General features: G+C 38.9%; 3 protein-coding genes and 1 long non-coding RNA gene across 33 annotated transcripts in view; 3 read left to right on the plus strand and 1 right to left on the minus strand.

The window, feature by feature from the left end:
- The first annotated feature begins 9,665 nt into the window (after window positions 1-9,665).
- rapgef6 (Rap guanine nucleotide exchange factor (GEF) 6) lies at window positions 9,666-168,054 on the plus strand. 26 transcript variants are annotated; one of them, XM_079847102.1, is made up of 31 exons: window positions 9,666-10,141; window positions 31,954-32,024; window positions 33,054-33,110; window positions 35,145-35,228; window positions 58,989-59,058; window positions 69,346-69,483; window positions 100,951-101,079; window positions 114,289-114,466; window positions 115,741-115,877; window positions 117,134-117,292; window positions 118,795-118,947; window positions 121,238-121,402; window positions 122,107-122,214; window positions 124,749-124,952; window positions 125,036-125,144; window positions 131,194-131,437; window positions 138,584-138,738; window positions 139,682-139,696; window positions 140,900-141,140; window positions 143,177-143,557; window positions 145,362-145,573; window positions 146,528-146,651; window positions 147,985-148,008; window positions 149,234-149,451; window positions 151,974-152,153; window positions 153,041-153,166; window positions 155,997-156,089; window positions 157,053-157,227; window positions 158,567-158,985; window positions 160,798-161,112; window positions 165,851-168,054. In XM_079847102.1, exons 1-31 carry the CDS (start codon window positions 10,037-10,039, stop codon window positions 165,871-165,873), a joined length of 4,812 nt encoding a protein of 1,603 aa, XP_079703228.1. In that variant the 5' UTR covers window positions 9,666-10,036; the 3' UTR covers window positions 165,874-168,054. The 26 variants fall into 26 exon arrangements, with proteins under 26 accessions (XP_079703228.1, XP_079703249.1, XP_079703239.1 ...); XM_079847123.1 differs by having other exon boundaries at window positions 160,798-161,037; XM_079847113.1 differs by having other exon boundaries at window positions 156,000-156,089.
- On the plus strand, window positions 65,052-66,649 carry LOC307144639. Its single transcript, XR_013818796.1, has 2 exons — window positions 65,052-65,280; window positions 65,393-66,649. It is a non-coding gene; the product is annotated as an uncharacterized lncRNA (long non-coding RNA).
- An 11,351-nt stretch (window positions 168,055-179,405) lies between the features above and the next one.
- Window positions 179,406-185,396, plus strand: LOC307145130 (uncharacterized protein). Of its 4 annotated transcripts, none has more exons than XM_079847990.1 (4): window positions 179,406-179,636; window positions 180,127-180,200; window positions 180,508-183,223; window positions 185,009-185,396. In XM_079847990.1, exons 2-4 carry the CDS (start codon window positions 180,148-180,150, stop codon window positions 185,021-185,023), a joined length of 2,784 nt encoding a protein of 927 aa, XP_079704116.1. In that variant the 5' UTR covers window positions 179,406-179,636; window positions 180,127-180,147; the 3' UTR covers window positions 185,024-185,396. The 4 variants fall into 4 exon arrangements, with proteins under 4 accessions (XP_079704116.1, XP_079704118.1, XP_079704117.1 ...); XM_079847992.1 differs by lacking the exon at window positions 185,009-185,396 and having other exon boundaries at window positions 180,508-181,372; window positions 181,444-183,830; XM_079847993.1 differs by lacking the exon at window positions 185,009-185,396 and having other exon boundaries at window positions 179,412-179,636; window positions 180,508-180,808; window positions 180,904-183,830.
- An 80,907-nt stretch (window positions 185,397-266,303) lies between these two features.
- The window catches only part of fstl4 (follistatin-like 4), a 233,319-nt gene continuing 211,264 nt past the window's right edge, over window positions 266,304-288,358 (minus strand). Inside the window, exons 10-16 of one of the 2 annotated variants that reach the window (XM_079847135.1) lie at window positions 284,239-284,373; window positions 281,901-281,927; window positions 278,144-278,262; window positions 277,205-277,354; window positions 273,236-273,343; window positions 271,104-271,213; window positions 266,304-270,939 (exon numbers count right to left, since the gene is read on the minus strand). In XM_079847135.1, coding sequence (XP_079703261.1) covers window positions 270,237-270,939; window positions 271,104-271,213; window positions 273,236-273,343; window positions 277,205-277,354; window positions 278,144-278,262; window positions 281,901-281,927; window positions 284,239-284,373 — 1,352 coding nt within the window. In that variant the 3' untranslated portion in view covers window positions 266,304-270,236. The remainder of the gene's footprint in view (window positions 270,940-271,103; window positions 271,214-273,235; window positions 273,344-277,204; window positions 277,355-278,143; window positions 278,263-281,900; window positions 281,928-284,238; window positions 284,374-288,358) is intronic. The other variant, XM_079847136.1, reaches the window with a different exon arrangement.

A 288,358-nucleotide genomic window follows, 5' to 3' on the forward strand; every position in this document is an offset into this window, starting at 1 on the left:
CACCTGCGGTGGCCATTCGATATTTAACTTGGCCACCGCTCTGGTCACAACATCCAGCAGCTCCTCGAAAGCAGGGGAATGGGATGGCGGTGTCACGCATTCCTCTGCCTCGATGCCCACAATATCTAACTCCTCAGAGCTAGATAAGTGAAGCATCGGGTCCTTTTCAGGGACGAGAGAAGCCGCAGCGCGGGCTCCCGAACCCTGAGCGGGACGAATGGATTCAGCATCTGAATGTTGAGAAAGGACCTCGGTCGTCTCAACATCCATTGCTAAATCCTTTTGTGATCCCCATGAATGCAGTCGCCGCGCTGCCTCAGCAGACGCGGGTCCTGATCCATGGGGAGCACGTGGTTGACCTGACTCTTTATCGAATAGAGCCAGGCGGGAATGGAGCTTCCTCAGGGGCAACTTTTCACAATGCTCACAGGCAGCACCCTCGAGTACTGCCTGAGCATGCTCCATTCCCAAACAAACCACACAAAGAGCGTGAGTATCTCCCTCACATAAGAAACATGGGCAAGGAGGTACACATTTCTTAAAGCTCTTTTCCGCCATAATATAAATCACTTTCAAGACAAACAACACCAAATAGAACAAACAGTGACACAGAACGCTGCTGAAGAACAGAAGCTGTCATTTCCTTGTTCCTGTGACCCTTATATAGCGTCCGGGTCACCGTCACATGCAACGTCATGACGCACGATGACGCGCACCAATCCAGATTGGAATAGTTGTATAGTGGCTTCAGATAGCGCATGCCGAAGGCATTCCCCGTAGCGTTTATCAGACGCAGCGTCTCGTTCCCCGTAACGAAGGGGAACTTTTATTCCTCTCATCATTGTGATTAACCAATCAGAACTAAGTTCTCCAGAGATCCTATATTACATTTTTTTCCGATTGCTAATTAACGACAGTGAGCACAACTGGAGCTACTTGTGCAAAACTCTAACTACAGTCTGCACTAACCATCAGTCACCTGAGCTAAACAGTTCACATCACCTGCAGAACTCACTCAGAGCAACACAACTCTTAACACACGGCTCAAAACAGGCTCAGTGCAGCCAAACACTACACAACCCTCACTGAGATAACACACACACACACACACACACACACACACACACACACACACACACACACACACACACACACACACACACACTGCCACTCAGAACACACTGAGATAACACACACTGTCACTCAGAACACACTGAGAGTAAAAACACTCGCATCAAACACCAATACAGAAAATACAAACTTTTCATCTTTACAGTTTGAACAATTTCAGCGACTTCAAAGTAATATTTTCTTCAAAGAAAAGAGTGACATTCTTTCACATGATTTATTTAAATTTTTTAGAACATAACAATTCTTTAAGGTAAATGAAAATTAGCAGTTTGCTTCAATAGTCTGTAGTAATTTATGGAATTACAGTAATGAGAAAAAAAAGGTAGAAACTAAAAGTACATACGAACATGTAATGTAATGTAATGTAATCTAATGTAATGTAATTCGAACAAATAATTGAGGGGCTAATCCTGCCTCTCTCTAGCATCAGGCCACAGGTTTTCATCAACATCACATCTAATGTTCTCTCTTGCCATGCACCTGGGGAAGAACCTTCTGGAGTGCCTTATCCATCCCTGGCAGTCCTCTGGACTCGTGTCCTCACATCCAGCACGCATGGCTTCCAAAAGAGACATTTGGTCATGTGGGTGGTGACCAAACACTTTCCACCTCCACCCATACAGAAAAACAATATATTAAAATATATTTTACGTAAAGTGTCGAAAATATATGTGGCATATATTCCAAATACATTGAAATATATTTGCATTGTTGGTCACTTATAATATCATTTTGAAATATATTCTGAAATATAACAAAAATATATGATGTTACTGTAAGTGTGAAATATATTTACATATATTTAACTAAAATATATTTATTGGGCCAATTTCAAATATTTGCATATATTCCAAAAATATATTTCATATATATTTCTTTTGTGTTTGGGAGCCTTTCAGCTGAGATTGCAGTCAGCAATGTTTGAAAAGCACAAGGCTGAAATCTATTCTGTTTTGAATGTGTGGTTCACGGTTTTGACAGCAGTGTGTTAGCATTTGAACAAAGTGCTGTAAATCCACAGTGTTGTGCAGGTTGTGGTTAAAGTCATGGGATAAGTGTGTAGAGTTTTGAAAACTGTGTTCAAGCAATGAAAAACGAACTAGAGTTTGGTCCACATGAACTGCTGCTGTGCAGACTGGAGTTAGAGTTTTGCACATGTGACTCCAGTTGTGCCCACTGTCGCTTAGCAATCGAAAAAAACTGTAGTAAGGTTCTAAGGTAAGGAACCTCTAAGTAAGGTACTAAGACTACATATATCTGAAAAACAGTAATATTGTGAAATATTTTTATCAACTGTTTTTTATTTTAATGTTTAAACATTTTTTTTTTTTTGTGAAGGCAGAGCTCATTACTCCAGTCTTCAGTGTCACATGATCCTTCAGAAATCATTCTAATTCTGATTTGCTGCTCAAAAAACATTTCTGAATATGATCACAGTTGAAAATGGTTGTGCTGCTTAAAGAGGTGTGGATATCATTATGGGACATATGTTTTCAGGATTGTTTATGAATAGCAAGTACAAAATAACAAAATTTATTTAAAGGGGTGGTTGATAATGATTTGACGTTTTCTAACTTTAGTTAGTGTGTAATGTTGCTGTTTGAGCATAAACAACATCTGCAAAGTTACAACGCTCAAAGTTCAAACTTTTGTAAAAGTTAAACATGATGATGAGATGATCAGTGTAACTCCACAACAACTACAGAAATGTCTCCACTAACATTCAGAAGCTCTTCCTGAGTCTCTCCATAAGGCTGCACTCGCTACTGGTTATTCTGGGATTCTGGATGAGTGAGATTGGCCTGTTCTGTTATTGCCGGAGTTTCTGAAGCTCGTGTAAAGACTCCGCCCTCTTCTGGATGGAGGCGGAGCTAAAGCTCCTTTGCATTTAAAGGGACACACACAAAAACGGCCTGTTTTTGCTCACACACAAAAAGGGGCAAATTTGACAAGCTCTAATAAATGATCTGGTATTTTGAGCTGAAATTTCACAGAAACATTTTGGGGACACCAAAGATTTATATTACATCTTGTGAAAAGGAGCATAACCTGTCATAATATTGTGCAGGTTGTGTTCAGACTGTAAAGTTAGCTCAGTTCTGGAATCGATCCGTGATCAGTCGCTCAGTGATCAGTGTAGTTTAGCACGTACTGGTTTCTCAGTGATCAGTGTAGTTTAGTACGCACTGGTTTCTCAGTGATCAGTGTAGTTTAGTACGCACTGGTTTCTCAGTGATCAGTGTAGTTTAGCACGCACTGGTTTCTCAGTGATCAGTGTAGTTTAGTACGCACTGGTTTCTCAGTGATCAGTGTAGTTTAGTATGCACTGGTTTCTCAGTGATCAGTGTAGTTTAGCACGTACTGGTTTCTCAGTGATCAGTGTAGTTTAGTACGCACTGGTTTCTCAGTGATCAGTGTAGTTTAGTATGCATTGGTTTCTCAGTGATCAGTGTAGTTTAGCACACACTGGTTTCTCAGTGATCAGTGTAGTCTAGTACGCACTGGTTTCTCAGTGATCAGTGTAGTTTAGCACGCACTGGTTTCTCAGTGATCAGTGTAGTTTAGTATGCATTGGTTTCTCAGTGATCAGTGTAGTTTAGTACGCACTGGTTTCTCAGTAATCAGTGTAGTTTAGCACGCACTGGTTTCTCAGTGATCAGTGTAGTTTAGTATGCACTGGTTTCTCAGTGATCAGTGTAGTCTAGTACGCACTGGTTTCTCAGTATCAGTGTAGTTTAGCACGCACTGGTTTCTCAGTGATCAGTGTAGTTTAGTACACACTGGTTTCTCAGTGATCAGTGTAGTTTAGTATGCAGTGGTTTCTCAGTGATCAGTGTAGTTTAGCACGCACTGGTTTCTCATTGATCAGTGTAGTTTAGTACGCACTGGTTTCTCAGTGATCAGTGTAGTTTAGTACACACTGGTTTCTCAGTGATCAGTGTAGTTTAGTGTTTAGTATGCAGTGGTTTCTCAGTGATCAGTGTAGTTTAGCACGCACTGGTTTCTCAGTGATCAGTGTAGTTTAGCACGCACTGGTTTCTCAGTGATCAGTGTAGTTTAGCACGCACTGGTTTCTCAGTGATCAGTGTAGTTTAGTACGCACTGGTTTCTCAGTGATCAGTGTAGTTTAGAATGCACTGGTTTCTCAGTGATCAGTGTAGTTTAGTATGCAGTGGTTTCACAGTGATCAGTGTAGTTTAGAATGCACTGGTTTCTCAGTGATCAGTGTAGTTTAGCACGCACTGGTTTCTCAGTGATCAGTGTAGTTTAGTACGCACTGGTTTCTCAGTGATCAGTGTAGTTTAGTACACACTGGTTTCTCAGTGATCAGTGTAGTTTAGTGTTTAGTATGCAGTGGTTTCTCAGTGATCAGTGTAGTTTAGTACGCACTGGTTTCTCAGTGATCAGTGTAGTTTAGAATGCACTGGTTTCTCAGTGATCAGTGTAGTTTAGTATGCAGTGGTTTCTCAGTGATCAGTGTAGTTTAGAATGCACTGGTTTCTCAGTGATCAGTGTAGTTTAGTATGCAGTGGTTTCTCAGTGATCAGTGTAGTTTAGCACGCAGTGGTTTCTCAGTGATCAGTGCAGTTTAGTATGCACTGGTTTCTCAGTGATCAGTGTAGGCTAGTAATATGCACTGGTTTCTCAGTGATCAGTGTAGTTTAGTACACACTGGTTTCTCAGTGATCAGTGTAGTTTAGTATGCAGCGGTTTGTCTGTGATCAGTGTAGTTTAGTATGCACTGGTTTCTCAGTGATCAGTGTAGTTTAGTACACACTGGTTTCTCAGTGATCAGTGTAGTTTAGTATGCACTGGTTTCTCAGTGATCAGTGTAGGCTAGTAATATGCACTGGTTTCTCAGTGATCAGTGTAGTTTAGTACACACTGGTTTCTAAGTGATCAGTGTAGTTTAGTACGCACTGGTTTCTCAGTGATCAGTGTAGTTTAGTATGCAGTGGTTTTTCAGTGATCAGTGTAGTTTAGCACGCAGTGGTTTCTCAGTGATCAGTGTAGTTTAGTACACACTGGTTTCTCAGTGATCAGTGTAGTTTAGTATGCACTGGTTTCTCAGTCATCAGTGTAGTTTAGTACACACTGGTTTCTCAATGATCAGTGTAGTTTAGCACGCACTGGTTTCTCAGTGATCAGTGTAGTTTAGTATGCACTGGTTTCTCAGTGATCAGTGTAGGCTAGTAATATGCACTGGTTTCTCAGTGATCAGTGTAGTTTAGTACACACTGGTTTCTAAGTGATCAGTGTAGTTTAGTACGCACTGGTTTCTCAGTGATCAGTGTAGTTTAGTATGTAGTGGTTTTTCAGTGATCAGTGTAGTTTAGCACGCAGTGGTTTCTCAGTGATCAGTGTAGTTTAGCACGCACTGGTTTCTCAGTAATCAGTGCAGTTTAGTATGCACTGGTTTCTCAGTGATCAGTGTAGGCTAGTAATATGCACTGGTTTCTCAGTGATCAGTGTAGTTTAGCACACACTGGTTTCTCAGTGATCAGTGTAGTTTAGTATGCAGTGGTTTCTCAGTGATCAGTGTAGTTTAGTACGCACTGGTTTCTCAGTGATCAGTGTAGTTTAGCACGCACTGGTTTCTCAGTGATCAGTGTAGTTTAGTACACACTGGTTTCTCAGTGGTCAGTGTAGTTTAGTATGCAGTGGTTTCTCAGTGATCAGTGTAGTTTAGTACACACTGGTTTCTCAGTGGTCAGTGTAGTTTAGTATGCAGTGGTTTCTCAGTGATCAGTGTAGTTTAGTATGCAGTGGTTTCTCAGTGATCAGTGTAGTGTAGCACACACTGGTTTCTCAGTAATCAGTGTAGTTTAGCACACACTGGTTTCTCAGTGATCAGTGTAGTCTAGTACGCACTGGTTTCTCAGTGATCAGTGTAGTTTAGCACGCACTGGTTTCTCAGTGATCAGTGTAGTCTAGTACACACTGGTTTCTCAGTGATCAGTGCAGTTTAGTACACACTGGTTTCTCAGTGATCAGTGTAGTTTAGTATGCAGTGGTTTCTCAGTGATCAGTGTAGTTTAGTACGCACTGGTTTCTCAGTGATCAGTGTAGTTTAGTATGCACTGGTTTCTCAGTGATCAGTGTAGTTTAGTATGCAGTGGTTTCTCAGTGATCAGTGTAGTTTAGCACGCAGTGGTTTCTCAGTGATCAGTGTAGTTTAGTATGCACTGGTTTCTCAGTGATCAGTGTAGGCTAGTAATATGCACTGGTTTCTCAGTGATCAGTGTAGTTTAGTACACACTGGTTTCTCAGTGATCAGTGTAGTTTAGTATGCAGTGGTTTCTCAGTGATCAGTGTAGTTTAGCACGCACTGGTTTCTCAGTGATCAGTGTAGTTTAGTATGCAGTGGTTTCTCAGTGATCAGTGTAGTTTAGTACACACTGGTTTCTCAGTGATCAGTGTAGTTTAGTATGCAGTGGTTTCTCAGTGATCAGTGTAGTTTAGCACGCACTGGTTTCTCAGTGATCAGTGTTGTTTAGCACGCACTGGTTTCTCAGTGATCAGTGTAGTTTAGTACGCACTGGTTTCTCAGTGATCAGTGTAGGCTAGTAATATGCACTGGTTTCTCAGTGATCAGTGTAGTTTAGTACACTGGTTTCTCAGTGATCAGTGTAGTTTAGTACGCACTGGTTTCTCAGTGATCAGTGTAGTTTAGTACACACTGGTTTCTCAGTGATCAGTGTAGTTTAGTACGCAGTGGTTTCTCAGTGATCAGTGTAGTTTAGCACGCACTGGTTTCTCAGTGATCAGTGTAGTTTAGTACGCACTGGTTTCTCAGTGATCAGTGTAGTTTAGCACGCACTGGTTTCTCAGTGATCAGTGTAGTTTAGTACACACTGGTTTCTCAGTGATCAGTGTAGTTTAGTATGCACTGGTTTCTCAGTGATCAGTGTAGTTTAGTATGCAGTGGTTTCTCAGTGATCAGTGTAGTTTAGTACGCACTGGGTTCTCAGTGATCAGTGTAGTTTAGCGCGCACACGGGTTATCAGTGATCAGTGTAGTCTAGTACGCACTGGTTTCTCAGTGATCAGTGTAGTCTAGCACGCACTGGTTTCTCAGTGATCAGTGTAGTTTAGCACGCACTGGTTTCTCAGTGATCAGTGTAGTTTAGCACGCACTGGTTTCTCAGTGATCAGTGTAGTTTAGCACGCACTGGTTTCTCAGTGATCAGTGTTGTTTAGCACGCACTGGTTTCTCAGTGATCAGTGTAGTTTAGCACGCACTGGTTTCTCAGTGATCAGTGTTGTTTAGCACGCACTGGTTTCTCAGTGATCAGTGTAGTTTAGCACACACTGGTTTCTCAGTGATCAGTGTAGTTTAGTACGCACTGGTTTCTCAGTGATCAGTGTAGTTTAGTATGCAGTGGTTTCTCAGTGATCAGTGTAGTTTAGCACGCACTGGTTTCTCAGTGATCAGTGTAGTCTTGTACGCACTGGGTTCTCAGTGATCAGTGTAGTTTAGCGCGCACTGGGTTCTCAGTGATCAGTGTAGTTTAGTACGCACTGGTTTCTCAGTGATCAGTGTAGTTTAGTACGCACTGGTTTCTCAGTGATCAGTGTAGTTTAGTATGCACTGGTTTCTCAGTGATCAGTGTAGTCTAGTACGCACTGGTTTCTCAGTGATCAGTGTAGTTTAGTACGCACTGGTTTCTCAGTGATCAGTGTAGTTTAGTACGCACGGGTTTCTCAGTGATCAGTGTAGTTTAGCACTCACTGGTTTCTCAGTGATCAGTGTAGTTTAGCACGCACTGGTTTCTCAGTGATCAGTGTAGTTTAGTATGCAGTGGTTTCTCAGTGATCAGTGTAGTTTAGTATGCACTGGGTTCTCAGTGATCAGTGTAGTTTAGTACGCACTGGTTTCTCAGTGATCAGTGTAGTTTAGCACTCACTGGTTTCTCAGTGATCAGTGTAGTTTAGTACGCACTGGTTTCTCAGTGATCAGTGTAGTTTAGCACGCACTGGTTTCTCAGTGATCAGTGTAGTTTAGCACGCACTGGTTTCTCAGTGATCAGTGTAGTTTAGTACGCACTGGTTTCTCAGTGATCAGTGTAGTTTAGCACGCACTGGTTTCTCAGTGATCAGTGTAGTTTAGCACACACTGGTTTCTCAGTGATCAGTGTAGTTTAGCACTCACTGGTTTCTCAGTGATCAGTGTAGTTTAGTACGCACTGGTTTCTCAGTGATCAGTGTAGTTTAGCACGCACTGGTTTCTCAGTGATCAGTGTAGTTTAGTACGCACTGGTTTCTCAGTGATCAGTGTAGTTTAGCACGCACTGGTTTCTCAGTGATCAGTGTAGTTTAGCACTCACTGGTTTCTCAGTGATCAGTGTAGTTTAGTACGCACTGGTTTCTCAGTGATCAGTGTAGTTTAGCACGCACTGGTTTCTCAGTGATCAGTGTAGTTTAGCACACACTGGTTTCTCAGTGATCAGAGTAGTTTAGCACGCACTGGTTTCTCAGTGATCAGTGTAGTCTAGTACACACTGGTTTCTCAGTGATCAGTGTAGTTTAGCACGCACTGGTTTCTCAGTGATCAGTGTAGTTTAGCACGCACTGGTTTCTCAGTGATCAGTGTAGTCTAGTACACACTGGTTTCTCAGTGATCAGAGTAGTTTAGCACGCACTGGTTTCTCAGTGATCAGTGTAGTCTAGTACACACTGGTTTCTCAGTGATCAGTGTAGTTTAGCACGCACTGGTTTCTCAGTGATCAGTGTAGTCTAGTACACACTGGTTTCTCAGTGATCAGTGTAGTTTAGCACGCACTGGTTTCTCAGTGATCAGTGTAGTTTAGCACGCACTGGTTTCTCAGTGATCAGTGTAGTTTAGCACGCACTGGTTTCTCAGTGATCAGTGTAGTCTAGTACACACTGGTTTCTCAGTGATCAGTGTAGTTTAGCACGCACTGGTTTCTCAGTGATCAGTGTAGTCTAGTACGCACTGGTTTCTCAGTGATCAGTGTAGTTTAGCACGCACTGGTTTCTCAGTGATCAGTGTAGTTTAGCACGCACTGGTTTCTCAGTGATCAGTGTAGTCTAGTACACACTGGTTTCTCAGTGATCAGAGTAGTTTAGCACGCACTGGTTTCTCAGTGATCAGTGTAGTCTAGTACACACTGGTTTCTCAGTGATCAGTGTAGTTTAGCACGCACTGGTTTCTCAGTGATCAGTGTAGTTTAGCACGCACTGGTTTCTCAGTGATCAGTAGTCTAGTACACACTGGTTTCTCAGTGATCAGTGTAGTTTAGCACGCACTGGTTTCTCAGTGATCAGTGTAGTTTAGCACGCACTGGTTTCTCAGTGATCAGTGTAGTCTAGTACACACTGGTTTCTCCGTGATCAGTGTAGTTTAGCACGCACTGGTTTCTCAGTGATCAGTGTAGTTTAGCACGCACTGGTTTCTCAGTGATCAGTGTAGTCTAGTACGCACTGGTTTCTCAGTGATCAGTGTAGTTTAGCACGCACTGGTTTCTCAGTGATCAGTGTAGTTTAGCACGCACTGGTTTCTCAGTGATCAGTGTAGGTCAGAGTCATGTGAATGTTGAGGCGGCTCCGGCTCGGCTCAGTCAGGGCTGATGTTCAGTCATCATGCGCTGTTGCTGTGCGCCTCTGTTTGGAGGATCACATGAACTTTTGATTATTTATGATGTTTTACGATCACAAATGGAGAAATGACCCTGGAATTAAGGATCGTTTTTTCTCAACTTTCGCTTTTTCTGATCCGCGCTTTCAACAACACTTAACAGCGACTTCACTCAACTTCTCATGCTAACCGAAGCTAACTCAAATCAATGCCAGATTCCTCACAATCATCATGTTCATGATGGGATTTTTACTTTATTCCACTTCAGTTTTACATTTTATTTTATTTTAACGACACTCGTGGATATATGAAGTTTTCATTTCCGGAAATCAGGGAGTTTAATATGAATTCCTCAGTGGATTTATCGCTGAAGAAAGCGCTGAAAACTCCTCCGACACGACGAACTGCTGAGGTAAAAACACCCACAGAAATACCCTGATTATGCAGACACGACTAAAAGAAACACTTTATAATGTCAATAACGCTCCAAATTCTTATAGGCTATATCAACACAATGAAAAGCTTAATAGTTTCGATTCAGGACTCATTCATTGCAAATATTTTGTGTTCAGTGTTTCATAACTTACTGTAAATATGAGTCTGTAGTAGTTTTAATCGTTTGTTTTGGGTCTCTAAGTGATGTTTTTGTGCTCTTTACGAGGTTATGTGTTGTACATTGACAGATGTTCAACTAGTCCACAGACAGCAGTACAGTAGAATATTTGATTCATCAGCTCAAGTCATTTATTAATGACAGAAATCAATAAAAGTTCACTGCATTCCAGCGGTGGAGCCGGGCTGTGTCTCAAATCCTAGTGAGCTGACCGACTAGAGTCTAGACCGTGTTTCTGGGCCTCACGGTATAAAAACCCAGTCAGCTGCTTACAGAGAAAGCGTTTTAGTCATCATAGTGGCAAAACCTTGTGATCTGCCAATTATGACAGCATGTATAGGGGCTAAAATCCTAATATTGTGGTGTATCTGGTGATCACTGTGCAGATGTTTGGAGGGAAGAAACACTGTTTGTGTTTTAATGCTGGTATTGGCGGGCTAGACTGCATGACAGTGTTGCCATGACCTCTTTCTAGTGTGTGTGTGTGTGTGTGTGTACTGTAGGGTGAGATGCACATCTGGATTATTTCAGTGGTTTTAAAGAAGACAACTCTATTGTTACAAATGTTAAGTAAATCTGGGTCATGGTATTAAAAACCTGCCATAAGTCTGACCCAAGATATCTTGAATATCAGGTCAAAGTGCAAAGGTTGGTTTTATTGCAGGGCTCAACAATTTTTTTATTTTTTTTTCATTTGGTCGGAGCAAAGTTATTCCTTGCAATTTAACCAATTCTCATCCATGTTAGATACCAACTAGATAACATGATATTGGTGACGTCGGCTGGATTTGCAACAACAAGAACATTGACAGAAAACAAAGGTTTGCGTTTGCATGGCATAAAAAGCTATTATCAATGGCAACAGAAGTGCAAGTGACTGTGAGCGGGCCAAAAACTATTTATCATCAAGCACTGTATTGTAATGGTTTGATCATGAAGCAGGACACTTTCAAACCATCTTGGATAGTGTGATGTTAAAGGGTTAGTTCACCCAAAAATGTAAATTATCCCATAATTTACTCACCCTCAAGCCATCCTAGGTGTTTAAGACTTTCTTCTTTCAGCCAAACACAATTGGAGTTATATTAGAAAATATCCTGGCTCTTCCCAGCTGTATAATGGGAGTGAATGGTGGGTGAGAAAAGTGCATCCATCCATCATAAAAATAATCCAAACGAGTCCTAAGGGTTTTTAAAGGCCTTCTGAAGTGAAGCCATGTGTTTTTGTAGGAAAAAAATATCCATATTTATAACTTTATAAACCATAATATCTGGCTTCCGTACGCGAGTATACATCTGGTGGAAGAGTGACCTCTGACCTTGTGTTTGCATTTCAATACCAACAAAAGTGCAACTGACTGTTGGGTCAGCTGGCCAAAAACTGTGCCACATTAATCCCGGGCCACCCTTATTGTCAAGCACTGTGTTGCAGTGTTTTTGTTTTTAGCCACGACACAGTTTTGATAAGTAAAAAATCCTATGGCTCACCACTATATAAAAATAACAAAAATGGCTCAAGCATGCATTGTTTCAAATGGCATATTAAAACTAGATATTATATTAAAAGTAGTAGTACTCTTAAGCTTTAGTCAGGTAGGATCATAATAAGGTCAAATAGGGAACTTAGTGATGACAAAACAACAAAGGCCCTGTCCCAAATGGCACACTCCGGACTTGTGGACTTCCTCAGAGTCCACACTTTGGTGACGTCATGTAGTGCAGACCTGTAGGGCCCTTGGCGCGAGTCCACGAGGGCGCATTGAGAGGTATTTTGTGGGACAGACTCGATCATCACACTAGAAATGATGGTCTGGTTGTTGTTGGACAGGAGAAATCACATTTTTGCGCTCCGACGTCTGATCTCCATGTCCACTACACAGCCGGCTTTTACAGCTCTATATTTTGATATTGTGCATGCCACCTGGGCATTAGACAATACATCATGCTTATTTAAATGATGTACAGTTGTACATAATAATACATAATGTTCCATTTGAACTAATTACAATTTTAACACATAATGAAAATGTGCATGAGTTTCAGATGAATTTACAGGTTTCAATATTCATACTATGTTTATATGACTCAGTAAAGCCCTGACATTCAGTTCTATTTATTTAATGAATCATAATGCGATCGTATTATTCAACGCGCTATTATTATGTTTGAGACATCAACCACTGGTCGATGGTCTTTGTTGTAAACTAATTCAAATCAATCGCTCTTTGGTGACGTGGGTGATTACGTAAATGCAGATCATCTGTCCATCATCGATTAAAGCCCGCCCTGGCAATTTGATTGGCTCGGCCTTTTGGGAGCCGGGCATAATTAGCCTACTCCTCAACGGATCGAGTCCAGACCAAACTTCCCGACCAAAATATGTTGTGGGCGGGGTTCGGGCTGGCACCCAGGCTAGTTCACTGCAGTTTTAAGGAGGAAATACTCAGCAATGGTGTCGACTTATGAAGTTACACATGGTTTGTCTTAAAGGAAATTAAAAACACCACATAGACACATAAACAACATTAAAAGCTTGAGTTTCACCACTTTAAATATTAAATTAAATTAAATTAAAACCCACATACAGACGTAAAGGATGACCAATAGCATTCATTTTAATAAAACAAAAATGACGAAATGTACAGATACAAGGTTTCGGCCAGACAGCACGATGATATTCTTATTTGTAGCATTTATTTTTTGGAATTTGATAATCTTCCACAGCACACCAGACAACCAGGAGTGTGTGTCCCATACTCTGCTGTAACTCGTGTTTCACTATCACAGTACGATCATCGTTGAAGAAATCCACTAGCTAGTCGAGTTTCCTGAAACCGTACTGGCGCAAATTGGTCGTTCAATCACGTTGGTTGATGATGTCACACAGGTGGAGAGTAATAACTACTGTTAATGAATCTGTTTGAGATTGAATTAACACGAGATGTTTTGATATAAATTACGGACTGGCATCTGAGGACTATTTCTCATCTTTCTCAGTTATTTTGCTTTATTTCCAGATTCAATCATAGACTCGTTCTTACCAGTGTTAATTTTGACAGCAAATTTTGATTTAGTTTTAGTCATAGTCTTTTGACTAAAATGCCATTTAGTTTTAGTCATATTTTAGTCATCTAGAATTGTTTTAGTTTTAGTCTAGTTTTAGTCGACGAAATACAATAATATTTTAGTCGACTAAATCTACTGTAGATTTAGTCGACTAAAATATTATTGTATTTCGTCGACTAAAATATAATGGGTTTAATTGAAATGCATTAATTTAGAATTTCTCTAAAATTTCCAAACCCATATAGCTACTCCTGGAGAAAACATATATATTAACCTGCTAATATGAATGATTTAAAAGTTTGAACGTGCAATACAGATACAGATTTAACTACTGTAACTTAAAAAATATCTTAAAATTAAATAAAACCACTTTTCCTAAAGTAGAACACAGTCTTCTTTTCAATGAATGATATATGAATTCGTTATAACTACTTGCATACATCATTCTCTATTCTTTCAAGCAGACATATTTATTTGTATGAATTAAATATAATTAATCCTTATTAAAGCTATTAACGAGCAGTTTATTTTGTTGCTTGATCAATATTAAGGACATAGACCACATTAGGTTTATTACCCACTGTCACTTTAAGACATCGGCACTGATGCACATACGATACACTCACAACTGTTTAAGACATAACCGACATAATTTACGTGAATACTCTCCAAAACGGACATTCAGACTTAATGTTGTGTGTATTTGTCCATTCAGACACGAAAGAGAGCTCAATTCCGTACTCGCGCGCTGTATAGGTGTCTATGTGCACGGCTGCACGCTTCGGGTCGGGTGTGTGCGCACTGCGCACAGAAAACCGTACCGGATATAGCTCTTTTTTGCGTCGCCACTCTTCAGATCTTCATGTCTGCTCTACTCATTCTCCCAGACGTTTACATGTTTTAACGTTTTATGAGACATGCAGCGCATGCCAACTCGTGTGCCGCTGGGTAGATCAGCACGTCCCAGTACAAATGTGCGCATCTACCACAAACGCAGGACATCAGACTGGATCGCTTCCCAAATCGTCACTATCTAACATTTTCGTCTAGTTTTTATTCGTTGACGAAAATGTCAATAGATTTTCATCATAGTTTTTGTCATTCAAAACTAGTTTTTATTTAGTTATTGTCTCGTTTTCGTCTGTGAAAAAATTTCGTTGACGAAAATAATGACGAAAATTATTCGTCAACGAAATTAACACTGGTTCTTACACACTAGAGCTCGTTCACGCATGCGCACTCTTCAACAACTACGCTTTAAATCTCTTGACGAACTAACAGACGTAAATGACATTTGCATGTATTCTGAATTAAAGACACAGGTTGTCCTGAATGTCAGCTTGATTATTTTGCTCAAGATCAGGATTTATTGAGTCCACATGTCTTGCAAACTAGAAACTCTTCTTCTAACCACAGCTCGAGATCTGTCCTTACACACACACACACAACTCTGAGACGCTGTTTGCGAATGTTCGCTGGAACGATGGTTTGGGGAAACACAGACTCGTTGAACTATGATGATAACGACAGAACTTGTGAACATAGTTGGCTAATGGAAACACACCCCAGGATGGGAAACGCTGCTGTATTGTAATGGTTTGATGAACAGGACACTTTCAAAGTGTGATTATAATAAACCAAGAGAATCTGTCCGGTTTAAATCTGGTCTTCTGTGGTTCACTGAGATCTTTCCTGCTGATCTCTTCATCTGTTGTCGTCCTCCTCCAGATCAGCGAGTGTGTGTGTGTGTGTGTGTGTGTGTGTGTCGCTCCAGGCGTGGGCGTGTCTGACTGCAGTAAAACACACTAACAAACACAAACTGCACCAGCTCTCCTTGCTCTAACAGCAAGTTTCCAGATGGGTGTGTCGAGCGTTACATAAGAGAGCAAAACAAATATCCCTCGTGTCTATTTCCATAGCATTATCCCTCCCACTCGTGCCTCGAGCTGCTATGCCTGATGGGAGTTTGATGATGCGGTGTTACGGTGAACTGCTGAAGAAATGAGTTACACACTAATGAAACCCTCAACATCCAGCAGCGAGTCGCACAAGAACCCTTAATGTCAGGAAAGCCTTAGCGATACTTCCATCATAATTATAACTGAGGGCTTTTTGTCTTGTGCAGGTATTAAAAAACAAAAGAGGAAGAAGTTATTTTGAGTGTTCTTTTGAACTAGTTTTAAATTCTTAATATAGATGCTAAATACGCCGGATTTGCTCCATTCATTTTAAAGCAAGTTAGTGTTTGCATTCAGCAGGCTCTTGTGTTTGTCCACGTATGTTGGACAATATTTCTCAATAATACTTTTCGCATGTGCAAAATGGTTTTTAATAAATAATAAAAAAAAACCCTGTCAGGGCTTGACATTAACTTTTTGAGGCACTTGTCCTTCGGACAAGTAAATTTATGTTTTACTTGTCCATGCACAAAAGTCACTTGTCCGGGTAAAGATTTATAATTCTATCTTTTTTTTTTTTTTTTTTTTTGTGTTTTGCTAATGCAGAATTCAAACAAACCATTGAAAGCATCCAAACACTATCAATATTAATAAAATTCAGTTGAAACAGTAGAAAGGAACGTGTCGTGTCCCAAGAACAGAGTTCCCCTTCAACAAGAAATAAGGATCTCCAGACTCCAGATCTCCAGACTCCATAATACAAAGTAATACTTTGCACGCGGATGTGCAGTGTATCAGTGACTCTTGTAGGTATCCTCAGTATTTGCAAGCTAGCTAGACTTACTGTATACTATATCTAAAATAATTTTGTAAACATAGAGATGCACCGATTACAATTTTCTAGGCCGATTCCGGTTTTTCATTGAGTTTGACCTGCCGATTCCGATTTATTTTTTTTCTAACCACTTTACAGCACACACAAATATTTATTTTCGATCTTTTCTTTAACCCTTTCACGCGTAAGTTTAAAATATTCTAACTGACACCATCCAGAGTGAGTTTTTTCAAGGCGAACTTTCCCTTTAATGTTTCCATGGCGACGCGTCGCAGTCACAATAATACTGTATGACAGATTTGTCGCTTTTATTTCACTTTTCCTTTTTTATTCAACATATTCACAAACTTGCTTACCATGTCATCAACTAGCCTATCTGATATTCCGATTCTCAAATACGTGTGAGTGAGTGTGTTTGGTTGTTTAAAAACCTTTATAGAGATGGGCGCCACAATGTTGTCCTGTCAGTCGAATTTAACGTTACAGCACGTGAATTCATCAGTTTCTCCCGAAATAAATGCAAGAAAGTGGCCGGTGAACTGAGAAGAATAGAGTAAACTTTATAGTTACTTCCACTATATTTGTCTGATATATGACACATGTCGGCAAATTATATTTGAATAGATTGTTATTGCTGCTTCCACAGACATCAGTGTGTATTTTACAAACTCCAAATGTATTGTTTTACTCGCGTGCTCATGTGTATTTAAATATCTGAAACCTAAAATAAACATTATGAGGTTGAAAACACTGCTTAGTTGTGATATATGACAGCGCTGAACGCGTCCGACTCTGGCTCAGCGCCAGCCAACGCGCGAAAGCACAGTTTGAATCTGGCAGTTATGCGACGTCTCAAATCGGTCAAATTAAATCTGTAAAATTATAGACGTAATGAGTGGCACATAACGTGAAGTAACATGGCATTTTATTTTGTTCGAAATTTAACTTGTCCAGTGGGACAACTAATTTTCTCTTCCACTTGTCCTACAAAAAAATCCACTTGTCCCGGACAAGCGGACAAGCCTTAATGTCGAGCCCTGCCTGAGCGCACCCTTAATTGTCAGATTCCTAACACTAGGCTTGCTACGGTATAGTCAGTGTTACCGGTGTTATCCGTGTTCAGAAGCAACACCGCCACCCACCGGCGATTTGATTATTAGGCTATTATTTTTTAATAAAATCATTTAGTTCAGTTAGAGAACAGACACTATTAAACTGGTTAATAAACCGTGAGCTGCACGAGAGTCGCATCACAGATACGCAACAGGAGTCAGATTTCATTCATCACGAGAGTGAGGAGCTGACTAACAAGATGATGAGGAAGATTTAGTGTCAAAGTGAAATGTAAAAGTGCCTATTTAGGCGAATTTGTCATTTCACTTATTTGTTGTTGTGTTTTTGATTAAGAATAATAGGCTAATGAACTCATTCAAGCAATCCGCCCCGGATTGGCACTAATTTGAAAGTGAAACTAAAATGCGCACGGCCGCACGTGTCCACGGGTGAGGAACCAGCAGGATAGAGTGAGCGTTTTTTAGTTCATTCCTATGGAAAATTGATGTGAGGTTGATTTTGCAGTGTTTATTTCTGTAGGAATGTTCATTACACACTTCTGGCTCAGCCTCACGGGTCTCTTAAAGGGACAGTGCACCCAGAGCCGTCGCATAGGCTGTGCGAACTGTGCAACCGCACAGGGCCTCGCGCCACTAGGGGGCCTCGCAATCCTACTTTTTTGTTTTTGTTTTCTTGAAAAAAATAAATGTTTTTTGTTTTTTTTGTCCCCACCACTTTTTAAAACATCTCGCGGCACGAATGTAACAATTCTACAAATAAATAAAACATCTCCAGTTAACTGGCAGAGCATTCATATCGTTCGTTTTTTAAATAAGAGACGATCTAGCGCTGAAATGTTGTTTTTTAAATCAAGTGATCAAAGTGCTCGTTGCCGCTGCGATCAGTGGCGCGGATACAGTGTTTTCTCGTGTGGCTCGCGCACTCGACGCACGCTTCAATCCGTTGCGGTTACTCACAAAACATAATGCACACAAATGTGTCCCCGCTTGATATACAACCACTGATGAACATAATCGGTTTTGATGAGAAAAAAAACATTCGAGAAAAAAAACTATACGAATTCAGTTTAGAACCTAAAACCTCTGAAACGCTTGGCGAAAGTTCTACCACTGGACCATTAAGATACGTTGTTTAATTAGGCGGATATGTATTCACACGAAAATTATCGAGCTGACTTGATGTAAAGCCACTCGTTGCACAGTTGATTTTTTTCCCTCTGAAATAAATATCAAAAAGTCATAGGTGAGACCATGTGCATGATTATGCTGTATTATTCTACTACTTGATAAAAACCTATTGCAGCGAGATTATGCGCGCAATAGAACTAGAATAGCTACGTCCACCGTTATTCATGCGCAATTGAGCATCCACATCAAAGAGCAGGGCCTCGCATTTCAAGTTCGCACAGGGCCTCGCACCCCACCTGCGACGGCACTGAGTGCACCCAAAAAAGAAAAATTCTGTCATTTACTCACCCTCAGGTTGTTCCAAGCCATATTTTTTCAGGAAGACATTTTGAAGAAAGTTTGTAACCAGGGCCTTTTGTGGAACCATTGTTTGTTTCCGCCACAGAATAAAACATTTTCAAAGACAATTGCGACTTTTTATCTCACAATTGCGAGAAATAAAGTCAGAATTGCGTGTTATAATTGTGAGATATAAACTCGCAGTTCTGACTCTTTTTCTCGCTAATTCGACCTTATATCTCACAATTCTGACTTTATATCTCACAATTCTGACTTTATATCTCACAATTCTGACTTTATAACTCACAAATTCTGACTTTTTATCTCACAATGGCGACTTTATATCTCACAATGGCGACTTTATATCACGCAATTCTGACTTTATATCTCACAATTCTGACTTTATATCTCAAAATGGCGACTTTATCTCACAATTCTGACTTTATAACACACAATTGCGACTTTATATCTCACAATTCTGACTTAACACACAATTGCGACTTTATATCTCACAAATTCTGAGATAAAACGTCATAATTGTGAGATAAAAATGTGCAATTACCAAAAAAATACTACGTGCCTCAGAGCTATTAAATTTCTCACATTCTTCAAAATATCTTCCTTTGTGTTCAACAGGACAAAGAAATGTATACAGGTTTAAAACAACCCGAGGGAGAGTAAATGATGGCAGAATTTTCATTTTTGGGTAAACTAACCCTTTAACTATTCCTGCAGCCCAGTAAACTGATGAGAATTCAGGAAAGTTTGTTCATTTACTCATTGTCAGTGATGAATGACCACAATCCCATGCTCAGTTTCAGGACCGTTGCTACACTGAATGTGATGATCTGACCGGATGTAAAGAATTAAATCTGACGTTTCTTATACTGACGCTTCAGCCCTTCAATAGAGTAACTAACAAATATTCATTAAATACCGCTGTGAATCGTAAGTCCTCATCAGGACTCAATGCTAAGGGTTTTTTCTACTGGCCTGATTGGGGAAGTGGTTAAAATGTATTTCTTGCCCTGCCAAAAAAACGCATGTGACTCTATGGGCTAACAGACGTTTCTCACATTGCCCATGTCTAAAGCTCTAGGGCTGTGATGAGGAGGAAAAACTGCATTAGAATTTTTCACTTCAATATTACTAATATTCAGATTTCAGTAAAAAGGTACTGGTTTGTCTCCTAAATCCACCAGAGGGCGCGACGAGCAGATCAAGCACTGCTTCAGACCAATGAAACTACACACAAATGTCTGTGAAAAGAGTCCACGACAGTCCACAAGCTGATCAAACAAATGTATTTTCTTAAACTATGCATAAAAAAAACTTTACAAAAAACAAAAGACCATACCTGACTGCAATCCGGCTCTGATTACATCCAATCCGTAATATAAGAAAGTTAACGCTTCAGCAGACAATGTTAAATATTATTTAAACTATCTTAAACTCTTTATGTAGCCTAAATATTATGTAAAATATTATGTAAATATAATAGAACAGTGTCAGTCATGGTCGCAAATGAACAGGATTTGGGGCAAAAATACCACAAAAATGAACAAAAATTCAAGAGAAGAGGGCAAAGAATACGCAAACGAACATTCGCAAACAGCATCTCAGAGTTGTGTGTGTGTAATGACAGATCTCGAGCTGTGGTTAGAAGAAGAGTTTCTAGTTTTCATGACATGTGGACTCAATAAATCCTGATCTTGAGCAAAATAATCAAGCTGACATTCAGGACAACCTGTGTCTTTAACTCAGAATACATGCAAATGTCATTTACGTCTGTTAGTTTGTCAAGAGATTTAAAGTGTAGTTGTTGAAGAGTGTGTGTGTGTGAACGAGCTCTAGTGTGTGTGAACGAGCTCTATGATTGAATCTGGAAATAAAGCAAAATAACTGAGAAAGATGAGAAATAGTCCTCAGATGCCAGTCCGTAATTATAGCAGAACATCTCGTGTTAATTCAATCTCAAACAGATTCATTAACAGTAGTTATTACTAGATACATCAAATATGGGTTTATTTGGAGTGGGAGAGATGAGGAGCTGCAGTGTGTGTATGTGTGTCTGTGTATGTGTGTGTGTGTGTGTGTGTGTGTGTGGCAATCTTAGCAATGAATGCATGAAACCACTTTTAGCTACAGTACATTTTAATGTAATCATTATTTCAGTTTTTTATTTACCTGTATGTAAGCATCACAATGCAGTGTTAATGTTCAAACTGTGTAGTGTTTGAAGTGTCTGACATTAATAAATATTCTTATTAGGAATAAAACGGCCTGGTTATGAGCTGTGTTAGCTGTGTTAGCTGAAGAGTTAAGCCCCGTTCACACCGCCAGCGACACGCAGCGACCAAGCCACACGATCCCATTCATTTCAATGGAGCGCTGGCGACTTCCGGCGACACGAGCGACAGGGACCGTTGGCGACAGGGTGTGGGCGTGCCAAGCGACATGAGACGCGACAAAAGTTCAGACATTTCAACTTTATGCAAATGAGAAGTGATTTGCACGAGTGACAACCTATAGAGCTGGTAAGTCCCGCCCCTTCCGTAAAACCCCGCTGGACCTCAAAGTTGAAAAACCGTCAATGCAAGTGAATGGGAGAAAATAATTATTTTCTGGTCCCGTTTGAATTGTGCCATGAATGTGAACATATGTTGTCTGTGAATTTTTTATATAACTTTTCATGTTACGAGTTTGACAGTATATGGTATGATTCTTCGGCTAGCAGTTGTGGAAAAGACATAACGAGAAAGACTACATGTCGCCTATGTGACGTCACCCCATAAAGTTAATTTACCCGTGGTTTTCACCAACTTCAACGATTTTGTCCTCTCCCTGAAAGAAGGCGGTGGTGAAGTACACCATAGACACAGCCATGTTTAGCGGGATCCGTGAGCTAGTCCGTGTGCTAGTGGTGTTGACGTTTCAAACGCGTCGAGAGTTGTAGTCCACAAAGTGCTCTCACACAAAGTCTAACCGTATCAAACTTCTACCCGCTAAATTGTATCATTCTTTACACGAAAAGTTATATAAAAAATTCACAGACAACATATGTTCACATTCATGGCAAAATTCAAACGGGACCAGAAAATAATTATTTTCTCCCATTCACTTGCATTGACGGTTTTTCAACTTTGAGGTCCAGCGGGGTTTTGCGGAAGGGGCGGGACTTACCAGCTCTATAGGAAAGAAGACTTTCAGTGGAGCTCAGCTCCCGTCACCGTCTCGAGTGCAGGAGACAGAAGAGTTCGAGGGCGATTTCACTGTTTTACATGATTTGACTGTAACCACATAATCACTGTTGCCTTTGGCTTGCTCAGTTGGGGATACTTAATTTAATCAATCAATCAACAATACTATTGATCAGCATTACCAAACGTGGATGTTTTACACTAGAAACAAACACTGATGTACTATTTTATTTAATACTGTGAAGCTGCTTTGATACAATCTGCATTGTGAAAAGCGCTATATAAATAAAGTTGACTTGACTTGACATACATGGATATAATAAAATGATGCATGGGAAAGAAACTGTCGACAGTCTCAGTGAGTTTAATTCACACATTTATAGTTCGAGTGTTGTAGTTTTATGATACAAGTTGAGCACTGCAGTTCATTTTACAGTTGCATTATGTTGACTATTAGGGACAAGAAAATGTATTATTTGTCAAATTCGAATGACGTCTAGGTAATTTATTGACAGTACGTATGAGTGAGTTTAATTTGTTGATTGATCGATCGTTAATCTAGTAAATGATTTAATCCACTGAACACTGCTGTGGTGATATAAAAACACTCTCCCAACAGCATACTGTTTCTTTTGAGCCTAACTCCTAGTCAAATTAAAATTATATAGTTGGATATCACTTGTGATGGTATTTTGTAAAGATATGGCCAGACGTGCAGTCTACCAGTAGCATTAGAGTTACGAACGCCCACAAGCGACTTCACAGTACAGACACTAGCGACATACGGCGGTGTGAACGAGGCTTAAGGCCTACTACACTACTGTATATTAATATTGGTCATTATGGTGGTACTTGGAGAGCCACATATTTTCTAAGGTGGTACTTGGTGTAAAAAGTCTGAGAACCATAATGACTAATTAAAGGAACTGGTCAGATTAAAGTATGCAGATCAGTTCCAGTGGGCTATTATTGCCCCTGACTGGAAAAGCTCATTTCTGCCCCTGGTGTCAGTGGGATCTTTCTCATGTCCTTATCTCGCCTAAACGTTTGCTCACTGTACGTGTTCGTGTTTTTACAGTGAGGTAGTTCTGTTGCGCATGAGTTTACACACAGCACAAGGAAGCTTGATTTCAACCTTGAATTGAATTTACAAAATAAACAAACAACAAATAAACAAATTACCAGCAAAAAATACAAATAAATATAAAATAAAGAGTGCTTTGAGGTTAAACAGTCTTCAGGACAGGTATATGATTACTACAGAAATTGAATAAATCGAATTTTTCATTGTATAAATTCAATCCAGATGAATTATTCTCGCTATGTTTTGTAGTGTGATTAACATTAATGACAGACAGCATCAGGAATATTAGGTCACTTTAAGAGCGAATGCACTGATCCAATATACTGATACACACGTGTTTTCTTCCTCAGCTGTTTCTGTTCTCTTGAGACCTCACCAGCTGTGTTTATGTGAATACTCACCAAGACCGGCTTTTTGACGTACTTTTCTGTGTGTCTGACCGTTTAAGCTCAATAATCTGTGGAAAGCACTCAGTTTGGTGTCCATGAGCTGTTTGAGAGACGGCTTTATGTGTGTGTGCTCTGAGTCTCTCAGAAATGAATTCTTTAAATCTCTTGAATGTTTAAATTTCCTTTGTGCACATGATAAACTTTAGTGACGCTGCAACACTGGTCAGGCGAGTGATAGTCCGTCCTGAACCGCGACTGAACGTCTTGTATCGCTCGCTAGCACAGACCATGTGATCGAGGCCTGTAAAATGACACTGTGTTGAACTACAATGCCTCACTAGGTCAGGAATGTCCATAAGCTGTGCTGGTAAAGGACAAGACGGACTTGAATGAGGTCAAACCTGAAATGTTAGTTTTGCACTGTTTTGATCTGGAGGAATGCTGGGAATGTGGGCATCTGCCGTTATTGATCCCTTGTGCAGTGAACCATTCACCAGTTCCAGTTTCATCACCAGTGAAATGCAGCCATTCTTGACAGTATTAATAGTTAGTAAGGTAGTTGTTAAGTTGCAATAATATGCAGCGATTCTTGACAGTTAAAATGTTGGAAAACTAGGCTATGCTGTTGAACAAAACTTTCAATATTTAGACAATCTGGTGCTCTTCGCGTGTCGGTCAAAAGATTTTTTTATACTGAATTATATTTACGCTGTATTTATAATCCATTTATACACTTTTTGAGCATAGACCTGAACATTTAATTTCCAACTTAAACTGTGGTAAATCTTGAACGCTTTAGAGCGACAGACTGAAGTTTGATCTCTTTTCAAAGACGACACTTGGCAGATTATTGCTGAAGTGAAAAAAGTAAAAAAAAAAAAAGAAACATAATTTTACGTGTATTGTTATGAGAAATGCACAAAAATACTATTTTAAATTTTTGTATGAAATATATATTTTCAAAATCACATTTTACTCTAAAACTGCAAGAAAAGCCATAAATCTAAACAAGTTGTTCCAAAATTTGAGCCTGATATCTCCAGAAATGAGCTTTCGGTCAGATTTAGTTCGGCCGCAGTACCAAACGCTTCCACTAGAGGAAACTCGTCTCCCATTCATTTCCAGTGCGCTCATTTTTGACGGCGAGGAGCACAAGTGTGACTTTTCTTTTCAGGACCATTTAACCTTTTCGAATCATGTACATTTTTTTGTGTGTGTTCACACAGCAAGTGCCAAAACCTTTACCAAGTTTCGTACCATTCCGATGAAGAAAAAAATACAAAACGTAAAATTTTCCGGGTCAAAAACCGAAGAGCACCAGAGGGTTGATGGGGCCCAAATCCGGTGTGGGAAACACACGATTGCTCCAGATACTCGCTCAAGGGTTTTTAGTGCAATCAAACACGATTCAGAATCGTTCAAGAAAGAATCGCGATGCATTGCTGGATCGTTTTTTCCCGCTTCTCTCCACTAAAAGCATGAATGTGCAATGTGATGTGTCTTTCTGCTGGGATGAGACTAAAGCAAACCTACATACATGACAGTGCGCACACTGGCTGTTATAAATGAGCCCGTAATGATACAGTGCATTCAGTTTCTGACAGCCTTCAACAGGACAAATGGAAGAATAAAAAAACACTCGCTTTGACTCGTCCGGCTTGAACAACACGTTTCCCAGCAAGATCCCAGTGTCAGGAACAAGTGTATGGTTCACTTTAAACCTCCTCAGTGCAGAGTGAGGAGTCTCCAAACAACACTGAACCAACCGTTGTGCTGAGACACGTGTGTGTGTGTGTGAATGAAACGCTTCTTCAGAAGCTCATTGACAGTTCTCTGAGTGTGACTCATGACTGTAACTCTTGTGTGATTCAGGCTTCAGGGCTCTTGTGAAATCTCCCGATCAGTCATAGAGAGGTTAATGACGAGCTCCAGTCGAGGACAGCATCATTCACACGTGTCAGATCACTAGAGTGAGGATTGCTGGATTATCATGAGATGGTAATCGTTCTGTTGTTTTCAGTGAGCGATGTGAGTAAAAGTAAAGATCATGTTTCATGAAGATATTTTGTACATTTCCTACCTTAAATATATCAAAACTGTATTTTTGTGAGTGAATGCAACACAAGCGCGAACATAAATGGACAACTTTAAAGGCGATTTTCTCAATATTTAGATTTTTTTGCACCCTCAGAGTCCAGATTTTCAAATAGTTGTTCAACTTTAATTTCCTGGTGATGAACCTGATCCTGATCCGAGCGTTTCCTGCTGCAGTGTGTTGTGGGAACCTGACAAGTGGAAGCATGTCGAGAGTGTGTGATTTGCATGGCTGTTTCCCGTGCCCTTCAGTGCTGTTCCTGCGGCCCGCAGCTCACCCAAGCCTTCGCTCAGCGCTTCTGAAGCGCTTTCTGTTCTGTTGATCACATCATTGAGAAGGCGTTAACCCATAAACTGCTGAATGTGTTCGCCCTCACAGGAAACATTACTGACAATTCATTTTAAAGTATTCTTAATAGAGGTGCACCATGATCGATTATTAGTTGGTATATTGGTATTTATGTGCACCAGAGATTCTCTGATTAATTGCTGTGTTTCTCCTTGTCAGGCGATCATAAACTCATATGCAGTGTGTGTGTGTGTGTCTGTCATGCCACTCTGTGAGGATTATTTTAACATCGATTTTGGGCTTGCTTTAATTGCTATCATTTCTGCAAGTAAACACATGGCTTATTTTATCGCTTTATTCTACTTGTCACATAAACCGAATTATAATTTGTATTTACCACAGATGATCATGATTAAAATGAGCCATAAAACAACGTAACACACTTGGTATGTGACGGTGAGGAAACTTTCCCACCGGTTAATCGACGTGTGACAATACTGGTAATCAGGGGCGGTTTCTTCATTATGGCGATCGGGCGACGCACCACCAAAGTGTGAAAGGGACTTTTTCAATCACATTCACAATCTCATTCAACCACAGGGTTACGCTAGCCGTCACTGTAATCTGCCTCTGGATATAGTCCAATCAGCGTCATGTCACGTTCTTTGCTACTTTGAAAGAGAGGAGAGCAGAATTTCAGTATAAGTAGGCTAAGCAGTGTGTTAAGCGAGTAATGTGATGTAAGCAGTGTAATAATAGTGAGTAATGTGCAGGATTCGTACGGGTGCTTGAAATCCTTGAAAGTGCTTGAATTTTGATGTGTTTAAGGTTTGAAAAGTGCTTAAATTTTGGATAAAATGCTTGAAAATGTAACTATATTTCTTTCACAACAAATATTTATCTGACGGAATAGTTTGTTTATTAAATGGAGAAATAAAATGTGGCCCTTCAGATTCAGAGCGGTTTGGCTAACGTTACGCTGGCCAGAGCAAGTAGCGTAAATAGTGAGTTATGTGATTTCAGTTGTTTCTTATTAAATTGAAATTGGAGTAAATGTTTTTGGAGATTCGCATCCTGGCTGGGCTTTGCTTGAATTGATTTTGACTTGCTGCTGAATTGTTAACACTCTTATTACTTTACTTACATTATAGAAACAAACAAGGAGATTTATTGTAAGAGTCTTTTTATTTTTCATTAATATTAAAGTAGTGAAGTTGCTTTTACATGCTTAAGCTGTTCATTTGTCCATTGCATGGGTGGACCTTTTCCTTATCAATCATCCAAACATTTGCCCCCCCTGAGAGATTTTGCAGGAGCCGCCACTGCTGGTAATGAATGCCCCGAATTAGTGCCAATTTGGTGGCGACAGTTGCTTGAATGTTGGGTTTATTATTATTCTTAATGAAAAACACAACTAGAAAAACAACTAATCCTTTGCAGGTTCTCTAGCATTGAGTTTAATTCCAGAATATTGCCCAAAAGGCGCTTTTACATTTAGCTTTGAAGCCGAATCTTCCGCCATCGTCTTGTCAGTCAACTCCTCGCTCCTGTGATGAATGAGATCTCACACTGAATTGAGCAGATACGTTCAGTTTTTTAATGTAGTGTCTGTTCTCTAACTGAATTAAATTATATTTATTGCTATAAAAAAATCTAAACGATGGTGGGGGCGGTGCCGCGGGGGGCAGGTGATGTAACCGGTGTTGCGCCTGAACACTGTGTGAAACCAGCAAAGACCATCGCATCAGGCCTAGTTGAAAGATGTTAAAATAATCCTCACAGAGAAACATGAGATGCTAATCTGGTTAAACACAGCCCGTCTGATGGTTTTCACACACAAATACTCCTTTACCTTGTGGATGAATTAGTTAAAAACTTTCCAATATTACGACACATGACTATCCAGTCTCTGTTCTTCCTATTATGATTATTATGATTGTGCGTGCAGACACATATTATACACCATTTAAAGGTGACATATTATGCCCCTTTTCACAAGATGTAATATAACTCTATGGTGTCCCCAGAATGAGTCTGTGAAATTTCAGCTCAATATTCCCCCCAGATCATTTATTAGAGCTTGTCAAATTTGCCCCTTTTTGGGTGTGAGCAAAAACACGCTTTTTTTGTGTGTGTGTCTCTTTAAATGCAAATGAGCTGCTGCTCCCCGCCCCCTTTACAGAAGAGGGCGGAGCCTTTACAGTTCGTGTTTCGGATACTCCAGCAACAACAAAATTGGAGAGTCTCACACAGCCAAAATGTGTGTTCAGCCTTAACATGTTCATAACCGGAGTCAGACACTAGCAGCGTTTCCATTACAGATTTGCGCAAATATTTTGCGATATTTTCTAATTGCCGATAAAAAACTATTGCGAAATGATGGCATTTCCATTAACTGATGTTATGCGACTGAAACTTAATTTTTTCCTCTCGCGACAAGTCATTACAATAATTATGCCGACAGATGTTTGTAGGTTTACATATATCCCAGCCACCGCACTAAACATTATTATAAATCGAAGGAGATGTGTGTGTGTTTTCCAAGCATTAATGGCAAGGAAAGACCGTTATACTGAGAGCGGCTCATATGAGGAGTTTCTGGGTGTTTCTCCCTCAAATCTGCTTCAAGATCTTGATTGTGGCATTTCTTAGTGGTTTAGAGTCCAGTATTCCCGTAATTCTTTCGTCTTTTATGAGTTTAATGAAGAACTCTGTCTCGTCTTCTGTCCAAACACACCTCATCATCTACGTCAGGCGACTGTAAATGTGCAAAAACTGTTTCCATTGCAGTTTTGAGAAATATTTATTTTTCAAATTCCCTGAAAAACCCCCTCATGCGAGCGTAAAAATATTTTTTTTGCGATTTATGGGAGTTTTTGCATAATTGTCGTGTTTCCATTGGGCACATTTTCAATTCGCAATTTCAATTTGCGCAATTTGAAAGGTAATGGAAACGCGGCTACTGATGGAGAAAGCAACTGGACGCTTCTGAATGGTTAGTGGATAAATTTATTGACTAGCATGTACCGTCATGCTAATCTAAAAATCTTTCAGAAACAACTTTTGCGCAAATCTAGCGTTGAACTGACTCTCGTTTGTGAAGCAGTCCGGCGTAAAGTAGTTTGCGCTGTATAACTCTTTAATGATTTTGTTCAGGTTTGCAGTCGTGGCGGGGCTTCTGGGGGAAAACTGGGGGTTTATTATTTCTGGGGATTATAAAAAAAGCAGTGATTGGATTTTTACCATTATAATCTGGTTGTTCACACACACTGTGGACGCACATCTGTGTTCAAACACCGTATAAAAGTGAATTTTGCATAATAGGTCCCCTTTAACATTGAGAGAGAAGATTTTGTCTAACCACCAAATTAATTCAATTCAGTAAATTCTTTTAATCAGTTATTTCAGTAGCAAACATACATTTTACAAATGTTTTCTCCATCTCTCTCTCTGTTAAATTCAAATTGAGCTTTATTGTCATTCAATAAGTAGAAGTAATCTAATTAAACATCCCATTGATTATACAGGCATTTAACAACAGGGACAGACAGTGTAACATATTCAGGGCAAACAGTTCAAGACACTTAAATTAACACACACACACACACACACACACACACACACACACACACACACACACACACACACACACACACACACACACACACACACACACACACACACACACACACACACACACACACACAGAGAGAGAGAGAGAGAGAGAGAGAGAGAGAGAGAGAGTGTTTCTGAGATTAAGTGGGTCGCCCATACGCAAAAGAAATATATTTGAAATATATTTTCAGAGTATATTTTGGAATATATGCAAATATTTGAAATTGGCCCAATAAATATATTTCACACTTAACATCATATATTTTTGTTATATTTCACAATATATTTCAATGTATTTGGAATATATGCCATATATTTTTGACACTTTTGGGGACCCATACAGAAAAAAATACATTGAAATATATATATATATATGTTAAGTGTGAAATATATTTATTGGGCCAATTTCAAATATTTGCATATATTCCAAAATATACTCTGAAAATATATTTCTTTTGTGTATGAAATGCCCCAAACTGAAGATATGCACACAGTGAAACTAAATCTGTTACGACACACAATTACAGTGAAATGTTGATTACAGCATTATATTTAGATCTGCTCACGTTGCATCAAAGATTTCTATTTGCGTGAAGAAAATGAGATTCATTATGCAGCTGGGTCGATTATAATGGTTAAAGCTGAAGTATCAGTTGAGCTCAACGTAAGTGTTTTAAAGAGTAAATGAATGAAATTATAGCGTGTTGTTTTCTGCTGAGATGTGTGTTTGCTCGTCTCTGAATGGATGTTTTGTAGTGGAGAACAGCGGCTCTGTTCAGTCATGAGTTGATGAAGAGTTCATCAGTCAAAACCCCATGCTGCACTTTTAAACTCAGATCCACAAAGCTGTGACACGAGCGCTAGGATAGTTAGCTGTGGTGTTGATAAAGTGAGTTCAGCCTCAGATCTAGCTAGGGTCGGGTATCGTTTGAATTTTGACGATTCTGATTTCGATTATTCTTCTTATTGTTTCCTAAATTAAGATAAAAAACAACAAAAACTTAGCCTAGATATCATTCACATTTAGTCTTATTGCAAAACATTTATTGTAGTTGAATATCATGAGCAAAATCAACAGGCTAAAGAACACTTACACAAATAGCATTTGCCTGTGGTTTAAAAACACCATAGAGAAACAACTAGCCGAACTAATATAGATTTCAATCATTATTAAAGACAAGTAAACACTCAGTTTTTAAAATAGAACAAATAAAAAAAATTAGCAATCGCAACAAATAGACACAACTGAACAAAGATTCGATTGAAATGAAGTGTTTTAAGATTTTCAGGTACAGAAACTAATCAAATGTAAAATAACACTGCAGTTTATAATTAAAATATACATTACTAATATAGTTACGAAAGTTATTCAGTGAAGAACGAGTGAATTTGCTCTGTTTTCTGTTGTTTGATCAGTGTTACAGCAGCAGGAATATTAGGCTGCTGTCACTTTAAGAGCTGCACAATACAGTAACACACGCCATGCGCGTTTGAATGTTTTAAAATCACTTTGGATGTGTGTGCAGCACAGAAAACAGTCTAAAGTTTAAAGTCATATTGAAATACTCACAAAGGAATTGATAAGAGGAATCGAAAATTTTGATTTCATAACAAGTATCCGATTCCAGAATTCCCAACCCTAGATCTCGCAGAGCATAGCATATCTAGTCTGCTTTCTTAATTCAGTGCTTTTTAGAGCTGGACATCGACACACATTTCATGATTTGATTTGATTTCGATTCTAAAGGTTTTGTGCCAAACATCACATGATATATAAAAGGAATATAACACACGTTTCTTTCTGTGATTTTTTTTTTTTCCAGTTTTGTTTCCAGTTTGAGTCATATTGAAACTTTAGCGAAATGATATTTCACTGTACAACGTTGAAACCTGAGTACTGATAAGAGTTTTAAAATGAAGAAGAGATTAATAAATCAATACAACCTGATGTGATTTATTTTATTTGGTTAAAAGCATTTAGTTTGTATTTGAAAAGATGTATTTCATTACTATCTGCAGAAAATCTGCCTGTAGAATATCATGATCATAACCACATTAAATACACATTATGCGGAATATTCTTGATCTAAAATAAAGTCTTTGATTATAATCTATACGACTCTTTTCTCCTCTGGGTGTCTGTTTTCCAGAGTTAATTAGTTGTGCAGTTACAGATGGAGATGGAAAATTGAAGAGGATGTAAACACCAATTAAAGGACATTTTAATATGTTGATAGAAATGCATGCTAATATACAGATGTTTATATAGTTTAACCTTCAATAACTGCACCACATCTTCAACCTCTTGCTTAATAATTAGTGGTTTGCATAATTTACAACAAAACACCAAGATGGGAAACTATAAGCAGAGCCCGATGAATTCCCACTGGAGCAGATTTAATGCTATCTACTGGTTTCCAGTGTGTAACAATGATCTTCACAACAGAACTATTAATGTTTTGAGTAAAATGCATCATTTTTGGACTTTAAACATTGAAACACCAGTCGCTATCGGCCAATCACAGTGTGAACAGATCTTTAGTCCTGAGTGATGCTGATCAGATCTGTGTGTGTGTGTGTGTGTGTGTGTGTGTGTGTGTAGGACCTGAACACCATCTACGCTCACCTGTACCACATGGACGTGCTGTCTCACCTCAGAGAACACCAGCTCAGGTGAGACTCCGCAGAACACACACAATACCTGCCAAAACTGGTTGTTTTTGACTTTGTAAAGTCTCTTCTGCTCACCAGAGCTGCATTTATTTGATCCAAATTACAGTAAAACAGGGAAATATTATTACAGTGTAAATCAGCTGTTGTCTATGTGAATATATAGTAAAGTGTAATTTATTCCTGTGATCAAAGCTGAATTTTCAGCATCATTACTCCAGTCTTCAGTGTCACATGATCCTTCAGAAATCACTCTAATATGAGGATTTGATGATCAAGACACATTTATGATTATTATCAGTGTTGAAAACAGCTGTGCTGGTTTATATCTGTGTGGAAACATCAAACAGTTTCCTCAGGATTCTTTGATGAAGAGAAAGCATTTATTTGAAATGGAAAGCTTTTGTAAGATTGTACATGTCATCCCTAGTGAAAAATATAGATACTAAAATGTATTTTAAATACATTTATTTTGTGCTAAGTATACTAAATATACATATTTATGTACTTAAATACCCTTCAGTTTTACTAAATTGGTATACTTCAAGTCTGCTGAATTGTACTAAACTAATTTTGTACTTTAATTGTGCAGAATTAGTGCTGAGGTCCAACTAAAGATGTACTTAAGTGTACTTGATTGTGTTAAAGTGGAACTATTGCAAGTATACTTTAGGTACACTTTAAATATCTTGCATATAAAGACTGATATTATACAGAAATTATAATAGTGATATTAAAACACATTTTAGCCTTAATATTAAGACATGTGCATTGTGCACTAAAAAAATACTCCAAATAAAGTTTAATTATAATTTATAATCAGTAAGTCTTAAGTCATATGTCAATAAATATGTTAATGGATTTGAAGTATACTTAGTATGAAATACATGTATTTTAAATAGATTTTGGTGTTTTTAAAAAAAAATTATAAGGGATTAAAAAAAACGTGTCCTTGCTGAATAAAAGTATTAATTTTTTAAGAAAAGACAAACACTTTTGCACTGTGTGTGTGTGTGTGTGTGTGTGTCACAGGTCCATGTGCATGACGGCCAGATATGAGCGCTATGATGCAAACCACGTTCTCTTCTAGTAAGTACATCTCTGCATGTTATGACAAGTTATGACGGATGTATCGCTTTTATTTCCTTTTTCTTATTTTCTTACTATATCATGAACTAGATTATAGTTATACACAGATATGATTGTCAAATACATGTAAGTGAATGTGTTTTGTCGTTTAAACACCTTTATAATGATCATGTTAGTCAATCTATAACATGTAAATTCATCCATTTCTCCCGAAATACATAAATGTAAGTGACCAGAGAAGTGGGAGAAGATATTATAGTTATCTACATAATGTATATCTGATATAAATAAAACAAGATATCAAATTATAACTGAAAGGATTATTATTGCCACGTCCATAAACATCTGTGAGTATTTAATAGGACTGCCCTCGACAGTTTTTCTAGTCGTCTAGTAGTCGTTCAATTAACCGTTTAGTCGACTAATCGTGCGTTTATATTAATGACCCATAAATCATATAAGCCTAATTGCCGATATAAAACACATAGCCTCATCAAAGCTCAAACGCACGCACTTGAATTCATTTATTTAAAAGTAGACATTAACAAGTGTTGCATGTATGTCACGCAGTACGAGCTCGCCATACAAACTGATTGTGTTACTTAGTTACTTTTTTAGAAATGTAATGCGTTATGTTACTTTTGCGTCACTTTTTTTACACCTGGGCTGGCTTTTTTTTTTATAACAAAAAAGTTATATTTTTGGGTAAATGTAAAGGCCCTTTCACACCAAAAGTGTTTCAGTTATTTCAGCCAGCGCTCATACCTGTATTTTCTTCCTGTTTTCGGTCGAAGTCCACAGTAGTTGATTGTCGAGTTCACGTGCATAGGTTTATCACGCGCGTGAACTCGACAATCGACTACTGTGGACTTCGACCGAAAACAGGAAATAAATACAGGTACAGCTAAAAGCAGGTTTAAAACTTGCCCCATTGAAGTCAACAGGGTGCAAATTTTAAAAAGAGGATAACACGGTGTAGGCAACACCGATGTATTGACAGCACTCCAAATGTACAAAAAAATGAGCTCAATGTTAAAATTGACCGGAGTTCTCCTTTAATACTTACTTCACCAATATAAAAATCTATAGTAATTTTTGCTTATGGTTTAACTGAATCATCAAAGGTCAGAAGCAAGTACATTGGTCAATAAAGTGAGATTAAATGCATAAAAATGTATGTTTTCTTTAACATATTCACATTATTCAGTTATTGGAGGATTGCGTATAGTATTCTGATTCTGCATTTCACTGATTTTATTAATTTTGAGAATTACTGAATCTTTTTGTGTGCAAGTGAGATTAGTCAATGCTCACATTTAGTCTAGAACTACAATAACCATCATGTTTACACACACACACACACACACACACACACACACACACACACACACACACACACACACACACACACACACATTTTCTTGTTCCCCTAACCTTACCCATCACAACTAAGTGCCTAACCCGACCCCTGACCCTAAACCGACCCTTGACCTCATTATAACCTGATCCCTAAAACCAAGTCTTGACCCTCAAACAGCCTTTAAAGGCTCTCAGAGACTGAGGACTGGCCAACATGTCCTCACTTTACTCTCTTAGTCCTCACTCCAGTGGTGTAAAACTCAAACTGGTCCTCACAAAGATAGTTGTACAAGTACACACACACACACACACACACACACACACACACACACACACACACACACACACACACACAAACACACACACACACACACTCACAATGCCTCTGCACTTCGATTTGTCTCAACATGAGGACAGGAGAGCTGTCAGTCAATAAATGTGTTACTTATTTGAAAAAGTAATATTTTATTGTAAATTTTTAAAAGTAACGTGTTACTTCACTAGTTACTTGAGAAAGTAATCGGATTACATAACTCCAGTTACATGTGATGAGTTACACACAACACTGTATATCAATGATACTAAAATAAGTCGTCGTGTCGGGGGTCCTTCATATGACTGGGATGTATTCCGATGATGTCACGATGCTGATGTCATATCCTGTTTGTGTTCCAGCGCTGACAGCATCTCCGTGTGCTGGTTCGTCCTGCTCTCGGGATCAGTGCTGGTGAAGGAGCACATGTATCTGGCCCGATGCTGGTATGTACTGCGCCGTGTGTGTGTGTGTGTGTGTAGAGAAAGACTACACACCTGCACTCATATATATTCAAATGTGCATATCTATAGTAGGGCTGTAATCTCCCAGTCGATTATTGGTCGATACGTTCTGGCTTGACCAAAATTCGATTTTTTGCCGCGTTCATTTCATCAGTTTTGCCGCGTTCATTTCATCAGGTGGAAAGCACTAATTGCTAATGGGGGTGTTTTCAGAGCACCGCTGTTTCACAGGTAACAGTCTGTCTTCAGAACACCCCGCTTGTTTTCACTTCTTTTGGATTAGCCCAACTCACCGGAGAAGAGAGACAGACTGAAGAAAGTAGGCTACTAGAAGGTTTGCTGAATATGATTTATTTAAAGGGGTCATATAATGTCATTTTTGTACAAGCTAATATGATTCTTTAGGGTCTAAATTAAAAGTTTGTAATATACTTTAATTAAAAATTCTCATTAGTATTGTAAAAAAACACTAATTTTACCTGGTCAAAAACAGCTCTGTTTTCAGCACGCCGTTTCAGTGCATGTGTCTTTAAATGATAATGAGCTTTGCTCACCCCGCCCCTCTGTTCTGTGCGTACACCGTAACACAATAACACAATAACCAGAGCCCGTCTACGGACATTCTCTGACAATAACCATAACGCGTCGTTCATTATGTGGGATTATGAATTATATTGATAACGTCGTACATAGAAAACATGCCGTAATGTACCTGAGTGTAAAAATAGCCACATTCATCTTGAAGCGTGCAAACTATTTGCAAAGATGAATATAAATATTAATATAAAGGTTAATAAACGTTACACTCACTTCAGTTCTTCTGGAGGTGCAGCAGGAACACGAATAGTTGGTACTGATCCTTTTTTCAGGAGCAGCTTCTTAGCAAAACCAGCTTTATACTGACCCTCATTTGTAAAGCAGTCTGGTGAAATGATTCGCGCAAACATGAAAGCATTGACGTTGATCGTGGGGAATATTCCCTTCGAAAACAAACTCAGCCACTGCGTCTTCAGCTGTACGGATTTAGAAACATCATCAATATGACTGCTGTGTTCGTTATTACACCCAAGAACACCACAATCGTTAGACGCCATTCTACTCAGTGCTCCAGCTATCAACAATGAATGCGCCGGTCGGCGCGTGCTATGATTGACAGCTCGCTCACGAGGGCGAGAGGGCGGGTCTGTGTTTGAAACGCTGCTGTCAATCAGCCATCGTGGGAGGGGCGTCGATATTGTGACGTAACAATATCGAACAGCTTGATTTGAGACAGGAGGAAACATATAAGAAGATTAAAAAAAAACACTGGATGGATTTTTATCATTTTATGATGGTTGTGTACAGGCACTGCCAACACACATTTCAGTACAATCAACTTGTAAAAGTGCATGTACCATTATATGACCCCTTTAATTGTGAGAGCATTTAATTCATAGTCAGTCAGTCCTCTTCTACCATGTCAACAAAGACATCGGCAGTGTGGCAGCATTTTTTTAAATAGAAAACGGGAAAAAAGTTGAATGCAAATTTGCGCTGTGCCCACGGTTTGTATTAGTTTTGAGCCTATGCTTTATTTTTCAGTTGTGCACATTATTTCGCCGCGAAGCTGAGCTCCTATGTTCAGCCTGTGCGAGCTGCACACAGCGGCTGAAATGATAGTGTCTATCAGTTATTATAATACATATGACAAAAACAATTGTCTAAATTATGTTGCATGTTCCTCAACAGTTCTTGTGATGATATCACTAGTTGACAACATAGTACTATTTGCGGAAATCATAGGCTATGATATTGCGCAGATGCACGTGATGCAGCGCTGCAGAGCCGACAGACTCGTGTGTCAGACTCATTTCAGTGCAAAATAATTAGGTTAAAAACGATTTAATATACTGCAAATAGCCTACTAGTTTTTTATGTTTATTTATAATTCATGTAGGCGGACAACAAGGCTACCAAGTACTGCACACAGTGCGCAGCTGATTAATTTAACGTTTTTTCCCTAACGTCATTTTTAGTCGAAAATTTCAGGACTTCAGTCGACCAAGATTTTCTTTGGTTGATTACAGCCCTAATCTATAGACTAAACACGTAATACGCATGTGCACTCCGTCAGCGCTCTCACAGATTCATGTTTTTGAAGTTTACACAGAGATGATCACGTTTTTTTTCCCAAAAAATAGTTTGCGTTCTCGAGCACCGAACACTGTTGTTGTGCGGGTGAGCAGCCGGATTAAGGGTTTTCAGTTAGAACGGTGTGTGTTAGCGGCCCCTAAGGTAATAACTAGTCATCTTTACAACGGAAGTGAATCAATCAAAACTAACTTTATCTGGACAATAACTGTATTCTAGATCTGCTGTAAAGCCAGAACACTCTCTGTTACTGTAATCTCCTGTTATCACTGTAAAGCTGCTGTGAAACATCTATATTGTTAAAGCGCTGTATAAATGAAGGGGACTTGACTTGTGGACAAATGAAATCATGCATGTAATGATGTCATACAAGTGATGTGTGTGTGTGTGTGTGAGTTTAAAACAGCAGGAGTCTCACTTCCTCAACATGCCTCTCATTTCTCTTTTCTCATTCCAGTATGAGACTTCCTAATTGTTCACACCAACAAAAGAAATCATGTTATCTAGTGCTAGATTTAGTAGAAACGGCCAACCAATCATCCGCCAACTACAGCTGGAAGCTCGTTCAGTCTATAAAGTTACGTTTCTCTAGTCAGCGTTAGCATGTTAGTTTCTATGAGCATGCTAACTCCGGCTGGAATAGGAGCTATTTATTGAACACGAGCAGTAATGCTTAAAAACCACCTGTAAATGCTCGTATGAGCTAAACAAGTCACTCCAACATGACAACACTGGAGCATTTATGCATATTTGTGATTTAAAGGGGTCATGAAATGCAGTTTCAGACCAAAAAAAGTCCTATATTTGTGGAAATTATCGGGTTTTTTTCACTCTCTGAAGAAAACACTCAGTTTGAGGGGTGTTACCTTTGCAAAAGTGGAAATAAAAGGCCAGTGCTGTGATTGGCTGACGTCATTTACAGCATGTCATGTGTTTTGATACTCGAGATGGCAAGTGTTGTGGTAACTCTGTGTGTGAGTCAGATCCCAGCAGAAGGAATCGAAACAACTGGGTATGTACTGATTTTATTAGCAACTCTCACACAATGATACGCTTGGTGTCTGAAGGGCAGACACCCCAGGTGAACAGGAAAAAAAAAAAACTAATAGATATCAGCATGAAACTTCCCCAGTTGATTACTGACATTAAGACAAATATCTTTTGTATTACAAGTTTTTAGAGTATTTATGTTTAAATATGCAAATTAGGTAGTATCTCATTAAATATGCACTAATTTGCATATATTTCCAGAAGAGAAATCTGAACATTGGATAAAGCCAGATTCAAAATTCTTGTTTCATTTTGTTGACATATTAGAGTCAAGGGTTTTTACAGAGGGGATTTTGGATATCTCTTTTTATTAATCAGAAAAAACTGTCAACAGCCATAAAAAATCCATTTTCGCCTCGTTTTTAGGTATAAAATGTTGTATAAATCAGAATCTGAATGATATATGAACAAACCCCTTCTGTAAAAACCTTAAGAATATAGATAGGAATACAACTGGAATGTTTGGTGTGTGTAAGAGCTGCTGAAGTGGAGGTTTCTGGCTCAGAGTATGAGAGAAAAAAACATTTTGAGAAAATGGCCTTTAAAATTGACATCAGCCAATGAGATTTCGCTTTTAGAGTTAAATGCCCCATTGTACTTTCACGATTGGTTGTTGATAAAAAGCATCACCATTCTCAGATTTCAAATCCAGGCTTTCATATTTTAAACTGCGGAGTTAGTTTGAGTTCTACCAGAAAGACTCGGGAGAATTATTCCAACAAATCGTACATTTATTGAAAGCTCAGCAAGCTGATAATCTACAAAGTCATTTGGCGTAGGCCCCGTCCATAGTGCATAATCCGAGAGTATCGGATCTACAAATCCTGCCTAAAGATAAAGGCAGGGGCGCAGCCGACCCCCCCCGGGGGGTATGGACAGGACCATCCTGGTGGTGGTGGGGAGGATGGGGGTAATCGTCGCTTCAGTATCTGCGAACTCAAACATGTGTACCGAGCTTTTATACAGTGAGCATAAGAATATGATTGGATAGAAGGTTGACGTAGTAATTGAGTCTTCCCGGCAGAACTTATGCTAAAGCTTTCATTTCTGAAACTTGCAGTATGTTTATATTGTTCATAAGTGTAAATATAAAGGATATTTTGATTCTCCATTTCATGACTCCTTTAATGTTTTAATTTAATTTTTAAGGAACGTTTTCTTAATTCAGTTTGAATGAATTTCATATTTTGAGAGGGTTAACAACAGAAACTGTATAATAAAATGTTAAAATAAAACACTGCATAGTTTTCACAGTATGAATTAAATATATACTGATTCTTATTAAAGCTACAAAAGTTATTCAGCCAAGAGCAGCGAGTGATTTTCTCTTTGTCTTTAGTTCATGACCACAGTTATTGCAAGCCATTTCAATATATTGTATATTCGATATATTTTCTTTTTTGGTCAGGGCTAAAAGAACCAAAAGAAGCGAACTACGAGTGTGAACACACCCTGAAAGAGTTCTTCTCTGTATTAAATACTAGTAAAAAGTGCTGAGCCGATACGAGACGCTGAACACACTCGCCTCACGTGAGCCGATACGAGACGCTGAACACACTCGCGTCACGAACTGAGCCGATACGAGACGCTGAACACACTCGCGTCACGAACTGAGCCGATACGAGACGCTGAACACACTCGCGTCACAAACTGAGCCGATACGAGACGCTGAACACACTCGCGTCACAAACTGAGCCGATATGAGACGCTGAACACACTCGCGTCACAAACTGAGCCGATACGAGACGCTGAACACACTCGCGTCACGAACTGAGCTGATACGAGACGCTGGACACACTCGCCTCACGTGAGCCAATACGAGACGCTGAACACACTCGCGTCACAAACTGAGCCGATACGAGACGCTGAACACACTCGCGTCACGAACTGAGCCGATACGAGACGCTGAACACACTCGCGTCACGAACTGAGCCGATACGAGACGCTGAACACACTCGCGTCACAAACTGAGCCGATACGAGACGCTGAACACACTCGCGTCACAAACTGAGCCGATACGAGACGCTGAACACACTCGCGTCACGAACTGAGCTGATACGAGACGCTGGACACACTCGCCTCACGTGAGCCAATACGAGACGCTGAACACACTCGCGTCACAAACTGAGCCGATACGAGACGCTGAACACACTCGCGTCACGAACTGAGCCGATACGAGACGCTGAACACACTCGCGTCACGAACTGAGCCGATACGAGACGCTGAACACACTCGCGTCACGAACTGAGCCGATACGAGACGCTGAACACACTCGCGTCACAAACTGAGCCGATACGAGACGCTGAACACACTCGCGTCACAAACTGAGCCGACACGAGACGCTGAACACACTCACGTCACGAACTGAGCCGATACGAGACGCTGAACACACTCTCGTCACGAACTGAGCCGATACGAGACGCTGAACACACTCGCGTCACGAACTGAGCCGATACGAGACGCTGAACACACTCGCGTCACAAACTGAGCCGATACGAGACGCTGAACACACTCGCGTCACAAACTGAGCCGATACGAGACGCTGAACACACTCGCGTCACAAACTGAGCCGATACGAGACGCTGAACACACTCGCGTCACAAACTGAGCCGATACGAGACGCTGAACACACTCGCGTCACAAACTGAGCCGATACGAGACGCTGAACACACTCGCGTCACGAACTGAGCTGATACGAGACGCTGGACACACTCGCCTCACGTGAGCCAATACGAGACGCTGAACACACTCGCGTCACAAACTGAGCCGATACGAGACGCTGAACACACTCGCGTCACGAACTGAGCCGATACGAGACGCTGAACACACTCGCGTCACGAACTGAGCCGATACGAGACGCTGAACACACTCGCGTCACAAACTGAGCCGACACGAGACGCTGAACACACTCACGTCACGAACTGAGCCGATACGAGACGCTGAACACACTCTCGTCACGAACTGAGCCGATACGAGACGCTGAACACACTCGCGTCACGAACTGAGCCGATACGAGACGCTGAACACACTCTCTTCACGAACTGAGCCGACACGAGACGCTGAACACACTCGCGTCACGAACTGAGCCGATACGAGACCCTGAACACACTCTCGTCACGAACTGAGCCGATACGAGACGCTGAACACACTCGCGTCACGAACTGAGCCGATACGAGACGCTGAACACACTCGCCTCACGTGAGCCGATACGAGACGCTGAACACACTCGCGTCACGAACTGAGCCGATACGAGACGCTGAACACACTCGCCTCACGTGAGCCGATACGAGACGCTGAACACACTCGCGTCACGAACTGAGCCGATACGAGACGCTGAACACACTCGCGTCACGAACTGAGCCGATACGAGACGCTGAACACACTCTTGTCACGAACTGAGCCGATACGAGACGCTGAACACACTCTCATCACGAACTGAGCCGACACGAGACGCTGAACACACTCGCATCACGAACTGAGCCGACACGAGACGCTGAACACACTCGCATCACGAACTGAGCCGATACGAGACGCTGAACACACTCGCATCACGAACTGAGCCGACACGAGACGCTGAACACACTCGCATCACGAACTGAGCCGATACGAGACGCTGAACACACTCGCGTCACGAACTGAGCCGATACCAGATGCTGAACACACTCTTGTCACGAACTGAGCCGATACGAGACGCTGAACACACTCTTGTCACGAACTGAGCCGATACGAGACGCTGAACACACTCTCTTCACGAACTGAGCCGATACGAGACCCTGAACGCACTCGCGTCACGAACTGAGCCGATACGAGACGCTGAACGCACTCTCGTCACGAACTGAGCCGATACGAGACGCTGAACACACTCTCGTCACGAACTGAGCCGATACGAGACGCTGAACACACTCTCGTCACGAACTGAGCCGATACGAGACGCTGAACACACTCGCATCACGAACTGAGCCGACACGAGACGCTGAACACACTCGCATCACGAACTGAGCCGATACGAGACGCTGAACACACTCGCGTCACGAACTGAGCCGATACCAGATGCTGAACACACTCTTGTCACGAACTGAGCCGATACGAGACGCTGAACACACTCTTGTCACGAACTGAGCCGATACGAGACGCTGAACACACTCTCTTCACGAACTGAGCCGATACGAGACCCTGAACGCACTCGCGTCACGAACTGAGCCGATACGAGACGCTGAACGCACTCTCGTCACGAACTGAGCCGATACGAGACGCTGAACACACTCTCTTCACGAACTGAGCCGATACGAGACCCTGAACGCACTCGCGTCACGAACTGAGTCGATACGAGACGCTGAACACACTCTCTTCACGAACTGAGCCGATACGAGACCCTGAACGCACTCGCGTCACGAACTGAGTCGATACGAGACGCTGAACGCACTCTCTTCACGAACTGAGCCGATACGAGACGCTGAACACACTCTCGTCACGAACTGAGCCGATACGAGACCCTGAACGCACTCGCGTCACGAACTGAGCCGATACGAGACGCTGAACACACTCTCGTCACGAACTGAGCCGATACGAGACGCTGAACACACTCTCTTCACGAACTGAGCCGATACGAGACCCTGAACGCACTCGCGTCACGAACTGAGTCGATACGAGACGCTGAACGCACTCTCTTCACGAACTGAGCCGATACGAGACGCTGAACACACTCTCGTCACGAACTGAGCCGATACGAGACGCTGAACACACTCTCGTCACGAACTGAGCCGATACGAGACGCTGAACGCACTCGCGTCACGAACTGAGCCGATACGAGACGCTGAACGCACTCTCTTCACGAACTGAGCCGATACGAGACGCTGAACACACTCTCGTCACGAACTGAGCCGATACGAGACGCTGAACACACTCGCGTCACGAACTGAGCCGATACTAGACGCTGAACACACTCGCGTCACGAACTGAGCCGATACGAGACGCTGAACACACTCTCGTCACGAACTGAGCCGATACGAGACGCTGAACACACTCGCGTCACGAACTGAGCCGATACGAGACGCTGAACACACTCGCGTCACGAACTGAGCCGATACGAGACGCTGAACACACTCTCTTCACGAACTGAGCCGATACGAGACGCTGAACACACTCTCGTCACGAACTGAGCCGATACGAGACGCTGAACACACTCGCGTCACGAACTGAGCCGATACGAGACGCTGAACACACTCTCATCAAGAACTGAGCCGATACGAGACGCTGAACACACTCTCATCACGAACTGAGCCGATACTAGACGCTGAACACACTCGCGTCACGAACTGATCCGATACGAGACGCTGAACACACTCTCTTCACGAACTGAGCCGATACGAGACGCTGAACACACTCTCGTCACGAACTGAGCCGATACGAGACGCTGAACACACTCGCGTCACGAACTGAGCCGATACGAGACGCTGAACACACTCTCTTCACGAACTGAGCCGATACGAGACGCTGAACACACTCTCGTCACGAACTGAGCCGATACTAGACGCTGAACACACTCGCGTCACGAACTGAGCCGATACGAGACGCTGAACACACTCTCATCAAGAACTGAGCCGATACGAGACGCTGAACACACTCTCGTCACGAACTGAGCCGATACGAGACGCTGAACACACTCGCGTCACGAACTGAGCCGATACGAGACGCTGAACACACTCTCATCACGAACTGAGCCGATACGAGACGCTGAACACACTCTCGTCACGAATGAACTGAGCCGATACGAGACGCTGAACACACTCGCGTCACGAACTGAGCCGATACGACACGCTGAACACACTCTCGTCACGAACTGAGCCGATACGAGACGCTGAACACACTCGCGTCACGAACTGAGCCGATACGAGACGCTGAACACACTCTCGTCACGAACTGAGCCGATACGAGACGCTGAACACACTCGCGTCACGAACTGAGCCGATACGAGACGCTGAACACACTCTCATCACGAACTGAGCCGATACGAGACGCTGAACACACTCTCGTCACGAATGAACTGAGCCGATACGAGACGCTGAACACACTCGCGTCACGAACTGAGCCGATACGACACGCTGAACACACTCGCGTCACGAAGTGAGCCGATACGAGACACTGAACACACTCGCGTCACGAACTGAGCCGATACGAGACGCTGAACACACTCGCGTCACGAACTGAGCCGATACGAGACGCTGAACACACTCGCGTCACGAACTGAGCCGATACGAGACGCTGAACACACTCTCGTCACGAACTGAGCCGATACGAGACGCTGAACACACTCGCGTCACGAACTGAGCCGATACGAGACGCTGAACACACTCGCGTCACGAACTGAGCCGATACGAGACGCTGAACACACTCTCATAAAGAACTGAGCCGATACGAGACGCTGAACACACTCGCGTCACGAACTGAGCCGATACGACACGCTGAACACACTCGCGTCACGAACTGAGCCGATACGAGACGCTGAACACACTCTCATAAAGAACTGAGCCGATACGAGACGCTGAACACACTCGCGTCACGAACTGAGCCGATACGAGACGCTGAACACACTCGCGTCACGAACTGAGCCGATACGAGACGCTGAACACACTCGTCACGAACTGAGCCGATACGAGACGCTGAACACACTCGCGTCACGAACTGAGCCGATACTAGACGCTGAACACACTCGCGTCACGAACTGAGCCGATACGAGACGCTGAACACACTCGCGTCACAAACTGAGCCGATATGAGACGCTGAACACACTCGCGTCACGAACTGAGCCGATACTAGACGCTGAACACACTCGCGTCACGAACTGAGCCGATACGAGACGCTGAACACACTCGCGTCACGAACTGAGCCGATATGAGACGCTGAACACACTCGCGTCACAAACTGAGCCGATACGAGTCAAGTCAAGTCAAGTCAAGTTTATTTATATAGCGCTTTTCACAACATAGGTTGTATCAAAGCAGCTTCACAGTAATAAATTAAAACAATACATCAATGTTTGTTTCTAATGGAACGTCCATGTTTGGTAATGCTGATCAATAGTATCGTTGATTGATTAGTTAAATTAAATATCCAAATATCCCCAACTGAGCAAGCCAAAGGCAACGAGACGCTGAACACACTCGCGTCACGAACTGAGCCGATACGAGACGCTGAACACACTCGCGTCACGAACTGAGCCGATACGAGACGCTGAACACACTCGCGTCACGAACTGAGCCAATACGAGACGCTGAACACACTCGCGTCACGAACTGAGCCGATACGAGACGCTGAACACACTCGCGTCACGAACTGAGCCGATACGAGACGCTGAACACGCTCGCGTCACGAACTGAGCCGATACGAGACGCTGAACACACTCGCGTCACGAACTGAGCCGATACGAGACGCTGAACACACTCGCGTCACGAACTGAGCCGATACGAGACGCTGAACACACTCGCGTGTGGATGAACACAGCGCTGCGCATCAGTCTCAAACACACAACACAACTAACTATACTTCATTAAAACACACACTGCGGAGTGTGTGTGAGAGAGAGAGAGAGAGAGAGAGAGAGAGAGTGAGAAAGCACAGCTTTATGAAAATGTATGAAAAGCGGAAAATGAGTCTTGAAACCATTTCAATTCAGAATTGATATATATATATATACAGTGCTATGCATAAGTTTAGACACCCATGCTAAAGTTGACTAAAAAGAGGAATAAAAAATCATCTTTTGGAAATTGAACTTAATGCCTTAATTAAAATAATTAGGAAAAATCCAACCTTTAAGGACACCAATTTTCTTTGTGAATGAATAATGTATCGTAAATAAATAAATGTTCTTCCTTAAAATACAGGGTGCATAAGTCTGGACACCCCTATGTTAAATTCCCATAGAGGCAGGCAGAGTTTTATTTTTAAAAGCCAGTTACTTCATGGATCCAGGATAAAATGCATCCTGATAAAGTTCCCTTGGCCTTTGGAATTAAAATAGCCCCACATCATCACATAGCCTTCACCATACCTAGAGATTGGCATGGTTTTTTTTCAGTTAGCCTAATAGCTCGTTTTATTTGCATTGAGAGATGATCTTATGGAAAGTACTCCATGCTAATCTTATTTACGATACATTATTCATTCACAAAGAAAATTGGTGTCCTTAAAGGTTGGATTTTTCCAAAATTTTTTTTAATTAAGGCATTAAGTTCAATTTCCAAAAGATGATTTTTTTTATTCCTCTTTTTAGTCAACTTTTGCATGGGTGTCTAAACTTATGCATAGCACTGTATATATATACACTCAAATCATCACAGTCTGAATCCTGCGAGAGAAAGAGTTGAACCATAGAAAGGCCCTGGAATGGTTTGTGTTTGGTTTGTTTTACACACATATGAAGCCTCGTGGCTGCAATGTTTGTTTTGATTGTGGGTGTGTCTTGTCCTGTAGCATAAAGGGATGTGTGTGTGTCCTGTCTGTTTTCTGACCTCTTCGGGGGTCAGTGGGAATGAGGAATGAGGAACTCATGCCGCTAGAGTTTTCCAGCTGTGTGTCATGAACACATGGAGACAGGAAGCATACACACACACACACACACACACACACACACTCACACAATCTCTCTTTCTCTCTCTCTCTCTCTCTCTCTCTCTCTCTCTCTCTCTCTCTCTCTCTCTCTCTCTCTCTCTCTCTCTCTCTCTCACTCTCTCACTCACTCACTCACTCACTCACTCACTCACTCACTCACTCACTCACACACACATACACACACACACGCGCACACACACACACACACACGCACACACACACACGCACGTAAAGACCACAGAGGAGAACTGGGAAGTTTGCTCATCTAAGAGTCGTTTCCTTTCAGGATTTCAGAACCGCTCTTTCTTTCTTCTTTCTTTCTCTTCTGGAAGTTTTGCAGCACGAGCTCGTGATTTCCTCCAGTAAGAGGCTGTTCTCCTCGTCATCACAGGAGAATCCGGTCGCTCAGGTGTGTGTGTGTGTGTGCGCGATCAGCTGAAGAATATCTCAGATGCTTTAGACTGGTTAATCTGCATTGTTTCCGCTCTGGGCCTGAAGCCGTTGGTGAAGCTCCTCGTGTCACGGGCGATCAACATTCAGCTCCTGTAGCAGCACGTTCATTCCTAACGGACACACACACAGCTGAAAGAGGTGTGTGTGTGTGTGAGCCGTTCCTCTCTCAGCTTTCTCCCGTTCGCTGTCGGCTTCCTTTACTGTGAGTATCAGCGGGTTTTCTATGACTTCACTGAACTCAGATGATCTGTGTGTGTGTGTTTTGTGTGTGTACAGGGTCTGGTCACAGAACTCAGATCTATGTGTGTGAGTGAGTGAGTGAGTGTGTGTGTGTTTGTGTGTGTGTGTGTGTGTGTGTGTGTGTGTGTGTGTGTGTGTGTGTGTGTGTGTATGTACGGGGTCTGGTCACAGAACTCAAATCTGTTGTGTGTCAATGTGTGTTGTGTATGTTGTGTGTGTGTGTGTGTGTGTGTGTGTGTGTAAGGGGTCTGGTCACAGAACTCAAATCTGTTGTGTGTCAGTGTGTGTTGTGTATGTTGTGTGTGTGTGTGTGTGTGTGTGTGTGTGTGTGTTGTTTCACCGGCGCCGACCTAGTCCCAGGCTGCCGGTGGTGTGTGTGTTCAGCGTCAGCACTCTCTTTTGTCACGTTTCTGTGGTGTTTTGAACATCATCAGGATCAGGAAGAGGAAGCTCCACTCAGACTCACTTCTGCACGTTCAGTTTAAACCTGTCGCTTTACATCACACTCCAGGAGCTGCTCGTGTACTTACTGCACACTGCACTCGTTTTATTTGCACAAATGCCTCTTTAACACTTTATTTTGAGGGTCCCTTTTGAACATTCTGTTGACTATAAGTAACTACATGTCAACTCACTCTCAGCGGAGTATCAGTAGAGTGCTAGTGGTGTATTACTAGAGTACTTGTGGTGTATTAGTGGAGTATTACTAGAGTACTTGTGGTGTATTAGTGGAGTACTAGTGGTGTATTAGTGGTGTATCAGTAGAGTATTAGTGGAGTCTTAGTGGTGTATTAGGGGTGTATCAGTAGAATATTAGTGGGGTATTAGTAGAGTATTAGTGGTGTGTTAGTAGAGTATTAGTGGAGTCTTAGTGGTGTATTAGTAGAATATTAGTGGGGTATTAGTAGAGTGTTAGTAGAGTATTAGTAGAGTATTAGTGGAGTATCTCAGTGGAGTATCTCAGTGGAGTATCTCAGTGGAGTATCTCAGTGGAGTATCTCAGTGGAGTATCTCAGTGGAGTATCTCAGTGGAGTATTGGTGGAGTATTGGTGGAGTATTGGTGGAGTATTGGTGGAGTATTGGTGGAGTATTGGTGGAGTATTGGTGGAGTATTAGTGGTGTATTAGTAGAGTATTGGTGGAGTATTAGTGGAGTCTTAGTGGTGTATTAGTGGTGTATCAGTAGAATATTAGTGGAGTATTAGTGGAGTCTTAGTGGTTTATTAGTGGTGTATCAGTAGAATATTAGTGGGGTATTAGTAGAGTATTAGTGGTGTATCAGTAGACTATTAGTGGAGTCTTAGTGGTGTATTAGTAGAATATTAGTGGGGTATTAGTAGAGTATTAGTGGTGTATTAGTAGAATATTAGTGGGGTATTAGTAGAGTATTAGTGGAGTATCTCAGTGGAGTATTGGTGGAGTATTGGTGGAGTATTAGTGGAGTATTAGTGGAGTCTTAGTGGAGTCTTAGTGGAGTCTTAGTGGAGTCTTAGTGGAGTCTTAGTGGAGTCTTAGTGGAGTCTTAGTGGAGTATCAGTAGGTTATTAGTGGAGTCTTAGTGGAGTCTTAGTGGGGTATTAGTAGAGTATTAGTGGTGTATCAGTAGAGTATCAGTAGAGTATTAGTGGTATATCAGTAGAGTATTAGTGGTGTATCGGTAGAGTGTCAGTTGAGTATTAGTGGTGTATCGGTAGAGTGTCAGTAGAGTATTAGTGGTATATCAGTAGAGTATTAGTGGTGTATCGGTAGAGTGTCAGTTGAGTATTAGTGGTGTATCGGTAGAGTGTCAGTAGAGTATTAGTGGTGTATCAGTAGAGTATTAGTGGTGTATCAGTGGTGTATCAGTAGAGTATTAGTGGTGTATCTGTAGAGTATCAGTAGAGTATTAGTGGTATATCAGTAGAGTATTAGTGGTATATCAGTAGAGTATTAGTGGTGTATCGGTAGAGTGTCAGTTGAGTATTAGTGGTGTATCGGTAGAGTGTCAGTAGAGTATTAGTGGTGTATCAGTAGAGTATTAGTGGTGTATCAGTGGTGTATCAGTGGTGTATCAGTAGAGTATCAGTGGAGTATCAGTGGAGTATCAGTGGAGTATCAGTGGTGTATCAGTGGAGTATCAGTGGAGTATCAGTGGAGTATCAGTGGTGTATCGGTAGAGTATTAGTGGTGTATCAGTGGAGTATTAGTGGAGTATTTGTGGTGTATCGGTAGAGTGTCAGTAGAGTATTTAGGGCCCTATAAAATCCGTTTTATTTTTTCCCAAATTCCGTTTTATTTTTTCCCAAATTCCATTTTTTCCGTTTTAATTTTTGCAAATTCCGTTTTTTCCGTTTTAATTTTTGGGAATTCAGTTTTTTTTTTACCCTTTACTGTTATTTTAGTCGTAAAAAGAGTGTTTTTAATGTTAATGATTAAAATGTACACAAATAAAATAGGAATGACCCTAAATTTATTGAGGTAACAAACAAAATTCTCATTTTAAGAGGTGTTAAATGTGGTTTGGTTTGTTTACATTAGTGAATGTATTAGGCTAACTAACATGAACCACGAGCAATACATTTGTTACTGTATTTATTAATCTTTGTTAATCTTAGTTAACCCTAACCCTATATTTTTATTGTTACTTCACACAGTGCATTAAGCTAACTAACTTTTCATTTAAATAATGTAGGCTACTAAATGGTGAAATTAATAAAGATGAATAAATGCTGTAGAAGTGCAGTTTATTAATAGTTAATGTTAACTGATCTAGTTAACTAGAGTTTAATAAATGGAACCTTATTGTAAAGTGTTACCGATTTTGTTATACACCGAACCGATTCAGTGTTGGACAGATCAGTTGTTTTAACCATTCATTAAAGTGAATCGGTTCAAAGGAGTCATTAGTTCGCGAATCGGACGTATCATTAGCAGACTTGTACGCGTTGTGTGATTATCCCGGCAGTTAGGACATCGCACAAGATTTGTCAACACAGAAAACATTTCATCATTGGATAGGTTTTGTTTAGTTTAGGCTATTAAGTGTTTTTTATGTCAGCTGAATGGGCAGAACGCTTCTCAGAGAAGAAGGCAAGGTAAAAAAGTTTTTTTTTTTGCACAATTCACACCCAGCGGTAGCCTAATTCAGGAAAAAAATATCCGAATGCTCCACGTGAAACTTCGTTCTTCCGATCTTTTACCATTGTGTCAATTCTCAATTGATTTAGATTAATAAGCGCGAGGGAGTGAGAGAGAGCAAGACAGTTTGAAGACGCGCGCGCGACCGGGCCTCTCTCTCTGCTCGTTCTTTCAGTAATATGCGATTTTCCTCAGACATACGTTTGTATACATATGTCTCCCACACAAAAACAGAATTTTATTCCAAATATGTAAAATTCCGCGAAATTCCGCGTTGATACTAGATTCCGCGTTAATTTGCCAATTCCGCGATTCCGTCCGCGATTCCGTGATCGCGGAAATTATAGGGCCCTAAGTATTAGTGGTGTATCAGTAGAGTATTAGTGGTGTATCAGTGGAGTATTAGTGGTGTATCAGTGGTGTATCAGTAGAGTATTAGTGGTGTATTAGTAGAGTATCACTGGTGTATTAGTGGTGTATCAGTAGAGTGTCAGTAGAGTATTAGTGGTGTATCAGTAGAGTATCAGTAGAGTATTAGTGGTGTATCAGTAGAGTGTCAGTAGAGTATTAGTGGTGTATCAGTGGAGTATTAGTGGTGTATCAGTGGAGTATTTGTGGTGTATCGGTAGAGTGTCAGTAGAGTATTAGTGGTGTATCAGTAGAGTATTAGTGGTGTCTAAGTGGGGTATTAGTAGAGCATTAGTGGTGTATCGGTAGAGTGTCAGTAGAGTATCAGTGGAGTATCAGTGGAGTAGCAGTGGAGTATCAGTAGAGTATTAGTGGTGTATTAGTAGAGTATCACTGGTGTATTAGTGGTGTATCAGTAGAGTGTCAGTAGAGTATTAGTGGTGTATCAGTAGAGTATCAGTAGAGTATTAGTGGTGTATCGGTAGAGTATTAGTGGTGTATCAGTGGAGTATTAGTGGAGTATTTGTGGTGTATCGGTAGAGTGTCAGTAGAGTATTAGTGGTGTATCAGTAGAGTATTAGTGGTGTGTCAGTAGAATATTAGTGGTGTATCAGTAGAGTATTAGTGGTGTATCAGTGGTGTATCAGTGGAGTATTAGTGGTGTATCAGTAGAGTATTAGTGGTGTATCAGTGGTGTATCAGTGGTGTATCAGTGGTGTATCAGTGGTGTATCAGTGGAGTATTAGTGGTGTATCAGTAGAGTGTCAGTAGAGTATCAGTGGAGTATCAGTGGAGTATCAGTGGAGTATTAGTGGTGTATTAGTAGAGTATCACTGGTGTATTAGTGGTGTATCAGTAGAGTGTCAGTAGAGTATTAGTGGTGTATCAGTAGAGTATTAGTGGTGTCTTAGTGGGGTATTAGTAGAGCATTAGTGGTGTATCGGTAGAGTGTCAGTAGAGTATCAGTGGAGTATCAGTGGAGTATCAGTGGAGTATCAGTGGAGTATCAGTGGAGTATCAGTGGAGTATTAGTGGAGTATCAGTAGAGTATTAGTGGTGTATTAGTAGAGTATCACTGGTGTATTAGTGGTGTATCAGTAGAGTGTCAGTAGAGTATTAGTGGTGTATCAGTAGAGTATCAGTAGAGTAACAGTAGAGTATTAGTGGTGTATCGGTAGAGTATTAGTGGTGTATCAGTGGAGTATTAGTGGAGTATTTGTGGTGTATCGGTAGAGTGTCAGTAGAGTATTAGTGGTGTATCAGTAGAGTATTAGTGGTGTGTCAGTAGAGTATTAGTGGTGTATCAGTAGAGTATTAGTGGTGTATCAGTGGTGTATCAGTGGAGTATTAGTGGTGTATCAGTAGAGTGTCAGTGGAGTATCAGTGGAGTATCAGTGGAGTATTAGTGGAGTATCAGTAGAGTATTAGTGGTGTATTAGTAGAGTATCACTGGTGTATTAGTGGTGTATCAGTAGAGTGTCAGTAGAGTATTAGTGGTGTATCAGTAGAGTATCAGTAGAGTATTAGTGGTGTATCGGTAGAGTATTAGTGGTGTATCAGTGGAGTATTAGTGGAGTATTTGTGGTGTATCGGTAGAGTGTCAGTAGAGTATTAGTGGTGTATCAGTAGAGTATTAGTGGTGTGTCAGTAGAGTATTAGTGGTGTATCAGTAGAGTATTAGTGGTGTATCAGTGGTGTATCAGTGGTGTATCAGTGGAGTATCAGTGGAGTATCAGTGGAGTATCAGTGGAGTATCAGTGGAGTATCAGTGGAGTATTTGTGGAGTATTTGTGGTGTATCAGTGGTGTATCAGTGGAGTATTAGTGGTGTATCAGTGGTGTATCAGTGGTGTATCAGTGGAGTATCAGTAGAGTATCAGTAGAGTATCAGTGGAGTATCAGTGGAGTATCAGTGGAGTATCAGTGGAGTATCAGTGGAGTATCAGTGGAGTATTAGTGGAGTATCAGTAGAGTATTAGTGGTGTATTAGTAGAGTATCACTGGTGTATTAGTGGTGTATCAGTAGAGTGTCAGTAAAGTATTAGTGGTGTATCAGTAGAGTATCAGTAGAGTATTAGTGGTGTATCGGTAGAGTGTCAGTAGAGTATTAGTGGTGTATCAGTGGAGTATTAGTGGAGTATTTGTGGTGTATCGGTAGAGTGTCAGTAGAGTATTAGTAGTGTATCAGTAGAGTATTAGTGGTGTATCAGTAGAGTATCAGTAGAGTATTAGTGGTGTATTAGTAGAGTATCAGTGGTGTATTAGTGGTGTATCAGTAGAGTATCAGTAGAGTATTAGTAGAGTATCTGCTTAATATCTGTTGACTCTTTATTGTGATGCTATTCAACAGACATTCTACTGACTATAAGTAACTTTACAACTACATGTCAACTTATTCTAACCCTAACCCTACAAGAGTTAGTAGAGATGTTGGTGCAATGTTACTTATAGTCAACAGAACGTGTTAAAGGGACCTTCAAAATAAACTGAAACCAATTACTCTTGTTTTATGTGAAATGTAACGCTTCTCTTCCACGCGTCCTCTTAAAAAAGGGATATTACGACACTAAACACTCAGATAACGACACATTTCATCCTCTGTTGGAACAAAAGTGGCTAACTTCTGTCAACCTTGTCAATAAGCAAGGACAAAAATAAAGAAATTTCATTTGAATTAATATCGATTCTGGAATAAAAAAAAAACGAAAAAAATCGTGATAGTTAAGTGAGTCGATTTTTTTTCCTCTCAGCCCTAATGATTTCCATGATGTGGATTTGGAAAACGTAGATGGAAACATGGAATCCAGTCATAAAAATGGAATTTATAGTATAACATGAAATGTCACAGAATTTGACAATTTTTGTATGAATAAATCAAAAGTAGGGCTGTACACTTAATCAAATGGTGATATGTATAGTAGTGTCTGTTAATTTTAAAGAGTGCTTTTGAAATGTGAAGTCTACATGTAGTGTGTGTCTCAGTTTGCTCTCCTACACACTGAAAGAACGCGTGACGCTCGTCTGCGTCTCACTATATGAACACATGAACTCACAAGAGTCTCTTCTCCAGCATTTCACCATTTCATTTGAGAACTGACACACACAAACTCAAAACTCTTCACAACAAGAAATGATGACAAATATATTACTATTGTACAGTAGAATCTGCTTCTCAAAATATTAATAATTAATATGTTTTTGAATTTTTTAAGGAATATCTCACAGTATCTCTTCCATGATTTAGTTTAAACTGTAAATGTGTTGTGCAGGACTTTTTCTGTTGTTTGCAAAAAAATACATTTGTTCAAAAATCGGTAACACTTTACAATAAGGTTCATTAGTTAACATTAGTTAACTACCTTAGTTATAACATGAACTAAGAATGAGTTAATATTAATTTAAACACTAATACTAATTACTAATATGTTATTAAAATCAAAGGTTGTATTTGTTCACATTAGTTAATGCACTGTGAACTAACATGAACAAACAATGAATGACTGTATTTTTATTAAAGGTGCTGTGTGTAAGTTTTAGCGCATCTAGTGGTGAGGTTGTGAATTGCACTTAACAGAAGTTACGGTGGCCGACAGGAAGTGATGTCGTCGTCTGAGACAGCAGAGAGTAGCCAGTTAAACACTGAGGTTTCTTTATAAAGATAAATTAAGAAATTAGGTTTACTTGATTATTCAATAAAACGATATGTTATTGCGAATATTATTGTTACCTGTTCATCATTGTGTCAGTGTTTTATTCGCTGACGTTAGCTAGCTTCTTATCATGAAGAACAACATAGTGACTAAACGCGTTTGTCCGCTCAGGGCCACCGTAGAAACATGTCGATGTAAGCGGACCCGCGGTGTGTGTAGAGAGAAATGCTCATTCTAAGCTAATAAAAACATAACGGTTCATTATGTAAGGTCTTTATACACCACTGAAAACATAGTTATGTTTATGATATTGCATTTCTGTCAACAGATCCTCCTAAACATTACACAATGCACCTTTAACTAACATTAACAAAGATGAACTAATACATTAACAAATGTTAACTAATGAACCTTATTGTAAAGTGTTACCGTAAAATAAACCCCCAGCAACATTAAAGTTCTTTGAATTAAATTGATTAGACATGCCTTTTGATTGGTCAAGTTTAAAGGGTCTGTATGTGGAGTTCAGAAACCCTTGTTATTAGTGACACCGGTGGCCGTTCAGTGAAACTGCAGGAGACGCTTACTGTTCGCACTCGTGAACACATAACACACAACAGACTGAACGAGACTCAAGTTCTGAACGAGACTCAAGGACCCGATATACTCGCGGAGAAGCTCTTTTTCGTTCAGAAGTAAAAAGTTAGAAATACCTTTGCAGTGATATACTGTTAACTACGGCTGCGAAACGATTAATCACGATTAATAATCGCATCCAAAATAAAAGTTTGTGTACGTCGACGTCACTTCAGTGATTTGGGAAAAGCACGTAAAAGTCCTGGCAGAAAGCGATGCATAAGGATGTAGTGTAACGACGAAAAGGATGTAGTGTGAGACTATAGTTTGAACTAATCCCTTTTCTTTGCGTGACACATTGACATTACCGGGGAAATCCATAAAGCAAATTTGCCTGTGAACGCTTTATATAAATACAGTATAGGTCTAAATCCAGGTGATCATCACTTATATCAATGTTATATATATCATCATATCGTCCAGCCCTAAAACTTGTGTAGTCTTTTTTCAGTGTTTATTTAAAAACATTGAATTATGCAGAATATACAATGGTAAATATTTAATTAATGAGTTGTACAATATATAACAATACCATATATAGGGTGTGATTTTACCCCTAAATTCAGCATATTGACACAAAATAATAACTGCAAATCCAGCTTTCTCTGCCTGGATCCAGTTGTTTCTGTGAATCGCAGCAAATCCATTTGCTTCTCTTTTCTGTAGCTTTCGTCAGTCTGTAAAAATACACCTCAGATTTCTTATAAAATCTAGTTGTACAGTCGATCTCAAAGCTCTTTCCCGTTTTAGATGTGCTTTGTGTGTTTTTCGCAGTTGAAAACAAATACCACTCAGTGTGTGTAACCGCAGTGACTCCGGCCGACGGTGACGTCACACACCCACACACACACACAATCGGCCACACTGGCTGTAGGACTGGCGCTCATCCACAGAGAGGAGTGCATGAGCTTGAACGCTCCTGACAGCTTTTCCCTGAATCTGACAGCAGGCTTCAGGCTCACTGGAGTGTGAAGAGATGTCAAAACAAACCTGACCTCTGACCCCCTCTGGCTCTGCTCACACACTACAGACACGACTGCACTGCGCCGTGATCTGAGAGAGAAACTGAAAGTCCCTTCCATGGCAGCACTGATGCCAAGCTCTGCTTGAGCCATGGAGAGGATTGAGGTTCATTTCAATATGATCTCAAACATCTTTATACAACGTAAAGCGTTGTATTATTCACATGACTCGTTTACTACAGTGTTTATACACAACAGATAGTTGTTAAAACTGTCCATATGAGCACTGTACTGCCATCAGCTGTGTGTTAGTGTGTGTTTCAGGTATTCAGCGGCTCTTGACCTGTAACAGGGTCACAGAACAGCTCACTTTTATGACATGTTCACTTCCAGTCTAGGCCACTTTACTGTGCGGAAGTAAATCAGTTACGTGTCTTTTGCTGTGTGACTTTAGTTCTGCTGTTTTTTTTTATTTTTTTTATGGCAATCTAGCTTTGCTTGTTTGTGTCAGTGAAACTCGGACAGAATTTAAGTTGTTTCCCTTCATAAGAATATGCAGGCAGAATAATTTAGATTCAAGTAGGGGTTGGTGAAATAATTAAAATCTTGGTCTTTGTCTCAGAAGTTTGGTCTTGATAATATCGCATACCCCCACTAGGGGTTGAACGACTTCAGATTTTTTTTAAAGTCATCCGACATTTATGTGATGAAAGACGAGTTGACGTCGACTAGTCTCTGAGGACTTCATTGATGAACAAATAAGCCTAAACCTCGAGCCGAGACTCGATCACGTGTTGCCTTGTGCACAGCTATGGCATCTGACACAGCGCTCCTACATAACAGCTTGTTCTTATCAGTTCTTTTGTCTTTGGGTCGTTATATTTCTCACAGATTTCTGCTTGCTCTAAATCAGATATAGATAAAGTAGCACAGTAAAGTTTACATTTATATGAATGCATTAGTGAGAGAGAGATTGCAGGCCCTATCTTACACCCAGCGCAATTGACTTTGTACAGCGACGCATGTATCATTCCTATTTTGCGTCCCTCCACAGACGCACGTCGGTAAATCAGGAAATGAACTTGCGCTCCTCGGGGCGGTTCAGCGAAAAGAGGAGGCGTGTTCCGGCACAAACGTTCCCTGGTGCTATTTTGCAGTTTCAGAAAACAATTCCTTAAAATAGCATCTGAATAACGCGCCACTGACTTTAGACGAGGTTTCTCCTGGTCAGTGGCGCGTTATTCAGATGCTATTTTAAGGGCGCATGCTTGGCCATAATGTAGAGTGCACAACGCACACACACTTTGCTTCTCTCATCTACACAGACGCAGCAGTTCACATTTTTGCAAACCATACATTATTACAAGGAAGAATATTACCACATGAGGGAAATCATTGTGGTGTCCATGAAGATAGGCATAAATCTAGCTTACACATTTACCCAAATTATTATACACCTGTTTAACCGAAGCTAATTTGGGTGTGTTTCTCCATCCCCAATGTCACTTCTCTGTGTTTTACGGCCCTGACGAGAATGTCGGTCTCCTCGGCTGTGAACTGCTCCTGGCAAATCCGCCGTTATAAGAGCAATCCGCCATGGAACAAGCGCGCCTGCTCTTAAAGGGAATGTGAGATGTCGCTCTGATTGGTTTATTTCACGTTACGCCTAAACCACACCTATGAATAATGAAGCTACTTCAGACCAACACATTTTATATTTGCGTTGAGCGCAAGAGTCATTTATCCCGCCGGTATAATAGCAACAGCGCCCGAGACCCACCCACAAAGTTACTTGCGTTTCGTGTTTGATACTTGCGTTTCAGACCGTTAAAATAGGGCCCTGCGTGTGAATTGCACCTGGTAGCGTCTCTCTAATAGTGAAGCTGTGTGTTGTAGTTACTATGAAATGTATGCTAGAACTTTTCAGCTTCAAATCTGATACTGTGCCTGTTCGACAGGGAGTTCCTCAGGGTTCAGTGTTGGGCCCAATTTTATTTAACATTTACATGCTTCCGCTTGGGCAGATTATCAGGAAATATGGTCTTGGGTATCACTGTTATGCAGATGATACGCATATTTACATCACCACTAGTCCTGATGTCCATTGCTCATTAAAGGGGTCATTGGATGCAAAATTCACTTTTATATGGTGTTTGCATTTAAATGTCTTTGCAGTGTGTGGACACAACCATCATACGGTTATTATCGCATGTCGCGGCATCGCGCCGCGTTGCGTGTAGTTAGGACACAGTGTTAAAGTCGACTAGTGACTAGCGACTTCTTCAAGACGTCCGGCTGTTGAGTGTCTCTTATGGGCCACATCATGTAAACGCCCTCACCAAGAACTGGGGCTCATCATAATTGGGCATTACATAACCATATAGACTGTCTTTGTGGAAATAAAAACGTGGTTTTCTGATTGTGATTGAGATTTGATGTGTGTGAGATTTGTTGCCCTGATTCGTGTCTCTCTGTGTGTGTCTGCAGTTTCGGGACTCAGCGTGGAGGAAGAAGAGGCTGTGAATGCATCACTTTAGAGCCGTCTGAGATGATTGTGGTGAGTGGCGTTACACACACATCAGACGTTCAGACTGACAGCACATAGACTAAAGCAGTCGAAACGTGCTTCCTTGATGGAGTAGCTCACTTCAGAATGACAGTTTCCTGATAATCTACTCTCCCCCTCGTCATCCAAGATGTTCATGTCTTTCTTTCTTCATTGGAAAAGAAATGAAGGTTTTTGAGGAAAACACTCCAGGATGTTTCTCCATATAGTGTCTTCAATGGGGTCCAACGGGTCGAAGGTCCAGATGTGAGTTTCAGTGCAGCTTCAAAGTCTCGACACGATCCAGCCGAGGAATAAGAGTCTTATCTAGACAAACCAGCGGACATTTATAACAAAATAAACATTTATATAGTTTTAGACCACAAATGCTCATCTTGCATTAGCTGTGATGCGCCACACATTACGCAATCAGGTTGAAGACAGAAAGACATGAACATCTTGGATGACGTGGGGAGAGTAAATTATCTGGAGGTTTTAATTCTGAAGTGAACTACTCCTTTAATATCACATTCCAGGTTTGATTGTGTTCACTTCATCAGTGACAATTTCCTCTGAAAACAAGTTCCCTTTTGGATTAATCTTAACTAGTAGTCATATGGGCTGGGAGAAAAAAATCGATGATTTTTTTTTTTTTTTTTTTTTTTACAATTCTAAAATAGATTTTTTTTATTCCAGAATCGATATTAGTTCAAATGAAATTGCTTTATTTTTGTCCTTGCTTATAGACGAGGTTGACAGAAGTTAGCCACTTTCGTTCCAACAGAGGATGAAATGTGTCGTTATCTATGAGTGTTTAGTGACGTAATATCCCTTTTTCAAGAGGACGTGTGGAAGAGACGTGAGACTGAAAGCGTTCGCACTGCTCACTGAGAGAGAGATAAGACAGTAGAGCTGCTCAATTCATCTATAAAAGACTGTGATCTCCATTCAAACACACACGCGGTCTTTTAAACTTTTTTTTAAACTTCGTCTGTCTATTAAACTTTGACAAAATCATATCGCAACATTCAGATCTGTGTTGGCGCTGACCCGGAGAGTCGTCATGAAACAGCTTCACAAAGAGTCTTTTCAACCTCATAGTTTCATTATTTCTGTGATGCAATTGTTCAAATTATCATAGAAGTACTGCGATAAAAGTTTAAAGTTCAAATATGAACACTGATCTCTACGATAGCGATCAAAATAGAGTAAATCAGCTTTTGATAGAAACTTTTTACCGCATTTATCGATTACATTGTTTCTCCACTGGGTGGCGACAAGTTATTAAAGAGAATGTAGTCCTGTATGAAGCTTCTGAAATAAAAGTCAGAAAGATGTGATGATTTGTTTTTGTAAATATCACTCATCTTATACATCATGTACAGTCTGTATAAGAGTATGATTTAACTTTTCCTGATGGTCTAGTGTTAAAAAAATTGCTATATTTTGCAATATCGAATTATTGTGATTAGAATCACAATTCTTAAAAAAATCGGTACCCAAGTATCGTGATAGCATCGAATCCGGAGATTGGTGTATCGTCCCAGCCATAGTAGCCATCAATATCTATTTAGTTATTGTTTTAGGCTGCTGTTGTGCAATCTTTCTCGCCAATGATTAACTAGTTAACATAACAAGCATTAGTACAGTCTGCTGTCTGATGTATGTTTTCTTCCTGTTAGTCGTGAGATAGAAAACTACAACTAACCTCAAGACAATATAAACCATTTGCAACATCCCGATCACTTTCTTCTTTTCTTTTCCGATTCCTCCATCAACGTTGCCTTTGGTCTCTTAGCCTCCTAGAACATGACAGTCAAACTTATTAGAAGTCAGTGAACCATCAGAACTAATTTTTCCAACCATTAATGTAAAAAACGTACATGAAGTTTAAACGGTACACTTTTTAATAATGTCAAATTAAGTTTTACTTGGTACATTTACTAGTGTATTTTATATATGTTTGAATAATTAGTTGTCATGCAACTGCTTTGATGTGATGATGTTAATGTCATCCCATTGATAAAGTGCATTTTATTGTACCATAAATGCTTGTCAGCGGTACACTTTAAACTTATTTCAAAAGTAATATTGAAATTACTTATAAAGATGTTCTTAAATGGGTCAAAAAGCACTTTAAAGTTGCATTTAATATAAATTGAAACTATAATACAAGGCTCGAAATTGCGACCATTTTGGTCGCATATGCTCCTGAAATGTAATCTGTGCGACCTAAAAATATATTTGGGAGCATTTGTGCGAGTGCAAATAATGGTTGTGGTGCGACCTGTTTTCATTTCTCTAAAAAACGTTTGCAAATTACTTCACAGTGTGTACCTTATGTGCACTGATACGCGCGATGGCCGGACCGTCATTCTATCCAACTTTATATAACCAATCCAGGGGTTTTCCTACATTGAATTTTTTTTGACGGCCGCCAAAGCCTTATTAATTTAATAATATCATTTTAGAAAAGAACCGCCCTCTCCACTTTTTGAAAAAATGCACATGCGCAACACTCTACCTGCTCCCGAGAGGGAACGCCTATTAAACGTATGCACGAGCTAATCATAGCTTACATTAACTTTTACTAGCAGTGATTTTAAATGGATTTCTCCATATAGCATGCCAAACTTTACCTGTCAAGTAGAAACTTCGTGACTGAGGCATCAGTGGGAAGCCCAACCTGTGTTTTGAGCGCACGCCATCGTGGGAATCGTGTGCACGAGCACGTACGACGGCCTTACCTAAACATATCACCAGAATGATTGACACTTAGGAGGACCAATAGTCTTGATGATCCACCCGGAAAAAGAAAATCCTCCGCTATACCTTTAATGTTAATTTCAACATTTAGGCTACTAATAGCCTACATTATTGAAATTTATTTTTTATTTGTTAACATAGTTAATGCACTGTGAAGTAGGGATGGGCATTCGATTAAATTTTCTTAGTCAGGAGAATTAACGATCGACTATCGATTAATCATTAATATTTTTATATTGAAATTCATTATTTTTTTACTTTTTATAAATTAAAAATGCAATGAAAATACAAAAATACAGTTTGTTTGTCCTCGATGAGATCTTTATTACAAGAAGATCAACTTGTGGCAGTGAAACAGGACGTTCGGTAGACTTGAAGAAATGCCCTGCGGTGCTCGTCTAAAACAGCGGAACCTGCAGCTGCGAGCCGGCGTTCTTAAACAGAGACCCATGGCCACTTCATCCATTTTCTGTGATCGGATAGCTATCCGATCGTGAAAAGACCAAATGTAAATGCCCTCCGAAACGCATTCGAGACGGATTTAAATCCGATCGCTCAAACCACTTCAGGAAGAGATCTGAGACGCATTACAGACGAAACTGGACAAGAGTAAATGCATCTGGTTGTTGAAACCACATATGTAAATTTGACTTATCCCAAAAATGCTAAGAAATAAACGTGTGAGAGCGTGTTATAGGCTATATGTCATGTTATAGCCAGATATGACGACGCTACTTCAACACGCATCACCACAGATGAGCATCTATTCATCAAGCCAACGTGCAAACTATCGCAAATCAAGTGAAAGTCATTCATCAACACACAATCATCTTCATTAAAAGTGAAGAACCGAAATGAACTTACCAGGGCTGTTGCCGCATCTTGTTGCGGTCTTTGATTTAGAAATGTTCGTTGATGATCAATAAAATGCAGCTCATATCTGTTGCTTTCGGTGACGTGCAACAATTTAAATATGCATATAGCGCGGGAATTCAAGATCGGATTTATATCCGTTTTGCAAAAACACATTTATGTGACCAGGTGTAAATGGAATCGTTTTGATAAATCAGATAGCTATCCGATCTGAGAAAACGCATGAAGTTCCCATAGAACTTCTGCACCAGTCTACTGATTTCTGTTGAGAAAGATAAGCATGTTGACATGATCTGGGATCAGATGCGACCGCAACCTGGTGACAGCCAGTCCAGCCGCCGAAAACACCCGCTGTGAGGGGACTAGAGATGCGCGGATGGGCTATTATTTCATCCGCAACCGCATCACAAAACTCATCATCCGTCCGCCATCCATTCGCACCAACGTTTTTGACCAATTTTCAAAACCGCACCCGCCCGCCATCCGCTGATTGGTTTATACATATATTTTTCATTTGATTGGTTCAACCGCCCGCCACCCGCCCGAATTTAATTAAAATATCATTTTTCGTCACGTCATCCGCCCGATCAAGTCCGCGGCTGTAACCGCCAACCGCGCATCTCTAGAGGGGACTGACGTTGCCATCGCCAAAGAAGAGCTTGCCTTCACTAAATTTAAACCTATGTTGCAGCTCATGGAAAAAGAACGGAGTTGCGATTAACAAGACGTATGCAAATGACAAATCATGTGCAAATATCATCGGGGTGAGATGATATAGAGCCGGATATTTCAGATCTTGGCCACAGGACGTGTAAAGCCCCAGTGAAATGAAATCTGTTAATATATAATTTGTAGTTGTGGTGCTCCTTAATTTTTGAAGTTGAGAGCACCAGTGCTACCAAGTAAAAAAAGTTAATTTCGAGCCCTGTAATACATTTGCATTTAATTGCAAATACATGCAGTTATGTGTGGTCAAAAACATTACATTTAGTTCAGTTCTCGCTGAAAAAAATCAGTGTCTCCCCAGGGTAGAGCTGGAGTGTGTGTGTAATAATATATTGTCTTATCTGTCGTTCTCCAGCGTGGTTTAGGAAATGAACCATTACATGAGCTTTATCTTGCATGGGCTGATGGTCATGAACTCTCACTGAAAATGAAAGCACAGGGTTCATCCCTCTACTATCTCTCTCATTGGCTATCCTGCAGTAAACTAGCTCTCTCATTGGCTGTCCTGCAGTAAACTAGCTCTCTCATTGGCTGTCCTGCAGTAAACTAGCTCTCTCAATGGCTGTCCCAAAGTAAACTAGCTCTCTCATTGGCTGTCCTGCAGTAAACTAGCTCTCTCAATGGCTGTCCCAAAGTAAACTAGCTCTCTCATTGGCTGTCCTGAAGTAAACTAGCTCTTTCATTGGCTGTCCCAAAGTAAACTAGCTCTCTCATTGGCTGTCCTGAAGTAAACTAGCTCTTTCATTGGCTGTCCTGCAGTAAACTAGCTCTCTCATTGAAGTAATCTAGCTCTCTCATTGGCTGTCCTGAAGTACACTGAAAAAATATCCCCAAAAAATGACAATAATAAAATGATAATAATTTTATTCATCAAAAAGCATTGTGTAATAAATCGAAATCATGAAACTTGTTCAATTTTACACCAAATTATTAAGAGTTTAATTACATTCTTACTGTTTTATTTTTTCACATTCCATTTTATTTTTACCCAGATCTGTGCTTTCAGTTTTGTTTTGTCTAAATTAAATTTGAATGGTTTAATCAAAACATTTATTTAGTTGAGTTCATAAAAACAACATAATTTATTAATTTGTATACAGTAATAGGGTCCTAGAAAATGTGTTTTTTTTTTCTTTCCATGTTGTGTATTTAAAGTTTTCTGGTAATCAAATGAAGGCATAAAACATTCATTTATCTTATAAACAAGCCCTTTCATTTTTTGTCAAACAAGTGCTTCACAACAGAGGTTTACTGTTAAAATTAAAACATGGAAGAAAATTAGTTTTAATAATAACTGCATTATTCTTATTAGTAGTAGTAGTTTTACATTAAGATGTACATTATACTGTACAAGAGTAATATATTTCCATCGCAGTTTCTCTAAGTTAAACCACATTTGTATTGGTTTCTTGGTCTTGCCGTGCAGACCTTCTTCTGTGATGTGATGATAGTTTCTCACACACACAAATACAAACATGACACTAAAATAATGCAATAAACATTCATAGATGCAACATAAAACCCTAATGTATAACTGATTATACAGAAAGAAAACATCACAAGTGAGCTTCCACACAGGGAATTCTGGGAATTTCAATTTATGGTTTTTCACTGTAAATTATAAGAATACTTGTTCTTTTTCACTTCCAAAAACTGTAAATATAACAGTATTTTGCTGAAAAATGACATTGAATATCCCAATTGACCTATTAGTTTTTCACTGCATTTGTTAAGGGACTAACTAATCAACAGGTTTTTACTGAAGCTTTTTACAGTCGTTAGAATTATGATAATTGTGTACACTGCTGTGATTCCCCAGCTGACCTACAGGGGGCGCCACCACTCTCTCACTCCAGCTGGTCCTCTCAGGTCCTCACACAGTGCTTGTGTTGTTTCCACCTTCCTCTTCTGTTGACTTGTTTATCTTAAAGTCATCCTTATTTTGAATTATCTGTTAAGGTTTTTAAATGACCTGTATTAGGCATAAGCACAGATAGACCCCATGCCCTTTTGACCTCTGACCAGATAATTGCCCTTTTTGCAAGACTTTCTTTTAGTTCATATTTTAGTTTTTGTCTAAATGTGTCCCGTGGCATCAATCCTCAATCCTCAGCAAGTTCCCGCCAACGTATTCTTAATAATTTTGCGAGACCACACGAGGCTCTCCCACTGATGTTGTTTGACAGTGTTGACGTAAAATAGCGTTGTGCAAGGTCGTACATGTCACCAAACTTATTAAAAACTCCCCCAAATTTCAGAATATGAATTGCCCTTGTATGAGTTATTGTATTTTCTAGTATATAGTATAGTATAATTAAGCAATATCACACAGAGCAAGAGCGCTGTTTTCTCGAATATCAGCACGATTGCAAATGTGAGTCATTTTGTACATCAGTTCAAGAAACAACTAGAAAAAAAAGTTTGTTGAGACAAACTTTAAGTTGGCTTGAGAAAGCCGGACCAGAGAGTTTGAAGAAGTTTAAAGTTAGTTTAACGTTTAAAGTTAGTTTAAAGTTTGATTGATAGATTAGTTAGAAAGAAAGACTAGTTAGAAAGAAAGAAAGATTAGTTAGAAAGAAATATTAGTTATATTAAAGAAAGAAAGAAAGAAAGAGAGAAAGAAAGAAAGATTAGTTAGAAAGAAAGATATATAGATAGATAAATGGATTAGTTATAAAGAAGAATGAAAAATTAGTTAGAAAGATAGATTAGTTATAAAGAAAGAAAGAAAGAAAGATGGATTAGTTAGAAAGAAAGAAAAATGGATTAGTTTGAAAGAAAGAAAGATGGATTAGTTAGAAAGAAAGAAAGAAAGATTTGTTAGAAAGAAAGAAAGATAGATAGATTAGTTAGTTATAAAGAAAGAAAGATTGATTAGTTATAAAGAAAGATAGATTAGTTAGAAAGAAAGAAAAAATGATTAGTTAGAAAGAAAGAAAGAAAGATACATTGGTTAGAAAGAAAGAAAGTAAGAAAGAAAGAAAGAAAGAAAGAGATTAGTAAGAAAGAAAGAATGATTGATTAGTTATAAAGAAAGATAGATACATTAGTTAGAAAGAAAGAAAGAAAGAAAGAAAGAGAAAGAAAGAAAGAAAGGATTAGTTAGAAAGAAAGATAGATTAGTAAAAAAGAAAGAAAGATGGATTAGTTAGAAAGAAAGAAAGATAGATTAGTTAGAAAGAAAGAAAGATGGATTAGTTAGAAAGAAAGAAAGAAAGATTTGTTAGAAAGAAAGAAAGATAGATAGATTAGTTAGTTAGAAAGAAAGAAAGATTGATTAGTTATAAAGAAAGATAGATTAGTTAGAAAGAAAGAAAAAATGATTAGTTAGAAAGAAAGAAAGATACATTGGTTAGAAAGAAAGAAAGTAAGAAAGAAAGAAAGAAAGAGATTAGTAAGAAAGAAAGAATGATTGATTAGTTATAAAGAAAGATAGATACATTAGTTAGAAAGAAAGAAAGAAAGAAAGAAAGAAAGAGAAAGAAAGAAAGGATTAGTTAGAAAGAAAGATAGATTAGTAAAAAAGAAAGAAAGATGGATTAGTTAGAAAGAAAGAAAGATAGATTAGTTAGAAAGAAAGAAAGATGGATTAGTTAGAAAGAAAGAAAGAAAGAAAGAAAGAATGGTGGATTAGTTATTTAGAAAGAAAGACATATATTAGTAAGAGAGAAAGAAAGGATTAGTTAGAAAGAAAGATAGATTAGTTATAAAGAAAGAAAAAATGATTAGTTAGAAAGAAAGAAAGAAAGAAAGAAAGAAAGAAAGGATTAGTTAGAAAGAAAGAGATTAGTAAGAAAGAAAGAATGATTGATTAGTTATAAAGAAAGATAGATACATTAGTTAGAAAGAAAGAAAGAAAGAAAGAAAGGATTAGTTAGAAAGAAAGATAGATTAGTAAAAAAGAAAGAAAGATGGATTAGTTAGAAAGAAAGAAAGATAGATTAGTTAGAAAGAAAGAAAGAAAGAAAGAAAGGATTTGTTAGAAAGAAAGAAAGAAAGAAAGAAAGAAAGAAAGAAAGAAAGAAAGAAAGAAAGGATTTGTTAGAAAGAAAAATGGATTAGTTATAAAGAAAGATAGATACATTAGTTAGAAAGAAAGAAAGAAAGAAAGAAAGAAAGAGAAAGAAAGAAAGAAAGAAAGGATTAGTTAGAAAGAAAGATAGATTAGTAAGAAAGAAAGAAAGATAGATTAGTTAGTTAGAAAGATAGGAAATGGGCTTCTCCACACACACAGCTCGCGCTGAATAGCGATGCAGTGCCAAACGCTGCTCCTCCTGCATGGACTCCACCACCGCAGCGGCGTCTTGATGTGAGTGAGCATATAGATAATCACAATTTATGGTTAGGCTAAAGTTAATCCTCTGGGGTCGACAAACGCGCGGCGCATTTTGCTGGATTTTTTCATATAGCGGCAAAATATGAATATGCCTACAGAGAGCGCGCGCTATTGACATCAACTCGATAAAACTCATCAGATGCATGTACTTTACGTCCGACCCTGTGAGTCACTCTCCATTATAGAGTCTGACAGCAGCTGCCAATTAATCCGTCACTGCGGGTCTCAGGTGCACGCCCCCCCGCTCAGCCCCGCCCTCGGTGCGTCCCCTCTATCTCCGCTGGGGTCTTACCCACTCTTGAAGCTCCGCCCTCTGTGCTGATTATTTACATTTAAAGGGACACACACAAAAACTGCGTGTTTTTGCTCGCCCTCAAAAAGTGACAATTTTAACATGCTATAAAATTTATCTGTGGGGTATTTTGAGCTAAAACTTCACACACGCACGCACACACACACACACACACACACACACACACACACACACACACACACACACACACGCACACACGCACACACGCACACACTCTGGGGACATCAGAAACTTTTTACAACTTGTGAAAAGCGCATTATAGGACCCCTTTAAAAACCGCACAGTGACTCTCAGCTGCTTCATACTAATTCACTGGAAACATCGGTCACACAACTCGAATGTGAAGTTTAACGCTGGCTATTTTCAGTTTTAAAGGCCTTGTCCACACTAATACGTTTTGCTTTGAAAACGCATCTTTTTCTCTCCGTTTTGTCTTCCGTAGACACAGAGACGGCGTTTTTATGAATGAAAACTAAGCTTTTTGAAAACTCTCCAAAGTGGATAAATCTGAGAACAGTGTGTTCGTGTTGTAGTGTGGACTGTCAAACCGGGGGTATTTAAAAAAGATGACGTAAGTTTAGTCATGTGACGCTGTTGTACCAATAGATACTCATGTATATACCAGTGTTGTGCCTGTTATGTGCCGTTCACTTTCACACATGATGATATGTTACTTCACACACTCTTCATATCAGTCCTGCAAAGATGACAGAAAACTCACTCGCATCTGCTGTCCTGCGGTGAAACATGAGAGATTTAGTGTTTCAGACCAAACACATAATGGTTAGTGAGAGCGACCCGGACGATCAGTGAACGCTGAGATATTTAGATAAATAAGATAATCCTGTCAGAAGAATTGCGTGATGTCTTGATTATGTCTGCATCATCTCAGTGAGCTTTCATGAGGGTTTACGCGTGCGCTGTAAGCTGAATTTAGCGCTTTCTGTAAACGCTAGTGTGGACGGAGAGCGCTTTTAAACGAAAACGGCGTTTTTAAAATGTATCTGGATTAATGTAGACGCAGCACACGCTACAGAGGCTCCTGTTGCTTCAGCTCGCAGAGGATATTTGTGTATTACGGCTTCCTACAGGAAGCTGTGGCCTGACTGCAGTTCTGCTGTGTTAAACTCCTCGACTCGACACACACACTCGCTTTCTCTCGGCCCGTGACTCTACGAATGCCGTCCACATGAGTCTCCTGCGCCTCCACAGGCTCTCGGTGGTCTGGAAGAACTGGATGTTCAACCAAGATGCTGAGGCTTCTGACGCCGGCTCTTCTTCGCAGGTGGAGAACGCCAGCGAGAGCGACGAGGACGCTCTGCAGAGACACGGACCTCAGAGACACTCGCGACGGCGCTTTCATAAGGTGAACGCCGGAGGAGAACGACAGCTCATCGTAGACGCTCAGGACGCCTCGGACACGGTAAGAGTTCCAGTATAAGATCATTTCTAGAGGTTCAACAGTCTATATGTGACCCTGGACCACAAAACCAGTCATAAGGGTCAATTTTTTGCAATTGAGATGTTATATATGATCTGAAAGCTGAATAAATAAGCTTTCCATTGATGTATGGTCTGTTAGGACAGTATTTGGCTGAGATACAACTATTTGAAAATGTGAGGGTGCAAATCTTCTTTAAATTTGTTCATTTATGTTGGCGATTGTGCTGCATCCATTCACAAAAACACATTTTTGATATATTTAAGGTAGGAAATTTACAAAATATCTTCATGGATCATGATCTTTACTTAATATCCTAATGATTTTTGGCATAAAAGAAAAATCGATAATTTTGACCCATGCAATGTATTGTTGGCTATTGCCACAAATATACCCGTGCGACTCAAGACTGGTTTTGTGGTCCAGGGTCACGTAATATGATTTCTAATGTCTGAGAAATGCCTGTATGTGGCGAGTGAAGTTCAACACGCTCGTGTGTTGATGAGTTTCTTGCGCTGATATGATCTGTCCGTCAGTTAGGCTTCTCAGTAATCTGTTGGACACACTCCTCAGTTCTGGGAGACGAGGCTTTGTGCCGTTAGTTAGCAGCAGAGACTGTACTGTACTGTTTCCTGTGTGTGTGTGTGTGTGTGTGTGTGTGTGTGTGTGTGTGTGTGCACTTTGTTTTTCTCAGCCGGTCAGTGTCATATGTTGGTGCATATAAGCATGTTTATTGAACATCCAAGGCCAAAGAACATTAAACTACCCAATAAAGTCTACTGTATCACATTTATATTTCTAAGGGATCTCTAAAGGATCAAACCTGTCTCACACAGTCTCCTCCAGTCCTTCTGTCTCTGATTAAGAGTTTTCTCTTTTATCAAGTAAAAGTCTTTTAGTGTAATTGTACAATCATCCTCCTTCAGCTCGTGTGTTTCTGCTGTCAAATCTGCTCTGATTTATCAAGGAAACATAAGAATAACTTTGATATTGTTAGTAATATTTCAGACTAACGCAGCTTCGGTTTACTTGATTATCCAGACATAATTTTTTAGAAAAATCAATATGATCATCAGGCTTTTTTAAACTACACCGCTTTTGATCATCAAAACTAATCATTTAAATATCATCTTACTAAGACATTATTGGCAGATATCGATATTTATATGCATTTTATGGCAGTGTCTGTTATGCTGCAACATTCTTGAATGTCCTAATTCTTTATTCTTCATAATCTTAAATCTTTATTATCATCATGTTTTAATTCGAATGAATGTCAAGTAGAGAAATTAACATACTTTCACATGGAGTGTGTGTGTGTGCGCATCTTAATCATAAGTTCATTCATCATTACTTAATTAGTAAATGTCATTCAGTGTTTTCGAGAGTTGCACCACATGACATTGATTTGGCACGCACAATATAAGCAGTGAAACCTTTAAGATATTGTTTTTTATTTCCCGTTCTTTTAGTAAGACTTTTTTCTTGATGATGATGATATCAGGGCAGTTATTTGACCCCCAATAAATGTATTTTTGAGTGCATGAATAGACAGGCCATGGCTGTGCGTTCAGTAAAGGCTCAGCTTAGATGTGAAATGATCAGCAGTGAGAAAGTAAACAAGATATGCAAACTAGAGCAGAGTGTTTGTCTGTGGTGTAGCTTCCTGTCAGACTGAAGCACGTCTGGGCCACTGAATGTCAGTCAAGCTCCGATGGCTCTCCAGCCTCTGCTGTCACTGCTTCTGTGTTTCTCCATATGCCATGAAGAGTGGAGTGGAGTATTAGTGGAGTATTAGTGGAGTATTAGTGGAGTATTAGTGGAGTATTAGTGGAGTATTAGTGGAGTATTAGTGGAGCATTAGTGCTGTATCGTAGAGTACCGTATAGTATTGTAGAGTGTCGCAGAGTATTGTAGAGTATTAGCGGTGTGTCAGTAGATTATCAGTAGAGTATCAGTAGAGTATCAGTGCTGTATCAGTGCTGTATCAGTGCTGTATCAGTAGAGTATCAGTAGAGTATCAGTGGAGTATCAGTAGAGTATCAGTGCTGTATCAGTAGAGTATCAGTAGAGTATCAGTAGAGTATTGTAGAGTATCAGTGCTGTATCAGTAGAGTATCAGTAGAGTATCAGTAGAGTATCAGTAGAGTATTGTAGAGTATTGTAGAGTATTGTAGAGTATCAGTGCTGTATCAGTAGAGTATCAGTAGAGTATTGTAGAGTATCAGTGCTGTATCAGTGCTGTATCAGTAGAGTATCAGTAGTGTATCAGTAGAGTATTGTAGAGTATCAGTAGAGTGTCAGTAGAGTATCAGTAGAGTATTAGTGGTGTATCAGTAGAGTATTGTAGAGTATCAGTAGAGTGTCAGTAGAGTATCAGTAGAGTATTGTAGAGTATCAGTGCTGTATCAGTAGAGTGTCAGTAGAGTGTCAGTAGAGTGTCAGTAGAGTATTGTAGAGTATTAGTGGTGTATCAGTAGAGTATTGTAGAGTATTAGTGGTGTATCAGTAGAGTATTGTAGAGTATTAGTGGTGTATCAGTAGAGTATTGTAGAGTATTAGTGGTGTATCAGTAGAGTATTAGTGGTGTATTAGTAGAATATCTGCTTAATATCTGTTGACTCTTTATTGTGATGCTCTTCAACAGACATTCTACTGACTATAAGTAACTTTGCAACTACATGTCAACTTATTCTAACCCTAACCCTACCAGTCTACTAATACTCTACTAATACTCTACTAATACTCTAATGAGAGTTAGTAGAGATGTCAGTGCAATGTTACTTATAGTCAACAGAACGTGTTAAAGGGACCATCAAAATAAATTTAAACCATGGTGTGTCCTGAAGTTAAAAGTCTAAAAGTCTGCAGACACAACTGTGTAAGACTTCCTTAAAAGTGTAAACATCAGTTGCATGCTGGGAAACCTGTTTATTATGGCTGCGTTTACACTGACCATCGTTTTACCATATCTGTTTTTTTGGTCCCACCCCTTCCCTTAAAAAGTCCCCCTGTAGTCAATCATTTTATTTTATTTTTTATTTTATTTTTTTCGGTGAAAAAAATGTCTTCATGCCTTAAAATATCTTGAATGTAACTCGACACCCTTGCCTCATTTAGTATGCGCGGTTCTATGAATATGCAAATGAGCCCCGCCTCCACTCACTCACTCAGCTCAGAGATCCACTGGTTGACGATCACACGTTGATCTGATTGGTTACAAGGTAGTTTGTGATGTCAGAAACACCAGCGATTTCAAAGCGTGTTTTTGAGACTGTCTTTGGTTCACTGCAGTTTTAAGGAGGAAATACTCAGCAATGCTGTCGACTTATGAATTTACACATGGTTTGTCTTAAAGCAGATTAAAAACACCACATAGACACATAAACAACATTAAAAGCTGGATTTTCACCACAGGGCGACTTTAAGACCTACTCGTATCTGATATCTGTTTACATTAATCTCCATCAAAACTAGAATGACTCCACGGGTGATCGCTTTTGATACGAGGAACATGGTTGACCCTTAGGTTTTGATTTTATTTTATCTGCAGGTCATTAGATCTAGAATTCTGAAATAAAGTAAGTTTACGTTTATTTGAATTAATTTAGTGACCGTACGTGTGTGATTACCTGCGTCTCTATACAAACCTCAAGCCGTGAGTTTAATTACTTCAAAAACAGCAACGTCATCACCTCATTGCTGAGAAACAATGCAGCTTTTCACTAGTGAAGATATGTTTATTTATTTAATTCATGGAGCTGAAAACAAGTATCTGTGCTCCGGAATGGAAAGAGAATCGGATGTATCTACTTATACGTAGATCAGAAGTCCATATAGTGGATTATAACCACACTTGAATGGATGCATCTTTGTGTTTACTGTGCAGCAATATCCGAACAGTGTCAGAGAGCCTGTGTCTGCTGTTGAGTCGGTGTCGAAATGATTTGAAACTGATAGTGACAGTGCAGTGTGTCACAACTGTGTCATTTGTGTATGAGTAACACTCGTGCTCCGCTAATGCAGCGCGATGGCTAATGTTATGTGTCATCGGGACTCTAGTGCCTCACTGACGCCTGTGTAGTTTTTATCTTCAACTTGAAGAGATGCAGTACAGCAAAGTGCTTTAGTAGTAACACGCAAACGTAATGTTTCATAAGTGGTAATACTTGTTCTTTCTTCAGTTGGCATCACCTCTGTAGTCCTTTGAAAAGATCTTGAAACATATTTTCTGCCTCTGTAGATGTAAAAACTGACTTGTGTATAATATAAGAGCATTTGCACTTTGTTAAAAATACACAATAAAAGGACAGAATGCACATTTGACGTGTAGTGACATCAGCAGCAATCCACCTGTCACTCAAGTGGCCACGCCCTTAATTATGCAAAACTTTAAGGCTTAATATCATTTAAACGGATGAGTTATACAAATATTCACCCCCCTCACAGTCGTCAAGAAGGGCAAAATTAGCTATATAGACCAAAACCACTTTTTGTACCAGGTTGTAAACATGTTTTTTTTCTGATGTAAAGTTGGGCATTTTAACATGCGGGTTTATGGGATTGACTGTCTCTAGTGGCCAGTCGAAGAACTGCAGTTTAAGTCACTTCCGTGTTGGTTTCAAGAGAGACCGGAAGGTTGCCGCTTGGTTTTCAACCAGACAATTTTTTTTAGGAATGCACCAAATTTCCATTGCCAAAAAATTTGCCAAAAATGCATTATAGGTGCGAGCAGAAACAGGTTAGACCCAATCGCTCTTTCGGTTATTAGCGCTTTAATATAGCGTCACATGTGCTTCATGAGGAGAGAAGCTTGGCTCCAAATTAATATTGATTAATATTGATAATATTAACTTGAGCTGGATAATGACACTAACTTTACAACATCGACACTGTTGTTGAACTGAACTGGATAATGACTCTATTGTCTTCCGTAGAGCTGCTTTACAGCTGAAATTGAATTCGTTTTATAATTGATGAATTTTACAACATCAACAGTGTTTATTATTGTAAAGCTGCCTTGAAACATTCTGTAGTGTATCAGTATTTGCGCATTTTCGTTTATCCGGGAGTGACGCGCGGTCAAGATGGCGACGGCCGGCTCCGCCCACTTTGGGCTTCATAAATGGTCTTCAGAAACACTACGGGTGACGTCATGCACACAGTCTGTGTTGAAAATACTGGAAAAGCCTAAGCATATAAATAGGGGTGGGAATGTTCAGACGCCTCACAGTTCTTGTTTCAGTTCATGGGATCACGATGCAAAAAAGGTTGTGAATGAATACTCCTTTACCCAATGCTTGTGTGTGCTGCGTATTTCTCTTAGCAACACGCAAAGGACAAACTCCAGTGGAATCAACTGTGAGTCTCTTATGCGCTTCACGCTTGATATCAGTCAGAAGCCGCATTTCCATTATAGATTGCCGCAAAACTTTTGCGATATTTTCTAAATGTCTGTTCCATTAATTGATGCTATGCGACTGAAACGTCATTTTTTTCCCTCTCATGATAAGTCATTCCAACAATCATGGCATCGGATGTTAGTAGGTTTACATACATCTCAGTCATCGCACTAGACATTATATTTAATGGAAGGAGACATGGGCGTTTCATCCAAGCATCAATGGCAAGGATAGACCGAGAGCAGCTCATATGAGAAGTTTTCTGGGTATTTCTCCCTCAAATCTGCTTCAAGATCTTGATAAATTGTGGGATTTATTTGTGGTTTAGAGTCCAGTATTCCCGTATAATTTGTCTTTCATGAGTTTAATGAAGAACTCTGTCTCGTCTTCTGTCCAAACACACCTCATTATCTACGGCAAGTGACCCTTTCCATTGCAGTTTTGCAAAATAATCCTTTTTCTAACTGCCTGAAAATCCACCTCACGCGAGAGTAAAAACTTTTGCGATAAATGGGAGTTTTTACTAAATTTTCCATTGGCCGTATTTTCAATTCGCAATTTCAATTTGCCCAATTTGAAGGGTAATGCAAACGCGGCTACTCATGAGGCTCCTCTTGAGCTGGACAGGTTTGCTGTGCTCTCATCATTAGTCTGCACGAGAGCGGCTGGAAGCTTCACGAGGAGAATCTCTGCTGTTTGTGCTGGAGGTCTAATTTTAGAGGATGACATCATGCCAGCCCTGCCCCCCCCCCCCCCCCCAGCTCATGTTTTCATCCACTCAAAGCAGAGATCATCTCTCATGTTGGATGATTTTCACTCGCTTCAGATCCCAGCACACTCTACAGGAAGTGTGTGTGTCCATGTGTGTGTGTGTGAGGAGCTGAGAAAATAGCAGGAAGTGATGTGTGCAAGCTCAGCCCTGCAGGCGTTAACTTCCTAGCGCTGGACCTGAAAGTCCACCATGCAGACATAAACATCAGTCATCATTTACTCATCCTCATGCCTTTACAAGCTCGTATGACTTTCTGTTCATTTTTTTATGGAACACAACAGGAGCAACTTTGAAGAATGATCCGCTTGTCCTTTTCTGGAGACTGAAGCGTTCACACGAAAGCATCATAACAAGAGTCCATGTGACTCATGCTGTCACTTCTTTCTCCGATTTCATTTCCACCATTTTTTTATTCAATTCAATCAATTTAAATCTTTAATTAGGGGTTCAAGCAAGTAATTGTAAGGGTTTTTATTATTTTTCTTCTGCTGTAAAACTGATCGTGCAGACCGAACTGGAAGTGCTAGAGACTTGAAACTTGGCCAGATGTTAGGTCTCAATTTGGGGAGAGACGGACAGAAATAATCTCTGGAGTCTGAATATCAATAATTATGAAAAAAAAAAAAAAAGTTGAAATTTTGATTCACGGTTGCTAAGGTGCGCCAAAATGTTTGAAGTGGGCGGAGCCACTGTTAGTAAAATTACTATAACTAGAGAACAGAATGAGATATATTCACCAAACTTGGTACGCATATGTATGAGCTCAATTTGAGGTCACAGTAATAAAAAAAAAACATGGCGATTAGACACTTTTTTTTTTTTAGGCGCTATAACATAGATTAGGCACTATAACAGGAAAAAAAAACATGGAAATGGCTATAACCCCCCAAAAGTTAGTCCGATTGACTTGAAAATTGGTATGCACTGTCTTTGTCCAAGGTGCCATGATAGCCTGTGAGGGCATTGGCGTAAAGCAAAAAACATGGCCACCATGGGCCAATGAAGTTTGAGCACCTATTAGGCAAGGTTAACAGAGGCCGATCAGAACGAAACTTCGTTTCGGCTCTTTTATCACGATATGCATATCATTTGATAGATCTCCTCATACTGAACAACTTTGAACCACTGCTGGCAATCAAATCGTTCATTAAATATTCACGATTATGTAAAAACCTACTTTTGCAAACTAGTCCTAGGTTTTTAATCAATCTGAATAAAACCAACACATTGTAATTCTCTGGACAGTCCAGATCAATTATAATCCAAAAAGTTGAACTTTACCCTTTGGGTTGCTAAAACAGGGTCATTTAGAAAATGGGTGTGGCCAAATGCACACAAAAGCCTGTAACTCCTAAACGAAAACTCGGGACTTCGCGAAAATTGGTGAGCATATGCGACATATGGTTCTAAACAAGCAAGCAAACATGTATGAAGATCGGACCATAGATGGCGCTATAACTGTTAAAAATATAAAAAAAACATATATGTCCTATGTTAAATTGCCTATATTAGCTATAAAAGGCCTATTCCTTCTATGATTTAATTGGTTACATGGTTGCTAAATAAACTAAAATATATTTTTGTACATCTTTGTCCATCTTGATGTACGTCACTTCTCAGACAAACCACGGCCCGATAAGCACAAACACATTTACCGGTAATCAGTGAAAACAGGAAGCGTCCAACACCAACCCAATTTTCTTCATGCCTTAAATTATCTTGAATGTAACTCGACACCCTTTCCTCATTTAGTATGCGCGGTTCTATGAATATGCAAATGAGCCCCGCCTCCACTCACTCACTCAGCTCAGAGATCCACTGGTTGACGATCACACGTTGATCTGATTGGTTACAAGGTAGTTTGTGACGTCAGAAACACCAGCGATTTCAAAGCGTGTGTTTGAGACTGTCTTTGGTTCACTGCAGTTTTAAGGAGGAAATACTCAGCAATGCTGTCGACTTATGAATCTACACATGGTTTGTCTTAAAGCAGATTAAAAACACCACACAGACACATAAACAACATTAAAAGCTGGATTTACACCACAGGGGGACAAATCAGGTCACTTGCTTCAGTTGAATGTTTCTCTAGTGAGATGCTAGTGCACGTTCACAATGATGTTTAGTTAGCATGAGGAAACTGATATCAAGCGTGCGTGTGTTATTGTCACTGTCACTCTTCTGAAAGCTTGAGACAGTGAGACCCTTGTGCACACAGACTCATTAGTGAGTGTCACAGACGCATTAATCAGCCTCGAGACGCCACTGTCACACTGATGCGCTGTGTCTTAAATGTACGTTTCCTGAAGAAAATGTGAGTGGTGCTTGCAGTGGCAAAGCTCAGCACTGGGCAGATGCTAACACAATTAACATGATGCTAACATGACGCTTATAAAAAAGGATATTTTTTTTAGCTACATAAGGCAAACAGGTAGTTTTAAAGTATATTTAGATACCCAAATAATTTTTTTTTGTGTTCCATGCAGGTATTTTATATTGATAGATTTAAGTTTTTATTAATTTATTATAAAAAACATATAATTTTTGCCCCCTGCGCGCGCGAGTCGAGGCTTCTGAACCAGCGCCCGTGACACTCAGTCTCTCAGAAAGGAAGCACATCCGTTGTGTCTGTCATGTTTACGCTCTACATCTGCACCAGTTCTTCTCATGCACTCAGTGAACCTGCCTGAAGCTGTCGTTTCACAGGGGAACTTACAGTGGAAGATTTGATGTCGGTCGGTTTTGTTCTACTAAGAGATTTAAATGTCTACTCTATAAAAAAACACTGGGTTAAAAACAACCCAAATTGGGTTGTTTTCAACCCAAGGGCCGGGTAAATATAGGACAGAACACATGTTGGGTTTATTTTACCCAGCAAATTGGGTTGTTCATTTAACCCAGCTTGTGTCGTGTTCAGCGGAGGAACTTCTAACTTCAGACCGCCGCTTTCACTCGGAGCAGAAATATGCGGAGACTGGCTCCATAACCTGTCCATAAACAATCAGTGAACAGTTCTGAGAGCATATTTTAACATCATACGTATTTATATTCTGTATCTTTTTGAATAAAATCATAACATTTTATTTTGTGTGATGCTTTACAGCACAATAACGGATTTATAGATACAATAAAATGTAAACAAACCTGTATTTTACCGAAGACATGCACCGTTTTGACGCAAAAAAGCCTGCGATAAATAACTCAATATCTGGGTTGTTATGTTTGACCCAAGATCTGCGTAACAATAAAACTACCCAAACACTGGGTTGTTATCCAAATACTGAAAAAATAACCCCAAAAAATTCAACCCAGGGTTGGGTAGAAAAAATAACCTAGTACTGCACATGGTGGAATGGCAAAAGTTAATATTTTTAATATCATTATGTTTTTAAAGTAATATTTCAGGATGCAGTGTGTAATTTTTTCTTCTGAACATTTCCCGTCTGCCATTGGTCAAACAGACAGATAGCCCCGCCCCCAAACCCATCCCATTGGTTGAGTCAGTATTATTGTGTTTTGATAGTGTCACAGTGTTTCACTCTTCAGGAATGCACTTGAATGTCTTCATATTTTTATTTTTTTATTAATTAAATCTCACAAGTTTTACTACACGCATCATGCATGTTACATGAAAAAAAATCTCTACAACACAAATATAGTATTATAGCTTCACCAAGTCTCCCTGTGTAATATTTTGTGTCACATGACACATTTCACCATATGAATGGCTCACTAATGGTTGACTCTGCATAAAGTGGACATTGAAAAAGTATATATCACCATTTTCAAATATATGAAAAAAAATTGTTTTGGGAAACATTAAAATAAAATATATTATATTATATTAAGCAAATGGATGTATTCTTGTTATTGCATTTATTATAATGTATCAGTGGTTTGTTTCTGTGTTTTCTTGAAATAAATTAGCTAGATATGCTTTTTATGCTGAATCTGGAGAGATTTTTTTAAGATATTTGTTTTTCAAGTAAAATGTGAATGATCTGTCGTGATGGATGATAAAGCTGAAGTGTGTTGTGTCGGTCTCGTTTGCAGACGAGATGCTCTGAGCTCATGGAGGACTGCATTCTTTATGCTAGTTCTGTGTTCGGTTAATGTCCTCATACGAATGAACGTTGATTAATGTGTTTGATGAAACCCTGCAGAGACACGGGCGTAGGATTCTGGTCTCAGGCATTGTGTGTAGCAATCCCCATAATCCTTCACCCCAATGTGTGTTATGTGCCTCGCTCACTCCTCGGGAAGCTCCATGTGCTGCGCTCTGATTGGCTGCCTCTGAAAGAGATGATGTCATGCCTCAGCTCCTGAGCCGAGGGAATCGGATGCGCTTCCCAATGCATCCCATCATCAGAGTTCCAGTGCGTGCAGAAGAACATGACGTGTGTCATGTGTGCTTCAATGCCATTGTGTTCCCAGCATTCCTGACTTAATAACAGGATCAAGTGCTTGAGAGGTTCATCTCTTCCCCCCTTTTTTTATTTTTTTCTCGCGCTCCTTTGTCACGCTCACAAAACACATTAGCATAACGAGTGCTTTTCACCATCCGCAGTGATTTACGCTCGTTTATGGAGTGTGTTCGTGCACAATGGACTTTTACGATCAATAAAAACGCTTGTTTCTTCTCCTTCTCTTGAGGAGGAATTGAATCCCAATTCAAATGGAAACAAGGTTATTTTTCTTACCCCATTGGCAGATAAGTGCTTGTTTTAAGCAAAAACTCACTTAATTTTACATTTTTTTTTTTGAAAACAAGATATAATTTCTCATGTCATTTGATAAATGCATCTTGATGTAAGAATGTTTAGATATTTGGAAACACTAAGTAAGAGAGGCATGTTTTGCAGTGCCGTCTTCTGATCAATACAGACGCTCGTGTTTCCACTCCTCCTCTCAGCCAATGGCTCTAATGCAGTCGGCCCATCTTACCCCGCCCTCCTCCCAGCGCAGGTGATGTCATGTTTTCTGCCGGCTTCTCTCTGTCCCTCTCACTCCCAGACGCTCGTCTTCAGCGGCAGATCCTCGATCGATGCGCGAGTCTCGGGTCTCCGGGGAATGCTGGATTCTGCTGCTCTCCACGGAAAGCTTGTTCTGGACCGGACGGATGCGGACGCCAGTTTGCATGTAGTTTTGCACATGCCAGTTTATATCCGTCCTCATCCCGGACTCCAGGAGTTCATGAGCTCGTGTGGAGATGAAGTTTTGGATCCTGCAAGGCTCGTCTCTGGCGATGGATACGTGATTCGCTCGTTCTCTGACATCTTGGCCGGGTCAAGCGTTTATTTGTTTGGATTCTGAGAGGAACTCGCTCTTCCTTTTTTTTTTTTTTTCACTGGAAAGTTTCCTTTTTTTTTTATTGGGAAATGGCTTTCCTCGTCCGTTGCTATGCCAACTGCCTGCAGCCGTGGTCCTCCAAAGTAAGTGATGTCGTAATGGTTGTGTGTGTGTCGATTGCGTGTGTGTATATGTGCTTTCCTTTTCTTTCTTCGTGCATCCGCTAGCAGGGAGAAGGGAAAACATCTGGGAATCTCGTGAATAGATGAAGCCTCGGATAAATGCTTTGGTAACACTTTACAATAAGGTTCATTAGTTAGCATTAGTTAACTACATTAATTAGCATGACCTAATAATGAACTGCACTTATACAGCATCTTTGTTAATGTTAATTTCAATATTTACTAATGATTTATTAAAATCTTGTCAACATTAGTTAATGCACTGTGAACTAACATGACCAAACAATGAATGACTTTATTTTTATTAATTAACGTTAACAAAGATACTATACTAACATGAACTAACCATGAGCATTACATTTGTTATTAGTTGCATACTGTTTTTGTTAATCTTTGTTAAAGTTAATTAATAAAAATACAGTCATTCATTGTTTGGTCATGTTAGTTAATACATTAACTGATGTTAACTAATGAACCTTATTGTAAAGTGTTACCAATGCTTTTTTTAACCTTTTTTTTATATATATATATATCAGTGATTTCATTGTTTCATCAGTTCTGATCACTCAGGTGTGATTACTGTACATTAGAGGTGTAAAACAGTCCTAAAGAGTTGATCTTCCAACACACAAGCCTGTAGTTTACAGATAAACCTGAAGGACTTGATAAGCTGGATCAGGTGCGTTTAATTAACGTTCAAACTAAGCTCTGCAGGCCTTCCAGGACCTGAGTGAGACACCCCTGCTGTAGATGGCAAATGCCAAATTGCATTGCAAAAATAACCAAAATGTGCTTCTCAAACATTCCCATCTGTCGAAAAGATGGTTCCGCCCCCAAACTCGTGTGATTGGTTGAGGCTGCTCAAACAAACGTCATTGTTCTGAGAATGTCAGCATGTCAGACTACATCAAAACCATCTGAACATAACACTCAGCACACATTCAGTGAGAGACACACACCATTTGATTGGATGGTGAGAAGTGGGCGTGTCATACAGTGCAGAGTCAGTTATGATGCATTATTATGAAGAATAAAGGCCTGTTCACACCAAGGACAATAACTATAAAGATAATGATATAATGGGAACACTTTACAATAAGGTTCACTAGTTAACGTATTAACTAACATGAACTTTCAATGAGCAATACATTTGTTACAGTATTTATTAATCTTTGTTAATGTTAGTTAATAATAATAATACAGCAGTTTGTGTTAGTTCACAGTGCATTAACTAATGTTAACATATACAACCTTTGATTTTGATGAGTATGAGTAAATGTTGAAATTAATATTAGCTAAGATGAATAAATGCTGTGGAAGTATTGCTCATTCTTTGTTCATGTTTACTGAGGTTAACTAATGAACTTTATTGTAAAGTGTTACCGATATAATTCTGAAAATCGTTCTCATTATTAAAGTATAACAGATTTAGCTATAACAGTATCGTTTGAAATCACTTTCAGAGCGATTTTATCCAGCTGATGAACGATAAAAACATTGGCAGCCAATCAGAATCCGTCCTGCTGTAACGAGCTCGAGCATTTAAAGTGACAGACAAGCACGCGCTTAGAATTAACAACACGATATCGTCCACCGGTGTGTACGCTAATATAGTTATCTTTATAGTTATCGTTCTTGGTCTGAACGGGCCTTAACATGCGTTTTAAAGATGCGTTTGTGTTTTGATGGGTTAATAGAGGAACTTTCCTTCCTCTGAGCCAGAGAGAAAATAAATAGCAACAGCATCTCTGGACTTCCCTATTCATGAAGCACTGTTGCATCATGCAGTCGAGTCCAGGCTTTACCAACACATGCAGTCGCCTCAGCCATGATTCATGAAGGGAAACTACTCGAGTCCCGAGGACATGACATAAGAGTCTGACTGGTGTTTGTCTTCATTATTGAAGCTCACGGGCTTTTGTGCACGTTCACACTTTACTCTGCTGTTACTCATTCACTAAGACAGAATCAGCCCTGAAATGGTGGAAGAGTGTTTGATGTGTTTTATGTGTTTGGTAGAGTAGGTCTAAAGGGGAAACCCTCTCACCCTCGTGTTGGTCAGACACGTTTTAACGTCTTCTGTGTTGCACAGATTAGCAGAAGGAACTGACAGTCTCAGTCTCAAGCTTATGTAATTCCCTCTAGTTGCAGAACACGATGCAAAAGTCAACGAAATGATGCATTTTTGTTGCAATCCTACAAAATTCGCCATTAAAATTATTGCAAAAAAGGCAGTACTACTTAAATTTGTTGATATTTTAGTGTGTAAAAGAAATGTGCATGAATGAGGACATAAAGCACGAGACCCGTTTAATGTTAAAGAGAGTTATAAGCCATGAAAAAATAACTATATAGTGCTGACTAACACACACCTGAAGCCAACTATTACACATTTGAATGGTCAAATATTCAATTCAATTCAATTCACATTTATTTGTATAGCGCTTTCCACAATACACATCGTTTCAAAGCAGCTTTACAGAAAGTGCATGAGTCCAATTTACAATTTAGAGTCTATTATCTGAGGAAACTAAGTTATGTATTTCAGAAATGTACATATACAAAATCACAGTCAGCTAAAAAATCATTAATTTAAACAATGCAATAATTTAAGGCAGACACAATGAGCTCATTGAAGTAATGAATACTTGTTTGTTAAATGATTATGACAGAAAATTACACACAAATATGTGTCAAAATGCCCATCGTGTGAAGTATTCACTTAAACATATTTGTTAATGTCATTGTTAAAGTGAACATAAACAGTTGAGAAAGAAAACGCACGTGAATCTGTGCATTAGATCTTAAAGGGATAGTTCACCAAAAAATTTAAATTAGCCCATGATTTACTCACCCTCAGGTCATCCTAGGTGTGTATGACGTTCTCCTTTCAGACAAATACAATCTGAGTTATATTAAAAAATGGCAGTGAATGGTTGTTTCTGTTTTGAAGTCCACCAAAGTGCATCTATCCATCATAAAAGTGCATCTGTTCATTATAAAAGTGCATCTATCCATCATAAAAGTGCATCTATCCATGATAAAAGTGCATCTATCCATCATAAAAGTGCGTCTGTCCATCATAAAAGTGCATCTATCCATCATAAAAGTGCATCTGTCCATCATAAAAGTGCATCTATCCATGATAAAAATGCATCTGTTCATTATAAAAGTGCATCTATCCATCATAAAAGTGCATCTATCCATGATAAAAGTGCATCTATCCATCATAAAAGTGCATCTGTCCATCATAAAAGTGCATCTATCCATCATAAAAGTGCATCTGTCCATCATAAAAGTGCATCTATCCATGATAAAAGTGCATCTGTCCATCATAAAAGTGCATCTGTCCATCATAAAAGTACATCTATCCATCATAAAAGCGCATCTGTCCATCATAAAAGTGCATCTATCCATGATAAAAGTGCATCTATCCATCATAAAAGTGCATCTGTCCATCATAAAAGTGCATCTATCCATCATAAAAGTGCATCTATCCATCATAAAAGCGCATCTGTCCATCATAAAAGTGTATCTATCCATGATAAAAGTGCATCTGTCCATCATAAAAGTGCATCTATCCATCATAAAAGCGCATCTGTCCATCATAAAAGTGCATCTATCCATGATAAAAGTGCATCTGTCCATCATAAAAGTGCATCTGTCCATCATAAAAGTACATCTATCCATCATAAAAGCGCATCTGTCCATCATAAAAGTGCATCTATCCATGATAAAAGTGCATCTATCCATCATAAAAGTGCATCTATCCATCATAAAAGTGCATCTATCCATCATAAAAGCGCATCTGTCCATCATAAAAGTGTATCTATCCATGATAAAAGTGCATCTGTCCATCATAAAAGTGCATCTATCCATCATAAAAGCGCATCTGTCCATCATAAAAGTGCATCTATCCATGATAAAAGTGCATCTATCCATCATAAAAGTGCATCTATCCATCATAAAAGCGCATCTGTCCATTATAAAAGTGCATCTGTCCATCATAAAAGTGCATCTATCCATCATAAAAGCGCATCTGTCCATCATAAAAGTGCATCTGTCCATCATAAAAGTGCATCTGTCCATCATAAATGTGCATCTGTCCATCATAAATGTGCATCTGTCCATCATAAAAGTGCATCTATCATCATAAAAGTGCATCTATCCATTATAAAAGTGCATCTATCCATCATAAAAGTGCATCTATCATCATAAAAGTGCATCTATCCATCATAAAAGTGCATCTGTCCATCATAAAAGTGCATCATCATAAAAGTGCATCTATCCATCATAAAAGTGCATCTATCCATCATAAAAGTGCATCTATCCATCATAAAAGCGCATCTGTCCATCATAAAAGTGTATCTATCCATCATAAATGTGCATCTATCCATCATAAAAGCGCATCTGTCCATCATAAAAGTGCATCTATCCATCATAAATGTGCATCTATCCATCATAAAAGTGCATCTATCCATCATAAAAGAGCATCTGTCCATCATAAAAGTGCATCTATCATCATAAAAGTGCATCTGTCCATCATAAATGCGCATCTATCCATCATAAAAGTGCATCTGTCCATCATAAAAGTGCATCTGTCCATCATAAAAGCGCATCTGTCCATCATAAAAGTGCATCTATCCATCATAAATGTGCATCTATCCATCATAAAAGTGCATCTGTCCATCATAAAAGAGCATCTGTCCATCATAAAAGTGCATCTGTCCATCATAAAAGTGCATCTATCATCATAAAAGTGCATCTATCCATTATAAAAGTGCATCTATCCATCATAAAAGTGCATATATCATCATAAAAGTGCATCTATCCATCATAAAAGTGCATCTGTCCATCATAAAAGTGCATCATCATAAAAGTGCATCTATCCATCATAAATGTGCATCTGTCCATCATAAAAGTGCATCTATCATCATAAAAGTGCATCTATCTATCATAAAAGTGCATCTGTCCATCATAAAAGTGCATCTATCATCATAAAAGTGCATCTGTCCATTATAAAAGTGCATCTATCATCATAAAAGTGCATCTATCCATCATAAAAGTGCATCTGTCCATCATAAAAGTGCATCATCATAAAAGTGCATCTATCCATCATAAATGTGCATCTGTCCATCATAAAAGTGCATCTATCATCATAAAAGTGCATCTATCCATCATAAAAGTGCTTCTATCCATCATAAAAGTGCATCTGTCCATCATAAAAGTGCATCATCATAAAAGTGCATCTGTCCATCATAAAAGTGCATCTATCCATCATAAATGTGCATCTGTCCATCATAAAGTGCTCCACAGGCTCTGGCAGGTTAATAAAAGCCTTCTGAAGCGAAGCGATGAGTTTGTGTAAGAAAATGATCTATATTTAAAACTTTATGGACTAAAATAACTAGCTTCCGGCAGACGGCCGTACGCAAGTCGACTTACGCCACAGGAGCAACACTTGACGATTTGTGATGTAGATGCAACAAACTCAAGCTCCTCCCACATTTCTCTTTCAGAATTGTTGTTTTAGATTTCTAATTCGTGACTGGTGTGTTATCCTCTGCGCTTCCGCGTTCGTCATTATGTTGTGCGTCGGGTCAAGTGTTACTCTTTCGCCGTAAATCGATGCGTAGAGCCGTCTCCCGGAAGCCGGTTATTTTAGTCGATAAAGTTTAAAATATGGATATTTAAAATGTATTTTTATGTGTATTTATACACCTAGGACGACTTCAGGGTGAGTAAATCATGGGCTAATTTTCATTTTAAAGTGAACTATCCCTTTAAAGTGACAGCAGCCTAATAAACCTGCTCTCGTCTGTGTCATTAATGGTAATCAAAAAACAAAACATAGAGAAAATCACTCACTGCTCTCGACTGATTCATTTGTGTAGCTTTAATAAGGAGCAGTATATTTAGTACATACAGTAAAGAATATGAGGAGTTTTTTTGATTATATTTTTTATACCTGAATCAATAAAGACAAAATGCTTTCTGCATTTTTTTTCTTTCTGTTATGTCAAGTCAAGTCAAGTTTATTTATATAGCGCTTTTCACAATGTAGGTTGTATCAAAGCAGCTTCACAGTATTAAATTAAAACAATACATCAATGTTTGTTTCTAGTTGAACGTCCACGTTTGGTAATGCTGATCAATAGTATCGTTGATTGATTAATTAAATTAAATATCCCCAAATATCCCCATTAGTTATATCCCCCCAATAGTTATGTATGACTATTGTACATATAGTGTAATAATATAGTAACAAAAAAAAAAATTCCAAAGAAATTTTCCACAGAATTCTGGAAATTTCAGCCACAGAATCAGTCATTTTGATCGCACAAAACAAAAAAACAAACACGCAAAAAAACCCTGTGAAAGTCTCTAGAGATTTACTGTCACTCTGACTAATGTCTACTCCGACGAGGATATACAGTCTTAAGGGTTTGAGCAACATGAGGCTTGGGTGAACTGGGATCAATTTAATGAAGATGGGTCAAAGGTTATGTTATTTTATAGGGCGGACTACCTCACGATATGATGCATATCACGGTATAGTCTTCGAGATCATGATCAGATGTTTTTCCTGTTTGAATGCTTAACACATACGCACATTTTCTTCAGTCTCCATTCGTGGTTGTTGATGTGCAACAGCCTCATAGCGTTCCAGTGATCCGATCTGCGCTCATGACGTGCTGTGATATGTCCGAGCTGGAAAATCTCCATCATTCATAATTCAGGAGCCGATAATTGGCCTTCAGCTTTGTGTCTCGGCTGCACTCTCCGGCTCCATTAATGTCCCGGGGTCTGGCCATCTTTGAACTTGGCAGCCAATCGCCTGGCAATGTTATTAAAGGCTCTCTGAAAGCCTCCAGCAGACATTTCCCCCTCTTTACTGTCCACGGACAAGTGTCAGTGTTTGAGTGCTCGGATATCAGGTGCTCGGTCTCTCACGGCCCTTACTTTAGGGGCATTAATGCTTCCATGAAGAATCTTTAACATCCATGGAAACTTTCCATTGGATTATTGTGGGAAAAGGGTTCTTCAGATTATTAAAATGTTCCTCACTAGTGTTGTAGTCAAGACCACCTAGACCGAGACTAAGCCAAGACATTTGCATTTGGACAAGTGTGTGTGTTGAGACCAAGAAAAGACTAAGACTTTGAGGGGATGAGACTAAAAGATACACATTTACTGCTTGGGAAATGTCTTATCTAATCAATAAATACAGTTAGAATAATACAACACTATAGAGCTGTTAACAATCGAATGAAATCGCTAACAATAAAATTAATCTTTGCAGTCTTTGTGTAGAGGTGCATCTGAATTGATACAATTACAACTGCATACCATTTTGTTGATTGAACGTTTGTGTTAAATCAATATCACATTTTTGATGTGGTCATATTTGTGAAATATCATCAATTATCACCTATTACTGTCGAGGCAAAAACAGTTCTCGAGAGCGGTCACAAGACATATTACTATTTAGTCCAAGTACTACAACACTATTCCTCACATTAAGAAACAAATGGTTCTTTTAAGAGCTGTTCACTGAATTTGAAAGGTTCTTTTATTTAAAGAAACACATCATGGAAATCTGAGTTTGTCCGTGTGTAAGTGCTATAATTCTCCGGTGTTTCTACCAACCCAGAAAACGTGAAAAGTGAAACCCAGTAACTGTGTTCTGGTGAGTCTTTCTCTGCAAGCATGTCAAAAAATATGTCGATCAGATTTCGCTCTCCTCCTGACGTATGAAGAGGATCTTATTATAATATTACCGGCCCTTAATCTGCACGTTTACTAACTTCTCTGTCCAATTGAAAGAGCTGGTGCAGAGCTTGAATAATCTGTTAAATATAGGAATAATTTAAAAAGTGTTGAATACAGCCACGTCCACAGTTAATTCAGGAAGTACGTTGCACACGTGCAGTGTGTGTCACACTTCTAGGCAGTTTTAGACGTTTTGATGAGAATACATTTGATATCATGCAAGTCAGTGTTATTTTAATATTATTTAATTAGTTTATAGTATATTGTTTTTATTCGTTTTTATTTCAGTTTTAGTTTTATTTTACTTAAAGTAATGAAAATATATTTTATGGTTTTAGTTTTAGTTTTACGTGACTATAATAACCCTGATGCAAATGGATATCATTAGTACCAAGTGACTGTAGAGTGAAGATACATGGGAAGATGCAAATCCCTGATACATGATTTACAGGAATGTCATCCTGCTGGTATTTAACACAGTTTAGCCTGCGTGTCGTGACATGCAAATCCTTTATTACATGCAAATCCTTGATTACAGGTCTAGAGCTGTTAGTAGCGCGTCTCCATCAGGACCCCACGTGCACCATTTCTTGACATTCATCTCACCCAATGGGAAAGGCGTGGAGGCTCTGACCTTTGCTTTTGTTGTGTTTTGCCGATGGTCACGCTTTCACTCATAGATTTGCTTTCAGTCAGCAGAACTGGCGAGGAACAGGAACCTTCAGCTCGCTCAAAGTGCAGGCAGCGCTTGCCTTGACTCATAATTTAGCGATGGAAAGGAGCGTGTTGAAGCTAATGCTGAGTGTATTGATCCTGATCAACTGACCTTCCTGTCCACATGACACCCTAAACCTCCCAGGATAGAGCCGCTAAAAGCTCTCAGCATCTGCTTGGATGATATTCAAACGGTGAGAGTCGCCAATGAATGATGGAGCACATCTTTTATTTGGCCTCGCAATGTGGAATAAGAGGAGGATTATATCGGGCATTCCCTTGCTTTTATTCCTCAATCCCTACAACATTCCTCTATAAAACAACTCCCAACGTAACGACAGATGGGTTTGGAGTGTGTAGTCGTGCTTTTACGACTTTGTTATTAATGTAACGACCAGTTTACAACAGGAACGAGACCAACCGCAAACCATTCGCAGACAAAAGGCATGATTATGCTGCAGTTCGCTTTGGTTTTCCATGTCACCCGTCTATAATGGTGGACAGTGTTTACTTTATAAAGCCTCCTGAGATCAGGATGCATCTGTCATTCACATCCTCCTGATTCACTTGCATTTGGTCTTAGTGCTGGGCGGTATACCGGTTCATACCGAATACCGGTGTTTATTTTTATGATATGAATTTTTAATATACCCCAATACCGGTGTATGTCGCTTAAACAACGTTGGGAGCGTGGCGCGACACTGTTTGAGAGGGTCTTTTCACTGCTGCACGTGTGTTATTAAGCGGTGAAGATGGAGAGGTTAAACTATAATTGATAGCTGTCAAATGATATTACAGTGTTTCCCATACATTGGTTCACAATATCAACACTGGCCGCCACAAACAGATTCTCCAGAAGGCTTTGACATCGCTGAATAAACATGAGAAATGCACGTTTCAGTCAAAACACGGCGCGGGTGTTTTATATGAATGTATGTGAAGGGAACTGACTGTCTTTAGAAAAGTTTCGATGTTATTTTCATTGAATCTTTCTTTATCTTTCCTGATAACGCAGCGTTTATGAACGATATTTCTGCCGCTCCTACAGCGCCTCCTGCTGGCAACTCTTTATAAACACTGCAAACCTGTGTTATAGTGTGGACTTTTCTACAATATTCACTCATGACAGTAAAATAGGGCATTCTGAGTCAATCTACTGCAGTATTTCCTCTCTCACTCAGTAGAAAATGTGGTTAACACCCAGTCATGCTTGAAAATAATAATAATACCGTGATGTTTGGTCATACCGCCCAGCACTCAGCTGCTATATTGCAGAGCTCTTGAAGGCAGATCAGCCGTTATCATGAGGTCATACAGGTCTGACATTGAGTGTATCTTTGTAAGGAAGGTGCACTGTTTACATTGGTCACATGGTGTAGGTCGGCCCCTTGTTTGACCCCCCTGACCAAGGTCGCGCCCACACTCCATCTTCTGCATACTCATTCGCTAACACAGCTGTCAATCATGACTGGACATCCGTTTTTATTTCAGCAAATCATTAGGGTTAAGTTTGGATCACGATCCATTCTATTACGTAGAGTGTGTGGGGTTTAAGACCGATACTGCAGCCAGTAGGGGCCAATCAAAACGCTTTGGCTTCAGAAAGTGTGTGGCACACACTCGCCGCCTTCTCGTGATTCTTGCAAATCTCTGAGGATTTTTTTGTTTATTTGTGTGTTGGTGTGTTTTTATATGATTGTGTCTCTGAAGGGATCTTACTGTACAGAAAAGTTTTAGCATTTTCTTTTCATGTTAACTCTGTATAATGCCTAATAAGGTAGTGTTTCATTAGTGCTGCTTATATACATGAAAACCAGTTCCATAAGTGCCACCAGTTACATTTCCATTTAGCCTTTCTGTCATTTTTGTTAAGAGCAGTTTTGTAAGTTTTAAAGGTTTTCTTTCCACCGGCCCTGAGTTTGCATGTTGACTGTTGCCATTGCTTTTTTCTCCCTCTTTTTTCTGTATTATTTGAAAAACTAAATTTTTTTTTATTGTAGATATCCCAGTTGGCATACAGGATTTGCAGTTAAATGGTGATTATATTTTGGTTGCATTTGTAAGTTAATAAAAATAAAACTGTTTGTGTAAAATAGGCAAATAATTACGATATTCCCCCTGAATCGTAATCGTATCGTGGCATGTTTTGAGGTACCGGCAAATATCATATGTAAGGGATAATGTAGATCCAGCCGGCTGTTATCTCAGAATAAACCCTGACGGGGTGATCAGGATCAGGTCTTCATCAGCCTGAGGGGGTTTATTCTGAGATAACAACCGGCTGGATCTACATTATCACACTTATTACATGGATATTTGCCACATAAGTAAATAATTAGACACAAAATAAATATGACACGAGTCTAAATATTTTATTAGGTCTTTAAGTGCAAAGTTTCCGCGGTTTCAGCGACAAGTTCAAACTAGACGGACATTTAAGAGATACGGTATACAGTCATACACTTATTACACTGCATTTCAGCACATAAATAATTATGGGGATTAGAGATATTGATATCAGATTAAACTGTTTTAAAATCGTACCTGTTTGTATCTTATAATCCAACAGTGTACAAAACAATAGCCACAAAATGGCCGACACTGCGTTTGTATGAAACGAGAGAGCGAGTCCACGATACTGGATGGCATAATTAAATAACTGGTCACAAAATATTGAGTTGACTGAGTTTTTATATAATTTATCAGCTCACCAAACGCAAAACTTCCTGTAACCCAGATGAGCCTGTGTTTCTGTTCTCATAGGTTGTTATCTAGATGGAGCGATTGACCAATCAGAATCAAGTATTCCACAGAGCCGTGTAATAATGTAAGAGAATCGATGTCGGCTCGTGTCCTGACAAAACGTCCAATTTACACCCATAGTGTTTAGGGGAGTGTGTGTTTGTATGTGTTCAGTGTTGTTCTGGTTCACTCTGAGTGTATGCGTGTGCTGCAGACTCTCCTCCGCTGTAATAGCATTAAACATGCGCAGTATTGATCACAGCTGCACACTGCAGGGCTCGTTTATGAGACGCTAGCTCCTGGAGAATTAGCACATCTAACATCTAACGAGAGGCCACATCTCCACACGAGCCTGCCTAATTCATCAGGTCATCAGGTCACGCTTCACTGACACCCGCAGGACAGCAAACACTCACTAAACCAGTGTGTGTGGAGCGTGTGTGTCCAGCTGTAGAGAACATCATCACACACTCTTAGATCAGGGCTTCATTTACACCCCCAAAAAGTACTTTATTAGTGAGTTGATTATTCGATTAATTCAACATTTGATAATTCACTGTTAATTCAAAAGTTGCTTTTTGAGTCATAACTATTATAATTATCATTTAGGTGGAGACAAGTGACTGTTAATAAATATTTCTCATTAAGTATTTTATTCAAGATATTCGTTCAAAAATGCTGATTCAAACAGTAATGAAACCAGGGAAGTCTTTATGAGTGAGTCATTGAACCATTTATTATGGAAGATTGTTTCCGCCACAAAATAAAACATTTTAAAAGATAATTGCGACTTTTTATCTCACAATTGCGAGTTTACATCTCGCAATTCTGACTTTATTTCTCAGAATTGCGAGATATAAAGTCAGAATTGCTGAAAAACTGTTATAAAGTCAGAATTCTGACTTTTTTTCTCGCAATTGCGACTTTAAATCTCGCATTTCTGACATCTTTTCTCAGAATTGTGAGATATAAAGTCGCAATTGTGACATATAAAGTCCAAAAAAAAGACTGACTTTTAAAAAAAAAATTTTTTTTTACCTCAGAATAGTTTATATCTCACAATTCTGACTTTATAACACGCAATTGCGACTTTATATCATGCAATTCTGACTTTATATCATGCAATTGTGACTTTATATGTCCCAATTGCAACTTTATATCTCACAATTGTGAGGAAAAAAAGTCAGAATTGTGAGATAAAACAATTATTATTATTTATTTATTATTCAGTGGCGGAAACAAGCTTCCATAGTTTATTCAAACCATTATACCAGTTTTATTTATAACTATATTGTATGTGTGAATGTACAGTAAGTGCACTGACTGTCATTCACTCAGAGTGGAAGTGGAGAGTTATAAAGGCCAACGGTTGGCCGGCGGTCAGTGTTGGGATGAATGAATGAGTCAGTGCATGAGAATGAAAGCAAAAGTGATTAGAGGGAATTCCCCCCATTTTCCTAAATGAAATGCAGGCCCTCACTTTATTAAGAGCGATAATATCTCATTCTCGTCACACTCTCACTGGTGTTTCAGGAAGCCGAACTATTAGAATATAATAATAATATATTAATGTAACTCCAAGACAGATGTTGCTCTATTAATACAAATGCCTTGTAAAATAAAAAAATAAATATTGACAATTATATTAAATATTACTTTACAGTACTTTAATTTCTTCATTTGTTAGATTTAAACCCTAAAGCTTTTATTTTGATGTAAAAGAGATGTTTAAGTGTCTTTAACAACAGTTTTGCAAACGCTTCTCATCACAACTCTCGTGAAATGCTGTAATCTGTGCACGTAACATCATATCTGGTGACCATTTCCACTTCAGATGTTGACTACTGTATATTATTATTATTCAGATTTTAGTTGTGTTATATATATGTTATAGTTGTATGTTACTTTGAGAAGTGTTAAACTGGTGGGATAGATTGAACTGATTCATGCAGATGTAGACACTTCTGCTTTCGATCTCTTGTGTGTTTACTGAGGCCAGTGTATGTAACCTGTAACATTTATAAAAATTTGGGACCAAATATTTTTCAGACACTTTGACCTGATCATGTTTTGCTGAAGTGTTTTTTCTTTAATTGCTGATGTGATCTTTTTACACACATCTTTTTGTGATCTTTTTGTTTTCGTGTTTTCATGTTCAGTGTTTTGGTGTTCAGTGTTTTGGTGTTCAGTGTTTTGGTGTTCAGTGTTTTGGTGTTCAGTGTTTTGGTGTTCAGTGTTTTGGTGTTCAGTGTTTTGGTGTTCAGTGTTTTGGTGTTCAGTGTTTTGGTGTTCAGTGTTTTGGTGTTCAGTGTTTTGGTGTTCAGTGTTTTGGTGTTCAGTGTTTTCATGTTCAGTGTTTTGGTGTTCAGTGTTTTGGTGTTCAGTGTTTTGGTGTTCAGTGTTTTGGTGTTCAGTGTTTTGGTGTTCAGTGTTTTCATGTTCAGTGTTTTGGTGTTCAGTGTTTTGGTTAGGGCTGCACAATTAATCGAATTTCTAATCGCGATTACGATTATGGATGCCACGATTACGTAATCGTTCAAAGCCGCGATTACAAAAAAAAAAAAAAAAAAAAATCCACTCTGCGTGCATTTAGAGCATGTTGTGAGAGGCAAATCACAACTACTTCAGAAAACCCAGCACAATAGGAAGGAACTACTAGGTAGCGACGTATGTGTATGCTGAAATAAAAAGTCTTTCACCTCAGAAAAACGGACGTTCCTGTCATGTCAGCCGTTATAGGCTACTGTGTTCGTAGCGCACACTCTTCAATTGCACGCGCAAATGCGGCGGCGCGCGCTGTGTATAAAGTGCAAAGGAAACTACGAGCATGCAACGTTGTTACGTTGTAAATTGGTAAGTCACAAAAGTAAAATACCAATAAATCACGTTACTGGTACGTCGTGTGTTAGCTGAGAAGGATTTGCATGCAGGGATGATTTTGATTCTATTCACCAGGAGCAGTTTCCATGTTTCATTAACAGTTCTTGTTAGTATTGTGTATCACCATGGTAACTGTCGTTTTAATATTAACCCACTGATCTATATAATGACATTCTATATAGATCAGTGTATTAACCCCAAAATGGCACTTTATTTTCACTTTGTGTTATTTTTTATATTTTAAATGACTGTGGTGGCTCATACCAACATTGTATTAACAAAAGCTAGTTTGGGACTGATATTTAATAGCTTTAGCATAGGCCTAATGTTTATTTCTTAGTAGTCTTTACTATTAGTCATATTCTTACAATATGTTAAGTAAAGGGGGACAGTGTGTGTGTTCACAATTTTTAAGCAAACATGTATAATAATATGCCTATATATATATTCAATGTAAATTGTGATAATCGTAATTAATAATCGCAATTACAATTTCAAGGGAATAATCGACAATTATGATTTTTGTCATAATCGTGCAGCCCTAGTTTTGGTGTACAGTGTTTTGGTGTACAGTGTTTTGGTGTTCAGTGTTTTGGTGTTCAGTGTTTTGGTGTTCAGTGTTTTGGTGTTCAGTGTTTTGGTGTTCAGTGTTTTCATGTTCAGTGTTTTGGTGTTCAGTGTTTTCATGTTCAATGTTTTGGTGTTCAGTGTTTTGGTGTTCAGTGTTTTGGTGTTCAGTGTTTTGGTGTTCAGTGTTTTGGTGTTCAGTGTTTTGGTGTTCAGTGTTTTGGTGTTCAGTGTTTTCATGTTCAATGTTTTGGTGTTCAGTGTTTTGGTGTTCAGTGTTTCGGTGTTCAGTGTTTTGGTGTTCAGTGTTTTGGTGTTCAGTGTTTTGGTGTTCAGTGTTTCGGTGTTCAGTGTTTCGGTGTTCAGTGTTTCGGTGTTCAGTGTTTCGGTGTTCAGTGTTTTGGTGTTCAGTGTTTTGGTGTTCAGTGTTTTGGTGTTCAGTGTTTTGGTGTTCAGTGTTTTGGTGTTCAGTGTTTTGGTGTTCAGTGTTTTGGTGTTCAGTGTTTCGGTGTTCAGTGTTTTGGTGTTCAGTGTTTCGGTGTTCAGTGTTTCGGTGTTCAGTGTTTTGGTGTTCAGTGTTTTGGTGTTCAGTGTTTTGGTGTTCAGTGTTTCGGTGTTCAATGTTTTGGTGTTCAGTGTTTTCATGTTCAATGTTTTGGTGTTCAGTGTTTTGGTGTTCAGTGTTTCGGTGTTCAGTGTTTTGGTGTACAGTGTTTTGGTGTTCAGTGTTTCGGTGTTCAGTGTTTCGGTGTTCAGTGTTTTGGTGTTCAGTGTTTTGGTGTTCAGTGTTTCGGTGTTCAGTGTTTCGGTGTTCAGTGTTTCGGTGTTCAGTGTTTTGGTGTTCAGTGTTTTGGTGTTCAGTGTTTTGGTGTTCAGTGTTTTGGTGTTCAGTGTTTTGGTGTTCAGTGTTTTGGTGTTCAGTGTTTTGGTGTTCAGTGTTTCGGTGTTCAGTGTTTTGGTGTTCAGTGTTTCGGTGTTCAGTGTTTCGGTGTTCAGTGTTTTGGTGTTCAGTGTTTTGGTGTTCAGTGTTTTGGTGTTCAGTGTTTCGGTGTTCAATGTTTTGGTGTTCAGTGTTTTCATGTTCAGTGTTTCGGTGTTCAGTGTTTTGGTGTTCAGTGTTTTGGTGTTCAGTGTTTTGGTGTTCAGTGTTTCGGTGTTCAATGTTTTGGTGTTCAGTGTTTTCATGTTCAGTGTTTCGGTGTTCAGTGTTTCGGTGTTCAGTGTTTTGGTGTTCAGTGTTTTGGTGTTCAGTGTTTCGGTGTTCAGTGTTTTGGTGTTCAGTGTTTTGGTGTTCAGTGTTTTGGTGTTCAGTGTTTCGGTGTTCAGTGTTTTGGTGTTCAGTGTTTTGGTGTTCAGTGTTTTGGTGTTCAGTGTTTTGGTGTTCAGTGTTTTGGTGTTCAATGTTTTGGTGTTCAGTGTTTTGGTGTTCAGTGTTTTGGTGTTCAGTGTTTTGGTGTTCAGTGTTTTGGTGTTCAGTGTTTCGGTGTTCAGTGTTTTGGTGTTCAGTGTTTTCATGTTCAGTGTTTTGGTGTTCAGTGTTTCCATGTTCAGTGTTTCCATGTTCAGTGTTTTGGTGTTCAGTGTTTTCATGTTCAGTGTTTTCATGTTCAGTGTTTTGGTGTTCAGTGTTTTGGTGTTCAGTGTTTTGGTGTTCAGTGTTTTGGTGTTCAGTGTTTTGGTGTTCAGTGTTTTGGTGTTCAGTGTTTCCGTGTTCAGTGTTTTGGTGTTCAGTGTTTTCATGTTCAGTGTTTTCATGTTCAGTGTTTTGGTGTTCAGTGTTTTGGTGTTCAGTGTTTTGGTGTTCAGTGTTTTGGTGTTCAGTGTTTTGGTGTTCAGTGTTTTGGTGTTCAGTGTTTTGGTGTTCAGTGTTTCGGTGTTCAGTGTTTCGGTGTTCAGTGTTTCGGTGTTCAGTGTTTTGGTGTTCAGTGTTTCGGTGTTCAGTGTTTCGGTGTTCAGTGTTTTGGTGTTCAGTGTTTTGGTGTTCCCGTGAGCATGTGATCTGAACAGTAAACATCAGTGCAGGGGTGTGTCGTCCTCTCGAAGCGATGCTCGTTTTGAATGTTGTTGTGTCTAGACGTGAGTGCGGTGGGACGCATGAATAATTCACTGGAGTTCCCACAAGGACAGAGTTATGTCTTATAAAGCTCCTTCTAAAAGAGCTGCAGGATGAGTATCTTGCAGGATTACAGAGAGGCTCAGGTCTCGTCCTCACACACACACACACACACACACACACACACACACACACACACACACACACACACACACACAGAGATGATTTGCCCGTGCGTCACTCATGTGTGAATCGAGGCGTCAGGCTGATGTGGAGGCAGAGCCTGCATTCATATTTAATCTCCAGCATCATTAATAGAGACCCTCGGCCCGGCGCTGTGTGTGTGTGTGTGTGAGCTCAGTGAGACTGAAGCAATTAGCAGCACCTCTCGTTTGCCCTAATGCCATCATTAGGAGTGACGGATAACCTTTACACAGCTGAATGAAAGACCTGACGCACCGACAGCTCCTCTCAGCCTCTCTGTAACTCGAGTGTGGCCTGATGAACAAGTGCTTTCGCTTCTGGATGCAAAATATGTCAGCAAAATATTCTACAATAAGGCTAGAATTATTGCTCCACCTTTCTAATCAGCGTGCGCGTGCCGGCACTCGTTCATCAAAGTGTGTGAAGTTAAACATAGATGATCCTTTATGTGAAATGGAAATACTTGTGTGAATTTATATCTTTTCCAGGTTAGTATTCAGCTGTGCTCTGAGAAGAACGAGTCTCAAACGCATTAAACACACACACATCTGACAGCAGGCCAGGCCACGTACAGTAGGGTTATGATAGAGTTTGAAGAGCTTAAGATAAAGCACATCTCATGTTTAAGTAGGGCTGGGTATAGTTCAAACATTTTCAATATCAATATCGATACTGATATCGATACCATGACTTCGAGACCGGTTCCTGAACGATACTTTTTCCGATACCAATTTTATGCACAGATTATGTAATATCAGAGGCTGTAACATTAATGTGAAGAGGGGGAAAAACAAGAACGCTAAACTGTTAATGCAGCCGACCTTACGGATAAACACACTTTACAAGATGACTAGTTTAATGCGAGTTAATTCCGTTTTTCCAGTTTTAATTTTTATGGATCCCATATATATATATATATATATATATATATATATATATATATATATATATATATATATATATATATATATATATATATATATATATATATATATATATATATATATTCTGTTTTAATTTTTATGGATAGTTAAATTAAATTTTATTAATCAAAAAGCATGCTTAATTAATTGAAATCATGAAACTAAAAAGCAATTTATTAACAGTTTAACAAAAATTACATTCTTAAGTTTTTTTTGTTTTGTTTTGTTTAAGGTTTTATTTCCTTTTTTTTACCCAGTTCTGTCCTTTCCGTTTTATTTTGTCGATATTCCATTTTAATGGTTTAATCAAAAACATATCTACTTAATTGAATTCATAAAAACAACTTCATTTATTAATTTGTATACAATAATAATAACAACAACATCCGACAGCAGCACAGGCCTCATAGGGTTATGATTTAGTTTGAAGTGCTTGATTTCTCATGTTTAAGACAACTTTGATCCGACAGGAGCTCCTTTGTTATTTTTTAGATGTGTTTTAAACATCAAAGTATGTGGAGATAAATGATACAGGCACACAGAAGTTCTGCATCTGCATGTGAATCTGAACCAAACCCAAGATGCTCGTTACGAACACGTTGGGCCCTATGAAATGGAAAAGGGACAGACTGTCTGTATCACACTTTAATTTGAGATCAATAAACTCCATCTTACAGTACATGTTCGTCATGTTTACTGATCATCTGTGCTTTTTTCAGATTGAGAAGATTAAATAAAACACTGGGCAGAAAAAGTATAATTTTAATAGAAAAGGCTCAGATTGGGGGATTTAAACTCTTGACATCTGGCAACCGCGAGCAGGCTTGTTAAAAACGGTCTGATATATTTTGTTGAAGAAACTCTATCGGCACATACACGCTCAAAGCTCTTCACTCGTCACAGTTCTGTTCCCTGAGACTTTTATTTTTTATGTTCTTTGCCTTTCTGTGGTTCCCTGTGTTGAGTTTTCATTTTTTATTTGGTTCACCTGTGTCCTGTTAGTTATCTGTTTCGGTTTGCCTTTGATTCCTCCAGGGTTTCTTTTGTTGCAAATAGATCTCTCTCTCTCTCTCTCTCTCTCTCTCTCTCTCTCTCTCTCTCTCTCTCTCTCTCTCTCTCTCTCTCTCTCTCTCTCTCTCTCCGCACACCATGACATCACTATAACACGCCAAAATAAAAGTTTGTTTTAAGTGGAAGAAATGATGACATAACTATTGTACAGCCGAGTTTAGCACCCAGTAGTGTGCCTGATCTAAAGCTGTTCTCGCGATTCTTAATGTAATCAATCACATTTTAATTCATGTAATAGGCCTAATCTTTTAATTTTATCCTGATTATTTATATAGTTTAAGTGAAAGAAATTGCATTTTTAGGTACGTTTTGCGACATTGTTAATTGATAATAAGTAATAAGATATAATATATATATTTTTAATTACAAGCATGTCATGTCATAATTCTTAAACAGAATTATGCTTGTATTATATTTGTTATAAAAGTTTTTTATCGAAAAATATTGTAGATGGTGAAAAAAAAAACGTTATCTCTAATAATTTCCGATTTCTCTTTTAATTTCACAATCTATAGCTTCAGTTATATACTAGTATATAAAAAGTTAAAAGACATTAATGGTCGTTATAACGTAGTTCAAACGACTTGTATAATAATGTGATATCTGATTTGTAACCAGGCACTAAAGCGATTACCCATAAAACGTGCTTTGAACCAATCGGATTGCTTGGGTCCTCAGCTGGGACTCATGACTTCACCGTTTCATAAATTAGATTTTATGACCAGATTCGATCATTAAGTGTGCTTTACGTGTGTTTGAAGTTGGCGTGTTTTTCCTGTCTCGTGTTCTCAGTCCTGCTGACCCAGACAGGGTTGCTCATGATCTGCATTATAAACGATGTCCTCAACCGTTCTCTCTTCCTGTCTCGTTCGAACAGCTTCCTGTTGACCTCAGCAAGATGCACCTGACGGACCACCCCCCCCAGCAGATGCACATGCCTCCCAGCCAATCAGGATGCAGCATCGCCAGTGACTCGGGGAGCAGCAGCCTATCAGACATCTACCAGGTGCTTCCTCTTCCTCTTCCTCTTCCTCATCTCAGTCTGAGTCCAGAGCCAGTGAAGAACGTGTGCACAGTGAAAGTGATAACATGCACGTTTATATTTCAGAAAACTGAATAGGGGCAATAGTCTGGAAGCACAAATATTATTTATTATGATATTCTTTATTTCAGACCCATGGGTCCATATCAAGAGAGGAAAAAATACATACACACATATATTTACAAACAACAGACACAATTTTAAAAAAACATACAAGTTTTCATTCCAATGCTTCCAAAAACAGGAAAAATACCTTGTGTCACTTAAAGGGAAAGTTCACTTTGAAATAAAATTTTGGTATGTTTTAGCTTATCTCAAGGGCATCCAAGATGTAGGTGTCTTTGTGTCCGCAGTAGTTTCAATTTTGATATTTTTAGGTCAAACCGTTCTTGTCTGTCAGTCGTATAATGCAGGTCTATGGTCACTGTCTCAAAGAGCATACACAGAGTCCAAATTAAAACAATTCCCCATCGTCCAAATTAAAACAATTCCCCATCGTCCACATTAAACAATTCCCCATCGTAAGTACACATTGATGGCCTAAGACACGAAACGAGCGGTTTGTGTGAGAAAACGAACAGTATTTATATCGTTTTTTAACTCTTGTACACAGCCACGTCCAAGTGATCTGAGGGCGCGCACGCATCCTGGTGTGTGACGTGTGCGCAGACTGGTGCATACAGATGGTGGTCAACCAGAATGCCTATTACCGCCGCGCCAGCTGCCGCGGCGAAATTACCGCGGCGAAAATAAACCAGCCGCATTTCAAAGTCGTTCCCGAAATGACCGCCAGGTGGCGCAAAGGGACATTGTGCAAAACAGCAGCAATTGCCGTATTTTAAAATGTAAGTGGGTTAAATAATAGGCATATTTTTCATATATATAAATAGGCCTATTAGGCTACAACAGAATAGAACCAAAGATAGAATCAATTTTACAGCTGAAAAAATAGAATCAAAAGTTAAAAATAGAGACGATGTTAGGAGCAATGACGCTGAATATTTTTACTATTCTATTGAGGAATTAGATAAACGAAGAGCTCTCGTGAGCGATACAATTGCACAGTAATTTATAGTGATTTCAAAAGCAGTCCTTAAAAAAAAAAAAATTACATGGAGTAGTGTGGCATAATTTTTGAGAGATTACGCGGAACACGTTTTAGTTAAGATCCTGGTTTCAATGCCCTTAATGTATATAGGCTAGGCTTTAAAAAAAATTCACAACGCGTTTTGAGATTGTTTTGAATTAAACATTGAAGTTTAAAATGTAGTGTTTTGGCACACCAGGCCGAGTGGCGTTACGCATTGTTCAAAAATCAGGTTTTATTCTGGCATGTTGAATTGGCGTTAATATTTTTTTTTTTTATTTATTAGATTTAGATTTTAGGTTTTGTTAGATTTATTTTTCTCATAACAGCTAAAATAACTTAATATATGCCTTGTCTTCATATGATTTTTATCAATGAACTAGTGTTTTCTGACAGTGTCGACTGCAAAGATGAAGTTGCGATCGCCATATTTGTAGTGAACGCACCTAGAGAGAAATGCACAAAGACATAATCAGAGAGTAGCCTTTTTCTTTTTCGTTTTGAATTATTTCGTTTGAAGACATTTCAAGCTTTGTGTATTTGATGTATTTATCATGTCTGTGTGAGGCATACGCTGAGTTTCGTTAAATTAGGAGGATGAGATGCGCTCCAGCTGACGTGCAATGCAAGTGACCTCACGGGCGCCTCTATGATTAGTGTCTGTTTGCTTCTCTTACTTATTGAATCCAGACAATTGGGTGATGAAAAAATGATTAAAATTAAGATACAATTTATAGAAAACGAAATTAACTTTAAAAAAGGTTTTCTACTAAACAAAACTTAATGAAGTGGTCAAAATCATGTCTGACCCACTCCATATCCATCTCTCGATATAATGCATCTTATCTTACTCATGCTGTTCACTTTTCATATTCAACATAGATTGAAAAAACAACATTATAATATTTTAACAAATATGATACTAAATGAGATTATTTAATGTCTACAACAGTATAGTAGGCCTATAGACTCTATTTGTACAAATTGCTGCACATTAATGTAATTAAATGAAACCTTGTAACGAATTCACACTGTAGACTGTGTACAGTTGAGACACCTTAAATAACTTGCGTTCCAGCAAGCACAAGTTGTGATTTTTGCTGTGCACTTGCATAGAAGTGTCAGCTGGGAAGGAAATATAGAGACCAGACCTCTTGGAACTTTAATTGAATACATAGCGTTGGTAAAGCATACTGAAATTACATCCCTACAAATGTATTAGGCCCTACTGAAAATAAATGTATCGAATTTAAGCAAAGTAGCCTAAATGTTAAGACTGTAAGCCCTTTACTTTTTTACGTAGCCTAAAGGACTCTTATAGCCGACTTTGGGTTAATTTAATTTGTAGAGGATTTTTTAACTCAAACATTAACACTGAAATAAATTAAACTAAATTATTGTAATTTTTTGGCACACCACGACGAGTGGCACTATGCATTGTTCTAAAGCCAGGTTTTATTCTGGCATGTTGAATTAGTGTTCAACAAATGCGGCGGCGTGTTCATTTGAATGAAGAGCGTTTCTCGCTCGTGTGAGCGAACACACACTGGAACGTTAGGCCGTATCGCAACGAGTGAATAGTGGCCGAGTGGTTGAACTTACGTTACGATCATTTAGATGACACGGGTTCGAATCCCGAACTAACTTGGACTACTGGTGTTTTTATATTAGCCTATTAATGCATTTTATAGTCTATTGTTGATGCAGAGAGATTTGTCTTCTAAAACATTTTTTTTTGCCTATTTACAAAATAAAATCGCCATGCATTTCCATTTTACACTAAGGAACAAATATTATACAATGACTTTACTTCTGTAGCCTATAATAATTCATATATATGACGTTTAAACGACAAACAATAAAATCAGAACCAGTATTCTGTTGCGTTCATGGTTCCAGTGGCAGTAATGCATCCACGGCTTTTCAAAATGTCACAAAGCGTTTTGAGATTGTTTTGAATTAAATATTGAAGTTTATAATTTGTTTGGCACGATGAGTGGCAAACTCTTTGTTTTGTTTTGCAAACTCAGCTAGCCTGTGGGGGGTTTGGAGAAGGCAATACTTTGCTTTATCGTGGGGGTGCAGGACAGAGGTGTTAATGTTCCGTCTTTCATATGGAGAGTGTCGGAGCCAGCCTGATGAGCAGGCAAAGGCAAAATTCTTTTAAGGATTAATCTCAAAATCTCCAAAAGTCCATAGCCTATGTACAGTAGGCCCTATATCTTATTAAATTATATATTGTAGTTTTATTGATTGTATAGGTTTTCCACAAACAATTTAAATTTAGCAGATACAGAGCTCTTTTATTGGCGACCCACCTCGTTTTATTGTAAGGTGAATTCAGCAAGGCATGTTGTATCTTTGAAGGAACAAAAGCTATTTGTTACAGTTTTTTCTTTCATGATTTGTGTGGATGACACACAGCGACATATACAGTATTATCAGCTGTATGGTGTTTTTTACGCTGAAATGCTTAATTTCGAGAGAGACCCGCCGCGCGCAGTGAGGGAGACCAAACTTACTAAAAAAAATATCCAGCGCGAGAGAGGCAAAGAAAAACGCCTGTTCTTAATTTATGTTGCTTTGAACTTTTTCCGTTTTGTACCGTTTTAATTTTTTAATTTAGCTGCAATTTCTTTGACAATAGAAATTTAAAATGTTGCAAGAATAGGCCTAAGATTCTGTGTTTCTTATTTTGCATCACAAAGGGAATAAACTCTATCGATGCAACCCTGTTTAAATAAATAAACTGTCCCGACACTTTATTCATATCTTAAAATGTGCGATGGGTTTTCAAACTTAATTAATTTTCTTTTTCTTTTACATTTTCATTGTTTATTTTTTAATTGAAAGCAATACTGTATTGAAAGTATTTTTCTGATTTGTTCGATCTGTTTTGAAAAATGTCTTCCGTTGATATGGCCGGGTATCACTGTCAGTCATCTCAATCTCGTGAAAGATTCACACACACAAAAAAAAATAATTTAGCAGATTAAAGACGAGCTTCATCATCTTCATTTTCTGGTGCAATCGGCTGACAGTCTTCCTTCATCAGATGTGTCGTCTTTGCAGCGGGAATGTAGCAAATTTATGTTGTAATGTAGCCTACAATTCATAATTAAACAAGATGATTGACTTTAATAAACAGATACATATTTAAGCATCAACAACACTGTCGGCTACACTGAGATTCGATCTCAGATCGTTTGAAGCTCCGAGAGGCTATTGATAATGCTTTGACCACAGAGCTACCGTCTGAATCGCCAACGTCTATTATTTTCTCTGTTTTAAAAGTTTGTAACATGTAAGGCTATATTTAGTTCTGAATATAACAAAGAATGCTTAAACCGACTACATCGGTTAGGAGCTGCAAGTCCTGAAAATGTTTTAATTTCACGGTAAATTATTTTAATTTATTTCACTGTTATGTTTCAGTTAATAAATCTACAAACACATTAAAATAACACGAAGAAAATGACAAGTAACCTATTGACATAGCCTTTCTAAATTATAGAAAAACTGGGCACACAATGTTAACGTGTGTCTACTTTGTTTAAATTTAATGAATTTGAATTCGTTTAACCACAATATTTATCTTGAATTTATCTGTGACCTCAGCTCAGATTACTGCCGCGGCAGATTACGTCATAAAGAGAATAAACTGACACTTTTCAAAGTCTGTGATTACAGCGCCACTCAGCGGTAAAAGGCAGCAAATACACATCCCAATTTTGCCGCCGCGGGAACGGCGGCGGTAAAAGTCTCATTCTGGTTGACCACCATCTGTAGATATATATACACTAGATGTCGCCTTGTCTACTGCAGTTCATTGGAACGAATGTCTTCAAGGCGACATCTAGTGTATATATATCTATGCACCAGTCTGCGCACACGTCACACACCAGGATGCGCCCGCGCCCTCAAATCACTTGGACGTGGCTGTGTTATAAGAGGTAAAAACGATATAAATACTGTTCGTTTTCTCACACAAACCGCTCGTTTCGTGTCTTAGGCCATCAATGTGTACTTACGATGGGGAATTATTTAATTTGGACTCTGTGCATGCTCTTTGAGACAGTGACCACAGACCTGCATTATCTGACTGTCAGACAAGAACGGTTTGACCTAAAAATATCAAAATTGAAACTACTGCGGAAAAAAAGACACCTACATCTTGGATGCCCTTGAGGTAAGCTAAAACATACCAACATTTAATTTCAAAGTGAACTATCCCTTTAATGTAATAATATTTAAGACCATTATGATACCAGTACAAATCATTTTCCATGCTCTCTTTTCTCTTTTCCATACTTATTCCAATAACAATTTATTCCAACAACCATCAACCTGGCAGCACCGACTGTCAAAGATGGCCTCATGTACCTACAATTCTTTAAATTAAATTTTACAATATTACACAACTTTTTTACATGACTTTTAAAAGTGAGAGTAGAATCCAAAGTAATCTCTTTAACAATCCCAAGCTCCTCCCCATACATCTGAATGTTTCATCTCTACTAACTGTTTTGCAAACATCATACACAGTTTTTTTGTGTGTGTGTGTGTGTTCATTAATAAACCTGTTTTAATAAGCCAGTCCTGAATATTGGTCATAGCAGAAGTCAAAGTAATCAAAGCTTTTTCAAAATTCTTAGCATGAGTTAAAATTACTACATCATCTGCATACATCTGAACATTTACATCTTTACATACTCCAGGTAGATCATTAAAGGGGTGGTTGATCATGATTTGACTTCTCTAACTTTAGTTAGTGTGTAATGTTGCTGTTTGAGCATAAACAACATCTGCAAAGTTACGACGCTCAAAGTTCAGAGCAAAGGGAGAGATTTGCTTTTACAGAAATCGCTTTTTAAGGACTACAACAAACGACTGGTAGAGACTACACCACATTCCTCCCGGGCTAGTGACATCACCAACCCTAGAATTTACATAAACCCCGCCCCCAGAACACGATTTATAGATTATCATGACAGAATATGCTAATCAATGACTAGAAGATAACTCCACATCAGCTGCATAAATTCATCAACTAACCATTCAGAAATGTCCTGTTGCTTCTACATGTTGTCAATTCTTCTTGAGTCTCTCCATCTTTCTGAACTCCGGTTTGAACATAAAAGGCTAAAAGTTTCAGTGCATGTGTGTATGAGGTAAAAGGACACGAGCTCTTGAAGCTCCGCCCCCTGTGCCGGGAGCAGCAGCTCATTTGCATTTAAAGGAACAGACACAAAACGGTGTGTTTTTTCTCACCCTCAAAAAGTGACAACTTTAACATGCTATATAAAAATATCTGTGGGGTATTTTGAGCTAAAACTTCACACACACACTCTGGGGACATCAGATACTTATTTTACATCTTGTGAAAAGGGCATTATACCGCCCCTTTATTATAAAGTGAAAATAAAATTGGTCCTAAAAATCAATTGATCTTTAACAGACAGCTCTGTCGCTTGGTTACGTGCGTCCTGTCACTATAAACTGGCCTGTCAATCATCTCTTCACAGTTAAAATCCTCCATTCAATCTAGGGCTGTCAAAATTGCTCAAAAATGACGTTCGAATATTCCCTCTAAAAAAACACATATTCGAACTATTCAAACATCTGGTTGCACATTACGTCAATAACAGGACACATTAATACAAAGAGACATAACTACTTGTATAGGTAGTTTATTTAAGTTTAAACATATTTGACAATGTATTACCTGCACAAAAACAAGTAAATCAACTAATGGCCAAGACCGCAAACCTCACTCTCGCTCACTCGCACTCGCAGGCACTCTTTCTCTCTCTCGCCCTCACCCTCATGCTGTGTTCACACCAAACGCGAATAGAGCATCTGGCGTGAGTGATTTCAATGTTAAGTAAATGTAAAGACATGTTTACGCGCGTCTGGAGGTCTTGCGGCGCGAATGAGGCGTCACGCTCTCTGCGCATAACGGTTTAAATGAACAACAAATAAGCAAATGTTGAGTGCTGATCAAGAGTTTTGTGCAAGCAATTTAAGGTCGCGACTCTTGTCCCAAATATAGCAGGCTTCATTCAGTGATTGAAACAAATATTATTAACATTAATTGAAGTTTTACAGTATATAGAACCGACATTGAACGCTCTGAGCGAGCTGTGCTGTGGTAAACATGGAACTTTTCCTTGACATGAAACGGTAAATAATCAAACCAGTGGAAGCCTGCAGTGCATGAAACTGCTGTATCTAACCATGCAATGATCATGCAATATCTATTCAGTCAGTACAGTAGCCTACACTTTAGTAATGTTTCTGTTTAACGTTAAATAAAATGACCTGTCCCTGATCCCTCAGGCAGCGCACCCACACGCAAAGCAGACAGCCGCGCCTCTGCTACCGCGGGCGTTTTTCCACATTCGAATATTAATTTTCACCTTCGATATTCTGTTTTTTAAAACTATTCGAATATACAGTACAGTATATTCTAATTTAGAATATTCGTTGACAGCCCTAATTCAATCTAATTTAATTTCCTACCGTTTCGGAGGGAAATGTTGTCGCACATTGATCTGGGTCTTTCATGCGGAGACTCTCCTCATGTGTTTGCAGTTTGAATATAATGATGCATTTAAAAGTTAATGGCTAAACGTATCTTTACAAAAGTTCACAATGCTTCTGCAGATTAAATATAATGTGGAAAACATGGAATAAATACATTTTCATCAGGTTAGATACTGATAATTAATCGCTCAAACCACTTTATCTAAACCTCTCTACTTAACTGGACTTGCACATCCTCCATGTCTGTAGTTTTTTAACACTTTTTACTCGTGTTTGTAGTTCTAATCGAATCCTCGTCCAATGCACAATGGGTTGTGGGTAATAGTTAGCGGAAAAAGTAAACCATCCGGATATCTTTGGAATACTCATTTCAACATACTGTGATTTGGGACGTACTAACGACTACGTTTTTATTTTATTTTATATATGTATTCTTGTTTGAACATCAACAGAAAAGCAGACATTACAATTTTCGGGAACACTTTACAATAAGGTTCATTAGTTAACATGAACTGAGAATGAACAATACTTCTGCAGTATTTGTTAATCATTAACATTTACTAATACGTTATTAAAATTAAAGCTTGTATTTGTTAACATTAGTGAATGTATTAACTAACATGAACTAACAATGAGCAATACATTTGTTACTGTATTTATTAATGTTTTTTAATGTTAGTTAATAAAAATGCAGCTGTTCATTGTTTGTTCATGTTAGTTCCCAGTGCATTAACTAATGTTAACAAATACAACCTTTGTTGAAAATTAACATGAACTAAGATTAATAAATGCTGTAGAAGTATTGTTCATTCTTAGTTCATGTTAACTAAGGTTGTGAACTAATGTTAACTAATGAACCATATTGTAAAGTGTTAAGTGCTAATTTTCATACCACATTCTCCACAACAAACCAAACAATAAAAAAACTGAAATAACTATTTTAATAATTTCATGTCAATAATAATTTTCATAACAGATTTATTCAAACATGCATTAAATAATGAAGACATCACTAACATGTTAACTAAAAATATAATGAGTATGTAAAACAGTGTATATATTACACCAAACTACACTGTTCAACCATTTCTATCTCTAACTTGCATATTTAGCACACATTTTAATCCCCAACATTAATCTTATTCTTGAAAATGCTAGGTATATTTTGCACTCTTTACATTTAGGGGCAATGGCACATGAAAAGAAACTGGTCCTTGTTTCGCTCTCTTCTAAGTTTGGACGTTTTTTTTCTGCATGAACAACATTTTTTAATGATGACTCAAAAGAATCACTGAATCTGTGTTTTGAGTTGAGTTCTGCTTCCTCTCGGACTTCTCTCCTCTTCTATTATTAGATTGATGGTCATTGATCATTTTTTGTAAAGTGTGTCTTTGTGATGCTTGGGTGAGTAGAAAAAACTGTATGTAAAGGTTTTTTTCTGATGGTCATAAATAATACAGAATAAAGATATAAAGGTCTGGCATGAGTGCAAGAACAGCTTCTTTAGGAGTTCTCATGCTTACACACACACACACACACACACACACACACACACACACACACACACACACACTCATACACACACACTGTATATACTATACTATGTATCAGTGTCAGTTATTATAATGGCTTCTGTATTTATTTGACACAACGCTTCCACCCAGTCTAGGCAAATATCAGCCGTTAAGTGACTGAAGGCCAGTGGGCGGAGCCTATGCAGTGATGATGTGTAACTATTGGTCAATGTCTTGTTTTGGAGGCGGGCATATGCAAATATATATGCCCGTGTGACATCACAGATCCCAACAATATCAAAACAAGCTGTTTTAGGAGCTAGTTTAAATAAATGCTGTGTTTATAATGAGGGGGGCGTTTTAAGCTCTGAAACTTGCAGGATGTTTTAATGCTACAAAGAACTCTTAAAGGTCAAAAGATCAAGGTAAATGAGATTTCTCGTGTCACGACCCCTTTAAATGTTTATCTCAGAGCTCAGGTGAACGACACACTTTCATTAACCCTAAACACAATCACACAGACACAGAGGTCACGCTTCAACCTGATCTGAAGAACTCTTACATGTCAAAAGATCAAGGCAAATGAGATTTCTCATGTCACGACTCCTTTAATAACTCCAGCGCTGCTCGTGGCTCACGACAGGAAAGCATTTAAACATCACGCTGGAGCCTGATATTTGCATTCAGCGCATGAATCAGTGAATCACATGTAAGCTCTCAGAAATCCCTTCTTCTCGTTTACTAAATCGGTTTAGCAGAGATCACATTGACATTGAAGAGAAAGGCTGTGCTGAAGAACATAAACCTCATGATTTCTTTTCCTAAGACTGAACAGCCACAATCACTGATGTTTGTTCAAATCACTGAACTGACTTGAGCTGAATAATGACATAGAGCTGCTTTACAGCAGAATTTGAATGGAGTTTGCATCATAGATTCTGATATTTTTCTGTTTATTACAGGGTGTCCGCTGGGTCTTAAAAAGTTGATAAATCAATTTAGAGAAAATTAAGGCCCTTAAAAAGTATTAAATGCCATTTTCCAAGGTATTACATTTTGTATTATTTTTTCATTTAGTATATTTTTACAAAGAATTGTATTAATTTGTCAATTACTTATCTTGTGCTTCGTTTCAACCCTTCTGAATTATGTTGCATTGATAATGAATAATCACTACAGGTCCGTAGCCAGACTATTGAAAGTCTTTTTTTCAAAAAGTGGACCTTTTTGCAGTTTTTCTCCTCGTTTTGTATTTAATTATGAGGTTCAAATACTTCATCTTGATGACCTTTTATGCACTAATTTGTGCTGGATTAGCTTGTCTGCTGGTATCTTAATGAGCACGCTTTTCGATGCACCTAAAATATTTACTGCATTGTCAAATTGCTTCCTCATGTAACACCTTTGTCAGTCCATACACAGTTCATAAGTTGAAAGACCACACTAACAACAGAATAGATTTAATGAACTTTACTGAAATATTAATAATAATTCTATTATTAATAACTCATCATCATTTCTTGACTCTCTGTCAATGCCTCTTTGCTTGTTGCTGTATTTGTCTTGACACTTATGGATTTAGTACACTGGTTAACACTGGTACAAACACATATAATAACACTGTGGTACTTCGGTTTCTTTGCAGGGACACCGCCTTCACCCAGGGCCGGATTAACAATTTCCTGTGCCCTGGGTATCAAGAGTCAAGGCCCCGGCGTAGTTAGGGGGCATGCTCCCCCGAGAAAATTTGGATTTCTCTGATCTACATTTGTGCAATTTAGGACTTTTGAAGGCCAAAAAATGATAAGAAATAGGCTAGCTTTAAAACCTTGTCATTAGATTATTTGTCAATACCTGCTCTCTCCTCATCTTCATATTTCTTTTTATCCCAGTCTTCTTATCCTGGCCTATTTCTTCCCCTCCTAAAGCTGAACTTAGTCTTTTCATTTTCGTCTGTGTCAGTGACGAAAGTAAACACAGGCTCAACTGATATTTATACGTTTTATGAATCATTTTCTTAGACAAGTTAATTTACTCAAGGCTAAAGCTGTAGCCTAAGTCAGTATTGTCATTAGGAACCTTCTGCAAGTTTTGGAATTTGAAAACGTCTGTTTTTAAATGTTAAAAGTCATTTTAAATCATACAAATTATAGACTACGTTTACCGCAGTTGGTGGAGTTGGCAGACGTTCCCTTAAGCATCGTGCGCTGTGGACACGCGTCAAAGCATTCTCAGGTATAATTATGCAGCATTAATGCACGAATGATTTTGAATGAATATTTTCATCATGTCGATATACAATGGTCACATAATGTTAAAACTAATCTTGCTATTGATATCTTTGTTAGACCCAACCCTATAGAACAAATGTCCGGCTAATATCGAACCTAAAACGAACTTTACCGCGCTCAACCAGCGGGAGTGCATTTCACGAATTAGTAATCGCTGGCGTTCAGCGGGGAGGGAGTAAAGTCTGCGTGAACCCGCGTAGATGCACTTTATGCAGTGAAGACTGTAAAGTGTTTGATAACTTTATTCAATTTCTGTGTATTTCCTCCTACCTGTCAGGGCCCCTTAGATGTCATGTGCCCCTGGGCAAGTTGCCCTGATGGCTAATCCGGCCCTGCCTTCACCTGCCATGTCTATCGGCTCGCTTTCGGGTTATACTTTCCGCGACTGCGCAACTGGGTTATCGGTTGCCAGGTTGAGGTGACAAACGGGTTGAAATTGTATATGGTGTGTGGATTGTGTGAATATAATGCATTTAATACAAGATCTGGCAACTGGTCAACATTAGACAAACATATTGGTCCGATTATTCATTAAAGGAGTTTGGGCCATGCAAATTACGGGAGTTTCCCGGGAGAAATAACAAACCGGGAGGGGTCCGGGAGATAGGGCTAAAAAACGGGAGAAACCCAGGAAAAACAGGAAAACTGTTGACAGGTATGCGCAGCACACACGTCCAGCTACAATAATCATATTAATTTGAAACAGCAACCCAGAATATTTGTCACAAGCATTGATTAAAACAATGATGACAATAATCACTTTCGTTCGAACCACCCGAACCCCCCGATTGACAGGTGAATGAGTAGGCAGGCTACGGGCTTGCACTAAGACTATGTTTAGTTGTGCTATGTTACAATCAATATATAGTAAATGTAAGTTAAAGTGTCGCCGATGTAACCGATTAAAACTTGAAGTGGCGATGAGGTTTTAAAATGTATGGAAAGAGTCTTAAAAAAAGGTCTTAAAAGGTATTATAAAACGGTTAGTTCCAGTCCTTGAATCTGATTGGTCAATAGCTGTGTTTTATTCACGATAAACGGTTCTATGTATCACTACACAACACCCCTAGCAACCACTCTTAGCAACGTAAACACATGTTTGTTCTCATTGAAGCTTATAGAGTATTGTGAGAGATCGAGTAAGTGTACCTGCATTTACAGTAGATTTAGCATTTTCCTTCAGGTCAGTCCTATATTCATAATAAAATATCCGTTTGAATGTCCACTGCAGTTAATGGTTTTCCGGTGACACGCTAGTCATTTATCAGTTGTGTCTTGCTTCTCCGTGTTCACAACAACTTTGAGTCATTTCAGTATAAAAGTCTTCTCTACTGACTGACTCGCTCATAAAGACAGTCTTTTCCGCCATCTAATGGTGAAATAATGTGTGTGACTTCTGTTGCTGTTCACGGTCAGGGACTATTTTTTGTCTTTCTTCATTGTATAGTTGCATTGATACATATTTTTTGGCTTTAATATTTGTATTGTGTGGTAACCGTTTTATAAAAGCAATAAGGTACTCGAGGCTAGTGCTGTATCGTGAATAAGCCACGGCTGACTCCGCTTCGCGTCGAGCCTAACAACGCCCTTCAGCCGTGACTTATTCACGATCACCATGCAGACCTAGCCTCGAGTACCTTATAGCTTACATGAACTGAGCTCCTGTTTATACCCTGTGTTGGCTGCTTTGAAAGTGAGGAGCTGTAGAAGTAAAGCTTGACGTGTTCCTCCACAGGCCACGGAGAGTGAGATGGGAGACGTGGATCTGTCGGGTCTCCCCGAGGCCCCAGTGGACTCTGAGGAAGAGGAGGAGGATGAAGACATCGAGCGCTCCTCTGAGGCTCTTCTGGGCCGAGATCTGGTGCGCGAGTGTCTGGAGAAGGAGCCGGTGGATCGCACCGACGACGACATCGGTAAAGCGAGAACACACAACAGGCTCTCTCTAGCCGCGTTTATTTGAGCAAAACTTTTGCCAGATTTTCTAAATAATCGATAAAAAACTATTGCGAAATGACGGCGTTTCCATTAACTGATGTTATGCGACTGAAGTCATTCCTATAATAATGGCAACATGATGTTGGTAGGTTTACGTGTATCTCAGCCACCGCACTAGACATTATATTTATTCGAAGGAGACGGAGGCGTTTTATTCAAGCATTAATGGCAAGGAAAGACCGTTATACTCAGAGCGGCTCATATGAGGAGTTTCTGGGTGTTTCTCCCTCATTTCTGCTTCAAGATCTTGATTGTGACATTTCTTAGTGGTTTAGAGTCCAGTATTCCCGTAATTCTCTTGTCTTTTATGAGTATAAAGGGGACATATGATTAAAATCTGAGTTTTTCCGTGTTAAAGTGCTATAATCGGGTCCCCAGTGCTTCTACCAACCCAGAAAGCCGATCAGATTTCTCTCCCCTTCTGACGTATGAAGAGGATCTTATTATAATATTACACGTTTACACACACCAGCCGACATTTGGTTTCACGAGCGCCAACAGAGACCAGTTCTAACGCACTGATGAAGATCCAGCAAAGCCTGAAGCTGTTCTGTGGTTGAGCACAGACGAGCACTGAACACTATTGACCAGAACATGTCACCGCTGTCTTATAAAGACCTCAGGAACTGTGGACACTTGTGGAGAAGTTAAACATGATGATGAGATGATCAGTGTAACTCCACAACAACTACAGTAATGTCTCCACTAACATTCAGAAGCTCTTCCTGAGTCTCTCCGTAAGGCTGCACTCGCTACTGGTTATTCTGGGATTCTGGATGAGTGAGATTGGCCTGTTCTGTTATTGCCGGAGTTTCTGAAGCTCGTGTAAAGACTCCGCCCTCTTCTGAACGGAGGCGGAGCCAAAGCTCATTTGCATTTAAAGGGACACACACAAACGGCGTGTTTTTGCTCACACACAAAAAGGGTAAAATTTGACAATCTCTAATAAATGATCTGGTATTTTGAGCTGTAATTTCACAGACACATTCTGAGGACACCATAGATTTATATTACATCTTGTGAAAAGGGGCATAATGTCACCTTTAAATGGTAATGGTTTGTTAAAAATGATGTTTGTTTGGTGGTCTCTCTCTCTCTCTCTCTCTCTCTCTCTCTCTCTCTCTCTCTCTCTCTCTCTCTCTCTCTCTCTCTCTCTCTCTCTCTCTCTCTCTCTCTCTCTCTCGCTCTACAGAGCAGCTCCTGGAGTTCATGCATCAGCTTCCAGCTTTCGCGAACATGACCATGTCAGTGAGGAGAGAGTTGTGTCGAGTCATGATGTTCGAGGTGGTGGAACTGGAGGGGACCGTCATACTTCAGGACAAACAGGAGGTACAGCCAGTCAAGCCAGTTACTAGCAGACATACTGATCACAAGCTGTTTTACTGACCTCTTTCCGCGGTTCAAACACTGATTGATCCATTACATGAGGTGTAAGTTGTTCTGTATCTTTCAACATTCCTCCTGATGTTTATTTGCTGCTGTAACTAGTGGTAAAGAGGAAGAGATGAACTGAGATCTGGCACACATTAAAGAGACACAAACACACATTTATTGAGTGAAATTAAGTATAAAATACATTTAAAAAAGTAAAATAAATTCAAACCTGAAGCCTAGCTTGCACTGATGACAATCCAGAGACGAGTGTGTGTTTTCCGAGCGGTTTTAAAAGAGTGTGTGCAGTCTGTCATGACGGACCACAAGAATACACTGTGAAGCATAAATGAGTTTAAAGGGGACGCTCAGCCATGTTAGTTGCCGTGTGTGTGTGTGTGTGTGTGTGTGTGTGTGTGTGTGTGTGTGTGTGTGTGTGTGTGTGTGTGTGTGTGTGTGTGGACTACAGTGAAGGTCAACAAGACAGACGCTCTTCGTTCTTTCTTCATGAGAGACAGAAACACAAAGAGATGTTGCAAAGGTCAAGAAGCAGATTCACTCGTAGACACACACACACACACACACACACACACACACACACACACACACACACACACACAGTTTTTGGCAATGATTTCCTTCCTTCATCTGCATTTCCTGCAGCGGAATTACTTTATAATACTCATCTTACATGTGTGCACTAGTGTGTATGATGATCTGAGTGTGTGTGATGATTTGAGTGTGTGTTATGATCTGAGTGCACTAGTGTGTGTGATGATTTGAGTGTGTGTTATGATCTGAGTGCACTAGTGTGTGTGATGATCTGAGTGTGTGTTATGATCTGAGTGTGTGTTATGATCTGAGTGCACTAGTGTGTGTGATGATCTAAATGTGCTCTGTTGTGTTTGCAGCTGAATACTAGTGTTGTGTGTGTGTGTGTGTGTGTGTGTGTGTGTGTGTGTGTGTGTGTGTGTGTGTGTGTGTGTGTGTTTTTGTGTGTGTGTTTTTGTGTGTGTTTCTGTGTGTTTGTGTGTGTGTGTGTTTCTGTGTGTTTGTGTGTGTGTGTGATGATCTAAATGCTCTGTTTGCAGCTGAACACTAGTGTGTGTGTGTGTGTGTGTGTGTGTCTGTGTGTGTGTGTGTGTGTGTGTGTGTGTGTGTGTGTGTGTGTGTGTGTGTGTGTGTGTGTGATGATCTAAATGCTCTGTTTGCAGCTGAACACGTGGTACGTGATCCTGAACGGGTGTGTGGAGATCAGTCATGGAGAGGGAAGAGCAGAGATGCTGTGTATGGGCAACAGCTTCGGCATCTCTCCGTCTCTCGACACACAGTTCATGAGCGGCCTCGTGAGCACCAAAGCCGACGACTGCCAGGTGAGCATCACATGCCTCGGGGAATCGGGATCATGACATGACAAACTTATGAGACACTTCTGGGTGTCCAGTTCTGTTCCTGGACGTACCATGAGATGAAAGCTCACATTGTGACAAACTATGTCTTCATTATGATAAAAAAAAGAGAGATGAGATAAAATCCAATATTATGAAATAAAAAGTTGAAATAATGAGATGCTGTCATAATTATGATAAAAGAGTAAAAATGATTAGAAAAAAACACAAAATTGATACTATGAGATAAAAGTTCAAATTACGACATACTATGCCATCATTATGATAAAAAATTGAAAATTATGGTAACAAATTTAGATAGACAAAATTATGACAAAAACAAAGTAAAAAGTATGATATAATAAGTCATTATGAGATGTTATGTAAGAAAAAGTAGTAAAAATCATGAGATAAAAATATAAAATTATGAAAAACGTGAATTACGAACTAAAAAGTTGAAAATATGAGATAAAAAGTACATTTTTTGACACACTAAGTTATAATTATTAGATTAAAAAAACTCATTATGGCAGAAGTCAATTGTGAGTTAAAAGGAGGATGATATGCTGAAAGTGTTTGAGATCAGAACAACATTGACGTGTGTGTGAAGCCTTCACTGCGCAGCCGGTGTGAGATCCAGACTCTGTCCTCGGGGAACGTTGATGTGTGTGTGTGAGCTTCACATCCAGACTCTGTCCTCGGGGAACGTTGATGTGTGTGTGTGTGTGAGCTTCACATCCAGGCTCTGTCCTCCACTGACGGGAACGTTGATGTGTGTGTGAGCTTCACATCCAGGCTTTAACGTTGTGAAGACGCTGATGCTGTCATTAAACTCTTCTGAGGTCATGTGACGGGGAGTGGTCGAAAGTGAAATAAGGAATAACTAACGACGGCCACAAATGTCATGGCTCTTTTTTATTATTTAAAGGAATTAAAGACTTTAGAGAATACAAATGTAAAGCAATGCATTTAAACTTTTTTTCTCTAGTTTTTAGGTTTTTAGCAGTTCGAACAGTGCCAGCAACACCAAGGTCAAGGGTTCAGTTCCCTGGGAATGCAGAAATGAAGACAGTAGCAAATATTGCGCGTCAATTTCTGATTATTAGGGCCACAAATCTCTAGTTTAGTTAGTTTTTATCCATTTTCTTCTCTGAGAATATGCAATACAGGGGGTGATTATCATGGGCCTGTGTGATGCCTGTGGTGTGTACGTCCCTCCACACTGCTATCTCTGTCGGTCATGATGTGTCGTGGTCAGGGTCCGAATGCAAAAGCCTCCTAATATAGCAGCGCTGCTGATTCCTCAAAATAAAGACTCCACCTCAACTTCCTCTAACGCCGTGAACCCTGCGCTCGCTCTCGTCCTCACACACACACACGCACTCATGAGCTGGCGCTGTGATAGTGTGTGTTATCCATGTCTGGTTCAGACTAACCTCCTGCGCTACTCTCAGTTCATCGCTCTTCCTCATGTTGTTGTGGGTCAGTTTGTGTGCATCGCTCAAGAGGACTACTGTCGCATCCTCAACCATGTGGAGAAGAACACACACAAGGTGGAGGAGGAGGGGGAGATCGTGATGGTGAAGGAGCACCGGGAGCTGGACCGCAGCGGCACCAGGAAGGGCCACATCGTCATCAAGGTGAGGGTCATCTTCATGCGTTACTCACGGGTGTGTTTCCCCAAAGCAGCGTTAGCCAACACTGTAATGACTCTGTGGACACGGAAAACAAACATCACAAGATGACCCTAATCACAGCAAGTTAATAACTAATCATCTTTACAACGGAAGTGAATCAATCAAACTTTATCTGGACAATAACTGTATTCTAGATCTGCTGTAAAGCCTGAACAATCTCCTGTTATCACTGTAAAGCTGCTGTGAAACATCTATATTGTTAAAGCGCTGTATAAATGAAGGAGACTTGACTTGACACACACAACCATTGTTTGTGGCTATTTTATTTTGGGCTATTTTATGAAGACAAAAACATCCACGATCCAAATTTAAGTGTTTATTTTATCGCACTTTTGTCTATTTGCAACTGTAGGTTTCAATTACAAGGTTAGAAATCTCCACTTACACCAAACTTTACAGTGTTATTCCACTCTATATTCATTTATCATTCACCTGATTTACATTATATTCCTAAAAAATCAAACGAGAATTTTGAACGTGGCTTCATCCAATGTGCAAATTCCTGTTCTGGAAATGTATGCAAATGAGTGCATATTTAATTAGATAATGCATCATTTGCATATTTGAACATTCCAGAAAACATGTAATACAAAATGAATTTAATTAAGTGAATGTGTTAATGAACAGTGATTAAGTTAAGTGTGGAAGTATGGTGAGATGTATTCATTAAATCTCTCCCTCTGGTTTCTGAAGTTAAACGATCTCGGCCGTCGGAGCATTTCCCTGTTTTGATGTTCGTAGTGGCGCATCTCTCAGAGCAGCTTTGAGTCTTCTGATTGGCTGTAAACGAGGCGTTCATGGTCAGTTTCAGGTCTGTCTTTACAGTACAGAGTGTTTCAAAGCAGCTTTACAGAGATAACAGGAACAATGCAACACAGTTTGTTTATGAAAATGGCGTCACAGTCCAGCTTAAGTAAGTTCAGTGATGGTTCTTTTCTGTTGTAAAAAAGTTATTAATTTAGTTAATTTATATATACAGCCGCTCTGGAGAAAACAGTGATATCATCGTCCAGCTCAGGTCAGCTCTCATATATTGCTGTCAGTGCAGGAGATCAGTAATATAGACGTCTGATAACTATATTATCTGGTTTCCTCCAGGTAATATAGTTAGTGTTGTTTTCTAGACATCACATGACTGGAGTGATGGCCTCAGACATCAGTGCCGTATCACTGAACTGTCTTTAGTTTGCTGTGCATCAGGTGCTCTTGTGTTGTGTGTGTCAAGTCAAGTCTCCTTCATTTATACAGCACTTTTAACAATATAGATGTTTCACAGCAGCTTTACAGTGATAACAGGAGATTACAGTAACAGAGATTGTTTTGGCTTTACAGCAGATCTAGAATACAGTTATTGTCCAGATAAAGTTAGTTTTGAATGATTCACTTCCGTTGCAAAGATCATTAGTTATTGACCGTTTGCAAAGCCCCGCCCCCTTTAGTTACTGTTGCTATGTCCGACGAGCTGCCGCCGCTCTCACACACACCATGTTCTCACACAGTGAAACACACATCGCGGAGCACAGAGGACACTGACGACACACTGAGACAGGACAGACCAGCTTACTTTAATATGAAACAGAGTCTCAACTTTCGAATTTGGTCATTTTTTTTTTACGAAATTTAAACAATAAATACCATTTTGTGGCTCTTTAATGTGTCGTGAACCGATCATCTCTTCCTTCTAGTTCATTTATAGCATCAAATAAACATGAATGAACATCAGAAGGAGTGTTGTTTTAACCATGGAAAGACGTCAGTACTCCGTTTTTCAAGTTCAAATCCTCCAACGTTAATCTACTAACTCTCCTGACTGCTCTGTTGGACAAAAATGGCGGATTCAGATTATGATTGGTCAGATCGTCTGTCAATCAAACTCCCTGCGAAGGGTCACTTAACTTAGGGGGCCGCTTACACGACACCGTTCTAACAGAAAACCCTTAATGTGTTCTGTCCGTTCATCCGCACAACAACAGTGTTTGGGGCTCGAGAACGCAAACCTCGAAACAGGTTCCAGTGTGCAAGAGTTGAACATTTTTAAAAAACATTATCATCTCCGTGTAAACTTCAAAAACATGAATCTGTGAGAACACAGACGCGTGCATATGCGTACTACGTGTTCAGTCTATAAGTATGCGTGTTTGAATATGTATGTGCGCAGGCATGTAGTCTTTCTTTACAAATTGACCTCAACAAATGTATAATCCAGAATGATTAATCCCTGTGAACTGTCCAGGGCACTCCTGAGCGCCTGATCCTGCACCTGGTGGAGGAGCCGTCAGTCGTGGACCCCACGTACATCGAGGACTTTCTCCTCACACACCGAACCTTCCTGGACAGCCCCATGGACGTGGGCCAGAAACTGCTGGAGTGGTTCAAAGTGGACAGTCTCAGAGACACGGTGTGTGTGTGTGTGTGTGTGTGTGCGTCACTTCTCAGTTTACAGTCAAACCAAAATGTATTCAGACTCCTTCAACGTTTCTCACATTATCAGTTTATTCGCTATAGATCAGAAAATGGTAATAAAATATGAGCAGAACTCAGAGTTATGAACTCAGTTGATATTTGACTGGTTTTGTCCGTCCTTCTGTTAGACTGTCTCACACATGAATTATGTTGAATATCTGTCAGCTGTTAAATTTAACTACACAATTAGATAATACCAGTTTAGCTCAACCAATCACCAAGCAATGCTTCATTGTGTTCAGTCTGTGTGTAAAAAGAGCATTAGCAATTAAAGAAAACACACTTCAGCAAAACATGATCAGCTCAAAGTGTAGTTAATTTTTGGTCCCAATTTTTTAATAATTTTTCTGATAGTCACTGTATGAAGATATACACTTTATATAAATACACACACACATGCATGTATATATTTAAGAAATATTTGCATGTATATACTGTATATATATTTATGCATAATTTATATTATATATAAATATAAATATTTTATATATAAATTACACATTTTCTTTTTAATATATACATGCATGTGTGTGTATTTATATACGAAATAAGTATACGCAGTACGCACACATATATTATGTAAACACAAACTTTTATTTTGGATGTGATTAATAGTTTACATATTTTGTGATCTTGCAGGTGACGAGAATCGTGTTGTTGTGGGTGAACAATCATTTTAACGATTTTGAAGGCGATCCCGTGATGACACAGTTCCTGGAGGACTTTGAGAAGTTACTGGATTTCTCGGTGAGTGTCGACATCAGTTCAAACAAAACAAGTTTGTTAAATCAGGATGCCTGTGGTCGTGGATAACATGGACATATCAGGGAATCCTAAAATAGGGATTTTTAGACCGGGAAACACTTCATCTTTTGTTCAGGTCTAATAGAATACGAAACAAAATCTGTAATTTACATTACAAAAGGTTTATATGCACAAACAGCTTTATTAAACACTAAATAAAGTAAAATAAAAATAAAAAAGCATAATAGATCCCCTTTAAAAAGGGTACTTATGGAAATAATATACTTTAAAGAATACACTTAAGTGTGAACTGAATGTAATAATTTTGGATATTTAATTTCATGGTATGAAATTAATTTTCATCAAATGAAAGTGCTTTATAGTTTACATTTTTATTAATGGATATAATTTAAGAGTGCTTTTTTGACCACTTAAGTACATATTTATAAGTCATTTCATAATTCTATTGTGTTTGAAATATGTACAGATGAATCTACTGACAAGCATCTATGATAAACTAAAATATACTTTAATGTAATTTATACTGAAACTTGTATGTCATATATTTAATATAGTTGTAATGACACATTTGCACTGATGAAGTTGCAATTTAGAATATGTTTTTAATATAAGTTGCATTTAAAATATTTTAACTTTAAATTGAATATCGAATAACACTACAGTTAAAATTACAATCAAGTACTTTACATGTGCTTTAGTTTGTTAGTCAACACATTAAAATAAGTGTACTACTTTAAGGCATGACAGGATTATTAAAACATATTATTTAACATGTACTTTAAAGACATTTTAGACTTTTTAAAAGTGTGTTAAGAAACATAGCCATGAAATTACACTCTCTTTAAAGGGATAGTTCACTTTGAAATTAAATGTTGGTATGTTGTAGCTTACCTCAAGGGCATCCAAGATGTAGGTGTCTTTTTTTCCGCAGTAGTTTCAATTTTGATATTTTTAGGTCAAACCGTTCTTGTCTGTCAGTCAGATAATGCAGGTCTATGGTCACTGTCTCAAAGAGCATGCACAGAGTCCAAATTAAACAATTCCCCATCGTAAGTACACATTGATGGCCTAAGACACGAAACGAGCAGTTTGTGTGAGAAAACGAACAGTATTTATATAGTTTTTTAACTCTTGTACACAGCCACGTCCAAGTGATCTGAGGGCGCGGGCGCATCCTGGTGTGTGACGTGTACGCAGACTGGTGCATAGATATATATACACTAGATGTCGCCGGAACGAATTCATTGGAACGAATGCCGTGGGCAAGGCGACATCTATTCTAGTGTATATATATCTATGCACCAGTCTGCACACACGTCACATACCAGGATGCGCCCGCGCCCTCAGATCACTTGGACGTGGCTTATGTGTACTTACGATGGGGAATTGTTTAATTTGGACGATGGGGAATTGTTTAATTTGGACTCTGTGCATGCTCTTTGAGACAGTGACCACAGACCTGCATTATATGACTGTCAGACAAGAACGGTTTGACCTAAAAATTGAAACTACTGAGGAAAAAAAGACACCTACATCTTGGATGCCCTTGAGGTAAGCTAAAACATACCAACATTTAATTTCAAAGTGAACTATCCCTTTAAGTACAATTACAAAGTAAGCGCCCTTTAATTTCATTAATATTGTAATATCTGCAAGTGAATATTCATTTAAGATTTGAAGTACACTACAAGTGCACATTCAAAACAATTAAGTGCACTTCTTTTCTCAAGGGAAAGTCCTGGAAATGTATCAAATCTTCTAACATCATGGAAATGTCTACAGTGCTTAAGTGAGAAATGAAACCCAAAACTGTATAAACGAGTGATTGTATATTCACAGCAGAGCAGAACTTCTGTATGTGTGTGTGTGTGTTCAGCTGGAACACACATCGCTAGTTTCACTACAGGCGTCATAGTTCAACGAGTCTGTGTTTCCCCAAACCATCGTTCCAGCGAACATTCGCAAACAGCATCTCAGAGTTGTGTGTGTGTAACGACAGATCTCGACCTGTGGTTAGAAGAAGAGTTTCTAGTTTTCATGACATGTGGACTCAATAAATCCTGATCTTGAGCAAAATAATCAAGCTGACATTCAGGACAACCTGTGTCTTTAATTCAGAATACATGCAAATGTCATTTACGACTTTTAGTTCAAGAGATTTAAAGCGTAGTTGTTGAAGAGTGTGTGTGTGTGAACGAGCTCTAGTGTGTAAGAACGAGTCTATGATTGAATCTGGAAATAAAGCAAAATAACTGAGAAAGATGAGCAATAGTCCTCAGATGCCAGTCCGTAATTATAGCAGAACATCTCGTGTTATTTCAATCTCAAACAGATTCATTAACAGTAGTTATTACTCCTCCACATGTGTGACATCATTAACCAACGTGATTGAACAACCAATTTGCAACAGTATGGTTTCGGGAAATCTAGTGGATTGCAGCGAGTTACAGCAGTGAACGGGAAACAGCCCTGATATGAACATGTCAATATGTGTGTTTCCCTGAATGTTCTCTCAGAAAATGAAGGGTCACCTGCGTCTGCTGAACATAGCGTGTGCTGCGAAGGCCAAGTGTCGTCAGATCACTCTCCAGAAGCAGTCCCGGGAGTCTCCGCTGTTCTTCACGCTCCAGGGCGGCAGCGAGCGAGGCTTCGGGATCTTCGTGGAGTGTGTGGCCGAGGGCAGTAAAGCAGCCGAAGCGGGACTCAAGCGCGGCGATCAGGTACGGTTACGGGAACACGCTCTGCTCACAACAACACTTCATTAGCATTTCAGCATGAACACGTTGTGCTCGTCTGTCCTCAGATCTTGGAGATTAATGGACAGAACTTTGAGAACATCTCGTACTCCAAAGCCATGGACATCCTCAAGAACAACACACACCTCTCTCTAACTGTGAAGACCAACATCTTCGGTATGTCACAGTATTTGTACAGTATCATACACAGGATCACAAAATTGAAGATAATCTGCATAAAGAACACGTGGATTATTCATGTGTGACCCTGGACCACAAAACCAGTCACATGTCGTACGGATATATCTGTGGCAATAGCCAACAATACATTGTATGGGTCAAAATTATAGATTTTTCTTTTATGCCAAAAATCATTAGGATATTAAGTAAAGATCATGTTCCATGAAGATAATTTGTCAATTTCCAACCTTAAATGTATAAAAAAATTATTTGTGTGAGTGAATGCAGCAAAATCGCCAACATAAATGAACAAATTTAAAGGAGATTTTCTCAATGTTTTGATTTATTTGCACCCTCAGATTTTCAAATAGTTGTATCTCAGCCAAATACTGTCCTATCCTAACAAACTCAAAACAATTTTTTTTTTAATTGACCCATGTGACTGGTTTTGTGGTCCAGGGTCACATAAATGACAATGAAAGTTGAAGCTGCTGTTGTATTACACCATGTAAGTGCCGTAAAAGTACTAAACTCATAATATTCAATGAACTAAGTATGGACTGTGCAAGATATATTGCTTATGGCACTGTGCAATACGTTGACTGTTTATACACATGGGATTAGAGGATTGTATGTTGTGTGTTTTATATTGTGCTTGTTCGAATGCGCATGCGTCGCGTCTGAACGCGTTGTTGTCTTTGGAGCTCGATTGATTTATAATTCTTGATTTCTCTCTAAACTCATTTACAACGAACATTTTCTACTTTTCCTCACCTCATAGTTACAACGCGGACTGTTGAGCAGACGTGTCTCAAGCCTAGTGATCCAACGCTGGATACTCTTATAGGTTACGTCCGTGGATCACGGCTGAACGCGTCTTCTCCGCACTCATTTACAAACAAACATTTTTTTTCGCCTATCGTGCGTCTACTCTACACCGTACCACTAAAAAGACGGATTATATCCAAGACTTCAGCCATAAATTAGTATTAATATTGATAGCATCACTGGTAGCGTCGTTGCTAACTTAACTTACTGTCCATCTGTTAAAATGGCGAATATATTAGATGTAAGTGGTCTACCTTTTGGTGCAGGTGAAGACACATTTGAGCTGCACGCGGTGCAGTCTGAGCTGGAAGCTGTTGAGAAACAGATCCACGACCTTTTAGTGAGACAGGCCGAGCTGATAGACCGGCGTTTGGCTCTTGAAACATCACGCGCGGATGCACACAAATCAGAGATTAACGTTACTAACCCGCTAACTCCGACCTCGTCTACTCCGTGCGTTTCTCAACATCGGCGAGCGTCGAGGTCGCGATCAGCCATGGTCTCGTTCACTCCGGCTCCAACATGCCACCACGAAGCCTGGATATTTCCGCAGCGGAAGACGCGAGTCAGGCCTAGACCAAGAAAACTCTCTCCGACCCTCCCGGTTTTCGAGATATCCACACAAAACCGCTTCTCTCCTCTTCGCGAAACAGAACGCAATGCTGTGATCATTGGCGATTCCATCGTTCGACACGTACACGCTACGTTAAATAAAAGTAAGGTGCATAGTCACTGCTTTCCTGGTGCTCGTGTTTCTGAAATCGCCGCTCGCGTTCCCGAGATTCTGAACGATAACGAGCGCGTCGGAAATGTGGTCTTGCACGCGGGAGTGAACGACATCAGGCTGCGCCAGACGGAAGTTCTGAAGAAAGACTTCAGGAATCTGATCGATACGGTACGCAGCACATCGCCTGATATAACGATCATTGTGTCAGGACCGCTTCCCACGTACCGTCTAGGTCATGAAAAGTTTAGTAGATTATTCGCGCTAAACGAATGGTTAATGTCATGGTGCAATGAGCAGAAACTACTCTTTGTAAATAATTGGAATCTGTTTTGGGAGCGTCCTAGGCTTTACCGTGCTGATGGCTTACACCCAAGCAGATTCGGAGCGGATCTTCTGTCAGATAACATCTCCAAAATGTTAAATACCTTTTGACTAGTAACCAAAAGTCCAAATCATAGTCTCTGCTGCACCAATTTAACTGATATAAATAGTGTAGAACATTGCATAGAAACTGTGTCTATTCCTCGTTTAGTGAGATTAAATAATAAATCTACTGCAGGATCTAGAAAAAATCTAATTGTTATTAAACCAGAAAATGTTGCTATTAGTAATCAAAAACAATTTCTAAAGCTAGGTCTTCTAAACATTAGATCACTCACACCTAAGGCAGTTATTGTAAATGAAATAGTCACAGATAATAGCTTCGATGTACTTTGCCTTACTGAAACCTGGCTTAAACCAAATGATTATTTCGGTCTAAATGAGTCTACTCCATCAGGATACTGTTATAAGCATGAGCCCTGTCTGATTGGTCGTGGCGGCGGTGTTGCAACAATCTATAGAGATATTCTCAATGTTACTCAGAAAACGGGCTATAAGTTTATTTCGTTTGAAGTACTTGTACTAAATGTTACGCTCTTAGATGCTAGAAAAACATCCCTATTATCTCTAGCCTTGGCTACCGTATATAGACCGCCTGGGCCTTACGCTGATTTCCTAAAAGAGTTTGCAGATTTTCTCTCAGACCTATTAGTTAATTTCGATAAAGCATTAATTGTTGGAGACTTTAATATCCACGTAGATAATTCAAATGATGCGCTAGGGGCTGCGTTTACAGATTTATTAAACTCCTTTGGGGTCAAGCAAAACGTTACCGGACCAACTCATCGTTTTAATCATACACTCGATTTAATTATATCACATGGAACCGATCCAACCGATATAGATATCATTCCACAAAGTGACGATGTCACTGATCATTACATGGTAACTTGCATATTACGTACTCCTGTAATATGTCATGCTGCGCCGCGTTATCGATTAGGCAGAACAATCCTTCCATCTACCATAGATAATTTTTCAAATAGCTTATCTGATCTGTCTCAGCTGCTCAGTGAACCTAAACAAACAGATGAACTTGAGGAATTAACTAGCACTATGAGCACCATTCTCTCTGGATCATTGGATATTGTTGCACCCATTAGATTAAGAAAGGTTAGAGAGAAAAGTAAAGCACCATGGTACAACAATACTACGCATGTTCTAAAGAGAGAAACCCGTAATTTAGAGCGTAAATGGAAAAAAACTAATTTAGAGGTCTTTAGAATCGCATGGAAAGACAGTATGTCACGTTACAAAAAGGCCCTAAAAGAGGCCAGGGCTGAGCATCTCCGCAAACTAATAGAAAACAACCAAAACAATCCTAGGTTCTTATTTAACACCGTGGCTAGACTAACAAATAAACAGATGTCTCCTGAACAAAATATTCCGTTCCAGTTAAGTAGTAATGATTTCATGAAGTTCTTCACTGAGAAAATAGAAAACATCAGAACCACAATTGTAAACGTTCAATCCTCAATTGCGTCTTATAATTCAGCCTCAATTATCACCCCGCAAGAACAATTACAATGCTTTACAACTATAGAACAAAAAGAGTTAAATAAACTTATCACTTCATCTAAAACAACAACATGTTTACTAGATCCTATACCAACTAAACTTTTGAAAGAAGTGTTACCTATAGTGGAGGAGCCTCTCCTCAATATTATTAACTCGTCTTTATCTTTAGGTTATGTTCCAAGAACATTTAAACTGGCAGTTATAAAACCTCTCATTAAGAAACCACAATTAGATCCACATAATCTAGCAAATTATAGACCCATTTCAAATCTACCTTTTATGTCTAAAATACTAGAAAAAGCTGTGTCCGCTCAACTGGGCTCTTTCTTGCAAGAAAATGACATCTATGAAAAGTTTCAGTCAGGATTCAGGCCGCATCATAGCACTGAAACTGCGCTTGTTAAAATTACAAATGATTTACTTTTATCTTCTGACCAAGGCTGTATCTCAATACTAGTTTTACTTGATCTTAGTGCTGCGTTCGATACTATAGATCATACAATACTCTTAGATCGACTACAAAATTATACTGGTGTTCAAGGACAAGCATTAAGCTGGTTTAGATCGTATTTATCTGACCGCTACCATTTTGTTTATTTAAATGGAGAAAAATCAATCATAACTCCAGTAAACTATGGAGTGCCGCAAGGATCTGTGTTGGGCCCTCTATTATTCTCAATATATATGCTGCCACTTGGAAATATTATAAGGAAACATGGAATTAGTTTCCATTGTTATGCTGATGACACTCAAATCTATATTTCATCACGGCCAGATGAAAACGCTAAATTATCCAAATTGACAGAGTGTGTTAAAGATATAAAAGATTGGATGACGCGCAATTTTCTTTTATTAAATCCAGACAAGACAGAGGTACTAATCATCGGTTCAAAAAACCACCCACAAAACCTCTTACAATACAACTTTAACATCGTAGGATGTCCTGTTACTTCATCCTCTACAGTAAAAGACCTGGGTGTTATATTAGACTGCAACCTGTCTTTTGAAAATCATATTTCATATGTTACAAGAACAGCCTTTTTCCACCTTAGAAACATTGCTAAGCTACGTAACATGCTATCAGTTTCTGATGCAGAAAAGTTAGTTCATGCATTCATGACCTCGAGACTAGATTACTGTAATGCTTTATTGGCTGGTTGTCCTGCATCCTTAATAAACAAGCTACAGTTAGTCCAAAATGCAGCCGCTAGAGTTCTTACTAGATCAAGAAAATATGATCATATAACACCAATTTTATCATCACTACATTGGCTACCTATAAAGTTCCGTATTAATTACAAGGTATTGCTACTGACTTATAAAGCCCTAAACGGCTTAGCTCCAGTCTATTTAACCGATCTTCTATCGCCCTATAATCCATTGCGCTCTTTAAGGTCAGTAAATTCGAGGCTTTTGGTCATACCTAGGATATCCAGATCCACCAAAGGAGGGAGAGCATTTTCACATTTAGCTCCAAAACTCTGGAATAGCCTTCCTGATACTGTTCGTTGCTCAGACTCGCTCTCCCAGTTTAAAACTAGATTAAAGACGCATCTCTTCAGCCAGGCATTCATATAATACTTTTAATCTTACAGTTAAATCCGACCTCTAGTTCATAAACGCCAGAGGAGAACTGGCCCCCGACTGAGCCCGGGTTCTCCCAAGGTTTTTTTTTCTCCATTAGGTCCTGATGGAGTTTTTCGGTTCCTTGCCACTGTTGCCTTTGGCTTGCTCAGTTGGGGATATTTGGGAATATTTAATTTAATTAATCAATCAACGATACTATTGATCAGCATTACCAAACGTGGACGTTCCACTAGAAACAAACATTGATGTATTGTTTTATTACTGTGAAGCTGCTTTGATACAACCTATGTTGTGAAAAGCGCTATATAAATAAACTTGACTTGACTTGACTTGACTTGTGTGTTAATTTCACTACAAGGAGTTGCACTTAAGAATTTCGTTGTACAACTAAGTGCAATGACAATAAAGGCATTCAGTTCAATTAAATGTAATGACAAAGCGCTCTGAGAAACTGATGTCTGTGTGTCACATGGGTCACACAGCTGAGCGCTTCGATGACACTCTTTGGCTCAGACATTTCACCAGATCATAAACCAAAACAAAATAAAACAATACAAAATAAGAATAAGACAAAATAAGAATGTCATTGTACCTAGTACATATGACAATAAAGATCTTGAACTTGAACGTATCGTTGTTCTGCCAGTTGTTCAGTCACTTGACTTGTTTTGTAGTGCATCCTGCAATTTATATATCCAAAAATTCTAATAAAATCTGTACATAGAAACCGTCTTGATCGCTCAGTCATGTGTCTCAGTCACTGCAGCACTGATATATGTGCTAGACAACATTAGAAATACGATATAGCTAAATATAAATCCGCAGGATCACTCATATCATCATCATGTAAAATCTCATCGCCCACTAAAACTTGCTCTATGGTAAAGCATCAAGGTATTATAGACATAACAGTATGACTTTCTGTAAAGCTGCTTTAAAATGAAGTGTATTGTAGAAAGAGCTTTACAAATACACTTGATTTGACTTGATTTTGACTCGTTGCAGTTTTCAAAGAGCTTCAAAATCGAGTGAGGCACGAGAAGAAGAACGGTGCTCCTCACATCCCTAAGATTCAGGAGAGGAAGAGCAACCGCTTCTCCATCCCGGATCTGCCCGGAGACATGGAGTTTCCCTCGGACAGCAAGAGCCGCAAGAAGATGAAGGCCAACACGGTGTCCGGGGGACGCAACAAGATCCGCAAGATGCTGGAGAAGACCAGATTCAGCATCCTCCCCCCGAAACCCTTCAGGTAAACACACGCTCCTGTGTGGATGATGCTTCACTCCCTCTCTTTAGTCTCCATTCTTTTCCTCATTCGTGTCTGGATCAACGCGCTCTGGGAGTTTCACAGTTCCTCCATCATCCGCACGAAGAGCCTTTACCTGTCATTCTTACGCTCTCACAGGGTTTAAACCATAGACTTTGTGGACGTAAACACAATGGACGTAGTGTGTGACATCACCCGTCGGTTCTGAAGAGCATTTTTGAAGCCCAGTAATATCATTACTTAATATTATTTAAACGGATGAGTTATAAAAATATTCACTATATTCAGCTATATAGACCAAAACCACTTTTTGTACCAGGATGTAAACATATTTTTTCTGCTGTAAAGTTGGGCTTTTTAACATGCGGGTTTGTGGGATTGACTCTCTTTTGGAGCCGGTCTCTAGTGGCCAGTCGATGAACTGCAGTTTAAGTCACTTCAGTGTTGGATTCAAGAGAGAGACGGGAAGGCTGCCTCTTGGTTTAAAGGGATAGTTCGGCCAAAAATGATATTTAACCCATGATTTACTCACCCTCAAGCCGTTCGAGATGCATATGTCAATCATTTTTCAGACGAACACATTTTCAGTTATTTTAGAAAATGTCTTAGATCTTTCAGTGGTTATAATGTGAAGTTATGGGGTCCACCTCCTTCAAGTCCCAAAATGTGGACCGCACGGATTACCCTCAGAAGGCCTTCGTTTATCCCCCTGGAGCCGGATGGATTACTTTTGTGAAGGATGCATCCACATTTTTGGGACTTGAAGGAGGTGGACCCCATAACTTCACATTATAACCACTGAAAGATCTAAGACATTTTCTAAAATAACTGAAAATGTGTTCGTCTGAAAAATGACTGACATATGCATCTCGAACGGCTTGAGGGCGAGTAAATCATGGGTTAAATATCATTTTTGGCCGAACTATCCCTTTAAACACACCTCCATCCATCCATTAGTTAGTTGTCCTCTTGAGTGGTCATCACTACTGTCAGGAACTGAGGCAGGACAAGACACCCCTGTAATATATTGTTGTTTTCTCACTGTGGTGAGAGAAAATGTGCTCAAGTGTCATGAAATTTACACCATGTCCAAACCAGACGCGATAAGATTACATCGACAAGCACTTTGTCTGTCCACAAAATCAATCACAGATATCGGCCCACTCTGCGAGTGCACTAATGTCCAGCACTCTCAACAAAATGTATAAGATCGGATCGGCCCAGACCTGTACGTCGTCTTACATCGCATGCAGTTTAGTTGCAAACAGTATGCAGGGCACTATGGAAGCAAAATAATGCCAAATGTTTTTAAAAAACAAAAAAAGCTTGTTGAATTGCATATTTACCATTGAACTAACCATGCTTGCATTTTAATGCATTGTATTTTCAGGGCTTGCATTTTTATGGACTGAAATTCAACATGGTTGTATATTTAAGCTGTGAATATTTCAATTCAAAACATTTCACACACATTTTCATTATTAAAAATTCAATAATCCATATTCAGATTTCAGATTTCACTTCCAAAATGTTCATTCTGTTTAAAAATACAACCTATAATATTCAACAGGCAATTTTGGCTTTATTTCGCTTTAAAAATTCAAAATTCAGTGGTTCAAATTTGACAGAAAATTCTACATTTCACATCTGGGAATTACAGGAATAGCAGTAGATTACGATTCATAATCTCATACTTTATTGAATTTTTAATAATGAAAATGTGTGTGAAATGTTTTGAATAGAAATATTCACAGCTTAAATATACAACCATGTTGAATTTCAGCCTATAAAAATGCAAGCCCTAAAAATACAATGCATTAAAACGCAAGCAGGGTTAGTGCAATGCATATTTTTTCAAGAAGTGCAATTCAACATGTTTTTTTGTTTCAAAAGCATTTGCCATTATTTTATTTACACACTGATTGCGATGTGAAGCCTATTAGAATGCATTTAAAATGCCACCAAAATAACATATGAGGGCATTTTGTCTTAAATTTATATCATATGATACATTTTAACAATATCGCAAGAGTGCAGTTTATTCCCGAATAATTGCACAATTACAAATGTGATAAAGATTTTATAGAGCAGTCTGATAAAGTTACATTTTAGACATAATATTGTAAATACTTTTTTGTTTTTGCTCAGTTTCGCCAATGAAAGTAGTTCCTATTCAGTGCTCTTGTCATCTAACACAATGACTTTAAATGATCTTTTGGGGGGTCATTTCTCTACCAAAATTGATGGCGATCATGTAATTAATTAGATAAAATACTTCTAATCCTATTTTTAAGTCACACGCAATGTTATTCTAACTAAACTTAAACATTTCTGAAAAATTGCACAAAGCACATAATCACTAGCTGAGACCATCACTGTTCATATGTTGTTGTTCTGGCCATGACATCACAGAAACAAAAGCTTGTCGCGTATCGCTGTCGCAGTGCAGAAAATCTGAATGACCTAAAACAGGCGTCATGTTGTTCATGCAGAGTGTGTGTGTTATGTTATGAAGTTGGGTGAATGTGAGCGCAGTAAGTGTGTGTTTGTGGGTCATCTCTGTGCTTGATGCTTGTTCTGCTTGACATCACGTGTCTTCTGTTTTTATGGCTGCTTCACTTGCACAGGGGACTGTTTGGGTAAGAGACACCAGCTCAACACTCTCTCTCTCTCTCTCTCTCTCTCTCATGAAATATGTCATAATGTTAAGAGTAGCGCAGCACAAATCGTTTGTGTGAACATTCATGTTGTTTCATCTTCACATAAACCATGTGATTGTGCTCACAGTCCAGACTCAGCATCTGTGCGTACACTAGCAACACATTTCACTGGCACTTCTTCTCTTTCCTGCGTGGTCATGAAGAGTTGCATCACATCCTAACCAGGCACGACCTTTCCAGCAGCCAATCAGAGCCGCGAACAACACTGTCCTGTGGACTAAGGCTGTGATTGGCCAGGAAAGCAGATCGCTTGTATCACGTCGTGCCTTGTTAGGTGTTTTCTGTCATTGGTCAAGATCTTTTCCTTGTGTAAATGAACCGTGTCAAACAGTGCTGTCATGTCCTGTGTGGAAGTCGTTCTTTTCAATTCCTGTTTCTGTGAAATCACAAGTGCTGTTTGTCACGTGACCTGGACCTGGACAAACACTAGCTGTGTCTCACATACATGCAAAAATAAGACATTTCTTATTTTTGTATGGATGTATGTGGATAAATAAATAAAAACAACTTTGATAAATCATAATTATGAAGAAAAGTCACATTTATGACACAACTCATTATAATAAAGTCATTATGACATGAAAAATTTAATCGACTTTATTTTATCATATTTTTTTATCATGACTTTTTATGTCAATTTCAATGTTACATTTCTACATAATTTTTACTTAGATATAGTATCTCATAATTATGACTTGGTATGTCATCATTTTATCTCAATATGACCTTTTATCTCATAATTTTGAGTCAATTTTGACTTTTATCTCATAACTACGACTTAGTATGTCATAAATATGACTTGGAACATCAATTTTATCTCATGACTTTTTATCGAATAATTTTGACTTTATCTCATGATTTTTTTATCTCATAATTATGACGTAGTATGTCATAATTTAGACTCATGTCATCGCTTTTTATCTCATAATTTCAGTTTTAGCCTATTTCGACTATCTCATAATTCTGACTTAGTATGTCATAATTGCAGTTTGCTCCACAAATAATCCTCTTAGTCTTTCATTCAAAATATTCACAAAAATCTAACCTTTCATTAAAATCAAATAGTTATTCTTATAAATTTTTTTTTTTTTTATTGTAAAAAAAAAAAAAAAAACCTCTGAAATGTATAGAGAAATTGCAAAAGGAAATTTTCACTGTCATTTTCGCCCATATTTACCAAGGGTGCCGATATTTTTTGAGCCCACTGTTTGATGTAGAATGTCAGACTTTGTAATTTTATCTCATAATTATGATTTACCAAAGCATGATTTTTTTGTCTCCAATGTGGTGTAAATGGGCTTCCATACCTGTGTATCTACCTCCATGTGACGGTTGGGGATGTTCTCTGTGCTGATGTGTTCTCTCAGAGTGGATCATCACTTCTGTCTGTCTCGCTGTCTCTCTGCTCTGAGAGTGAGACAGCATCATGTAAATCAGCCCGTCTGTGTAAAGCTCAGCGTCTGATTGGCAGGAGTTTACCCATGAGCCAGCGCTGAGACGTCACGTGTGCTTCTGCTGTGTTTGCTCATCTCAGGCTTGAGTCTCATTCATGGATTGTGTGTGTGTGTTCACTCTGTGTTTGTGCTCGTGTCTGTTTAGAGCGCTTTCACACTGCAGTTCGGTCGGTTTAGACTCATGACCATCGGTGAGGTTTTTTTTTACACAATAAAAAAAAGCATCTCTCACATAGCGTCAAATGCCAGACTATAAAAATAATTGTTTAGGCTAGATTTAAAATCAGCAAATGTTTGAGCCTGTGCAAATGCTCAGTCACCCCTGCTCTTCAACTTTACCTGTGGGACAACTAAAAGCAAATGGTCAGCAGACCTAAGTGCTCTTAGCGGAACATACAGCTTGATCAGGTCAGAAAGATATTCAGGTGCTAAACCATTAAGAGATTTAAAAACAAACACCAAAATCTTAAAATGAATCCTGAAATGGACAGGTAACCAGTGAAGAGAGGCGAGAACAGGGGTAATGTGTTCCCGCTGTCATGTACCCGTCAACAGGCGAGCTGCTGCATTCTGGACCGTCTGCAGTCTGGAGAGAGAGGCCTGACTAATGCCTATATAGAGGCCATTACAATAATCCAGACGAGATGAAATGAAAATATGATCAAGTCTTTGAAAGTCTTTTAAAGACTGGTTAGATTTCACCTTGGTGAGTTGTCTCAATCGGAAAATAATTAGATTTAACTACCGAGTTAATCTGTTTGTCCTATTTAAAATCACAATCAGCAATAACACTTACATTTTTTACATAGGGCTTCACAAGTGGATTCAATTCACCAAGGTCCAAATCTAATGACTCATAAGTGCCTCTCGGCGTAAACAGCATAACTTCTGTTTTATTTTAATTAAAACTAAGGAAATTTAGTGCCATCCAGGCCTTAATATCCTCAAGACACTGCATTAGAGGCGCTAAAGTGCGAGTGTCTTTTCGTTTCAAAGGCAGATACATTTACGCATCGTCTGCATAACAATGAAAAGAAATACCAAATTTCCTAAAAAATATGTCCTATGGGGAGCATATACAGGGAGAACGAAATAGGCCCCAAAATAGAGCCCTGGGGGACCCCACACGTGAAAGAAGCCGTTGAGGAGACAAAGTCTTTAAAACTAACTGAGAAAGTTCTCTCAGACAAATAAGACCCTTAATACCCTAACCCAACAAATCAAAACTTCATCAGTGATGTTACTCCAGGGGTCTCATTTATAAAACTGTGTGTAGGATCCTTATTAAAAGTGTACGTGCGCCCGAAAGCCAAAAATATGTGTGTCACATTACATTGCTAAAAATCATTAAGTAGCCTATCCTTGCCTTGTTTTTGAATAAATAAATCAAATAGTATAAAAAAAAACATTTCAGAGAAAGTTTTTCTCAATCTTTTAATTTCCACTGGCCAAATATATTTGTAATGGAAACAGATTGGCCTTAATGTGCATTTCTGATCATCATTTGCACAGAAATATTTTCTCAGATCATGAGTTTTCTGCTATTATCATGTGCTAAGCAAACATTAAAACACAGCAAGCCACAGGAAAAGTGTTCAAAAGCATCGCATCCACTACAAATATTTCTATTTATTAGAATATAATTTTTTTGTAACTTCTCAGTAAAGATTTGATGTAATTTAAGTGCTTAACTCCATTAATGAGAATGGCATATTTAATCTAAATGTGTAAATCAGATGTAAAATAGAGTGTAAATCATTCTTTTATTTATTTAAACTGTTATTGTGAACATTTATGATTAGGACTCGTAATGAAGATTTAAAGTGGTTTTCCTTCATCAGTCCCTCAGATCACCATTGGTGTCTCCAAACTGCTCCGTCTCCTAGATGTTCGTACGCATGATCAGAGTTTACATACAGATGCACATTCTTCCGTCAAGTGTGTTTTTAATAGATCACAACCTTTGTGTGGGAAGTGGTGTACGTTTATAAATGAGACCCCTGGTCTTTCTCTGAAGCGTCTTTCCTTTTTCTTTGACGTCACGTAGGGATATTAAGTAAGGGATAATGTAGATCCAGCCGGTTGTTATCTCAGAATAAACCCTGACGGGGTGATCAGGATCAGGTCTTCATCGGCCTGAAGGGGTTTATTCTGAGATAACAACCGGCTGGATCTACATTATCACACTTATTACACAGATACTTGCCATATAAGTAAATAATAAGACATGAAATATTGATCTGAGTCTAAATATTTTATTAGGTTTTAAATGCAAAGCTTCCGTGGAGAGAGTAGTTTCAGCGGTGAGTTCAAACTAGACGGACATTTAAGAGATATGGTTAATAACACATAAATAATTATGCGGATTAGAGATATTGATTTCAGATTAAACTGTTTTAAAACCGTACCTGTTTGTATCTTATAATCCAACAGTGTACAAAACAATAGTCGCAAAATGGCAGCATCTGCGTTTGTATGAAACGAAAGAGCGAGTCCACGATACTGGATGGCATAATTAAATAACTGTACATAAAATATTGATTTGACTGAGTTTTAATATGTTATTAGCTCACCAAACACAAAACTTCCATGAAGAAATCCCGTTCCTAGCGAGTGTATAGCGCTGATGACTTCTGTAACCCAGATGAGCCTGTGTTTCTGATCTCAGAGGTTGTTATCTGGGAATAATATACCGCTGGATGGAGCGAGTGACCAATCAGAATCAAGTATTCCACAGAGTCATGTAATAAATTATGTTAACCAGTTGCAGAACATCTGTTTTTCTTATTAATAGTTATTCTTTTAGCAAAATCACATTCAGTTCGTCTCCTTCCAGTTCAGTCAAATCAAGTGTGAAAACGGCCTAAATGTCCATGTCTTCCATCTGTGTGTGTGTTGACATGCTGTGTAAGTGTGTTGAGCCGGCTGTAATCCCTCTTCCTCTGTGTGTGCAGTGACAGTGGCTTGTCCCACTCTCAGGATGACAGTATGGTGGGCACGAAGCAGTGCCGGCACAGCGTGGCCATCATGCCGATCCCGGGCAGCCTGTCGTCCAGCAGTCCTGACCTGCTCCAGCCCGCCAGCGCGCTCGACTTCACCAACCCCGCAGGTAACACACACAACCGCACGCTGATATACTGACCACACACACATCATCAGATTATAGAGGGAATGCACTGACGTCACTTTCCCGCGGGAACACACTCCCTCAGCCGGCCTGAGCTGCGGAAGAGCTGCTGCGTGACTGGGTTTAACAGGGGAAACGGCAGTAAAACGAACGATTATCAGTTTAAACTAAAGGTTGGACTCGATATAGTGTTTCTTACAACTTACCAAAGATCCAGTGATCATGGATATTGACATGCAGCAGGAATTGTGTTTCCTGACATTTATATGAGCCTGATTTCGACGCTGGGGAAATACATAACGCAAATTTGCCCGTGAACGCTTTATATTTAATATAGGTCTAAATCTAGGTGATCCCTTATATCAATGTTATTTATATCATTATAAAACTGTAATAAGTTTTAATTGTAAATAACATTAATTTGTTTTAAATTATTTGCATTCGTTTAAAGTGTATGATATCCGTTGTGTGCACTCTTTTTGAAAGTGTCCTGAAGTGTACTTCTTTTCACAGTAGAGGGTTTCTTCTGTGTATGAGTCAAGCTGAAGCTGTTTATTTCTCCTTATTTCAAGCTCTGAAAACAATCTACATTTAGATATAGTTAGAATATATGAGGATGTTAGGAAGGATTCCAGTAAATGTTTCCTTTCTGAAACCTCAGCTCTGGGTTGTGTCTAATGAAAGCGTGCGGCTGGTTTCAGATCCACTGCACACTAATCTGGAAACCTGCTGAAGCTGATGTGCAGTACGAGAGATGTCTATAATGAGGAGGACATCTTTAGATTAGTTGTGATGTCTCCACTGGTGTGTGCTGTAGCTGTCATGTGTCATCTCTCTCTCTCTCTCTCTCTCTCTCTCTCTCTCTCTCTCTCTCTCTCTCTCTCTCTCTCTCTCTCTCTGTGTGTGTGTTTCTTGGCTCCACCAGTGGCTGGTTTCTACTGTAAGTACACTGTACACGTCATACACTCTTTTCCTTTTCATGCGTTTAACTCTTGAATGCTGTTTTGAACTTAATTGCATGTGGTCAGTGTTGGGAGTAACTACAAGTAACTTGAGTTAAGTAATCCGATTACTCTTTTCAAGTAACTTGTAAAGTAATGCATTACTTTTAAATTTACAGCAAAATATAGCAAAACTTAGTTACTTTTTCAAATAAGAAGTTAATTTTTCACATTTATTGACTGACAGCTCTCCTGTCCTCATGTTGAGACAAATCGAAGTGCAGAGGCGTTTTGTGTGTGTGTGTGTGTGTGTGTGTGTGTGTGTGTGTGTGTGAGAAAACATGATGGTTACTGTAGTTCTAGACTAAATGTGAGCATGCATTGACTAATTGCAAAAAAGTTTCAGTATTTCTCAAAATGAATAAAATCAGTGAAATGCAAAATCAGAATAATACACAAACCTCAAATAATTAAATGTTAAATAAAACAAATATTTGTATGCATTTAATCTCACTTCATTGACCAATGTACTTGCTGCTGATCTTCGATGATTCAATTAAACCATAAGCAAAAATGACTTTAGATTTTTTGTTTTTATTGGTGAAGTAAGTGTTAAACGTTCTTCTCCTGCATCTATTCTTCTGTGATCCAGAACGGCAGGTTTGTTTGATCTGCTCCTCTACTGGACACGTGTGAATCTGCATTTCCTTCAGCCTTATTATTTAATTTTTGGTCTGAAAGGGCCCAAAAATATAACTTTTTTTCTTAAAAAAATAAGCCCAGCCCAGGTGAGAAAAAGTAACGCAAAAGTAACATAACGCATTACTTTTCTAAAAAAAGTAACTAAGTTACTTTTTAAGGGAGTAACTCAATATTGTAATGCATTACTTTCCCCAACACTACATGTGGTTATGAGTTTGTGGCATGAAATGATTTACACTCGACGTCAAAAAGCATGCGGAAACGCCATCATTATGGTGGATTGAGTTCCACACCCATAGGACTTTCATTCATCAAGTGAAGATATGAATGAAAGCTGAAAGAGATTTCTGTCATTTAAATCATCTGGATGATGGGATAGTGTTTGAGCCATTGCCTTGTTTTCCAAATCTGAGCCAAACATCTCACCATTGACCTTTATTTCAAATGCTTTCACCGGTTGTGTGTGTTTAACTGCATCTCCTTCCTCTTGCGGGTCACAGACATTCCCGATCAGGTGATCCGCGTGTTCAAGGCGGACCAGCAGAGCTGCTATATCATCATCAGTAAAGACACCACAGCCAAAGACGTCGTCTCGCATGTAGTGAGCGAGTTCGGCCTCATCGCAGCTTCGGAAACCTACTCGCTGTGTGAGGTCTCTGTCAGTCCTGAAGGGGTCATTAAACAGCGCCGGCTGCCGGACCAGCTCTCAAAACTAGCAGACCGCATCCAACTCAACGGCAGGTAAGAGCAGAGCCAACACCTCTTAAAGGGATAGTTCACCCAAAAATTTAAATTAGCCCATGATTTACTCATCCTAGGTGTATATGACTTTCTTTATTCAGACGAATACAAACGGAGTTATATTAAAGGTCCCATTTTGTCAAAACTGAAATTCCCTGGCTTTTTTCATGATAGCAGAGGTCTAGGGGCGATGAAACTACCATATACATTTCAAAACAGTCCATCCACAGACAAATGCACATAAAGTAGCTGTGCCTTTTCACGAGCCGCTGTCGTATAAATGTGATCACCAAACACTGCCCACCGTCAGGAAACGACATCATTGCACAGGCTTCCGGACAACAAAGTTTTTTCAAAGAAGCTTCTCCTCAAAGATGCTGCAGTCTCTACAGTTCAAGGTTACCTTGGGCGTCAATTTCAGCATATGTTCTCGCGTTCTGTGGGCATCCTTGCAGATTTACCACAAGTACACCTTTTACAGAAAAAAGGTAACATTGTAAAAGAAATTGTAGCGCGTCAACTTACTGTATCAACAGGAAAGCAAAAGTTACATAGCTTACTGCATTCGGTGTCTGTCTGCTAACGTTACATAATGTATAACTAGCTATTAACGGACATATTTTGGAGATTTAAAATTTGACAAAAAAAAAAATCTGAGTTTTTTTAGACAGTTTAAATTAGCGTTAACGTTAAATCTGCGTGCAGCATTGATGTAATTGTAATTATAATACTCTTACAATAACGCCAAAATTAAGGAGGTGGTTGTTTGTCTCCTGAGTCCGGCTCGAACATATAAGGCTGGATAACATTTCCCTCAGCAATGTCCATCATTACAGGCCTTTTATTTACCTTACTCATGAGCCAAATCAGGCTACAGTGTACATGACCCTAGTTACCTGTGGTTGACCTGCCCGTGCATCACTCAGAAAACAACAGGCCAATCAGAAGAGAGGCTCATGAATATTAATTAGACAGGCCTCCTGAGAAAGGAGCTGTAAAAATATATTTGGGATGGTTTTTGGTACTTATACCGCAAATATATTTTCTTAAGGACATCAAAACCTAAAATAAAACTTCAGAAAGGTGTACAATATGGGACCTTTAAAAACTGTCCTGGCTCTTCCAAGCTTTATAATGACAGTGAATGGTTGCTTCTGTTGTTTCTGCAAGTCCATCAAAGTGCATCTATCCATCATAAAAGTGCATCTATCATGATAAAAGTGCATCTATCCATCATAAAAGTGCATCTATTCATCATAAAAGTGCATCTGTCCATCATAAAAGTGCTTCTATCCATCATAAAAGTGCATCTATCCATCATAAAAGTGCATCTATTCATCATAAAAGTGCATCTGTCCATCATAAAAGTGCTTCTATCCATCATAAAAGTGCATCTATCCATCATAAAAGTGCATCTGTCCATCATAAAAGTGCATCTATCCATCATAAAAGTGCATCTATCCATCATAAAAGTGCTTCTATCCATCATAAAAGTGCATCTATCCATCATAAAAGTGTATATCCATCATAAAAGTGCATCTGTCCATCATAAAAGTGCTTCTATCCATCATAAAAGTGCATCTATCCATCATAAAAGTGCATCTATCCATCATAAAAGTGCATCTGTCCATCATAAAAGTGCTTCTATCCATCATAAAAGTGCATCTATCCATCATAAAAGTGCATCTATCCTTCATAAAAGTGCATCAATCTTCAACCCACTTCTAGCCAGAATAACCTTGAATTTGGTTACATGTTGTTTTTGCCAAAATAACTTGCAAGATGTTTGATATTCCATCATGTAAGTAAAGTCAACAGTGATTACAAAGTGTTTGGTTTCATTTATTACATAATCTTGGGCGATGGTTTAGACGTCTGTTAAATTTTCACTGACAGCCCAAACTATGCCTTGTTTTGAGCTAGACGTCTGTGATGTGTTTGAACGGCTATTAGACGTCTTTTAAACACAAAATTGCTTGCTGGGTATCGTTACACCCCTACTATTCAGTGATCCCGTGATTGGTGTGTTTGCTCAGGTACTACCTGAAGAACAACATGGAGACGGAGACGCTGTGCTCGGATGAAGACGCTCAGGATCTCCTGAGGGAGAGTCAGATCGGGCTCCTCCAGCTCAGCACCGTGGAGGTGGCGGCTCAGCTCTCCATGAGGGACTTCGGCCTGTTCAGGAACATCGAGTCCACCGAGTACGTGGACGACCTGTTCAAGCTGGACCCGGGCGGTGGCCAACATCTGAAGCAGTTCGAGGAGATCATCAACCAGGAGACGTTCTGGGTGGCCACTGAGATCCTCCGCGAGGCCAACGCGCTCAAGCGCATGAAGACCATCAAGCACTTCATCAAGATCGCCCTGCACTGCCGCGAGTGCAAGAACTTCAACTCCATGTTTGCCATCATCAGGTGAGTCCGCCTTTCGCTCGAGCTGTTCTCCTTACAGTTTCTCAATGATTATAAGAAGTTAAGGTCCCACTTTATATTAAAGGTGCAGTGTGTAAGTTTAGCGGCATCTAGTGGTGAAGTTTTGAATTGCACCCAACAGAAGTTACGGTGGCCGACAGGAAGTGATGTCGTTGTCTGAGACAGCAGAGAGTAGCCAGTTCAGCAACGAGGTTTCTTTACAAAGATAAATTAAGAAATTAGGTTTACTTGATTATTCAGTAAAGCGATGTTATTCGCTCCATGCACGGCGACCGTTGACGTTCGAAATTGAGTGTGCGGGCCAGTACTTCCGGTGATCTGACAGCGAGAGCGAGAGACAGCGTGAGCGAGAGACAACAGCGACCGAGGTCCATTACCACAGAGATATTTTTTCACAATGAGTGTTTTTAGGATTCAAGAGAGGGGACTTGCCTTTCAGAGGGTGACAGCCTCAACACTTCATCGCTGTGTGCCGTTATGTACCGTTTCGTCACGTTACAACAGAGAAGTCAGGGTTCATGCATTCCCCGTTAACGCCGCCGGTGGATGCAAAAGATCCGGAGGGATGACTTCAACCCGACCAAATTTTTAAATGCATATAATTTTCAGTGTATTTCACTTGTGCGTTTCAATGCTTTCTATTACTGCATTTATTCTGTGCAAGTGAGATGAGTAAAGATCATAAATCATTATCTGTCTGGTGTTTATAAGCAGCACAGTATTGTACTACGTGTAAAATATACACAAACTTACCTATATTCAATTGTTTGTGGTAATGTAAATGTAAAATATGTGATGATAATATTGATCGAGCAATTGATGTAAGTAAAAATATATGCGCAGAATTGAGAAAATAGTATTTATGGTGATAAAATTGTAGCCTATCTCAGGGCAAACGTGAATGTTCACGGTGTATTTTATGCACACAACTCTAATCGTAGTTGTAACTCTATATTTACAGTAGGCATAATTGCGTATGTGTATGCAGCATGAGTCAAACACAATCTTCTGTTGGTGAACAGTTGTATTTCATTCATTAATCTGACTATGCATCCGTGCATTTAATTGCCATTGGCTCGTGTGATAGTAATATGGATCTTAGTAGTATTTTAAGTGATAATTGATACTATAAACAACTATAAAAGATCATTTTCGGCTTTCTCCGGCTCCCTGCACCGGGCGTAATGCGAAACCGGAAGTGTCTATGCGTATACTCGCTGATCCGAAATACAAAATGGCGGCCACGTGCAACTAGCGAATTGCAAATATTAATGTGACTTGTTCATCATTGTGTCAGTGTTTTATTCGCTGACGTTAGCTAGCTTCTTATCATGAAGAACAACATAGTGACGAAACGCATTTGTCCGCTCAGGGCCACCGTAGAAACATGTCGATGTAAGCGGACCCGCGGTGTGTGTAGAGAGAAATGCTCATTCTAAGCTAATAAACACATAACGGTTCATTATGTAAGGTCTTTATACACCACTGAAAACATAGTTATGTGTATGATATTGCATTTCTGTCAACAGATCCTCTGGGTTTTTTTAATATCGATGCTGACCTGATAAAGTTATCAGCATATTTCTAAATTATCCACAAGACAAGATAATAACAAACGATTACATTTACAAAAAAAGTTGACATGCTCTTTGTTCCTCCAGTGTTTTATGGTGGTTATGCAGCTTCGTCAGAAACATAAAATGCAGATATTTTATGTTTTGATAGTTAAAGATCTTGCATATTGTGTGGTTGGTGTGTGAACTTCTGTGTTTTCTGTGCTCCTCAGTGGTCTTAATCTGGCTTCAGTCGCTCGACTGAGGAGCACGTGGGAGAAACTACCCAGTAAGTATGAGAAGCTGTTCCGAGACCTTCAGGACATCTTCGACCCGTCACGAAACATGGCCAAATACCGCAACATACTGAGCAGCCAGAGCGTGCAACCTCCCATCATCCCCCTGTTCCCTGTGGTCAAGAAGGACCTCACGTTCCTGCACGAAGGTCAGTGGGTCAAGTCTACACACAAGCCTGTTAAAGGAGTAGCTCGCTTCAGAATTACCATTCCCTGATAATCTACTCTCCCCCACGTCATCCAAGATGTTCATGTCTTTCTTTCTTCAGTGGAAAAGAAATGAAGGTTTTTGAGGAAAACACTCCAGGATGTTCCTCCATATAGTGTCTTCAATGGGGTCCAACGGGTCGAAGGTCCAGATGTGAGTTTCAGTGCAGCTTCAAAGTCTCGACACGATCCAGCCGAGGAATAAGAGTCTCATCTAGACAAACCAGCGGACATTTTATAACTAAATAAACATTTATATACTTTTAACCTCAAATACTGGTCTTGCACTAGCTGTGATGCGACACACATTACGTAATCAGGTTGAAAGGTCACGCGTGACGTTTCTTCCGCGTGTTTACAAAGCCAACGTGCAAAGTCAAACGCCCTTTACAAAAAATAAATTAAAATAAATTAAAGGTAAAACAACAAAGTTGGAGGAGAAAATAAGATGGAGTTTTTCTCCCTACACTACATTTATAAACCGGAACACGCGTGACCTTTCAACCTGATTGCGTAATGTGTGTCGCATCACAGCTAGTGCAAGACCAGCATTTGAGGTTAAAAGTATATAAATGTTTATTTTGTTATAAAATGTCCGCTGGTTTGTCTAGATGAGACTCTTATTCCTCGGCTGGATCGTGTCGAGACTTTGAAGCTGCACTGAAACTCACATCTGGACCTTCGACCCGTTGGACCCCATTGAAGACACTATATGGAGGAACATCCTGGAGTGTTTTCCTCAGAAACCTTCATTTCTTTTCCACTGAAGAAAGAAAGACATGAACATCTTGGATGACGAGGGGGAGAGTAAATTATCAAGTGAACTAATCTTTTAACATTAGTGGGTTTCCACATGTCAGGTCCTTGAACTGTCCGTCATCTCTTATCTTGCTCAGGGAACGATTCGAGTGTGGACGGCCTGGTCAATTTCGAAAAGTTGCGAATGATCGCCAAGGAGATCCGAAACGTTGTGCGCATGACATCAGCCAACATGGACCCGGCGCTCATGTTCAGACAGAGGTGAAGACTAACACACACACACACACACACACACACACACACACACACACACACACACACACACAGAGCATGAACTAAAGTCCACTGGAAATCAAAATTGATTCCTGCACCTATTGTGAACGATTCATTAGTGCACATTATTGTGAAAGGAAAACAGTGTTTTCCTTTCACAATAATGTGCACTAATGAATCGTTCACAATAAGTGCAGGAATCAATTTTGATTTCTAGTTTCCCGGATTTCCAACTGTAGGCCATGTTAGTCCAGTAGTTTTATACACAAATGTAATGCTCACTCATCACAGTCCGGTCAGATAAGTCTCGCCCTACTGTTGATCTTTTGTTGATCATCTTCATTTAATGTCAGTCAGTCGCTCGCCCCTGTGAATGTTGACGGTGGACACATAGGCTGCGTTCACAGTGTCAGTTTTCGTGATTGACAGCTGCATTTACTTACAGGTGTGAGTCTCCAAACGCCCTGTTCAAACAGGAAGTTCACTTTCTTTATGAACATGCAACGTTATTTTTTCCTCTCGCGATTCGAAGTCATTCCAAAAATCATGGCATCGGATGTTTGTAGGTTTACATATATCTCAGTCATCACACTAGACATTATTATTAATGGAAGGAGACATGGGCGTTTCATCCAAGCATTAACGGCAAGGAAAGACCGTTATACTGAGAGCGGCTCATATGAGGAGTTTCTGGGTGTTTCTCCCTCAAATCTGCTTCAAGATCTTGATTGTGGCGTTTCTTAGTGGTTTAGAGTCCAGTATTCCCGTAATTCTTTTGTCTTTTATGAGTTTAATGAAGAACTCTGTCTCGTCTTCTGTCCAAACACACCTCATCATCTACGTCAGGTGACTGTAAATGTGCAAATGTGCAGTTTTGAGAAATATTCCTTTTTCAAATTGCCTGAAAAACCACCGCATGCGAGCGAAAGTAAGTTTTTTTTGCGATATATGGGAGTTTTTGAAAAATTGGCGTGTTTCAATTGGGCATATTTTCAATTCGCAATTTCAATTTGCATAATTTGAAGGGTAATGGAAACGCGGCCAGTGCTAGTTTTTATTCCGCCTCTAGAGGCCGCTCTCTTTCTGTAATTATACGACCGCACACCCTTATCAGCCGCTCACGCAACGGATGCAACCCGGAAAAACTATCGTTTTTTTACCCGATTAAAATGAAAAGGCTAAAAGCGGTGAACCGGTGGAGCTCTATCAGTGTGTGGTGGTGATGATCTCTCTCTGTCTGTGGTGCTGCTGGTGTTTTCTGTCTGTCTGAGTGTCTCTTTCTCTTCTCCTGTCTTCTGCCTCTCATGGGCTTTGCGTACAGAAAGAAGAGGTGGAAGAGTTTAGGGTAAGTGTGCTGTCCTGCATGTCCTGACCGTTCACTGGACACAGCAACTCTTCCTTCATTCCCCTCATCCTCTAAACCACTGATCTTCATGTAACTGATCATGCTCGTCTGTTTTAATCTATTTATTCTTTTTATTTGTTGCATTAATGGAGCTGAATGCGTTGCATGGCCGCGTTACGCTGCTGTAGGCATTGTTTGCTCTGACTGCCAAATTAATGAGGTTTATCTTTAACATTTCATATTTACAAATGAATGGAAGGACTTTCACAAATAGAAATTTCATAACATCACATACTTCCAAAACATTTCCTGAAAGAAGTCACTAAGGCTATTTGGTCAAAAATACAGTAAAAACAGTGAAATATAGTATATATGTGAATATATAGTAAAGTGTAATTTATTCCTGTGATCAAAGCTGAATTTTCAGCATCATTACTCCAGTCTTCAGAGTCACATGATCCTTCAGAAATCACTCTGATATGAGGATTTGATGATCAAGAAACATTTATGATTATTATCAATGTTCGAAACAGTTCATATTTTACTTTCAGGATTCTTTGATGAATAGAAAGTTCAAAAGAACAGCATTTATTTGAAATAGACGTTATATTAGACATCACTTTTGATCAATTTAATACGTCATTCCTGAATAAAAGTATAAATTTCTTAAAAAAAAAAAATTCTTAACCCCAAACCTTTAGATGGTAGTGTACATATAAGACAGTTCTCCAAAAATAAAACTATTTCAGGAATTGAAAAACAAGATTCACACAAATGAGTTTCCGTTGTTCACATTTGCAAGACCAGAAGAAATGCATCGTCTCATTTATCTGTGAAACCGTTACATTTGTGTAGATTCGGGTCATTTGTAGAGAAAGACTACACGCCTGCGCACATATATATTCAAACCTGCATATCTATAGACTAAACACGTAATACGCATGTGCACGCCGTCAGCATTTCACAGATTCATGTTTTTGAAGTTTATCTGGACAATAACTGTATTCTAGATCTGCTGTAAAGCCAGAACACTCTCTGTGACTGTAATCTCCTGTTATCACTGTAAAGCGGCTGTGAAACATCTATATTGTTAAAGCGCTGTATAAATGAAGGGGACTTGACTTGACTAGATGCTCTGTTTCTGTTTGTGAACGTCTTCCCGTTTGCCCGCGAGCGTCTCCCACGGGAGTGACGGTGATGTGTGTCGTGTCTCGCTCTCCCTCAGGTCTCTGAGTCAGGCCAGCACCAACTCAAACCTGCTGGAGGTCCAGGCGGGCCACAAGAAGCGTGTGCGGCGCAGCTCTCTGCTCAACGCCAGGAAGCTGTACGAGGACGCCCAGATGTCCCGGCGGGTCAAGCAGTATCTGGCACACCTGGAGGTGGAGGAGGACGAGGACAAGCTGCAGATCATGTCCCTGCAGTGCGAGCCGGCCTACAGCACACGTGCGTCTCCTCAGTCATTACTCTTGTGACGAGTATCCGTGTAATAAGTGTGATAGTGTACATGCAGCCGGTTGTTATCTCAGAATAAACCCCCTCAGGGTGATGAAGACCCCAGGAGAATCACACTGAGATATCGCTGTCTCTTCTTCCGGAGACCTGGTCAAAAGTTTCACACAAAAAGAATCGCAAAATGACAATACCACAATTTACACATTCAAAAATTAATGTAATCAAATCAAATCAAGAGAAACAATGGTAGCACTGTACAATAAGGTTCATTAGTTATTAGTTAACTAATAATGAACTGCACTTATACCGCATTTATTAATGTTAGTTAATGTTAATTTCAACATTTACTAATACAGAATTTTTTTAACATTAGTTAATGCACTGTGAACTAACATGAACAAACAATGAACAGCTGGATTTTGGATATTGTTTTTATTTTATTATAACAAATACAGTAACAAATGTATTGCTCAGGGTTAGTTCATGTTAGTTAATACATTAATGTTAACTAATGAACCTTATTGTAACGTGTTACTAGACTAACTGTCCCTGTCACTCAAACTCAGTTCCTGGGGTTGGTGTGTGTGTGAGCGTGTGTGTGTGTGTGTGAGTGTTACCAGAGTAACTGTCCCTGTCACTCAAACTCAGTTTCTTGTGTGTGTGTGTGTGTGTGTGTGTGTGTGTGTGTGTGTGTGTGTGTGTGTGTGTGAGTGTGTGAGAGAAAGAGAGAGAGAGTGTGTGTGTGTGTGTGTGTGTGTGTGTGTTTGTGTGTGTGTGTGTGTGTGTGTGTGTGAGTGTTACCAGACTAACTGTCCCTGTCACTCAAACTCAGTTTCTTGTGTGTGTGTGTGTGTGTGTGAGAGTGTGAGTGTGTGTGTTACCAGACTAACTGTCCCTGCTGCTCGGCTAGTTTTAAAAGTTAGTCATCTAAATGTTTTCTTCAAGACTGGCGCTAACTTTAAGTCAGTTATATAAAGAGGTAGATCAGTCTAATTTGAATCAGAAAGTAAGACTGATTACCTCTTGACTAATTCCTTCTGCAACCGGCCCCAGATTTCACACGGCTGGTCACTGCCATCTAGTGGGCGGAAGGAAAAGTGCTAGATGTAAGACTGAAAATGATCTGGATTTGCTTGATGTCCGTGATGCTGTGATTCAGCGGAGTAGTCGCAGGAGCTCAGTGGGTGTCCTAGTGTTGTTCATGTTTGTGATGATAATGCCTTGAAACGATCTGGGCCTTTTGTTCACCTCAGACTGTAGAGTTGTACTATAGCCGAGTGTTTAGTTGAATTAATGAAGGAACGTCAGTAGCTCTGCTTCCATCCAACGCTGCAAGTTTAACAGTAACACTTTACAATAAGGTGTTTTATCCCTTTACATTAGTTAACCTGAACTAACAATAAACAATAATTCTACAGCATTTATTTATCTTTATGTTTATTTCAACATTTACAATCAAAAGTTGCGTGTGTTAAAATTATTTAATTAACATAATAGCAATGAACAGTCCAATTTTATTTACTAACATTAACAAAGATTAATAAACAGATGTAACAAATATCGGTAGTTCACACATCAACTAATGTAAAGTAATGGGACCTTATTTTAAAGTGTTGCCAGTTTAATATGGGTTTGAATACGGCACAAAACATTTGCAAATAAAGCGCATGCATTCAAGAGAACAAAATCATCACTTCCTGGGAAACCGGCTCAGAATATCAGTAATAAACTGAGTTTCTGCATCGAGGCTGTTTCCCTCCATCATAAACGAGTGTGTCTCAGAGCGTCAGACGAGACTCAGTAAACGCTGTGATGTTCTCCAGCGTTCTGATGCTGGCGTTCGGGAACACACTCGTGTGTGTGAGACGCTTCTGGAGGGAGTTAAACCCAATCATTCTGATCACACACTTTCAGAAACACCAAACCAACATTAGAGACGCTGCGACGCCATTGGTCCACTGATTACTCCAGCTATCCAATCACAGGCAAAGTCACATGAGGTTTTGAGGGATTTATTAAGTAAATGTGTTTTCATCGAAGTTTATTCACATCTTCTACTAAAAAAATCACTTTTTTTCCATCCAGCTTTTTTTAAATGCGAAATCCCAAAATCTGCATAAAAACAGGTGGATGGAAACACAGCTAATGAGTGTGTGTGTGTGTGTGTGTGTGTGTGTGTGTGTGTGTGTGTGTGTGTGTGTGTGTGTGTTCCTGCAGTGTTGAAGAACACTATGATGATCTGTCACTCTAACTCAGTTCCTGATGTTGTGTGTGTGTGTGTGTGTGTGTGTGTGTTCCTGCATTGTTGAAGAACACTATGATGATCTGTCACTCAAACGCCGTTCCTGATGTTGTGTGTGTGTTTGTGTATGTGTGTGTGTGTGTGTGTGTGTGTGTGTGTGTGTGTTCCTGCACTGTTGAAGAACACCATGATGATCTGTCACTCAAACGCCGTTCCTGATGTTGTTGTTGTGTGTGTGTGTATGTGTGTGTGTGTGTGTGTGTTCCTGCAGTGTCGAAGAACCTGAACGAGCGGCGCTCCACTAAGTCGGACATGTCTCCGGTGTCGCTGCGCTCGGGCCCGTCCTCCTCCCGGCCGCAGAACCGCGTGTCTCAGGTGCTCCAGGTTCCTCCCGTTAGCCTGTACCCGCTGCGCAAGAAGAGCCTCGCTAAAGACCTGAGCGCCTCCTTCAGTACGTGACCCGTCTCCATCTCACACATGTGCTACACCATCATCACGTGATGCGTTTGGGTCCTCACACACATTCCATCATTTTACAGATATCATTTTTACTTATTCTATCGAGCCTTTTTTCATAAGAAACATCTGCACTGAAACACTGCAATGCTTTTCTTACTTAGTATTTTTGTCTTGTTTCCAGTCCATATATCTGAAAATACAAGATCAGAGATCAAGATTTTTTTATTTTGGGTCCTCATACACAATTCCATCATTTTACATATGTGACCCTGGGCCACAAAGCCAGTCATAAGAGTACATTTTTAAAAAATTTAGATCTATGATGAATAAATAAGCTTTCCATTGATGTGTGGTTTGTTAGGATAGGACAATATTTGGCTGAGATTCGACTATTGTAAATCTGGAATCTGAGGGTGCAAAAAATCAAAACATTGAGAAAATCTCCTTTAAAGTTGTTCATTTATCTTCGCGCTTTTGCTGCATTCACTCACACAGATATTTTGTATATATATTTACGGAAGGAAATGTACAAAATATCTTCATGGATCATGATCTTTACTTAATATCCTAATGATTTTTGGCATAAAAGAAAAATCCATAATTTTGACCCATACAATGTATTGTTGGCTATTGCCACAGATAAACCCAGGCGACATGTGATCCAGGGTCACATATATAATATTGACTTATTTTACCCCAAATATACCCGTGCGACTTGTGACTGACTTTTCTTGGGCTTTTATGTTTTGTTTTTAGCTGTGATAGTGTTATCTGTGTTTTATTGTTCTTTTATTTTAAAATTGTAGCACTTTGTAAAGCACTTTGTGATTTCTCTCTGTGATAGGTGCTTTATAAATAAAGTTTACTTACTCACTTCAGGTCCCAACTCGCCTCAGACGCCGAAGAAGGCCGACGACGCGAGCGTGAAGAGAGCCGAGGACCCGTCCACCGTCTCGTCCCTGCACTCCAGTCCCACCGTCTCCCCTCAGGGATCTCCTCGCAAAGGTGCGACAAACCATCTCAGTCACTGTAAAACAATATTTACAATTAGTCATTTAGCAGACGCCTTTGTCCAAAGCGACTTACAAACGAGGAATGCAGTGAGCGGGTCATCATGAAGAGGCAAAAACAACACAAGAAGTGCTCAAAATACACTTCAGGCATTGCTTAGAGTAGCGGAAGCCAGACAAGCGAGGGTTAAAGAACATTTTTTAAACATAAAGACATGACTATATTTTCTGTTCCTGGTCTTCTGCTGTATTCATCTCAGTAGTGGCTCTCAACTTCTCATCATTTACGTGCTGAAAGCGGACGCACTGGAGCAGATGCTAGCTCTACAGTATCATATTAGATATCATATTATATCTATATGTAGTATCATATTATAAGCTACTGTATCATATTAGATTTGCACATTTGTAACGCCTCTAACATGATCAATAATCCTGTCGCACACAGTCTCCTCCAGTCCTTCTGTCTCTGATTGAGAGTTTAGACTCTTTTATCAAGTAAAAGTCTTTTAGTGTAATTGTACAATCGTCCTCCTTCAGCTCGTGTGTTTCTGCTGTCAAATCTGCTCTGATTTATATCAAGGAAACATAAGAATAACTTTCATATTGTTAGTAATATTTCAGACTAACGCAGCTTCGGTTTACTTGATTATCCAGACATCATTTTTTAATTTTTTAGAAAAATCAAGTATCAAATATTATCATCAGGCTTTTGATCACGTTTATTTTTCATCTCTCAATCATCGTTGTATTGCATTGCATTATATGTTTTAAAACTACAGAGCTTTGATCATAAAACTAAGCATTTAAATATCATCTTACTAAGACATTATTGGCAGATATAGAGTGATTTTATATGATTTAATGGCAGTATCTGCTATACTGTTATAAAGATCTCATTGATTTACATCACAAGCATCAGAATTTCATCTTAGTTTTTGGCCATATAGATACACTCACATAAAGGATTATTAGGAACACCTGTTCAATTTCTCATTAATGCAATTATCTAATCAACCAATCACATGGCAGTTGCTTCAATGCATTTAGGGGTGTGGCCCTGGTCAAGACAATCTCCTGAACTCCAAACTGAATGTCAGAATGGGAAAGAAAGGTGATTTAAGCAATTTTGAGCGTGGCATGGTTGTTGGTGCCAGACGGGCCGGTCTGAGTATTTCACAATCTGCTCAGTTACTGGGATTTTCACGCACAACCATTTCTAGGGTTTACAAAGAATGGTGTGAAAAGGGAAAAACATCCAGTATGCGGCAGTCCTGTGGGCGAAAATGCCTTGTTGATGCTAGAGGTCAGAGGAGAATGGGCCGACTGATTCAAGCTGATAGAAGAGCAACTTTGACTGAAATAACCACTCGTTACAACCGAGGTATGCAGCAAAGCATTTGTGAAGCCACAACACGCACAACCTTGAGGCGGATGGGCTACAACAGCAGAAGACCCCACCGGGTACCACTCATCTCCACTACAAATAGGAAAAAGAGGCTACAATTTGCATGAGCTCACCAAAATTGGACAGTTGAAGACTGGAAAAATGTTGCCTGGTCTGATGAGTCTCGATTTCTGTTGAGACATTCAGATGGTAGAGTCAGAATTTGGCGTAAACAGAATGAGAACATGGATCCATCATGCCTTGTTACCACTGTGCAGGCTGGTGGTGGTGGTGTAATGGTGTGGGGGATGTTTTCTCGGCACACTTTAGGCCCCTTAGTGCCAATTGGGCATCGTTTAAATGCCACGGCCTACCTGAGCATTGTTTCTGACCATGTCCATCCCTTTATGACCACCATGTACCCATCCTCTGATGGCTACTTCCAGCAGGATAATGCACCATGTCACAAAGCTCGAATCATTTCAAATTGGTTTCTTGAACATGACAATGAGTTCACTGTACTAAAATGGCCCCCACAGTCACCAGATCTCAACCCAATAGAGCATCTTTGGGATGTGGTGGAACGGGAGCTTCGTGCCCTGGATGTGCATCCCACAAATCTCCATCAACTGCAAGATGCTATCCTATCAATATGGGCCAACATTTCTAAAGAATGCTTTCAGCACCTTGTTGAATCAGTGCCACGTAGAATTAAGGCAGTTCTGAAGGCGAAAGGGGGTCAAACACAGTATTAGTATGGTGTTCCTAATAATCCTTTAGGTGAGTGTATATTAGTGTTGGGCAACCATTAATCGTGATTAATCGCATCCAAAATAAAAGTTTGTGTTTACATAATATATGTGTGTGTACTGTGTGTATATATAAATACACACACATGCATGTATATATTTAAGAAATATTTCCATGTATAAACTGTATATATATGTATACATAATATTAATATTTGATATATAAATAAAAAAAATTCTTAAATATATACATGCATATGTGTGTGTATTTATATATACACAGTACATACACACATATTATGTAAACACAAACTTTTATTTTGGATGGCCAGCACTAAAATATATCAGTGCATATTTTTATATGCACTAGATTTTTTTTTTTAATTATGTTGTTAAAAGGGCCGATAAACATCCATTTAAAAAGACTATTATTTCACATGTCAGGCATTACAGGGTTAATTGTGTCTCTAATGATATGCATGCATTAAGGCTTCATTGATTCTGAAATATTCCCATGATTCATTGATTCTGAAATGCATAACTTAGATCACCTCTGATAACAGATCACTCTAAGTTATAATGTGGACTCGTGCATTTTCTGTAAAGCTGCTTTGAAACGATGTGTATTGTGAAAGCGCTATACAAATGAATTTAATTGATCCTGAAATTTTCCCATGATTCTCTCCCAGCAGCCGGAGCTCCCAGACTGAATCTGTCGGGGTCGTCGTCGTCTCTGGCCAGCGAGGTCAACACTCGAGCGCCAGCGCGCACATACGGCATAGGTGGGGCTTTCCTTCATAGACAGATGCTGAAGATGACCTGTCAGAGCGACAGACAGCACGAGAATAGACAGAGGCCGCAAGAGAAGCCACGCAAGCGCTTCAGGTCCCCCTTCACACTCTTTAGAGACAGGAGCCAGTCCAGGGACAGGAGCGAGGCGTTGAGACAGGACGATCAGCAGACAGACAGTCTGAAACACACTGAGAGGACAGACAGACACTGCAGGAGGAAAACTGTGTGATGACCTGATCACGTGTCACCTGAGTTAAACACTAGTTCAGCCAGAGATCCTGTCATCATCATCATCATCATCGAGCCACATTCACTCAGTTTTCTCTCAAAGCTGACAGGTTTGACAGCGATCGCAACACGATTAGATCGAGTGTGTGGTTCATTATTGGTTATTCTTCACACAAAACCATCACCGTTTGTGTTTCACACGAGTTGAGTGAATGATGACGGGATCTTTGAAGTGCTTTTAAGTGTGATGTCATGCATTGTTCAGGGAGTTGATGAGTTGATGAAGATCCTGTCATCGAGCCACACTCTCAGATGTCATTTGAGTGATCAAAGTTGACACGTCAAGATAGGTCGCAACACGATTAGATCGAGTGTGTGATTCATTTTTATTTATTTTTTCACACAAAACACTCAGCGTTTGTGTTTCACACGAGTTGAGTGAATGATGGCAGGATCTTTGAAGTGCTTTTAAGTGTAATGTCATGCATTGTTCAGGGAGCAGATGAGTTGATGAGTTGATGTGTTGTTCAGAGAGCTGATGAGTTGATGTGTTGTGATTGTGCCATCGTCGATGGTTCTTCACTTTAAATGATCTGGCTGTGAGTTTCCTCAGTTGTGTAATAAAGGCAGATGTTTGCATTGCTCTGTTGGCTCCGTGTCGTGCTCATGATGTCCTGCGAGTGTGACGACACACACACTGATCTTCTGTCTGCTCTGTCTGATAGGTTACGCCCTGATGCCGGTCGTCAGATCTGAGCTGTCCGACTCCAGCGAGATCTCCTCCCGCTCCAGCATCGTCAGTAACAGCTCTGTGGACTCCATGCTCACAGCAAACACCGTCAGCTGCCCGTCAGAGACGCCCGCGAACTCTCACGCCGACCTCACGCAGCCCGGCACCAGGTGCATATCACACAACACCTCAGCCTTAGCCTTTTGTTGAATTTTGAAGTTTGAAATTTATTATGGGTAACATAATGCTTTCTGTGTCTTTGTTTGATCATAATGCACAAACTAATCACAAACAAAGTAGTCTTTGATAATGCCTAAATCTCTATACAAATGCAAAACTTAATAAAAGTAAATAATTATGTCTGGAAATGTCCGGCATGAGGTATATATCCCACAACACCTTTTTTTTTGTGAAGTTCAAATTTGATTACCTGAGTAACAAAATGCTTTTTCAATTGGGCTATTGTTTAAAAACAGCAGATGATTATGGCGTCTCCAGTTGTAAGTCTCCAGTTGTAAGTCTCCAGTTGTAAGTCTCCAGTTATAAGTCTCCAGTTGTAAGTCTCTAATTATTGACTCCAGTTGTAAGTCTCCAGTTGTAAGTCTCCAGTTGTAAGTCTCCAGTTGTAAGTCTCCAGTTGTAAGTCTCCAGTTGTAAGTCTCCAGTTGTAAGTCTCTAGTTATTGACTCCAGTTATAAGTCTCCAGTTGTAAGTCTCTAGTTATTGACTCCAGTTATAAGTCTCCAGTTATAAGTCTCCAGTTGTAAGTCTCCAGTTGTAAGTCTCTAGTTATTGACTCCAGTTATAAGTCTCCAGTTGTAAGTCTCCAGTTATTGACTCCAGTTGTAAGTCTCCAGTTGTAAGTCTCCAGTTGTAAGTCTCCAGTTTTAGGTCTCCAGTTGTAAGTCTCCAGTTATAAGTCTCCAGTTGTAAGTCTCCAGTTGTAAGTCTCCAGTTGTAAGTCTCCAGTTGTAAGTCTCCAGTTATAAGTCTCCAGTTATAAGTCTCCAGTTATAAGTCTCCAGTTGTAAGTCTCTAGTTATTGACTCCAGTTATAAGTCTCCAGTTGTAAGTCTCCAGTTATTGACTCCAGTTATAAGTCTCCAGTTGTAAGTCTCTAGTTATTGACTCCAGTTGTAAGTCTCCAGTTGTAAGTCTCCAGTTATAAGACTCCAGTTGTAAGTCTCCAGTTGTAAGTCTCCAGTTGTAAGTCTCCAGTTATAAGTCTCCAGTTATAAGTCTCCAGTTGTAAGTCTCCAGTTGTAAGTCTCCAGTTGTAAGTCTCCAGTTATAAGTCTCCAGTTATAAGTCTCCAGTTGTAAGTCTCCAGTTGTAAGTCTCCAGTTGTAAGTCTCCAGTTATAAGTCTCCAGTTGTAAGTCTCCAGTTGTAAGTCTCCAGTTGTAAGTCTCCAGTTGTAAGTCTCCAGTTATAAGTCTCCAGTTGTAAGTCTCCAGTTATTGACTCTATTTTCGACTCTCAGTCACTGTGCACTTTTCTTTCGCCGTAGTTCATCTTCACTTCGACCCTCTGCGCTGAGGGAGTCCAGAGTCCCGTGTTCGACGAGCGGTGAGGAGCTAACGGTACCCGAACACTCCTCGGTCTCTGAGATGGCCGACAGCGGGCGCGGGAGCTGGACCTCCTGCTCCAGTAACTCCCACGACAGCCTCCAGACTCTCCCAGGGACGCGCGCCCCGGACCTGCTCACCCACCGCCACACGCCCATGGGCGGCCCGATCGCTGAGGTGGAGACCGGCTCCAGAGACGGCTCTGAGCTCAGTCAGTCCTCTAGCTCGCTGTCGGACACTTACGAGGGAAGCTACGGCACCATCAAACGCAAGAGCTCAGATCACGCAGCCTCCGACGGGCAGAACAGCACAGATCCTGCGTACAAGATGATCACGTCCAGCACGGAGAAGGGACTCATAGGTGAGCGTGAGCTTCGGCTTCTACACGTGACACGGCAGATTTCACTATCCTCTCAATGTGCAGCTCTTTTGGCTTGCGCTGCTGAGTGCTTGTGTCTTGATACCTCGAGGACACACATGTATATATACAGTATATAGTAGTCAACATTTGAAGTGGATCAAAACCTTTCATCAAAGTTATACATGAATTTTGAACAATACCCGTTCTTGAACCGAACTTTTTTGATCCACTTCAAATGTTGACTACTGTACATCAGTAGAGCGATTTACCCAGGACGTCCTGCGCTTTGCACAAATAGGGCATAAACTGGTGTCTTGATACACTTTTACAATAAAGGCATCTGTTTAATCAAAGTCAGATGTATTTGGATAGTGCATTTTCTCATCTATGCTCAAAAAGGGGTTGACAGTTAAAAGATTACCTTTATTTTCATTAAGTAATGTCTCTGATTTCTAAGTACTATAACAGTAGTAACAGTGAGTTGCTAGAAAGTCAACACATGATGCTTTGGTGCCTCGGTGAGCAATCAATTATCCTCTAATCTATCTAGTTTTAAAGTCAAATCAAGTCACCTTTATTTATACAGCGCTTTATACAATACAGAGTGTTTCAAAGCAGCTTTACAGTGATAACAGGAAAATAATGCAACAGAGTTTGTTTCTAGAAGAAAATAGCGTCATATTCCAGCTTAAGAAAGTTCAGTGATGGTTCATTTCTGTTGTAAAAAAGTTATTAATTTAGTTTATTTATCTATACAGCCGCTCTGGAGAAAACAGTGATGTCATCGTCCAGCTCACTTCAGTTCTTACACGTCAAATGCACTTAAATTCATAGAAAATCTGTTGCACTGATCTTCAGTTCATAGTAGAAGAACACAGTTTATTAGTCGCTTCTTTTAATGACCAAACCCAACATTCAGCCTCATTAAAAAAACACTGGAACATTTGTTCCAAAAAGAACAAAAAGGACATGAGCATCACTATCAGTAACTATAAACTAGTTAGAGAATCAACCCGTGACACATTTTCATTTCTACGTTCTATTCAGGGTTTGAAATGAACACTCGCCAAATGCGGGTAGAATGAACTGTGGTGTGTAATGCTGTCAGATCACGAGCCAATTTGCCATGTTACTTATTATATTTACTCACTTTGCTGGAATCGTACAAGACAAATCTGCGCAGATTTAGGACAAATACCCGTGAGTCATGATATATTAAATACAGCGTATTGCACAGAATCTGCTCATATCTGGCTCACTTATGTGTCACTACGCTACAAATAACGACACGCTTGTTCATTTGCAATGAAGCAACAGCGAAGATTATAAAGCATTTGGTAAACAATTTTAGCAAATCCTGGCTTATCCTGAGACCACAGGTTTGAATAAGAAATGAATGTATGAAATCCAAATTTCAAGCTGTGACATCTGGTTTATTTATTTATTATTATTATTATGTTTTTTTTGGGTTGGCTAGTAGAAGTTCTGAATGGCCGGTAAATTAAAGATTTAGTAGCCAAATTGGCCGGTGAGTGAAAAAGTTCATTTCAAACCCTGGTTTTATTTATTTAATGTTCTTCTATCAGAGATAAATGTTGCAGAAGCGTGTTTTTGTGCCCTGTTTGTGTGAAGCGTTCAGCGTTCATCCTCGACGTGACTCGTGCATGCTTGTGTCAGTTTCTTTGATTTACGTACCCCGTTTCTTTAATTGATGTTTGCCTTGTGTCTGTGTGTGTTTGTGTGTGTGTGTTTTCTGTGCTCCTTCCCCTTCATCACATCACTTCCTGCACCTGTCCTCCTGCTTCCTGCCAGTGTACTGTGTAACATCACCCTGCAAAGACGATAGGTTCACGGCGCCGCCCCCGACCCCGGCGGGGTACCAGGGCCTGAGTCTGGGCGACACACTCGCGCGGGACGGAGGAAAAGCCCACGTAAAGCCGCCCGATTATAGCGTGGCCTTGCAGAGGTGTAAGCTGAGACACAGCCTGGCCGAGCCCAGCCGGTCCCGACCGCCCAGTGTTACTCTCCAAACTCAGGCTGAGAGCGAGGAGGGTACGTGGCCGATCCCTGCGGAGCTCGGAAACACGGCCGGCTCGCATTTCACCCCCACAGCTAAAGAAGCTAATGGTATTTTACACCAGGAAAAGATGGTTTATGACTACTTCTGTATCACGGCAGCATTTGTGGAGTTTAATCAAAGCCGATATTAAAGGAGTGGTTCACTTCAGAATTACAATTTCCTGATCATTTTCTCACCCCCACATCTAAAGAAGCCAATGGTATATTACACGAGGAAAATATGATTTTTTTTTACTTCTTCTGTATCACGGTAGTATTTGTTGTGCCGAGTTTAATCAAAGCTGATATTAAGGCAAGACATGCAGGCAAAAATATGCACTGGTTTTTATTTGCGTTTGAAATTTTTATTTGTGTTCATAGATTGTGACTTTTTTTCTCCACTTCAGCAGCTTTAAATACTCCATACTTTACAACGTTTTTTCTATCTATATTCTGAAGGTTTGTTCATGACCATTTAATTACTAAAAACATGTTGAACATGTTTCTCTCTCTCTCTCTCTCTCTCTCTCTCTCTCTCTCTCTCTCTCTCTCTCTCTCTCTCTCTCTCTCTCTCTCTCTCTCTCTCTCTCTCATATAGTCATATAAAGAGAAATCCGAAATCCCCTACATAAAAAACCTTTAAAGGTGACATATTATGCCCCTTTTCACAAGATGTAATGTAAATCTATGGTGTCCTCAGAATGTGTCTGTGAAATTTCAGCTCAAAATACCAGATAATTTATTAGAGCTTGTCAAATTTGCCCCTTTTTGGGTGAGCAAAAACACGCCGTTTTTGTGTGTTCCTTTAAATGCAAATGAGCTTTAGCTCCGCCTCCGTTCAGAAGAGGGCGGAGTCTTTACACGAGCTTCAGAAACTCCGGCAAATCTCCCTCATCCAGAATCCCAGAATCACCAGTAGCGAGTGCAGCCTTACGGAGAGACTCAGGAAGAGTTTCTGAATGTTAGCGGAGACATTTCTGTAGTTGTTGTGGAGTTACACTGATCATCTCATCATCATGTTGAACTTCTCCACAAGTGTCCACAGTTCCTGAGGTCTTTATAAGACAGCGGTGACATGTTCTGGTCAATAGTGTTCAGTGCTCGTCTGTGCTCAACCACAGAACAGTTTCAGGCTTTGCTGGATATGGAGTGAAAACAGTCTCAAAACCTTCCACAAATGCACGCGAGAGATCCACATGTGCGCGCAGCAATCCACAAATGCACGCGAGAGATCCACATGTGCGCGCAGCAATCCACAAATGCACGCGAGAGATCCACATGTGCGCGCAGCAATCCACAAATGCACGCGAGAGATCCACACACGCAAAGCAATCCACAAATGCACGCGAGGGATCCACATGTGCGCGCAGCAATCCACAAATGCACGCGAGAGATCCACACACGCAAAGCAATCCACAAATGCACGCGAGAGATCTATACCCGCAAAGCAATCCACAAATGCACGCGAGAGATCCACAAATGCACGCTAGAGATCCACACACGCAAAGCAATCCACAAATGCACGCGAGAGATCCACACACGCAAAGCAATCCACAAATGCACGCGAGAGATCCACACACGCAAAGCAATCCACAAATGCACGCGAGAGATCCACAAATGCACGCGAGAGATCCACATGTGCGCGCAGCAATCCACAAATGCACGCGAGAGATCCACACACGCAAAGCAATCCACAAATGCACGCGAGAGATCCACACACGCAAAGCAATCCACAAATGCATGCGAGAGATCTACACCCGCAAAGCAATCCACAAATGCATGCGAGAGATCTACACCCGCAAAGCAATCCACAAATGCATGCGAGAGATCTACACCCGCAAAGCAATCCACAAATGCACGCGAGAGATCCACACACGCAAAGCAATCCACAAATGCACGCGAGAGATCCACACGCAAAGCAATCCACAAATGCACGCGAGAGATTCTCTCTCACACACACACAGAGATCCACGAATGCACGCGAGAGATCCACACACACGGCAATCATGCATTATTGTCCTTACTCGCATTGCTTTGCTGCTCACAACACAATCCACAACTTTGCTTTATCTGTACCTGTAATTTCAGAGTCTTTTGCATTGGTGTTCTGCCTAAAGAATGCCCCTGAATACCGGTATGCGCTTTTGTATCTGTGGAATCTTTTGAGACTGTCGTTCCACGGCCCTGATTCACAAATGCACACACGCCTATCTGTCCCATAGACTGTGATCTGTCCCCATTACCTGCAAAGATGCTATATGGTGTCTTCCTCCAGAGGGCGCTAACCGGCCTTCGAGCTGAATCTCCCAAAGGGCTGGATTCATTTCGTTTTTCTGAACAAATACCAAATCTAGTGCATACAAATGCATATCTGTCTGTTATGATTGTGTGACACTTGGCTTTTTATGAGATCTCTCGGCTCGATTTTCTCACAAATGTGTCCAGGCAGATTTTCTCACAAATGCAGTTGAGCAACTTCCTCTTCTAAAACAGTAGATGGCGCTAAACTAGGGGATTAATTTAACACTAGACTCCCGGGAGAAGCACTGATTTGAAACTTGCCTTTGCCTACAGCTGAGGAAAATGACCGGTGAACGGATGTGTTTCTCAACTTTCTGTCTTATTTGATCTATAATTAACCTTTTTGAGGTTTTCTTTTGCAAAATGTTTATTGCATATCTAGACAGAAATCCACATTAGCACTTAGTAGCTCTTCACTCTCTCTAGGATAGGGGAATCTATAAGCTGAAAGCTCTGCCATCATATGTTGCTTTTTGTAAATTTTTTCTACATCGGACGCATGCAAAATTACTAAATTAGTGATTATGTCTGCACTGAACGAATCTATTTCTTTCGTTCTCCATAAATTAATGAGAACATTTCATTTAATTGAAAGGAGGGTTTCATTTGTCTGTCCAAAATAATAATCTGGGCACTGCATACGTCACAGGCAAGTTAAGAAAAAATTGTATATTGTTCTTTTTTCCCCATTAATTATTTTATTACATTAACAGTTCAGCTGACTGAATTCCAATTAAATAAATAAATAAGTGGAACCCTCCTTTCAATTAAATGAAATGTTCTCATTAATTTATGGAGAACGAAAAAAATAGACTTGTTCAGTAAATGTAACGTTTTTACAAAAATTTAAAAAAGCAACATATGATGGCAGAGCTTTCAGTTTATAGATTCCCCTAAATGCTAATCTGTCTAGATATGCAATAAACATTTTGCAAAAGAAAACCTCAAAAAGTTAATTATAGATCAAATAAGACAGAAAGTTGAGAAACACATCCGTTCACCGGTCATTTTCCTCAGCTGTAGGCAAAGGCAAGTTTCAAATCAGTGCTTCTCCTGGAGACTAGCGCTAAATTAATCCCCTAGTTTAGCGCCAACTACTGTTTTAGAAGAGGAAGTTGCTCAACTGCAGAGAAAATCTGCCTGGACACATTTGTGAGAAAATCGAGCCGAGAGATCTCATAAAAAGCCAAGTGTCACACAATCATAACAGACAGATATGCATTTGTATGCACTAGATTTGGTATTTGTTCAGAAAAACTAAATGAATAGGGTTAGGGTTAGGGTTAGGGGTTACGGGACAGATAGGCTTGTGTAATATTATAATAAGATCCTATTCATACGTCAGAAGGGGAGCAAAATTTGATCGGCTTATTTTTTGACATGCTTGCGGAGAAAGACTCACCAGAACACAGTTACTGGGTTTCACTTTTCAAGTTTTCTGGGTTGGTAGAAGCACCGCAGACCCGATTATAGCACTTTAACACTTTTTCATGATATGTCCCCTTTAATATGTCAACAAAATCAAACAAGAATTTTGAACCTGGCTTTATCCAATGTAGTGCAGATTTCTGTTCCGGAAATGTTTGCAAAAGAATGCATATTTAATTAGATAATCTAATGCCTCACTTGTATATTTAAGCAACATTTCAGAAAACTTGTTATACATTTGTTTAGTTTTTTTGGGTGAAATCTGTCATATTTTTACTCTATTCACCTGGGGTGTCTTGCCTTAATAAAATAACAACAGAGGGAGGAGAATACTGACTGGGAATATCCCGGACGAGCCCCCAGATCAGACAAACTCAACGCTAATCATAAAATCATCATTATTAATAGTATGTTTTCCAATTCAGTGGCTGTAAAACTAATTGAAAATGCTTTATAGTGTAAATGATGCGTTTTCCTCAGCAAGTGAACAAACTCTTTACAGTCACACTAATCGTCTCTGGATTGCCGATCTGCGTACAAAATAGGCTTTATTTTATGCAAAATATCATTAATATTAATATCATCACCGGGGACCCGATTATACCACTTAATCATGGAAAAAAGTCTGATTTTCATGATATGTCCCTTTTAATATGTCAACAAAATCAAACAAGAATTTAGAACCTGGTTTATCCAATGTAGTGCAGATTTCTGTTCTGGAAATGCAAATTAATGCATATTTAATAAAGACTACCGAAAATATCCCGGACGAGCCCCCAGAATCATTATTAGTGTGTTTTCCAATTCAGTGGCTGTAAAACGAATACTATGGTGATGCAGAAATGCTTTATAGTCTAAATGCATTTTTCTCTTAAATTAACAAAATAGGCTTTATTTTATGCAAAATATCATTTCCGTTGGGGTGAAATGTGAGCTGGTGATGTTTTGGTGACCTCGGGTGTAAGTAGCGTTTGAGGTTTGGGATGTGCCGTTGCTGTCCGTCTGTGTCGATGCTTCGCTGTGTGTCGATGACGCTCTCAGCGCTTTAACTGACCGTCTTCATGTGTGTGTGTTTCAGATGAGCAGGTTTCTGCCGTGTGACTGGACCTCAGCGCTTCACACACACTCCTGGTTCATGCCAGAGAAAGGTACAGGTTTGCACCAGTTAAACAAAGTCGTTTAACTACAAAACCTGTCTATCTTTGATCATCGACCAACTCGCTGGAGAAAGACTGTCCAGCAAACGCTCAGAAGTGAAGCCGGACCCAGTTCTCCAACACCTCTTTTCAGTTCACACACACTGTTCACCATCCAACCGGTTCCTCTGGGAGAAAACACGCTTTTGTCTCCGCGTGTGAACATCACATCTTGTGCATGCAGCACTTCTTGAATCAAACACAGATGAATCATGGTCCAGAGACGAGCGGTTATGGTACTGGCGCACTCCTTCTGGATGTGTGTAAAGATGAACAAGGTTACGCCTCATTACGCATGATTTCAGCAACGTTTACACACGTTCTCGGTTTACAGTGTTTCTTCTCGCTGAAATGCGCATCGTCTGCCTAGTTTTTTACGCAATAATAATGTCAATAATGACGTCGTCCGATTGTACAGTCTCAGATGTCGGATTTGCTACTCCTGTCGTTGTACATAGTGAAGCGAGATCAATATTGCTTGTCAAGGGGAGATATATTTATATGCTAGATGTGCATTTTCAGTCCTTGTTAGTTAATGCTCTTTGGACAGAACATTTTGTATAGAATGCAAATGGTTTCATAGTCGTTTCTCTCTGTAAGCAAATGAACACATTTGTATATGAACTAAACCTTCGATGTATAGGGTTGAAATAAATGTATTATATTAAGGGACAATAACTGGAGTATTACATTTTTATGGTTTACTTTACCTGTCTGGACCCAGATGCTTTTCTTCTTATTGTTATTTTATTTTTTGAGTATGTTGTTTTGCTATGAACAGCATTGATTGTATTAATGATATATAAGCATAAAGGGTTTTTTAATGTATGTTTTATTGTAAATGAATGTTATGATCATGTACAGCTGAGAAGAGAGTGCGCTATATAAACTGTATTTTCACTATTTTGTTGAAATAAATCGGGGGTTGTGACCGCTCCTGTTCCTGGGCAGAAATGATTTCTTTCTGGAAACTCTGCTTCCATTCTTCTGTTTCCATTGACTGGAAAAGATTTTAGTCTTTGACAGTCAGAGGAGCACAAACCTAACCTTCCTTACTTGCTTACACTACACAACACACTTAACGATTGGTTTCAGGTCGGGACATTCTGCCGAACTCAACCGTGTTAGAGCTTGCACTGAAAAAACATGGATGTCAACCATAGACTGTAAAAAAAGATGGACGACGCACCTTCACTCTCTACCATTGTAGAAAATTGAAACCGGCAATGTCCAAATATGGCTTCTTGGCGCCCGAGTCGCGGTATCTGTTATGTCTAGGTCCAGGTAATCATGAAGACAAGAAAGTTTCTCATTTCTTCAAGGTTTATTCAAACCCACAAGCAATATAACGGTGCCAGCCATTTACATGATTAGGCAGCAGGTGCAACCACCTCCATTCTTACTCTACACCTTTTATAGGTATCAACATGTGGACTACAGCGCCATCTCCTGACAAGTACATAAACACAACAGTATCACTGCCTCGCTCTCACTCGCGCAGACTTGGCTAGTACAGTTTACTGCAGAACAACTCATTATGTCAGTGTGAACAGTTATGAAAATATAGAAATTTAAGTTAAAGCTCCAATCTCCTCCCGAAAATCGCGAAAGTCGGTTTGTGTCCAACCTGGTTGTCCTGGGAATAACTCCTGGCTTGGCCGATCGTCTCCAAACGATCTTTGATGTGTGGTATTTGTAGCAAATTAGCTCAAAATAAATATTAATAATCAATCATAACTTGTAATAATTAATTATGAATATTTGGATCAGTTTATATAATTAGTTTAATGTAGTAAAATTAATATTACAATCAATCTTTTTGTCCCGTGAACACTCAGTGTTAATTGTTTATTAAATCTAAGAAATGTTCATTTCCGGGGAGGGAAATGTCTTTCTTACTGTACAGTCCTACAAAGAGCCCGTAGTCAATATCGAAATTGTAAAATAAACTTTGTTGCAAGCAGAGAATCAGAATAAAATACGTATTGTGCACAAGTTTTATTAACTAAATCACAAACATAAAGCAAGGCAAGTTTATTTATATAGCACATTTCATACACTATGGCAATTCAAAGTGCTTTATATAGAGAGGAATAAAAATAATCAAAAAATATAGCAAGGAAAATTCAAACAGTTATTCAAAAGCTTTACATAGAAAGGAATTATAATAATCACACTATAGCAGTTCATAGAGCTTTGCATAGAAAATACACAAAATAAAAGCAGGGGAAATTAAAACAGTTATAAAAGGAATTAAAAGAAGAATTCAGATGCAAAAAAGCCTCTAAGTGCCATCTGAGATTTTCTTCTAGAATGATCATTTTTATCAAGCTCGTATATTTAAGTTCAGTAATTTCACTTAAATGGCAATGAAAATGACCTATTAATTGTCATTTTATGGGAGAGGCGGCAGGCTGGCGGGCCCCCATGTTCAAGTATAAGGGTGTCCATCAGTGCACGTGGCACTAGGACACCCTAGGCCGGAGGTCGATGATTGACTTTGTGGTCGTTTCATCCGAACTCCGGCCGTATGTCTTGGACACTCGGGTGAAGAGAGGGGCGGAGCTGTCAACTGATCACCACCTGGTGGTGAGTTGGATCCGATGGCCGGGGAGGAAGCTGGACAGACTCGGCAGCTTCGACCGGATCCCGAGGGAGTCTGGAGATATTGAGTCTGAGTGGACCATGTTCTCCACCTCCATTGTTGACGCGGCCCCTCGGTCTCCGGTGCATGTCGAGGCAGCAATCCTCGAACCCGGTGGTGGACACCGGAAGTAAGGGATGCCGTCAAGCTGAAGAAGGAGTCCTATTGGGCCTGGCTGGCTTTTGGTACTCCTGAGGCAGCTGACGGGTACCGGCAGGCCAAGCGGACTGCAGCCCGGGTGGTTGTGGAGGCAAAAAAATCGGGCCTGGGAGGAGTTCGGTGGGGCCATGGAGAAGGACTACCGGTCAGCCTCGAAGAGATTTTGGCAAACCATCCGGTGCCTCAGGAGAGGGAAGCAGTGCCCTACCAATGCTGTCTACAGTGGAGGTGGGCAGCTGTTGACCTCAACTGGGGATGTTGTCGGACGGTCTTTGAGTTCATAAAAAGCTCAGGTGAGTAAGAATCACTCAACAAACACGGTGAGTAATGTCTTGTCCTGTTATTGTCACCCGCACTTCATGTCACATGTTTAGCATAGCCTTCTCTGTTGGCAATATAGGCAGTGGCGCAAAAAGTGGGTATGCGCTATATGCGGCGCATAGGGGCGCGCAGCACCAGGGGGGCGCCAAAGCGATGATCTTTTTTTTTTTTTTTTTTTTTTTTTTTTTTATCTATACGTAGACTGTTGTGCGTTTCTAAATAATTTCTGCATTTCCTCAATGTTATATAACTTTTTAGAGGACTAACAGGCTAGAGTAGGATATTCATAAGATTCCATCATATAATTTTGACATAGAGAGGGGGGGGGGATAATATCGCGAGCAGGCGGGGGCGCCGTGAGCGCTGAGCGAGCACGTACGAGTCGAAAAAGATGGATAAAGCAAAAAAGCTGTCGGGACTAAAAATAGAAAAAGATAGAGGGAAAAGGAGATGGCATGTCAATTGATGCGCCAGCAGCTAAATAAGTGGATGGTCAAAGGCAACCGGTAGGATTTAAAGTGTGACGTCCACGCATGTAGGCTAGGAGATTCCCGGTGGGCCGACGTGCTTTTTGGGCTGATACATCTAGGCTATTTTTTTTTTTGTCTTTGTCTTAACGGCCCACAAAACTCGTACATCGACGGCCCATTCGTTTTATTTTGTTTTGCTTAATTGGTGGCGCTGGGTTAGTGCCGTTGTAATACATTGGTAAAAAAACTAAATATATATATATATATATATATATATATATATATATTTTTTTTTTTTTTTTTTTTTTTTTTTTTTTTTTCCATTACACACGTAGATCAGCGGCCCATTGGTTCTTTTCTTGATTGACACTGGGCTGGCCCAATCACATATTTAATTTGAAGTATAGAAATTAGTACAAAACTAATTATGAAAGTTTCCTTTAGTTTTCAGTGCATTTGTTTAACAATATATGGCTATTACTATCATGGGACTAATATTATTACTATTATTATGTAGTAGTGTAATGTAGACAGACACTGTTACTAAAAAAGGTTTGAATTTTTTCTTTGTTTAATTTGCACACTGAATATGGGTTGGAGCTTTTAATTTTGAACTCTCAAAGTGCACCAGATTGATGAATTCAACATTAAAAAGCACAAATTTTTCTTACGGGGGAGCATGCCCCCGAACCCCCCTAGAAAGACAGAGGTCCACTCAGCAGTGTATTCAGCCCTGTGAAGTATACTTCAATTTTATTCATAAATTACAATTTTATACTTATTTCATCTGTTAGCTATCACGCATTCCTCACTCATTAGGCTACATGGCACAGTTATTTATTTCTTTGTTGTTGTTTTTTTTTGGGGGGGGGGGGTGGGGGGGGCGCCAAAATTGTTGCTGCATACACCTCTGACACTGGGTAGTTGCGCCCCTGAATATAGGATTTATATGTGATAAATGCAAGGAGACAGTTAGGCTGACAGAGAAGATTTTAGAACTAGAAACACGCATCCAAACTTTAATTGAGGATAGTAAGAGTGCTAGAGCTTTAGATACTATTTTGGATGCGCCTAGCATAGTGAACTCTTTACATGAGTCGGTTCCAGCTGAAGTAGAGCCCATGCAGCCGGGCAAATGGGTGACAGTGAGGGATCACTCTACTCGCGGATCAAAAAAACACTCTTCCGTTCCGATTACCATAACAAATCGATTTGCCCCGCTCAGTGAAACACCCACTGAGAATTCTGTTGATTGTGCCCTAGTTATTGGCGATTCTATTACACGGAACGTGAAAATAGAGACACCAGCCACCATAGTCACATGTTTGCCGGGAGCCAGAGCGCCTGACATCAAAGCAAATTTAAAAGTGCTGGCTAATGCTAATCGTAAATTCTCTAAGATCATTATTCATGTCGGCACTAATGATGTTCGACTCCGCCAGTCGGAGATCACCAAAATTAATATTAAAGAGGTGTGTGAACTCGCAAGTACGATGTCAGGCACTGTAATTTGCTCTGGCCCCCTTCCTGTTCGCAGGAGTGATGAGATAGTTAGTAGATTGTGTTCACTGAATCGCTGGCTGTCTAAGTGGTGTCCGCAAAATAATATAGAATTTATAGACAATTGGAAAAGTTTTTGGGGCAAACCTGACCTGTTGAAAAGAGATGGTATTCATCCCTCCTGGGATGGTGCTGCTCTTCTCTCTAGTAATATGGCACATAGTCTTAGAGCTCAAACATGACAATCTGAGGCTCAGGTCAGGAAGCAGACAGACTGGCTTAACCGACCGTCTGCTAGCGGCCTCGCGTCACCAAGGTCAGATAAATCCCATCACATAGAGCCTCTTTCACCTAGCTATCATCATATAGAGACTGTGTCTGTTCCCCGAATTTGGAAATCCAAAAAACGTTTTAACCCATCTAAGGTTAAAAATTTAATTGATGTTCAACAAATAAAAAACAGCTATAATACAGATGAGCAAATGCTAAAGCTTGGGTTGCTGAATATTCAATCGCTTACTTCAAAAGCACTCATTGTTAATGATATGATTTCAGATAATAACCTAGATGTGCTGTGTTTGACAGAAACCTGGCTAAAACCAAACGATTACATTACTTTAAATGAGTCCACCCCGCAAAATTACTGTTATAAACATGAGCCTCGTCTGAAACGCAAAGGGGGAGGAGTTGCTGTAATTTATAGTAATATTTTCAAAACCACTAAGAAATCCAGTTTTAAATATAATTCTTTTGAAGTGTTGGTGCTTAATGTAAAAATATATAGTATAAACGATAAATCACGCTTGAGATTTGTGCTGGCTACTGTATACAGGCCACCAGGGCACCATACAGACTTTATCAAAGAATTTGCGGACTTTCTATCAGAATTAATATTGACTGCAGATAAAGTACTAATTGTTGGGGATTTTAATATACACATCGATAATGAAAAAGATGCATTGGGATTGGCATTTAAAGACATTGTAAACTCTATTGGAGTTAGACAACACGTGTCAGGACCTACTCATCGTCGTAATCATACTCTAGATCTAATATTATCATATGGAATAGATGTTGATGCTGTTGAAATTCTGCAGCAGAGCGATGACATTTCAGATCATTATCTAGTCTCGTGTAAACTTAATTTAGCCAAGGCTGCAAAGCCGACTCCGTGTTTCAAATATGTTAGACCTATCACTTCTGCCACTAAAGATTGCTTTATCAATAATCTTCCTGATCAGTTTCATCATCTCAGCATCCCGGATAGCTTAGAAGAACTTGATATTGCAACAGAAACTTTTAACTCTCTCTTTTCCAGCACTTTAGACACAGTTGCTCCGTTGCGCTTAAAGAAGATTAAAGAAAGTAGTCCAACGCCGTGGTACAACGAGCACACTCAGGCCCTTAAGAGAGCAGCCAGAAAAATGGAGCGCAACTGGAAGAAAACAAAACTAGAGGTATTTCGCATTTCATGGAAAGAGAGCTCGATTGCTTACAGAGAGGCCTTAAAAGCTGCTAGATCTGCTTATTTTTCAAACCTATTAGAAGAAAATAAACATAATCCTAGGTATTTATTTGAAACGGTGGCTAAACTAACGAAAAAGAAAGCTTCAAGCCCAGAAGTTTCCAAGCAACACAGCAGTAATGACTTTATGAACTTCTTCACTTATAAGATTGACAATATCAGGGACAAAATTATAACTATGCAACCGTCTACTACAGTATCGCATCAGGCAGTGCACTGTAGTCTCCCTGAGGGAAAATTTGATTCATTCGTTGCTATAGGAGAAGAAGAATTTACTAAACTCGTTAAATCATCTAAATCTACAACATGCATGTTAGACCCTATACCGACTAAGCTGCTGAAAGAGATGCTCCCAGGGGTCATAGATCCTCTTCTTAACCCCCTGGGGTCGGTGGTATCGCCGGCGATACCAGCTCGCTTTTTTTCAGTTCAGTTCAAAAGAAATTAATTTTGCTCTGTTGACTTTGATATTACAAGCAAGTTTCATACATCAATCGATTCTGTTAAATGTGTATTATTTTTGTGTATACTCACAATAAAAACAAAGTGTTGTGCTTTTTGCCAAATAAAGAAAAATAAACGTGATGCGAGTTCTGCCTTCTCTCTGTAAGTGAATTCCATTCTGAAACGCGTCCGAAAATGAACTGTAACTCAGCGAATACTTCTCACACAGACACGTGAGATATGTCTTTATGAAGCTTGAAATCTCTTCTTTTAAATGAAGTCATTTATATAAAAAACAAATGTTTTCAACTCATGTAATCCGTTTGAAAGCAAGGAGAGGTACCGTTTTTCCTTCTCCCTTCATTATCTCTATAATGAGCTGAGGCTGCCCCGCCCCAGCGCTATTCACATGGTAAATAGTTTAGGTAATCTATGCCTCCTCCCCCCCCCCCCCCCCCTTTTGTCTTTTATTTTTCGTGTTCGCATTTATGAGGAAAAAACAATATTACGTGAAAGTTCTCCATTATGTGCGCGAGCGCTCTGAAAGCGCACTAAAAGACTTTCAAACTTTCACAGAGACCTCAAAACAGAAAGTACAAATCCTTTCTTTAAAACGAATTTCGTTTTGTATTAATTGTATCTTAATTTTAATATTTTTTTCATTAACAAATTTCCTTTAATACATTTAATACATTAAAAAGTAAATATAGGCTAGCAATCACAACATAAGGTGCTTGAACTGGAGATTATATCATCATGAACCGAACCGTAGCCTACTCGCCTCACAGGTCTAAAAAATGTGAAATATATTTACAGAAAGCTGGTTCTAAACAAAACCATCCAAAACAAAAAACTTTGTAGCCTAATAAATGTGCATTTCTCCGGTGCGTTCACTAGCCTACTGCGAAGATCGCGAGTCAATAGCCTATCGTCAGCTTCATCTTTGCCAGAAGTTAATAAACAATTAAAATGTCTTATTGCAATATTTTCCATATTCATAATCATTACTTTTGCTGGATCTTTGAGGCAGCTTTTTAGGTTTATGGCGTTTTGGAAAAGAGCTCTTCACGTACAAACACCGTTTCACCAAGGCACAGCAGCCCTTCAGCACATAAGAACAAAAAGAGAAAAAGCACGGACTTACTAATTACGAAACTTTGATGTGGTTGAACAGGTGAAACAGTCACAAATTCCTCTGCAACTCAAACCTTCTCAGTACGAGTTATGAAGGAAGAGAACAGCATTACAGTTTTCAGCGCGTCCTCCTCTGATTGCTGTGTTCTGACTGAAAAAGTGCGTGCAGGAGCACATGCGCAAAACGTAGGTTTGTAAAATGTCCTTTTGTAAAATGACATATGATAAAATAAAAATAATTAATATATCATTTTACAAAACGGTTTTGCGCATGTGCTTCTGCGCGCACTATTTCGAATATACGTATGCGTTTTTGACGACACGGGACCATGGGCTGGGCCACTCGGAGGTTGCTTCCGGGAATAGTAGGCTACTGATCCACAGTATTAAAAATCGCATACAATTTATAACATAATTGTTTAGAAGGTTATAGTGTGCGTTATTTGTTTTCTCTTTAACTTCTTTAAGCTCTTTTCATGTTTGGGGGGTCGGATTGTACAAATTACTTTTGTTTATCGCTCACAATTGCTTTGTTTATAGCCGACTGATTTATTTTTTTATTTTGCTCACATTTGATTTGCTTAGAGCAAATTTAGAACATTTATTTCCTCCACAGAGGAATTAGAATAAAACAGATTGAAAAACAAAACCTTTGAATCTTGAACCTCTACTTCTTTTGTTATTTGAGCAGGCTGCCTCACTTGATGGCCCTTTAGTCATTGGGGGGGGGGGGGGGGTGTCTATGTCACACCCCTGGTCTGAATCTAATTAATATTGATGGGCCATTACCACTCCCATGCATAAACCTCTTCTGACAAAATAACTGACTTACAAAGTTTAAATCAATGTATTGTGTTATGTGAACGATTAGGCAGGATAATTTTCAGATCATTTTGAAGAAAAAACACTAGGCGATGACATCCATTAGTGAAAAGTCTTATTGGCACATATTTAGCATGTGTTTTGTGGTCTTATTTCAGCAACTTTCATTTTATTTTTTTTCAATAACCATGCATAAACATTATTCTCTCAAAAAATGCTATTGTATTGTTGATCACATATTATGGTACTGTTTGTGCTATATAGAGTGAATTTACACCTTTGCCATTGACATGTTTATAAATAACTGAAAAAAAGAACAAATGTCTGAGCATGTCAAAACACCTCCAGGGCCCAGAAAACCCCTCAGACCCCAGAGGGTTAATATCATTAATTCATCTCTTTGTCTCTAGGATACATACCAAAAACCTTTAAGCTGGCTATGATTAAACCGCTTGTTAAAAAAAACGCAACTTGATCCTACAGAATTAGTCAATTACAGGCCGATCTCGAATCTACCTTTTCTGTCAAAGATATTAGAAAAGGCAGTATCCTCACAACTGTGTTCCTTTCTTGAAAGAAATGATATCTGTGAGGATTTCCAGTCCGGTTTTAGACCGTGCCATAGTACCGAGACTGCTCTCGTTAGAGTCACAAATGATTTGCTCTTATCATCCGATCGTGGTTGTGTCTCTCTATTAGTGTTACTCGATCTTAGTGCTGCATTTGACACCATTGACCACAACGTTCTTTTAAATAGATTAGAACATTATGTTGGCATTAGTGGAATTGCACTAGCATGGTTTAAATCATACTTATCTGACCGTTATCAGTTTGTAGCAGTAAATGATGAGATGTCTCATCGATCACAAGTTCAGTATGGCGTACCACAAGGCTCAGTACTAGGACCGCTGCTGTTCACCCTGTACATACTACCCTTAGGAGATATCATTAGGAAACATGGAATTAGCTTTCACTGTTATGCCGACGATACTCAGCTGTATATTTCTTCAAAACCAAACGAAACTTACCAATTCACAAAATTAACGGAATGCATAGCTGATATAAAAAATTGGATGACTCGTAATTTCCTACTACTTTATTCTGAAAAAACTGAGATTCTAATTATTGGACAAAAAACTTCCTCACGTAATAATCTAGAATACTGTCTAACACTTGATGGCTGCTCTGTTAAGTCTTTGCCGTCGGTTAGGAACCTGGGTGTGCTCTTTGATACCAATCTTTCATTTGAAAGTCACGTGTCTAGTATCTGTAAAACCGCATTTTTCCATCTTAAAAATATATCTAAATTACGCCATATGCTCTCATTGACAAATGCGGAACAATTAGTTCATGCGTTCATGACCTCAAGGCTAGATTATTGTAATGCTCTACTGGGTGGTTGCCCTGCACGCTTAATAAACAAACTACAGCTAGTTCAAAACGCAGCAGCTCGAGTTCTTACCAGAACCAGGAAGTATGACCATATTAGCCCGGTTCTGTCAAAACTGCACTGGCTGCCTATTAAACATCGCATCAATTTTAAAATATTGCTGATTACTTACAAAGCACTAAATGGTTTAGCTCCGCAGTACTTGAGCGAGCTCTTAACGCATTATACTCCTTCACGTCTATTACGATCTCAAAATTCTGGCCAGTTGATAATACCTAGAATATCAAAATCGACTGCTGGCGGTAGATCCTTCTCCTATTTAGCACCAAAACTCTGGAACAGTCTTCCTACCATTGTCCGGGAAGCAGACACACTCTGTCAGTTCAAAGTCAGATTAAAGACACATCTCTTTGACCTAGCTTTCACATAATACATTATAGACTATAGAATTCAATGTTAGGCTGCATAGATTAGGTCAGCTGGAACCGGGAACACTTCCCATAAATCCTGATGTACTCATTACATCATGAGAAGAATGGCATCTACGCTAATTTTAGTGTCTTTGTTTATCCCGAGGTTTTCCCGCAGCCAGCCGGATCCAGGCCGTATCCAGATATGATGAAGGACCTTCGCCTGGACCCGATCCAACGCAGTGCTGAAGTGCCAACTAGTCTCTCCCTATGGAGGATCCCTTTACCACTCTACAGATAAAGCGTTGTCGGGAAACTCAATTCGCGTACCTACCCCGAATTGATCAAATAAAATAAAATTCTGTATCAAAAATTATAAGGAAACACCAGTACTTTGTTTAGGCTTGGTTTGTAGGGAATTCCAAACCTGCGCACATATATTCAAACACACATAACTATAGAACCAATTCTTAATGCGCATGTGAACACCATCAGCGTTTCTCACAGGTTCGCGTTTAAAGTCTGTGTAGAGAGAATGGTGTCGTCTTAGCAGCCCCTAATTTAATAACGAATGATCTTTGCGACGGAAGCGAATCAATCAAAACTAACTCTCTAGGTCAATAGTTATCAAAAAAATGTTGAACTTTGGCTTTTGGATAGCTATAGCAGGGTCATATAAAAAACTGGCCAAAAAGCCTATGGTTCCTAAATGAAAACTCGAAAGTTCACGAAAACATGGTGAGAACATGCAACACATGATTCTAAACAAGCATGCAAACTTTTATGAAGATCGGACTATAGTTGTGGCTATAGCTGTTAAAAAAACCTTGAAATCCGTATTTTTCCTATGGTAAGTTGCCTGTATTGGCTGTAAATGGTCATTTCCATCTATGATTGAGATGGTAACAGGCTTGCTAAATAAAACATGGAGGGCCCTATTTTAATGATCTGAAACGCGAAACGCAAGTAACTCTGTGGGCGGATCTCCGGCGCTGTTGCTATTATACCGGCGGGATAAATGACTCTTGCGCTCGACGCAAATCTAAAATGGGTTGGTCTGAAGTAGCTTCATTACTCATAGGTGTGTTTGGGCGTAATGTGAAATAAACCAATCAGAGCGACATCTCACATTCCCTTTAAGAGCAGGCGCGCTTGTTCCATGGCGGATTGCTCTTATAACGGCGGATTTGCCAGGAGCGGTTCACAGCCGAGGAGACCGACGTTCTCGTCAGGGCCGTAAAACACAGAGAAGTGACATTGGGGATGGAGAAACACACCCAAATTAGCTTCGGTTAAACAGGTGTATAATAATTTGGGTAAATGTGTAAGCTAGATTTATGCCTATTTTTTCACATCTTCATGGACACCATAATGATTTCTCTCATGTGGAATTAATTTCCTTGTAATTATGCATGGTTTGCAAAAATGGGAACTGCTGAGAGAAGCAAAGTGTGTGTGTGTTGTGCACACGCTACATTATGGCCAAGCATGCGCCCTTAAAATAGCATCTGAACGCGCCACTGACTTTAGTGGAGGTTTCTCCTGGTCAGTGGCGGAATTGTTTTCTGAAACTGCAAAATAGCACCAGGGAACGTTTGCGCCGGAACACGCCTCCTCTTTTTGCTGAACCGCCCCCGGGAGCGCAAGTTCATTCCCTAATTTACCGGCGTGCGTCTGTGGAGGGAAAAGTTCGCTGTGCGTCGGGTGCAAAATAGGAATGATACATGTGTCGTGTACAAAGTCAATTGCGCTGGGTGTAAGATAGGGCCCTATATCTTTTTACGCATGTGCTTAAAGGCCTTAAACGCTTGAACCCCGACAATTGCTGCTCGAAGCTATATTTATTTTAATTTTATTTATTTTTAAATTCTTCTATTTTCTTATTATTCTTTTCATTGGGTTAATAATTAAAATGATATTCAAATATGAATATTGTGTATAAATTGTAAAAGTTTTATTAATTGAACCAGAAGGGACAAACAAACAAGGGCTTCACTTTCATGAAAAAAAAAATAATAATAATAATTTTAAATGTAATATTATTGCTGACGTTATGTCATGCACATATGGAAGCCCATTTCAGCCACATAAGAAAAATAATATCATGCATGAAAAGTTGAAATTATGACATACTTAAGTCATAAATATAAGATAAAATGTCTAAATGACTTCAAAAGTCATAAATATTAGATTAAAACACAAAATTGTGAGATTAAAAAGTAAAAATGATGACTTAGTTTCGACTTTTTATGACATTCTGTGTAATAATAATCTGATAAGTCAAAATTATTACTTAAAAAGTCAAAATTATGACTTAAAAAGTATGTCATAATTTGCACTTTTTAATCTCATAACTTCGACTTTTTACACGTTTTTTTTTTTCTTATGTGGCAAAAATGGTATTCCATATGCACACTTTTTTTGATAGGGTTCTTCTTTAAATCTTTAAATTAATCTTAATTTTTGCATATCTGACATATATTTTCTCCTACATTAAAATGTTATTGCAGGGGCAAGGTAAAGTCTAGGCAAAGATCATTGCATCACTGTTTAATGTTGTTTGTTGGACTTTGAACATGAACAGTTCTTATCTGTGTGCTACCCCCCCCCCCCCCCCCCCCCCTCCGTTTCAAAATTTTAGGACAGAGATAAAGATGTTTGTCTAGTAACGTTTCGTTTTTGAACAATAATCCTACCGGAAGGAATAACATTGTAGAATAACAAGGAGGATTGTGCTCCTGCAAATTAATTATCAAAGAAGAGAAGTGTGGAATTAGTGTCATACACACACAGAGTTTGTAGATTTGTAGAAGTAGATTCAGTGCGGATGTCCTATAGTCAGCTGAAATGTGAGTATCCTTGATTACATTGTTTACAAAATCATGCCTGTGGAAAAATATGCATACAGCTGTATATCTATATAGGCTTTTATATAATTCTGTGCATACCTGTAGTTTACAAATTTGAGAGAAAAAGCACTCAGGTTAAACAGAAGCAGTGTGAATGTTTCTATTATTGGACTGGTTTTTGTTTTTCATAGTTTTCTTAATAGTAATATTACAGGATAATGTGATACATAAGATGAGACTCTTCCACAGGGGTCTGCAATGGTATTGCCGGAAGTCTGGCAATTATTGTTTAAATGAAAACTAATTTTTGAGAAAAGGAAAATAAGGGTTGAACAAAAATATAAGCTAGATTCTATCGCAAAAGTTAAGATGTCAAAGTTAAAACTTCATTGTCTCTCCCACATTAAAATGTATGAAAAGTATGTGCAAGTAATTGACATTATTGATTATTTAAGGGCCAAATGTAAATTCATTATCTTGCATATTATAGACCAGGACTGTTGGAGCAACAATGGCTTCACCCAGACTACGGCGCCGCAGCATGGACGAACCACCCGACATAGCGTGAGAGATTGTTACATGTTATGTTTTTACATGGAGTTTGTTTGTTATCTATGTTTCTCTTGATGCAGAGAATCATAATAATTGTCTGGGTGTTTAAACAAATTGTTAGCTTATTAAGCAATATTTTCTTTTTAAAAAATCACTCTAATCCGTGTATACAAAAATACAGTATATAGCATAGGCCTAAATGATCAAAATAAACTTAAGAACTCATCTACAGTACATATCAGTTAATGTGCACCATAAAAATAAAATATTTGCATTACAAAACATACTAAATTTCTTGATGTTTCTTTGTTTTCTCTAGATCTGATGTTATTCATCTCGAAGCTGAATTGAATAAGCTACATGAGAAAACCTCTGCTGAATGTCAGACACATATAGAGAAAATGAGCAACCTCATCAAAGAGATTGAAGAAGATTACAAATGTGCTATTAAGCAAGGAACCGGAGTAGAAAGAAGAGTAGAAAGAAGAATAGAAAGAAGAGTAGAAAGAGGAGAAGAAAGAGGAGTAGGAACAGGAGTAGGAACAGGAGTAGGAACAGGAGTAGAACGAGGAGTAGAACGAGGAGTAGAACGAGGAGTAGAACGAGGAGAAGAAAGAGGAGTAGGAACAGGAGTAGGAACAGGAGTAGAAAGAGGAGTAGAAAGAGGAGTAGAAAGAGGAGTAGAAAGAAGAGTAGAAAGAAGAGTAGAAAGAAGAGTAGAAAGAAGAGTAGAAAGAGGAGAAGAAAGAGGAGTAGGAACAGGAGTAGGAACAGGAGTAGGAACAGGAGTAGGAACAGGAGTAGGAACAGGAGTAGAAAGAGGAGTAGAAAGAGGAGTAGAAAGAAGAGTAGAAAGAAGAGTAGAAAGAGGAGTAGGAACAGGAGTAGAAAGAAGAGTAGAAAGAAGAGTAGAAAGAGGAGAAGAAAGAGGAGTAGGAACAGGAGTAGAAAGAAGAGTAGAAAGAGGAGTAGAAAGAAGAGTAGAAAGAGGAGTAGGAACAGGAGTAGGAACAGGAGTAGGAACAGGAGTAGAAAGAGGAGTAGGAACAGGAGTAGAAAGAAGAGTAGAAAGAAGAGTAGAAAGAGGAGTAGAAAGAAGAGTAGAAAGAGGAGTAGGAACAGGAGTAGAAAGAGGAGTAGGAACAGGAGTAGAAAGAGGAGTAGGAACAGGAGTAGGAACAGGAGTAGAAAGAGGAGTAGGAACAGGAGTAGGAACAGGAGTAGAAAGAAGAGTAGAAAGAAGAGTAGAAAGAAGAGTAGAAAGAAGAGTAGAAAGAGGAGTAGAAAGAAGAGAAGAAAGAGAAGTAGGAACAGGAGTAGAACGAGGAGTAGAACGAGGAGTAGAAAGAGAAGTAGGAACAGGAGTAGGAACAGGAGTAGAAAGAGGAGTAGAAAGAGGAGTAGAAAGAAGAGTAGAAAGAAGAGTAGAAAGAGGAGTAGAAAGAGGAGTAGAAAGAAGAGAAGAAAGAGAAGTAGGAACAGGAGTAGAACGAGGAGTAGAAAGAGGAGTAGGAACAGGAGTAGAACGAGGAGTAGAAAGAGGAGTAGAAAGAGGAGTAGGAACAGGAGTAGAAAGAAGAGTAGAAAGAGGAGTAGGAACAGGAGTAGAAAGAGGAGTAGGAACAGGAGTAGAAAGAGGAGTAGGAACAGGAGTAGGAACAGGAGTAGAAAGAAGAGTAGAAAGAAGAGTAGAAAGAAGAGTAGAAAGAGGAGTAGGAACAGGAGTAGAAAGAGGAGTAGAAAGAAGAGTAGGAACAGGAGTAGAAAGAGGAGTAGAAAGAGGAGTAGGAACAGGAGTAGGAACAGGAGTAGAAAGAAGAGTAGAAAGAAGAGTAGAAAGAGGAGTAGAAAGAGGAGTAGGAACAGGAGTAGAAAGAAGAGTAGAAAGAAGAGTAGAAAGAAGAGGAGAAAGAGGAGTAGAAAGAGGAGTAGGAACAGCAGTAGAAAGAAGAGTAGAAAGAGGAGTAGAAAGAAGAGTAGAAAGAGGAGTAGGAACAGGAGTAGAAAGAGGAGTAGAAAGAGGAGTAGGAACAGGATTAGAAAGAGGAGTAGGAACAGGAGTAGGAACAGGAGTAGAAAGAAGAGTAGAAAGAAGAGTAGAAAGAAGAGTAGAAAGAAGAGTAGAAAGAAGAGTAGAAAGAGGAGTAGGAACAGGAGTAGAAAGAGGAGTAGAAAGAAGAGTAGAAAGAGGAGTAGGAACAGGAGTAGAAAGAGGAGTAGAAAGAGGAGTAGGAACAGGAGTAGGAACAGGAGTAGGAACAGGAGTAGAAAGAGGAGTAGAAAGAGGAGTAGGAACAGGAGTAGAAAGAAGAGAAGAAAGAGGAGTAGAAAGAGGAGTAGGAACAGGAGTAGAAAGAGGAGTAGAAAGAAGAGTAGAAAGAAGAGTAGGAACAGGAGTAGAAAGAGGAGTAGAAAGAGGAGTAGAAAGAGGAGTAGGAACAGGAGTAGAAAGAGGAGTAGAGCGAGGAGTAGCTCTCATGATTGCAGGATTAGCTTTAGCTGTTTATACTCTGGGGGCTTCTGCTATTGCTGCGGGAATAGGAGCAGTTGTAGGAGCGGCTGTAGTTGCGGCTGCCGGAATTACTGCTGGTATCGGGCAATTCAGGAAAACACAGCAGGAGAAGAAAATGAAACAAAGCATTGAAACTGAATGCAAAGAACTTCAGAACAAAATGAGTCCTATGATTAACTCGCTGGAAGAAGTGTTTCAGCATACTCAGGGAATACTGAGAGACCCTACGATACCAGAGCACAAACTCACTGTAATGCGCGATCTTTTTAACTACTGCTTTCAAGAGCGTACAACTTTAAATTTGACTGAAAACCTCTCCGACACTTCAGCTAAGATTGGTGAAATGCTTGAACTTTTGGACGAAATTATTGAAGACAACAAGGACGAGCCTGCAAAACCAATAGAGGAAGAGGAGTTTAAGAAAAAAGCAGAGACATTCATTAATGAAATGAAGAAAGGACTTAATCAGTTACAGAACACCATGAATGAAATCAGTCAACTGAAAGAAAGAATATCAGAGAGCGTGAATTAACCCTCTGAGGTCTAAGGGCATTTTTTCACTTTTTCTTCGATTTTACATATCTTATTAAATTCACCTTTTAAAGGCAATTACATAAAATAATCCCATGTGTTTTATATCAAAATGTGCAGAGAAAACCCAGCTCTTTCACTGATGAGCTCACCACTTGTCCTAGAGCATTGTGTAAAGAGAGAGAGAGGGATAATTTGGCTCTAAAAGGTGAAAAATATAAGTCCGATTTTTGAAATTATTCAAATCTCTTGTGGAAACATACCATTACTCATGTGGACGAATTATTTTGGCCCCTGATATGGGTTCCCCAAAGTCTTAGGGTCACAAAAGTAGTGTAATATATGAATAAAATAGTAGATAATGAATAATAATTGTCTAAAGAGACATTTTGAAAAATCGTTTTTTAGTACAAGTTTTGTCTGTGACTCTACCTTCACCAAATGTTAGAGGGACTGAGATAAAATAGGACTAAAATAACTTCCTACTACATATCAAGCTTTATGGGATGTGTGCAAATGAAAAAGTAGCATTACAACAGGTCTTTCTTTCAAGCAAATGTTTACTTTGTGAAAAAAGCTCACTACTAACAATATTCACAAAATGTAAAAATTTTCATGTTTTCTTGTCTATGACATGTCAACTTTTCAACATTTTTTTTTCAAACCAAAGATGAACTATATATTAGATATTAGAAATAGTGCTGGTTGATGCTGGGGGGGGGGGGGGTACGGGACCTCTTGGCTGGCCGGGTTGGTGATGATGGTTGCTGTGTAAGGGCTGGTGGTGACGTGGTGACCTGGTGACTGGTGGCAGGCACAGGTGAGGCTGCCTGTGTTACACTGGGCCCTGGTAGCTGTGAATCCTATCTTAAAAAAACACAAAAACAAATAAGTTAGGACTTGCATTATCAATTTGGCCAAAACATATTGATTCATCACTACAAGAGATAATGTTATTCAAATTGTGAATTGAGGTGAAGAAATATTACATTAGTTATCAAAAGGAGACCACCAAGAACAGCCTACATGCCTACAACGTTACTATTTTTAAGTGTACCCCAGTTTTACACAAGAAAATAACTTTTACATAAAGTAAACACTTTGCTAAAGGCGCAGTCAATTTGTCAAAGTTCAGATACACAAAGCAGCACAGCGCACTTTATTTTAGCCAATATGGTCACAGTTAGCCTAGGTCTAGGACAAAGTGCACCATGCGAACAATGTTTTTATAAAATAAATACGCTTACCCGTCTTCAACTGGATCTCTTCTGTGATCGTAATCCTCATCTTCATCAGAAGAAAATCCATCAGGCTCGGAAACTCGCCTTTCATCCTCGTCGCTGTTCTCCAAAACCGCCGCAAGTACGTCTGTCAATGTCTTCGCCATTATCTTTCATTGTCTTCTTCTTTATGTTTTTGCCATGTTTTTTCGCGGACTTTTTTACTCTTTCTCTCTCCATGTCAGCTTGTATTTTCCTCACTGTGAGGAGATGGGAGGGGACTTAGGGATTTCAACTGCATCTATTGGTTGGTTTCACACAAAATGCAGACAGGCAAGCTAGCCCACCAATCACGCAAGGCGAACGGTCATCTTGTCTTCCCTCTTGCTCTCTGTATGAGTCACGTACGATTTCGCGAAAATAAGGACGTTGAAGCTGAGAATCTATCGATTACGGCAAAATCAGAACCATTTATGTGTGCTGCACAATCGCAGAGATATTAATAGAAACATTTAGTAAACATCGAGTTGACGCGCCCGCGCGTCATCCGACCTCAGGGGGTTAATGAATGATAATTATTGATGTCCTACAATGATTAATGTTACATCAGCAAAAGTTAGAATTAAATAGAATATGCAGAATAGCACCGGTTTTTGTTTTGTTTTGTTTTGTTTTGTTTTGTTTGTTTTTTGCTAAAGGAAAACGATATTTTGTGACACACGGAAATTCAAGTGTAAGATTACATTGCTTTTGCTCTACATTGTCAAAAGACACATTTTGTGTGTATATATTGTGCTTTGTATTTTACACTTCCATGACATGTATGTATATAAGACATGTATATAAAATGTATGTAAATGTAAAATGTAACTATATTTGAATTAAAAGTGAATAAAATAATTGTCTTTAAGCCATAAATGACTTATTGTCTTTAAAATGGTTTATAAAAAAAAGTTTATAATCTCTTCTTCTTTTTATTATTATTTGGTAATAGATTTATTTCATCAGTGTGATTTTAGAAAAACTCCTCCTGTTTCAAAGAAAACAATTGTTAAGGAGATGTTCTTGCTGAGGATTACGATGCACAGAGATTTCTGTGGTATGCGATTGAATGTATTATGGCATACGACTAAATATTTGAGCTGAAGAAGTGTAAGTAAATTACATTTAAGTAAGTAAATGAATAAATAAATAATTGTTATGCAAAACAGTTCACACTAGTCTGGACATGACATGGTGTTCATATGTATAAATCACACTGGAGTAACAGTTCCTAATAATATATTTTGTAAAGTGTTTGTTTAATTACATAAACCAAATGCCAAAGAGAGCAACTGACTGAACTGCAAGATCTCTTTCTCTCATAATAAGACACATTAATATCATTTGTGCAGAAGTGGTCATGGTGGTGGTACCCTTCCAAATGGTGCACTGTAAAAAATTTCTAACCCTCCCAAATCAAAAATTTCAAGTGACCGATAACATCTAAATTTTTCATTTGGACCAAGTGAAATTCTTGTTCCAATTGGCTCAATGAGAAATAATACGTCAGACTAATTGAAAAATTTAGATGTTATTGGTCACTTGAAATTTTTGACTTGGGGATGTAATTTCTTTTTACAGTGTACACATTTGTAGCTAAAGACTGCATATTAGTACCTCAAAGGTACAAATCTTTCTTTTTAGTAAACTCTGTGGACACAAACAATGTTCTCAATGCTGGAGTTCATGTGTAGAGCCGCTGGTGATACTTCCAGCACAGTTTCATGTTGTGTCGAGCCGCATTAGTGTTTTAAAAATAGAGATTTTTGATGCTATCAATCAATTCTTGAATTATCTGCAACTCAAATCAGCTGTATTATCCAAAATCAACAACAGAACTATCAATATTCACCTTCCTACCGCATTAGCAGATTTAATTAATATATCCTCCCCGAAAAAATTACTTTCCAAAATATACAAAATTATAGCTAATTCAAATAAAACCATAACTTTACCAACAATCAAATGGAAAGAAGACCTTTCGATTGCTCCTGATACCGACTTCTGGACTCAAATTTGTAAAAATATTTATTCTATGACTAAAAACGCCAACCTTCAGCTCATACAGTACAAGACTCTTCACAGAACACACTACACTGGGGAAAGGCTGGCTAAAATGGGATTCACATCAGGAATTTGCTCACACTGCTCACAAAACTGTCCGGACACATATATCCATGCCACATGGCACTGCCCGCCCATTAAACACTTTTGGAAAGACGTCACTGAATCCCTATCCCGCCTCCTGGGCTGCCGCATCCCATTATCCCCCTTACTCTGTCTACTAGGTGATCTATCAACTCTCAATCAGGAAATAACAAACAAAAGGATGCTCCTTGTAGCCTTAGCCATCGCCAAGAAAACTATCTTCTTGAACTGGAAATCCCGAAGCACTATTCACATAACACACTGGAAAAATTTGCTCATAGACTACATCTCCCTAGAATATTTTACACCTCATTACAACTGTATATCGGAACCTCAACACTCCAGATCAGACCTCATCCAACTATTACAAATCTGACACACTCATCCCGATTAATTATGTATTCATTTATTATTATACATTTATACAAGGTTTCAGTAATATTGTGAGTATTTTTATTGACATTATGATATCATAGAAACATTTAACAGTGATGGAATCATGGCGATGTGATGATACTTTGCTTGATATAAGGACGGTAATGGTATAACGTATATATTAAATGATTAAAATAAATAAATGAATAAATAAATGGACAAATTAAATGATGATGATAATAATGATATAGATATATAAAATATAAAAATATAACCAAATCAAGTCAACATCTAACACATACCACACATGATTTTAATGCACCAAATGCTGATTTTAATGCACTTCACCTTCTTTTAATGCACCACCTTAGTTTAGGCATACATACAAATAGTAACTGTACAGTGAATGAGAAGAAAGGGAAAGAAAAGAAAAAAAAAAGGAAAAAAGGGAAGAAAAAAAAAAAAAAGAGGGGGGAAAAACATGCACACTGACACAGAAACTAGGAGAGGTGTGGTATGTGGTGGGTGTGTGTCACACGTGTGTGTATTATAATTATTGTTATTGTTATTATTATTATTATTATTATCATTATTACTACAATAATTATTATTGATATCACTGTCGCCGTCAACGCAAAGTGTTATCATAATCGCCATCTTTAGCATTAATATTATTATACTTTTTTTATTTTTATTTTTTTTATTTTTTTTATTACTATTGTTGTTGTTATTATTATTATTATTATTATTATTACTATTGTTGTTATTAAATTATTATTGATATAACTATTACAATTGTACTTTCAATACAAAATATTATCATCATCGCCATATTTAGTATTACTATTATTACTGTTATTACTGTTGCTATTATTATTGATATAAATGTTATTATTATTATTGTTATTATTGATTTTATCAATCAATATCATCATTTTTTTGTGTGTTAGTATGAGTACCAATACTGTTATTGTTATTATCACTATTATCAATGTTATATATTATTATTATTATTAATATTACTATTGCCGTCAACACAACTTATCACCATCCGTAGTATCATTATTGTATTATTACTGTCATTGTTATCACTGATATTATTGTTACTGTCACCACAAAATATTATTATCATTATTATTATACATGCTATTACTATTTAAATACTATTTAATACTTCTACATATTACTATCATTATTTGTCGTTGCTGTTTTTTTTTTTTTTTTTTTTCATTGATGTTATTATTACTGCTGTTTTATTGTTGTTTTTGTGTTCTGTTGTTGTGTTATGTGTTTACCTTATGTATAATAAAAAAAATATAAAAAAATAAAAAAATAAAAATAAAAGTGCCCCATTCACTCCCATTCACAAGGCAATTAACCTAAAACGAAAATACGGTAAAACTTAAAAGTGGCGTTTCCATTCTAATTATGCTTTTAAACGAAAGTTTGCCTCGAGTAGATTAACAAAAAGAGCCTAGGTTGCATTTTGGGGAGAGTTACGCTTTAACAGTTAATTCAGTGGCGTAGCCACGGGTGTGCCGGTGCCACCCACAGTGGCAGCTGGCACACCTAAAAATGGATGCAGAATTATTTTTTATAGTCTCAATAAAAAATGTTTTACTAAACTTGGGCTATTGTTGTTTATTTACAATATACTTTTTTAAAATCAACCCTTTCACGCGTAAGTTAAAAATATTTTAACTCCCTTGTTTCCATGGCGTGATGTCACGTGACACACCGCAGCCACAATAACTAACAGACGTATTGCTATTACCATGTCAACTATCTGATATTCCGATTCTTCGTTTAAAAAACTTTATAAATTATCTTGATCTATAACGAGATGAGCGCTGCAGTTCAGAGAGTCCTGTCAGCCAGATTTACAGCACCTGAATTCCACAGTTTCTCCCGAAATACATGAAAGTAAGTGGCTTGCCGCTTCCATAGACATCAGTGTGTATTTTACAAACTGCAAATGTATTGTTTTACTAGCCTACTTATGTGTATTTAAATGTCTGAAACATAAAATAAACATTATGTGGTTGAAAACACTGCATATTAGTTGTGATATACTGTATGACAAGCGCTGAGCGCGTCCGTCTCTCTGCCTCAGCGCCAGCCAACGCGCGAAAGCAGTTTGGATCAGGTTTGAATCTGGCAGTTCTGTGACGTCACTGAACATTCTAAATCATACTCAGGGGCACAGAAATAAGAATCCAATATGGTGCCATAACTCTGGTGTCCGGGACACGTGACGTGTGTGTGTTTTTTTAAAGGACAAGTGAAAGAGAATTGTACTTGCCCAACCGGACCCCTGATTAAAACAATTTTCAATATCAAAAAAATAAAATAAGAAATAATGTAGCCTACTCAGTTACTAACGTAACCTCAGTTCCCTGAGAGTAGGGAAAGAGTATAGAGAGTAAAAATTAGGGAAAGAAATGCCCTTTATAAAGCTAAAAAAAAAAAATTCTGATCAAAATTAAATTGTCAATGTTTCATTACATCACTGTTGGAAACCCAGATAGCAAAAAATATCGGCACGGCTTCTTTTTGCCGCCGGCCCCAAGCTGTCGGCTATAGGTGCGCCCCGCTGGCGGCGATGAAGCGTTTGCCGCCGAATACGTCACTCCCATTTCTTGCGAGATGCCGCCGGCGAACAGCCGCCGGGCCGCCGACTTCATTCTCTCTGGCGGTTGCGCCGTCTAAATGAACCGCGGCCGGCTGGCGGCAAGCCGCTTTGAAATCGACCAACCATGAGTGAAACTGACAGCATCTTAACTACTTTTCACATTTAAAGCGATTATAATTATTATGTGAATTATATCAATTTTTGTTGTTGCTCCAAAGCCATTAGGGGTTATAACAGATTTGACTCTGATTCCATGATAAGGTTTAGGAAATTACATTTAAATTACTTTGAAACTCTGAAGCGATAATATGTAAAATATATAGAATTATTTTATTCACTTAAGGTGACAATTCTTTACATTTCTTTGATTTATGCACAATTTGAGATGCACCAATAGACCAAACAGAATTCCTTTTGTAAAACTTACTTGGCAATAAATATCTTTCTGATTCTGATTAGTTTTTAAAATAAATATTTAGCAGAATAAATGGATGAAGTTAGATTTTTCAAATGCTTGAAATCAGTGAACAGTGAAAGACATCTGCAACTTGGCCAAAATCTTGGGTTTGCTTTATATTTTTTTATTAATTTGCAACCATGGTAATGTCTATGAGAAACATGAAAATCCCTGTTCTGACCTGAAGGATAAAGTGAAATATTTATAAATATTTTGTCTCTCTGTCACTCCAGGAAATTGTGGTTATGTCTTTCATTGTTTTACAAGCTCAATTTTTTTTTTTTTTTTTTACCTTTTACATGTATAAGGGATTACTTTGCAGTTTGCAATTGCGAGTTTTGCGACCTGTACAAATGTTTAAGAAAGTGTTAAAGCACAAACAGAGAAGTACCTCCACCGGTCGAGAGGGGCAGCACCTAAAAAACTGAAGCAGATTTACTCGTCTCGTCACACGGTTTCAGTATTTGGAGAGAGGAAATATCTTACTGTATGGGAAATATACGATCTTTTAAGTAAGTACATTTTTCCTTTTTGTGTAACGCAATATTACTATGTTCATTTTTGACATTGTTTTTAGTTCTTCTTCTTAAGATCTGTTCTTGCCTAACTAGTCAAGCTAAAGTAAGTTAGCCTTGTTTGCAAAGTTTCCGCCATGTTTCCGCCATAGCTAGGCTAACGTTACTTAGTTTCTTCCTGGCGTTGAGTTTTTTTCTTCTTCTAAGTATGTTTAACTGTTATGTATGTTTATACAAGTGTGAGTACATGTGGTTTAAGATAGTATTGGTCAGTCGAATGAACTAACGTTACAGTTCCTGAACTACGGACAATTATTCTGCCGCCTACGTGGGAATGGTAACGTTAGCAAAATCTTCACGACAAGAAAGACTGATCAGTATAACTTGTGTTGTTTTCTAACTAAACATAATTATGCTGCTAGTCTAGATTAGAGTGTTCGCTACCACATGCTGTTTCACCTTTTTTACACACTGAGTTCAAGCATGTTCTAACCTTACATGTTAAATGTATCTAGCTACAGTAGGTAAGTTAGCCAAACTTTACATCTAGAAAGACTAGTTTAACTTTTGGTGTTATCTTACAAAAATAACGATGTAGGTTGTTTATATGATTTTGTTTGTCTGAACATGGTTTTCTGTTGATCCACTTGTGAAAATTACTGCTTTTTCGAAGGGGTGAGCATTTTAATGTTGTTGATTTTGCCTGAAAAAAAAAAATCAAAAAGTATACTTTATGCTAATGTGTCTTCTATTTTAGATGCTTCACATTGTTCAGTTTATCAACAAGGAGGATCTGCCATTTGCAGTGGTTCCGCAAGAGTGGCTCAACGAAGGGCATGTGCCATTGGCCCCCATTTAACCTCCGCAAAAAAGACAAAGGAACAATTTAGCCATCCGCTGCACACCTCCACACAGCACCTGGGAGAAACATCATTTTAAGTTCATGAAGGGAGCAGGTAAATGGGTCTGACTTGTACATTTGATTTTCCTTTATTTCATCTGTGTAATTTATTTGTCTGTTTATTGTGGATAACGGAATCTTTCATTCATTATTATTATTATTATCATCAAATTTCTGTTTCCTCTTTCTTAGAACCAGGTTTCTCCCCAGTAATCCAGAATCCGCCAAGAGTTTGAGTACAAGTAAGTGATGTTATTTGTGAAGTTTTTTTGTCTTGGAAACTATTGCTTCTATTTAAAGTTGGCATGAACTGGAAGTTACAAACGACTTTTCTCCAGTGTTGACATATTTCCAAGTGAAAGGGAATATTGAATAGAGGAGCAGGGTTTTACTCTAGCGCTCCTCATCTCCCCCCACACCCCCCCCCCCACAAAAAAAGAAAACACTTTTCAATTATGCCATGCCAGACTCTGTCTACGAAGCAAAGCGAAGTAGCAGAGTTTGGTATTACCAGGCTAGCAATACTCTGCATTGAAATTAAAGCTGTTATGTTTGCTCCCCAGCTCATCAAGTACTAAGCTTTACACCCCCGGCAGCAAATTTACCCTGGCAGCATATGGGTGAAAACTCTGGAGGTATGTAATATGTTGCGCTTAACTAAGTGTTACATTTAAGTCCAATTCATTAAATGTATGCAATAACTTCAAACATATTTTTACATGTCAATGATTATCAATAGGAGGGAGAAAGTCATTGCTCTATTGTTGGCCCTTGTACTCCAATGGCATCTCGTGTCAAGCATGAAGTTTTCAGCTGTGAAGGTATATTCTAGCCCTATGTCTTAATGTCCAGTGTTTTAACAGTATTGAAAATAGTGCCTTTAGTTGTTTGTTTTATTTTATTTTTTAAATGTAGAACCAAGCCCTGAGGGAAAGCAATGCACGAGCAGGTGAGAACTTGCACTGTTTCTTAAATTGTACTTTTTTGTGTGTGATGTAAGTCCAAAATTACCATATGCCTTTCATTTTGTAGCTTCGGATCACACCGGCTCACTTCAAGAGCAGGTGAAGCAAGTTCAACAAACAATGTTGAAGACGTTTGCTTGCACTGGGAAATCAGGTACAACTTGCAAACAGCACCTGTGGTTGTTGGTTTAATTCCCACTGGGGCTACCTGACCATGTAGTAGACCTAGATATAAATGTCATAGTTTAGTAGTTGAGGGACCAGGACTGACTATTTTATTCTGGGAAACCCTGTAGGTGCAGATCAGACCCTTATGCTGTGACGTCTTGCAGAGTTTGGTGATGTTGTGTCTGTTGGAGTCATCCCTGTCAGGGGATCTGTTACTCCCCCTACACACCCAGGAAGATTTGCCGTGTCTTGACAACAGTTTGAAGCAGGATAAAAAGCTCCAGGAACAATTTGTAAGTTTGCTGATTATAATGCCATAGAGTAATCTAAAGTAAAATTTAAGATTGTATACTGCATATATTACAGTCTGAATCCTCAGCCTTTCACATTTTTTATTTATTTATGAGAAGCTTCAGAGAAATGTAATTTGTAACACTTTTTTGGATTTTCAGCTCGGTGTAGGGGATAAAGCATGTTTTAGAGACATGTTCCTTTAGACCATTGTTCAAAGTAAGTTGGATATTTTTTTAATTATATTTAAGTAGATGTGTATGGCCTCATGCAATTCAAATGAAATGACAGATCTGTATTTTCTAAATTAGCCATCCAGAAGAACCTGGCAACCCAGGATGCCACTGATGAAGCGGTCTAGGTTAACGTTTCGCGTTACCTGAAAGGAGCATCTGACCGTGAAGGCAGAAAAAGGCACCGCACAGCTGAGAGGGACCCACAGCCGACCACTTAGGCTGACTACTGACACCCCAGAATCACTGACAACTGGAATCCTTTCTTTATCTTGCAGTCAGTAACATCAAGACCCCTAAAGAAGTCAGAAGTGTCACACTATACTCACTAACTGTGGAAATTACTTTCTTTTTTTTCTTTTTTCAAATAATGCTTGTAAGTCCTTGTGCCACAGGTCAGCATTGCAGCTATAATGGTCTATTCTACTCCAGAGCTTTACTATAAATTACTACCACTTAACCTATTGTTAGAAATGGCTTGTAAATGTGATGTCATACTTTGATTTATTTGGTATCCTGCACATTATTTCGTATCAAGTATTCTCTTTACTTACAGGTAATTTTTTTCACCCTAGAGCTGTCCTCTTTATATGAACAATTATTGTAAGAGTTGTAATATGCTTGTAAGGCTGTTTTTTGTTTGTTTGTTTTTTTACCAAAATTTAATAAGAAACCTGCATGTTAGTATATTGATTTATTTATTTTTCTGTTATGTTTCAGTGATCTGACACATCTTGTTTAAATGACAGTTAATGTACTTTGAAATGTGGAATAAAAATGCCAAATGGATATTTGTCTGGTTTGAGCAATCATTATTCTTGATAAACTGCATGCTATAAATATTAAATATTATATATATATATATATATATATATATATAGCCAGAATAAGCGGCGGCAGATCGCTCGAAAATAGCGCTTGCCTCCAGCGGGCCGCGGAAGGGCCGCCTTAAATATAACGGCGGCGGGACGGCGGTTGGCCCGCGGGCCGGCCGCGGAACGAAGGCGGTAGGAAGGCGGCTGCCGCTTTTAAAGAGCGGCTGCCGCCGGCGGTGCGCCGTCCAACGTGTTTGCGATGTCGCCATTCTGCCGCTTCTACTGCCGCCGGAGCGCCGACGGTGGTCCGCCGACTCATTGCTATCTGGGAAAACAGCTCTTATCAGATTCTGAAGAACTTTTATTTTAAATAAATCTTAATTTTAAATCAGCCTACTTCAGTGTGATATTTTATCATATTATCATGCTTAACACTGAGAATTTGAATAATTGAAATGTGATGATCAGATGCAGATATCTAAATCAGAGAATATCATATAGGTTCGGGAGGTTGGCGGGTGGATTATTTATTTTTAACAGCAGATTCGGGAGACTCAAAGTGCACCAGATTAATGAATTTATCTTTAAAATGTACAAAATTTTCTTCCGGGGGGGGCATGCCCCCGGACCCCCCAAGAGGTAACAAGCTGAAACCAAAAAAAAAAAAAAACGACCCCCCCCCCCCCCCCCCCCCAATTGACACAATTCGAACACAGTAAACAACAGAGATTTTTTTCAGCCACTATGTTATGACTGGGTTATTGGCGATCCTGATGTATAGTTATATTTGATATAGTTTTATGGTTGTGTGGGGCATGGTTATGTGGTTATGGTTAATACTTTTGCACAGTAATCTGACAATAAATGTGGCACACCCAGATTTTCAGATGCACACCCAGAGTCTCTTTTCTGGCTACGCTACTGATTACAATGCACCAAACATGTACTGTATGTACATAAAGTTACACTTTATTTTAAGGTGTCATTGTTACAGTGTAATTATCTATTTAAGTATTGAGTAATATTAAACCACTACATGTAGGCCTACTTACTATAGGCTTAGGGTTTGGATGAGGGTTAGTTACATGTAATTATGCATAATTTACTGTTAATACTATGGTAAGTACATGTAACACATATAACAATGACACTGTAAAATAGTGTTACCGTACATAATACATAAATTGTATCAAATGGTTAAGCACAAAGTAGTTAAGGCCGCCTAATATAAAGCGTGTCCAAAGTTTTTCCAAAGTTTTTCCAAGGTCAAAGTTCAGCGTGAGACGAGGTTATTCTGGACGATGATTGTTCTCCAAACTCGTGAGGACTTCTACCGTCAGAGACTGTGTTTAATCCAATCATCTGAGCTCAGGATGGTTCTTCAGACTAATGAACATCCATCGGTTCTCTGTTCTCCAGGTCCCAGCGTAAATCAAGCGATGACTTATTTAATGATTCTCCATCATTGATGTGTGATGAGCGAGAGCGTGTGAATATTCAGTTCAAAGCCCTGCGAGTTGACAGAGAATATTTTAGGCCGTTAAATGGGAGTTTTTTCTCATCTCCTTCCTTCAGGCCTCCATCGCTGAGACTTCTGGAAATTATTCTAAACTGCTTTTCACAATATGCATTATAGATCACAAGAGCCGCTCTGCGTCCAGACAGAAGAGTATTAAAGGATGATAAAAGCGGAAAGAAGCGCTTCACATTAATTGTGCTTCATGTACAGATTTTATACTTCTATTTAAGATTTATAAGCCTCCCAGCTCAAAACTGCCTCAGTGTGTTTTCAATTTGTTTTTAGTATTTCACGAATAGTGATAGTTTTGATCACAAGAATCACATTAGCTTTCTTCAGTTCTGCTAAACCCTCATTAATCACACCTGAACCTGAACCGGCTAATCAAGAGTTCGGGATCACTGGAAACGTGTTGTTTTACGTTTCATGATAGTAAAGTGCAGTTTCTGTTTTGTTGCAGAATTATGTGTTTGATTAGATTGCTTCTAAAAGTGTTATTCTTCCAGCATTATTGTTAATGCATTTCGCAAAAGTTGACATTCCTCCCAGAATTATTACTAGGCTAATAGTAATTAATAGATCGCAGTTTTAGTTGTAAACCAGGATTCTGGACTTCTGGTTCTGAAGAGACACTTTCCTGCAGAATTCATTTGTCAACTTCAACTTCTGGTAAACCAAAGACCTTGATTAGTCTATTCAGACAGAGATTAAATAAAGGGATGAGGAACCCTGTCATTAACAAACAGATGAGAAAATGATTAGAAAGAACAACTGAAGCTCTGCAGACAAATCCTACAGTTCCACAAAGCGTAGTTTCACAGAGAAACACTAGGTGTCAGTGTCCATTCACTCCTGAAGAACGAGAGAGCGTTTACTGAGCAGGATCACACGGTTCTTCAGTTGCTCAAGCTCCAAACGTCTAAACTCAGACAAACAAATACAAACAGGCTTATTTAAAATGTACTCACAATTTAAGTTAATCACAATTAATAATGTGAAACAATTATATATATCAGAGAAAATCTAGAATGAGTGCATGCTGAAGAACACATTCTTCCAAAAAACTGCTGTGTGTGTGTGTGTGTGTGTGTGTGTACACTTTTAGAAGTGGAAGATTCATGCACAAAATGTCATAATTTACTCACCTATTTTCAAAGTGACTTTATTCATAGAGCACATTAAAATGTTTGTATACCATGACAATTACAGCAATAAAATACAAGAAAAATATAGAAAGAAACATCAATTAAAAGACAAAGACATCCTTTTTGAGGCGTCTGATTGTGTGGCTCAGCTGGGCCACACACACACAGCTCCTCTATAACAGCCTGTGTTAAACATGTTCTCTCAGGACTCGTGAATATTAACAAGCCCTGTTTAAATATGTAACTGTGAGAAAGACTTGTTCAAAAAGTCTGAATGATGAAATCTGGAACAGATCAGATTGAAATCACAGACTAGAATCAAACACACACACACACACACACAGACGCTTGAAGGGTGACCTCTGTGTCTGTGTGATTGTGTTCAGGGTTAATGAAAGTGTGTCGTTCACCTGAGCTCTGAGACAAACATTTAAAGGGGTCGTGACACGAGAAATCTCATTTACCTTGATCTTTTGACATAAAGACCTTATGCACCAGAGAAGCAAGCGTGCAGCCATCTTTAGAATATTGTGTTTGAACTTGCGTTTTTGCGGTTGCTCTGTATATCTCTATGGCATCGCTGTCCAGGAGTAATTAGCTGGTGAAGTGGATTTACTTAAAGCTGCAGTCCGTAGCTTTTTTGGGTTAAAAATTATCCAAAATAATTTTTTGAGCAAGTACATAACCAGCCAGTGTTCAAAACTCTCTGCTTGCCATAGCTCGATTCAAAACGGTAAGTTTGTAATGATGTTTTTAACTCCAGTGGCACTGGTGGATTTCCGCAGGAAATACGAGCATGTCTTTGCGTCATTACGTCACATCTGTCCACATAAAGTCACATCTGTCCACATGGAGAAGAGTCTCGGCTAGTCGGCTATGAGTGTGAGGATGCTGGAGATTTATAGCCTTTTCTCACAGCACTTGATATAATTAAATTTATCAATTTGATGGCGGATCCAGAAAGGTTCAAACGACAATCACCAACTGGAGATTCACCCGTTGTAAAACGCGAAAGACTTCGGAGAAAAAAAGAGACTGCAACCGGCCCGTGCGAAAACAAGGATAAATATCTGAAAGGCATTAAATGTAATCACGCAATGCTGATGTTGTTAACATTAACAATTTGAGTACAAAGTATAATTTGCACGGTTTGACGTGATATGATAGAGCGATCGTTAGATTTAATCAGCGCGATTTCCTGCAATGCTTTTTTTCCCTTAGTTGGTCAGAACAAAAGTGGATGTTACTTGTTCAGATGACATTTTTCTGTGAAAATTCTTATGTTGGTCATACTTCCAAAAAGTAGAATCTGTGATTGCGAATGCCAGTATCCACACCGGCGGTGATTGACAACCGCACATTCTCCTCAAAACATTGGATTCATCTGCGCTGTGCCGTGCCGAGGCACAACGCACGTAAAGTTGATAATTCCACGAATAACTGCAATTGCAGATTTCGAACAGAGATGGCGACATAGAGGAAAAACTGCGGACTGCAGCTTTAATGTAAAGTTAACGAAAGTTATCATGAGCATTGTAATGTTTAAAGAAGATGTCTTAACAACTGTCAGTAGACCGGGAAGATTTTAAAACGAGCCGTTCATTCATAAATATGGAAGATCGCTGTGAAAATACAGACCGTAAGTCAAAAGACAACGAGCGCAGCGCTGAAAAGGGGCGGAGCTATATAAGCTCTATAAGACTTCTGTGTACCATTAAAACAACCTGCAAGTTTCAGAGCTTAAAACGTCCTCATTATTAACACAGCATTTATTTAAACTAGCTCCTAAAACAGCTTGTTTTGATATTGTGGGATCTGTGATGTCACACGGGCATATACATTTGCATATTCCCGCCTCAAGTGCAAGACATCGACCAATAGTTATACATCATCAATCCATAGGCTCCGCCCATTGGTGTTCAGTCGCTTAATTATAATAACTGACGCTGTCTACACTGATACAGTATACAGATGTGTGTTCAGATTATAATGACTGACACTGATAGACTGATACAGTATACAGATGTGTGTTCAGATTATAATGACTGACGCTGTCTACACTGATACAGTATACAGATGTGTGTTCAGATTATAATGACTGACACTGATACACTGATACAGTATACAGATGTGTGTTCAGATTATAATGACTGACTCTGATACACTGATACAGTATACAGATGTGTGTTCAGATTATAATGACTGACTCTGATACACTGATACAGTATACAGATGTGTGTTCAGATTATAATGACTGAATCTGATACACTGATACAGTATACAGATGTGTGTTCAGATTATAATGACTGACGCTGTACACTGATACAGTATACAGATGTGTGTTCATATTATAATGACTGACGCTGTCTACACTGATACAGTATACAGATGTGTGTTCAGATTATAATGACTGACTCTGATACACTGATACAGTATACAGATGTGTGTTCAGATTATAATGACTGAAGCTGTCTACACTGATACAGTATACAGATGTGTGTTCAGATTATAATGACTGACGCTGTCTACACTGATACAGTATACTGATGTGTGTTCAGATTATAATGACTGACGCTGATACACTGATACAGTATACAGATGTGTGTTCAGATTATAATGACTGTCTACACTGATACAGTATACAGATGTGTGTTCATATTATAATGACTGACGCTGATACACTGATACAGTATACAGATGTGTGTTCAGATTATAATGACTGACGCTGTCTACACTGATACAGTATACAGATGTGTGTTCAGATTATAATGACTGACACTGATACACTGATACAGTATACAGATGTGTGTTCAGATTATAATGACTGACACTGATACACTGATACAGTATACTGATGTGTGTTCAGATTATAATGACTGACTCTGATACACTGATACAGTATACAGATGTGTGTTCAGATTATAATGACTGTCTACACTGATACAGTATACAGATGTGTGTTCATATTATAATGACTGACGCTGTCTACACTGATACAGTATACAGATGTGTGTTCAGATTATAATGACTGACTCTGATACACTGATACAGTATACAGATGTGTGTTCAGATTATAATGACTGACGCTGATACACTGATACAGTATACAGATGTGTGTTCAGATTATAATGACTGACTCTGATACACTGATACAGTATACAGATGTGTGTTCAGATTATAATGACTGACTCTGATACACTGATACAGTATACAGATGTGTGTTCAGATTATAATGACTGAAGCTGTCTACACTGATACAGTATACAGATGTGTGTTCAGATTATAATGACTGACGCTGTCTACACTGATACAGTATACTGATGTGTGTTCAGATTATAATGACTGACGCTGATACACTGATACAGTATACAGATGTGTGTTCAGATTATAATGACTGTCTACACTGATACAGTATACAGATGTGTGTTCATATTATAATGACTGACGCTGATACACTGATACAGTATACAGATGTGTGTTCAGATTATAATGACTGACGCTGTCTACACTGATACAGTATACAGATGTGTGTTCAGATTATAATGACTGACACTGATACACTGATACAGTATACAGATGTGTGTTCAGATTATAATGACTGACACTGATACACTGATACAGTATACTGATGTGTGTTCAGATTATAATGACTGACTCTGATACACTGATACAGTATACAGATGTGTGTTCAGATTATAATGACTGTCTACACTGATACAGTATACAGATGTGTGTTCATATTATAATGACTGACGCTGTCTACACTGATACAGTATACAGATGTGTGTTCAGATTATAATGACTGACTCTGATACACTGATACAGTATACAGATGTGTGTTCAGATTATAATGACTGACGCTGATACACTGATACAGTATACAGATGTGTGTTCAGATTATAATGACTGACTCTGATACACTGATACAGTATACAGATGTGTGTTCAGATTATAATGACTGACGCTGTCTACACTGATACAGTATACAGATGTGTGTTCAGATTATAATGACTGACTCTGATACACTGATACAGTATACAGATGTGTGTTCAGATTATAATGACTGACGCTGATACACTGATACAGTATACAGATGTGTGTTCAGATTATAATGACTGACACTGATATACTGATACAGTATACAGATGTGTGTTCAGATTATAATGACTGACGCTGATACACTGATACAGTATACAGATGTGTGTTCAGATTATAATGACTGACGCTGTCTACACTGATACAGTATACAGATGTGTGTTCAGATTATAATGACTGACTCTGATACACTGATACAGTATACAGATGTGTGTTCAGATTATAATGACTGACTCTGATACACTGATACAGTATACAGATGTGTGTTCAGATTATAATGACTGACGCTGTACACTGATACAGTATACAGATGTGTGTTCAGATTATAATGACTGACACTGATACACTGATACAGTATACAGATGTGTGTTCATATTATAATGACTGACACTGATACACTGATACAGTATACAGATGTGTGTTCAGATTATAATGACTGACGCTGTCTACACTGATACAGTATACAGATGTGTGTTCAGATTATAATGACTGACGCTGTCTACACTGATACAGTATACAGATGTGTGTTCAGATTATAATGACTGACGCTGTCCACACTGATACAGTATACAGATGTGTGTTCAGATTATAATGACTGACGCTGTCTACACTGATACAGTATACAGATGTGTGTTCAGATTATAATGACTGACGCTGTCTACACTGATACAGTATACAGATGTGTGTTCAGATTATAATGACTGACGCTGATACACTGATACAGTATACAGATGTGTGTTCAGATTATAATGACTGACACTGATACACTGATACAGTATACATTTGTATGTTCAGATTATAATGACTGACTCTGATACACTGATACAGTATACAGATGTGTGTTCAGATTATAATGACTGACGCTGATACACTGATACAGTATTCAGATGTGTGTTCAGATTATAATGACTGATGCTGATAGACTGATACAGTATACAGATGTGTGTTCAGATTATAATGACTGACGCTGTCTACACTGATACAGTATACAGATGTGTGTTCAGATTATAATGACTGACGCTGTCTACACTGATACAGTATACAGATGTGTGTTCAGATTATAATGACTGACTGTCTACACTGATACAGTATACAGATGTGTGTTCAGATTATAATGACTGACTGTCTACACTGATACAGTATACAGGTGTGTTCAGATTATAATGACTGACTGTCTACACTGATACAGTATACAGATGTGTGTTCAGATAATAATGATTGACGCTGATATACTGATACAGTATACAGATGTGTGTTCAGATTATAATGACTGACACTGTCTACACTGATACAGTATACAGATGTGTGTTCAGATTATAATGACTGAAGCTGTCTACACTGATACAGTATACAGATGTGTGTTCAGATTATAATGACTGACGCTGTCTACACTGATACAGTATACTGATGTGTGTTCAGATTATAATGACTGACTCTGATACACTGATACAGTATACAGATGTGTGTTCAGATTATAATGACTGTCTACACTGATACAGTATACAGATGTGTGTTCATATTATAATGACTGACGCTGTCTACACTGATACAGTATACAGATGTGTGTTCAGATTATAATGACTGACTCTGATACACTGATACAGTATACAGATGTGTGTTCAGATTATAATGACTGACTGTCTACACTGATACAGTATACAGATGTGTGTTCAGATTATAATGACTGACGCTGTCTACACTGATACAGTATACAGATGTGTGTTCAGATTATAATGACTGATGCTGTCTACACTGATACAGTATACAGATGTGTGTTCAGATTATAATGACTGACTGTCTACACTGATACAGTATACAGATGTGTGTTCAGATTATAATGATTGACGCTGATATACTGATACAGTATACAGATGTGTGTTCAGATTATAATGACTGACACTGTCTACACTGATACAGTATACAGATGTGTGTTCAGATTATAATGACTGATGCTGTCTACACTGATACAGTATACAGATGTGTGTTCAGATTATAATGACTGACACTGTCTACACTGATACAGTATACAGATGTGTGTTCAGATTATAATGACTGAAGCTGATACACTGATACAGTATACAGATGTGTGTTCAGATTATAATGACTGACACTGTCTACACTGATACAGTATACAGATGTGTTTTCAGATTATAATGACTGACTCTGATACACTGATACAGTATACAGATGTGTGTTCAGATTATAATGACTGACTCTGATACACTGATACAGTATACTGATGTGTGTTCAGATTATAATGACTGACACTGTCTACACTGATACAGTATACAGATGTGTGTTCAGATTATAATGACTGATGCTGTCTACACTGATACAGTATACAGATGTGTGTTCAGATGATAATGACTGATGCTGTCTACACTGATACAGTATACAGATGTGTGTTCAGATTATAATGACTGACACTGTCTACACTGATACAGTATACAGATGTGTGTTCAGATTATAATGACTGACGCTGATATACTGATACAGTATACAGATGTGTGTTCAGATTATAATGACTGACTCTGATACACTGATACAGTATACAGATGTGTGTTCAGATTATAATGACTGACTCTGATACACTGATACAGTATACAGATGTGTGTTCAGATTATAATGACTGACGCTGATACACTGATACAGTATACAGATGTGTGTTCAGATTATAATGACTGACGCTGATACACTGATACAGTATACAGATGTGTGTTCAGATTATAATGACTGACGCTGATACACTGATACAGTATACAGATGTGTGTTCTGATTATAATGACTGATGCTGATACACTGATACAGTATACAGATGTGTGTTCAGATTATAATGACTGATGCTGTCCACACTGATACAGTATACAGATGTGTGTTCAGATTATAATGACTGATGCTGTCTACACTGATACAGTATACAGATGTGTGTTCAGATTATAATGACTGATGCTGTCTACACTGATACAGTATACAGATGTGTGTTCAGATTATAATGACTGATGCTGTCTACACTGATACAGTATACAGATGTGTGTTCAGATTATAATGACTGACGCTGTCTACACTGATACAGTATACAGATGTGTGTTCAGATTATAATGACTGACGCTGATATACTGATACAGTATACAGATGTGTGTTCAGATTATAATGACTGACGCTGTCTACACTGATACAGTATACAGATGTGTGTTCAGATTATAATGACTGATGCTGTCTACACGGATACAGTATACAGATGTGTGTTCAGATTATAATGACTGACGCTGTCTACACTGATACAGTATACAGATGTGTGTTCAGATTATAATGACTGACGCTGATACACTGATACAGTATACAGATGTGTGTTCAGATTATAATGACTGACGCTGTCTACACTGATACAGTATACAGATGTGTGTTCAGATTATAATGACTGATGCTGATACACTGATACAGTATACAGATGTGTGTTCAGATTATAATGACTGTCTACACTGATACAGTATACTGATGTGTGTTCAGATTATAATGACTGACTCTGATACACTGATACAGTATACAGATGTGTGTTCAGATTATAATGACTGTCTACACTGATACAGTATACAGATGTGTGTTCATATTATAATGACTGACGCTGTCTACACTGATACAGTATACAGATGTGTGTTCAGATTATAATGACTGACTCTGATACACTGATACAGTATACAGATGTGTGTTCAGATTATAATGACTGACGCTGATACACTGATACAGTATACAGATGTGTGTTCAGATTATAATGACTGACTCTGATACACTGATACAGTATACAGATGTGTGTTCAGATTATAATGACTGACGCTGGCTACACTGATACAGTATACAGATGTGTGTTCAGATTATAATGACTGACTCTGATACACTGATACAGTATACAGATGTGTGTTCAGATTATAATGACTGACGCTGATACACTGATACAGTATACAGATGTGTGTTCAGATTATAATGACTGACACTGATATACTGATACAGTATACAGATGTGTGTTCAGATTATAATGACTGACGCTGATACACTGATACAGTATACAGATGTGTGTTCAGATTATAATGACTGACGCTGATACACTGATACAGTATACAGATGTGTGTTCAGATTATAATGACTGACACTGATACACTGATACAGTATACATTTGTATGTTCAGATTATAATGACTGACTCTGATACACTGATACAGTATACAGATGTGTGTTCAGATTATAATGACTGACGCTGATACACTGATACAGTATTCAGATGTGTGTTCAGATTATAATGACTGATGCTGATAGACTGATACAGTATACAGATGTGTGTTCAGATTATAATGACTGACGCTGTCTACACTGATACAGTATACAGATGTGTGTTCAGATTATAATGACTGACGCTGTCTACACTGATACAGTATACAGATGTGTGTTCAGATTATAATGACTGACTGTCTACACTGATACAGTATACAGATGTGTGTTCAGATTATAATGACTGACTGTCTACACTGATACAGTATACAGATGTGTGTTCAGATTATAATGACTGACGCTGTCTACACTGATACAGTATACAGATGTGTGTTCAGATTATAATGACTGATGCTGTCTACACTGATACAGTATACAGATGTGTGTTCAGATTATAATGACTGACTGTCTACACTGATACAGTATACAGATGTGTGTTCAGATTATAATGATTGACGCTGATATACTGATACAGTATACAGATGTGTGTTCAGATTATAATGACTGACACTGTCTACACTGATACAGTATACAGATGTGTGTTCAGATTATAATGACTGATGCTGTCTACACTGATACAGTATACAGATGTGTGTTCAGATTATAATGACTGACACTGTCTACACTGATACAGTATACAGATGTGTGTTCAGATTATAATGACTGAAGCTGATACACTGATACAGTATACAGATGTGTGTTCAGATTATAATGACTGACACTGTCTACACTGATACAGTATACAGATGTGTTTTCAGATTATAATGACTGACTCTGATACACTGATACAGTATACAGATGTGTGTTCAGATTATAATGACTGACTCTGATACACTGATACAGTATACTGATGTGTGTTCAGATTATAATGACTGACACTGTCTACACTGATACAGTATACAGATGTGTGTTCAGATTATAATGACTGATGCTGTCTACACTGATACAGTATACAGATGTGTGTTCAGATGATAATGACTGATGCTGTCTACACTGATACAGTATACAGATGTGTGTTCAGATTATAATGACTGACACTGTCTACACTGATACAGTATACAGATGTGTGTTCAGATTATAATGACTGACGCTGATATACTGATACAGTATACAGATGTGTGTTCAGATTATAATGACTGACTCTGATACACTGATACAGTATACAGATGTGTGTTCAGATTATAATGACTGACGCTGATACACTGATACAGTATACAGATGTGTGTTCAGATTATAATGACTGACGCTGATACACTGATACAGTATACAGATGTGTGTTCTGATTATAATGACTGATGCTGATACACTGATACAGTATACAGATGTGTGTTCAGATTATAATGACTGATGCTGTCCACACTGATACAGTATACAGATGTGTGTTCAGATTATAATGACTGATGCTGTCTACACTGATACAGTATACAGATGTGTGTTCAGATTATAATGACTGATGCTGTCTACACTGATACAGTATACAGATGTGTGTTCAGATTATAATGACTGATGCTGTCTACACTGATACAGTATACTGATGTGTGTTCAGATTATAATGACTGACTGTCTACACTGATACAGTATACAGATGTGTGTTCAGATTATAATGACTGATGCTGTCTACACTGATACAGTATACTGATGTGTGTTCAGATTATAATGACTGACTGTCTACACTGATACAGTATACAGATGTGAGTTCAGATTGTAATGACTGATGCTGTCTACACGGATATAGTATACAGATGTGTGTTCAGATTATAATGACTGACACTGATACACTGATACAGTATACAGATGTGTGTTCAGATTATAATGACTGACGCTGTCTACACTGATACAGTATACAGATGTGTGTTCAGATTATAATGACTGACGCTGTCTACACTGATACAGTATACAGATGTGTGTTCAGATTATAATGATTGACGCTGTCTACACTGATACAGTATACAGATGTGTGTTCAGATTATAATGACTGACGCTGATACACTGATACAGTATACAGATGTGTGTTCAGATTATAATGATTGATGCTGTCTACACTGATACAGTATACAGATGTGTGTTCAGATTATAATGACTGACTCTGATACACTGATACAGTATACAGATGTGTGTTCAGATTATAATGACTGACTCTGATACACTGATACAGTATACAGATGTGTGTTCAGATTATAATGATTGACGCTGTCTACACTGATACAGTATACAGATGTGTGTTCAGATTATAATGACTGACTCTGATACACTGATACAGTATACAGATGTGTGTTCAGATTATAATGATTGACGCTGTCTACACTGATACAGTATACAGATGTGTGTTCAGATTATAATGACTGACGCTGATACACTGATACAGTATACAGATGTGTGTTCAGATTATAATGACTGACGCTGATACACTGATACAGTATACAGATGTGTGTTCAGATTATAATGATTGACGCTGTCTACACTGATACAGTATACAGATGTGTGTTCAGATTATAATGACTGACTCTGATACACTGATACAGTATACAGATGTGTGTTCAGATTATAATGACTGACTCTGATACACTGATACAGTATACAGATGTGTGTTCAGATTATAATGACTGACGCTGATACACTGATACAGTATACAGATGTGTGTTCAGATTATAATGACTGACGCTGATACACTGATACAGTATACAGATGTGTGTTCAGATTATAATGACTGACGCTGTCTACACTGATACAGTATACAGATGTGTGTTCAGATTATAATGACTGACACTGTCTACACTGATACAGTATACAGATGTGTGTTCAGATTATAATGACTGACTGTCTACACTGATACAGTATACAGATGTGTGTTCAGATTATAATGACTGACGCTGTCTACACTGATACAGTATACAGATGTGTGTTCATATTATAATGACTGACGCTGTCTACACTGATACAGTATACAGATGTGTGTTCAGATTATAATGACTGATGCAGTCTACACTGATACAGTATACAGATGTGTGTTCAGATTATAATGACAGGATTATATATGTTTGTTCTGAGCATTTTGTTTCGTAATTGATGCACTCTGAAATGGAATGTTTGCAAAGCAACTTTTGTTGACAGATGAAGCAGTGACTTTATTGGATCTGACAGCAGCTGCATCACAAATAGTAAATTATTTCATAATGCTTTGTTTGTAAATGATGGTTTTATATGGATAATATTTTCAAAACGTGCAATAGCGAGTGGGTGTTGTTACCTATGCAGTGATGTTAGCCAATCATAACAGTGGGCGTTTACTGACAAGCCTTAAAGGAGCCGCACCTAAGAATTATCAGATGAACACCTTAACCAACTTTAGTGTTTTGATCTTCCCTCATATTTAAATTAATTACAAAATAGAAAACATTTTCCTCATATTTTGATGGTTTAATTGAACTTGTAGTTAAAACAAAATATCCCCTCCAAACATCACTTCTGGTCACTACTGTAGGATCAAATTTACTTACTGCCAACAGAATGTCTAAAGAGGACCATCAAAATAAAGTATTAGCCTTTGTTTCATATCAAAAATAACAAAGTACAAAGCTTAATGATGGCAGATTATTGGATGGCAGACACTCTACAAATAATGAATTTTTGTTCACACATCAACAGAAAACAGCATAGGCTATAAGGTCCATTTGAGGACTTAAGAATCGATATCAGTTTGTCAAAATGAAGATCAATTAAAATCGATTTATCCATATTGTCAACACAGCCCTAGAGCAAATGCACTGCTCGTCTGATGAAACACTTAATCGTGTGTTTATATGGAGACTCAGGCTCGTGTAGATACTCAGTAGATCCCCCTCCTCCGGCTGTCTTTCTCTTTTCTATTACAGGACACGCAGGGAAAATAGATTTGAATGTGACGACTTTGAGAACACATGGAACTGGAGGACTGACACCGGTGACCATCTGCAGTGGTGCGTTTGATGACTGCGGTCACGAAGACACCGTGACACAAGAGACACGCGGTAATCCATACATATACTTAAGAAAGACCTAACGGTGTCTGGCTCAGGTTAATGGGAGACGGGGAACAGGGAATCTGAGTCTGCTTCACAATACCGGATATCCCTAAAATCATTCAACAGTGTCAGTGTTCTTGGCTTTCTGCCCTTAAAGGAGTAGTTCACTTCAAAATTAAAATGTCCTGATAATTTACTCTCCCCCTCGTCATCCAAGATGTTCATGTCTTTCTTTCTTCAGTGGAAAAGAAATGAAGGTTTTTGAGGAAAACACTCCAGGATGTTCCTCCATATAGTGTCTTCAATGGGGTCCAATGGGTCGAAGGTCCAGATGTGAGTTTCAGTGCAGCTTCAAAGTCTCGACACGATCCAGCCGAGGAATAAGAGTCTCATCTAGACAAACCAGCGGACATTTTAGAACAAAATAAACATTTATATTGTTTTAAACCACAAATGCTCGTCTTGCACATCCACGACTTCATGCATTACATAATCACATTGGAAAGGTCACACGTGATGTAGGCAGAAAATATAGAATAGGGCGAAAAACTCCATCTCATTTTCTCCTCCAACTTCAAAATCATCCGACATCGCTGTTTTACCTTTTTTTTTTTGTGCGATTTTTTTTGTAAAAGCCGTTTGACTTAATATTTGCACGTTCGCTTGTAAACACTAGGTTGGTACTTCCGCCTATGTCACGCGTGACCTTTCAACGTGATTACGTAATGTGTGCCGCATCGCAAATCTAGTGAGATCTCTGAGCATTTGAGGTTAAAAGTATATAAATGTTTATTTAGTTATAAATGTCCGCTGGTTTGTCTAGATAAGACTCTTATTCCTCGGCTGGATCGTGTCGAGACTTTGAAGCTGCACTGAAACTCACATCTGGACCTTCGACCTGTTGGACCCCATTGAAGACACTATATGGAGGAACATCCTGGAGTGTTTTCCTCAAAAACCTTCATTTCTTTTCCACTGAAGAAAGAAAGACATGAACATCTTGGATGATGTGGGGGAGAGTAAATTATCAGGAGATTTTAATTCTGAAGTGAACTAATCCTTTAATAAATGTCATTTTAGGCACATTTAGTTTCTTTAATGATTGAATTCCAACTTTCAACTATATTTGAGTATTATTTTGGTTTGGCAGCATGCCTCGACTTCATAATGCATTTGACTAAAAATGAATGCTTTAATTCATCACTAAAATTGATCATTTCTGATGCATATTTCCTTAATAAATTACGCAGGCGATTCCACAGCTGAAGAAATCTATAAGAAAATCCACCTTCTTCAGCAGATGTTCTTAGAGTCATTTAACTTCTCTGTTATACAACATGCAGAGTAACCGTTAAACTTAATGAGTCCCAAAAGATGACAGCTTAGTGTCATTGATTCCCACCATGTTTAACAGTTGGCAGTAATGGTGTTCTTTGGCTTTCTCCGAACCGAAACTCGCAGATACTCTGGAAGGAAATAAAAACCCTCGCTTCATTCGCTCGAGGGTTTAGTAACACCACTATGTAAGGCGGTTGTGAACTCCAAACTAAATCCCCATGTTAATTATACAGCCCTTGCTATTAAGCCTCTGTTAAGCTCATCGTTTTTATTAAATTACATTGGAGAATGGGTCACAGTGTTTTGTGGTAATATTTTTTAAGGTTGCATTTTGTGACATTTAGCAAGCATACACCAGTGATTTGTGCATTTCAAGAAGCTTATATGCTTACTGAACTGAGAAGAAAAAAAAAGTGTTATATAGTAAATAGAAAAGTGAGAAACATGCAAGGAGACGATAGAATATTTTGGGCATAAGCTCTGATCGTATCAGCTAGCACAGTTTTGCCTCGTGCTGAACATTTTAAATATAATAGTGAGCCTGTGGGATTTACTGGAGCGTCTCATAATGCCACAAGAACAAAATCAATGCCTAGTTTTAATGACATTTTATATGAAATAACATCATGCAGTCTTGTCTTTGAGTAACTGTAACACCACCAGAAAAACATTATGAGCAAAATATGGCCATTAATGTGATCTGTATGAGGAACTGACTGCAGAACAGTTCTGCTTATGACAGGAAAGCTTCTAATTCACCCATAAATTGCAATTGTTTTGCTTTTGGAGAGGAATTTTGTAGGGTGCATGCGTACATTGAGACGCCTATGAAATGAAACGGTAGGTACCCTTAAAAGACAAAGTCATGCAGACAAAAAAATAAACTAAATGGCTGGACATTACGTTTCTCACTTAGTAGTCAATATTGTGCTTTTGTCTAGTGATGCAATAATGTGTAACTGTGCTCTATCAAGGACTTGAATGTTAATCAGCTTTTATAATCCACTATGATGATCTTTTGTCTATTTCTAATTGGACTAACCATGAGACAAACGCGAGACAGAACAGGTTTCTATGTTTCTGTATTCTGTTATTCCACTGGTGAATTCCACTAGCGACTGTTATCTGCTGTCTCTCATGTGAGTTTTTACTGGAGGAAAACATATTCACCAGAGTAAAATATCAACAAACCCCCGGAAGCACTCGTGAAGCTGGCCTTGTAATTTACAACTCATCTTAATTGCTGATGAAGTTCACAGAGAGACTGTCCTCACACGTGCAATGGCTCTGTTATCTTCTTGTGAATCCTAAAGGTCACCGATGTAAATTGGCTCCTCACAGCTCGCTGTCCGTCAGCAATCATCTTTTCTTAACTCGGCCTCAGAAGGAGTAATAAATAGAGCAGTTTGAAGAGGATCCCTGTGGGAAATGATTAGCTTTGTTTCCAACCACCTATTTTTATGTGCATTTTAGGATATTGCATATAAAATGCTGGATGGAAACGCCAAAATGCACATAAATTCAAAAACAATTATATATAAAACATATGCACTCAACTGAGTCATAAACCTTTTATCCAAAAGAAAACATGTGCATAAACGATAATGGAAACAAGATTTGTTTGTTTGTTGAAATCAGTACAGGAGCTCCAGACAAACAATGACATTTAAACCCAGTGTAAACCCGAATCAAAGCAACATCCGTGTGTTTCCAGGCCTTCCCACTTAGCTCTCTCCAGCGCTGGGAAGCTTTCCTAATATTAACATGGTCATAACCCTTTCTGAGCTTTTCTCTTCTGTATTGTGTCTCATCTCTATTCCTGCAGTCTTTCTTCAAATCTCCCTCTTGCTTGTTCTCTCTCCTCCTCCGTCATACGTTTGTTGTTGTTTGTTGGTGTGTCGTCTGAATAACTTTCAAACAGCGTTTTTCAAAGATCGCTTACCCCACCTTTAAGTCACCGGCCATTGGCGGGTGTGGCAAGAAAACAGTTTTAGGTCCTGGTCTTACATGACTGTGTTCTCAAACTGCAGCATCCGCCTCTGACTGCAAGATAACGCGTCTAACTGCGTTTCGTCTGCACGCTCTGAGATGCAAGTAACTTATTGTATACAAAATTATTAAATACAGTGGCAACTTTCAGCGCCAGTTAATCAGGAAGTGACAGTTTTGTTCTCTTCGGCACACAGGATAGAAACAGTGCTTTATTCGCGCACTTTAGTGTGATATTCCAATTTTGCGCATAATTTTAAAGGGCACCTATTATGCCCCTTTTTACAAGATGTAATATTGGTCTTGGGTGTCCCCAGAATGTATTTGTGAAGTTTCAGCACAAAATTCCCCACAGTTAATTTATTATAACCATTTGAAAATGTCATTTTTGGGGCCTGTTTTAAAAAGAGCTGTTTTGGTGTGTACCACCTTAAATGTAAATGAGCTGCATATCCCCGCCCTGCTGGACCCAGATGATGAAGAGAGTCCGGCAGAATAAACACGAAAGAGAATGGACTAAACGTCTCGGAATGGTTATTTGATACATTTATGTACTTACAAAGTTTTAATCGCGTCCCCTTTGCAATTATGGATGTGCAACACACACACACACACACACACACACACACACACACAAACAAATTGTGATAACTTTCGCGCAATTTTTTTAAACTAACTTACACACATGCTTATGTGGCAAATATGAGAAGATGGCTAACGTTACAGAACCAGAAAACATATGCTGCAGGGAGATAGACGTTTATATACTGTCTATGGAGATAGAAGTATTCATTTTACATTTGTTATTGCTGCAAAAAATAATGTACGTGACATAAAACTGTCTGACGTTGTTTGTTGAGACATCCTATGACGACGACAATAAATAGCTTTAGACGCATTTGTTGTTGAACTGGCTGACATCGATTGAAATGACTATTTGCTCAAAAATCATAAAATACACTTACTTCTTCTGGAGGTGACGTTGGATCGCGAACTGTAGGCAACGATCCACACTTTGACCCTCGTTCACTAAACAGTCAGTCAGAAAATGATTCTTGTATTTAGGAAGTTTAAGTGGCGCCTTTTCTTCATAAATAAAATCCATCCGCTGCGTTTTCAGTGGCTCTGATGTCAGTGAAGACTACTATGTCCATTCTTACATCCCACAACAGAACACCTACACTTCTTATGAGACATTACCGGCTGTCGTTGAAACAATGGAGGATGGTGTACAGATCACCGAGGGCGGGGTCTATGCCAAAACCAGACTGTCAATCAAACACGTCGGTGGGGCTTAGCTCAATTCTACGTCACAGTGAGGGCAATCTTAGAACAGGGTGTTCTGAGACAGTGATTATGATTTATTGAGATAGTAAAAAAACTACTGAGTGGATTTTTATCATTCTAGGGTGGTTTTGCTCACACACTGCCAACACACATTTATGTTCAAACACCATGTAAAAGTGAATTTTGCATAATAGGTGCCCTTTAATTCACAACTGGATGGAAACACAGCTATTGATAGGTTGAATAACGGACGTTGGTTCTGTGTTTAAAAAAAAAAAAAAAAAATCATGTAAACCACACGGCCCATTTTGAAATGAGTCGTTCTGGTAAAGCGGAGGAGTATTTTAACTTATGATGCTAAATGAATGGCGTTGAGGAAGCTGCATTTCAAGCTGCTTAAAAATGTAAATGTAGCTTGCGTTGCGAATATAAGTGTTTCAAATTAACACTCGACAGTTCTAATCATTCACTCCCGAAAGAGCAGACACAAACTCCTGGACTAGATAGTCAATTTTATTCCCAGTGATTGAGGCTCACCTGCCATGTGTGTCCTAATGCCTGTGTCCTGCCACTGATCGATGACCCCCTCATGATGACCTGTCAGTGACCCTTCGTGCCATACATCATTACTGGAGGCAGAGCATTGTGTCTGTGATGGATGAAGCTCGGGTGAGGGTGAGTTAAACTGATGATGCTCATGCGCTTTAAGAGCATCTCTCTAAACCCTCCATCAGCCTGTTTGATCACAGCAGGAGAGGAGAAGAACTGCAGTGGATTTATCTCAGCCTGATGAAGCTGCACGTATCAGCATAAAGAGAGGACGGTGGACCTTCATAATGACATTGCTACTGCAAAACTCTGTGTGTAACTCGAATTGAACGGATTTGTTCTCAACCCTCTGGTGCTTTTCGCATGTCGGTCAAAAATGACCAATGAAATGAATGTACTATAACATTTTGTAATTTTAGTTTTTTTAATTATATTTACGCTGTATTTAAATCCATTTATTCACTTTTTGAGCATAGATCTGAAAATTAAATTTCCAACTTAAACTCAGAAATCTTGAATGCTTTAGAGCACAGCCTTAAGTTTGATCTCTTTTCACAGACGAAACTTGGCAGATTATTATTATCATCTCAAAAAATGAGCTTTCAGATTTTGTTTGACTGCAGTATCAAAAGTTTTCACCAGATCAAATTCATCTCATTCATTTCCAATGTGCTCATTTTTGACTGCGAGGAGCACAAGTGTGACTATTTTTTACAGGACCATTTAACCTTTTCATATCATGTTCATGATTTTTTTTGTGTGTTCACATAGCAATTGTCAAAACCTTTACCAAGTTTTATACCATTCCAATGAAGAAAAAAACAAAACAACAACAACAACAACAAAAATACACGTAAAAATTTTCAGTCAAAAAGAAAAAAAGAAAAGTGGTTAATAGGGTGTTGTGGTGGATACCAGGACATTGCCATACAGTCGCTAATGTTTCATGAATCGTTTATTGTATTGTGTAGGAGAGTCCAGGGTTTTGCCCCTGGGAGAAAACTTTGGCAAAAACAACCCCAAAAATGTTCCATTTAACTTTGTAAGAATTATTTCTAATTTTCTTGAGCATGTGTACAGTAACTACTGGACAATACACTTCTGGAAGAACCAATCAGCTTGTGCAAAGTAGTTAACGCTGTAAATAAACTATATTTCCAAAAGTTTTGGGACGTCTGCCTTACATGCACTAGCCTGACGTCGTCATACTCAGATTCTAGTCAGAATGTGAGTCTGATCTACTCCATTAAGCTTTGATTATGGGGCGTGTTTCAACCGAACCAGGAAGGAAAATGCCTCTGCACTCAGTTGGATAGACCTACAACCAATCAGAGCAATGGAGTAAGTGACGTATGTTTTTCATTCATGTTTCCGATCGACAAATGCCTTGATCGCGGTTCTCTGTTCCTCTTTTAAAATGAATGTGCTGTCGAAATCTTCTATAACAGACGCGATGGCGGAATCTACACATGATGTTTCATAAACAAAGTTTGGGAGGAGCACGTACAAATAATCAATCCAATCAACTTGTCATCAAACAATTACCATGTCTACCCTAGTATCAGCATGAGTGGAAGCATATATTTATTCACTCTGTCAACTCACCTAACATTCCTTGACAGTTTTCAGCATCCCTCCACTCACTCTCGGCTTGTCCTTCCACGGCCAGGAATACGGGGGGAGTAGCCTACTTTGGGTTCGGGCCGAATACCGAGCCCGCCCTCTCCTCGGACAGCACGCCAAATATGCATTTATTCTATCTGACTTATTTGTAAGTGTGAACTTGTGAAATCTCAGTTCTCTAGCGGCAGTCATCTTTGTTGTAAACGAATTCAACCCAAGCGCTCGTTGATGACGTGGATGATTACGTTACCGTTGCTCATCTGTCCATCGTCGTATAAAGCTCGCCCTGACAATTTGATTGGTCCGAACAATTTTTGTTCGGGCATAATAGCTCCTCAAAGGATGATTTAGTAAGAGAACGGTCTGAATGAATTGAACCGAATCACAAATCAATTATTTTTGGCCAATTCACCGAAAACTACTCGAAAGATTGATTAATTTGAGAATGATTCATTGCTAGTTCTGATTTGAAACATCTGACAGAAATGCAGAAATGCTCAAATATTCTCAGTGAAAATGGTGGTTAGGTTTGTGTTTTCTGGGATCAAGCGTGTTGTTTACTGACCAAAGAAAGTGTTGTAACATCAAACAAAATAACACACCTTCAGCATGTCTAACATGCATAAAGAAAAGTGCACAATAGTTTTAGAAATGAGGTAATATTGTGAGGTTTTGTGGGACTGTTATCTGCTGCTGCTTGTTTTTCAGCCTGACTGCTACAGTGAAGCATTTACTGCTGCATTAAAAGCCTATGAGGAGCTGTGATGTGTTTAAAAAGACATTTAGAGATAAGAGGAGGAAGGGATCTGTTTGTTCTTCAAACACTGTCTGTGTTGCATCCAGCACTCAGAGCAGAACGGCGCCGTGAAAGCATGAGAAGACTGCAGGGAATGAAAGCGATAACACAATGCTTTCCTGGAGTGCTCAAGCCTTTTATTGGGACAAATCTGTCATTGCTCTCTGATCCAGGAGTGTGTGTGGCCATTCTTCAAACGCATATGTTTCTCTCCTCATACCTGCTGCTTCTGCAATATAGACTATAAGAACTCAAGATATATGCAATATATCATCATGAACCTCATCATATGCAATATTACAATTTAATTTCTAAGCATGCAATATGGTATATGACATATATTGCCTTATATCAAAAGTGTTAATGCCATGTATGCTACCTATTAAGCCATGCATTATTGCCACATATACAGTATATATATCCTCTGGATATATCTGAAGATATTAAATTTGTATAGATGCATATCTAGATGGCGATTTCTTTTCGATGGTATAAGCAGTGACCACCATATACAGTATATACTATAAAATTAACTAATATATGTGCAAGTTAATTAAAAATACATATATACAACAATTCTGTATGCATGCATATATGCTTTTCCTAATTTTTTAACGTACTGTACATGTCTATCTTAAATCTCGTATTATTATCTGCTTTGTTATTAGTTTTTAGTATGACTAAAGGACACAGGAAACAAAAAAAATACTATTTTCAAATTTATTTATATATATATAAGCTGTGTACCAAAAAGTTTTCACTAGATGAAATTTGTCTCCCATTAATTTCCAATGCGCTGCCGTTTTTGACTGGCGAACAATACAAGTGTGACTATTTTCAGGACCATTTAACCTGTTCGAATCATGTATGACCTTTACCAAGTTTCGTACCATTCCGATGAAGTAAAAAAATTAAAAGAAATTTTTCAATGACTACATCAGTTGGTCACAGATTTGATAGCAAAAGCAATATACAGCTGATCACACGAAATTATTTATATTTTGAATTATTGCACCTCATAGCTTCAAAATCTTATAGAGTATTTGGTGCTCTCACCATTGACTTTTGATTTCTTTTCATCATGGAAAGGTGACTTCGAGATGGTTGGCTTCATATTGCGCTGGCAATCATCTAGCGTTGAGGTTATGTGTGTCTGGAGGGGAAAGTGGTATATTAGGGCAGTAATTGCCCTTGTGGTCTGCGTGTTTGTATTTTATGATAACCCCACTTTCTCCTGTGACTTTGACAAGTCCTCTCACCTCGTGCTCGGAGACATTTGCATCAAAACTGTGCTTGGGACAAAAGTTGGAAACAAACAACTTATCATGCTGTTCCTGATGGGAAGGAGACGCCTGGGATTGTGTGCTGCGTTTGACATAGCCGTGTGTTGACATTGCCGAAGCTCTCTGACTTTCTTAAATGGTGCTCTCAATTAAACTCTTCAATATGGGTGGAGGTGATGCTGTCCTTGAGCATCAAACAACACACTCCTCGATTAGATAGCCGTGTGTGCTCCATTTCTGAGGAACTGCTCTGGGACCTGGACTGTGTTTTCTTCCAGTCTGAATAAGGACACACTCTGTTAGCGTTTAAGGATTCTTCTAAATATTCATCCTGCATTATAACCAAGATATATGATCATGGATATGATCTCTTTTAGCAGAGTTTGATTGTGCGCGTTTCTGCTGTCATTAGCCGTGTTTCCATTACCCTTCAAATTGCACAAATTGAAATTGCGAATCGAAAATAGGAAACACTAGCCTCTACATCAACACTACATCAAGATGTTAGGTCTGGCAACTCTCCATAGACACGGCTCAATCCGAGGTGCGGGATAAACGGCTGTCTTTCAAATTCCCTCTGCACGCAATAGGACAGCGCTTCAACCAACCAGAGCGTTTTCCTAACAGCGGAGCTAACGTTAGATGATAGATTCAACTTTTGAATCTGGCCGGCAAAACTACAAACACATCTTCCTTTTTTAAGAATGACTTAAGTGCCGTTCTTTGCTCTTTTCTCAAAGAAAAACTGCAAGTCCTCCAGAGTCGCGGCCAAAGCCGATTCGAAAGATGTTCTCCAGCAGCAGCCGCCATTCTTTGTTTTCAAGTAACGTTAGCAGGGAACCGTCACAACTCTGTCATCATCATGTTAAGCCCGCCCCGCCTACTCTATACACGACGTGATTGGCCTGACCCAATTTAGGTTTTTGCAGCTCGAAAGTCAATGGAGAGCTGCTAGACTACCCTGGCTGCAAAATACATTTTGCTGCCGCTAGGCTGCATCTAGATTTCTAGGCTAGGGAAACACGTCAATTTAGAAAAAACTCCCATATATCGGAAAAAAGTTTTTACGCTCGCATGAGGGGGTTTTTCAGGCAATTTGAAAAAGGAATATTTCTCAAAACTGCAATGGAAACAGTTTTTGCACATTTACAGGTCACCTGACGTAGATGATGAGGTGTGTTTGGACAGAATACGAGACAGAGTTCTTTATTAAATTATTATTTTGTCTGTTTAAATGGGGAAAAATCGAAGATAACGTCAGTAAACTATGGAGTGCCGCAAGGATCTGTGTTGGGCCCTCTATTATTCTCAATATATATGCTGCCACTTGGAAATATTATAAGAAAACATGGAATTAGTTTCCACTGTTATGCTGATGACACTCAATTATATATTTCATCACGACCAGATGAAAACGCTAAATTATCTAAATTGACAGAGTGTGTTAAAGATATAAAATACTGGATGACGTGTAATTTTCTGCTATTAAATTCAGAGAAAACGGAGGTATTCCTTATTGGTCCAAAAAACTGCCCGCAAAACCTCTTACAATACAACTTTAATTTAGAAGGGTGTCCTGTTACTTTATCCTCTACAGTAAAAGACCTGGGTGTTATACTAGACTGCAACCTGTCTTTTGAAAATCTTATTTCATATGTTACAAAAACAGCCTTTTTCCACCTTAGAAACATTGCTAAGCTACGTAACATGCTATCAGTTTCTGATGCAGAAAAGTTAGTTCATGCATTCATGACCTCGAGACTAGATTACTGTAATGCTTTATTAGCTGGTTGTCCTGCGTCCTCAATAAACAAGCTACAGTTAGTTCAAAATGCCGCCGCTAGAGTTCTTACTAGATCAAGAAAATATGATCATATAACACCAATTCTATCATCACTACATTGGTTACCTATAAAGTTCCGTATTAATTACAAGGTATTGCTACTGACTTATAAAGCCCTAAACGGCTTAGCTCCAGTGTATTTAACGGATCTTCTATCGCCCTATAATCCATCGCGCTCTTTAAGATCACTAAATTCGAGGCTTCTGGTCATTCCTAGGATATCTAAGTCCACTAAAGGAGGGAGGGCGTTTTCACATTTAGCTCCTAAACTCTGGAATGGCCTTCCTGATATTGTTCGAGGCTCAGACTCGCTGTCCCAGTTTAAAACTAGATTAAAGACGCATCTCTTTAGCCAAGCATTCACATAATGATTACCTTTTATACTACAGTTAAATCGGATCAAATGCATTAATATTATGAACAGCAGCTATGCTAATTATTTCCCATCTGCTTTTCTGTTGTTACCTCGGGACTAGACGAATAGAGTTCGTCAGCTCCAGTTTGTATCCAGCCTCTCATGGAGACTTCAGATGCCCAAACACCCGTGAAGAGACGACTCGACGCCTGTGAAGAGACGACTCGACGCCAGCGATGTTATGCCCTAAATTAATACATGATTAACTAACTTTATTTTTCTATGTACATTTCTGAAATGCACTTTCTGTAAAGCTGCTTTGAAACAATGTGTATTGTGAAAAGCGCTATACAAATACATTTGAATTGAATTGAATTGAATTAAACTCATATAAGACCAAAGAATTACAGGAATACTGGATTCTAAACCACTAAGAAACGCCACAATCAAGATCTTGAAGCAGAAATGAGGGAGAAACACCCAGAAACTCCTCATATGAGCCGCTCTCAGTATAACGGTCTTTCCTTGCCATTAATGCTTGGAAAACACACACACATCTCCTTCCATTAAATATAATGTCTAGTGCGGAGGCTGAGATATATGTAAACCTACAAACATCCGTTCCCATGATTATTGAAATGACTTATCGTGAATCGCAAGAGGAAAAAATTAAGTTTCAGTCGCATAACATCGGTTAATGGAAATGCCATCATTTTGCAATAGTTTTTTTTATCGACATTTAGAAAATATGGCAATAGTTTTGCACGAATCTGTCATGGAAACGCGGCTACTGACAGTATAGTCTGTTTGTTGTTCAAAACTGGCTGGTACAGTTTAATTAATTTCACTAATGTTAAAGTGTACACTGTATTTCTATATTGATTTGTTTTGAATTATGCAGTGGATTGTGCTGTGTTTTAGGGTTGAAGGAAATCTGTAAACTTTAATTTCCAGCCATTTTCTCTACAGATTATTTCCCACATCATATTCTGGTGACTTTGCTCAGCATGTTTGGTCAAATTTCTTATTTTCAAAATCCTGATTGGATCACATCAAGAGAAGTGTGCAAATGTAAACACACAGTGTGTGCCGACTCCGTCTAAATGACACTGTCAGTCACACAGGAACTCATCCATATAAATATCATATTTTCCCTGGTAATTCTCCATGCTGTCACCTTTGAATGACATCATGCTCAGGTGAGGCTGTCCTCTGAGAGCGGCGAGCGATGAATGAGAGATTTCAGGAGACAGATGAACGTCTCCTCGCTTCACCTCCGCTGGAACTCTCCGGATCATCTAGAACGCTGTGGAGAAGCTCCTCGTGGCATCAAGGTCTTTTTATTAAGTTTGACAGTCACCAACTGCATTCACACACCATTTTAACACAGGACTCGGTTTTACCCAGAGGATGAAGGTTTGGCTGCCGAAAAAGGATCTTCCTTCATTGGATTTGGTAACACTTTATTTCAATGGTCCACTTTAGACATGTCAACTCACTCTCATTAGAGTATTAGTAGACTGTCTGCTTAATATCTGCTAACACTTTATTCTGATGACCCCGCAAGTGTAACTTGTATTTTGCTGAAATATTTTTTGTTGTTTTAGGAGGGAACTGATAAATCTCAAATATTTCACTCTATCCACCTTATTCCTGACGACCTTACTGCGTTTTGAATTATGGATGGCACTCATTTCAAATCATAAAGTTGCCCTACAATAAAGCTGATCCGTCAGTTTGACTGGATGAGCTATCAATTTTCCTTCATGATTTATTTTCAGACATCATGAGAATAACGTTATACTTGGTATTTTAACGTGACAATATAACAAGAATATCTACGGCAAGAGCTCTTTTCAGTCGCTGCTTTCTTTTCCTTGTGATTATTTTATTTTTCCCTATGCAATCCGCTGTAAAAGCATGAGAAATGACAACATATACTGCACATTTGTGGTCTGTTCTCCCGAATTTAATTTTCGATATATTCCATTAATAATTCACTGGAATGCACGAAGAATCTCTTGTTTTTCTCCCCAAATCCTCACGTCTCTTTCCAGGTTTGTTTTCACAGGTAAATGCAATTTATTATTAGACAAAATGACAGAAATCACTTTGAAATAGTATCACGCAATGCTGAAGTTAATGAACATTTTTGATTAAGGCAAGATAAGTTACATAATACAGATATATATTACTACAGTGATATCTAACCAAAGACTCATGCTTTTGGGGTTGTTTGGTCTGTTGAAGTACCTTGTTGATGCTTGTACACTTTTAAATTTCCTTTTTAATGTTCGATGGTTGAAGGATGAATAGATTAATGTTATCTCGTTGTGACATTTTTTAACGTGTGTTCATAGAGCGGGCGTTTCACTGATTGTTTACATCTTAACAGAAGTTACACCCATAAACAGCCCAAAGCATCATGGGGCGCAGGAATAAGGTGGATTAATGAAAAGTGTCTTTTATTGTATAAAGTGTTTTATTTTTTCATGAATTTTAGGGCTCTGAAATGAAGCAGACAGACAGCTCTCTCCTTGTATAGCAGACATCCTTCATCATTCATGGTGTAAGGTGTGTGTTTCAGAGCTGAATGTGCTGTGTATTGTGGTGGATCTGCTCCGCTTTGGAAACACACACTTCTGAGGAGGCTTTTTGACCAGGACATGGAGGTTAAAGGTCAAGCGCACACCCCAGAACAGTTCCACCACTCAGTGATGATTAGGGCTGGGCAAAAAACAAACAACAAAACAACTGATTGTTTTCTCAAAAGCCATGATTTGATATTTTTTCATTATTTAATAATATCTGATTAACTTGAATCTTATCATCAGTCTTCTCCAATAGATGTTACAGCGGGGAGCCTGCCATTCATTCAGTGCTGAATATGGCGGATACAGGCGCGCTAATGCTGTATGGTCGTCTATCATTTGCTCGTGTTTTTAAGCCTTGCCAATTTAAACATTCAAGTGCAAGAAGACGCGAAAGACTCATTTCATACTCGTGCTTCTGTGTGAGAAGCTTTCGGAGCGAGCGCAGAAAGTCATGAACTCAGACAGCACGCAAATACTAAACTGAGCTCTCTTTCATGTCTTCTTGCGCTTGAACGGACAAATTCACACGAAATGATGTTAAAGTGCCCGTCTTGGCGAGTATCCTAGTAAACGTAGTCAGTTATGACTTAATTAAACATGTACAGTTGAGAAAGAAAACAGGTGTATCAGTGTATTAGATCAGTGCATTCGCTCTTAAAGTGACAGCAGCCTAATATTCCTGTCATTAATGTTAACAGAACAACAAAAGACAAAGAAAAAAAATCTCTCGCTGCCCTTGACTGAATAATTTTTGTAACTTTAATAAGGATTAATCTATGTTTGATGTTTACAGACTATGCAGTGTTATTTTACATTTGATAACTTTATCCAGTTTCTGTAGAAACCCCAAAATCTTCTGTTAGACTTACCTGTGAAAGCACTGTTTATTTCATTTGTATCTTTGTTCTATTGTATTTTTATTTATTTATTTGTTTGTTTGTGCTATTAATTGTTTGATTATTTGTTCTTGTTTTATTAATGACTGTTTACTTGTCTTTAATAATCTTTGAAATTTATATTAATTAGTAGTTTTATGTCACGATCCACACATGGGAAACAGGGATTAGATCCAAAAGCAGTTTAATAGGGAAATCCGTACTCACAAACAGTCCAGGCAGGGGTCAAAACCAAAGAAGCCATCCAAAACATAAAACAATACAAAACAGGCAACAAAGCAGAACTCGGAAGTGGTGTGATAACAGACAAGGACTCCGTGACAAACACTGAAACAACCAGGGTATATATACACAGAACTAACAATGAAACAGGGAACAGCTGAGTGCAATGAACAGTGATTGGTACAGACAAGGATTGTGGGGAATGCAGTTCATAATGTGGATGACACCGTGGGGAAGAGGACCTCTAGAGCAGTGGTTCTCAACTCCAGTCCTCAGGACCCGTTGCTCTGCACATTTTGTATGTCTCTCTTATCTGACACACTCAGTTCAGTTCATGGAGTCTCTCTTAACGAGCTGACGGTCTGATTCAGGTGTGTTAAATAAGGGCAGCGGGTCCCGAGGACTGGAGTTGAGAACCACTGCTCTAGAGGACACCAGGAATACACAAACCAGACACTGTGACATTTTAGCTGTGCTTTTGAAATTGGAATCAATCGAGAATTGGGATATTTCACTGGTATCTATAATGTTTGGTGTCATAACTTTATTTATTACAATACAAGGTTACATGGGTCCAAAACAACAAAAATAATATATATATATATATATATATATATATATATATATATATATATATATATATATATATATTTTTTTTTTTTTTTTTTTTTTTTTTATTATTCATTGAATCAAATTGGGAATTGAATGGAATTGTGAATTGAATGGAATTGAGCTTTTGCAAATCGGAATGTATCGCCACCCAGCCCTCATAACCTTATTTAATACAGTACAAGGTTACATGGGTCAAAAACAACAAAAATAATAGCTTTTTTTATTTATTTTTTTGGGTGGTGGGACTAGTGAAAATTATTCATTGAATGGAATTGAGAATTGAATGGAATTGAGCTTTTGCAAATCGGAATGCATCGATACCCAGCCCTCATAACCTTATTAATTACAGTACAAGGTTACATGGGTCCAAAACTATAGCTATTTTATTTATTCAGTACTTTTTCTTGGTGGTGGGACCACTGAAAATTGGGAATTGAGGGTTGAATCGAATTGAGAATTGAATCGAATTGATCTTTTGCAAATCAGAATCGAATCTGGACATCTGTATCGAGACCCAGCCCTAGTGGTGATGCTTCTTTTTCACATCTATTCAACTCTATTATGTGCTATTATTGCTGTAACATTAATGCTGACAAATGACTGTGTGAACGGGTGATGTTCAACAGTAACCTAAAACATAAAGCTATTTGACAGTTAGTCAAACATGAACAGCATGTTGACATGTTCTAACACTGCACATATATACCGACACTGCTAATATGAGCTCACACTTCAGATCAGGTCAGAAAAGAGGAATACACAAGAGATAAAATTGTGCAAAGTAGTCTATTTATGGGCGATGAGACGTGAATGGCTTTCAGTGTCAGATGAACAGTGTTTCAATTTAATGGCTGTTCCCTCTGGAGAAATAAACCGCTCTCTCAGTATAACACACGACTGCTCACCCAGAGGCAAGCGCTCCACTTGTCTCTTTTACCAAAGAATTTTCATTGAATTACTCAGCAAACCTCAATATGAAAATCATCATAATAACAATAACAGTTTCCCCATCGCCTCAAATATTTACGACCATTTCCTAATGCTTCGTCAAGCGTCGTCTGGAAAGGTCTGTCATCTCAGTCCAACATTTATCGGGACAGTCAACATAATTAAACTTACACCCATCCACAAAAGACCCAATTTCTATCACTTGAGTATTGACATGTGAGATCGATATGAGGTAGGAGAGAGGCCTGGTTTGAGGTGCAGAACAGAATACACTGCAGTTCGTGAGCATTTGGTTAAATGTGGTGCCAGAAATGAAGCAAGAATCCAGTATCTGTCTGTTAATGAGTCACGTGATTAAAAACACTTCTTACAAATCACTGCTCTTCAGTTACTGCCATGTTACTGGTGTTTGTTAGCCAAACGCTGATATTACTACACTAGTGCTCATTTCATAGTGCAGACTGAGTACAGCTGGAATAATGTTTGCTTTTACATTACAGTTTTCCAACATATGTTTGGATCATTCACTGGTCTTGGCTTGATCATGTGATCTATGTAATCATGTGACTTCAATAGTTAAAATGGCTCCTGCACTTGGCATTGTAATGCTGAGTCCCAATTCGCATACTATCCGTCCTAAATAGTATGCGAAACTAGAATTAGTACGTCCCAAATCGTAGCATGTTGAAATGAGTATTCCAAAGATACCCGGATGGTCTACTATTTCCGGTTAGAATTCGAAGTGCAGATCAATGCACACTCTAACGGCTAATATTGCCCACAACCCATTGCGTGCGGGAGGGAGGAGCTTTGCGGTGATGGTGGTGATGTAAACCTGGCAGTCGGATGTCGGATGCAGCAACGGAGATGCGCCCTCAGTTTTTAAGTGTAAGAATTCAAATGTTTAACCCTAATTAAAGTTATATTTTATTGTCTCGTAATATTAATGGGTTTATGTTGTGCCAAAAAAGTACCGTGTTTATCTTGTAGGGTCCGATGAAGATACCTAGTGCCTCATTGCAGGCTACAAAACAATAAATAAAAAGGCTCTAGTACAGTGTCATGCAAGTGTCTTTTTTTATGTATTGCTTTTGATGTTTCTGTCTGACTTATTTGTAGTAATACTGTGGCTGAACATATGTGAACTTTATCAGTCCAACCAAAGAAACATGGTTACTACACTTTTACTATAGTAAAAGCATGGTTCATTTTCATCGGGGTATTTTTAAGTATTATACGTATAAGATTAAGTATAAAATACGTTAAACAATAGTTACACTATAAACTTTAAATATTTTAACTCAGAAAATAAGTAGGGCTAGCTTTCGTTACACACATTTGCACATGAACGTCAGAACCAGCCGCCTCACAAACGACCTGCGTTTGGTTGATCTACGACGACGCCCTGCTTCACTCCTCAATTTGGTAAACACATTGTAAATGTATTGTGGGAAAAAAAGATGGGAATAGTAAATAAAATTATATTGGATATATAAAAATGAATGAAATGTTAAATGTTTTGTTAACAGTCCCGGTGTGCGTAACTAGGCAACCACGTTCAAGTTCACGTTGCATGACGTCATCGAAGTATTTTTTCATCACAAAAAAGTACATACTTTTAGGTCGTAGTATAAGTAGGCGAATTGGGACTCAGCCTAAGTTTGGCATTGAGAAAGGTGACCGAAACGTTTGCCCTTTTTTCTTTTTTTCTCACTAAAAGCACTTGAAATTATCTCGCTTTTTAACGTTTCTTCGTCCTTTGTGGAGTGTGCGGACTCTTTTGAAGTGCATATTTCATTGCTTTTACATTACGACACAAAAACTATTTCTTTTAACTGTCTGCAAAATAAATTATGATCAATATATTCTATAAAAAGTTAAAATTTTACACAGTTCATTCATAATTACAAGTAGTTTTGTTCCAATTCCATCCATGCCAGGTACAGTTCAAACACTCATCCATAATGACCTAAAGTAGCCTAACCTATATATATATATATATATATATATATATATATATATATATATATATATATACATACATACATACATACATACATATACACAGTCGAACCAAAAATTATTCGTACACCATATAATTTTTGATATTTTTTATAGTGGGTGCAGGACACTATAGTTAATTTATGTAAGTTAGGATAGTTAGGACTATATATATATATATATATATATATATATATATATATATATATATATATATATGCCATTTTTTTGTAAAAGTTTTAAAAGTTTTGTAAAACTAGTTACTCTAGTTTGTAACATTAGAATGGGGCAAATAATAATAATGCTATTTGTTACTTTGTGTGAGGAATGTTTTAAAGCTAGCCGTGTATTCTCAGAATATGATTATAATCTCTAGTGAAGGTTTGGGACTGTGATTGTTCTTGTGGTGTTCTCAAGCCAATCTGTGTTGTCATCATGACATCATTTCCTGCGGCTCGTGAGTCATTAGTCACATGACATTTTACAGCTTAGGCAATTGGCTCAAGCATCCAGAACCACAGTCATTGTTGGATGGAAAAGTGCAACTAATATTTTATATAAAATAGCTCCTTTTCAATCCCACTGAAGAAGGAAAGTTATAAAAGTTTAAAACGACACGAGGTTGAGTAAATCATTTACATTTTTTGAGTGACCTATCCCTTTAACTATATCCCCTTTTAATATCGAAGTCTGTGCTGTGCTCAAATTACCGTTACATACATTAGTGCACATTATTAAAGACTGGCCAGTGGGAGTATCTTCAGAGGATTCATCGTCTGGAGTGTTTTATGAGGTTCATAAGATCGAAGTGTGCAGTAACATGATCATACTATTACGAACACTCATCAAAAAATAGAGGATAGCCATGAACACAGGTGCTTTAATCAGAGCAGAATGGCATGTTGTTAGCTTAATGATGTTTTAAGTGCTAATGTAGCTGTGGCTTGAGCTCGTTTAATGTCCTTTAACAGTCACTTTAGAAAGATATTCATCTGATGACCTGTTAAGGCCAATCACACCAACACACACTTCGTCAGGATCAGTGTGTTACCCCGTCAGAGTCTGGTGGCTTGTAGGAGCTTGAATGATGAATCGGCGTTAGAAAGTCTGAAAAGGGACGTGTCGTAAATAACGTGTATTAATAACTTCAATATCCTGCATTTATTACCTGTTATATACCTTAAAACTGTACATTTATACGGTCAAATTGTAAAGTGTGCACCATTATTAAGCATATGTTATCAATTTAGCTGATCATCTTTATTGTTTCCTCATCAGCTCATTGAATCAATTACGGTTCATTGAAACCCGCCGAATGACAGCTCCACCTACTGGCCGAAACAGATAATGAGGACTTAAAAACCGCAGTGTGCTTTTAAAAAAGGGAAGAAAAGGGAAAAAGAGTGCAGGGTGTCAAGGAGTGTTTTTAAAAAGTTGAACTTTTAACTTGATACAACGTTTTAAAGTGCGCTGAAACTGAAAAAGCAGATGAGGCGCATCAGTCAAGACGTCTGTTTAATGCATTATGTTTAGATCGAAAACAAACTTTCTCTTTTTCATCACCACTAGGCTAACAAAGTGCAAGTATTTATATTAAAATCTATATTATTTGACGTTTATATATTTTATGGCTGTTCCAGTGCTATGCAAATTTCTGTTCTAGCAAGCCCCGCCCTAGCGCCGCCACTGGCCAATAGTGTTCATTTCAGCTGGAAACTGCAGTAAACTGTGTGTAAGTTTTTACAAAAAAAAAAAAATAATTAAAATTTGGTCGAGGCACTTTTTTATACCGAGCCTGGGTTGAATTTCACATCATCTAAAAAGTCTAATGTGCCATTTCCACACGTTACCCACATAAAGAAAATTATTTCAGAGAAGTGAATCGCATCGCAGAGCCACAGAGAGTGATTTCATATGCAGGCATGAAGATTTACAAAAGCACTACTGTATAATTACTGACTGATTAACATAAAAATGATTTGTCACAACATGAATCATGAGTGATTCAACATTAGGATTCTGGGCTCATCTAGAAAAGGGATATTTCACACCGCTGTCAGATTTGAATGTTTTTAACCTTTGGTCATAATATTTTCAATTTAAATAAACTACCAGCTTTATTTGCATTTATTTGCATCTGTCTGCTATAATCCATGTGTTGTTTGAAAAAAAAAAAAAAAAACACTTTAGTGTTTGCTTTTAAAGGACTTTATGAGGATACTTTCACTAAATTGACAAACTATCAACGCCGCAGTGCTGATTCGGTCTGAAATGACCTCTGACCTCATGCAGACGTCCACACACAGTCTGGTTCGGTATGCTTCCCTTCAGGTAGACTCAAACCGTTTTTAGCACATTAGTCTCAACTTTGAGAACATCATGCTCAGTTTGACCCTTCAGGACCTGGCATCTTCTGGGAATCAAGTTATCACTGTTGCAAATAATAGGTTATATGCTGTTCTCATCTTCAGAGAGATTTGTCCATAAACTTTTACCAAAATTTGTTGCTATTTTTCACCTAAAGTCAAGCCCATTTGTCACCCCATTTTTTCCCTCAGACACAGTGGCGATGTTCAGAATAGCACACTATCTACTACTCTCACTAATACTGAAGATAGTATGCAGACTGTGCACTTTGTTTTTTCTGTACGCATGGAATACATCAGCTATGCATCAAATTTAATGCCAACAATGTAGGCCCTGGTGAAAAATAAGTTCTTTGTTAAATGCATTAAATTGCAACTCCATTATTATAAAGGTGTCAATGCAATGTTATTGAAACACATGACATACAAGTTTCAATAGAAATTATATTAACATATATTTTTAATTTACCACAAATGCTTTTCATTCAGCAGTACACTTTAACCATATTTCACAGAAAATCGAAATGAAATTACATATAAAGATGTACCTAAGTCCTACTTAAGTGGATTTTAAAGTCCCCCTGTAGTCAATCATTTTATCCCTTAAAACTCATCTTTGATCACCAAAATTACGTGTTTTTTTTTCCCTTAAAAAAATTCACGCCTTAAAATATCTTAGAACTCGACACCCTTGCCTCATTTAGTATACGCAGTTCTATGAATATGCAAATGAGCCCCGCCTCCACTCACTCCCTCAGCTCAGAGATCCACTGGTTGACGATCACACGTTGATCTGATTGGTTACAAGGTAGTTTGTGACGTCAGAAACACCAGCGATTTCAAAGCTTGTTCTTGAGACTGTCTTTGGTTCACTGCAGTTTTAAGGAGAAAATACTCAGCAATGGTGTCGACTTATGAATTTACACACGGTTTGTCTTAAAGCATATTAAAAACACCACATAGACATATAAACAACATTAAAAGCTGGATTTACACCGCAGGGGGACTTTAAAAAAGCACTATTAAGATAAACTAATTGCATTTAATATAAAAATGTAAACAAGCACAGGTAATCAATATGAGAAAAGGATTTAATTGCAATACTTTTAATATATTTAAACCAACTTGGGAAACAACAAAGAATAAACAGAGAAAACACTTGGCAGCATAAACAACACAAGACCAGGAACAGAACAAACTGAGGCTTTAAATACCCAAGATAACAAGAACTAAACAAGGAGCAGGTGGAAGTAATCAGTCAAACAATGAGTAACCGTGGCAACTAAATGAAACCATGACAGCTAAGGAAACAGTGATATACAAACTAAGAGTCTATCAAAACCAAACAGAAACCAAGACCGAATGTGACATTACATATACAGGCTAAAATATCCTGAGTCTACTGTGTGGAAACCCTCTTCTAATCAACATGTTCACGTTATTCCAGTCATTTCAATGAGGACAAATATTAATGCTAATGCCTTCATAATAGACATTGAATTGTCATAACTGATGAATTTTACACAGTGTTATTTTTCAGCTTAATTGAGTTCAATAATATAATCTTCTGTCGAGTTGCTTCACAGCAGAATTTGAATTTGTCTCATATTTAATGAAGTTTCCATCACCGATCGTTATTTTCCTGTTTGTTACTGTGAAGCACATGCAGTGAGAATCTGTGCTTGGGGGGAGTGTTTTATAGCCATTTGCAAAGAGAGACGTCCTACACAAAACACCCAGACAACACCTTCAGGATCAGTTTGTACACCAACAGCATATTACCTTTCTCTAGCTCTCATAAGGCTGTATTAGAAATCCATACGGGTTGACATCACACGCGTGATGAATGACTGTAGCGAGCAGCAGCGACGTCTGCGATGCAGAATCATCGTCACCTTTACACCTGCTAAAAGTCACGGCAATAATGAGTCTCAGGACCGGATGCATCATTCCCTGCGTGAGGTCTGATGGCTGAAGCAGATGAAATATAAATGAACTATTTATTGCATCGAGGTGCAGATGTACGATTAGACTTTCCTTTATCATGCAATAAGAATATTCTAGTAGAACCAAAGCTATTGACCGCAGCACAACAGGCAAGGACGAGCATCTTTAATGTTTGCAGTGGTCATAACAGAACCTGTTTATCCATTAACACAAGATTACACTTTACTGTTCATAAAGATTTTCCATTAATCGTAGCCTGGGCTGGGTCTGGCACGGCCTAACTCTCTGGGTAAATAGGACAGGGACTCGGGGAAGGTAAATTACTTGCCACTTTTATTGCCAGTCCCAAGATGTGTTTTCCAGAATGCAGAAGGCAGCATATGCCCGGCTAATCTGTTCCCACAGCTGTGCCAGGTGTCAGGCTGCCAGCGCACTCTGCAAGGGCACGGGCCACTGCGCCACAACCCTCAATCACTTCATGTCTCAAGATGCATGCTAAAAATGCATTGGAATAATGATAACATACTGTATGACATCCATCGGTCACAATATTCACTGGTAAAACAAAAGTGAACCAAAAGAAAATCACAGCAATATGTATATGTATATAAGGTTTTTAGAGCTGATAGACCAAAAACGGATGGGGTGGGGGTGGGGGGGTACAGTATAACTGATTGTAGATTTTCAACACACCTATATAAATAATAATCTATATAAAATGGTTGGTTGCCCTTCGTTGAATATTAGAAGAAAAACGCACTGGTATTTGTTGATTTACAAAGCTATATTGGGTTATCTGCCCTCTTATCTTTGCTGTCTTATTAAACAGAAATTGCCTGGTAATTACTCATCACGCTCTAAATCAATACACAATCTGTGTGTGCCTTTTGCAAGAACCGAGCTGGGTAAAACCTCTTTTAAATATGCTGCAGCCTCGGATTGGAATCTTCTCCAGAATGAGATTAAGTTAAAAAATTTGGTGTCTTGTAGTCAATTTAAACTTTTGTTAAGCAATTGTCAGAGTAAATTAAGGGTGTGCAAATGTTTTTAACCAGTTACATGTTTTATGTTTATGTAATGATGTTTTTGTTTTTATGTTTATGTGTGTCGTAACTTTGATGTAAAAAACTGTCTATGTAAACTGAGCTGCCTATCTTGGCAAGGACACTCCTGTAAAAAGAGATTTTAATCTCAGTGAGTCTTCTTTTCTGGTTGAATAAAGGTTTATATATTGTCAGAATTCTTGGTTGCAAAAAAAAAAAAAAAAAAAAAGAAATTCGGACAACCGTGGGTGCAACCATTAATTCAAGAAAAAAAAAAAATTCACACAGATAAATATCAGCACTCTAATTTTTAAGCGTTTTTGAAAAAAGAAAATTGTCTCAGTGTCACAGCGGGTCGCAGCAAGAGAGTAGTTGAGGCAGGATGAAATTGCGTTTTAACTCTTCGAAGAAAACAAACAAACAAACAAACAAACAGGCTAGAAGCAACATTAGACTGAAGCAACATTAGACATTACAGTAGACAAAGAACAAAAACTGAAGGCTATATAGAGAGAGAGAGTAACTCAAGGGCAAACAAGGAACAGGTGAATCAAATAAAAAATCAACGAATTGCCATGACAACCAAATAAGGACACACAAAAAACAATGTGCATCATTTTTATTTCCCTGGAATAGGGTGCATGTTTTTCAGAGGCCCCTCCTCCACCTGCAATAAGTGACAAAGACCAAATAATTGGGGATTAAGGGCCCCTACAAACTGGCTCTACTGTGTCCAGTCCATAATCCATGAAAAAAACAGTCCCTGTCATAAACGTTGCCCATGGTCTGGAGATTAAATGCTGATTGGCTGCATCTGATGTGGTTGAAAAGCAAACACTTTGATTTTCATTTCTGAAATAATTTTAGTATTTTTACATTTTATCTAATAAAGTCATCAAATTCATCACTGTAATTTTTTCATGATTTATAAGCGTTTTACCTAATAATTGCTTCAACCATTCCTTTTTTTCCCTTTCTTTTTTGTTATACAACAGATTTGAGCTTGATTTGATTCGTTCAAATGTTGCTTATGTCTGTTTCAGTCAGTGAAGGTCTTTGTCATCTCTTCATTCTGACCAGGACTGTGTCGTTAGAACAGGGAGATAGGGAATATTCTCCTCAAAGACTGGATTCAAAAGCATCCAAGCAGCTTTTACAAATTGATTTCGCCAGTATATGCGCTCACTCTCTCCCAGTGTGCTTTGCTTCCAGTAGCAGTAAGGGACTGTGTAACGTTGTTCTCACTTCTTGGGCTGGGATGATTTTACTCCCACTCCACAGTGTGTGATTTAACATTAATCAAAATGACTTCCTAATCTCACCCTCAGTCGGCTACGGAGCGCCATTTCCCACTTCATAGGTGTGAAAGCCAGGCGCATCAAACCGTTATGTGCGACCGAGTGTGTCTCATTCTCAGATATATTTGTTTCGCTCTTGTGGGAGGAGGGTTAACGCTATCTTTGATGTGTCCTTGCGGTGGCGGACATCCCTGGAATGAGGAGGAAGGAGTTGTAGTAATGAATATCTCACAGCCCTGTTATTTTCTGAGAGCTTTTAAACACAAATGTGCTCCAAATGCACAAATGCAGATCAGCAGTGCATCTGGAACTTCAATAACTGACCAACATCAAGATCATGATCAGACATACAGACAAAGAGAATAATCCAATTTAACAAATAAAACATGGAGTATTTTCACTTGGATCAAGCAAAATACGTAACACTATTTCGTAACTTACAGTGTCGTTGTTACATATTTTACATTCACTTACCATAGTAATAACAATAAATTATGCATAATTACATGCAACTAACCCTCAGCCAAACCCTAATCCTACCCTATCCTTATAGTAAGTACATGTAGTTGCTTAATATTACTTAGTATTTAAATATATAATTACACTGTAACAATGACACCTTAAAATAAAGCGTAACTCACTATTTTAAGGTGATGTAGTTACACGTAAAGTGCAAAGGCAAAATAATCCAAGAATCCTGAACATGGACGAACTTTGGCCCGTTTAAAACTCGGCTCTCTCTGACTGATGGTACACAGGGATATCTTCAGGTTCCTCTACAATGTCCATCACAAATTTGAATTCATCAAACCTGATTGCAAAACACTTTTGAAACCATTTGAAGTATAGTGCAATCGTTATTGGATTTGTGCTAAGTGAAAATGAGAACGCAAAAATGCAGTAAGCCCATTGTGCCGTCGAGGATGTCATGCAGCATCACTTTAATCAAATAAACTGTCAGTCCAGTCATGCCTTCCATCCCAAAATCAATGAAGAGAGAAATGTGCTATATGCAAATCAAAATGGCATTTTGGCCAGTGCTGGTGTCTATTAGCGTAACTCATTCAAGGGCCACCGAGCAACTGCAGAGAGCAGCTCCCGTCATGGAGCAGTTGTTTTATGGAGGACTTGTCACACTCCTGGTTTTAATTGACATTAAAAATCAGTGAACGGCATGCTAATTCTTTGTGCACCTGACTGTTAGAGCGCCGTTAGCATATCTGCAACAAAGCATGTCCTGCCGGTGAAACTGCTGGAGAAACAATAAGGCATGTTCTCTCAAGGTTTGTGTTCATGAACACAAGTGGACATAATGGTGAATGCTTAATTACAGCTAATTAATAGTTGTTAAGTTTAGGTCATGGGAAGGATTAAAGGATGTAGAAAATGATCATGCAGAATAAGGCATTAATATGTGCTTTAATAAACAGCCACTATTCTAGTGATATGCATGCTAATTTATAACTAGTTAATCGTGAGAATTGGACCCTAAACTAAAGTGTTACCATAGTTCATCACTATTGTGGTTTGAGGCCGGGGTTACGCAGAGATTGTCACAGTTGTGTTCAGTTTAGTTGGTTTTCATTGGACTTGTCTGCCTGTCTTCAGTTGTTCCGTCAAACTGAGTCTCCTGCCAGTTCCTGAGAGAACCACAGAGTTACAGAGATGTGATATTGACTGGAGCATTTCATCTGCTCCTTTATAGTGCATTTCCCCACAAGTCTCCTTGTTTGTACTGAGAGAGTTTAAGGGTGACATCTTTAGGTAGTGTGATGTGACTTCTACTAATTGCACTGTGACATTCAAACATGAGTATTGTTTCAACCCTTCTCCCAATTAGCGCTTTTGATTTGATTGAATAATGTGTTGTATAATTGTCCCAATTTACACATTTTAGTTGATCAAACTTTTTTTTTCAGCACTCTTAAAATTAATTCATTTTCACAGTGAAAGAATCAATCTTCAGGCTTTGAATGTGAAGAAAAAACTGTGAAAATGAGTTCATTTTAAGAGTGCTGAAAAAAGTTTGCTCAGAGAGCCTATGATGATCCATCCACGTGATGTAAAAGCAGACGGGACTCGTCGGACCAGGCGACCTTCTTCCGCTGCTCCAAGGTCCAGTTCTGACGCTCGTGTGCCTATTCTAGGCTCTTTCGGCGGTGGACAGGGTCATCGTAGGCTCTCTGATCCTCAGCAGAGTGTGAAGCACTGTGTCACATTCCTCTCATAATCATATTTCAAACTTTGTGTGCCTTGTGCCACAGTAGACCTCCTGTTGGCTCGGACCAGACGGGATAGCCTCCGCTGCCCTCATGCATCGATGAGCCTCGGCCGGTTTGTGGTTTGTTCCTCTTTGGACACAGTTTGTAAGTCCTCACCACTGCTGACCGGAGCAACACACAAGCCTCGCCGTTTCAGAGACACTCTGAGCCAGTCGCCTTGTTTGGCCCTTGTCAAAGTCACTCAGATCTTCATTCCTGTCCATTTCTCCTGCATCCAACACGCTGATTACGGGAACTGAAGCCACCAAATGAAAGGCCAGAATGCATTAAAAGTTTTTTGTTTTCAGTTAAAACCGTGTCTTGTAAGCATCCCCTAAGTTAATAACTAATGATCTTTGCAACGGAAGTGAATCAATCAAAACTAACTTTATCTGGACAATAACTGTATTCTAGATCTGCTGTAAAGCCAAAACAATCTCTGTTACTGTAATTTCATATGATCACTGTAAAGCAAACAAGTTAACTTGAGTTGACTTGTTTGCTCACCAACTAATCCACCCAGATCCTAATATGTTGTCTTGTTAGGAGACGATACGATGTTTGCGTCACCTTTGACTGCTCATAATGTTTTAGCTCATCAGTTCATTGGTACGGCTCCTTTAGGTCAGAGGTCACCAACCAGTCGATCGGGATCGTCTGGTAGATCTTTGTCACTGTCCCGGGAGCTCCCGAAAATAACAGTAAAATATACAAAAAACACATTATCAAGGCTCAAAATTGCAACCATTTTGGTCGCATATGCTTCCAAAATTGAATCTGTGCGACCTCAGCATTTATTTGGGAGAGTACAAATAATTGTTGTGGTGCCGTTTTTCTAGAGATGCACCAGTTGACCGGCCACATATCGGAAACGGACGGTTTCCAAATACACGATCAGCAACTGGACAGTTTTTAGTTTAATTTTGGCTGATCTCTATTCCAGACTTGCACACAAACTGCATTGCAATCGTTTCCCAAAATGTCAATTGTGTGAAAATATGTTGTGTTAACAGGACGTTAACACATGCCAGAGATGAGACACGCTGAAGACGGACGCAAAGAGGAGAGCGCAGAGAAAATACCAGCGCAGCAACATCACTGTTCGTGATGCTCGAAATATAGGAAGAAAGATTTACACTACAGTGTCCTTGTTACATGTACTTACCATAGTATTAACAGTAAATTATGCATAATTACATGCAACTAGCCCTCAACCAAACGCTAACCCTATAGTAAGTACATGTAGTTGCTTAATATTACTCTATAACAATGACACCTTAAAATAAAGTGTAACCAAATATAAATATTGAAGTGGGTGGGGATTTATGTGAATGTATCTCTGAAGGAAACTGACTGTCTTCAGAATAGTTTGGATGGCATTTTCTTGTCCTCTTATCGCCATATAAAGTCGTGTTTATAAGCACAGTTGCTTTTTTTTACAGCGGTCCCCATAAACTGTGGTCTTTTACTGTCAGAGAGTGAATTTGCATTTTCATTAATTTAGTCCGTCTGTTTTTGTTTTATGCAGGTGTGTCTTATGTAACAATTTCACAAAGCTAAAGTCAGACTTTTCTGTATTTGCTCTAAATTATGCAATCTAATTTAAATCAAGAACAACTGCTCGTCTACATGTGTGTAGCATCTGTGTTTGGATTGTGATTGAAATGCAGTGGTTGACTCATTTCAAATGGCTAGTTTTTTTAGGGCCAGTTTGGACTGTTATAGAGCAAATTAACAACAAATACATTTACTTAAACAAAGAAGAAGAAAAAAAAAAAAACGGCAGCTGGTATAAGAATTTGCCAGTTTTCCAAACAATCTATATGTAGATCTTCCCTTTAATAAAGGTAGAGGTCAGGGATCTTGGGCTTGAAAAGGTTGGTGATCACTGATTTAGATGTATTTGGTCCACGTTGCATTCATATTTGAGCAGAATTGCACCAGAAAGTGGGCCGAGACCCCTTTGTAAATGCAGGTTTTGGTCCTCTAGTTTCAGATGGCAGCATTCACACTTATTTAAATGAACTGAACTAACAGAGCAATCGCTCCAAAGTTTGTTTAAATCAAACCAAACCTTCCAAGTGTGAACACAGCCTTAGTGTGACAACACAATGCACAATACTGTTTCTCAATGTTGTACAAAGACCCCTTATTACATTTCTTAGACCTGATGGATATAAATATGGTAGTTATTTAAACCAGTAATGCAGAAATTTGCTGTGCGACCCATTTTTATCTGACATTTCCTCATTCATGCTTCAGCGTCTCTGACCGATTGGGGACTCTGTGACAAAGGAAGGGTGGGCTGTGCACTAAGCCATATCCATTCAGGGTCAAAACCTTAAAAGGTGACTCATAGTGGACACAAAAAAAAAAAAAAAACTGAGCAAAAACAAAAGATGGAGAGAGTGGAAAGAGAGAGCAGCACAGAGTTAGAGGAAAAGAAAGTAGGTCGACTGGGTCACTTTGTGGATGAAGAGAAGCGTTAATGGATTGCTACATCCCGTTAAAAGGCAGACGAGAGAGATAAAGGTACAACGAAATAAAAGCTGGATGTCAGAGCCACCTCAAGGAGATTCGCAAGCTCCGATGGCTTCAACCTCACGGCGAGGGGTCGAAAAGTGAAGTTTGGGAACACGAAACGCTGCTCTTTCATCTTGTAGGTCTGAGCACATCGTGTAAAAGACACAGTTCTGCACAGAGCATTCAGGGCTTCTGTCAGGAACAGATCCAGACAGCATGATTGTAACAGAAATGAAGGTGGTAATGGGTGAAATGAACAAACGATGAAAAGAGCTAGCAGACAAACAGCTGCTTTCACCAACCTGACACGAAGGTGATAATCGCGAAATTATTCCGATGTGCTTTGACAGGGAGCGTTCTTGTGAACAGAAGTGCCCTTACTCTAGTGTTTCTTCACATTAGGTCATGTGATGTACAGTATCAGCCATTTATGTTGACTGTTGATTTATAATCACACCTGAGTTGTCCTGTCCCTATGTCTAGAGAGAAGGTAATATATGTTTGAACTGTTGAGGGTGTTCGTATGGTTTCACACAACTAACCTCAAAAAAACTTTTTTGTTTTTGATGTGCGTTAAAAAGTATATAAATGTTTTAAATCTTCGGGACCTTCAACCCGTTGGACCCCATTGAAGTCACTATATGAAGAAATCCTGGAATGTTTTCCTCAAAAACCTTCATTTCTTTTCCACTGAAGAAAGAAAGACATGAACATCTTGGATGACGTGAGGGAGAGTAAATTATCAAGAAATTTTAATACTGAAGTGAACTACTCCTTTAAGAACATTATCCGAGTTCTACTTTTGGTTTGGAGATTGTGTCCTTTAACAATCTTTCTTTGGTCACGTGAATATGTTTGACTCCTGGAGACACTGGGCTATCTTTACTGACACAGTGCCTTTAACAGTGGTTTAAAATGGATTTCAGGAGGGAAATAAACTGAAAAGTGTTTTCAACAGCACAGCTGTGAACTGAAGCGAGTTAGCTAGGAGTGTAAAGACTTGTCTTGATGTTGAATATTCAATAAGACTTTTATAGTAGGTGGCTGTTTGTGTGTGTTTGCGTGAGAAACACACAATGTACTGTAGGTGTCATTACAGCTGAAGATGTGATACCCTTGTGTTAGAGAAGCACTTTTAATCACCTCCTCCTTTCTGAATTGTGTGTCTTTTATTCTTCTGAGGGACACTAATGTTCTTCTCATCTAAAAGGAACAAAACAAAATCTCACACCAAAAAACAAGCTTCAAACTTAGCAAATCCACTTTGATGAGATTGATACGGTAAAACCAACGCCATCGTTACTGTTCGTATCACAGTGATCAAGAGCTGAGGAAGATTCGGAGCTGAGATTCAGATATGCTAATGGACGTTTGGTTTCCGACATGCGCTGTGACCTGTAGACCAATCACAACAGACTGGGCCATCTGACCAATCAGAGCAGGGCAAGTTCACAGAAAGGAGGGGCTTAGATGGTTACACTTTATTTTGATGGTCCACTTTAGAGATTCTACTAACTATAAGTAAGTTTGCAACTACATGTCAACTAACTCTCATTAGAGTATTAGTTAGGATAGGGTTCGGGTTAGTAGAATAAGTTGACATGTGCTTGCATATTTACTTATAGTCAGTAGAATGTCTGTTGGGGAGCATCAGAATAAAGTGTTAGCAGATATTAAGCAGACAGTCTACTAATACTCTAATGAGAGTGAGTTGACATGTAGTTACTTATAGTCAGTAGAATGTTTAAAGTGGACCATCGAAATAAGGTGTTACTGTTTAGAGACACCGAATCCTTTATTGTAGCGTTTCAGAAACTATGAGAAAAGAGGTGATTATGCATGTATTTTATGAGAACATTAAAGTGTGTTTTGACCTTGGATGCATGTAAACCTATTGTAGCAGACATCAGAAACATAATTAGGAACATTTAAAATAGCACAAGAGGGGTACTTTTAGGAGCTATAAAATATTAGTCTGTTTATCAATGTTTAATCAAGAATATATTATTAGTTGCACCAATTCAAGTGACACTGAGTCATTCAGTGATTTTGCATGCGAGATATGAGAAACTTAGCATCCGAGCTTAGCCGACCCTTTGACAATATGTATGAGCGGATTCCTGAATGATTGTGTTACCTGTATGTCCGCTAGGTGAGGCATCTCACTGCAAAGGGGATATCTGTGGCGGGTCAATATAAAAGTACAGACTCTGACATCACAGATAGATGATTTAGTGTTGAATGTGGATCATTTGAATTGCTTGTGAGCACAAAAATATAGACAGATGTGTACTGGTGTTATCTTATGGCTATGAAATAGTTTGATAAAAATTCATAATTATTATGACTATTTATTATGAAAAAAATATTCAATAACTTCACACTGTTATACAGTGTAATTGCCATACAGTAAGCAATTATCATGCAAAAGCTATGGTTGTAACTATATTAACTGCGTACCAACATCATTTTTGTAAAGAATAGGCCTACTTATTTTTGATGTGCTATTACTTGCCAAACTAAGTGTTGTATAACCAGCAGGAGAGCAGTGATGTGTAAACTGAATTTGGTGACACTACAGTGTGTGCCATTGAAGTCAATGAGCATTTTCGTAGTAACACTTTTCAGGTTTAGCACTTTGCAGACGTTCTCTTCGGACTTGTCTCTCAGCCACCTACATCAATTTATCAGTTTTCAATATCAAACATCATAACCGACTGCTTTAAATTCTTGACCATTCAAGTTACAAGTGGCCACAATTGATCTTAATTTAAACATACTGTACATGCTGGAAAAAGTCAAGCTACAGTCAGAATGTCTATAGCTCTGTTAACCAGACTTTACAAAAATGGACTGATACAGTTTCAGTCTAAATAATTTACACTACATTTTAAAAAGACTTATTGCTTCTGAGCAATAGACACTGAGGAGTGTATGGGGAACCCTGTTTAAAAATCATCAGAGTAGCACCACAGAAATTACACACTTCAAGAGGTGTGATTAAGACTTTACGATGGCTGATGAGCCAGAATTTGTGATCTGTGTCTGGGGAACATGTTCTGTCAATGAGGGTTGAGGATGGACAGATGTCGAGTGTGAGTCTGTGGAAACGTGAGGGAGTTTCAGTACATAAACCTCTGTCAGCAGGGCTAGTGTGCGTGGCTTGATCTAGGACTGAAGGTAACGTGGGTCAGAGCATTGTTTGTGGTGTGGCATTCACTTGCAGCTGGTGTACAGGCCTGAACTAAAGTGTAATAAGGGCTTCAGACACAACACTGTTTCGGATGCCCACACTGAAGAGCTGGATGTCTAGGATGATGGCTGAGATTTTAATGCACCTGGATGTGAGCTTCATCTGAGATGTGGAATATATTTAAAGGGACAGGTCTGAGACGATTAATAGTCCTCCAGCTTGATGATGCAAAGCTTTTCTCTAAGGTTTCAGAGATAGAGGAATGATACACAGTGGAGAATCAGCTAGCAGCGTTTCCATTACAGATTTGCGCAAAACTTTTGCGATATTTTCTAAATGTCGATAAAAAACTATTGTGAAATGACAGCGTTTTCCATTAAATGATGTTATGCGACTGAAACTTTTTTTTTTTTTCTCCTGCGATTAGTCATTCCATTAATTATGGCAAAGGATGTTTGTAGGTTTACATACTGTATATCCCAGCCACCGCACTAGACATTATATTTAATGAAAGGAGACGTAGACGTGTTTTCCAAGCATTAATGGCAAGGAAAGACCGTTATACTGAGAGCGGCTCATATGAGGAGTTTCTGGGTGTTTCTCCCTCAAATCTGCTTCAAGATCTTGATTGTGGCGTTTCTTAGTGGTTTAGAATCCAGTATTCCTGTAATTCTTTCGTCTTTTATGAGTTTAATGAAGAACTCTGTCTCGTCTTCTGTCAACGTCAGGTGACTGTAAATGCGCAAAAACTGTTTCCATTGCAGTTTTGAGAAATATTCCTTTTTCAAAATGCCAGAAAAAACCCCTCATGCGAGCGTAAAAACTTTTTTTCCGATATATGGGAGTTTTTACGAAATTTACGTGTTTCCATTGACCTTATTTTCAATTCGCAATTTCAATTTGCACAATTTGAAGGGTAATGGAAACGCGGCTAATGATGTCAAACAGACAGTGTGGCCTTTATTAGCAATGCAACACTAAAACATTTGTTTTGTGATTATTATTTTTTATTTTTCTTCTGTTGTCCTTTTTAATGTTTAGGTTGTTGGTTGAAGGTTAAGACAAATGACAGACGTTGAAGCTCACATTAACATACATTATATTATCATGCTGTGAGGACGTGGCACTGTGACGCTAGTCATGAAAACAATTGTATGACTTTCTTATATTTAAATTGTTTAAGAAGAAAATTATTCAGGATGTTTTCCATAGTTTTTGATGTATTAAGAAATCCAATTTAGACAGTGAAAATGCAGAAATTTTGAGTGATCAGCTATAAATGGAGAAGTTAATAGGACCAAACACTGAACCCTGTGGGACCTCCGATAAGTATGAAATGTGAGACATAAAACGTGAGGGTTTAAGCTGACTTCAAATGATTATTTATGTAAAATAGAAAAAAAATTATAATCTTTTTACTATCTTCTGTTACATCTAAACTTGTCAGCACAACATTCACAACATTTTACCATAAAATCTCTCTAATTAAGCGTGGCTATATAAGTGTACGCAGATGGTCTAGCACCTGTTTCCATGCATTCGAGAGGTTATTGCTTTTGCCATAGCTGCACAGTGACAGGTTTATTACTTTTATTTCCTCTGATTTGGGGATAAACATTACAGGCTGTGGTAGATGCTGTAATAGCAATGCTAAATCAGACAAGTTATTATAGATGGAAAGATGCTGATGATAATACTCAGGAGGAAATACATGAATAGTAAAGATAGCATACCGTGTTCTTGCTGCAGAATCCTGCCTCACTCATCTTTATCAACACTTCCAGATTATCTATGGGCACATCCTCTAAAACATAATCCATGAGCCTGATGCTGTCCTTGAGTGTGTGCAGTATGAAAACTGCAAGTTTGATAAATGGTTATGTGTGTTAGCATGAATGTGCAGCACAGCTTTGCATTTAAACGTCTCATCGTAGCCTGACCGGGATTTATGCATCGTCTTAAACTTTATGGCCCGGTTTCACAGACAGGGCTTAGATTAAGCCAGGATTTGGCCTTAGTTATTCAGACCCCTTCAATATTTCTCACATTTGTCTGAATCATTTTTGGTTTGACTGTAGATTTCTTTAAACTTGCTTACTGCCACTAGCAGTGCATAAATTACACAGTTCACCATCTCAGAGCTGCGAGACGTCATGAAATCTCCAGCATACCTGTGTGTGGAGACAGATGCCAAGAAAAGCATTTGTGCTGCTCTGAGGTTTCTGGCAGAAGTCTGCGTAAACCCTGACAGATGTCTTCACTGAAGATCAGTGAGCAATGGAGTTTGATTGTGAAGTCTGAAATTATTCACTTCTTTCTCAACAAAGGAAAAGAAGTGAAAACTGCCAACTATAAATTCAAGTTTGTAGTGTAACTGAGTTTTTCAGCAATTCTGAGCACATGTAACCTTAGAAGGGTCAAGGACGGACATGCAATACAATAATACAAAAAAATATAGTGAGAAATCAAACATATATCTGTCTTTGTGCTAGTGTGTATTTTTTTTTTCCCAGCTCTTCGTCAAATTGTTTTTATCTTATCATGTTATAACCTCCCTCCCCATCTTCAAATCTGAAAATCAATACCTTATTACATCAGTCTCCACTGGCTCCTTTGCCACCTTCTGCACCAATTCAACAATTCAGCAAAAGATCTGAAAAATGCATCAACAATTATCTCTAAACATCAGTTTTCCTCGAGCGAAGAACATTGGGGCGAATTCAGACACACATTGTTAACTCAGTCTAGCCCAAAACGGATAATATTCCCACATTCTTCCCGACTGTCAGGGTAGATTTTCTGCTAGAATAACGAGCACCAACACAACTCATCCATCTAACTGTGCTGTGAATGACTGCAGATACAGCACACACTGTATGTGTGTAATAAAAGAAGTCCTTTGACTCAATTAAATGCTAAAATGAGCCTGAGACACAAGCACTTTGCTTTAAGCTTGTACATACATGTCAGTTGTAAAACATTTATTAATTTTTATGTCATTCTAAAGTGTCACATTAGCTTCTGTCTAGACAAATTATAACACTAGATAATTGTGACTGTGCACAAATGATGAGGAACAGAAACAAATTCAAGTTTGCAATCAAAAATCTACAATCAGTTACAATCAAAATGCAAGCAGCTCACTTTTCAGTTCAACTGGGCGTCTGTTTTACATTATTTTTCCTGTTTCCAAATTTTTCATTACTAGGGGTGTAACAATAGCCTAGAAATCTAGACGCACCCTAGCGATAGCAAATGTATTTTGCAGCCAGGGTCGTCTAGCAACTCTCCGTTGGCTTGCGAGCTGGAAAAACCAAACTCTAGTCAGGCCAATCACATCGTGTATAGAGTCGGTGGGTGGGCTTAACATGATGACGGCAGAGTTGCGACGGTTCCGTGCTTTGGCCGTGACTCTGGAAGACTTTTTTTTATTTTTTATGGAATTTTCTAAATTACAGATTTCAATATCAAGTTTTTGACACATTTCTTTTACACATTTTCACATTTTGTAAGTATCACTTGAAACGTAAAAAAAAAAAAAGAAAAAAAAAAAAAAGAAAAGGGCATCACAAACATAAGTTAAATTCATTTAGCAGAGATACAGATCTTTGGGCTTTTCGATTTTTTAAAAACTTTACAGTCTCTAAATACATTTTGAAGGCTGCTTTAAAATGAGCAAACTTGGGGTTTGACTTACTCCATTTAGTTTGATGAATATAACATTTTCCTAATAACAAAAACAAATCGATAACGTATATTTTTCTTTTGAAAAAAGTCATATTCATTTGTTTGAAGTAAGACAGATGACTAGGTTGCAGTTCATTTTAACACCTAGAAATTGAGACATCTCATACCAAAAGATTGATGAACAGGGACATTCCAAACATAGACTCTGGAAGACTTGGAGTTAAGCTTTTCTTTGAGAAAAGAGCAAAGAACCATACGCGGAACATGGACTCATTCCCGTCGCTCTGACTACGTCACCTTCTTCATTGCTCCTTCTTCAACAAGCTGATAAACCCAGACCACCTTCACAAGCATGACTTGAGCATGTTTCACAGTGATATTTCCTTAATTTATACCTCTCTTACATTTCTGATGTGATGTTATGCACTGACGCCACTGCAAAACCTCCTGCAACATGACTGGTCTCAGTAGGGGAAACTGCGATAACCGGAAATAAAACAAGTGATTATGTGCTTAAATTAAAGGCAGTTGGACTCAACAGCGATCCTTACAACTCACCAAAGAACCAGTGGCACATGGATATTAACATGTGGCCAGGAATCAGGATTCCTGACTTTTATATGTATATGATTTTGACGTCTGGGAAATAAATAAAGCGAAACCTGTGAACGCTTAAGGCCGGCGGCACACTGGCTCCGTGGCGTGTCCGTTTTTATTTCGGCTCCCATGTTAACAGGTTAGAGCAGTGATCTTCAACTGGGGGTCCGCGGTGCTACTGCAGGGCGTCCCCCAAAATTATTAATTGATCAAATAATTTTGATGGCTTTTTTTTTTTTTGGTGGGGGAGAAAAATATTGACAATACTTAAAGCATTAGGCAATAATAAGCTAATCTACTTAAAAAAAAAAAAAAAAAAAAAAATTAATGGCGCTATGTTAGCCGGCAATAAACAAAAAGCTGGAAAGCCAAGTCAAGTCAAGTCAAGTCAACTTTATTTATATAGCGCTTTTCACAATACAGATTGTATCAAAGCAGCTTCCCAGTAGAGTATGTATTAAATACACAGTAGCCACAGTATTAAATAAAATAGTACACGTTTGGTAATGCTGATCAATAGTATTGTTGATTGATTAATTAAATTAAGTATCCCCAACTGAGCAAGCCAAAGGCAACAGTGGCAAGGAATAATAGTAATTTTTAGTCTCAAATAATAGTCTCGACTACTAAGTTAGATTGTTATAATAGTGGATCGCTTTGTAGCAAAAAGGCCTCGAGCACTGAACCCGAACGCTAATTTCACTCCATCCACCTCGTCCGAGGCCACAGGTGATGGGAGTGTCATGCTCCACCTGCTCCAGAGGCACCAGCTCAAGCGGGTGAGAGAGAGAAGTAAGAGAGAGAAGTCCCGAAAATATTCAGAAACCTACCTAAAGTTTGGATTTACCTTCAAGGAGAGCGAAGGAATTGAATTGCCGATGTGTGTTATTTCTGCAGCAACACTCTCAAATGAAGGCATGAAGCCATCAAAGCTGCAACGACACTTGGAGACTAATCATGGCCACCTGAAAGATAAACGCTGGAATACTTTCAGGCTCGTCTGCAGTCTCTCCAAGGCCAACAGACAATGATGAGGAATTCAGCGAAAGTTGGAGAGCTTGCTTTGAAAGCCTCCTATCAAGTTGCTCTTCGCATCGCTAAATGTAAAAAACCGTATACAATTGCGGAAGATTTGACATGGCCCGCGGCCACTGATATGTGCAAGACCATGTTTGGGAATGATGAATATGCAAAAAAACTGATGACTATCCCGTTGTCAGACACAACGATTGCTCGGCGGGTTTCCGAAATGGCATCTGATGTGAGGGAGCAGTTAATTGAGAAGCTGATATCGGCGGAAGCCTTTTCTTTACAGTTGGATGAGTCTGTGGACGTATCCAAAGACGCACAGCTTTGGATACGTCCGTATGTGCGAGTTTTTGTTTTGTAAGAAGCTTCCTGAACGCACAACAAGCTCTGAAATTTCCGAAGTGATTGATGACTTTTTCAGAGCAAATGAGATAAGCTGGGCAAGGTGTGTTGCGGTGTGTACTGACGGCATGCGCTATGACTGGTCAGAAAAGTGGACTGATGGCACTTATCAAAAAAGTCGCCCCAAAAGTTACGTGGATTCACTGCATGTTACACAGAGAGTCTCTTGCTGCCAAAGAAATGAGGGCTGACTTTGCTGACGTTATGGACACTGTTGTGAAGACTGTCAATTTGATTAAGAAGAGTGTCTTGCGAACGCGCCTCTTTGCTGCGCTCTGCGACGCTACGGCAGAGGGTCACAATGCGCTCCTGTACCATTCCGAGGCTTTCTCGTGGGATTTGAGTTACGCACAGCTATCCATGAGTTTCTAGCTGGTCAAAACCGCCGGGAGCTGGCTGCACATTTTAATGACAATGTCTGGCTCACTAAACTGGCATCTTGTGGATATTTTCTCAGAGTTTAACAAACTGAACAGTTCCATGCAGGGCCGTAATACACATGCCATTCAGCTGTATGACAAGATGGAAAGCTTTATCAAGAAAACAACCAGATGGAGAGAGCGAATCAGGGAAGGTAACTTTTCTATGCTTTCATCAGTGTCACGGTTCACAAATCCTTGTGTTCATTTTGTGGATCTGTTGGTGTGTTGTAGGTGTTGGGTCTTTGGGCCCTATCTTGCACCCAGCGCAATTGACTTTGTACACCGACGCATGTGTCATTCCTATTTTGCACCCGCGCAAAGCGCGTTTTTTCCTCCACAGAAGCACGTCGCTAAACTAGGGAATGAACTTGCGCTCCCTGGGCGGTTCAGCGCAAAAAAGGAGGCGTGTTCAGGCGCAAACGTTCCTTCATGCTATTTTGCAGGTTTAGAAAACAGTTGCGCCACTAACCAGGAAAAAATGGTTTAAAGTCAGTGGCGCGTTGCGCATGTTATTCATATGCTATTTTAAGGGCGCATGCTTGGCCATAATCAATGTAGCGTGTGCACAACGCACATACACTTTGATTCTCTCATCTACACAGAAGCAGCAGTTTTCATTTTTGCAAATCATACATTATTACGATAGATAGATAGATAGATAGATAGATAGATAGATAGATAGATAGACTGATATATAGATAGATAGATAGATAGATAGATAGATAGATAGATACAGTAGATAATTTATTATAAAAGCATACATCTAGCTTACACATTTACCCAAATTATCATACGCCTTTTTAACCGAAGTTAATTTGGGTGGGTTTCTCCGTCCCCAACGTCCCAGACGAGAGCGTTGCTCTCCTCGGCTGTGAACCGCTCCTCGCGTGCGTCTGGCAAACCCGCCGTTATAATAGCAATCCGCCATGGAACAAGTGCGCCTGCTCTTAAAGGGAATGTGAGATGACGCTCTGATTGGTTTATTTCACGTTACGCCCAAACCACACCTATGAATAATGAAGCTCTTCAGACCAACACATTTTAGATTTGCGTCGGGCGCAAGAGTCATTTATCCCGCCGGGAAAATAGCAACAGCGCCCGAGATCCGCCTACAAAGTTACTTGCGCTTTGCGCGTTGACACTTGCGTTTCAGATCGTTAAAATAGGGCCCTATGTGTGTAGTGACCAGCTCATCACTCCAATCAGTCACTTCAGCTGCAGCTAGTTTACTGCCTATATCCAGCTGGAGTGAGTTATGCTGGGTGACGGTTTGATCCCCGCGTTCTCCTCTGAGTCCTGTGTGGCGCTGGATTACCAGTTCGGGAATTTACATCGACCAGTCTCTTGTAGTGCACCCTGAGTATTCCTATTATGGAGGAAGTCTGTCAAGTTTCATCAGTCTCCTGCATCTTGTCTGACCTGAGTACTTTCTCTGTCTAATAAACTTGAGCTACTTGCATTTGGATCTGGAACTCGTTATTGTGACAATCAGTGGAGGAGTTGGCTGATTCTGCAGTGCTTTCGCCTGATGTGAAACGCGCAATTAATGGACACTTGGAGGCACTCGAAAGCCAATTTGAGAAGTACTTTTCTGAGGCTACAGTTCTGTATCTTTTCTGTGGATACAGTTTCCATTCAAAGACAAGGCATATGACAGCTCAAACTTGACAGCCTCTGAGGAAGATCAGCTGATAGAGCTTTCCACAGACAGTTCACACAAGAATGTGTATGAGTCCAGGCCTCTCATTCAGTTCTGGATTTATTGCCAGAAAGACTTCCCCCAGCTCACTGCAAAAGCAATGCTGAGCCTTTTGCCTTTTGCAACAACCTATCTTTGTGAAAGTGGGTTTTCCTCCCTTACCTACCTGAAGAGCAAATACCGGTCCAGACTGCAGCCTGAGGATGACATGAAGCTCTGCCTGACAACCTCCATCTCCCCTAGAATAGATAAGCTGTTCTACTTCACTATTGGCTAAGGGGTCCCTGGGCTGAAAAAGGTTGAAGACCCCTGGGTTAGAGCTTGCACACTGCCTGCATGACATGTGCGTCTCAGGCACGGCTGGAGCCGCGCGGAAAACGCCTGCATGCTAGAAATAGAACCGACGCCTATTTTTCACGTGACACGCAAGCGTGTTGGAAGTGTTTCCAGGCAAAATAGAATAGGAGAAGATGTTTCAATGTCATTTTGACATGAATACATATTAATAAATGACATTTTGAAAGTTTAGGTTTTGACATAAATGCAGATATAAATGCAATTAAAAAAAATATTATCGATTTTCAAATATTGCACCTGTCAATACAGAACGAAATATTCTTTAGCCTATTTTGCCGTCAACACTGCCGACGTTGTCTTTGCTGCTACAGTATATATTTATGTTTCACATGAAGTATAGGCCTTCCACAACTCTCTCCCCATATGTCGAATATATCACCAATGAGGCTTATCATATGTCACCTAGCAGCAGCAGCGCCGCGTCAGACACGTTTCTGGTGTGCAAAGATGGAAAACGCCACGCAGCCGACACGCAACAGAAACGCCACGCTCACGCCACGCTCACGCCACGCTCACGCCACACAGCCAGTGTGTCGCCGGCCTAAGACAACACTATAAATACAAAAGTATAGGTAGATCTAAATTCAGATGATCACTTTGATATCTGATATCATTGTCATCATTGTCCCAGCCCTAAAATTTGTTAGAGCAAAGATTATTTTTTACCTTAAAATAATGTTTCCAAAATCGTTTCAGTGGCCCTCTATCGGCTATAACCACACTATGTAAGTTTGCCAGATCGGGTAGCGGATCTGTAGTTCGAATGAGACGTAAGAAACTACAAATCTGACTTGCTTTACGGCAAGCGTTACATTAGTCATTGTTTTGTTTTTCTTCGTTTCTGATGTCGCAATACATCATACTTTCATAAAATCATGCAACATACTCTACCTTGTCTGTGGACATCGTTCATTCCAAAGCCGGTGCTGGATAAACAAATAGCGTGTGTGCGACAGTCGGCTGCGGTAGGCTGAATTATTTACAGTACGACAGCGGTAATGGACAATTCCACTTCCAACCTCTAGGCGGACCGAAGTGGAAAAGTGCTTTGGTGTTGCTTTAAAGCACTAAGACATAAAATAATGACTTTATGTAAAGCTGCTTGGAAACTAGGCCAATGTGTATTGTAAAACACTATACAAATTAATCTGACTTGACTCTTGAGGATTTGCTGGTGAAATGAAAATGATGAGGACATGATTGGATAATCTGGTTATTTACTACACTAACAGGCCTTTGCCTTGGTCTTTACTTTACCTGTTGTTTTAGCTCATTTGAAGTACATTGAATACATAGATTTTTTTTTTTCAGTGTATACCAATGAAAGTCTCATATGTGCACAGGCAATTCGCTTTGCAATTTGCTTTCCTAACGTGTGATTTTTAACACTTGTATGCAAAGCTGATTCGAATGCAGAGTTTTTTTTTTTTAAGTTCTCTGGGTTCGGAACAAGCCTCATTCCGTATTCAATCAATGCTGAAACGCAACCTTGATCCCTGAAAAGTGGGACGATTCTGTATTTTACAGGATGTTTGGCAACCTTATGTTATGAGTAAATGAATCAATCATAAGACGAGACTGACTGACTGTGGACATGTTAATCAGGGCAACAGTAGTTCACTGTTCAAACAAGAGAGGGAAACTGACACAGTCACCTAGTTACCTAATTACCTAATGCCTGAACTTCCACCATGCTGACGGAGACAGCCGATCGATGTGGCCTTCCCATGGAGACAGCCAGGAGAATGTGTGGTATAGGGCTTAAAACATGAGATGATCTGTGAGTGATGTGGTTTTATCTCCTGTAGCTCAGTGAAGTTTCAGCTGGATCATCATGGCACCTGCGCTGTTTATCGAGGATTTCATGACTAATGATCTGAAAATATGGTGACTAATAACTATGATCAACAATAGTTAGTGGTAACAGCTTTTTTGTGTTTTGCAGCTGTTAACAATGTTAAAAAATGTTTACAAAAGCCTAAACTTGATGAGACCTTTATTTTGACTTTATTTTTTATTTTAACTCTTTCTCCGCCAGCATTTTTTTTTTTAGCTACAAAGGTGCCAGCCACCGCCAGCGTTTCATTTTTACAAAAGTTTTTACAAAAGTTTCATGGCCCCCAGAATATTATGAAAAGAAAACTATGCATTCCTTTTTTATCAACACTTGAATGTGGGTAAGTTTCATAAAAAATTTACATTTTGGGGAAAAAAGTGGAGAAAATCCCCTTTTTGTCAAAGACTTTATCCAGATGTGATTCAGAACGATGATCAAAACACAGATGGAGTAGATCGAGTCCATCAACACCTCGAAGCTTCACAGTCCTAAAGCTCGTCCTGGGTCGACATTTCACTCAGTAACATTAGGCCGTTTTGATTTATATGCTGTTTAATGTTGATGATCACGTTATTTTACATAACTATGCATATGCTTACACATGCCATCGCTTGTTTCTGCGTCTTCTTCGCTTGTGTTTAGATCAGGAGATCCAGTACTCTTTCAGAAGATGCTTTATAGCGCCCCCTACCGTACAACAGTGAAAACACGGAGAGCTGGAAATGTCCATCAGTGGCGAGGAAAGAGTTAATAAATAGTATGTTCCTATATATTATAAGACACTATTTATTGCATACTAATGAATGAATACATTTATTTCAAGCAATATTATGACACATAACAAAGGCAATCAAGAAGCATTTTGATTCAATCTATACGACAAGATGAATTCACCTTACTTTAACAACATAAACAACATAAATCAATCTATTGCTCGAAACGGAATGGGAAGAAGTCAAAGTTATTTAAAGCCACCCTGGTCAGTTACAGTTCAAAGGAAAAGCTGCTTCTTAAATTATTAACATTATAATAACACACAATTAAAATTATACAGTATATACACATTAAAAAACATGAAAAAAATAATAAATAAATACAACATATCTTAAATACATACCATATATTACAGCAGGTAACCATTATTGTAATACCTATACAGCCTATGAATACATGAATTCATCTATACAGTTATAATACCAACAATGGTAATCAGAATACCTACAAGGTAAGATAACACCATCTAGAGATACATAAATCTGAGCCAGAAAGCATGTAAACATCACACTGGATTAACCCAAAGGCACAGTCGTGGTTGCAGAGGTCCAGCCCACGCGCTGCTGTTCCTGTTTCTGCATATGCATGCGTGCTGGCCGTGGCACACGGAGCCAGAGAGAAGAGAGAACGGTGCCTTTGAGAGTTGTGAAGCCGGCTCCATTAGGAATACATGATGCCCCCAAACTACTCCGTCTCTCCTGCACCGGCACCCTTTCTCTCACCCCTTTGGTTTCTCTCTGTCTTTAGGGACCTTTTGAAATATGTTGAAAGCAGGCCTCAAAGGCCTTTAGAATTGAAAAACAAATAGCATAATTCAGGAGAACTCCACCACTTGCAGCTATTGGACCCGTGTGCGGTTCCTTACTTTTTCAATTTCTTTCTTTTTTAAATAATTTGGGGCAAGTTTCACAACACTATTATGCCACCAGCTGAAATTAGAGAGAGAACTCTTATTCATCCTTTCTGTGCAACAATTAGCACATGGCATAAATAATTTCTTGACTCTTTGTGTGGTTTTCTTCAGAGCCCGCCACCAGTTTTCCATACTTGATCTCTTCTGTTTATAATTCATGTCGTCAAATATAAGATGAGTAAAGAAATACAATATTTTATCGATGATTGCATTAAAAATTATTATGATGTCTGATTATTATACTGGTATCTAGTTCAAAGCAATCAGCAATCTACATGCTTTGAAATTGTGCTAAATCATATATGAGCTATTAAATAGAGACTATCAAAGGAATCAGTCCATTTAATAGACTTCTTCTCAAATTTAACAGAACTCCTACATCTAAACAGTGTGACAGCAGTCATACAAAATCATGTCATATCATACATTTATAATGATATACGTTTTCGTAACAATAAAACAAAAATCATAATTGACTGTCACATGACCATTTTCACATGACCCTTAGATATAAGCATGCCAGTTTGTGTTACTGTAATTTAAAGATCTTGGCTTTTGTAAAATGAGAAACAATGCAAAGCAATCAGGTTCGGAAATCAACTTTTCCATTGCGGGCAATATTTCAAACTGATTTCCATTTTTTTTTTTTACTTTGTAAAAGACTTGTCTTTGTCAAATAATTTAACTCTTTTCTTGCATTGATGAAATGTTCCATTATTTATCATCACACTTCTCCATTCTTCCTTTGGCGCTGAAATGTGCCACTCAGACTGTTCAGATCAGACTGAAATCATCAGTCCCATTGTTACAAATACACTTCAGCCACTATTCCCTAACAATGGGTTCATTCAGAAGGCTATTTAACTAAAGTTCATGTCATGGCCTGTCTTCTTGCCATCCTCCAATCCAGCTCCAAATGAAACTCATGTGCAGCGTATCACAGATATACAATCACATGGCAGTTGCTTCAATGCATTTAGGGGTGTGGTCCTGGTCAAGACAATCTCCTGAACTCCAAACTGAATGTCAGAATGGGAAAGAAAGGTGATTTAAGCAATTTTGAGCGTGGCATGGTTGTTGGTGCCAGACGGGCCGGTCTGAGTATTTCACAATCTGCTCAGTTACTGGGATTTTCACGCACAACCATTTCTAGGGTTTACAAAGAATGGTGTGAAAAGGGAAAAACATCCAGTATGCGGCAGTCCTGTGGGCGAAAATGCCTTGTTGATGCTAGAGGTCAGAGGAGAATGGGCCGACTGATTCAAGCTGATAGAAGAGCAACTTTGACTGAAATAACCACTCGTTACAACCGAGGTATGCAGCAAAGCATTTGTGAAGCCACAACACGCACAACCTTGAGGCGGATGGGCTACAACAGCAGAAGACCCCACCGGGTATCACTCATCTCCACTACAAATAGGAAAAAGAGGCTACAATTTGCACGAGCTCACCAAAATTGGACAGTTGAAGACTGGAAAAATGTTGCCTGGTCTGATGAGTCTCGATTTCTGTTGAGACATTCAGATGGTAGAGTCAGAATTTGGCGTAAACAGAATGAGAACATGGATCCATCATGCCTTGTTACCACTGTGCAGGCTGGTGGTGGTGGTGTAATGGTGTGGGGGATGTTTTCTTGGCACACTTTAGGCCCCTTAGTGCCAATTGGGCATCGTTTAAATGCCACGGCCTACCTGAGCATTGTTTCTGACCATGTCCATCCCTTTATGACCACCATGTACCCATCCTCTGATGGCTACTTCCAGCAGGATAATGCAGCATGTCACAAAGCTCGAATCATTTCAAATTGGTTTCTTGAACATGACAATGAGTTCACTGTACTAAAATGGCCCCCACAGTCACCAGATCTCAACCCAATAGAGCATCTTTGGGATGTGGTGGAATGGGAGCTTCGTGCCCTGGATGTGCATCCCACAAATCTCCATCAACTGCAAGATGCTATCCTATCAATATGGGCCAACATTTCTAAAGAATGCTTTCAGCACCTTGTTGAATCAATGCCACGTAGAATTAAGGCAGTTCTGAAGGCGAAAGGGGGTCAAACACAGTATTAGTATGGTGTTCCTAATAATCCTTTAGGTGAGTGTATATACTCACCACTAGGGCACGCCCGAAGCCGAATACCTTATTCAGAAAGCCACGGAAAATGGCTTCAAAACGAATTGCGAAATCTACCGAATAATAGGAAAAATATTCGGCAGACACAGTCACTCCTCGTGTTTGCTGGAGAACAGGTGAGACGGTGGATGGCAGAATATTATACATAAACATCTAAAATCAATATGCAATCATGAGTCAGTGAAGGAAATGAGTGTAAACTTTATGAATGAAATGAGTTCAAATCAAATAGTAGTGCGTCTCTCAGAAATCATAGCTTTGTCAAGAGTAAAATCAACTAAAATACACATGTTCTACTGTTTGCCATGTCTATTTAAATGTTTTAAACCTTACAAGATATGGTAAACGAATGAGTGTAAACTCTTTGAGCACAGCAAGATTGCAAATAAATGGCCTCCTCTACGCTTACCCAAAGCCCTTATAAGTCGAGTCATTTCAGTCTGTGTCTTTGAAATGCCTACTGTACAAGTGCTTGTATCTCTTTGAATGGGGAAGCATCATATTCTCCAAAGCTGTTCTCCAAGCTTACGATCAAATTTCATATTTGAAATCACCAGTGAAATCTGACAAAAACTGTCTCTCTTGTTTCTAAACACTCAAATCATGAATAAAAGAAATGCATTTTTCAGGCTGGACATCCAATGTCCTAAGTGTGCGTCTCAGAACATTGGCTGTATTTGAAATCACACACTTCCCTACTATACAGTAGACAAAAAAAAAAAAAAAAAAAAAAACAGTTCATGACAAAAGAAGTTTCATAGTACTCATAAAAGAGTGGGCAAAAGTACCCAGATGACCTACTTCTTCTATCTATATCTAAAGCCTTTGGCGTATCTCAGCAATCAGAGTTTTGTCAAGAGTAATATCAACTAAAATACTGAATCATTTACATTTTCTAGTACTTGAGATGTCTATTGTATGTTTTGAACTATGATATGATATGATACTTGCTGTTGAGCATTTATTAATTATTTATTTATTTATTTTTCCAGATTTGCATTTGAAAGCATAGTATAAGTTGTTTTACTAGTTTTCTACCACTGAACGTTTTCTCTCTACTTCCATGTTCTCTGCTCAGCTATTTTATACAGAGTCCTCTTATTTGAGGCTGTGGATGATTGTTCTGACATAACTCAAAGATTGTTAAAAAAATCTGCTATGTAAAGTGTTCCTGGTTCCGGTTGACCTAATTTATGCAGCCTAATAATCTTTTTAAAGGATTTGAATTATAGAAACTGATAATGTGCTATGTGTAGGCTGGGATAAAGAGATGGGTCTTTAATCTAGATTTAATCTGACAGAGTGTGTCTGCTTCCCGAACAATGGTAGGAAGACTGTTCCAGAGTTTTGGTGCTAAATAGGAGAAGGATCTACCGCCAGCAGTTCATTTTGATATTCTAGGTATTATCAACTGGCTGGAATTTTGAGATTGCAATAGACGTGAAGGACTATAATGCGTTAAGAGCTCGCTCAAGTACTGCGGAGCTAAACCATTTAGTGCTTTGAAAGTAATCAGCAATATTTTAAAATGTATATGATATTTAATAGGCAGCCAATGCAGTGTTGACAGAACCGGGCTAATATGGTCATACTTCCTGGTTCTGGTAAGAACTCGAGATGCTGCGTTTTGAACCAGCTGTAGTTTGTTTATTAAGCATGCAGGGCAACCACCCAGTAGAGCATTACAATAATCTAGCCTTGAGGTCATGAACGCATTAACTATCTGTTCCACATTTTTCATTGAAAGCATATGGCGTAATTTAGATATATTTTTAAGATGGAAGAATGCGGTTTTACAGATACTAGAAACGTGGCTTTCAAATGAAAGATTGGTATCAAAGAGCACACCCAGGTTCCTAACCGACGGCAAAGACTTAACAGAGCAGCCATCAAGTGTTAGACAGTATTCTTGGCTATTTGTCCAATAATTAAAACTTTTTTTTTTCTGAGTTTAGTAGTAGAAAATTACTAGTCATTAAATTTTTTATGTCAACTATGCATTCCATTATTTTTGTGAATTGGTATGTTGCATCAGGAAGCAAATAAATAGCTGAGTATCATCAGCGTAACAGTGAAAAATTATGCCATGCTTCCTAATGATATCTCCTAATGGTAGCATGTGCAGAGTGAACAGCAGCGGTCCTAGTACTGAGCCTTGTGGTACACCATACTGAACTTGTGAACGATAAGACATCTCTTCATTTACTGCAACAAACTGATAAATCAGATAAGTATGATTTAAACCATGCTAGTGCAATTCCACTAATGCCAACATAATTTTCGAGTCTATTTAAAAGAATGTTGTGGTCAATAGTGTCAAATGCAGCACTAAGATCGAGTAACACTAATAGAGAGATACAACCACGATCGTATGATTAAGAGCAAATCATTTGTAACTCTAATGAGAGCAGTCTCAGTGCTGTGGTACGATCTAAATCCTGGGTAACACTTTAGTTTAGGGTCTAATTCTCACTATGAACTGGTTGCTCATTAGCATGCACATTACTAGAATATTGGATGCTTAATAGTACTTATAAAGCACATATTAATGCCTTATTCTGCATGACCATATTCTACATCCCTTAATCCTAATACCTAAACTTAACAACTATCCTACTAGCTATTAATAAGCAGTAATTAGTAGTTTAAGGCAAAAGTCATAGTGAATTGATAGTTAATATGGAAAATTGTACCCTAATCTAAAGTGTGACCAAATCCTGACTGGAAATCCTTGCTGATTCCATTTCTCTCCAGGAAAAAGCATAAAACAGACTTGCTTGGTTAGAATTGTTCAATTTGTTGGAGAATTGTTCAATTTTCATGCTCTACGCCGTCAAATGTGCTGTGAATCTACAGTATATCCCAAATGCTATCCACACTAAGTACATGCAGTGTATGGTGTTGATGCTTTTTATGCTTATAGTGCAAATGGTGACAGATACTATTTGCAAATAAGTGTTGACTCAGCATATGGATCTGACTCAACATATTCAATGTATATGATTATATTTATTAAAATCATGAAAGGATGCTGCCTAATTGGGACCTTTCCTGTCCCTGTCCCTGTCCCTGTCCCTAAAGCCCCCCCAACCATATTAAACTTGCTGATCAGTAAGGGGTGTTCTCCACAGTTTTTGAGAGTGGTAAAACAATATATAATATGCGTCACAGTCTATGACCAGCCTTTCTGATAAACTCAAGAACACTATAAATATTTTCTTCATTTTTATTAAAGTAAACACCTCTCCAAGCTAATATTACACGTGAAAAGGGAGAAGCATGGGGTCAGAAAAAAGCAGATTCGAATTTGTGTCGGTCGTGTCAAAAGTTTAATCCGCAGTACTTACAGGACTCTCCACATCACTGATACTGGTTTTGATTGGGTTTCTTTTGTAATATGGTGGGAAAGTTAGTGTAAATATTTTGCCAACAGTACATAATAGACACTCTTCATTGTTGCTTCTAGTTGTGATACTTTCAGTCATTTTGACTTAATTCTGAACAGGATCTCTTTGCTCATCGATTATATTGTGATGTGACTGTCCTAGTTTCAGCATGAATAAATTGTGGTTTATTTGATTCTCGTTGCTTTTGTATCAGTTATTTGTTTTGAAATGCTATTTTTTTCTGTTGTATCTAAAATGATGGGTAAAAACTGCACGCTATTGATAATTAGTTAATCATTAGTAAACAGTTAATTCATCATTTATAAAGCATTAATAGACATTAATAAGCAGTTTATAAATACAGCTATAAATGCTTTATTCTTGATTCATAAGCATATCTATAATGTGTTTAATAATTGTATTTTCATACTTTATTAATGGTCAATTTATCATTTCTAAATGAAGTATTGCTTTATTTAAAAAAACAGTTATTTAGGAGTTGTCAGTGGTTCATAAGATCACTTAGAAAGTGTGAGTAAATGATTAATAAACTAAATGTACATTCATACATCTTATTATTCAGACATATAGTAATAGTTACTTAGTGTGTTAATAATTGCTTTATTAACATGTATTTCTACTGTAATTCAGGGTTAATTCAGGTAGTTATAAAGCATTTAGTAGTGGTCAGTGAACTATTTTTGTGAGCTCATCTAAAGTGAGGACTAGTAAAGCATTTATAAAGGAGATTTAAAGACTCAGTTATCTTCTAAACAGAAAAAGGAAACAAACACAACAGTGATACAGAACATATTTAATAGCCTTTAAATCTCCTTTATAAACGCTTTACAAGGCATAACTAGTCCTCAGTTATGCAGTTATTATGAAGTGTTACCAAATGATTTTATGATGCTGTTTGATTGCTTATATGTTGAGTGTTGATTACCAGAGAATCACAGCACAAACCATTTGCACATCTGCAGTTGAGTTGGAGATCTCTGCATAAATCCATCACTGCCAGAATCCAGCAGAAGACTTCGAGCTGTAGATAGATCACACATCTCAGAGACAGTCCTCGTTCTCTCAAGCTTACAGTCTCGTGAGGCTGGCAGATGTGTGCTTTCAAAGAACACATGATTCACAACTGTGAATGACATGGCAAATAAAACCAGTTCCCTCATGTCAGCTGGCATGGTTCACTCAGGGAACTGAAACTCCCTGATCTCAAAGGAAGGATCCGTCTGGCCTTCAAGAAACATCCACATGTGAAGGAATCCATTGAAAACGAACAGGGTTTCCCAAAATGAGGGTTTGCAAACCCCTGGGTGTTCATAAGGGAACTGCAGGGGGTTTGTGAGTTGATGAAAAGCTAGTTAAATCAAATATAAAATGAAAATAGATGACTAAAAAAAAATTGCGATTCACTTTATTTATGCATTTGCATAATTTCCAAAATGTATGAGGGCAGAAACAGAATTTCACCAGTATTCCCAAATAAATGGAAGAGGATTTGAAATGTTAGAAGCTCAATGAATTTAAGATATAAATATTGGTAACTTAATTATAAAAATAATATTATTTTATGATCAAATATTCTGTAAATTACAACAGTAATATATTTATGTCTTCATTTTTATAATTGGAGTTAATAATAATCGAATCGAATCAAATGAGTTAAAAATCATCATAAATGACAAAATAATTGTAATATAATTTTTTGGAAAAAAAAAATTATGCAAAAAAAAAAAAGTTGTGCAAACCTAAATATAGATAAATAATATACTATTAGAAATAAATAACATAAAACAATCGATATAAAACATTTACTGAAAAATAAATATTTTATCTGTTTACCTGCATGTCTTTTAGGGAGGACCACAAGTGTCTCGGAAATAATAATACAACATTTAATTAATTAATAACTAATTGTACATAAAAAAATAGGCATTAATAAATTTGCTTATAAACAAAATATGTCAGTAAATTCAGTTTAAATGCTGCACAACAAACACCATAATGTATAAACACAGTACAGAATACATCATTTTTTTTCAGTCAATGTGCTTAACAACTGAAAATTACAATAAAGTCTGGCTGCAGACTTGCACTTGCACTCTCAGACCTGCATGCTCAGACACCAGCGCTTCCTCTACCTGTGACGTCACTTGCAATCGACACAAATTAAACCGGAAATATGTTTCCAGCAGTAAATATTATGTTATATTATTTATTTTTTCAGGAAATTAAAAAAAAAAAAGGCATATTTTTTGAGTTATTAAACATTGTATTGTTAAAGTTGGTATTATACCTTATATTGCTATAATATACTGTTGTGTACCAACATTTACACAACATTTCCAACATTTCGGAGATACTAGATTTATGACTTGGGAGCAGGGAGATACGAGGTTACGCTGTCATTGATAAGAATGGTACGGACACAGACTTCGCTGCTGCCGGCAGTGTTCATCAAAGTCTGCGGTTGCGTTGAGCCTTTTGACAAGAGATGAGGCTTTAAGAGCTATTCAAATCTAATGATTGTGGTTACATACATCTTTCTAAACTCCATTTTAAACATTTAAGAGATATGAGTGATGCAATACCAAAATAGGCTATACTAGGCTGTCTAATAGGCGGAAATTAGCCTAATCTAAAACTTACCTTCGTGGCTCACAGGCTTCCTTCTGCACCGAAGCATTACAGCTATCGATTTTTAACAAAACATGCCTACGCAAATGTATCTAACCTAACTATTTTCACTCGTTATTGTCTAAAAAACATGCAGAATTATCCAAAGATAGGCTTACTTGTCGCCAGTAACTTAGGCAGACCTTTTTTCTCCCATAAATTAAAACCTTGCTACTTGGGGTATTTTACATGCACAATGCCAACTTCGAGTCAGTAAAATAATAATAAAAACAATCATTTAATGCTGGTATACAGAACATTTAATTCAAGTATTATATAAGATACCTTTTTAAAACTTCAATGCACGCGTGTAATAAGTAGACATTTAAAATACATCAATAACTGATATCATAGTTTAACACAGATAAAATCAGAGTTAAGGCTTGCTTTACGTGTTGCTCGACGAGGACTTCTTAATCTTGAGGAGACAAAATGCCGCGGAGGCTCCCGCCGCGGAGTGAAGAAGAGGTGGAGTTACGAGGATTCTCAGACAGTTGAAGTGTCCAATGGAGTTAAGAGATTTGCTCTCTAGCTATTTTCAACACTTTAGATTGGTTAATAATTTGTGAAAATAAAAGAACCACGTGGGGACTGACCAATAGCATCGATTTGAGAAAAAATATGAAATTGACAAACTTTGGACATACGAGGTTTCCGCCCGACAGCGACGATATATATTTATTTATATGTATATACTTACAGAAACATTTTTTTAACGACACTGGGAGCTGTTCTCAGTCCGACACAAACCACACTATGCGTCGATTGCAAGTGACGTCACTTGCAGAGGAAGCGCTGGTGTCTGAGCGTGCAGGTCTGAGAGTGCAAGTCTGGGAGTGCAAGTGCAGGTCTGCAGCCTGACCCTTCTCGAAAATTAGGCTTTATTTTCTTTTTGTGCATTTATAAAGACTTTTTGCTGAAAAGCAAAATATTCTGAGAGTAATCCGATGTCTATCGCTCACCTTTTTTAGTAAATTTTTTCAGCTAATCAACTCTCTGTGCTCACGATCAATAGCCTCTCTCTCTAAGCTAGGCAGAATAAAGCAAGAGTAGCTCGTATGGATTTATTCTCAGAGATTCTGGTGACTCCTCCTGCAGTGACAGTGATGGACGGCCTATTGACAGCATCTTTCACTGGCAAGTTGTTGCGAATAATTGCAACAGATAGAAGAGAGTGTAGAACACTAAAGCATATAGATTAAGTTGAGCTGGAGTAAAGGAAGGCATCATGTGGTCTTATCTTAACTTGACCACCAGGACCATGGAGAGAGATTTATGAAGGTTATCAATGCTGACCTCTGTGTAGAAGCCATTCATCAGTCAAGATGCTCAGATAATCACTGCCAGAGGGATCTCCATCATTAAGTGTAATGACACTGGAATTAAACATCTATTACAACTCAGCCTGAACAATAACGACACACCAGTTTCACTTGAAAGGGCCTCACAACACTTGGGCAAAAATGCCACTAAAATGAATAAAAAGGCCCCAAAAAGCCAAGATATGGGGCTGAAATATCTCAGTATAAGTTCTTGTTTTTAAAATTTATAAGCAATACTACACAAGCAAGAGTGCTGTTTTTCCAGAATATCAGCAGCACATTTGCAAATGTAATATTGATTTTATTCAACAGTTCAGTAAACACGTAGTCAATTATTAGGTGGCTTACATTTTAGACTCAAAATTGATTGTTTTTGTTCTATTTTGCCAAGGAAAATAGTTCCAGACGGTAGATCCACTGCGCATCTTCAAACAACAGTTTCAGTTTCATTACTGAATGAACGTATTGGTCTTTGAATGATTCAACGACTCACTCATAAAGACAGTCACTTACTTTGTCCCTGAATGAATCAGTCATTTTGAACGAATCGCTTGAGAGACTGATTGTCTGATTGTCTATTTAAATGGAGAAAAATCGATCATAACTCCAGTAAACTATGGAGTGCCGCAGGGATCTGTGTTAGGCCCTCTATTATTCTCAATATATATGCTGCCACTTGGAAATATTATAAGGAAACATGGAATTAGTTTCCACTGTTATGCTGATGACACTCAAATATATATTTCATCACGGCCGGATGAAAACACTAAATTATCCAAAATGACAGAGTGTGTTAAAGATATAAAAGATTGGATGACGCGCAATTTTCTTTTATTAAATCCAGACAAGACAGAGGTACTAATCATCGGTTCAAAAAACCACCCACAAAACCTCTCACAATACAACTTTAACATAGTAGGATGTCCTGTTACTTCATCCTCTACAGTAAAAGACCTGGGTGTTATACTTGACTGCAACCTGTCTTTTGAAAATCATATTTCATATGTTACAAGAACAGCCTTTTTCCACCTTAGAAACATTGCTAAGCTACGTAACATGCTATCTGTTTCTGATGCAGAAAAGTTAGTTCATGCATTCATGACCTCGAGACTAGATTACTGTAATGCTTTATTAGCCGGTTGTCCTGCATCCTTAATAAACAAGATACAGTTAGTCCAAAATGCCGCCGCTAGAGTTCTTACTAGATCAAGAAAATATGATCATATAACACCTATTTTATCATCACTACATTGGTTACCTATAAAGTTCCGTATTAATTACAAGGAGGAGGAGCCCCCGACTGGCCCCCGACTGAGCCTGGGTTCTCCCAAGGTTTTTTTTCTACATTAGGTCCTGATGGAGTTTTTCGGTTCCTTGCCACTGTTGCCTTTGGCTTGCTCAGTTGGGGATATTTGGGGATATTTAATTTAATTAATCAATCAACGATACTATTGATCAGCATTACCAAACGTGGATGTTCCACTAGAAACAAACATTGATGTATTATTTTAATTTAATACTGTGAAGCTGCTTTGATACAATCTGTATTGTGAAAAGCGCTATATAAATAAACTTGACTTGACTTGACTGATTCAGCGACTCTGAATCGCGTTCTGACCTCGTACGTGCAAAATAATCTCCAATCCGCATTCACACAGCGCATATACTGGTAATTTACTGGTAAAGTTACAACTTCCCTTACTGGTAGATTGCCGGAACCGATTTACTGGTATATTCACACATGTTCACACATGATCTGTTACTGGTAATTTACCAGTAAAGACTGTATGTGTGAAAGGGGCAACTGATTTGCCGCCACCTACTGGCGGTTTTAGTGTCATTTCATTTTAGCTGAGAGAGAGTGACGAAGATTCAATGCTGTTTTTGTTTTCGGTCATGATTGTAAGAAAGAGATAGAATGCGTTTATAAATTAAAGGGATACTTCACCGATTAGCATTAGGCTTTGTATCAGTAGAAACCCGGTAGTATTTTCGAACGACCGTGCTTCCCTCCCTCATGTCCCCTTCTGTATTGTGTGTCTGGAAAAAAACCTCAGATGATGCAAAGATCGTCATTTAGCTCATCAGAGGCTCTTTTGTCCAGAGGCGAGAGACTCCAGCCAGCAGGAGGAGCTCGTCCCGCATGTCCTCAACCCGCCCATAGGGGGATCTCACCATAAAACGGCGTCCTCTCAGTTTCGAGTCGACTAGTAGCCTAGCTGTATCATTTCTCCCGACACTGCCCTCTGTAACCGGTAGGCGTGGCTTGGGAGTGTCCTCGTAGGGCAGCGAAGCAAGTGCATTCTGGGAGTTGTTGTCTTTCATCCACATGAGCCAAAAATACATTGTCTGGCTTTTCTCAGTCTAGAAGGCACCAACTTCTACAATAATTTCACATTTCTACTACATAAATGAGCCAATTTAAATACACATTCATCTTTCCAGCGGTGAAATACCCCTTTAAGACAATTAAAAGTGTTAAATATAACATAAATAATAAAGTAACTGAAGTCCCACTGCATACAATATGTCTTATTTTGTTATTGGAGGGCCGCCAACTGTTTCTTTGAATCACAAAGACCGCCCCAACACACCAGTGACCCTCTAAAAGAAGCCCACCTGTGATTTACAACCAAAATACCTTGGACTCGTTTCACTTTTTAGGATCATTGTTGGGAACGGTGTCTAAAAATGTGTGGGACCATCATGGGCGACTAGTTCCTTCCAATATTTCGATTACGGTTTGATTCTTAAACGTATGACCTTAATAAATATACTTACAGTATTATTGTTCCTGACTCTAACTCTAAAGTTACTGTTAAAGTTAAAAACTCTTAAGAGCCACAATATTTCAACCCGTCACCGCAAGTTCACTCAGTAGATAGATGAGTAAATGGTATTGTATCACTCCATTTCAGCGTGCCTTTTAATAATCACAAAATAGACTTGATATTTTTGGTTTAGTCACAGCATATTGCAGGGTTGGACAAAGACGAATTCTGTGTAAAGCATTTTAGAAGAAACATGAGAGAAAGCATGATACGATAAAGCCACATACTGCGAAACGTTTCGGGTCTCATCTTTTATTGTAAAACTGGAAGAAATATATATCCCAGGCAACACTATATTACATTATACAATAAAAGTTTCTATACAACCAATGCTAATAAATCACTTGGGTGTACCGGGACCTCAGGAATCGGATTTGTTTTAATGTTTGTTACAGATACTTAGTTCACTAAAATTATGACCATGACATTTCAACTTGGTTCTACATCCCATGAAGCACATCTGTGAATTAAGTAAAGCCACTATCTTTTCGAAAAGTGTAACATTTCACAATTTTACAGCAAATCAACACACACACACATGAACAGAACATGGTGCCGCTGGACCACGAGACAAGCTGAGAACGAGACGAGAACTTTGCTGGTGTGGTCAGTTACACGACATACAGAGACAGAAATCAATCAATCAAATCATCAAAAAACAATAGTAGCAATTACTGGGTTGCAAAACGTCAACATTTCAACAGTTATTGCCTTAATGCTGAAAACTGTGTTGCATAGAGATATAGATTAACCAGCACAAAGACAGCTAAAAGACTGTTAAAGGTTATTTAAATAAAGAAATACGTACATGAAAATAAATCATTTCTCGTCATTGAGTTTAGGCCCTTGGCATTTTGTCGTGATTGAAATGTAAATGTTGAGAGAGTGTTTGGTGTAATAGTGTGAATTTAATGTCTATATGTGAGTCAAACTGAAGAACAAGTGGTGCTAACATACACACTTAAGGACCGGGTTTTATTCGCCATACAAAATGTACTTTGGGAGAAACAAATCTTACACATACACAGAATCAAGCAATAAAAGCCAGAGCAAATACACCACATAAACAGTTTCATTCTTATTATCTGATGCTCGTGACAGCTCAACTTTATAAGGAAATGCCATTTAATTTGAAAAAAAAAAAAATGCACTTAATTATCAGAATATACTCATGGATTATATAACTGAATATCTGATAAATAAAAAAATCAAAATGAAAAAGATTATAACCAAACAAATAAAGCCTTTGGTTCTTGACCTACTGATTGGCAACACATTTCATGAGCTTCAGCTCTTAATAAAGGTTTTCATGACACACATAAACAGGTTGAGGCCGTGAAGAGGTCTATAACACACTGAGGAAACAAATGTACATGATGAGGACAAGAACAGGCTGAAACAGTCTAGGGACAATAGAGTGTAATGAAGACAAATGGAGGAGGACTTAAATGTGACTCAATGAGGCACAAGATGCTTCATTTCTGCCTCGTTGGCAAAAGTCAGGCTGGAATTTCAGTGCTAAAAAGAACCGTGAACACACACACACACACACACACACACACACACACACACACACACACACACACACAATGCAGATATTTTAAAAGAATGGCATATTCTATGTGCAGGACATACTGTATCATTTCTCTTGGGACAAACTCATATTTTGTTCAAGCCATTTCCCTCATAGATTGGACACACAATGTTCACACTGCTCTAACTATTCTCTTACAAGAACATTACAATGTCTGTGACTCTGGTTTGTGAAGGACACAAACTCCAATCACTCGAAAGTTAATATACGAGGAGCACATTTATTGAATGATTGTTAGCCCACTGAGTTTAATTAGGTTTGGTTGGGCCTTAAATTGATCATATCTGTGTCCAATGTGATGCTCGTTGAGGTCTAACCATCTGGCTTTCTAAAGTAATAGTGTAGTCATGCATATCTTTCTGAGCCTGAAAGCACACACTGAATTGCCAATTTAGCCATTTTGTCTGAAACAGGGTGATTTAAAGCTGCGCCAGTGGTCGTCTCAGTAGTGATGATGTGTGTTCAGTGCAACAGTGCTCTAATTTGCTTCATGTGTGTTAAATGTGCAGCATGTTTTACTGTTGACTTCCAAAAATCTGATGAGCCAGACGAAATGCTGTTTTTTTATTACAAATAACACAGTGGAACTCATAGCCTAACTCTATTCGACAAAAATATACTTTACTTTCATTGTTACTCTCCATTCTATTCTGCAACTGTGTGTTTGAATGTAATATATGAATGTAGGAATACTTTAACGTAACTAAAGATTGCTCTGGACTATGGGTGGCATGTGTTCGGACAGAATTATATGGAAGCTTGTTTCTGCCACAGAATAAAGTCCTAATTATCTTTTTATATTACAATTCTGACTCTTTTTTTTTTTTTTTTTTGTAATCTAAACTCGCAAGTGCGAGAAAAAGTCAATATTGAGCTGACTTTTTTCCTCAGAATTGCAAGTATATATCTCGCAATTCCTACTTAATAATGCAGAAGCTATAAAGGCCATCCGAAACAAACAGCGTCAGCTTCTGTGTCTTCAGTAAGTGCTCCGTGTTACTGTGACCTTGTCTTTTTGGAGTTGATTTGGAGGAAGTTTGGCCAGGCAGAAGTGGACTTGTTTGCCCCTCAGGAGCATAGACTGTACAAAAAACATGGACGTAGTGTGTGTGTGACGTCACCCGTTGGTTTCTAAAGAGCATTTCTGAAGCCCAAAATGGGCCGTCGCCATCTTGGCCGCACGTCACTCCCGGATAAGCGAAAATGCGCAGCGAGCCGGATTAGCTGAGGTGACGTGACGCTAACAGACAGCAGACAAACAGCTAGTAGTGACATCAGCGGCAGTCCACCTGTCACTCAAGTGGCCACGCCCCTAATTATGCAGAACTTTAAGGCTTAATATCATTTAAACGGATGAGTTATAAAAAAAATTCACCCCCCCTCACAGTCGTTATGAAGGGCAAAATTAGCTATATAGACCAAAACCACTTTTAGTACCAGACTGTAAATTTTCATTTCATTACTGTCCTCCATTTCAGTTGGGTTGACTGTTTTGTTGAATTGTTGAGGCTATCACTATGGCTCTATAGCTTACGATGCGCTTGACCTTCCTTCGTCTCTAGTCATAAGGGCCCGTTCTACTAGGAGTATGCCGGCCTCTAAGGCTTCATTGCCAGGAGTTCCCTTCATCATGTGTCGGCCCAGATCCGGCCCACATCTGGTACGCGTTGAATCCACATGTACCAGATGTGGCCCGTATCTGGGCTGACACTATTGCTGTCTGGGATCAGCCTGGATTTGGACTGCAGTGGGTGTTAACGTTCCCATAGCGTCAACAATCTGACGAAGCGTTGAGTTCCCTCGAAAGGGAAAGTCTCAGTTACAACTGTAACTCTGGTTCCCTGAAAAGGGAATGAGACTCTGTGCTGCCTTGCCATACTTCCCACATGCCTGTGAGTGACTTATTTCAGCCAATCAGAAGCTGTCGCTGTTTGTTTCAGGTATCCTTTATAGCTTCCGCGGTACGCCGCCATGTGTCACGGGGGGATGTTGCACCAATGAGATTAAAATGAGTCAACACATGCTTTAGATGGCTTACAAAGAGGAAAATGCTAAATGTTACTCTGACAAGTTTATTATTAAGTGTTGTACTAATAATACTAAAAAACAAACAGACAATAAGCTGTTGAAACGTGAAGCCAGAAACACTGGGACGATGCAAACAACACAATCTTCTACACTGACATAAACAGACGTGACACTGATGGACACATTTCCTGCAGTAAATGTATATCACAAGTGAACACAATGAAAAAAGGAAAACACTGAAAAACTTTAAAAAGCATTGTGCATAGTTCAGTCATCACCTAACCTCCTTAACACTATTTCTGCTAACAAGGAAGTGCAAAAAATGTACATCTCTCATTAAATTAGCTCACTGTTGCACTGAAGGGTGTTTTCATTCGTTCCGTTGTTCTATAAGGTTTGTTGAATATGTGTGCATGTGTGTGTACTTATACAGAAACCCGTGTTCGTTTAACTCACTACTAGGGTCAAGTCCATTGGCATCCCTTAAAGGTTTTCCAGAGCTTTGGCCCAGTCGGCCGACGCAATCCTCTGCAGAACCGGCCCGCGGTACACCACTCATACCTCACCCACCCACACCACTGTGTTCCCTCTCTTGACCTCTGACACCTCACAGTGAGGGCTGCTCTGTTTGCCGTCCAGAACGAACAGGGACTCGGTCGACGACGTGACCAAGTAGCGTCCAAACACCCCGCTGGAGACCACCACCCTATTGGCGTCTCCCCAAGGCCAGCTGGTGGCTGGAATCGGATCCTTGACATTCTGAAGGGCTTTTTCTCTTCCCGTCGCCAGGTCAGAGAAAACCAGCTCCGAGCCCTGAGCCGAAGAGGTCACGACCACGTACTGGTTGGCCTCCGTGAAGGAAGGCTGAAACTCCAAGTCTGCGAGGGGAATCGAGACATCCACTTCATGGCTTATCTGCAGCTCACCGCTGAAGGAGATGGTCTGGACTTGGAGCTTGCCACGCCGTTTATCCACGGAGACGACGAAACGCCCGTCTGGAGAGACGAACGGCCGGCCGTGGATGTTGGGATTGGGTCCAATGACTGTGTCGCTTACGCTGTCAACGAGAAGCTGCGAGCTCGGAGATGAACTGTTCTCGACTTGGCACTCGATAAAATAGTAGCCGCTTAAGTGAGTGTAGGCCATGCTGGCTGGAATACAGCTGTAGTTCTTCAGACTGATGGTCTTGACGAGACGGAGGGTCTCAAGGTCGATTTTATGCACCGCAGGCTCCCATTTTAAGTAGACAAAGCCAAACCTAAGATGACAATTGTCAAAGACAGGTTAATGATCTTTCTGGTGATTTATTAAGTGCTGCCCTGTTAATTACAACCATCATTTACGCACTTCCAAATTTTGGAAGAATTATGTTGAAAATCTGACAGAGGTCATGCACGCTGAGCAGTGACGATCGTTTCCTACCTTACGTGGGTGATAATGAGGTTGGTGGGAGGAATGTAGAAATCCTCCACTCTTTCAAACGGAGTGTGAACGATCTGACGCTGCTCCACCGCGCTCGCAGAAGTGATCACCTCAAAAGTGGAAACAAGAGAAAGTAATATTACAATCGTGTAGAGTGTCTTAAATCTGACAGGATAAGCAAAGATCTTAAAAGAATAAATAACACATTTGTTGTAATATAACAAATGAAATAATCTATGAAAACAGCGTGCTTTCAGTCTGTGCAATGAATGATACTCGCTTTGATATTTTATTATATAATGACAAGACATTATATGAATTTACTCTAAATAGTGGTGCAAACCTGTCCTAGATGAGTGTTTAATCATGCTTATGGTGTTTTCCCTGATCCCTTTACAGGTAATCATCATGTATAATACGGAAACAGATTAATTTAAAACATAGCAACTCCTCTAATCAATATTCAATCATATTGTTTGCCAAATTAATTCATCTGTTAGAAAAATGGTAACACTTTAGTTTAGGGTCCAATTCTCACTTTGAACTAGTTGCTTATTAGCATGCATTCAGTTGTAATTATTCAACCCCCATCGCGAATCAGGTTTACTGACAAAATTTACAGACTTTTAGTAGTTTGCAGTGAACAAATCAAACAAAAGTAATTGAAGTAGCTCAACACAACAAATGTTTCAAGTGGTTTCCCCAAAGTCAACTGAAAATGCAACATTTAATGACTTCTATAGTCTCAAAATTATTCAAGTTGCCTGACGTGTTTCCCCCCCTCAGGATAGTTTTTGTTTTATTCTTTACTAATTAAAAGCCCTTAATCTCTGTCAAATTGAGTCCTCGCCTCATCCCTTCACCCCAACCCTGACAATATCTGCAAGTGCAGCTCTTCAAAACTACTTTAAAGTACACAACGAGTGCACATTCAATACAATTAAGCACACTTTAATTTCACAAGGGTATAAAACCAAGCCATTCATCACGCCATATTTGTATTTATATGTCATAGGATATTTAGCAGCTTAGTTCACAAGGATTATTCTGAAACCGCTTGGAAACTATGCCTCTAGAAAAAATCAGTGTTTGGCTTGTTAATAAGTGGCCAGCGCAGCTGATTATGAATGCAAACTATGAGTTGTTGGTTTGTGCATCAGTGTGATGAGAGCAGGCTCAGAGCCAAGTGCACACATGCGGCTGTATTTCCCCTCACTCTCTTCAGCCCTAATTTGTTTAATCTAATGAGCTGACAAGCAGGTTCAGATGTTTGACTAAGAATATTGAGCCATTTAAAAAAATGGGTTTGATATTTCACCTCTCAAGCTGAGCACTGCCTCCGGGCCCGACAAATTGCCCATGCCCGGGTCAATTGCACGCATTCAAAATGAGTTGAATATTATCAAGCCATTTATTTGTGGTGTGAATCCATATCCCCTGCAGCCGATTATACAGCTTCCCGTTAAAAGTGCTCTTTAGCATTTCTGAGTGATTCATAGCAAACGCCTTCATTATTCTGCGTGGCTGGCGCTCTGTGGGCATGCTGAACAAGCAAATACACCTGAGGACTTTCCCACTATTTAATACAATGTGAATTATTCATGTGTATGGGGACTGGAAATACAAATTGTTTGTTAAATAAAAAGACTTTCATTTGCTCTGTCTTTGAGGCTGTGTGTTTCTCAGACGTGTGCTTTGACACGAGGACAGTGATGATCAAACCCGGCAGAGAATAAAGTGGGAACCAGGCAAAAATCTTACACATAACGTAGAAAGCGTCTCATTTGCACACAGTTCTAGTGAGGAGGCCTACCTGGCAGGGAACTGAAATTAATGAGCGTGCACACATGCAATTAAACAAGCTGCGATTGGTGCAGAAATGTATGTCAAACAAAGACTGCCACACATTTACACCTTACGTTCAAAAATACAGGCTGTGTTCAAAAATACAGACTGTGTTCAAAAATACAGGCTGTTAGCAGATAAACAGCCTCTCAAACCCCACTGATTGAACTCTCAGGCTAAAAAACATCATGGCGTGACGAATGTGTGAGCTTTTTAATTTGCTTGAGAGTCTTTAAGATCTCTAAGATCTTAACAGGGTGTAACATGACTCTTGACTCGAAGCTCACCTGTAGCGTAGAGTGGGACTTCAGCAGGTCTCCCCAGCTCAAGACCCACAGCTGATCGTGAGATTTGTCGTAGAAGAGTTTGACGGGCATGGCATCTGTTTCCACGGCCTGTCATTCCAACAGAGAGAGAGAGGGACATTCATTCACTCGCTTGTCAAGAGCAACTGCGATGAGTGAAGCAATTTAGTTTGGCAAGTGACCTAATAAAGGACGTGGTTTTAGTACCAACACTTTCAGAATAAATGTAAGCTCCAAATGAAGCTGAAGCAGAACCAAATCTCTCCATGGCCCTGTTTACAGCTGGTGTAAAGATGTGTTCTGGTCGATTGGATCACAAGTAGACGAGCGAGACACATTCCCGTTTACACCTGGTGTTTTAATCCCTCTCTTCTGTCCACTTTCAACCACTTCTGTCCTGATTTGTTCAGAGGAGGGTCTATGAGCGGGTAAATGTGTGGGGACGAAATAAGCTCACGCAATTTACATGAGAATGCGGAAGAAAAACATACGGAGAGCATCAGCTTCAGTTTCTGCTCTGACAGACGCAAGACCAGCCGAACGCTGTGAGTGTGTGTTAGAAATCAGGAACGGTGAGAGAACATTGAGCTTTACGTTTTCTCTTCAAACCAAACTTGGGTCTCCAGCCGATAAAGTTTAAACCCTCCATGAAATGTCTCTTTCCATCATTTTTACGTATTAGGTCAGTAGCATTTTAATACCAGATGTAAACAGGGGCTCTAAGCACACAGGAGTGATCTTCCTTCCATCCATCCATCCATCCATCCATCCATCCATCCATCCATCCATCCATCCACCCACCCATCCACCCATCCACCCATCCATCCACCCATCCATCCATCCATCCACCCATCCACCCATCCATCCATCCATCCACCCATCCATCCACCCACCCATCCATCCACCCATCCATCCATCCACCCATCCATCCACCCATTGCTTTCCATTGTTCTCAGTAGCTGTGTATTATTGATTCTTCATCCATATAAGAAAAACATTCATTTATTGTGCAACACTGGACAAGAGAAAGAGTAAAATATGAGGAGAAAACATGATGTGATGAAAAATCTAGTTAAAATTCTCAGTTTATTCCCCTGAAACAGAGGAAACCAAGACTTTAGCTGAAGTCTCCTGCGTGTCAGATGTTATTTCTGTAAAAAAGACCCCAGAGATCTCACATGTGTCTCCTCTAAAGGTTCTAGAAATCAATTTAGTCTCCAATAGACATGTGCAGTATTACGATGTATAATGATAATGAACATGCATGGTACTGTTATCGTGGGTGCTTTAAAATACTGTGAATAAATCCTTATTATGAATTGCTTAAAATTCTTAGAATGCATTTTTTTAGAATACTTTTCCATCGACTGATTTAAAATTTACAACAGTGTATCACATTGGATCCTTCTGTGATACTTTTGTATCTTTTTTTAAAAGCGTGATGCTGGTCACTATTCACTGCCGTGAATTTTAATTCTCCTTTTGTAGTCCATAAAAAAGAAAGAAGGGCATAAGGCATTAGAACAACACCAGGGTGAGTAAACTTAATTTTCATCTTTAGTGTGAACTGTCCCTTTAAAGACTTAACAGGCTATTTATTTTCAAACATTTATACTTATTAAACATTTTAAAGAGGACTAAATCATGCCCTAGATAGATTGAGAATGTTCTGATTCTTTATTATTGTTCTTTATAGTGCTTTTGCACTTTAATCTGCTTGAAACATGCTTACTTTATTAAACATTTCTTTGTAATTTAAATTTAAGAGTTCTTTTTGTTATAAGAACTAAAAAGTTATTAGACTTGTTACGAGGACAACACTAAAGTTTTGTAACTTAATTCAATACTGTGATAAAAATGTAATCGATTATCGTGACATGAAAATTTGATACCGTCACAACTAGTCTGCAATCATGGATATAAGTCAGACATCTACATATGAACTCAAACCTTTCTTATCAATCTGGTTCACGATCAAATGATCCACATAGGTTTGACAGTTTTTACTGTATGTCAGCTAAAATCAATTTCACATTTGCACTCATGCTATTCAGGACAAAAACAGCACAACTATACCCAGACGGCAACATAACGTCGGCCCAGATCCGGGCCACATCCGGTACATGTGGGTTCAACGCGTACGAGATGTGGACCTGGTCCGACAATTAGGGCTGGTCCGAATACCATTTTTTGAGCTTCGAAGCTTCGATAGGAATTAACATCGAATATTCGAAGCTTCGGAGGGAGGGGGCTGAACATATTCTTCTCTCTAATAAAGGCAGGAATCTCTATGCGTCTGTCTGTTTGCATTTAGATTATTTATCTTGCATTTAGAACCGTTCATCCAATCAACTTCACGAGTGCAGTGTCACATTTGGTGCAATATAGACACGCGAGACGTGACACGTTCAGAATTAATAAACTTTTAATACAGAACAGCGCGAGCGGGAAGCGCGCGCGCCTCACGCGCAGGGCTCCGAGAACGGACACTGCACTAGTGATACAAAACACAGCCTAATATTTTTCTGAGTAACAAATAACTCTCAAATCAGAAATCAGCAGCACAGTAATTACTGACACAGTAAAGGGTAGGCTAATATATTGTTTCTATTCTATTTCCACAATGTCAAAGCAACGCAGCTTATAGCCTACAAGCTCAGGCATGCACTTCTGCCCATACAAACTCCGCTGTTCTGCGCTCTAAAATAAGAGTATTGTATTTCGCCCAAAAATGCTAACAAAATACCCGTGTGAGAGCGTGTTTTAGGCTATATCATGTTATAGCCAGATATGACGACGCTTACAGCACGCGTCACCGCAGATCAGCATCTATTCATCAAGCCAACGTGCAAACTATCGCAAATCAAAGTGAAAGTGGGTCGCAGATGCTTTAACACACAATCAACTTCATTAAAAGTAAAGAACCGAAATGATCTTACCAGGGCTGTTGCCGCTCTCTTATTGCGGTCTTTGATTTAGAAATTTTAGCTGACGATCAGTAAAATGCAGCTTATCTGTTGCTAGTGACGTGCACTCCATTACATCTGCCTATAGCGCGGGATTTGAAGTTCGGATTCATATCCGTTTTGCAAAAACACATTTATGTGTTCATTGTTCATATTGATAAATCAGAGAGAACTATCCGATCTGAGAAAACGCATGACAGCCCCATTCAAGCGCGAATGGGAACCGTTTCTAGGGGGATGCCAGGTGTGAAAAAAAACAAAAAAACATTTTAAACGAATATTCGAATGTCAAATTTGAAAATCGAATACCAACCCACCGAACGAATATTCGAATACTCGAATATTCTGGTACAGCCCTACCGACAATATGTTGCTGTCTGTGTATCATATGATATAAATTGCTCAACTATATCATGATATTAATATATGAGACAAATACTCACACAGGGTAGTGTTGGCTCATTCATGAACGATTCGTTCATTGCGCGTGTCACATGACAAATGATCCAAAGACTCGGAAGGTAAATTAATATTGTTAGGTAATTAATATGTTCCCTGTAAATTATCTTTGGCTGCATTATAATGATTTCTTAATTCAGGATATGATCAAGATTGCGTAGATTTTCGGGGAATCTGGCTGTTAAAAGCATACGATTTAAAGCCACTTAAATGAACGAAATGACTCGAATAAAGATTTGTTCATTTTGATGAACGTGATCGAACGAGAGAGTCAGTAAAATGATCCGAACTTCCCATCACTAATACAGGAGCATTTCTGCCCTGATACTTTGAATTTTAGGGTCATCACAATTGTATTCTATAGGCGTTGTTGTCTCCTAGACAGCAACATCGTGTCGGCAGAGATCCGGCCCACATCTGGGGCATGTTGATTCCACGCGTACCAGATGTGGGCCGGATCTGGGCCGACACTATCTTTCTGTCTGGATTGAGAGACAAGAAAGACTGAGGAAAAAGGCATCCTCACCTGGACGACTCTCTGCGCCTGCGTGTCGATCAGCAGAAGTCTGTTGTGAAGCGGCTGGGTCACGTACACGTACTTCTCCCTCACGCTGACCGCGGACGCCCAGACACACTCGTGTGGAGAGACGCCCGCGCTTCTGGGACACAGCTCGTCCTGCAGGGACAATATACATGTTTGCATTATAGAAATAAGAATGTTGGAGATGGAGAATTGTGAAAATACTGTTTCAGTGCAAACAATCTTTGTCATTAAAGGAGTAGTTCACTTCAGAATTAAAATTTCCTGATAATCTACTCTCCCCCTCGTCATCCAAGATGTTCATGTCTTTCTTTCTTCAGTGGAAAAGAAATGAAGGTTTTTGAGGAAAACACTCCAGGATGTTCCTCCATATAGTGTCTTCAATGGGGTCCAACGGGTCGAAGGTCCAGATGTGAGTTTCAGTGCAGCTTCAAAGTCTCGACACGATCCAGCCGAGGAATAAGAGTCTTATCTAGACAAACCAGCGGACATTTTATAACTAAATAAACATTTATATACTTTAAACCACAAATGCTGGTCTTGCACTAGCTGTGATGCGACACACATTACGTAATCAGGTTGAAAGATCACATGTGTTCTGGTCTATAAATGTAGAACCTGACATTTCATCCACGTGTTTACAAAGCCAACGTGCAAAGACTGAGTCAAAAGCCCAGCGGCCATTTTATAACAAAATACTTTTTAACCACAAATGGTTAAAATCGTCTGAATGGAGTGTTTTCCTCAAACACCTTCATTTCTTTTCGACTGAAAAAAAGAAAGACATGAACATCTTGGATGACAAAGGGGTGAGTAAATTATCAGGAAATTTTAATTCTAAACTGAACTACTCCTTTAACCGGGCGTTTATCAAAATACATTTTCTTATTTTTCCTATTGTTTTGGGGCTGGGCGAGGACTCACATCACTACCCAGAATCCTCTCTGTCCGCGTGATGCGTCTGCGAATCTCACAGTTGCCAGGCTGCAGTATAATGATGCCTTCGCTGGAGAAGACGTAGAACATGTTCCCCACACTGAGCCCTGCAACAACACACAGGTGCATCGATCACACACACCATTACTCGTCTTCTGAGAGAGAACAACACCAAACAGGGCTGAGAAAACCATTCCTAACAATCTGGCTGTCACACGGTTAGACGGCAGAGATTATTAAACCTCCTGCAACAGGTCTGTCACCAGGCGGCGAACACCAGCTGCTAATGAGTGTGTTCGCGTCAGAGGAGTGATGCACACAGAGCCGTCATGTCGTGTGTAAACACACACGGTGGCAGGTAAGCTACGACTGATCAGTGTTAGCGGTCATCCTGATGAAGATGTGCAGAACGCAGTCTTAACCCTCGGGTGCTCTTCCGTCATTTCTGATAGAAAAGTTTTACGTTTTGCTTTTTTGGAATTTTTTACTTCATTGGAATGGTACGAAACTTGGTAAATGTTTTGGCAATTGCTATGTGAACACACACACACACACACACAATAAAAAATCATGGACATAATTTGAAAAGGTTAAATGGTTAAATGTCAAAAATGCTAATTTTCTGAGATATCAACCTCGGATGAGGAACACAACTTGTTTAGATTTATGGCTTAGATTTTCTAGCAGTTTTAGAGTAAAATGTGATTTTGAAAATATATATTTCATATAAAAATTGAAAATAGTATTTTTGTTGATTTTTCATAATACACGTAAAATTCTGTTACTTTTTTTAAGTTAACATTCAAGATTCATGACAGTTTAAGTTGGAAATTTAATTTTCAGGTCTATGCTCAAAAAGTGAATAAATGGATTATAAATACAGCGTGAATATAATTTAGCATAAAAAAAATCCCCTAAAAATACAAAATATTAATTAAATACAGTACATTCATTTCATTGACAAAAACAAATTATATAATTTGGTCATTTTTGACCGACAAGCGAAGAGCTCCAGAGGGTTAAATCACTTCCGTTAATTTCCCAGTCTTTTTTGGGAAATGCCTCGGGCACTGAAGCACCGGCCCAAACTATTTTACAAATCAGTCATTTTGCAAAAATACAGAGTATGAAAACGTAAGATTTGTATAAAAAGTAAGCAATGTGCTGCATCTCTAACCACACATCTGCAAAAGCATCATGGGACTGTGTTGGAAAAGCTCTCTAAGAAGTCAGGTTCACACAGAACACATTTTAGTCTGTCAAGCGATTATTTTTTTTTAAATCTAGTTAATTGCACAAATTGATCAAATTTGGCTGAGAAATTACCCCCAAATGTTTATTTAAAGTCATTATTGAGTTAAATGAGAAAAGCATCAAACAGACAAAAAAAAAAAAAGTAGCTTTAGAAAGAAATATTTTATTTGATTCAACATAATATTTATTATTAATGGCCATGAGGGTGAGTAAATGATGACAACATTTTTGGGTGAACTATCCCTTTAATGGGGTTTCTATTATTATGGAAATATGATTTTTTTTTTGTTTTTTTTTTGTTTTTTAATGAAATGATCCTCTAAATAAGAAACTAAAACTGCCAGTAGGTGGCGGTAAATGTCTTAATGAGTAAGTAATTGAGTCATTCATTCATTCGATTCGTTCCAACTGCTGATTCCTTGAAGTAAATGAAGTAAATGGCTCTCAAATGAATGAGTCATTGAATCATTGATTCACCCGATTGATTCGCTCAAAACGCAGATTCATTCAGAAACAAACACCGCTGTTGCTTTGAGACGCACAACAGTTCTGCTCTGGCTTTACAGGTAATATTTCCATTGGCAGAACTGAGCAAAAGCAGATGATATTGTGTCTAAAATATAACATAATATTAACTTCTTATTTATTTAACTTTTGCATAAAATCAATATCACATTTGCACTCATGCTATTCAGGACAAAAACAGCACAACTATATCATATGATATACATTGCTCAACTAAATCATGATATAAATATGAGACAAAAACTCATCCAGAGGCATTTTTTGCCCTGATATCTTAAATTTTAGGGTCATTCTAACTGTAGTCTATAGGCTTTATCACGCAGTGAGTTGTTGTCATGTTCGTCATCAATCAACTGTGTGAATGTAAGATGAAATACGTAGGTCTGGGGCGGGTGCGTTAAATGCGTTAATAATTGTAGCGCATTACTTTTTTCCATGACTAAACTAATTAAATAAGCGTGCTAAATCGACAGCACTAAAAACATCGCAAGGTCTATAGAACTTATTTTACCTTGAGCACCGCGAGACGCTTAAAGATGTCCATCACGTACATTTTAGGCTATTTAAATTTTTGTTCTGTGTGAACTGAAGACTTGAACTTTCAGTATCTTAATGGCTGGAGCTGGAGATCAGCCGAATGTCACACAGACTGGATGAACGTGACACACTAGGGCTTTCCACACTTGAAGTAGTTAACCCTGGGTCATTCTAAACTCTGGGTAAACTGGATCTTAGGTTATTCAGGGTCAGAAAAAAAGTCACAATTACCTTTTTAATTTTTTATTCTTTGGCGAAAACAAGCTTCCATACAAATGAGTCAATTGTTGACATAAAATGAAAATTGTGGATAGATGCTCAGGTTATTAGGAGAATTATCTGAGGAATGAGTTCATACTGAAATCATGAAATCTCTGACTTACACAGGTTGACACTGTACGGAAAGATTATTGGGGTCTTTTTCTCATGAGAAGGCAAGCAAAATTCTCAAAATGCTCTCATTTGTGTTTCTTCTCTGCACTATGGCCAGGTACGACACAGACAGAGAGAGTAAAATGCCCTTTACCGTGGTAAGATCAGTTAAGTGATCATGAGTAGTGTATCGCTTCATGGTAATGACTAGGGGTGTAACGATACCCTCATGTCATGATTCGATACATATCACGATATATGATAAAATGTTAACAAAGAATTAACTGTTGATTAAAATGCTAAATTTGATATTACATTGTGTGTGTAAGTGAATAGTCTTGGACTCGGTGCTGAAACCTAAAGCACAGGACAATAGAGACACCAGAATAACAATATTCATGATTCTGAAGCTGAAAATACTGAATTATTGTAGATGAATATTCTCTGTCACTGACTAGATATATTTATAATAATGTAGGACACTTTTTACTGGTAACATCAGACATTTGGCATTATCAGGACACACTAATATTCCCCCATTGCATTATTATACATTCAATTCAACATTATATATAGTATACTGACACTAACACTCTGTAAATTGATTTTTTCAAGCACAGTAATTTTTATTTTGGGTGAACTATCCACAATACATATTGTTGCATTTTTGTATTGCGATATATTGTGACACGATATATTGTTTCACCCCTAGTAATGACATTAAACTAGTGTTTCACCAAGTAATGGTTCATTACCCAAACAGCAACATAGGTTCGGCCCAGATCTGGCCCACATCCGGTACACATGTGTGCCAGACGTGACCCGGATCTGGGCCGACACTATGTTGCTGTCTGGGTAGCTTAACATTAATACATGTTTCAGATATGCCAGGATTTGTTCATTTTAGTAAGAACTTATTCAGTCCATACACAGTATCTCAAAATCTTTTTTTTTTTTTATGAGAGACTGTGTATTACAAAATACAAACAATATGTATTTTATTTAATTTTTTCATAAAATGGACATTAATCAGACAGATAATCAGACATTTATTTACCTTCCTCCCTCCAGAGAATGTTGGCCACTAGATGGACAGCATGAGGAAACACAGAGCAGAGTTAGTGGACACAGAGAAACACACTGGACACGTGAGGAACGGGACTGTCTGTAGTGATTGCACATTAAGAGGATCTCCTGGACTACTTAAAGATCTAGTAATAAAGGCCCTGAAGGTGGAAATGGGCTGCTGGACTAGATGACCTTTATTTCAGTATTACCCTGTGCTTTTTCTCTGAGATTCCTTTAGCATGTCCCTCTGAGCTCACTGAAGATATTACTAAAGCCTTGTCTCGTGCACTGGACATGCACTTTTCAGAAACATGTCTGGTATCCAATAAAGAGTAGAAGAATACAACAAACAGCTGTCAGCAGTGTACAGCAACAGTAGAGGAATATTTTGCATTGCTTTTGTTGATGTTTTTATGCGTCTCAGAGATTTACTCAAATTTACTATACTCACACTCACTACGTCAATTTCCATTGGGAACAGCTGATCTGGCATGAGTTCAGGCAAAGTGAAATTGTATACTTTATTTTCATAACCTCATGAAATATCAACCTGCTCGTTCAATTTTAAGTCTATTTTTCGAGATATTAAATTGGCCTTGAGGTCTCTCAGCTCCAAAACACGAGGGTTAACATATAAAAGACTTATTCAAAGGTCTTATTAGAGATGATTTGAATGCAAAAATAACCAGCCTTTGTCCTCTTCGTATGGGTCTTTTATGAGGCCCTTTATATTCAACAAAGACATTGTGTTACAGAAAATATGACGGGATGAACATTTTATTATAACACTTTGATAATGGTCCTGAGGAGCTCATGGACAGAACACACTACTTTTATTCCTTCTAGTTTTATCATGCTGATGCAAGTCTTCCATGTCTTACTGTATATTACTGACAAGTATTAACATAATTAAGAAATAAGGCATGGGAGGAAGGTACTGATCCATGATTTACACCTCTTTTACTCAACTAAGGCCAAATGTGGACGGAAAATAATCCCCCATTTACTGACATCCTCAGATCTATAGACCTTCGTTTCACTGTAATTGAACACTGTAAATTTAACAGTCCAGAAAATGTCTATAATTTTCGAAACAGGAATTGGCTTTTGGGCAAATACACCACAGGGTTGTTCACATCTGAAGATGTTTATTGCTGTATGACCATTAAAACCTTATTAATGACAAACTGTCCTTCCCGCATTGGTGACTTCATTACATGTGAGCCGACTTGTAAATCCCTCCCAGTAATGACTGAACCAGCAACCCATACGATAGTGTGCAAGAGTTTACCACTACATCTTAGCCAACAACATGATTCTCCCAAATACAGTATAGATCATCACGTGACTATAATCACACTGTAAAAAAGTGGTAACCTGCAAATGTTACTATAAAGAGCTTTTTCTGCCTGATTTAAAGGGATAGTTCACCCCAAAATGAAAAATTTGAAGGTGACTTCACTTGACTTGATCTTATAGTTCCTTACTCTCCTTTTAGAGTTCTCAGGTCCTCCGATCAACGACTTTTAAAAGTACCTCGTTGCAATTTAAAATCAAAAGGAGATCGTGCTTTTTCCGTGGTGGGTCCCAAACTCTGGAACAGTCTCGCATTCCATGTGAGGTCAGCTCCATAGATTACAACTTTTAAGTCTTATTTAAAAACGTATTTATTTTCTTTAGCTTTTGAATAAAGTACGTTTGTTTTGTTGTATGACTTTCATGTTATTATTTTGGAAAGCACTTTGGGGCAACGTCTGTTGTTTAAAAAATGTGCTATATAAATAAAGTTGCTTGCTTGCTTGCTCAAATTGTTCCAAACCTGAGTTTTTTCTTCTGTTGAACAAAAATATATTTTGAAGAACGTTGGTAACCAGTTGACGGTAGCCAGTAACTTCCATTGTAGAATCAATAATAATACTATGGATGAACTATTTTGGATGAACAATCCCTTTAAACCCATAAAAATAGTTTTGTTGGTATAAATTGATATAGGTAGATGGTTGGGTGAGATCTGCTGCTGCATAAATAGACAATCCCGTAGTAGATCTAGGCAGGTGGAGGGGTTCAGAGGAACTAGCCTACAGCAAACACTGGACCAGACTATTTAAATGTTGAGCAAGCAATCTCATTGGCTGTGGGATCAGCAGAGACCTATCAGCTTGTGCCATGTGGTAATGATGTGATTGCTTGCAGATTGCATGTAAACGCTTAGCCCTCTTGAGTTTCATGACTGAACTATATATTTAAGTTAAATATTACCTTTTTTTAGTGCATAGCTCATTTCATAATCATTACAATCTTTGCTGAAACACTATATCATCACTCACGTGTCTTACGTGCCGAATCTTCCACAAACAGAGATGAGATGTCTTCATCCACGCCAACCTCGTTTCTAGCGATGCATGTATAAGCCCCAGTGTCTTCATAACGCACACTACCGATGTGAAGCTCACTGCCATTAGCTGAAGAAATACAACAACACAGAGTTAGATGATCCACTGCATTTACTGTGTAATCCCTATATTTCCTATCTCTTCCCTGCTAAAAAATCCAGCATGGCTGGTCCGGAATGGGATGCTGGTTTGCTTGTCCCCGGCATGGGAAGGAGGAGTGCTGGTGGACCAGTTCAGTTTGACTATGCAGCAAGACCAGCAACTATACCAGCTCTAACCAGCATAAACCAGCCTGGACCACACAGGATTCATGCTGGATTGTTAAGCAGGGTTAACACTAGGGGTGTGCAGCAGAGGAAATTTAAATAGACATATAGTTGTAAATGTGTATGGTGTGGTATTTTAATTAATATTACTCTGACAGGCTCTGACTTCTGAGAGACGCAATGCAATATTTGATTTGTGATCACTCTGAAAAAATCCTTCATTCATAGAGTTTACACTTGTGCACTTCACACACTCATTATTGCGTAGTGATTTTAGAGGATTATGTAAAATATTGTGCTATGAACCCCTGGCTCAGCTGCAATCCAGCAAAGAGGAAGAGTGACTGTGTCTGCCGAATATTTTTCCTATTATTCGGTAGAATTCATATTTATTGTAAAGCCATTATCCGTGCCTTTCCGAATAAGGTATTTGGCTTCGGGCACATTCCTAGTTAACACACACACACACACACACACCAAAGAAAAAGTGCCTCTAACAAAATCAACAAGCACCTACAGGGCAATAACATAAATCTCAAAAGTAACTTTGAAGTGTTTGTTCCTACAGTCGACCAATAACATTTTTCATTGACAGAGCTTTGGCTGAAGGCATTCCTAAAACCCATAAAGGCTTCCCTGTGGTGCAGCTAATACTGTGCCGAGTTATAAAGTCCAATACTTGGATTTATTGAGTGTTTGTTTTTTCAGCAGAAATGTTTTCTTTCGAAAATGACCAAAGGAGGGAAAGGTAAAGTTGGCATGTCTTGTCTTCTATTTCAGAACTTTTTCTTTTAAATTAGGTTTCTTTTGTCAAGTAACCTAAAAATGTGGTGTGGTGGCATCTAAATTCATTTGTTTATTCAAGCCAAAATATGATGTAATATTGCTGAATAAACCTATATTAAGTTACAACAATGAAAGTAATTTCTCAGGGTCAGATCAAGGTCTTGATGGCACATGTACCAATATTTGACTAATTTCACAAATATGCATAAGTTTGTCTCATCTCTGACCATTTTTCCTGGCATTTGAACAGCAGCTACAAATGAATGATGCTAATGAATAAAGAAGGAAGACCCCACGCCTAAGCTGGACACCATAGGCTACAGCAATCAAATGGCCGAAAGTGCTGTTTTAACACGGACATTTAAAAGGACAGAAGGATGGATCTTTTGCTTCAAGTGATGTGAGTGAAATTATATTTATATTGTCTTGCTTATATGTGTTGTTTTATTTTAAATTGTCTGTCTAAAAGTGATCAAAGTAAGCCATTTAAGCCATAAAGCAAAAAAAGAAAAGAAAAAAGTGAGTCCTCATGAGAGGGTCCAGTGTCAGGAGCCCGAACCAGTGGAGACGAAGATGACTTGGGCTGGGTGAATATAACTTGGAAAAGGGCTTAACCAGAGATGACTGAGAAGACTTGGAACTGGGCTTAACCAGTATGACTGAGAAGACTTGGAACTGGGCTGAACCAGAGATGACTGAGAAGACTTGGAAAAGGGCTTAACCAGCGATGACCGAGAAGACTTTTAACTGGGCTTGACCAGTATGACTGAGAAAACCTGGAACTGGGCTTAACCGGTATGACTGAGAAAACATGGAACTGGGCTTAACCAGTATGACTGAGAAGACATGGAACTGGGCTTAACCAGTATGACTGAGAAGACTTGGAACTGGGCTTAACCAGTGATGACTGAGAAGACTTGGAACCGGGCTTAACCAGTGATGACCGAGAAGACTTGTAAATGGGCTTAACCAGTATGACTGAGAAGACTTGGAACTGGGCTTAACCAGTGATGACTGAGAAGACTTGTAAATGGGCTTAACCAGTATGACTGAGAAGACTTGGAACCGGGCTTAACCAGTGATGACCGAGAAGACTTGTAACTGAGCTTAACCAGTGATGACCAAGAAGACTTTTAACTGGGCTTAACCAGTATGACTGAGAAGACTTGGAACTGGGCTTAACCAGTGTGACTGAGAAGACTTGTAACTGAGCTTAACCAGTGATGACCGAGAAGACTTTTAACTGGGCTTGACCAGTATGACTGAGAAAAACAGGAACTGGGCTTAACCGGTATGACTGAGAAAACATGGAACTGGGCTTAACCAGTATGACTGAGAAGACTTGGAACTGGGCTTAACCAGTGATGACTGAGAAGACTTGTAAATGGGCTTAACCAGTATGACTGAGAAGACTTGGAACCGGGCTTAACCAGTGATGACCGAGAAGACTTGTAACTGATCTTAACCAGTGATGACCAAGAAGACTTTTAACTGGGCTTAACCAGTATGACTGAGAAGACTTGGAACTGAGCTTAACCAGTGATGACTGAGAAGACTTGGAACCGGGCTTAACCAGTGATGACCGAGAAGACTTGTAAATGGGCTTAACCAGTATGACTGAGAAGACTTGGAACTGGGCTTAACCAGTGATGACTGAGAAGATTTGGAACTGGGCTTAACCAGTGATGACTGAGAAGACTTGTAAATGGGCTTAACCAGTATGACTGAGAAGACTTGGAACTGGGCTTAACCAGTGATGACTGAGAAGACTTGTAACTGATCTTAACCAGTGATGACCAAGAAGACTTTTAACTGGGCTTAACCAGTATGACTGAGAAGACTTGGAACTGGGCTTAACCAATGATGACTGAGAAGACTTGGAACCGGGCTTAACCAGTGATGACCGAGAAGACTCGAAACTGGGCTTGACCAGTATGACTGAGAAGACCTGGAACTGGGCTTAACCAGTAACTGGGATTAACCAATGATGACTGAGAAGACTTGTAACTCATCTTAACCAGCAGAGACATAGACCCGATTCCACAGACAGGGATTAGATTAAGCCAGGATTAGGCCAGGATTAGGCCTTAGTTCAGTTAGGGCATTTAAGTAGCTTTTATAAACATATCTTAGAAAAAACATTTCTGGTGTACATCTTGAGACAAAACAATTGCACTGACATATTTTAAAATATATATCAGTGCAAGTTGCTTTTAGTTAAAACAGCTCCAAAATGCATGCTAGTCTGGGTCTAGACTTAAGCCTTGTCTGTGAAACCCGGGTATAGTGTAGCATAGATAGAGGGTGAGTCACGCCAGATCAAGTCCCTTGTGAGATCCTCGAGGGAGTGGTCTCCCTGCTCAAGTAGAAGCAGACAAACAGCAGATATATCCATATTTACCCTTTTGCTATTGTTTTTTGTTACTCGTTTTGAGGGTCTCACGTTCTGTCACAGTGAGCTTTATAGGTAAGCCAAACAGATAAGAATGATGCTTGGCACAGGATGACGATTATCAATAGAAATAAACTTTAATAAACACTCAGAGAAAACCACAACCACCATAAACGTTAACGTGAGACAATGAACTGAGAAAAACTGAGGGCTTAAATACACAAAGAAAGATCATTAACGAAACAAGGAACAGGTGTGAACTAATCAGGAACCATGACAACTAATGAATGAATGAGAACTCAAGCAAAACAGTGAAGAGGAAAATGAAACTGAACATGACTATGAAAGATCGCCAGACTGCTACAATCTAGGCCATGTCCACACTAATACATTTTCGTTTGAAAATGTATATTTTTCTCTCCGTTTTGGCCTTCCGTCCACACTGAGACGGCGTTTTTATTAATGAAAACGAAGCTTTTTGAAAACGCTCTCCAAAGTGGATACATTTGAAAACACCGTTTTCACGTTGTAGTGTGGACTGAGAAACCGGTGGTGTTTAAAACGATGATGTAAATTTAGTCATGTGACGCATATTGTACCAATAGATATT

The sequence above is a fragment of the Squalius cephalus genome, assembly GCF_949319135.1.
Source record: "Squalius cephalus genome assembly, chromosome: 17".
NCBI lineage: Eukaryota > Metazoa > Chordata > Actinopteri > Cypriniformes > Leuciscidae > Squalius > Squalius cephalus.

Bases quoted from the DNA above. Each gene is read 5' to 3' on its own strand.
- rapgef6 (XM_079847102.1), top strand. From the start codon at position 10,037: ATGAAGTTTTCATTTCCGGAAATCAGGGAGTTTAATATGAATTCCTCA. The intron at 121,403-122,106 runs GTGTGTGTGTGT...GTGATCTTGCAG, and splicing joins TGGACAGTCTCAGAGACACG to GTGACGAGAATCGTGTTGTT. The intron at 124,953-125,035 runs GTACGGTTACGG...GTCTGTCCTCAG, and splicing joins GACTCAAGCGCGGCGATCAG to ATCTTGGAGATTAATGGACA.
- LOC307145130 (XM_079847990.1), top strand. From the start codon at position 180,148: ATGGCTTCACCCAGACTACGGCGCCGCAGCATGGACGAACCACCCGAC. The intron at 180,201-180,507 runs GTGAGAGATTGT...TGTTTTCTCTAG, and splicing joins GACGAACCACCCGACATAGC to ATCTGATGTTATTCATCTCG.